This window comes from Zootermopsis nevadensis, unplaced genomic scaffold (assembly GCF_977971745.1).
Source record: "Zootermopsis nevadensis isolate Lab colony 2312 unplaced genomic scaffold, Znev_1.0 Znev_ptg000020l, whole genome shotgun sequence".
Lineage (NCBI taxonomy): Eukaryota > Metazoa > Arthropoda > Insecta > Blattodea > Termopsidae > Zootermopsis > Zootermopsis nevadensis.
Genome location: NW_028259152.1, coordinates 8,256,694 through 8,545,051, shown reverse-complemented (window position 1 = coordinate 8,545,051; position 288,358 = coordinate 8,256,694). Strand labels below are relative to the sequence as shown.

Here is a 288,358-nt window from a genome sequence, read left to right as displayed (position 1 = left end):
TTTTTGAACATTTGGGTCCTACCACCACTGTCAATCGTATAGGCAGGTAGAAAGTTACTTGAAGTAGTTAATGAGGAAAGACTACGAAGTTTAAATTTGTATACTACAACCTACCCATGTTAAAAAAGGGCGATTTAGGTAATGCATATTAACTGAGGAAAATATAAAACGATTCTGACGGAAATGAGTTGGCAGTATTGGAATTGGATGTAAATGGTTCTGAAACATTTCCAGCGGTGTGTTTCGGTATTAATGGGGTTGAATCTTTGGGTTCTAATATTATCTAATTAACTAACTAAATAACTAACTAACTAGATGGCTTACGGAACCCGAAGGTTCATCACCGAATTAACCAAAGCCCTCCACCAACAAAATCCTGTCTCCTTCAACTCCTACTTCCCATAGATCCAACCTGAGATTATCCACGTTTCGCACCCAACAAAACAACGGGCAAAATTATTATTCTGTATATTTTAATCTCCAGGTTCTTAGAAATCAGACGGGATGACAAAATATTTCGAACTGAGAAGTAGCAAGAATTTCTAGAATTTAGTCTCCTCCTAACTTCATCATGAATATCATTTTGATTTGTTATGGATTCTATTACGCGAGAGTTAATTACGTAGCTAGTTAATTAGCAGACGCCTGAGGAATGACCAGTTTGATGGGATATAACCTTTACAAATTAAGAAGAGTAAATAAGATAATATCATGCCGAATTTACAATCCAAGTTACACGATTTTCTGACATTGCAGGCAACCGAAACGAAAGGGCGCGTTGTGAAAAAAAAAAGTCTGTAGCGTGCAATGATTATGGAAATACACAAACCTGAAAGCTATTATAGTTGTAGGGAATCTATGGGGCTTCCAGGGACAAATTAAAACATAGGACAGGCGTGAAATTGAGCGTAACAAGCAGAAATAACCGGAAGCAGTCTTCACTTTAAATTGACGCTTTTCATTCATCATTTGTTTCCTTCGTCGTCTTTTTCGTGCTGATGAGTTGACAGGTGGCGCCATGGGAGAAACGCTGGGGTTGGCGTGTTACACGACTCATTAGGCAAGGCACTTATAAAGACGTGGGCGAGAGACAAGGAAGTCAGCTGACTTCATTACAGAAAATGGAACGACTTCCCGGTAATACTTATTTAGTTCAGTCCTGACTGAAAGAGTTTGGTTTGAACTCTGCAATTCTTTATTTGAAGATTTATATCTCGTGCTGAAGATTTTTATGGGAGTTGCTTAGCTCTGAAGTCTATTACTTTTTATTGCGAATCAATTCATAAAATTCATGAAATGAATGCATAATATGGACGTTGCCAACCTCTGACTGCATGTTTCATTTTCAAAACTACTGAACACTGGACATCGTCGCTGAAATGTTATTTTTCTGCTTCTTCGTGTTCTGAAGATCCCGGATTCAGATCTTGGCTCGGAGATCGGTTATTCTGTATGGGGTTTTCAACTTTCTTTAATATTGCAAGGTAAATGCCGCAAAGTAACATTAAATCAGGCCACGGCCGCTTCCTTCGATATCTTTTCCAATTCAATCCCATCGACGCTACAAGCCAACAGTCTTAGTCTTTAAAACATCAAAAATATAGAAAAGAATTAAATGATTTAAATTATATTTAAAAGTAGCAGTTACAGAAAATATTCTGAGGGAAATTTAATGTTGAATGTTGGTACGTGCTGGTTCAAAGCAATCTATAATTTAAATTAAGCTTGTACAGAAGTTTATAAAATTCTCAAAATATGGCCACCTTGAGAAATAAATGTGTGACTAAACTAAATTTAGGCCTAATTCAAAGATTCGCAACATTCATTAGTAATATTTTTGAAGTTGGACACAATATTAAAATAGGTTGCATGATGAAACTTAAGTTGCATTAGAAACGTGGTGAATGGCACCGTCCAGTTGGGTGAGCTGTGACCGAGACTGGATTAGACGAAACGGTAGGCCATTATTGAGCCAGTCAGTCTATGTCTGCTCGTTTTTACAGATTAGGCAACTTTCAGCAGGTATCAGCCTTCAATCATTTTCCAGCACCTTCTTGGTCTATCTCTTACTCTTCTCTCTGCAGGTTTAGAATTCTACATTATTATCAGCCATCTTTATTCGTGCATCTAATCTACAAGGTTTTTCCACAACCTGTTAGTAATCTTTTCAACGACACAATCAACCTTAGGTTTCTTATGCATTTCAGCATTATTAGATAGGCGACAGAGAACATATCACTTTCATGCCTTGGTCAATAGTTTCCGCCTTGCTTTCATCAATGCCTCTTTGCTAATTTTTATAGGCTATATTTCTTATACGGTTTGAATGAAATGCTCGGTGAGCAATTTGTCATAATTTATTGCTAGATATTCTGCCCAATACTTTCACATAGCCTATAAAAGTAAGCAACTCGAAGTTAAATATTTGTCGCATTATAAAGGTACAATATAAATATGATCTCACAATAAGTGCTAACAGTTACCTAGTTAATAAGGCAGTGAGTCGGTACGTAAGCCTGCAAATCACTGCGTACTACTCATATTTAATCAGGAAACAAGTTTAATGCAACACGACTTTTCTGGAACAATATTCTCAATTTAGATAACTAACGTTCGGTGGGCTGGGGGAGCATCCCATGATATTAAATTCCTCTTCTCTAAATATTCCGACATTAAAATGATGTTTGTTCGCAGCAAATAATATTTACTCGGAATGCTAGATGCGGTTGCAAAGATGCTCATAAAGTTGATGGCTAGCAGCCACGAGACAGCCCCTGTCTTTCTCAATTAGTGTTTTGTTTACTGATTATGTTTGTAATTCCAAGTTTTATTAACGGTAAGAAATGAAAATATTATGAAACTTCCTTCTCACTCAAGATATGTCGACAATGAAATTATTCAAACCGTTTACATTCTGCATTTCTAAGCTTCTTTCTAATACTCGACTATGCTATTTTATACAGGCTTACAATCCATATGATATATGTTCCAAGTATCATATGGAAGAACAGAAACAATTTATTTGTATGCGTACAAATAACTAGCACCACAGTACAGAGTCGTCCTTGGTATATTCAAACCTAACTCTATGGATAAAAATCTTCCGTGGATATTTGAAAATTGGTAGTTAGTTAAGTGAATTTTTGGGATTTATAGAAACCGAATATATATCACCGTGTTCACAAGACCTAATCCTGAGTCAGTTCAATCCATTCCACACCTTCATACACTATTTAATAAATATCAATTTTAATAATATACTCCAATTTAAGGTCATGTCCCGCAATCTGTGACCCCCATCGAGGTGTATGTACCATAATTTCATATTAATTTTTCATTGGCCCATGCGTCCTCCATGCCCCACCTGGCGTGAACAGCGGCCTAGCAACAAAAGAGACGTTGACTTGAGTAACACCTGATTCTGATTTAATTTTTGTATCGTTGTACGTGACTGTCATCGGGTTGCGTTTTAAATGGTACACCAAAGTTGAAATGTTTGAAAAACTGTATTAAAAACTTTATCGTAAACAAAGACATTTAAAGAACCACTTCTCTAGCAGAGAATCAACCGTATCATTTCTCGATAATTACTGCTACCCTGGGATTCAACCTGCGGGCAGAAATAAGACAAATAATATGAGCAACTAAATTCTGTCACTTAAAGCCCAGAAGAGAAAACGCTTCCGAGCCCCGGTAACCCCTTCCCCTCCCCCACTCTGCTTGTGCCCTTTTAGTAACCGGGCGCCTTGCAGCAATTGCTTGGCGACCGGATCAGAACGAAGCCCGTCGCAGCAGACAAAGAAAGAAACAAACAAGAAAGGGTAGATACTAGACAGGAGGGGATGAAAGAACTTCGTTTCCTTCCCTGCGCGAATGTTTTATTCATGAAGCAGTCCCACGCCACACGCCACGGCGCCCAGAGAGTCCCTGAAACGACCGGAATCCAGTATCATCCTGCTGAAGTGGCCCGTTCAGCTATCCGTGACATAACGCTGAAATTGTTTAATTAACAAAAAACAGGGCGATCATTTCTTAAAAGACAACTTTATAGTCTGTCACTGGACGTGACGTCGTGAATTTTTCGGCGTCTCTTCGTGCAGTTTCCGATAGAAATATCTTCACGTGCTCGGATTCCTATCTGCTTATGATTTCAGTCCTAATAATGGGATTAACATTTAAAGAACTTTAAGTCTCATTAAGGCAATTTGACGAAAAGTACTTAACGAAGGACGACTAGAAAGAACATGATAATTGTGGGAGAACGCGAGAGTTGCAGTTTGAAAGTTTCCAACGACATATTTATCTACTGAATCGTAGGTTACGTAACGGTGACGTTAAAAACTATCATGAACTTTCCTGATTACATTCCACAGAAAATTTAAAAGAAACCTTTTTAAAGCACCATATTCTTTCAACTGATGATAATGCAAATCAGATAAACACACACATGAAGATCAATGCGCCTATATAAACTGTTTAGGTTAACTGGCGAAACTTAACTGTCGGAGAAGTTGCCTGCTATCACGGCGTTCTTGGTTTCCTTAAATGGCTCCAAGTACATATATTAAAAATCAAAGTAGACGAAGTTTAGAGTAGTTTCATAATTACGTGTCTGTGATGTAGACAGATCCTGTTACATACGGACTGACTTGAAAGTAACAAATTATTTTCGAAAAGCACCGGTAAATAAGACACGTGATTATGCATACATAATAACCTAATAACTATAATAAACTGTTTTTAAATTTTTCTACAAAGACATGGGATAAAAGACTTATAAGAAGGCCAGCTATTTTCTCCATCTTGAGTCAGTTAAATCCAACTGTCAAAATAACAAGTTATTTTCCTGTCTAATATATATTTATATTAATAGGATTTCAGGTTCTCACGACCGTGAGTACGAAGATGGATATCTTCATGGTTGTAGCCGTACAATGTGGTGAAGTTTACCTGCGTTTTCAAGATATATCCTGTCCCTATCACAAGGGAAACAATTTTGTCTCACTTTTAGGTTCCTGTCGTGGGTTATATTGCCATTAACGTAAGAGATTATGCATATTACTCTTATAAGGATTAAAACGGGTATCCTCAATTTCTTGTTGGACACCCCTGACATCTTCTGCTCTTCGAGATAGGCTATGTTAACAGAGCATATTCTGAATTCGGTTTTACTTATTTAGAAGATGGCTGTCTTCGCGTAGTCTGGTAGACAGCCAAGTTCGGACTGAATGCCATGGAAACCTCAAATCCTACTTAGTCATTATGTTTTAACAATTTCCATCAATAATTTTTGCATTGTTCTTGCATTAGTATTTGTGGACTATAAACAGAAGAATTATTTGGTACTACGAATATCAGTGCGAGCCGTTCCTCTAGAACTAACGTGTGTTGCTTTCTGGGGACGTGCGTCTGCACGCGCGGTCTTCCGGGTCTCTAAGCAAACATGTAGCGAAACCCATCAAAGCACTCCGGGTTGCATAAGTGGAGCACAAGAGGTTCCTATGGTAACCAAGCGACTGTCTAGTGTTGGAACAAGACACTCCATGCAAGTAGCTGTATACCAGAAAGTGACAAATCGCGGGGTTGCCAAAGTTAGCCGAGCAGGTTAGCACAGGTAAAATATCACAAAATGTGTATTTTATATAACGTAATATTTGACATTTCATGGTAATTCAAACATATATTAACTGGTGACAGCAGAATGATGATAACCCATTGTTCATTTAAACATTTGTTATAACCTAACAGCACAATCCTACAGACAGCAAATTTAGCATATATATAGCCTTATAGCTTATTACACATAATAAATTGCATTGTGATATATATAATTTTAAAATTATCATATTATATATACCAAAAATAGTTTTTCAAAGTCAGTGAAGTCTGAGGATGGACAATATTGGTTCGAAACATGTCACTATAAGACAACACCACGACAATAAACAAGCGTCTATGAATATTGATTTGTTAAGTGTAAAACATCTTGTATAAACACGGTAAAATCAACAATATATTTCAAAGGGGTCTCTTCCTTACCAAAGACGCTATCTATTTTTCTTTGTGTGCAGTTCCAGTTATATCTGCCCGATTTCAACCAAATTAAAATGTGTCGACACATTAAAGTAAAACTCACTAGTGTATTTCGTCCAAATAAATTCAGCGATTTTCGAACTGTTAGTCGTGTTTAAATGGATAAACACACATGGCTAGGCTAATTGGAGCATTTTTACAACTTGTAGTGTCAAACGCGCCTGAGAAACACTTTTTCGGTGGCCTCTTACTTTGGGGGAAAAAACATTAATTAGAAATGTCTCAAAGTAAATGACGATAAGAATATTTGTACGCAAGATTAATAAAATATGTGGAAAACTGAGTACACCTGCAAAACTTATTTTACATACATCACTATCTGTTGCTCTCTAATTAGACGGAGCAAGGCACTTCTTCAAACGAAGTTTGTCAAGACATTTCTGGAATCCTAAACTTCAATGCTCTTACACATTATATTTTTAACGACCTGTTTCACGCTTAAATTTAACAAGTGACATCCTCCCGTCAGCTTTTACAATTAAAATGTGTTGTGTGTTTCTCACCTGTCCCATGCGTGCAAAATGGTCCACAGATCTCATCCGCCCCCATGTTTCTAGGATAATACAATTAAATCCGGTACGATGGACAAACATGTAAACATGTGACGACAAGTTTAAGCTGAACCAATGTCGCGATATAGCAGCTTTGTAGGTCCGTGTATAATGGCGTCAGACGTTGTTACTCAAGCGACACTGCCCACTGTTCAATCATGACGTTCCTAGTATTATACCAAAGCGCATAAGCCAACCTGCGTGCTGTTATACTTGTCATTGGTATTAGGCAGTATGGTAGCACACACAACCCCGATTTCAGTGTATGTTACTCATATTAGGTGCAGGAAAGCGTGCTGTGGAATTCACACAGATTCTGCCTGTACTTGTCTCTACTGACTGACTCGTACGTTATTTGAAAACACTGTAACAGCTACAGAGTAATGCCATTCTGTATAAATATATCTCATACATATGATGTTCAGTAGATGAATAATAAGTCATGAAGAAATTGGTATGAAACGGCCGAGGCCTATTACAAGAGCGGTACTCAGAGAACTCCCTACAGCGCTTTTGTATTCTCTAAATTTAACATTCATTGCTAGTAGTTTGAAACCGGGCCCACGCTGAGTGAAGCCTGAGTTTGTCTCAGTTATTTTACGGCCGTATTTATGCATACACAATTTAAGTATGAAACAGTTCGTTTATTTTCTCGTGGTTTTGGCCTGCGCAAGAGGGGTGGGAGCATACTAGTAGTGGGAGAAAAAAAATTTGCAATGTCGGCGGTATGGCGTAAGGAGGGGGCGTGACAGTGTAGTTTTCCCCTTAACGAGTCACCGTTTATCGTCTCCTTATATCAGGAACAGATTTTCTACAGCAAGCTATAATTCCTCCCTTTTCTTTTTGACATTTGGAAGCAGGGACGGACAAGCTGTATCGATATATGGATGCAAATACATAAATATTTTGAAAAACGTGTATCGCCTGTACTATCTAATATTATCTGTGACGGTTAAAAGGGGTCCGAATAATTAGCTAGAAATTAAGAAGGAGTTCGCCCGAACCCATCCGTGTCCCCTTGCAAAGCAGCCGTGTCTCAGATACTACGTAATGTATGAAGTTGTAGATAAAGTCAGTAAAGCAAAGAAACAAATAATAATAACAATACAGTCACAACATTAAGCTCTAATGTAATCTAAAGAAACAAAGGTTCACAAATACTCACAGTGAGAATGCAGCGTATGTATGAGACTTGCGTTTCCGTTTTTAGAAAATTTCTTTTAAGCAGAAAGATGAAGCCAAAAACTAAGAAACTTAATTATTTCATAACTACTTTTTGAGTAACCCACACTCCAAACGTCGAGGTCGAATTGTTAGCACAACTGCTTCATATTTCGACTCGAAGACCAGCCTTCATGACTGAAGTATTTTGCGATTTATAAAGTTTTTCTAGGATAATCTTAAAACCCTTCGTACCGTGAAGTAGTGGATACAAATATTAAAAAAAACTACTTTTACTCATCGTGTGTGAGAAAATTTGGTTTTTAAAGTATTTCTACGCAGACGCTAAGATATTAACTAAAAAAATGGATCAACTATCTTCCAAATCCTTTCGAATCCACAGCTGACCATCGACCTATTATTTATATTATATTTAGTGTTCTGTGTGACGACAGGTCCATATGAACAGGATCCTTCCATCCTTTTCTCGGACTGGGACCTGTTCATATACGTTCTTGGCAGATGATCCAGAAGTGGTTTGCCATTGCCTTCTTCTGTGTGTGAATGGAGTAATTGTTGGGATGCCACGGAGAAACCGGGGAAGCCCCCGGAGGAAAACTCCGTGTTGCCTAGACCACGGCCTTGCCCAACACAAGTTATAAATTCGGGCACCGCTGGGAATCGAACCCGAGAACCCAGGATTACAAGGCCATCGACCTACCCTTCAAGATTCTTTGAATAAACCAAGAATAAATTAATTAACCCACATCTCTTAACGTACTGTGCCAAATGAACTTCGCATTCAATTTACACCTGCCACATCTAAATGCGTAACTGCAACACGTTTCACACACAAGTCGCTGTTGGTGCTAGGCAGTGCAGCAGGAGTTCTATCTGCTCCTTCACAGCTGACCTGCCCCCAGTTAGTTTCGCTTCACCGCACCTGCAAACAAGCAATCCTCCCCTCCCAGCCAACCCTCATAGCGACAAGCAAATCAACTTCGACGGGAATCCCTCTACAGAACTTGAGATGGAAATGAGAAAATACAGCCAGTTTAATCATCTATCATTTCATAGTCTGCTGTAAGGCAAAGAGAAGTCGCGTGAAATACATCCAGCCTCTGAAGTATTGTGAGGAACATTAAATTCACTGACAGACGGATTATCGACAGACACTAGAGTCTAGGACTCTAGAAATATAATTCAAATTTACGAGCCACTTGACACAAGCCACTCATCCATACTTAACAGTCACGTTCATGATTCATAACTGCACGCAATATATTCTTTCTTGAGAAGCTGACAGTCACAGCCAAGAAATTCATTCATACACAGACCACCTAAGAATTTCACAGCCTTTAATGAAACCCAAACATATCTTAAAAACTTGTAACTTGTGTTAAGAATTTTATTTTTAGAATGTAAAACAACGCGACCGTCGTCAAAAACTTCCATTTAGCTTTCAGTGTGACAGCCGACAACTAATGGATGAATGAGCCAGAAATATTGAATTTTATATGAAAACAGAGTACATATATTTCTTCAAATAAGATATTAAATACAGTCCACGACTGTAATCTTGAGACTTGCGGGGCGAGCAGTAATACTAATAATACCATCAATAATCTATATATTATTTACAATTGGAAGCACAAAAATGTTCTAACTCGCGTAGGAGTCGATCCTATAACCATCAACGTAAGCGCCCAGGACGCTAGACTATGGACTAAATGACATTTCATTGCAGGATTACGAACTTAAGCTACTTAAATATTGTATAATCAACACAAGAACCAAACGTTACGTCAGAGTGGACAGCAATTCTGCTCGTTTTCAGGGTTCAAATATTGGCCTCGAGAGCGGCTAACTTAACTAGGCTTATCCTGGTTTTTCCTTCAGTCATTTCACACAAACTGCGAAATAAATCGTATCTTAAATTAGGCCACGACTGCATCGTTTCATGTCCTTTCCAATTCATTATTCATTAATCATTCTACTATCCAACAATATGGGCCTACATTCTTTGCTACTGACAACGTCGTTAAATAAACCATAAACAAAACAAACAGCACAAGATTTATAATGCTGGAAGTCTGTGCTGTAGGAATGTAGGTTTTAGCAGCTCTTCTCATAAATCTTTGTTTATATGGATGTGAAAATTGGTCTCTCATCCCGAGGGAAGAACATAAATTGTGGTATATGAGAACAGGGTGCCGAGGAGGATATTTATAGCTAAGAAAGAGGAAGTAACGGGAGAGAGGAGAAAACTATGTAATGAAGAGTTCATAATTTGTACTCTTCACTAACTGCATCATTATTACTACTGCCACTGCTGTAGTCGCAGCTTCTGCTACTACCAACTACCACCACCCGCTGAAATCCAACGGGACTGATTTATTTATTAGTCTAATCCTCCCCACTCTTAATTCACTTTCTTTATTCCTTTCGGATATTACTTTTCTTACTTTCTTCCATATTGATTCCCATCCTCTGATACATCGCAGTAACTTATTACTACTGTGTACTTTCTTCTAGTTCACAAATTCACATCAAGCCTAAGATGGCTGTCTTCTGGTCCTTGTAGTCTGGTAGACGTTTATCAACGTTTCAGAAGTACTTGCTGCCTCAACCATCAGGGCTCATCGCCCTTTGAAACGCTTATAGACTTCTACCAGACTACACGGCTCTACAATCCCAGAAGACAGCCATCTTCGGACTCAGCCGTGAAAACCTTAGACCCTACTCACATTAAGCCTGATTATACCCACACTTCGTAAAAGTAAAAATATACGATATACTTCCGATTAAACTTATTCCACCGGTCAGGAAAACCAGCAATGGCTGGGGGTTCGTCGTGCTGACCACACGTCACCCTATATCTGGTTGGATGATCGTTCACCTCTGCTTAGGCGTGTGAACGTGAGGGCAGCAGCCAGCCAGCCAGTCGGCTTTGGCTCTCAGAGGGCTGTCACGCCACGGATTATTAAACTTATTCCACTGAAGTAATAAATGGCTAAAACCAATTATCTGAACTTGAAAATTTTTTTCGTAGCTTGAACAATTCACATTAAACAATATAAGAGCCTGACTTTTTTTGGAAAAAATATAGATTATCCATAACGCACAATAAACTCCACTAAAACTATTTTACTTTGTGTCTTATTAAAGTCTTGTAAAACCAAAGTATATCGATGCACGTTACTCTGTGGGCCACTGTTCATAACATTTTGCCACCTAGAATTATTACTGATAACTATTTATATCAGCAGTGTTACGCGCTACGTAATTTTTCAGAATATTATCCGCGAGGTCCGCGCCTGTTTAAATAAGTGAGAATCAAAACAGAACTGGCTTTTATATGAAATCAAGTGTATAATGTTATTAAAGAGACCAAATCAGGTGGGATGCGATGGGTAGACCATGCGCCACGCAGTTCGAAGTGCACTGTTTTCCAAATACATTCTTGCAGACTACTGATGAGGATTCTAGAACTTAACGGCATATGCTTTGTATGCAAATCAATGATTTTTAGGATGTGAGGGTTTAAAAATCATAGTTAGATTTTATAATGACTACGGATCTAAATATAATCTCCTGTTTTGTTTCTTTACATTGCATTTGTTTGTGCTAGTTCGGTATTTCTAGCTTAAGCTGGATTAAAGTCAGTTTGGTAAAGATTATATTAGGTAAGGCAGGGTTAAATTGGGTTGGGTTAGGATATTTCAGGTTAGTTTAGCTTATGTGCAGTAACCCAACAGAATCGTTAGATTTATTTTATGCTACGTTCTAAATGATTGGAAATATAAGGAAACGAATGCCATACCAGACACTAAAATTTACGACAAACATGTGTATTCTGTTCAGTTATATAAACGATGATCGGCGAAGTGTATAACCATATTTTTGAGGTTAGTCAAATCCGATACATAAAACACAAATCATACATCATCTCGCGAGGAGCGAACACAGGTGTATTTCCTGAGGGTATCCTAAAGTCTCAGTGTCTGGGCTATTGTGGGACTCCGGAGTGTGTGACATCTGGATGACAAAGGATTCCGATGAACATTTGTAACAGTACCGCTTTCAAAACCCACCTCACGATTCTGTCAACAGTAAAACCACACCGGCAATAAAATCGATATTAATTATATCCTAGTTAGGAAGAGATTAACTGAATTTATATTTCGAAACTGAAAGCAGAGAGACAAATGTTTGGCTTATGTACAATGACAACATAGTCGAGGATCTCACTATAAATCGTACCGCGGTAATGTATAAATGTTTCGGAAGAACTTTTTGTTTCCTTTTTCAAGGTCAAAATTGCTGTAAATTAGTGTAGGAAAATTACGTACGGACTTTAAGCTCTGTTACTAATTAAGATTATATCGTAAAAAGTTAATAGAAATTATGATATTTGATTAGTCAGAATGATATAAAAACTGTTGTAAGTGCTAATTTCCAATGATCGCCCACAAAAGTCAAATTATAACAAATGTCGCTGCCATTTGAACGTCCACATAAGATTCTTAATTGACGTTTTCAGTGAAACGTGTCAACCAGGTGGATACACCTTCTTATCCGTTAATCTTAATCATCAATAATACTGAGTCGAAACAGTTCAGTCATTACTGTGACTGAGTATGAACGAAAGGTCGGGCTTTGGCCTCTGGTAGGGGCAGGGATTAACTTTGCCACCACTTTGTCCAGGGCGGCTGTGATACCCAAACAGCCGACTATCCAATATATACCGGGAGTTTTGTCTCGAGAAAATATCGACGGCCGGAGCGTGAAGCTAATTACTCACTTCCATGAGGTGTAGACATTAGTAAGAATGCCCGGAGCTATACATCCACTCAAGTGTCTTAATGATGTAAGTTTTCTGCTTAAGAATGCGGATAACATTAATATTTACCTTTGACTATCAATGATAGCAACATGGCTGATTTGCTTGTATCTGATGTGGATAAGACATTGACAACATTTAATGTTGGTACTTTCCATGCAATAACTCACAAGATAACTCACTTAGAAGTGTTGACATTTATTGTTTGAATTTATTGTTTGCAAGGATAATATCGTAAGCTACAAGCAATGCAGCTAATGGCATGATGTCTGTGGAAATGAACTGGAAGGTAATTGTCAGAGCAGTCTCGACTTACTTTAAAATATTATCATAACATTAACGCCGAGAGGATGAGCAAAATCACGATAAATTCAGGACAATATATATCTGGGTCAAGATTTCAGAATCTTATTTCCCGAATACGAAGCACGAATGCTAAACACTACACAGCGACGTTGGGTTTATTTAACAGAGCCCACTGAACTACAGAGTTTCATAGCGTCAAATGCTAGTAATTTTGTTGCTGAAAACAGAATACAAACATAAGTTCAGCAAAATATTTAATTTTCTGTCACAGGGCGGAAGGCAATGGAAAACGCATAGGTATTTCACGAATGACGGGTGCTGTGGGATGGGAGGGGGGAGGGGGTGGTAAAGCGTGCAGAGGAAGCGGGGTCACACATGCAGGGGGCGATGACAGCTCCCCCCCTCTCGCATCAGCAAGTCTCGAAACCCGAAACCATCACCCATCCCTCCCCTAGCTGAAGTGTGCTCGCCACATGTTGATATAACGCCCAACCTGTGGCACGGTACCACAGTATAGCCACGATTCTCTGTACGAAATACACACACAATTTTGAGAGACCTATGAGCAGATGCGAGGACAATATTAAGATGTATCTAAAGGAATTAAGAAGTGAGGGTGAGAAATAGATTCATTTGGCTGAGGATGGGGTTCAAAGTCGGATCTTTGAACACAGTAAGCATTTCCCGGGATTTATAAAAGATGGGGAATTTCTTGGCCAGTTCAGCAACTATCGGCTTCACTGAAGATCTCCGCTCCATCGAGTTTTCTACAGTTCTAAAGCTTTAATAGATTCTGCTACTTATTTACTGTGTTTTAGTGTTGACGGGAAACGCAGTTAAGAGTATACAAACCCTTACTACACTGAACAAAATAACTCCAATGCCTTGCGTTGCATTAAATATGTCATATCGAACACAATTTATTATAAATGGGATCTGTTTTAATCGTATACCATTTATACGTGTACTTTAAAAGCAGAGCGTAAAATTAAAGAATATTTTGTAGATTGTGTATGTTACCCTGCTCGTCTGTCCATTCGTGTGTTTCAGCTCTGAAACTGCTTATAGATTTTAATTAATTTGTATAACATTAAGAGTTTTCGGGCAAATTTAATTTTTAACTGCATCATGTTACATGCCATGTAACATTATTATTTTTACTCGTTACATAATTAACAATGTTAGAATACTTAAAACTAAACCGTTAGATTGGATAGACGCCATTTCAACTGTTATGGTTAATTAACGACGAATAACGTGTGGTATAAAGAATAAAACTAAAACATAGATGCCGTGGCCTATTTTCAAGGTATTATTCGTTTGTCAAACCCGAGGGAACAGCGATATTAAGCGAATCAAACTGTGTCGATAATCTGTCTGTTATTTTTGTCTTGAGCTGAGTTCCTTTGCTATCCGTCTTCGGGATCTTGAAACGCATTTTTAAATAACTTTTCAGGGTGGTGTTGTCGTTAAAATCTCACTTTTCATCCTCCCTCCCCCGTGCAAATGCTGGATGCGGCGTTTAAACACATGCGACACTTTATTCCTATTTCAGGAACACATGTCAAGAGTTTTGGTGACAAGATTTGGGGAGAGAGACACTTTAAAGAAATATGTGATCTGGGTGGAGACACCATCTAATGAGAAGCACCTAGCTCTCGCCATATTCTTTATGGTTCGCGGTTGGAGTAAGTTAAGAAGCAGGGGGTTTCCGAAAATTCCTACAGTATTTCTTACTTCAGTGAAACTCACCATGCACGAGTGTAAACAGCAACCATGAAATGAAGGAAGTGTCAAGCTGTCCTTGAGGAAATCATCTAATTTGATAAACCGTCAAAATATTAATATTCTTATGCTGGTTTATTTTTAAAAATCAGTATTTTGTTAACAAAATTTACAATGTGAAACTGTTACTGCTTCACATTTACAGTAATTAGGTGTCAATGTTTAGAGATGGAACACGTTTCCTTTAATTATCTAAAGAAATAATTAAATTGAAATCACAAGAGTCAGCGCCTCGAAGCGAGATACTTCATATATAATATATGGAAGATCTGGCTGTCTTTTGGGATTAAATATTCTTTACAGCCAGTTTTACACAAATGTCTACAAGCTGTATTTCTTCAGAATCATGCCAACGTGGAATGCGTTTAAAGTGTTATGGTCATGTGGTCATAGATCAGAGGACAGATGAAAGAAAATGGATACCCGGCACGAAATCACACACACATGGTGTACTATTTCAACACTCAGAACAAATATCTATTGTTCGTACAACACCGTGGAACGTAATGGACGTGTGCGGAATTAATTATTTTCACGTTCCAATTTACAGTGATAATTAAAGAACGGAATCGTAAAGTGGCATAAGTGCATTTATAACTTTTCCAAAAATTGTATCTTAACTTTATCGACCTTACAGGGATTAACCCATTCCTTATAAATTACTTCTTTTTAGATATATCGCCCTGAAATGCCCAGTCTCCCTCAAACGTCCGTTGTGTTTGAAACTCTGAAGGAAATAAAATATGTCATTTTTATATTTACAGTCCAAGTCAGGTACTTTCAGATTTCACGGTAAATTTGGAAATATTCGAATAAATAATCCATTATCGCGAATAAATTAAGGAACAAAATATATTAGAGACATGTTTGCTGTCTCAGCTCTTAGTCTTGTCTATTCGCTCTATCTGAAAACGCAAAAAGTAAATTATAAAAGCCTCCATTTTCACTGATCGTTTTATATGGGTTTAAAATCATGTTTCTTTAGTCTAAGGGAAGATTTTTAGGACAGAGTGATGGGGAGAAAATTTGAACCTACAAGGAAAAATTAACAAGATACTTGAGAGCTGTACGTAGTGTGATGCTTCATAATTTTTTATATTTTCTAAGGATCTGTTTAGGATTATTAAATAAAGAAGAAAGAAATGGATCCAAAGGAAACAGCATGTGAAGAAGTGACTGGATTCAACTGGCTCAGGATATGGACTAGTGGGCAGGCTCCTGTGAACGGGATAACAAATCTTCGTTTTCCGTCAAACGCATTTAATTTCTTGGCTACCTGAGCAAGTGTTAGCTTTGCGAAATGGACTCTGTTCCGCGGAGTTAGATCATTCTGGGCACAAAAGAATTTTGCATTTTCTCAATGTCGCCTCTACATGCAGGGTGGATATTTTATCAGAGCGATGTAACCCGTAAGAAACTATTCAGTATGTAATCAGTTTTGTGGTTTGAAATATTTTGCAGTTAAGCCACTCTTGAGCAAACCAGACATTGAGGAGTGTGAAATACACAAAATATCCGCCCCCCTTTACAAGTGTGTTTGTTAGAATCACTATATGCAGAGCGGACAATGTAATTTACTCTTTGAACGCTGGATTAAATTGAATTAATCATGATTCTCAGTGAAACGTGAATTTAAAAAAAATATGCTCGTTTATTAAACATCGGGAACAGATTCAGATGCAACGGAAGATTAAAATGTATAAAAATATAATTTCACATTTTTGTGAAATGCGTGCGAAACTTGGGCTTTAACTTCGAGTGAAGAACAGACATTGTATCAGAGCGGCCGGGAACAAAGTGTAAGACACGTGGAAAAACAGTAAGAAGCAAGGAATATTTTATACTGAGGAGCTCCATAATTTTAGTCTCCACTCAACGGAGTGTTATTCGCTTGGGGGAAATGAGAAATCCAAACACAATTTCAGTTATAAAACATCATTTTGAAGACACAGACAAAGTAAAACTAAAGCTATCCCGCTACACTTCATGAAAGCGTTGGGGGGGGGGGGGGGGAGAGAAGAGGGGTTATAGCTCCTCTTTCTCAACCTCGACACTAGACGGAGGTGATGATCGGCGTCACGTCCCAACCACGCTTTACCCTTGGGAAAGTACCCCCGATACCCACTGGACAGGAGGCTGGTTGGGCCCCAGAGCCCATCTGGACGCAGAGGCTAGAGGAAATATCCTCTACCCGTCGTGGACCGAACCCCGGTCGTCGAGTCTGTGGCCAGTCACTCTGCTGAGTGAGCTATCCCGATCTCTCCCCTCAGACTCTCTCTCCCCCTCTCCATCTCTCTCACACATAAGAAATGCCTTAAGGAAGTAGCTGTGAAGATTTTAACTGGACACATCTGGCTCAAGATATAGTCCATTGGGAGGCTTTTGCGAATACGACGACAAACATTTGTGATCCATAAAAAGTCTCGAATATGCTTATCAGATGGGTGATTATTATCTTTCTGTGTGGAGCTACTTTATATAATACTGTAAATTAACACAATACCTCAATATTTTAGCAGCTGAACTCGATGGTTCAGCTAGTGGAACAAATTTAAAGGACGAATATCTCCCTTTGGACTAGCCCGGGTTTGAGTCCCATACAGTAGCATAGCTGCATTCTTCCCTTCATAATGTCTGGTTCGTGCTGATAAGAGACCAACCCTGTTATCAACTCATCCTCTTACCCTGAAGCTTCTACCCCATCCCTAAAAGCAGATATTCAGTCATATTCCCACGAGGGCTTCATCTCCGCTCCCAATCCTCCACAACTTCCACCCTCACCGACATTCAAAAAGCGATTCCCAAGTTCCCAAAATGTTTTCATGATTCACTTACTACTCTCCCTCCCTTGTGAGCGTCTCTCCCGCTTCGCATAGCCGAACAACGCCGATGCAGAACTCGCCCTCGTGTTCAGATGGAAAAGCACTGACACGACAGAAAACATTTACCATTAAGTGGAAATTTCCTTAACAGTAGCTACTTCTGAAAATTGGTGTGTTCTTAATCGCATTGGTCAGATGACAGGAAGGCGCAGAAGTTGTCGTGGAAAGTTTTTGGAACGGGGCAACTAAGATGAACCACAAACGTTCCAGTCAAATAACAAATATTCCGACCGACATGCATTCGCATTAACCACTCGACCTCGGTTCTCTAAACGACATCAAAAACATCAGGTCCGTTGTATAAAACTGATCCACCGATCTCCAATTTTTTTACCATTTTTTTGGAATCTACACTCTACAAACTCCAAACTTTATTTTCTCAGCTATAAATTTAATTGTATAAGACATGAGACTCTAAAGGCTGTGAAATCATTGACTGTTGTCAGCGTCACAGCATAGAAAAAGCAAAGATCAATTTAATTGTTTTATATTGACATTTATAAAAAAAGTGACTCTTCGGAATTAAATATAACTATTTTCATGCTTAGCTTTCTTTGAGGCTGAAATAGCTTCTTTTGCATATTTCCACTACAGACAATAAGGAGAAATAAGAAAACGATCTGTTCACTGACACTACGAAAACATCAGCGGCACTCAGGGAAAACAAGGCCACCGTTTCTAAACTACGTTTTTCCTTCGTAGCATGGAAAGTGTTAATATTTACCATCTCTCATAATTTTCAATGACGCTTTTATTATATTTGTTTATTTGTGTTATAATAAATTATGTTAAAGGATAATTGAATGCACCCGGGGGTTTTCATATTGTTCATTATGTTCGTCCAGTTGGAATGAAGGCATACTGAAATTGTATTTAATGGAATAGAACAGGAGAATTTGATTAATGGTTGATTACTGAAAATTGAAAGTCTCATTTAGTTAAACAATATTCTTTAAATGTACCGGTGTCACACAATAACTTCACCAAAATTAATTGCAAAATAGAAATTGGCAGGTACCATGATAAAGGGGTACATGCCAGAAGATTACAGTCAAAATAACGTATCTCTTTTTAATTCATATTACCGATAATTTGTAAATAAATGTAATAACTTTGCCGCAACTTCGTGTATAGATTATATAAGCTTATATGTATCAATATTAAAACACAAAATATAAAAGTAGTTTGTTAGGACTTCCAAAAACTGTTTCTTTTATTTCCGAAAACAAATCTTTTATGTCTTACACTCCTTTCCCTGGCACTCGGGGATTAAATAATAAATTATGTCAGTTCCAGTCTTTCGGTTCGTTTCCTTCTTCAGATTTCCCAGATCAAAATATTGTATATATTTTTATCTGCTAATTAATACAAATCACGTCGCCATTAATTTAATCCTGCTCTTTCATCGCTGTCTTAAATCACGCATTTTTTTGCTGTCGTACGTGCTCTGACTCATTGCAGTTAACTTGAAGTCTATTGCTGTGTAGACAGACAGATGGTAGTCCGAAGGGATGTGGTAGGAGGCGGCCGAGACCTGCCCAGTCTTATCTTGCTTGTCTTCATGCATAATGGTGACGACCTCAAGGTTCCAAGAAGGGTCCTACGAAAAGGAAATTCAACTAAATGGGTAACAGCAGAAGAAGACTATCAAGGACCGGGGAAGAGAAATGAGGAACGCAGAAAAGAGGGAGGTAAGGCTATGCCAAGCTCCAGGACCTTGTGGTTAGATTGGGTAGGGTTAGGTTAAGTTAGGTTCATTAGTCGCGGTGCAGTGGTTATCAATCCCACTTCACATTCTGGAGATATACCATCATGAGTAAAGATTTTTGTAGTTTTACTCAGTCCCTCTTGGAAAATGTCGGCTATGAAAGCTTACGTCTGTACCGCTTATAATTTAAATATCAGCCGCTTCAAGCTCTATGCAGTTTAAACTGCGCCGTTAACATAAATCAGCGGCCAATCAACATTTATATGTTGTCGCATATGTTGTACGCGTGCGTACAATTTAAACTTCATATGAAATAAGGATGAGGCTGGGGGACATGTAGGATACATGAGCAAGTTACGAATGCACATAAAATTTTGCCCGAAATACCTCAATGTAAAGTACGTGGCACAGGGGAGGATAATACTTAAATGAATTTTATAGACTTGCGATAAAGATCCTACGTAGATTCAGCTGGTTGTGTACAGAACCGAAGACTAATTAATTTTGGTTTCCACAGAAACAGTCAAATTCTTGTATGATTTGAGGTTTTCACAACGGTGAGTATGAAGATTTCTGTCTTCTGGGTTGTTGCGCCGTGTAGTCTGGTCGATGTTTACCAACGTTTCAGAGGTCATACTGCCTCCATCATTAGGGCGATGAGTATAAAGATTTCTGTCTTCTGGGTTGTTGCGCTGTGTAGTCTGGTCGATGTTTACCAACGTTTCAGAGGTCATACTGCCTCCGTAATCAGGGCGATTCTTAGTATGAAGATTTCTGTCTTCTGGGTTGTTGCGCCGTGTAGTCTGGTAGATGTTTACCAACGTTTCAGAGGTCATACTCCGTCAGCGCAACAACCCAGAAGACAGAAATCTTCATTCAAATTCTTGATCTGCAGCGTAACTAATTTTTAGGGCGGCCTTGTATCCTGGAGTTTGTTAATCTGCATGAGACCCTTGGGACAAACAAGGAGCTTCTTAGTGGGGTTCCAAAATAAACAATTGTATTCATTCAGAATCCTCATTGTTGGGAAGGTTTATATTTTGAATACAACGTATTTTTCTGCGGTTATCGAAGGAAAGGTGTTCACTGTCCTATCATTTTTCTCTGAAATGCCGTATATGTGTTGAGCTGATTCTGTTGACTTTACTGATTCTATTGATCTTTGTGTTGTTCTGTTTAAGGAGCTCTAGATGGGCGTGCTGTCTAGAGGAGATTACGGATATGTTGTTTGATGTTTGTTGTGCAGCGTACGTCGAATTTTTCATCTCTGACGTTTGTCAAGAAACGAGGCGGACCACACAGTAAACAATATCACACATGATTATAAAATGTACTGTAAGATACTTATAAGAATGGACCGTCGCTTGCTATTTTCTATGTGCACGTCTTTTGTGGTTGAAAATTAAATATACTAATTGTTCAAGTGCAGATAATAGTTCGAAGTTTGATAATACGTGACTCTCTGTCTGTTATATTTCCAAGACAATAATAAATAATGTCTGTTGTTGGAAACCACATGTAGCTTTAAATATTAAGATACAGAAGCAGTGTTTTATTTTATTCCTACAGTCTAAACCAAAGAAACTCGAGCAGAAATTCCAAACGAGATATATTGTGACGGGATGTGAAGCTGTAATGGGCTGAATATATCTGACAGTCCTAAGTGGAGAGAAAATTTGGCCTTTGGGTTTTCATTACGACCGCAATAACAAAAGAATACACTTATTACCACCGCTGGCACAGAATCAGTGTCAAGGTTCTTACTGACGTCACACAGCGTCAAAGGAGTAACGAGCTTTCATACCGAGATTCGAAAAGGAGACTTCCGAAATAGGAAGCGGGAAAGCTAATCACTACAATATTACGTTCTGGTCGACTTTTGTTCCTTGCCTTTCGTTATAAGTAGATTATATTTAATGTAGCTCTTGATATGCGGTTTTGATATTTGAATACCTTCGTCTCTAAAGTTTTAACCCGAGTTATACTTTGTGGGTATGAACATATAGAAGTCTTGGAGTTTGACAATTGGAGAGGTAGTTCATAATAAGCCGACGCCAAATGTTACAGCAATTAAAATTTTACTAATATCTCTGGAACATTCCGTCACTATCTGCGTAATGTATCACTCACCAATTTCCTGACTGCTGTTTAAGCCGGAAAGAAAATGTCGTGTACTGAATTTACAACACCTTCTCCAAAGAGCGTCCAATAGATTTACTTGAAACTTGGCTAATGTTCAGCTTCTTAGGTTATGCTTTATGTAGGTTTGGGTGGTAATGATAAATTGGAAACTGTAAGAGGCAATAAGGTAACCTCTCCTGCATTTACCTGCAAAAACCAAGGAAGATCACGATGTCTTCGGTGAAACAGCGAAACTCGAATTCTCAAAGTCTGGAATAAAAAGCACAGTGACAACCACTGGTGCGCGAGATTCGGTGGACAAGAAGGGACTAGCATTTTGTTACTGCCTGTCCTGCCATGTGTTTATGCCCACTCCACAGTTACATGGGGCGGCATGTTTTCGAAACTGTCGTCACACAATCTTAGCGCCGGGTGTTCGATTTCCCAGCTTTGCTTTCAACAAGGACCTCTCCCCCTCCCTATGAGCTGCTCCCTGCATGGAGTATTTCTTCGTGTCTCCCCGGTAGCCTGGGGCGTATACTATACCCGGAAATAAGAAATTAATGTTCAGATTTACAAATACATGTAAGTCTCTCCCATCTTCCCCACTGAGTTACGAACCCTAGCGGCTGATTCATCACCATTATCATCATCATCATTGAGCATTCAAGGCCACTTGTCGACCAATTCCGGTCTCATTCGTCTGAGAATCTTCTTCAGGCTGTCCACAATTTCTTAATTCACGTGGTTTGTAATTTTCAAATAGTCTGGGACGTCTGCCTCTTTGCGTTCTACCAACGTGATGAACCCAGTTGGTTTATATTTCAACATTTTATCTAATATAGGTTCTGTTTTTAACTGTTTTAATAAGCCATGTATTCGTAGAGACTGATCCAATAACTGTCTTGTGTTCACTTTACAAGAAATGCGTTTATCAAATTCATAATGATTGGGGGTATGTTTTTTCAGCGAATTTTCATAAAAATTTAGCACGGACATCCTAAGATATAAAATATCGAGAGCTTATCTTTTTGGTCGGCATCGATTTACTAAAATCAATATGTTGCTTAAATTTAACTTACCAAATTACAAAAAATATAATTCTAGTACAGATATCAGTACCGAACATAACATGTAGATCCCACTTAGATTTGTAACTTCAATTTGAGACGTTTCTCTATATGTATATTTAAAGAAATATAAAAAAATACTAAGTAACCTGACGACTGCAAGAATTTGTAACATCCATTTTGCTGATTACATGTGGCAGCGTAGATTATTTTTACCTGCAATAAATGAGCAAACCAAGTACGAGTCGTAACTTCTACCCACAACTTCCTATTTAACCCGCAACAGTCCTTACTACATCACCTTTTACGCAGCTTACAGAGGGTTTTGCAGAATTTCTTTTGATACAGCTATCACGCTGGTAGATATACGAAGTTGTGTGCCTGAAGGATACAGCAATACATTAACTGCCTTCTCTCTCTCTCTCTCTCTCTCTCTCTCTCTCTCTCTCTCCTTTCTGTACATATTTCCTACGCCTATTCACTGGAGCGTAACGGTCCTTCGTATCAAAGCCTCGGCAGGGATATTCAATTTGAAATCGCATAATTAAAATGCTGGGCAATCTGCATGCATTAACATTTTGATGTTGGGAAATATTATTTTAGCTGACTCTGTGACCATCACGGTTGAAACTGATTCGCAGAAAGAGAATATTTGCTGCCCACGTCGCTCAGCTCTGAATTTACCAAGTGGATATCGAGTTACAAAAAGCTTCTGAGAGGAACAAATGAAAGAACGGATTCGCTATATTTCACGAGACTCTTTCGTGCTGTTTGTTAACAGCTGAGGCAGATGTGCAATGTCACGGCTTTCTCGTCACCTCTACTTCCTCTGGATATCAATCTACAGATTCCTGCAACCACGTTGCCAAATTCCGGGTCTCGAGTTCGAATCGGGCTCGGCAAACAGTTTCTTTCAGTTTATAGACCCCTACGGAGCGCCCACATTATCCGTCCCTCGGTATGCATTCAAAAACTCGAATGGAATCTCATGAAATTTGGTATGGACTTCATAGCGTAGGGGTTTACTCCAAATTCGTACTTCTTAATTTTCTACCAACGTGACAGATGCTAAACCAGAGTAAGGTTGTAGGAGAACGGAGTATTCTCAGCGATGACGTAATTTCTGTGATGACATAATCATAGATGACTTTACAATTAAGCATTTCGATAATTTATCTGATAAAAGTTAAGTCCTGGCGAACGTACCGAAACGGTCACTCTATGCTTACGTTTTGTAAATTGTGGTGTAACCGCGATCTAATGACCCATCCACGGAGCACTATTGTTTGTCTTAATAAAGTTTCAGTTCAATGCCGGATATCTGAGGCGAAGCCTAACATGACGTATAGGCTGGTCTGGACTACGGCAAGTCAAGTGCAGCTTCAGATCAGCAAGAAACGCTAGAGGACGGTGACAGTCAAGGGAACTGACATAATTTTCCCCAGTGTCTCTTTATTGTCTATAAATCTCGCAAGGGCTGCCCACGGATTGATGCCAGGTCTTTAGTATGAGAAGCTGGCGACTAACCCTGTTCTCAACTGTGTCACAATTGGGGAAGAATTTTAAATTAAAAAGAGGGTAGCACAGGCCATACGTGTGAAAGTAATCCGCAAATTGACGGATGAATATGGTAGCACGGGGCACAGACTACAGCATTTTGGAAAACTGAAAGCTGGTTGAGAGAAAGTCTACTGGAGCGCTATGAATAAATAAATAAATAAATAAATAAAAAATCTAGAAAAAAGAAGAAAATAAACAAGACGTTCTATTTATTTATTCATGGTTTATTTAACGATACTGTAGGTAGTTCAGGTTACAAAGCGTTGAAAGCTTTGATGATTATGAATAATGAATAGGCAAGGAAGGATATGGAAGGAAGAGGTCATTGCCTAATTTTCAAGGTACTTTCTCCTCATCTGCAAGAAAGAACTATGGAAAATCACAAAATACCTCAGTCAGGTACCTTCTCCGGACCGATATTTGAACTTCGGACCTCCAAATACGGAGCAGATGTATTAATAACTCACCTTCGACGTTCGACAAATAAATAAGGCAAACGCAGGAAGAAAAATAAGGACGAAAGAGATTAAAAAATAAAGAACAAAATAACGATATAAATAAATGTATAATATAAGAAAAAAAGTTGAAGAAATAGCTAAGTGAAGAGGGAGGAACGCGTGACCGCATAACACTGATGAAATGACTATCCCAGTGTCCTGACTTGTGTCTGGCGTCTCGGGGCTATTCAGCTTGGCAAGCAGACTGACGTATCGCTTTCCTCATTAATTCTTCTTCCTCTCTCCCTCTTAAACTGTCACCCTGCCCTTCGGTCAAGAACGTGGCACGTGAATAAGAAGGTCGAAATTTCCTGACGTGTAAGCAACAAAGCAAATCACTTACTCCGGGGATAAAGTGTGGTTTTCGGATTCCAGAGTCCAGTATCTTCTCAGTGCACTCTTCTGCCGACAGAGATTTTGTTGTGGCTTTTCTAATTTGCATGTTCAAATTCTTGAATTATTGTAATTGTACCCATTCTTTAATTTAAGTTTAATGAATTATAAATTATCGGTGTATGAGCGAGATTAAGAAGCGCTTATTAGGGGCAACCGCAATGAAAATTTACAAAACTGCGCCTATTAACTTTCCAATGAGTGTCTGTCCGTCCGCATGTAACGACTCGAGAATCGCTGAACGGATTTTTATTAAATTTCACTAAAATTTGTCAATGGACCGACGTTCAAATTTTGGTTCAAATTGACGAAATAACTGTTACTCGAAAAAGAAGTTCGGATAAAACGTTCGGACACGCTTTGTCGGTACCAGTAAGTCTCACGGTTTTCGAGATAAATATAAAAGACTTTTTGCAGTGTCATCCATGGACTAATTTTGATCATATTAACTACTAGAGGTCTTTGCACAAATATGTCGAACCACCTCAAACCTGCGAGATTTCAGGTTCTCACGACGGCGAATATTAAGATGGCATGTTTGTGGGTTGTTGCGTTGTTTAGTTTATAGGTAGAAGTTTACGGACGATTCAGAGGTACTTGAGGGACAATGCCCCTGATTATGGAGGCAGCAAACTTCTACCAGACGTCACAGCGCAACAACCCAAGAAGACAGTCATCTTAGCTTACAATGTTATTAAGATCAGTGGAATAGATGTGACACTTTTTAACAAATAAATACGAATTCGTAGTGGATGCAGCGTTTCAGTAAATTGTGGAACTTTACGCCACGTAAAATGTATATATATTTATTTATGTCTGTATGTATTTATTTTCAGTGAAATGCATTGTACTGGTTATTTCGTTTAATGCCGTCATAGATGTTGATACGCTTCTCTGAAGGACAATTTTCTCCCGCTTCCTTCTCGGCCGTCAAGAAGATACATCAGCGCCTCCAGCGGCGATGAAGAGAAATGACACGAACAAGTGAAGGCACGGAAGCGGCTTTTGAGATTCTCGTTTGTCATAAGCAGACTTTAGAAACTTCCCCATTCTCCGTTCTCCAACTTTATTATATATCGCTTATAGCACATCTTTTTTGTTCGGCTTCCGTTTTAATAAAAAATAAAAAAGTCACTCAAAAAGATTATCGAAAAAAAGATGAGGACGAAGTGTAAAAGAAGAACATACGAAACATTGCGTTCGAAATATGATGAATCGGGAACTGGAGTATTCTTGCGAAGAAAATTATAAAAAACGAGTTTGAGGTTACCGAGATTGCTGATTACTGAAGTTTTAATTCTACCGCCAACCACCCCGCTGAAGTCTGAAAAAAGTTTTCGCGACTTACGTTAGCTTGCAAAAGACGTTCTCCGCATAGATCCTTAGCATTATTACGCGCACAGCCCGAGAACTGGAGAGTAGGCGGGGGATGCCCTTGTGCCTCCATTAGATTCAAAATCCGACCACTTTATTAGACGACTGGAAACGTTTGTAAAGAGTTAATTAGGTTCCGCAGTTCTTAAAACGGGACACAGGAACAACAACATGCCCTTCCTTAGACCCTGTAAGAAACTGCTTAGATAGACAAACTATAATCTATTTACTGTTGGTACATAAAGTCCACTGATCAAACTGCACTGCAGAGGTAAACACATTGTCATTTTTAATTGTTTCACAACTAACCTACCAATTCCATTGCAGAATCTAGCCAAGAGATTCCCGACTTATTGAACCTGAAGGTTCATTATGGTGGTTATAAGAGCCAAAGAATTCGTAAAAATCCGAGACCCTGCTTAAGATTCTCACGGTGTATTTCTTAGCGCTCCGATCAACCAGCAAATTGAAGTGCCGACCCTTGTCCGCCATCCATAACAGTTATTCAATATGTCCACAGGTACCTACCATTATCTGGAGGCATTTTCTTCTATCCACAACGCAGGGACGTGCTTGTACTCAGCTTATAGCTGGGTATTGATTAAATTAAAAAGTATCCAACTTTCTACAGAATACAAAAGGAATTGTAGCACCTTATCCACAGCGATCAGCGCTGTCCGTGGCTTCAAGAGGCGGTCAGACACTTGTTCCTCGGAGTTGAGTTCAGTGACCGAGCCGAGAACAAACACCACGGATCGATTAATCGAGATTAAACCCTCTCAGCTGAATCGTATTTAAATCACTGTGTTGGATCTCCCGGAGTGTATACACCAAGGCAGAAAATCTATAACATTTTACCATAAGTAATCTTTGGTCTTGACCATGCACGGTTGGAAGATGGCTCTTCAACGCGGAGCTCTGGGACCAATACCAGAGAAATTCACAGGGGATTAATGATTCACAGAATTACTGTCTCGCAACGCAAGTTTCCCGCTGCTGATGACTACACCACAAAGGATAACCGAAAATCCAGGTTATTAGTGACACCGTTTCTCTGCCTATGTTAAATGACATGGGAGAGCGATCATTAGTGGTAAACACGTCAGGACAAACTAGAAAACTTTCAGAAAAGATCTTTCACTGTGTTTTCCTTGATTTGGTTTCAGTTAAAAAACACATAAAATATTTAAAACGTAAATTACAGACCTTAATGAGTTGTAGCATATTTTATAAAAAGTATCAAGATCTAATTTATTCATGTCTATTTGAGTTCCGCTGGACTAATACGGACCCAAATAAAATTCTTTCAATGCTCCTATAATGCACACCGTCCATTAATAAAATACAAACATTTTCGAAGATAAAACCTGTGAAATGACAGGTAAACGGACGTAAAAACACGACGTCCTCATGATGAGTTACAGTCGACGACTGTAATCTTGAGACTTGCGGGGTGAGGAAGTGAGGTGAAGGAGGAAGGCGGAAAGATAGTGTCTGCCTTTAACGCTGCGGACTTCCTGCATTCCTTGCAAGTCTCAAGATTACAATCGTGGACTATACTTGTATGTACTGCAGAGAACGCATTAACTCAGTCATTATGAAACTCGTCTCAAAGCCACCCTTTGGAATTCAACATGTTTGCGTTGTTCAGTTTAAGATTATATTGAATTGGAGGGGGATCTTGGAAGTTTATTGTGAAAATTATTTGTTGCTCGGTCTTCTCAAGACTCCAATTTTCTATCGGGTTTCGAGTTTCAAGAATTCGAAGTATCACTTGCACATCATGACATTTTGCTATGGTCAAAAGGCAAACTGGAATATGTCTATTTGAAATGGGGCTTAAAATGACAATCAGTCTTAAGTAGCCAGTTAAAAAGTTTAGCAACTTACCTTGTAAAATGAAGGCTTTTGTTAGTGGAAGTTGTGAAAGAAACCAAAGGAACAGGGTCTCTTCACCACGCAAGTATGGGTCGCCCTGGATTTGAAAGTCCTGTGCGTATCCAGGCTTCCGGCTTCGATTCTCTGCCTGGAAATTTTAAATTTCTTGTATTTTTCCTCAGTCTCTTCAGAAAGATCTTGAGAAAAGCCTTAAAATAGACTAAGAACTATTTAGATTAAACCACTGAACCCAGTTTTATGTGTCATTTGCGTCTGAGGAACTGTCAAGAAAAAATAACTCACGATATATTTATATCAAAAAATTAAAAACATTCGGAAGAAAATAACTTTTGTTTTCGGGAATGAGCAGCGACTAATATTGTAGTTTCTCGAACATTTAGGCAAATATTGCTGTTGCCATCTTCAGGTTGAATATGTATTAACCAACTAAAACACTAACAAATGGCGGATTCTTGCGCAAGCGCCAGACATCGTCCCTTGCTGGGTTAGTCCATTCCTGTCTGCGTGCTAACCACGGATAAAAACAGATACAAACATTCTGCAGAGACATGGATTTCGAGTGTGCATTTTTCAAATTGCGGTACGTCCAGTCAGGGGTGATTTCCCATTAGTTCGTTTTACTTTGACGAGAGAGCAGCCTAGTAGCCCGGCCACCTGTGTGGCCGCATGCGAATCACATACATTTATGCACAAAGCGAATTTTAATTGGAATGAGTTGGACCACTTACCCACGCCCCCCCCCCTACCCTGTCTGTATCTTGCCGGTCTGTAGTAAGGCCGTTTGCATTCAATTCTCCCGATAATTTAGGGGCTAAATTGATCCTCCATACACGTGTAGACACAGATGTGAAGTGGGGATTAATGTTCACTCTGAATTCAAGAGGGGACCAAGTCAAATATGAAATCCCATTAACCTAATAAAGACTGACTTTCAATTAGTTGTCATCACATAATATTCTTAAGATGATCATGACAAATAAAATTAATGTTGCATGCCTCAAGGAATAAAAGGTGCATACAACAATTAATTTTAAAATTAAAAATAACCTCCTCTACTTGGAAGAGTTATATGCAGATATGGGTTAATATTAAGATAGATGAGAGGGTGTGGTATAAATTCTACTCCTTCAGAATAAGGTCAAACTGCAGTATTTTGTGAAAATGACAGTAAAGTTTCTGTTTCCACAAAGGTATTATATTTCTGATCAAAGACAGCTATAGACTTGTTTTTATGAAACGCTCCGCGCCATGTAGAAAATTGACTCAACACATGGAAACAAGCATGTTCCCTTTAGGTTACTACGTAGGAGCTAAGAGTTCTTTCTCGTAGGAATATTCGTTCCTCGCGAAGGTCAATCCAGATTGCTATATGAAGGGTAGAATCTCCAAAAGCGTGTACTTTTGTTGCCGTAATTAACACCACAGAGCAGAGACCTTTAGAAAATTGTAATCATTCAGCTGGTCAAGGAAATATCTCTCTGTCATGGAACCCGAAGACTAATTCAAGCGTTCACAAAATCACAGAGTGTGACTTCATCGTTAGATTAACCCAGTCAGTATTCTCATACGTGTATCAATAAGATACATTAAAACATCGTTCAGGATCTACGCCTAGGTAGGCTTAGCCAAGTGATTTCCTCCTTTCATGTTTTCTGATTAAACCCATTAATATCTCGCTTCTCTTCTGCATGCTACATGCTTCGCCCATTTGAGAAGCTATCTGTCATCTACTTCCTGAGCGGAATCTGTTGTATGCGCTCAGTTTTTTGGTCACTTGATTTTCGAGAAGTAACGACTTCAAGAATTGGAGGAGATTAAGGGTAGATAAATAACTGATCTTAACACAAAGACGTCATTCTTCAATAAATCATAACTGGCTGTTATATAATATAGAAAATTACTTGGTAGGAAGCATCTCCTTTTTAGTTAATCGATGGCGACATTCAAGCCGCTTACGTTACACAGGGTTCATTGAATTGTATGGGGCGGTTGTAGTCTATATGAATATTCTATCCCAGCATCTATCTTGATAGACTGAGAAAACCCATCAAAATCAGTAATACGACAGACTTTCCGGTTAAGTACGTCTTAGCATAAGTCCAGTGTGTCATCACTACACTGGTATGGTCCATAAATTCCATGGGGACAGAATCGTTCGTTAGAAGCCGACAGTCGCTATGGAACAGGAGTTCATGACCTTTTTCACAAGATTCAGCCACTGGAGCTTATCCTAAGTTTCTTGAAACACACCCGGTTTCTTTAAGATCAATTTTAGCATTATCCTCTTATTGCCAATGGGTTCTTCCTATTAAAGTTTCCATAGAAATTTCAAAATCTAACGTCCGTGTCTGCTACATATTGCGATCTTTTTATCCTCTTAGATTTGATCACCATAATGATATTTTGCTGAGCATAATTTATGACGCTCATTATTATGCAACGTGTCAGTCTCCCCCTCCCCCCCATGCGTAAAAATTTTCCTCTCGAAATCTGTTATTTACATCGACTCTTATCTTAAATCCTCGATAGTTTAATAATATCGACAAGTCGACATATGAACAGCTTACCTGTCGTGGTTTGAAGTGCAGATGACCTTGCTGGAGTCTCGTTTCATTCGGAAATGAGGCAGGTGTGACACAAAAGTCGTTATGAAACTGAAACTACGTTCGGCGAAGTGACTGCTTCCTGGAAACGCGATCGATTACCGCATCGCAATGTTTCTATCACACACAACACGGACGATTGTGAATCAGAAATAACTTCTCTGTGACTCGACGAACAAACTACAACACTGCAAGCCTAGTGATCACTGGGTGATTCAGAAGCAATGTGTGCAATTCCATTTTGATTCAGCACAAAACGGACAATATCCTTAAAACACGATGGATATAAAAACAAATATGGCACAGGAAGTTACAAGAGGAAACGTGTTTTACTTTGAGCCGACAAATGAGTCAGAGGAGTCTGAAAGTTGCCTTTTACAACTAAAAACAATGTCGTGATGATACCAAACACCTAAACTGCATCAACATACTAATAATGTATTTTTTTACTGATTTTATAATTACCTGTTGTTTCACTGTAAGAAAAAAGGTCTTTGTGTAAAAAACGCTTTCGGGCACTTCACCTACAGCAGGATAACAGGACAGGATTTTGCCAGTTCCCACTTGACACGAATTCACTTTTACTTCAACACACCGTGAATGAAGAAATTGGGTAGTCGCATTTTCTTTACACTAATAATAATAATTATACTGTCATACACGAGGCTTCTAAAATACTATAATTTTATTCTAGATTTAATGGGTATATCGGCATAACTCTGTTTCTTGGAATTGTGCAAATAAAGGCATATGCACGGCCAAGTCGTCATGACTACATCCTCATACCCTCCTACGTGATAAGAAAACTGTCACCGGTGCAGCTAAGGTTTTATGAGACTGATCCACTAAATTACACCTCGAGATATGAAACAATTGTTTTGATGGCTTGATCCAGTGCTGATAAACATAGACGAATACGGTCACACCATTTTTATGCAAGTACAAAGGTACAAGTAATCTTGTACTAGAGTACACGGTGCTACAACCGAGAGGACAGACATCTTGGTAATCGCCGTCGGGAAAATTTAAAATCCTACTTGTCTTGATAACTGTGCCTGGTAGTCATGTACGAGGTGCGATCGGAAAGTTTCAAGACTGCGCCTATAAAAACCCGTACACTTATCTCAGGTATTAAATTCATCCATCACCCTCGAAGTAGTTCCCCTGGGAGTGAACACAACGATCCCAGCGCCGCTGCCAAGCCTGGAAGCATCCCTGGAAATCTTTCTTTGTCAGCCTGTCAAGCACCATCTGCGATTCTACCTGAATCTCTTCTATCGTCTCAAATCTCCTTCCCTTTAGCTGAATTTTCATCTTTGGGAAGAGGAAGAAGTCACACGGCGAATAAGGAGGGTGCGGGATGACGGCCATGGTGTTTGAGGCCAAAAACTGCCGAACTTTGAGAGCGGTGTGCGCTGGCGCGTTGTCATGATGCGTCACATATGGAGTTCTTCCTTTAGAATCAACTGACAGGTCCCATAGCCTATCCCAACAATGTCGCACAAGTCGTTGATGGTACGACGTCGATCTTCGTGAATGGCCTGCCGAATCTTCGTAACATTTTCGGGCGTTGTGCTCGAAGATGGTCGTCCAGAACGCTCGTCATCATCGACAGAGGTTCGGCCATTTTTAAAACGTGAATGCCACACAAAAGTTTGTGCACGACCCATTGCGGACTCCCCAAATGCTTGCTTTAGCATTTCATAGGTTTCCGTAGCCGTTTTGGCGAGTCTTTGGCAAAATTTGATGCACACTCTTTGTTCATGAAAATCCGCCATTCCGAAATCGCAGGAGGGTCGGTGTAATGCACTACCAAAACGCCCGTAACTAAGAAACAAATGCTAATTCGATGATGCCGGCTGGCACACTGATTCACTATGAATGTAGGCCGCACCCCCTAGCGGCAGAAGCTCGTACTACATCCGGTTCGCCCGCTATTGACACAGTCTTGAAACTTTCCGATCGCACCTCGTAGACATTGACAGACGCTTCAAAGGTTCGTTTTTCCTCCATCGTCAGGGCGATGAGAAAAACGCACGAGAAATTTTTGGGTTAAGGTACTGGAGCGAGCTAGACAATCATTCAGACTACGAAGGATGTGTAGTCGACGAAATAACAGTGGCCAGTTATCTGTTAATAGTTCACTTATCTATGCTCTTTATCATTTTACCAATGCGCTCAATGATCCATTCATATCGACAACAGTATCTGTGGTGTTGAGCGGACCAAGCACGCCAGCAAGTTATCAGATCTGATCGACACATGCCTAAACCCAAGATCAAGAATTTAAGATTACACTTCACTTCGTTAGCGCAATAAGACGTCTTAGTAACTGTAAATATTAGCGATATAGGTCCCAAATTTTCGGAAATATAATCTTGGTACAGAAGCAGGCTATACTGAGGGCTATCGTTGTTTTACTCAGTTTATTTAGTAAAACACTCGGATAATACCTCAAGACATTAGGATCTGAAGTTACCATGGCGACAAGTATAAAATATGGCTATCGTCTTGGTTGTAGCGCCGTCCTGAAGATGGAGGCAACAATTATATCTGAAACATAATTAATTTTACCATAATATACGGCGCTATAACCCAAAAGACAGCCATCTTAATACCTTAATACAGGCTACAAACGCTGACTTCGAAATTATTTCTAATTCTACACAAACGTAATCTCTCTTAAAATTTGGTGCTACACCTTTGCAGTTAGCAAGGGGATGACCTGTCGCGTATGACAGATCTCGGGGCTGATGAATTAATTTATGCAGCGGGCTGTTAGCCCACTGTAGCGGTATGGCGGGTGGTGGTGTGTCCAGGCGCACCGTAGCTTTATCGCCAGAGCACTGAGGCGCACCGATGCTCAAATTTCAATATTACACCACGCGTCTGCACGGCTTGCAACAGATAGGATGCGTCTGGTTCAACATCGACTGTTGAAAATTTTGACTTTAAAAACCGATCAGCCATTAAATATTTGGTATGAGCATCCGTGTCGGCCTTCTATCCTCTTGGTCTTCAAAGAGAAATTTGAATTTCTATGTCACGCGGCCAGCAAGACTTTAAGTTTTAGTTCGATGTCGAGTGCCCAAAATAGCTCGGTACACATCACCGTCTGAAATTAATTATCCTCTTCAGGAAATCCACATTGGGTTTTAACACAGTCGTAAACAAATACGAAGAAATTTCAATACTTGGGCGTCACGACATGAAGGGCGTTGGGTGGAGGTAAAGAGCCGTGCATTCTTAAACTCAGAACTAAACAGAGTTTATGCTCGATGCTGCATCGTCCTCTTTAACCTTTGAGTGTGGGGGGAAGCGGCCAACCTACCCATCGGTTAAGAGGCTGGGTGGGCTTCAAAGCCGGTCTCAAGAAAATTGTGGACAAGATAAAATTACTGAGAAAACAAAATCAGTTACATCACCATTAGTATATTTAGGCCTATGAATTAGATATTTAAGAGTTTATTTACACCCGAAATGTATCTTCTCTTACAAATCCTCACCATCAATGAATTAAAAGCGTCCATGATATGATGGAATTATTTAATTATTCCGGTTATTATTATTATTATTATTATTGTTGTTGTTAGTAAAGATCCTATTTCGATTATCACATTTTGACCTCTAACTCTTAATCACTGAAGTTACTGATCGAAATCTAAAACAATGTTGGGTTAGAGTCGTAAAGGGCTTTGGAACTGATCTGACAGTTCACTTATTAGATACACGGGGTAATATAAAATAAAAGATACACAAAATTAAATCTTTAAAAGCTAAGAAATAAATCTCCTAGCTGACCGGCAAAGTATTTACTTAATTTCAAGATTAAACAGATAACCTGGTAAACAGCTATGCAATTAAAAAGAACTTACGCATAGATTATTTAATGAAGCTGTTTCAGCTACAGGGGATATATCATCGTAGGTGGTATTAAAGGTACACAGTAAACAAAGATACTTACAAATTATACTGGTGACAGGGTTTATCAAAGTATATAAAACCCACTGCAATAAGTCACAAATATGAAGGCTGGCAAGGCTAATCAAAAGCGAATATACGTATCACGACAAATATATACTGTGGACAAGGCTTATCTTACGAAAATACTTCGTTCTGCAGGGAGTAGGAAATTCCAATGTTGATATGTCAGGTCAGTTATCTTACCAATTTAGTTGCTGGCAGAGACGTTGAAGGGAAATACTACAGGGCATCCACGAACATTTGTAAAGAAGGCACCAGGTATAAGGTTTGTAAGTTGTGTCGCGTATTAATATTTTAAGTGTGAAACGTTTCTGAATAGGCTACTTTCTTAAACTTCCATCTGAATTAAGGTAACACGGTGTTTATAATGTGCCAATAAAAACCGACATTCTGTAGAAATAAATGAAATTAATTTGGAGCTCAATTATACTGGTGAACAGGTCATATTTTACTCCAAGATGGAATTCCAACGTTCTAAAATAAAATGACTGTATAATTTGATCTTAATGATTTATCAGTTTCACTATGGCTTACATGTATTAAGTATTTTAAGCTTCACGCAATTTTTATGGCCGATGCGGACTGTTCTGAACTGGTTGAGAGGAGGGCCCAATGTTGGGCTTTCGTGAAGACCGTAATAAACCTTTGGGTTTCTTGAACACCAGGAATTCCTTGGACAGGAGAATAACTGTAAAGTTTCAAGGACGATAATGTACTATGGAGTTAGTTGGTTATTATGTGATGTAACAGAATACAGTTGCATGTTACAGAGAAATTCTGCTAGGAGATTTTCCGAGCAGGATATAAGCCGTGAAATGCTACATTAATGCAATTAACCCTTGTGTGTGAAGGGGAGTCGCGGCCCATTGACCTGCAGTCTTACTGGGTGCACTTTCCACCTGCACCCCATGCTCTATGCAAATAATCTCCCTGCTTCTCCTTCCGACCAGTCCGGACGGAAATATCGATAACACAATCCGGTTCTAGCGATCTATTCCCTAATTCCACTCTAAAGTAACATTGAAGAAGAAAGAAACATTTTTGGTAACAGTGATAGTATCTTTAAATACGTAGAATATAGTTAGCACTTCTGTTTCAAAAGACAGAACCGTGTCCAGGAGATTCTTTACCCATCTGAAATATTTCATGGTTTTAAGAGATAATTGCATGAAGTTAAAGCGTACAAGAGAGGAATATATTGTTTGGAATTCAGTAAAATTATATATTTGGAAATCTACCCTAAAAGTTGTCGGGCGAATTAAATTTTGGTTTACAGATCCAATATAAAATTGAATTGAATTTTCTCACAGAACAAGTCGTACAAGAAATTAAAACATAACGTAAAATACAGTTTTAATTAATATCTACAACATTTGTTTGAACACTTTAATATGGTGAATATTTATCTAAATACAACAAAAATAATTTCTGATTCCGTATCATATCCATAATTTCGTCACAAGTATTGCTAAATTTTCATTCGCGGCTCGCGAATTGCCATCGACTCTAAGCGTAACTCACTGCTATGACAATATTGCTTTTACAATATTTTGTTACTATATTTCGGTAATTGTTGTGCGTGTTGGGAACTAACAGTATGTAAATCTATGCTTCATATGCATACAATTCGAATTCACTGATAACTTATGGGACCAGACAGGCCACAGTTTTATTATACGAGCATTTCGTATGCGGCACTCCCAACATTTTGTTTATTCCAGGGAATTGTAACTTACAACATCAACTCACTTAGTTCTTTTATATTCTCATCGCCGGAGACAGCGTATAACCACTGGGATTGAGAGATCAGAACTATTTTGTTCCAGAAGTCCATTACATTTAGGTAAGGATAGGTTAGGTTAAGTTTGGTTGGTTTGTGATGTCTTTCTTTGTTTCTAGTTAACAACTATTAGGCTTACTGTATTATATACTTCTAACCTGTTTAAAAAATGGCACAAATCGACTTTTTCACTTAAAATAATTCGTTCAAGAGCACATACATACATGCGAACATATATGAAGGTAAAAACAAATACTGGAACACACAGATACACGTATACGCATATGAATATAACAATTTTATTTGAAAATTTGAAGGAAAGAGTTGGCTGATGCTAAAATGGATCTTAAACAGAGACTAGTGTTGTGGACTGTATTACTCTCGATCAAGATATGTGCAGTGACGGGCTTTTGTTAAATGGCAATGAATATTTGTGTTTCATATAAAGGGGAATTTTACCACCCAAGTGATTATAAGATTTCCAAGGAGTGTCCCACAGGAAGTTTGTTAGTAGATTCTTATGCAGCCGGATTTTGTGTTATCTGAAATTTCAGAGAACCTTGCCATTGGGCTCTATCATGAGCCAGTTCAGTCCAGTCGCCGCCTTCATAACCTTTTAATCTACTTCGAACCAGATGAAAGAATAAAAATATATTTTTTAAATTTTTGAATCAACATTTCTGCGCCACGTGTACTGTAAAACAAAACAGCCACTAGTCCGTACAATTAATGAGACATGAAACCGGCGAACCGAGCACAGTGTTAGAAATTAAACAATGTATAGAGTTTTAGCTGCATCTTTGGAATACAAACAGAAAATACCCGTGCTACAGTATGGATGATGCGGACACAAAAGGGGGATTTGTTCGCCCAACAGCACTTTCGTATTTACTTCACAATATCTGAGGACGCGGGTTGGCGGTAGGGATAGGGTACGGATTAAGGGGCACCAATGTTTCATGGTGTTACCGGCAACAATTAATTTAGTTTGTAAACAGATATTAACTGTAAACCCCCGTTTATGTGTGTGTTGGAAGGCGCTTAATTATTGTTAAGCCCTAGGACCTGGGGGTGCAATACAATGCGCCCTAGGGCTTAAGTTGACCGTACACATGTATATGTCGCAGGGGGTTTAGTGGGGAGGGGGTAACTTTGATGAAGTCCATTCTATAGACATTTGAATCCCACCTCGCCACACTAATGCTGTTTAACTACTACTCATCACGAACTATCGTTTTACTATAAATACAGTTTAACTAACACCGTCTGTATTCTAGACTACGTTTTTGCGTGTTCTCCCGCGATGGACAAGGCACATTTACAGGGTTCAAAACGAATGCAAACAACAACAATTTTAATAAATTATAGGAATGAAATTCCTTTACGTATCCAGGTAAGATTTTAGGTACTCCAGGCGGCGAATATAAAGATGACAGGCTTTTCAGATGATTCGCCATGTAGTCTGCTAGAAATTTGCCGACATTTCAGAGTTGATTACTGCTTCCATCATCAGGGCAGACGGAGACAGTAGGCACCCCTGAAACGTCGGTCAATTTTTATAAGAATACAACTTCCAGTATCCCAGAAGAGAGTAATTTCCAAGCTTAAAATAGACTACAACCAATTTAAAAATTTGCTGCTTCTATCCCTACGATCACTTGTTAATTTTTGTCAGTGAAATTGACGTCTTGAGCATATGGGATGCATAGACCACTTATAAAACCAAGCGTAAATGGGAGGATAATTAACAGGTGTGAGGGCGCGGAATGTTTTCAACAGGCTTCGGGTAGAAACTAGTGGTGGGCTGTTTTTGGAAAGATAATAGATTTTCGTGTTAGGTAAAAGTGGGCGTATTTATCGATTACTAAAGCGACTACATAGCCAGATAGGCGAAAAAAGGGGGTTATTAGGGGGCTGGGGCTACAGACCAGTCGGAAGCTGTAGTATCAGTTTAATACACAATACCAATAACGCCAAAACCATTACTACTGATAATGACAATATGTCTACAGATTAAGGAGTTACTTATTATTTTCTTATTGTATATTCTTATTTAGCTACTTTCTTATGTACTAAAATTCTCCCAAGCGCCATACTCGCAAACTAACAACTTATGTTCTTCTCTTAGGACATAAAACCAAGTTTTATACTCACATAAAAAGACAGTCAGAATTATATTTTAGTAACATACACAAAATGTATCAATATGTTGGATATAAAATATAGACTAATATACATAAAAACATACGTAAAATATTCACAGAATGCAGACGGGCGCCTGGACATGTGTGTTTCAACTGCGTAGTGATTCGTTTTAATGAATAATGCAGCGCCATGTGTAACAAGCGGCTAATTAAACAAGTCGTTATCCACAGAGTAATGGTTCCATTCATATTCTGTTGTGCCACAAATGAGAACTGAGAGCTATTGCTTCAAGGTGCACTGCCAGGATTACTGATTCCACGGAGCAGTTTGTCAGAGAGAACATAAAACTGCGATATACAAGAGCCCGTCGCTGTCCTTTATCCTGAACCCTTATATTATATATATTTAAGATCTATTTTAATGTTATCCTCCAATGTGCGCCGAGGTTTCCGGTGTGATCTATTTTATGTTTTTCGTCCAAAATATTGCATTTATTTCATATCCCATGCATACTACATGCCCCGCCCATATAATTCTCCTTGATTTCATCACAAGAGTAATATATGACGAACATTACAAATTACGAATCTTTTAATTTGTGTAATTTTATATATCTTCCTTGAAATACCTCTTTCCTTAGGTGCAAACATTCTACTCTTCTCTGTTCTAAATCACCTCATCCTACCCTCTTCCATTTGGTGTAAGAGAACAAGTTTCACACAGTAAAAATTACACATTTTAATATTAATGTGTTTCAAATGGAGACATAAGGATATCCAATTAGCCAGTTAACCATCCAACTAACTGCTTAAGGGACTAACTTACTAATACAGAATGTTTAAAAAGTTTTTCTGCAGCACATTCGTGGTCCCAAGTCTACAAAATACCGATATTGGCAACATTATTTTATTTTGTCTAGGTTGGTAGTACGGATTTATGACAGTTTACATTTTTGAAAAATGCTGAAATTTAGAGGACATATTACCAACACTTTTTAAATAAATATAAATATAATTAAATGTTTTATTTTATACTGCATATAAACTTTTTGAAGTTTCGACTCTTCTAATAGCAAAGCTCACCTCTGTAAGCTCGATTTTGAGTCGATTCAGTTCAGTTCACACACCGGCAAGTTTTTACGTATAATACCTCCTACTGCTGTTGAAACACAGCAACAAGTGTAGAGAAATGGCAGCAGCTTCTACTGCGTGGACAGATTTACAGTTGCTTTCTCAGACTTCCTTCAAACTGGTTTCATACACAAGCGTCAACCTTTCCATCGCTTCACAGAAACAATATCGCTTCGAATCGCTGATCCTTTTGATGTGCATTTATTTTGCGTTTTAAAAGATCCATTAAAGAAACTATTTCCAACATCTCTAGGCAATTAAAGGAACTATTAATGGTGTTTTAATGATACACATTACAGGTTTCGATGGAAACTGTAATTTTAAATTTAATTTTTATATAAAGATTTAAGACATCAATCTGGACCTAATTATTAAAAATCGCACCCTGTTCACGTAGGTCCATTTTGGTGTTCCTAAATGATAGATAAATAAATGGTTGAAATGAATAAAATTAGTCGTGGTCTATTTTAGAGTACTAATGAAGCATTTGAATGTAGCGGGACACGAAACAGAACTGAAACCAGTACCAATCAAATTCGAAGTAAGAAATCTAAAAACATCCAGTTTCAGCGAAGTTGACTGTACCTCGTTCCAGTTTATTTGTCACCACGTATCAGGAACCCGATTCGTCCCTCTGCCCTTCCACATGGTCGTTGCCCCGTTTAATAAAAGCTCAGCTCTCAGAAGGAAGCATCCAGGCGCACGGCTTCACTTATTCGTGTCGAAGCTGAACATTTTTGATCGTGGATTCAAACTATCCAACTCTCTTTTGATTGGTATTAATGATTCCAGCGCCCCAAATTCTTGTCTACTGTGCATGTAAGCACACCATCACGACAGAATTTTTTCACTGCCGAATCGCTACACGCAGACATATTCAATATTTTTAAAGGGAAAGATATTAAATATGTTACATTTCTTGCCTTGAATTATGTATTACAATTAAGAGAAATATTTAACAGATTACCAATGTTTTAAAGACAAGTCATAAAGGAGAACAGTGTTAGAAAAAATTCATTTCAATTGAATTCTTTACTTTAAGGTGCTGACATAACAACAATGGAGTCTATTACAGAGTCAACACAATGAAACAAAATGATCACGAACGATAGAACGAAACAATAAGAACTTTCTAGTAAACAAATTTAGTATTCACACAATAAAATAAACTTAATTCTAAAAATGCTGTCGTTCGTTCGCAAACTACACTAATTACCGTATGAATAACAGATATCCTAAAATAAGGGATGCTGAAAGACACACAGAAATATGAAAAGAATCATATGGAAGTTGTAACAATTTAATTGTGAAACAACAAGAAAGGATAATACGATAGCAAAACAGAGATAAGTAAGATATCACTAGGTAAAGTTTTGAACATTTTTGTGACGTCTTGACACTTATGGCCACAATTCGTCACGCCGTTACAGTTCGTCACGCCTAGTCACGCTTTGTCACGCTTTGTCACGCGTAGACACAAATTTTCAAATCTTCGTCGTATTTTAACACTTATGGTGACCTCTAGCCACCCCTTTATAGCAGGCTACGCCAAGTCAAGCTTTGTCACGCTCGGTCACGTTTGGTCACGATTTGTTAATCTTTGTCAAGTTTCGACGCTAATGATGATCCCTTGTCACGAGTTGAAAGCAAGTCACGCCTGGGCACGCTTGGTCACTAAGTCACGCTTCGGCACGCTTACGTTATGTTACGTACGGCTCAGTTAATTGTTGCTACTTTGCAATACGTTAGATGAAGTTACGATAGGTTAATTTATTTTAGGATGGGTTGGGTTACGTTAGGTTTTGTTGGGTTAGGTTAGGTTTGGTTGTTTGTTTAGTGGATTTTCTAGGTTAGGTAACGTTTTGAAAATTTTTGTGACGTTTTGACACTTATGGCCACAATTCGTCACGCCGTCACAGTTCGTCACGCCTAGTCACGCTTGATCACTTTGTCACGCTTTGTAATTATTCGTCACGTTTCGACACTTCTGGTCACATCTCGTCACGCCTAGTCACGCTTTGTCACCAATGTACATTTCCAACGTTGACACTAACTGGAGGCGATAAAATCAACGGACCGTTTGTTTTAGTCCAGGGAAATGATCATATCGTACCCATACGAGACTGAGTCTGTTTGGAGAAAGTTCTGCCAAGTTCCCTGCCTTTACCGGAATCGAACACCACTCCTCTACAAAGTCACTTTAGTGACTGAGTTGTTCCGGCCTAAACAATACAATTCTACGTGCGAAAAATGAAAAAGAAAGCCAATATAAGATGCGAAATCAAAAAAGAAAGAATTCAGGAAATAAGCTTCTTTGACGCCAAACATCTTTTAACTTTTGTTCCTTCAACAAAGGTTGATTTCCTTTTGTAAACAGAGAACAACGTGTTTCAAGTTCGAATAACTAAAATTACGCGATTTTTTATTGCTCAACATTGGAAATATACTGCTGTGCTTTTTATTTGCTTTCATAAAAACAAAGAAGAAGAAAAATTGGGCTATTGCCTACGACGAACAAGTGACGGTGCAGGGTTCCATTTCACACGTTACGAGGTCTGTTATTCTGAAAGTTACATAAGAGAGAAAGTCCTGCAAAATCGGCCTAACACAAACATCGTCTCTTGTATTGACCTTAACATATCGCAACTACTTTCACAGCGTCAGAACGTTACCGGAAGTAAGTACAAGTAACCACGCAGTGGCAAACTGACGCTTTAAATCTGTAGTGCAGTGAAGTTACCGGTAATTTTAGGAAATTACTTTGACACCTTTCAATTAATTCTCTTGATATATTTTGAATAACTAAATATCATGCCAGTAACAATCAAGGTTTTGTATGATTCGAGGTTTTCACAGCGGTGGGTTGTTGCGCCGTGTAGTATGGTCGATGTTTACCAACGTTTCAGAGATGTTTGCTGCCTACATTTTCAAGGCGATAATAATGTATAATCGTTGGGAAACTAAAAACGCACCACACTAACGGCGCAGAGCAAAAGTAGGCCAAAATAACATAACAAACACACACATAGAAAAGGTTTGAAAAGAGCTGTATTCGGAAAGTACCCGGTTTATATCTCGGTCTGGTTATCCGCTATCCTATGGGTTTCCGTTCTCTTTCTTAGTCAATTAAGAAAGGTTTCGACATAGCAACCTCAAATAGATCACAGTTGTTTCTTTTCATATTTTTACATACCCTTAGCTTATGTTTAACTTACAATCATTCAATTTTGTATAATGTACGCAGCTAAAACAGTGTAATGAAAAAATGAAGGAAAGAAGAAACAAAAGACGGAAAAAGAGGAAAGAGAGGCGGATATGAGATTCTTCATTAGAAGCGTTTCTTGTTTAAAATGTTGGAAGGACCAAAGAAGCTATTCAGTGTTTAAGTGTTCAGTTTTGTTGCAAATTAATGTAGCGACTTGAGTAAAATTCGCAATTTCCATTCCCTTTAAAGAATTTGTTAGGCTTCCAGTTGCACTTCGATTGACTTCAACATTTTCATAATAACGCCATCTGGTATTTTAAATTAAAACCTGCCTTAATTGGAACGACATTTCCAATTTCTACGATGGTGCGAATATAGACTGTATCAGTCATGCACTTAAGGTCTGTTATCGCTTGCGAGCAAATTTGCCAGACTGTCACGAGCAGGAAACACGTGATCCCAGCTCATTAAAAAACTTTGTTTCATATTATATATTTTTTAATTAACCCAAAACTCGTCAATCCTTGGGGAATACTTACCGTCTGACGAAAGGTCAGCATTTCCCTATTCTATACCCGAAACACATTAAACTTCATGGTTTAAGTCTTCTTTATTTACATTGTGCATACCACTGCATTATTTATTTATACTTATTACAAACAAAGTACTCTTATTTTATTCGCCTTACATATTTCGTCTACAATATTTTAGAAACCACTACATCATAACGTTTCATGACTCAAAATAAACTTGACAAAATGTCTCAAAATCAGGTTATCATACAAAAACTTGGCACATGGCTTGCACTTACTAAAATAATATAATTCATATATCATCTTACTGATGATGGGGACAGTAAGCTTGGTTGAAACGTCTGTAAACTTCTACCACACTACATGGCGCAACTTTCCAAAAGACAGTCATTTTATTTTAATTATGTTTGAACCTTTTTCAATTTGATGTATACTTAACGAAAAACAAGAAAAAACCAAATACGTCCCTGTAACATCTGTAATGTGATTACATTTACAGCAATTGATCTGAATTTAAATTAAATTATATCGCAGTCAGTGAGGTATGTAAACCAACAAGAAACGAGGAACGCTTTTGAAAAGCATGTACACTCAAAACTTTTTACACTTCTTGCTGTTACGGTCTGCAGCGTGCCTCAGAGATTGAAATTTGAAATTGGTGAAACTGTTCGATGCTAACAAGTGGCAAACTCAACCCTATGAGGTAATTAATCCGTAGGAAAGTTTGTTTGCAGTTGTCGGGAGCAGTCTCAGGTTGAATGTGTTTGGCAGTGTGATTTGTGCTGTCATTTCAGTTTCTGCTCTACCCATGTCTCACAACACAGGTAATTAGTAAAAGAATTTAATTATAATCGAATCTGCAGCACGTTTCTCTCTCTCTTTCTCTGTCTCACTGTCATGGCAACCTCTTGGTACACTGAAGGCTGCTTGCTGGCTCTGCCGGTAGGGAAAGCGACGTGGGAGGTTGCCTCGTGTACAGTCTGATGTATAAAAAGGCCATATGATGATAATGTACACATGGCTGTATAAGTGAGTAGTATTTATAATTACGCATCATGTTCTCACATTATCACTAGCGGTGTAAGTTTCTATCATTTAAGAGGCTGAAAAACTGAAAAGCTTTGTGCCTCTTTATTGTAATAACATAAATTTCTCATTATCACGACCGTACTACCTACCTACTGGGCAATCAACGTAATCTTTAAGCTTCTGTGTTTTCCGGTTGGTAAACAGAATTTTGTCAAGTTAGCTGCAGATTTGGCCAAATCCATTGGCAGAGAGTAAGATTACCGGGTGTGGAGATTAGTCAAACAACAGATGTGAATGAGTCAGTTTCTTTTTTACGATTTAGACACACAGACATAACAAAACAAGCGATGTACAATACCGACAAGCAATCGTATCTCGTTTCGGGCAATTCTGGGGCCACAATCTAGGGATTCTAGTCTCTGAACAGTATCTCTGCCATCCTTAGGCCCTACTTTAGGAATAACAATGAAACTGTGTAGTCTGGTCGAAATTTACTGACGATTCAGAGATGTTTGCTGCCGCCAACATCAAGGCGATGAGTGGAAATTACAATGGTATTAGTGCTTTCCTCTCAAAAGCTCTTTAATGTTGGCAAACACTCCAATTAAATTGAATTAATTATCATTATAAATACAGTATTTCAGATTCTTTCTTAAAACTCTCTATTACATTGTTAAGACAATTCAGTTTTAAGGCTCGCTATTGGATCTTTCTCCAAACCAACTAAATCATGAAAGAATTATTTGTTATCAATCTTAATATTATCTTCTCGTCAAAACCTGTTCCTTCCAAATGTACTCCCCTCGATGTTTTAAACAAAAGACATGTATGCGTTTCTTATCTGGTGCAAGTATGCTATATGGCTTACCTATCACAGTCTACTTAATATAACAATCCTAAGAATATTAGGTAAAGAATACATTTATTTATTAATACTGCCACCAATGAATTCAACTTTCTTGCGAGATTAAGTTTAACAAACTCTACCATGAGCTGAAACGTTTTTCAAGTCGCACCCTAGGGCTATTTTACCGCCCAGTTACTACGCATAATATCTCCTTTGCCCAGACATGGAAATATTGTCTTGTGTGCCCCCCCCCCCTCCCGTGGTTGTCAAGACAACAGCTCTGCGACAAACGAGGGAGTCGTACTTGTCACTCATCGTTAGACATCACAACTCAACTGACACTTATTTCATTACGTGAGCGACCAGATAGTCTAAAATAATGGCTCGCCTACGCATTGGACATAATAACATTTACGAAATGGTAAAAGCTGTCCCTCTACAACATGATGTTTTAGGCGTGCTGAGGAAGTATAGTGGGAGTAAAACTCAATTTGAAAGACATATTTAATAGTTAAGAAATTTTCAGTTTTTATGAATGTTCACCTTCACACAAACCCGTGATTCGACCATGTTTTTAACGACTCTATTTGGGGTCCTCATCCTCAAGCCCTATTTCTCGAAGATACATTTTAATATTATCCTCTCAAAATACAATCCTCCCAAACTTTAAAACACGCCACTCTAATAGTGTTATCAGAAATAACAATGAATTTGTCACCGACAGAAAAAGATGAAAAGATTGGCCAGAAAGAAGTTGGTACGAATAACCAGACTGAATTAAGGACTAGAACAGGAAGGCGGACATTGGACGAAGATGAATGAGTGGAGTTTGGCATCCTGGATGTCAGCGTCAGTTATTAAAAGCTGGATATATCTGTTACGACATTCATTATGCAGGTATTCCTGCTACTTCCTCCCTTTTGGGTCCAAATATTCTCCTCAGAAATTTGTTCTCGAACACCCCTAGTCTACGTTAGAAATTGACAAATTCCCACAGTTAAAATTTATCCTCATCGGCTCTCGGTTATCACTGAAAATCCTTGAACAAACATTTCCATAAAACGATTATCGTTTGTATAAACGAATAGCATGTAATTGAAGGCATCTCTTTGTAAGCTATAATTCAAATGCAGTTTCAATGTTGATACAGCTTTCGTCTTGTGAAACTAAATGTTTATCTTTCACAATGCGTTGTTCGGAAATAATTGTTTCATAATATGGCTTCAAACTGAATACAATAACATGGAAATATTGTGGTACAGCATCCAACAGATGCAACAAAAATGTGGTTGAACATAATAATATTTGCACATACTATGTCGTCTCTTTCGCGACTTTGGCCCGGAATTCTATGACCCTCATATCGGAAGCGACTTGAAGCAGAGAACCTCTGGCTTAGGCGAATGAGATTTACAGAAGAAAACGAATGGTAAACAGACAAGGATTTATAGATGGTTGTCTTCTGAGACGTTGCGCCTAGTAGTATGTTGGCTATACCAAGATTTTGGAGGAACATTCTGTCTCCGTCTTCAGGGTGAAGATTATCAGTCTCCCGTCATGTAATTTTCTTCCGTGATTGTATTCTGGCTTCATTTATTGACATCAAAACTTTGGTTCTATACTGACTCAATCCTTCTTCTTACATTTCAAATTTGCAGCATAAATAACAGGTTCGAATCTTTAACCCTGAAAATAGAAACAGAAAGTCCCTCAGAAACTTTTGTATACGACACAACAGCTCGATAGTCCAGAAATGGTGTAAAAATTCAAATTATGGACCAGGTAAAATATTATTTGTTACGTGTTCAGGATTAGGTGCAAAGAACATGGTATGAAAGTTTCTGAACTGCGTAGTAGCAAACATTTTTATAATTTAATCAGTTGTTAATTTCGTCATAAATGTAATTTTGATTTTCTTCTGTAGTTATCAAGTATGCCAAGCTTACCATATCTTCAAAGTTTCTTACGCCATAATTCTGCACTAACGCAAATAAAACGAAAACTGGGGGAATGATCAATGGACGACTGCAGATGTTGCGGTCCTGTTACTTAGGCGTGGAACTGCAGATATCTTACGTCTTACCCTCGTGTGGTTATGAAAGAGGTGAGGGTGACGTCACACCGACACAGTTTTGCTCTTCCCGTCTCGATTCCTTCCACCGTCGCGACGACGATCGCTGGTTTACATATCCGTCCGAGGGGAGATCTGCCTAGCAACCGGTCTGCTGTGTTGTGGGATGCGCTCTTGCAACGAGGGAGGAGCAAAAATTAGATGATGGATTATTCAACGACGTGGTATCAACTGTTTAAGTCAAATACTGACGGACGGAATAACAAAATTATCGATTTTTAGGTTATGTAAAGACAGAGCTACACTCAACCTAGACGTAGATTGGATGATAATATTATAAAGGATGCTAGGGAAATATTGAGGACGTGGACTGGATAGATACGGTCAAGGACATTGACTGTTGGAGGGCTCTTGTGAACATGGCAATGAACACTCGTGTTTCGTAAAAGGCAGGAAATTTTTTGACCACCTGAGTGTACTGTTACCTTCTCGAAAAGTTCTCTGTTCCATGGAGTAAGTTACCAGACGATACAGAAATCAAGAATTCTACTTAATTTTCAGGCCGCGGATGCAAAATATTTTGTTAACAAACTTATAATTTTAAAAAAAAAACAGTTCATATTTTAGTGATTATAAGTTGACTGATGATTCTCGTTGCTCTAATACAGTCTTCAGGCAAATTATGGAGTACTACTTTAAAATAAGCCACGGTCGCTTCATTCGACGTTCATTGTTTCTTATTTGCTATTCATAATCACCGTACCACTTGATACTGTACAAACTAGATAGCTGGTAAGAATCATTAAATAAATAAAGCAGGCCTATCAATTAATCGTTGCTGAACGATGTTACTTCATCTTTAGCGTTTCAATTAAATGAAACGACAACACGAATTGTGCGCAGGCATGGATTTAGATATGGATGAAGAATCATGGCTTACTCGAAAGGACAATTCAGATATTGGTCTTGACAGACTGAAGAACGTGACTAAGGAAAACATTTACTATAGCTGATAACCTGCCTGAGGATTTGAGATTTTCACGGCGGTGAGTCTGAAGATTTCTGTCTTCTGGGTTGTTACGCCGTCTAGTCTGGTATAAGTACACCGACGTTTCGAAGGTCCTTGCAGCAAGGACTCTAAAACGTAAAATATTGGTAAACTCCTACCAGACTACACAGCGCAATAACCCAGAAGACAGCAACCTTCAACCTGACCAAGATTCAAACCAGATGACAAAATGAAGAAGGAAACACAAAGTGAGAGAAAAAGAAAAGATACAGGAAGAAGGGAAGAAAGAAGACACATTAAATGCGTCAGATGAAGTCATTCTCCTTGCCCTCCCTCCGTGCTCATTACTGAGATAAAGCATTCAAAGAATTGCGGCGGGCACAGATCTGATGCACAAGAACTGTTGATTGCGGTCAGGATAACGCGAGGGGGGGGGGTAGCTTGATAAGGAAATGGTCTCAAGAGTAACCATTCTTACTATCTTGTTCGGGGCTTCACCAAATCGCTGGGGGATAAACACTCATATTAGTGAGGGGATGCTTGGAAATTGTACACTAATACTAGTGGCGGAATCAGCGTGGTACAAATCTATAAGACCTTGCAGAATGCAATATTATTTGAATTGGAAATGTAAATCAACAGTCCAGATCCCATTGTTGAACCCCTGGAAAAAAAACACACAGCCCATCGATTCTGATAGGAGTTAGAGTGAAACGATGACAGTATATAACCTAATCAGTTGACAAGCAGTCGTTAAATGAATCAAGAAATAAACTTCATCTATCGCTTTTATTGGTACTGACGATATATATATCGCTTTAAATATCGTCTCTTCTGGTCTGAATTTATCTGGAGTTTTGGTAAGATCCCGAAAGATACGATTTGCATATTCTGTCGACACTTACAGAGTAACTATTTCTCTCTCACCCAACCCGACTCCACACAGCATCTCAGGCTGATACTGCATCATTCAACAATCTTAGAAGTAGGCAAGTTTCCATTGTTGTAATATATAGTCTAGGTACAGTGTTACAGAGGTCGAATTACGTACGGTGTGATGGGTAGAACATATAACACGTTCGTGGGGTAGCAAAACGAACATAAATATTTCAACGGGAAATCCACCTGGAAAGAGTTCAACTGGAATCTGGAGGACAGATGTAAGGACAATATTAAAAACGAAACTCCGAAAGAAATATAATTGTAAGGATGTCAGGTAATTTGAACTGACTCAGGATGACAACCAGTGGTGGGGTTTTGTGGTGACTTGGGTCAATTTTGAGTGTCATAATAACTGAATATCGAGAGACATCTAGGATAAGGTTCTGTTCCAAAGAGTCAGCAGTCACTCTTTCGACCCGCATTCCAATCCGTCACTCAGGCAGCCAACTATTTTTCTAATAACTAGGTACAGGAAACCCCGCTGTTAAGTCGGGATAATATTTTGTGTTTAAAGAGTGAACACTTTACAACTCCATTTGATATCTCCCCTTCATGAAATATTTTTAACAGTGCGATATAAACATGTATGGGATTAAACTAAATTTTGTTGCATTTAGTAGACTAAACACTCAAAATCTGATGAATTTTTCCATTGTTTTGCTACTTCATACCTCCAAATATTTTCGCCACCACTTATCTCTTTATTCGTAAGAGTGAATGAACAAGTTTCATGAAAATATAAAAACAAGTCTTCTACCTGTAATATATATATATATATATACACAAAATTAAAGGGAAGTAGCATGTTTTACATTACATAATAAACCCAACATAATTATTCAAACATGTATGTCTATTTATTTATACATTAATATACTTCAGAATACCAATGTCTATTCTGATATTTTATAACAATTATCATGTGGGAATTTACATTTGCCCACTTTAAATCTTCATCTCGTGCTCCAATGTAAACAACAACAACAAAAAACAGTGGAGTTTTCGGAACTCCCTGATGAGAGATTCAATTACTTTTATGCGTACTAACATGTCCAGTCATTAGGGTAGAGGAATAAAATGACTGTAAATTTGCTTTCCATTTGTACGAGAATCCAACAATAAATTCGGACATAAAGTAGACAATGTGCAACGACAATTATTCGCAGAGGGGCCGGAATTCGAATTCAGGGTGCGGCATCTCTTTACCAATAATTCCGACTGGCCTCCAAAACTGACCATTTACCTCTATTATGAGATTGAGGGATCTTGTAGAAAGAAATTTCTTAAGAACTTATAATTTTTATTACAGTGTTCACTAGAGTCCGTCACCGTTACTTGTCCTGAACTAATAGAATCCAGTCCATACCTTCGCTTATTATTCTAATACGCGTTCTAATATTATCCTTCAATTTATATTTGATTACTTAGGCGGCACATGTAGTACGCATGGTTAAATGATACATGCGATTCGGTGTGAAATTCTCAGTGAAACAGACAGTTTCGAAAAAGCACGAGAAGATGGCAGCATAAAATTAAAAGTCTTAGGTTAAAGACACAGAATAATAATATTTTGTAAAATGAGCCATTACTGAGAAATTTTACAAAATAAAGTTTGAGAAGTAGGCTTCAAACAGAGATCAAAATTAAATTAAAAAATCTGTGTCTTCTGCCGCCGTGTAGTCTAGTAGAAACTGATCTACGTTTCATATATGCTCACTGCCTCCATCATCAGGGCGATTTATATTTGTATTCTGATATTATTAATGTTCAGGGAATTTGGTTATGTCAGCGTCGTGTCGAGGTTGGACTGCAGGTAGCTGAATAGCCGATAGTGACTTGCGCACAGACCCCGGGGTCGTCCCAGACTTCTAGGGTTGCTTCCCCTCAGTAGCGTCATAGCGGGAGCGACAGTCAGACGTCACGCGTTGCGAGTCCACTTGAAGCCAGTGATACACGTTGTTCAGTTGGTGTCAGTCAATTCGCTGCACGGACTAAAAACCTCGAGATACTGGGCAAGTGACATCATCAATCTGATATCCATAAGCGCCAGGCCCGTTTTTTTTCTTTCACACGAAATTCTACGTCGCTATTGGAAGACGCAATGTTAATGTGTATTAATAATTTTATATCCTATTCATCTTTGTAATTTTCCTTCAAAATAAGATAAATTTTATTTTAAATGATAGAAACGGATGAAAATTACAAACATAACCTCACAAACTAAAACCTTTCGTCTTGTATGTTCATTGACAAAGTAGTTTATTTATGCCACTACTTACGTATACTGAGCTTGCTGTTATCCTCTTTGAAACACTTCACTTCACAAAGGATACATTTCGAGTGTATCATGATTTCGAACCGACATTAGGCGAGCTTTGATTTCACTACAGACACAGAAGTGTGGCGACGTTAATCTGTTGGAAACGGAATCAAATAAAGCCGAAGGTCTTGAATATTACATTCCAAAGAACTTCAAGATCGGCCTTGTGTTTCGAAGACATTCATCTACGTTTGCAAACGAGCATGCTTTACATTCTCGCCACGTTTTCTTTGTGCCACAGTAAGGCAGTTTAAAATACATCATTAGCATGAACACGCGTTTGAATCGACCAGGTATCTCTCTTTTGAATAAAGGAACTGTTGTGTAACTTAACAAACATATGACATCACAGAAGCTGTTAACATCTGACAAAATTTAATACCTTTATTAAAACACGACGTAAACGAACAGAGAAAATAAAGGCTGAAAGCGTGGTACAGGACATATGAAAACAAGTGAATAATTCATTAGTGTAGGGCGAATAAAACGCGAGGAAGAATTTCATCCATGCACGTGTTTTATGACGAAAGATATGTATAATACCTTTCAGTAAATTACCATGGCAACGATTAATATATAACCACCGATTTTAATCTTCGTATGTTATTTCAGTCACCCATATGTATGCTACCACGGTGAAGCTGTGCCGATTGTAGATTTTTGCTAACACGAGTACTTTTTTGGCGACTTGCGTGCTGGGTTATAAAAGTCGGTATTAATCACCTCATAAATTCATCACGAATTCAGACGCTAAGTGATACCATAAAAATTTAACAGTCCACTAATAATAAAAAGCATTTTATTTCAGGAGTGTTGTTTTTACTAACCGTCCTTTCAATTAGCTTTTGCTGTAATGGGGCATTAAGTAAATGTGTCAACGTTCTTTGAAAGCTCAATATTGTGTTGCGATATATGCCTATATTCATTACTCTACTGACGAAGTACATGACTGACTTATCAGAAGAGAATAAGGTGATAATGTAGGCAATGTTTCACAACGAAGCTAATTATATTCTCAAATTTTGGATATCTGAACATTTCAAAACTTAAAATTATTTTGTGTTCTGTTTTAACACTCTTACAGAAAACATAAAAACGCATATTAAATAGTTTTTTGTTCTAATTTAATTGAAAATGTTGCAGATCTTAGTAAATCGTGCGTAATCCGACTACAAGAACTCAATTTTTGTGCACAATTTTTTTGAAGTTTAACTGAATAATTTTTAAGTTAGGAGTAACTTCAAAATTGTCCATTCCATTCAACATTTAACAAAAATACATCTCGATAATAATGAAAGTGAGGAAGAGAGTGATTAATTAGAACTTATGACCGCGTCCAACTTTACACAATTTAAACGGTGGTTTCAGACAGATTCATTATGCACTCGAAACTAAGAAAGTGTCGGCGAAGTCCTCGTGCATCAAGCTGATGAGACATGATACGAACATGAATGAACAAAGTGACATCATGATGCAGTAACAATGGGCCGGCTGTGGTCGCTGGTACTACTGCCCGCCATGTTACTGACCACCCTGTGGTCCTTGAGTGGTGTCAAAAGTCACCTGAACCTGTTCATTAGCCAGGAAGAGGTCAGGAAGCTACTAGGTGAGTATTAGAACCCACTCACACATCTCGAAACGTTTGTACGATGCATGCAGAAATTTACTGTGTTCTGTCAGTGCGTTGATGTGCCATTTAAAAACTGACACATTAACCACAGTAGTAATTACATTAATAGTTAAAAAGGCTTATGTGTGGATATGTATATTATATATTTCAGACATACTTCCTATTTACTGTTAATGGTAAGGAAGATGACATAGTCATTGCTGTGTTTAGGAGCGCCTTTGGATTTGGAGTTCTTTTCGATGATCTAAACAGGAGCAAAAATTTTATCTCATTATCAGTATTCATGAAAAGAGCACTTGCGTTTCTGCATACGTCATCAATCATTGTTGCATTCTTTCAGACAGCAAAGCTACAGCTAAACAACTTTCACAGCGAGAAATGAATGTTCTGTTTTCTTTGTATATACTTAAATATTGAGCATATTTAACTATGTTTCAAACAGCAACTGAAGATATCTACATACGATCGAGATTTTTTTTGTTTACCAATTAAATGTAATGAGGATCTGTGGTTCTCAAATGCAATGCAGATTGTGGCATCGGATAAAAACGTTTATAGGGAAAGAAATTCTGAAAAGATCACAAACTTTAATTATTTATGGTACAAAATGCCACATAATCATGAAAATGACACCAGTAATACATCAGAGATGTAATTCTGTGTATGGTACCAGTATAACTAATACACCTCGAAAGTATACATAATGTTTTATAAAAGAGTAATGATTTTAACAGATTTGTATGGTTGTGAAATATGGGTGATAAGAGAAAGACAGGATAATTAAAAGTTTTAAACAACATTCTTGTCACATGCTGTTATGATGTTATACGACAAGCAGCAAAACGAACACTCAAGAGAAATATTAAATATATTTTACCTATGAAAGAGGGCAGAATTTATAGGACACAGCTGGACTTATTACATTTTAAAAACGGGAGATCAACGGTACGGAAAACGAACATCAAAGTAAAACCAACATGGGGAACGGATTAAAAAAAAGGTCTACGGAAATTACCATGCTGATTCCAAGAATCAGACTCCTTATTGAGAGATCGAAGTCATTCAACTGCTGGAGAAATTTTTGTCATTTTTCGGAACCCGAATGTATATTTTGTGTTCTGTTACTGATCTATATGAATCCAGCAGTTCACAATTTCCTAACAATCGTTTTAACATTATCTTCGGCTCTTCGCCTAGGTCTCCTAAGTGGCATCTATCATTCACATTTCACACGTCGATTTACATAAGCATTTATCGCTTCTCCCGTGCTTGCCAGTTGCCCCGTTCATCTTCTCATTGATTTGTATACCCCAATACGTGGCGAAGATTACGAACTCTGAAGCTTTTCATTCTCCTTTTATTACCTGTCTCTTAGGTCCGAATATTCTCAGCACGCTGTTCTCATATCCCCTGAATCTCGCACCTTCACAGGCCAAATTCAGACGAACAAATCGATTATAATGCCCCGCGACATTTTTCTTGGCGTCTTACAGAAGAGGGGTAGGGAGAGAGAGAGGTGCTCTGCTCTGCTCAGTACAAGCAAAGTAATAATATTCCTCCTTTATTCAGAAGTGTAGACCTGACACCGCTGCTAGAAATGTTTTTTGATCGGTGAATATCCACCTTGCCGCACCGTTGCAATAAACCAAACCGTCACGAGCCGATCCAAAATTGCAACTGTTAAAGAAACCGCCACGTAAACTGACGCGTACAATGCGTTCTGTGGTCCGAACAGGCCAAGAAATCTAACATGGGACACTGGATGATGAGAAGGCTAATTCTATGAACGATAAGCATTTTTTTCAGAAGGATTTTGTGGTCTGCCGGGTTACGACATTCTGAAGTGTTGTAAGTGATTACCAACTTTTCGAAGCAACGTACCGCCTCCATCTTCAATGTTTGTAATCAACTATAAGACTAATGAGCGTCGTAATACTTGAAAAAGCCAATCGACATTTTCATCGCCACGAGGATATCATGTCACGTACAATTTTTATGAAGGTCAATTACGAATTCGTGTCAAGTGTAGGTTTACTACGCAGGATTACCGAGGGCTATGATTTCATAAATTCTACAATGTACACTTTATACGGCCCCAAAATGATATTTAATCAAAATCCTTTAGGTTTAGTGTATTCAGACCGATGACATCCGTACAAAGTTTTCACTTCACGCATTTGTAGAGAAAACCAGATAAAACCAAAGTGATCGTCTGCGTTATAAACGCGGACAGTGGCATCTAAATCGTGCCCTCCCCCTCATTAAATTACTGCACAAATTTATCTGCATTCCCTTGGTTTCGATTAGCAGCCCTCTTTCTTCTTTGCATCTCGCCTCACACCGTCTCTAACACCTTCTCATTAACCACGAGCTCTCGTCTCCCCGTGAGTTCCAACGCCACTAAACAAAGCTCGCCTTACACCCCTATAAGCCTAGAACAACCCCTATACATCACAACATGCAGTCTCATTACCGCACACACTCTTCCCCCACTGTCACCTCATAAACGGGTGTCCACAGCGATTGCCTATTCCAAAGATATCTCGCATGTATTATTCATCTACTCAGTTTGACACGTCTCTTTAGTGATGTCTGTCCACATTGACTGTGACACGTAAGGCAGATTTATAGAACTCGTTCTCTTAATAAATCTGTTGGATTTTATATAGCACAAGTGGTGGATTCATCTGAGGCGATCGCCAGAATTAGACTGAGACAAAGTCTGGTACCTCGTTAATGTTGTTTGCGCATACTGACTCGTCTGAATAACATGCCTTAGATTTGTTCTGTTTCATGCCTGATACATTTTATGAGGCAACATTGCTGGATTATATACGTGACAAGTACATTGAATTGTATAAGAAAAGAACGCTGGATTTTTGATAAGACGATTGAGAAGGGTGTTGGACTGGATATGAGACCCGTACTTTGCTGAATATAAGACAAGACTTACAAACTTTCATATCAGTATTTATAAAACACCAGTGGTTTATTTTATATGAGATAAGAGTGTTGGAATTATGAAATAAAAATACTCGAATTTATGAGACGAGAGTTGGATTACGTGAGACTAAATTTTGGCTTTACAAGCTTTAGATTTATATGCGACCATTATATTGAATATTATCCTGTTAACGAATCACGTATTTTATCTGTAAGAAGTTGGCGAAATTTTATCTGGGAGTGACGTGTCAGATCGTATCTAAAACATGGATATTTGATTTGATGTAGCAATGGCACCGGGATAACTTCTATGGATGTTATCTCGTAGTGACACATTTAATTTTGTCTGCTACAGGGTTGTTAGTCTCTTTTCTTGTAGTCGTATCTGAGACAGGTCTGTTAGATTCTATCTCCCAGCTGCGCGCTAAGATTGTCATCTGTTGCAGATTTAGTAGATGCTGTCCCATTGCCTTATTTAATATTATCTAGAACAAGTGTTTTGGATATTTCTTGAGCTGACCTATCAGACTTTATCCGACTAACAACCGATCAGCTAAATATGAATAATCCGTGAATGGAAACTTCTGTACGTGGATCTTACAAAACTTCATCAGGGCGATGATGCTGGAGGCAGTAAGCACCTTTGAAACGTCAGAAAATTTACATGCGAAGTTACATGGCGCAACATCCCAAAAGACAGTCAACTTCATACTCGAAGAGAACATAAAACCTAAGTTGCTTAGCTCGTCTGCTTCGGAAACAAACATGTTTAATATAATTGAAAGATAATGTCTGGTATTGGTGGTGGTGGTGATTCAGATATCTTGGTATCTCGAATTAGAGCAATCGGATGTAGCATTGTTTTTTTTTTCGAATTCCTTCCCATTTACGAAGCTGTGGCAAAGTAAACCCTTTGTGCAGTCCTGTACTACAGTCGCCATTTGACGATCCCTCTAATTAGCGCTCCGTTCTGTCGGATTCGAAACAGCGTTAAACGAAAGTCACGTTCTTGCATGGCGCATTGTCAATTGCTCTGTATTGCCAGTTAATCATCTGACGATTATTTCAGCCGTTGGTCTACTAGAATATACTCTGACCACTACAGGCATGCAACTTCACGTTTCCACGCTTGGAATTGAAATAAAGACAGGTCTACAATTTTCCGTCGAGCTAGAGTTTGCTACGTCGCACGCAGGGGAGACCATGTCCGTTAATCACTGCTGCACAATATACTACAATCGTGATTCGAATGCCACGTCAAGCTGTCATATTTATCTTCGCCATCATAAAGGAAATTCTGCCCTTTGAGCGGTTTCTTTTAAAATATGGATTCCTATATTCATATTTGTCAGGCGGCTGAGATCAGGAATATCCAAGTGTCTTCATCTAGCCATCAACCACAACGGCACGAATCTAATCATGATTACTAACGATGGAATCCTATTTGCGGACCTGTTAATTGCAAGCCAGCTGTCTTGTGTGTTGAACAGCCACAAGATTTCTCTTCCTTAGATAAACAATTCTGTACTATTTTTCATGCCCTAACATGTTGTGATTAGACATGAGTCCAGCCCTGTAAGTCTCCCTAGGGGAATGGCAACGATTGTCCTGTAACACTAGCATCCCTGCATTAGTCACACCCCAAACCCCATCATTATGAACCCGTATACAAAACGACAATCAGCTCGTCATCTCCGGTTTCCAACATACTACGACCAATCCGAGCAATTTCCTGCCTGCTAATGGCAGTCAAGGTTGCTTCATTCATATAGTTCAGTGCTAAAATTAACACAAGATTGCAGTATGTTCAACTCATTCGATTTTCATCAGAAAGATAATAAGCTTGTCAAATTGGTCTCGTTAAAGGGAAAACCGGGTATATAAAATTAATTTGTCCTGACAAATCTGTTTTAATTTTAGAAATTTGACAAACGAATCCATTTCCAACTCTTACAACGCCGAAACGGACTTGAAACGAACTTTTATTTCAAGAGACTCAAAGCCCCGGTATCAACTCCATTCTCTAAAGATATACAAACATTACCGACCAGTCAAAAGCAGCGTACCTGTACAGTTTGGAGCATGGGAACTGTTAACGGCGTGAATTGTGGTCACCTGTATTCCGCTGGATGCCCCAAGTTGTTTGATTTATTGTTCCCCGTCCTGCAATCTATTCGTCCGATAACCGCAAGCAACGTGTCCATTCAATTTATGGATATCCCACTTGGTTTTTAAGCTCCTCGCGTTAATTTGTTTGTTTGCTCAGCTAAAGTTTAACTCGGCTAACATGCAGTTCTGCATGTGTAATATATTTCACGTGACGTCATCTCTCAAACACGCAACACGCCACTCATTATAAATCCGTTACACTTTTAAATTGAAATGCGCAGTGCTGCCAAATGACAATGTAATTTATTGCGCATCGCGTTGCTCAGTGTGTGGTTGTTATTGTAACAATTGCCTGAATATAACAAGCCTCCAGCAACCTGTTTGATTCCTTCTTGTTCTTAACGGGAACGTGTTAAGGCAGGGGTTCTCAGCTTGCGGCCTGCAAGCAGAACACCGATGTTTTGTAAGGCCCACACATGTTTGTAACATTGTTTACGATGACACATAGTTACTGCAAATAAAATAACATGCTATTTTATTGTAATTAGTATTATGTAGCACCTATCGCTATGAGAAACTGTAAGTTGAACAAGAATAATAACAGAAATCAAGAAGAAGGAAACGTTTTACTGATGAACACTAGGACAGATTCATGCTACTTACAACAACTGAAATTAACGCGAAATTATAGAAATAAAATCCGCATCAAATATCTCATTAATGACCATTTTTTTATAAAAAATTGAGCAAGCCTAATGTGTGAACATGTTTCCACTAATAAGTTTTAGTAAATTATCCTCTTGTTTCGAATAAATTTCCCTCGCGTGAGCTGCAGAGATGATACTGAATCTGTTAATTACATAGAGTAGGGCACCTCATTAGAAGCTGACGGTTGGCCAATTGCTAAAACATTTCCCCGCCTTTAATGGAACCGGATGATTCAGAGTTGTGTTCGCTGGATTGAACTGGGTGGGTTTTCGTTAACACAGGGAATTAATTGCTATATAATTCCATATATTTCTTCACCAAGTCTGTAACTATAATTTTTAAGAAAGGCAATGTTCCATGAGTTGATTACGGAACTTTATATTTGGGGGATCGGCCAGTCGTAAGGTAGGGCAACACAACGGAAATGCATTAATACCGTAATTGGGATTCGATACTGCGTTTTTAGTTTTTCAAGGCGCCAAAGATTTACATTAAGATGGCTGTCTTCTGTGTTGCTGCACCATGTAGTCAGTATAGAAGTTTACCCTGTACCAGACTACACGGCGCTACTGCCCAGAAGACAGTCATCTTTGGACTCACCGCCACGTAAACCTCAAATCCTACGGGTTATAGCCTGTCGATTAATGCAAAATATTTTAGCAGGATACAAAATAAACTGATGTAATAAATAAATATACGTAATAAACCACGAAACCAAAATTTGCAAAAGGTACCAGAAAAAGTAGGCAATAAATAAATAATTTGAAAACACAGACTGTTAAAAATATAACAAAGTATTTGAGAATAATAACAAATGTAAATGAGGTTCATGATTAAATCAGAGGAATAAATACGTAAAATGTTTGATAATATTATTTCTTAACATTACACCAACGTTCCAAAATACAAACCAATGTTTCCAGTTGTTTTATACGGTACGAAACGTCTTATTGCCCTGAGAAAAAGTCACAAATCTGAAATGTTTGAAAACAAAGCGATCAGGTAAACATTTGGATCCAAGGATGAGAATCGAGTTTTGTTAGGTCACCTCTAAAAGCCCACAGCTTACTTGCAGGACTGGCATTCGATCCGTCCCGTAGTTCGTCAGAGTACTTCAGGGGAATGCCAACAGGAAACTGAGACGACTACAGTGTTTTGTTTTGTGTTCAGAGACCGGGAAGTCCCAAGGGAGCGATATAAAGTCCTGGTATTCCTCAATCGTTTCGACAGGCAGTATAAGAATTTTCTCCTCAGCAAAGTGAAGATGAACAAGAAATGCAAAAGCATTCGAACCATTTGAATAATGCTTTTAAAGCTCGGTTTGAAGAACATGTCAAAGAGAAAACTCTTCTTTTTAAATAAATATATTTGCAGATGCATGTAGGTATTTCAGTTTTCTATATACGAACATGGAAAGAGATGAGAATTGAGATTCTCGCAGTGACGACTATGAAGATGGCTGTCTTGTGGAATCTGGTGGACATTGGCTGACGTTTCAGAGATATTTACTGTCTTATATCATAAGAAAGGCAGAAAGAACCGCTGAAACGTCGGCCAAAATCCACCAGATTACATTGTGAAACATTCCACAAGACAGCCATCTTCATATTCGTTGACCTGAAATATCACACGCGACATCTTAAATCTGCGTTCATTCAATACAATTTCTGAACAATGGATGTGGTCTCTTTACTCAAGGACAATGTGAAGAAGCGTGAAAACCTAAACATGACACATTCGGTGTCAAAACATGTACGGTCGCCATGAAACATAATTATAATTGGCCTAGTGACTTTTGTGTAGAATCAAATTAGTGACATTTATTGAATATAAAATACTCATTGGGAATTATCCAATATAGACCAATGTTTGTGATTCGAAACAGCCGTTCACCCCCATTTAGTGTCAAGACTAAGTAAGAATTCTTACAACTGCAACTCCACCCTCGAAGGCGAGCTGCTTAACCACAGAGGTTATTTGATTTGCATTTCGCTGTTTCTTTCACTCACTTACAACAACTGGCAACAGTTCATCAGCTACTAGCAGCTGATTTGACACAGGCAGAATTTACACTTTGGCACAAATCGCTTTTAATTTTATTGTCGACCACAGGAGAAAGATCGACTGTCAAGGTATGGCAGTTAACACGTCAGCTTTGAATACAGGTATCTCGGTTCATACTGAAACCAAGGAACAGTCAGCAGTTTAATCTTTCCCTCAGTTCAAGAATTAAATTATGGAATAGTCCACGACCGCTTCCTTTTGCGTCCGTAATAATCCCATACATTATCGTTGACATAAACGCATTATTTTAAATGCGACAAATGGATGTTGGACTATTCAAACATTTATGCATTCCTTGCTGGTTCAGCTTCCCTTTTTGATTTTGAGTAGCGTTTCTTTTCGTGTTAAAGTAACTTCAAGTTTTCTGTTAAACGTGGAATTTTAAGTATACTTTAGTCTGAATGGCTACAGAGAATGCTAATGTTCATATTTATATGTATTTGTAGACGCTGAGTATTTAGTGTCGGATGATATGATAATTAACAAGTAATGAATTTAAGAGATATGTAAGTAAGCGGTCATGTCATATCTTAAGTTACTAACCAGGAATAAGCCTGGAAGGACTCAGGACTATAAATATACTGACTATATAATTATGCTGCTTAGTGGTGTGAATAACCATTCTACAGGACACTGTAAAGAAACATCAAATAACTATAAAATGCAAAGTAATTATGTCTGGCAACTTTGCTTATAGCTCGAAGTTATGATATTTCTTTATGATTAAGTTCAGGCAAGCAAGGCCTTGACTTTTGACTAGAGCTTTGTTTACCTGCGTCACACAGTATCAACATACAAATAAGATCCAGGGAAAAAAAATCGACTGCCACTGTGAAATAAAATAGCCATGAAGCACTGTGCATTTTCATGCCGGGTTGTTTCATTGTATTTCTCCCTAGATAACATCGGTCTATGTGTTTCATAAGTTATTGCTCAATTTTCAGAGATTTCGTGTGAAACCGCACTAACCAGCCCGTGAGACGCCTGGAATATCCCACAGTTAATTCCGTCCATGATATCTGAATTGCAAAAGCAGTACAAGCGACGTGAATTTGTGTCAGATGCAATTCGAATCGGCGCCACTAATTCTGGGTCGTTTATATTTTCTTGCGATTATAAACTGGAGAGTTCTGAGTTTATATTCCCGGCAGGAATACTAGGGAATTTCTCCAAGAAAAATCACGATTTAGAGATGGGAACTAGTTCTATCGTAGGATTAGAGGTTGTCTAGACTCAGTACGAAGACAGCTGTCTATTGCGCCGTGTAATATGTTAGAAGATTACCAACGTTTCACAGATCCTTGGTGCCTCCATTATCAGGGCGATGGGTCATCGACCTGATGGTGGAGAAAATAAGAGATCGATTCAATGCAACCAGTTCAGGACGGAATCCAATGACGAGCTTTTGTGAATCTTCGGGTTTCATAGAAGCAGGTAGATTCTTGATCAGCTTTTGAAGAAAGTCCTAGAGCAAAGAGTTATTTTGTTTTGCCACACCAAAATTTCATGTATTCCTTATACAATTTCCTGGTTATATATTCTTTATTTTGTCTTAGTGACAACAAATTTTCAGAAACAAAAAAGTCACAATACTTAACACCTAGGGTGTTATGGTAGAGTCCCGTCTTAGTCTCTTTATAAACCATTCGTTCCACCTGATACTAAAATCAACAGATAGCTGTAAAACCCTCATCTCTGTACACACCCCTATGCCATCTCGGTCACGTATTTATTATCACAGTATTTTATAGACTATTTTAAAACCAGATTCTGTTATCGTATTTCCGACACAGAATCCGCATCGTGGTGTAAACATAGCAACTTGTTTTGTTACAAAATTATACTTTGTTATCAGAGAATTTCTCACACGTCGTTTGTTTGTGCAGTTTACGGTCCATTTATTTTAGAGAGCTTTAACATTTCTAGCACAAACATTCACACGCAAATGAAGCATTATAAAATATCACACAAATATATCTTTATGCGTTCTTTGCTCCAAGTACAAGCAAAAGTACTTTTCAATGTGGAACGTTGTGGATCTAACCTATTTCGATTAAATGCGGATCTCCTGTCAACTCAGCACGTAGCGTCCTCAAGTTTGCGGCTGGAACGGGAGGTCTGAAGACATGGATTGTTGATGATTCGCGGGCAGCCCAATAGTATTCAGCTTCCTGTTTGATAGTTGGACGTAAAACAAAAAATTACAAAATGTCAAACCGGGCACCAGACTCGAATTCTATTTCACGGCCTACTGAGTCCAGTGACGGAATCCTGTGAAAACGGTAATGAATTATTGGGTGTCACAGAAGATGGATGGGAATTTGCTTTCGTGTACATTGCATATGTAAAAAAATTTAAATTCCTTCTAGAATTCAAGAAAAAAACATGCATGTTAAAGTGGATTTCAGATAAATACTATGTGAATATTTAGAATGGATTCAGCTTGCTCAGAATAGGGTAAAATCTAAGGGTTCTACGAAAACTAATCAGTCTTCGGATTTCATTGAAGAGTTAATATCTTAAGCACTTGAGTATTATATTTTTATAAGACCGTGTACCATGTAATAAGTTACAACATACCTGTATCTAACATCTTCAGAAGTACCTGAGAACTAATGTAATTGAACACCTCTCCTGTACCAAGGTGGAAACAAAGCTCGGTATAGTATCCAGAGACAGATGGGCGCTCGTTTAAAGCGCTGCGTCTCTAAGGCTAATTGTCCGGAGAGATTTAACTGGTACATACGATTTTAACTCAAACGAAGAGGGGAAAATGAAATAAAATCAAAGTCGGCCCACAGAAAAGAGACGGAGAAAAGATGAACAAACTAAGATAAAGGAAGACAAAAAGAAGAAAATGAATAAATGAATTGGTTTAAAGTAGATTTATCATGTAAGTTGGTAATGTAGAAGCAAATCATGAAATTTATGTTTATTATGATTAATGAGTTTCAGTCTGTCGTCTGGAGACACTGATATATTTTACCTGGCTTAAATCATTTTTCTGAATTCACTGTCACTCATGAGGACTCACGTCTTTATTTTACTATACTTTTACATATTAAAACATATATACACACACTGTCTTTGGAATGTAGCAATTGTAGAGTAACAAAACTAACACTGTGTAAGAAGTAAATATATATATCCCAAACGTACATAACTTCCATTTCCTGTTTCAGGCTTTTCATACAGAATTTACTGTCACTTATGCAACTTTTCCGTTTGAAACTACAAGTTCAAGTTCCTCATTCCAGAATTCGCATGAGGTCACGTCAAGACCCGGGCTAGATTAAAGACAACCACAAAGTCGAAACTCGTTTTCATTGGCTACATTTCCTTTTTCGCTTATTTTCTGTGATCCAAGCAAACATAACCAGAGACCTCGACCTCATCAAGTTACCAGCAGGGCTTAAAAAAATACGGTCTTCAGCTCGCGTGAGGAAAGTTTAACTTGCCAGCCGCGACCAGAAATTCACAATAGTCATATATATATCAACGGAATTTGTTTCAGTACCTGTTCTTTTAAATTTATCTTAATATGTTCACAGTACCTTTCCATCCATTCTTATGCTGTGACAACCGGAATGTGAATAACTAATGGGTTTAACGTGTAAGTGAGTAGATTACAGTAAACCAAAAAAACGAAATCATTACTCCAAGACTATCCAAATGCGAGCTTAACTTAGAGCTATATGTGTGATAACCCGCTGTTTGGTTAGAAAAATCGCACACTTTATTTGTTGGTTATTATTATTATTATTATTTAGTGTTCTGTCTGACGACAGGTCCATATGAACAGGATCCTTCCATCCTTTTCTCGGACTGGGACCTGTTCATATACGTTCTTGGCAGATGATCCAGAAGTGGTTTGCCATTGCCTTCTTTTGTGTGTGAGTGGAGTAATTGTTGGGATGCCACGGAGAAACCGGGGAAGCCCCCGGAGGAAGACTCCGTGTTGCCTTGCCCAACATAAGTTATAAATTCGGGTACCGCCGGGAATCGAACCCGAGACCCCAGGATTACAAGGCCAGCATGAGCATAAAGCAACGGTAGAATAGCGATAAACAGCGAGAAATTCTAACAACTTCGTCCGCCATGAATCCCATGTAGGTTATTCTGGGATCAAAACCGAGTAGATTACAGCACTTATAAGAAAATCCATTCCACTTAATTTCTGATTATTGATTTACGGTGTTATATGTGAGAAAATAAATTTCAGGACGTCCGAATGATAATATATACAAATATTTCTAATCTCATCATTGTTGACAGTTTAAAAGTTAGTAAAATACAAGACAGATTTTCTTTTTAGTTCCCCATGAATTACTATTTCCTTCGTCGGCGAAATACGTACGAACCAAGCACAGACTTGGCCAGCGCCTACGCCATCACCTGACTTCAGAACCAAGTTTTAATAAATGATACGTTTCGTGGGAACGGAACGGGATCGAAGGTTTATTCTTCTTTATCACGTGATGCGTGTCTGTCGTGCCGGACTGGAATTTCCGGTGACGTGGCGTCTCGATGCTAAATCTGTTACGTAATCAGGGCTCCTATAATCGGTTTACTGGTACTGTAGGAAGAATACGAGGATTTCAACTGGATTGTCTGATACTGTTTGGTTGTTAATAATCATAATCACTAGTACGTTAAGATCACTGGATCACTTGAAACGAAAGATCAATAAAGATCACGTACGCAGATGTTCCAAAGGCAAATCCCGCTCTAAAACCACTAACTCTGTATTTTGCCCACACAATCTGTTTGTGAGTTTTGCACCGTTCACTGTGTAAAAAGAAAGAATTTCCTTTCCTTTTCAAGCCGAAGTTTAGCTAAATAGCGACACGTCCAAACGGTTTGTAATCTGGAGTTCCCATTTCCGATTACGCGTGATTTACATTCGTCCCTTAACGCAAATACGACGATAGGAAATAGTAACAGCCGGCATCCTCGTCTTTCAGCATCCAATCCAATTCATAATCAACAACAAATCTCTTATTTGCCACTATATAATCCGACTATGAATAAATAAACTAATCAGTCACTAAACACGCGAGTCTTTGTCTATCAGTGAATAAGCTGATTAGTGAGTTACATAGTTAATAGCCAGAAGATTGTAGCTCCCAGAAATCAATCAATTAGCCTGTCTCCGCAACATTCATCCAGTGCGTTAATCAATCCAACTTTCCCCGTCAGTTAATACTTTAACAGTAACTGTAGACACAGTTTGCTTTAGACTGATTTAGAATTTAGAACAATCAACGTCTCTCGAACTTCAGTATCTTTATATGTTCCTCATATCCGTGCTTTGATCCTTGTCTTGATTTCATATACGATAGAAGCAAGGTAATGGGAGGATGAGAGGACTATTCAAAACGCTTCAGGAGTTACGAAATTAATACGCCCCTTGCTTGTTATTAGTTTAATATTTGCTACACGCCTTTATATATTCAACGTGACACGCGGTAAAATAGCATCCACGTGATATATTACGTTATTAGAACACTTTGCGACGAGGTAATATTGATTTCCCGAGTCTGCATCCTTCTACTGCTGATGGTCTCTTTCTCACTCAGAACACCGAACGAAATTCTTCAGCTCCTCTTTTCCGCATCCATCAGCAAGGCTCTTTAGTCTCGGCTCCTTTTATTTTTAAACGAAACACAGCTGAGATTTCAGGTTATCGCAACGGTGAGTCTAAAGATGGCTGTCTTCTAGGATGTTACGCCACGTAGTCTGGTAGAAGTTTATCGAAGTTGCAGAAGTGCTTACTGAATTCATCATCAGGGCGCTGTTAATGGGTGCATCAAGCACTTCTTCAATGTCGGTAAACTTGTGCCAGATTATACGGTGCAACATCCTAGAAGACAGTCATGTTCAAGAACAGAGTTATTCCGAATTAGGTATCATTCGAAGAAATCGAATGAAGGTTCAATGATATTGTAAAGTAAATGTTTTATAGCGGTACTTGTTTCACATTAAAAGAGAAATGGTTTGCAAGACGATTCAGTAGCATTAAAGAAGCGCATATAATTAAAATTTTGCAAGGGTTAAAATAAATCTGTAGGTTGGTTCTGGAAGACATCGGATAATAAATAAGAAACGGAAAGGTTCAGTAAAATACGAAAAGGCGAAAGCTTCCTACGGGTCCTTCGGCCGTAGGTAATATTAGATAGGGCGACTGAACCGATTAAAATAAATATTCTTATTAAGTATCAACATAAAAGTATATTTAAGTCTTCAAGTAAGTGTTAACCTTGTTTCGTCGAAGAGTTTGGCAAGCAAAATTTTGATTTCTGTTTCAATTAAAAACTCCAGTGTATATTTCGCCGTTGAAACCAAATCTCACCAAACAGGATGATTAAAGTCGTATCACATCTGTCTTGTAATAGGAAGGTACCCTGTTGAGGAAGAGGCACGGATTCTCGTGAATTTGTCGTTGTATTACCTCAGTCCTTCTGGCGAATACCGACCACAGAACACACCCACATAATTTTCTTCCAATTCTTCTCGACTCTAAATAATATAACCTAAGAATAAAGTAAAATAAATTAAAAAATTACACGCGTCTTTATATTAACAACACATCGAACTGACACGCACTACGGCATCCCACAGTAGCTGTAATAAAAGAAATTTCCCGAAAGAATTTAAGCCGGCGGGACATTCAGCTGGGCCCGTAGCCGGCCTTTTCTTGGGTTCTCGCTGCTCCAGCAAGGGGTGCGACATTCATGCACTGAACAGCATCAGATACAGTTGGGTAAACCTTCTCAGCACAGATCCGGCGCGGGAACGATAAGAACACGACCCTTGCCTGACTGCAGCCCCTACAAGGCCGATTACGCCAAGAAACAGTAGACCCTTCTTGTTAACACAGTTCCTACTTTACTTGTCAGACAGACAGACTGGCCTACAGGGGAGCGAAGGAAGTCTACGGTGACTAATTTTCCCGCCAAACGCATACTCCACCAGACCCCGCCACAGCCTCATTTGCACTACTTGCTACCACAGACGCCACCATCAGAACGTAATTCCAGTTCTCTGCATAAGCGTGACTGTTATTGGAACATACTTCAACTATTACATTTGTTAGCTTATTACAATATCTGCGATACGTGCGGTCGAATTCTGGGAACGCAGGTTCGAATCCCGTTGGAGATATTCCTGTGCGTTGTGCTTCTCTGTGTTGTCTTGCTGTATGCAGGTAGAGGCATTGAAATGCCGATTATCCGTCCAAGAAGTCCTACAGAATATCTAAGGATTGATAGCTTCAGATTGCCTTCCGAATCTGTACAGGCCTGAGGCCAGATTCACTAAAGCTAAAGAAGATAATTATTTATGAAACTTTTTAAAACCCTTTCAGTCCTATGAACATGAAATCTCACTTAGGAACATTTGCTTATTGTGCTGAATATCTTTGGATGTTGACAAAGTTAGCAAGAAGAAGATCTACCATCGTCTCCCTAAAGCTGAAACTAAGTGAGCATATATGATATTTTAACCAAAGGAAATGTACCGTGAAAATGTACAAACAGAATTAATCATGTTTATTTTTTCTAAAATTCAACAAGGAAAGTATATTAAATTTTAAAACGATTTGTTTAACTCCAGCAATACCAAGGTGGAAAATAATTCTAAGGTCCACAAATAACATGATCATCGTTTGCAATGAAATTATATTTCTATACATTAAGAGAGAAAATTTTATAATTGTTTCCTAGCGCTGCAAAGCTTCGTAGTTTTGATCTGAAAACCTCGCAAAGTGATAATTTATAGACTTCTTCGGAACTACATGGGTCATATAGAGGGGAAGACGCAGAATCAATTATAAACTTAAAAGAATATATAATAAAGCGACAGTAATTTGAAGATACTACCGCCAAATGTGCATGGAGGGACCGGGGAAATCCATCTCATAGGATAGCCAGCTTCCAGGTCCAGAATGGAATGCGGAAACTACCTTATATGAAACTACTTAACTGCGACGATCAATTTAGATCTTCGCCTTGCTGCAGCGGCAACTTTTATGACACCTTTGCACAGCGTAGGGTCTATACTTACTTTTACAGTCGGTATAATTTCTTTGAGGATGCTTCCTAAAATCAGAACGCAGTAATTGTAACAGAGAACGAGAAAAATCTTATTCACATATAAAAGTAATTTTTAGATATGAAAGGTCGAAAACAATATTTATCAAAAATATATTACCTCCCATGTAAATCGCAAAGAAGCAAATACTTTTCAGTATCAATCTCGCGAATACTCGGCGACCGACCTATTTCATATACTGCTATGAAAAAAGGCTTGTGTATTTTCAGATTAAAATGAAGAGTATGGAAAGGAATATGTTATGGAATTTTTATCAGCGCTTTAGGAATGAAGAAGTGAATTGCTCGGTGTGCACAATGAACTTAAACTTTTTGTTTTTTTATCTCAATAGGACCATTATTTAACTCGACAATTTTCGACTACTGTTGCTGTCTTCTCAATGTGGAATATGTTGAGTGCATTTAAACCCTTCTTGCTCTGACTGGCGTTAGAAACACGTCGTGGGATTCATGAATCAGGCCTGATTAAGTTCCACTGATAATCCTAAGGGGGCGGGGGGCGAAACTTGGAACATTAAGCTAATCGCGAATTTATTCTTAATTCTACGATTGGTCTGAAGCAGCGTACGTGCAAGTCCTGGAAAACAGACGTGGTTATTATAATGGAAGAAATAAACCTCAAAAGATGCAAGTGGAATCTAAAATTACGTGGTCATGTGATATACAGAATGAACGATACGTTGACGTGATGAATTTATACAATTAGCAAAAAATAAAGTAAAGAAATGATGTGAAAACGAGTAAAACAAATTTGAAGGAATATGGGCATATAGTGAGGTTGAAGCGTCCTACTTTGTCAGTGAACGCTCTGTATTTCGGCATTTTCCTGCTCGAAAAGAGGAAAACTACGAAGAAACCTGTCAACCTGACCGATATTAGGGTTTAGATTTGAAATCTGACCTCCCAATTACGAATCAGGAGTGGTAACTCGGCCGTCATGTCGGTATAAATTAACCAAATGGCAAACTAAACTTTGAAAAAGAAGTGATCTACATAGGAATAAAGAAGAAAGAAGGAAAGAGGAAAAACAAACACACAAAAATAAAGAAGAAAAGGAAGAAAGAAAGAGAACGCTCGTCCCTATGGAGGCACATCATCATGTTCTCGCAGAATGTTCAGTTTTCCTGCAGACTGCAGACTGACATTTCCACGCTGAGTCTATTCTCTCTCCCTTAAAACTTAAGCAAAGTGATACGAAATGCTCATAATTTGTTTCTGCCAAGTAGGACGCTCTGGCTTTGCACATTAACAGGTTCCTGAAATAATGAGAGTTACACGAGACACATAATTCTACGTCATTCCATATGCGTGGTGCTACATCCTCATCAATTCAAGTGGCTGTGCTCCTTGGATCGAAGATCAGACAACTGTAAGAACTATTTCTTAACACAGCGAAACGCGGGAAAACAAATGCAATGTAAAAATTATGATCAACACTATTCAGTCGCTGAATGAGAATGAAAAACTACAAATGTGGCTCATTTTCAAGAAACGTAACATTCATAGCTGTGGTAAATAAATACATTGGCCTACAGCTTAACAAACGCTAAATATAATTTTCGAATTTCAATTTGTTTGCGGACCTCCTTTTGGCAGAGACCCAAATAAATTGAACATTTATACAGATGATTCAAAAGTTAGTGCCAAACTGAAGGAGCGTATAGAGGAACTCAGAGAGAACAACTTTCGAATACGAATCCATGTCCTCCGAAGTTATCCTGAGTCAGTCGAGGTCATTGAAGGTAGGGAAGTCTGATAACATACCTGTTTTAAATTTGGTTTGTAAGATTGCTAATGTAATCCTTGTACATTAATAAAAAACAAAATTAAGCTAGTTGGAGAATAGCAAAGTACGATTATTTCAGCGGTATGTTATCAGACTTACCTACCTTCAATGGCCTCGACTGACTCAGAATAACTTCGGAGGACATGGATTCCTATTCAAAAGTTGTTCTATCTGAGTCCCTCTATACGCTCCTTCAGTTTGGTCCTAACCTTTTGAATCACTCTGTATATGGCGTTAAGATTGCTGTCTTAGCGCGCCAAATGGTTGCCCGATTACTTGTCCTGAAGCAAGTTAAGATTATATCGAATGCATTTTCCAGGCTGCAGATAGATTGGAATCGTGAATTCTATTTTACGTGAATTTATGTTTCCAAGAACAGAAGACACACGTGTTTAATTCTCAAGCCGCGTCAGATAAAGTATTCTTCATTTCTTTTCTTCTGTTACCGTACAAAGAGGTCTCCTTTATTACACAGGACCGAGTGCGCTCATGAGACCGTTCAGATGTTTTTCTCCCCGAAGAGACCGACGCCATTAATTATAACAGTTGCCTGCTATGACGCGCCGCCGCCATTTCTTTATTACATTCAGTCTGTAGGCATTTGTTGCTGTCCCGAGAGAATGCACCGTCACTAATACATGGCAATCATTACTGTCCACATCAGAAATCGGTAATCATCTTTGGAGTATGCAGTGTTTCCAAATGCTTTGTTTATAATTTTGCTTTCATCATTGGGCCTGGGGTTTATTTATTACAAATGAAGACTTGGTGTTGTCATGAATGATTACGCTGTACTGCGTAAGTCATATATTTTATTTATAAGATTTGAAGTTTTCACAGCGGTGAGTATGAAGATTTCTGTCTTCTGGGTTGTTGCGCTGTGTAGTATGGTCGATGTTTGCCAACGTTTCAGAGGTCATACTGCCTCCGTCATCAGGGCAGAGGCAGTATGACCTCAGAAACGTTGGTAAACATCGACCAGACTACACAGCGCAACAACCCAGAAGACAGAAATCTTCAAAATAGGGATTTTGGCTTGCTCTTATGAACACGATTATAAATCATTGGATTTCACATAAGGTGGAGAAATTCCTTACTATCTGAGCAACTACAAGCTTCTCCGTTAGTGTTTTCTGTGTTTTAGTAACCTCCATAAACATTTTATTTATGCAAAGGAGAATTAGACGATCAATTTGAAAGTCGAAGGCCATCATTTAATACTTTTTGAGGCCGATTAAACAGTTACTTATCCTTTCTTTATTCTAGGACATCTAACGAAAATTCCGGAGACTTCTGACAACTTAACTATGACAATTGACCTTACGATTAATATTTCATATCAAATGCCCAATGTGCGTGACTGTGACATCTCTTGTCTTTATATCACGTAAAGCCACAGACTTTTATACCGTAAATAAGCGTGTTTAGACCTGATAGCAATAATTGGATTTGGAGACTATTATTTCCGTGTTTAGTATCTTCACAATGACATGGCGCGTCTTAAAGTTGCGAATAAAGGAGACGGCCTCCAGATATGGAGGACAGCTGTAAATATACCGAATGAGAAGGCGCTGACGGCCGATAAGGGGCTATCCTACAGGCTGGCGCTTGTGTGTAGGACCAACACATCGCACAACGTTTTACCAAGCATCACAACGGTCTTTCATTGGAACGGATCATTTGATAGGAAATGGTTCAGGATATGGACCAACTGTTGGATTCTGTGAACATCGTAATAAACTTTTAGGTTTCTTAAAAATGCAGTGAAATTCTTGACCGGATGAGTACGTACCTCAAGGAACGTCTTTCAGTTAAGGTTATCATAAGCTGGGCCCGTATCAAGCCCAGTGAGGCATTTATTTGGGTAAATAAAATATATATATATATATATATATATATATGAATATGACCGCAACGGTGGTCTAGCGGTTAGAACGCTGGCCTTGTAATCCTGGGGTCTCGGGTTCGATTCCCGGTGGTGTACAAATTTATAACTTGTGTTGGGCAAGGCCGTGGTCCAGGTATCACGGAGTTTTCCTCCGGGGCTTCCCCGGTTTCTCCGTGGCATCCCAACAATTACTTCACATTCATCATCATTTACATACAGAAGAAGGCAATGGCAAACCACTTCTGAATCATCTGCCGAGTAAACGGACCTGAACACTAATAATAAAAAAATAATATATATATATATACACACACACACACACACTTTCCATTCTCACAATCCATCTTCCTAAAATTCATCTTAATGTTACCTTCTTCCTCGTTTTCCAAGTGTCAAATAATTTTAAAGTAGTCACTGTGTGCAATATTTTTTACTACATATAACATAATGAAAATGTACTTTGGATGAATGTTTACTTACGTTTAAAGTTTTTCGTAGTGAATTCATTTCACCTCCAGTGGCTCACACGTAAACAAAAATTAAGATAGTTATTTTCGGGACCGCCTGTGGCTTGGTGTAGTTGGGCGCCTTGCAGAAATGACAATGCAGTTTCCATTATTGACCTCTCGCGTGCACTCAGGCAATATGCCACCCCAGACGAGTACGAATTATCTGATTATTTCGCTCCTTGTTGTGCATCTTTAATTACGCACTGCCTGATTGCATTTAGCTTTTATCAAAACATGCAACCGGGCAGAGCCTAAAAGTAGGCTGATCGCCTAACACCGATTAGACACACTTCACGATGACACCAGAAGACCTTAGGAGGACGGACATGTTGAGAGATGAAACTTCGTAATTTAAGCAGTTCGCCTGATGTTACTAGGAAAATTAAATCATGTAGACTGTGATGGACTAGACATGTAGCTCGGGAGAAGGGCGAAGGAAACAGCTTGGAAATGTCAATAAAGTGACAATTAGTTCATAAAGCTATACTATCAATGTAATTTTGGACCTTATGAGATAACAATTATGAATGTGCGTGTTGTAATTCTTGTCAAGTTATGATGATCATTTTGCGTTAAGGGATGTAATATTACTTTAAGTTCTAGCTTCATTATTAACAGACAAGTTCCTAAATCCTATCATTACTACGTATGGGTTGTCACTCCGTGTAGTTTTGTCAGTGGCTGAAAACCTTTGGAAGGTATGTATCGCCTCCATCTTAAGGACGTTTGGCTAGAATATGGTACGTGACTAAAGAGTGACGACACAGAAGACCACAGTCGACGTTAGGGCCGCGAGAACATATCTCAGATCGATCAGATCGCTTACTGCTAGTGAGTCAGTCAATAACCAAGTAAAGGTAATTCACTGTCGTCAGAAGACGTAACTAATTTCGCAGTACAGTATCTTTGTGGAGAAGCAGATAGTTTCTGAGTTGGTCAAGAAATTTCCACATTTTATATAACCTGAATTTCGTTAACGCGTTCGAAACAGTTTCTCACTGGACTCTATCCTGCAGGCTCAATATATTTCACTCTTAAATCGTATATCTCGTTAGACCTGTTACAACATTATTCTCCTAATTACGATTACGTTTCTGGGTGTTATTTCTTTGAGGTTTTCCGACTAAAATTTAGTATGCATTTTTCACTTCCATTTGGTACCTGTCTGCATTTAGTCTTCTTTGAATTACTGCCTGCAATAATTTATTATTAGTTGAAGCGTAACAATCATGATACTCATTATGTAATATTTTCCTACATTTTCTTAGACCTCTTCAGCCTATAAAGAAAGTTGGTTTCACATTAATACAAAATAACATTTAAATTTATAATTTTGGATAGATTAATCTTTTTTCTTAGACAGACGACGGGTGGAAAAATCGCGCATATATTTATTTATGTTTTAATAGGAGATAAGCAGAGTATTAACATAAACACACGTTCATAAACTTTATTCCATCAAGCAATAAAATACAGTAACCTATGCAAATAATTTCATGTATCATTAGAAACTAAAAACTTTATGTTTGGGACGTGTTGCTAAAGAAAGGACGACTGAACAAGGAAATATAGAAATCATGAAATGAAACCGCTAAGATGTTTCAAGGATGCGCTCAAAATTGAATATCTTTGAGGTTAATCGCAGTCTGTGCTCCTCCCCACTTGGTCGGCCGCAATGGAATCGACAGCCCATTAACGGAAAATCGATCCTCGGGGCGGTAAATTCCCTGCCGCGTGTTGGTACTACTGAGTAACAGTAAAGTATCGGGTTTGGAATCATTAAGGAGGTTTATTCAAGCGTCGAGCTAAGATCTTAGTTTTGTATACAATTACGAGATTAGAAAAGCTAAGGAATAACATATCTGCCTCTTATCGCTTTCTGTGAGGCTAAAATCAAGGCCGATATTTAACGGCTTGTCACTAAGCAACAATTTCCGCAACTACATACACAATTATCCCACGTTGTTTTCAAAAGTCTTCGATATCAAAATCACTAAATATTTTTAAAATATTTCATAATTCAATTCAATTCAATTATTCAATTCAATTAATTTATTTGCGTGTTTGCCAACAGCAAGAAGCCAATAACAGGCATACACTGACAATACATACAATAATAGTGAAATAATAATGAATAATATTACACAAACAGATTAACTAAACTTATACATGCACAGTATTAAATGTAACTGCCAAGTACAGGCAAACCCAAAATAGAAACAATATTAACACAGAGCAAAAAATGAAGAAATATAAATAAAAACAAATAATCCACCTAGGGAACACTAATATAAATGTACATCGTTAAAGAAGTACAAAAAAACAGATAACCAAGCTAGATCATTTCCCTTGTTGAGAACGTTCGCTCAAGGGAGACAATGTTTATGCTAAATACGTCCAAAGATTTACATACGTCATTTGCAGCGATGACGCACCTGGCTGAAGGACTATGTCTTAGCGCACTGCTCACACTAAAAGTAGAATATTCTCTTATTTACCTCGCCGGCACACGTAAACCAACAGTGTCCATAATGGAATGGCAATTTATTTTGCCCTTAAATACATTAATAAGAAATAACGCATCGAGATGTCGTCGTCTGGAATAAAATTTTCTAAAATTTAAAGTAGATAGGATCAGTTCATATTTGCGGGGGATATTAAACTGGAAAAATCGGTAATTGCACAAACTGGCCAATTTTCTTTGAATATTTTCTAATTTATTAGAATCTGTCTGTGTAAGATTATTCCAAACGACCGAGGCATACTCAAGCTTTGACCTAATTAAAGCATTATATAAAACAACAAGGCTGTCTAAAGAGGAAAAATTATAAGTAATAAAACGAATAAGCCCTAAGGTCCTTAGTGCCTGGGAATGAACACAATTTACATGACAGTGAAAATACAGTTTACTGTCTAACAAAACACCGAGATCATTTATACAATTGTTCCATAAGTAACAGAATTTTTCACAAATGCTGTATTTCTTCTTCTGAAAGGATTTTTCATTGACATAGAATTCTATAGTTTCCCTGTAAATAGCAAGAACCTTCTATGGGAAAGTAAGATTCTCTTAGTCTGTGAAGAATTCCGCATATTTTGTGGGACCCGGCGAATTACAGTGTTCATAAGAGACCGCAAGAATCCAGCCATCACCATTAAACACATTCTTTACGATGCACTTAAATATTATCTTTCCATCTGCGTCTAGGTCTCCAAAGTGGTCTCTTCTTTTCAGTGTTTGCAGTAAATGTTTGTACGTTCAGTAATCCTCCTTGATTTGATAACCTATCAGACAAGAGACTTGAGTGATTCAGAGCCGGTCTGGACGTTCATCGATTAACACCCTGCGGGAAATCGAACCATGGTTATCCTGGCTCTTTACGACCTGGCCGTATCCGACTTGTAAATCAGACAGTGAAGTGGACGGGGTATTCCCATTGACCTGTTCAACGGTTAAGGTTCTCCTCACACAAATACGTCATTGTAACCTCAGAGATATTTCTCACGCTGATCGATAACTGTTATCAAATAATTTTCGGATTTTTCTGAATCTATTATCACTGTGATTAATTCAGTCTAACGGAACAGGTGTGATTACTGGCGTTGTGTTGTTCCTAGCTATCATAACAGTTTCGCACACAAAATCTAGATATAACCCCTTCCCTGTTCCAAGCAGGAGTGGACCATGGATTAAATGGACAGATTTATGAAAAAATTTTGGACAGCGTTTCAAAGCCGACCGAGGCAAATCTTGTTGCTATGCTCACAGCTCGGACACTGGGTGATATGACAGATTCACCTGTACCGGACACCTTCGTTTCTGAATGAATACCATTCAATTTTAAATAATGTCCGTAGTTAACGACGCATTATTACATACACGGAAAACAAAGATCGTTTTGAAGATTTCTGTCTTCTGGATTGTTGCGCGGTGTAGTCTGGCAGATGTTTACCAACGTTTCAGAGGTCATACTGCCTCCGTCATCAGGGCGATTGGAGGCAGTATGACCTCTGAAACGTTGGTAAACATCTACCAGACTACACAGCGCAACAACCCAGAAGACAAAAATCTTCATACTCATCGCCCTGATGACGGAGGCCGTATGACCTCTGAAACGTTGGTAAACATCGACCAGACTGCACAGCGCAACTACCCAGAAGACAGAAATCTTCATACTCATCGCCCTGATGACGGAGGCAGTATGACCTCTGAAACGTTGGTAAACATCTACCAGACTACACAGCGCAACAACCCAGAAGACAGAAATCTTCATACTTATCGCCCTGATTACGGAGGCAGTATGACCTCTGAAACGTTGGTAAACATCGGCCAGACTACACAGTGCAACAACCCAGAATCCAGAAATCTTCATACTCATCGCCCTGATGACGGAGGCAGTATGGCCTCTGAAACGTTGGTCAACATCTACCAGACTACACAGCGCAACAACCCAGAAGACAAAAATCTTCATACTCATTGCCCTGATGACGGAGGCCGTATGACCTCTGAAACGTTGGTAAACATCGACCAGACTGCACAGCGCAACAACCCAGAAGACAGAAATCTTCATACTCATCGCTCTGATGACGGAGGCAGTATGACCTCTGAAACGTTGGTAAACATCTACCAGACTACACAGCGCAACAACCCAGAAGACAGAAATCTTCATACTTATCGCCCTGATGACGGAGGCAGTATGACCTCTGAAACGTTGGTAAACATCTACCAGACTACACAGCTCAACAACCCAGAAGACAGAAATCTTCATATTCACCGCTGTGAAAACCTCAAATCATACAAAGGATAGCTCTTTAAAACAAGACACTCCTGTTCCTCCCACGCACATCTTCTTTGACGATAAGTGCAGCTGTTATATCAATATGTGGTAAGTATTCAGAGATAATGCTTTAAAACAGACTGATAATTACTCTCCCGATATTTCTCCCGAATCATAATTCATTATTATTCTTGTATATTGTTAGATGCATAGAAAATTATGCGTTTAATTAAGCATCATTCTATTATCATTACACGAGGACAACACGATGAAGTAAACATTCATGACATTCCTTGTAATTCATCACTATTACCCACACTTTTCATTCAGCAATGAGTAACGTCTGAAGTTGACGTGTCGTCACATAGTCAGTACGTGTGCCACCAAGCTCACAACGTGATTATTCTCGCGTCTACTTCCGCGATAAACAATTCTTTCAGCTAATAAGTGTCATTAAGTAACCTTGATGCGCTGCACTCTCCGTGTTCTGTGTAAATGTTCTTTCAAAGAGTAAATGCAATCACGTAGATTCCTGTTGTTATGGTGATCGCTTAAGCATTCCTAACAAGATTTTGGTTTGAAGTAGTATAACCGGTTGTTAACAGTATATACCATTTAAGGATCCAGCGTTTCCGACTGGAGCTGGTATTTATTGCTCGAAAATACTACTGCAGCTTTCAGAGGACACATCGTGATCCACAAGGGATTTCGCTTTGGCTCAAGATTAATCCTAGCATACAAAATCGGACTGACGGACCGAATGTGACCCTTAAAATTGGGTCTTCGGTTCCCTGTTACGACTTATTTTCTGTTTGTACATCCCCATGACTCATCTTCTCTTGCCCTTCTTCTCTTTACTTCTCCCGTAGCTACTATTCTTATCCTCTTTCCTATATTCCCCATTTCTCTCCGTTCCTGTCCTTATCCATTGTCTCATTATAATTCTTTTACTTCTCTTTATTTTTATCCTTATTCTTCAGGACTTAAGCCCTGGAGACGAAGACAGTATGCTCCTCCAAAACGTTAACTTCTGTGATAAAGTCAATCTCTCGAATTCTGAACACACTCTGTTCGAACTTCGACCAGGTTAATATTATCATTATTGAAGATTTTCATGTTTTTTTAAAAAAAATCAGTTTCTCTCAACAGATGAAGGACCTTAAAATGGGTCACAACCGCTTATTTTCAATTTCTTTTCAGTCCGGTATTCGTAATATCCCATAATCCGAAGCTCCATGCACTATACAGTTGATGAAACGCGGAAAAATAAACAAGAGTTGAAGATATTGCGACATGTGGAGATTGACAACCGTATAAACACCTCAGATAGGTAGGTAGATGAGACGACAGGTGGCTAAATAAAACACAGAATTATGGAACTACAGGAAGAAAAAAGACAAAAGAAATACTGAGATGGGGTTTCAGAGACCAGGACCAACATTAAATTTCCTAGCCTGTGAACAAAGGCATATTAAGAATACCAAAATGTGTATTATCATCATCATCATCATCATCATCATCACTGTAAGACCGCTTACGTCACACGTGTCCATATTGCCCGTACTACAATTATATTGCTTCCTGTCTGAGGTGTATTTGTGGGAAGCCATTAGCGTTCCACAGAGGTGGCACAGTTTAGCGAAGGTAGGGGGTGACCTCAGAGCCCTCTGGATGTCTTGCACTTCTGCATGACTGCTCAATCGGCACAGCTCAGCCACCTTGACGTACGTGTGACAGCAGGATGAACGCACATATACAAAAGGCTCTTTGATGTCGGCCATGGGCTTCATGGTTATGGCGCCGCGTGGACCGTTCCTCAGAGACATACAAGACCAAATGGCGTCACAACTCAGAACACCACGATCTACATCATCACCGACCTGAGAACCACAAATCTATGAAGGTTTCTTGTTTTTAGATTATTTTCAAGCTATATTTTCGTCCATTAAAGCTAAATGGCATTTGTATGTACCAGTTTCTTTAACAATCGATAACTCTGCATTTTGCATTAATGGATTTTGTATAATTCTCAGTGTAAACAGCAATTAAGAAGTTGATCTTTGTAATGGAGAAGTGTAATTTTTCCTTTGCAGTACGAACTAAATTATTATTCAGACGAGTTTCTAATAACCTGCATGTCATCGAATCGTACAGTAATACTGCATGAAATGTTCTGAAATTATGATCAAAGCCTATGGTACGCATGCTAAGGAAATCTGAAGGGGCTACTACATTATTTTGTTTACCGGACTGCTGACATCCAGGAGGTCCTGCAATGGGCCATCTCGACATAAGTATTCTTAGTTTTCCCTTGCCCTTAAGTAAATTCTGAGATTGTTCGGAATTTCGTGTTTACTACTGCCTGCTTCTTATGCATCCCTTCTTATTTAAATTAATCAAAATTAACACTCACTGCGGAGGCCACTGAAGTACTTAAACTGCAATATTATTATTTGAACATTCATTAATAATAAAATCAAAATTCCGTCTTTTTTATTTCGATACTTACCACCCTAACGTCCTCACTCTCATCGCATCCTTATCAGAAGGACGAGCAGGCAATGCCTGGGAACCTTCTAACAATAATATATCCTTTTCCCCCGCAGAAATCAAGTGTCTCTCAGTTTCCCCACAGATGTCTCCTTGCTTCTTCTCTTCTAATATCGTTTCTATGTCTCGCTTTTCAGCTTCGAAGGGTCATCATATTATAGCCTACTTCATCTATTGCTGTTAATTACAATTGAGGATATATAATTTTGATTTAGGTATTGTTACACGTGCTGTGTGCAAGTATTCATTCTCGGCAATTAGCCCATTTTCCGCCGCACCGCAGTCTATTTTTATAAAGTGAATGGTCAGCTGTTAATTAAAAACATGTATGGCTTCAACCACAAAATTCTGCGCAGGCAGCGGTCAGGATACAAATTAAAACGTGGCTATGTGAACATGAGATTGAAACGGTGATACGGGACCATCACAAGCTCATCGTGGTCTCATACAACCGTGTAACACAGCAAAGGTTCAAATTTCACTAAAAATCTCATATTTCGATGTGTTTGTTAAAAGCAATTCATAATCTGTTACCTTCCAGTGTTCTGTCTGAATACCTAATATTAAAATTAAAATACTGAGCAGTACATTTTGATCGTCACTTCACATACACGTAAAAATTTCTGTGTGTTGTAAGCGGGAAACAGAAACTATATCGAGGTGTTTCAGAACAAATTTCTGAGGACAATATTAGAACCTAAGAAAATTACATAAAAATATTTTTTCGATTTATAATTTGAACACTTCACCCGAAATTTTTAAAGTAATAAGTTAAAGGAGGATCAGATTGGTGAGACATGTAGAACGCGTGGGGGAAATGATTAAGTTCAGATACAATTCTGATTGCAAAACATGAAGATAGCGACATTGAGTCCTAGGAACTGCTGGCAATTAATATTAAAATTGATCTTTGACAAATGGGGTAGAAGTGTGGACTGGATTCAAACATCTAAAGCCAGGGTCTAATGGCTTTTATAAACACAGTAATGAAGCGATAAGTGTCATAAAAATAAGGAAATTTTACTGGCTGAGCGACGTTTCAGTTAACTTAGCACCATATATTTATAGTTATTTATATATAGTTATATTTATTACTTCAGATAGCCTACTTCAGCAGTTGATTAGCGACCGACCTGGATAAGCTGGCCCCCTGAAATTGAAGAGCACTGCCATCATGTGTATCCTACCCCGTTCTTATCGATCTGACGGTCGCCGCTTTGAACAGCTTCACTCCTGCCATGATCGCATGAGTGTCTTCCGAATAAAGCATTACCAATGCTATATGACGTGAGATCTAACTCAAGTCCATGTCCAGAACAGCTCTCCTTACTAAAGTAATTCGCGGTTTTCGTCAGTTTCCCCAGGCAAATTCCTTAAATTAGGTCACGAAATCTTCTTTTCACATAATTTCGAATTAATAATTGATAAATCATAGTGGCATTCGATGCTGTATAGTCTAAGCTAATGATAGCGCCTGTGAAATAAATAATAAATAATTATAAAGCAATTCTTAAACTTGGCACGCAGACAGGCGTTACGCATAAACGACACGCATATTTTTAAAATGGTGCGTATCTCTATTTGTGTTGTGGTTGGATATGGGCATAAGCTGATATTTCCCGACATCTGAGAAGGCCGTTCTGCATGCATTATCTCCAGCAGCCGCAAGCGTGTCTGACCTGCCTTGGTTGGTGTAGCGGCGCTTTGGATGGGAAGGCAGTTACATGTAAGGGCTAGTTAATTTATTCTACCTCTTGCCCACACACGGTAACCGAGGCCAAATACCAGAACCAAACTTCGCGGTATGTTGGCCAGATATTCACATAATATATGGAAGAGCTGTGTTATAATTTAAATATGGAGAACGAATGTAGTGACAGAAGGCTTTCGTAGACTTCCTCAACGCACTTAAGCTTCCGAATGACTTCTTTAGTTATAAGAATTTTAAGAAACACCCAATTTACTGCAGCTGTTCTGTCAGTAGAGACTCGAAACCTTAATAATCCGACTAAGACACACAAATACCGACCAATGCATTCACCGGATAATGATAACGATGATGATTATGATGATATCCAAACCAGTGACTGAAATGTGTACGAGTAATTCAAACATCCCCAGATTACTCTGCATCAGCTTTTATCAGACAATCTCAACACTCACATTACTCATGATAGCGACACGTCAGGCGTTATGGAATATGTACTGGCATCGAACCAGGACCTCCTAACAAATCATGCACAGTGTGTTGAGTGACAAGAGTAAACTACTGATAATACAACAAAGAACCTTCAGTTAATGATTTGATGGATAAGCAGGCCTTTAATATCCGAACAATCTCGTATCCACAGCAGAGAACAAGGGCACCAATAGGGCATTTGTAGCACCGGTACATAACTTAAGCAATCAATCAAACTATTAACTGATCCAGTAGTAGAACCACAAGGTACAACACTTTTTTAATATCAAAGCACTACACTGGAGATGATCGTGAGCAGGTTCCGTCCACCCCCCGGCCTCATAACTTATTTCTCGTAAACCAATGTTAATATCATTATAATAACCATATCGAGACATTCATTACAATTTAGTACGAGTTTTACACAAAGCAGATTTTAATGTCGACCGATGTGGACAAAAGTGAAAATATCTTTACATCTTAGAGTGCATAAAATATTGTTTTGGACGGAAGTAACTGCAATGGAGTAATCTCGGACTCAAATGGTACAGAACTTGTTACCTGTATCCGAAACGTCGGAGGTTTATTCCATACAGACTTTATTACAAATTTTAATTAGACTATTCGTATAAGTAATATTTTTCTTTATGTTGTTATTATAATTATTTTATTGTACTGTTGCTGTTAGTGTTTGGCTATTGTCAAGTACGTGAACAAATTAACAGAACTGTATTAAGAATATACGATCTTTACTTATAATTTTCAAAACACAAAGCAAATCAACCAGAAGGGAATTAAAATCTAAGCTTAAGATGAAAGTATTGGAATTCTAACATGAGCCTAATCGTTTTCAATCTAATCTAACAGATGTGTATAAAATCTACGTAATACATGGATTATTAAAAGATCGCAGTTTGATGTGCTTATCTTTTGTGACCATGCGGTGCCATCTGTTGCAGAAGATGAAATATTTTGGCAGGGAAACATATGAAGTCGAACAGGGCAACTCAACTATTTTGTAGTACTATGAAACATAGGCCTTGTTCTCTGAGAGGAAACATAACTCAGATAAATTTTATAATAAATTTCTAACTTCCGCCAGCCGTTAAAAACTATAAGCGTATACTAATAAATTGGAATATACATTTTTTTAAACATGTTGTATCTTGTATAGTTTCTTGCATCTCGTGTTTTTACAGCAGTTTATTTATTTATGGTTTATTCGACGACGCTGTCAGAATCTCAGACTATATAGAGTCTAGTGATAGGATGAATAACAAATAATAAATTGTAAACGCTGTAGAAGGAAACAATTGTGGTCTTATTTAGGTACTATCACCATATTTGCTTGTAGAGATTGAGAAAAACACGAAGAACATGTTTTCGCACCAATATTTGAACTCGAGACCGCCTCAATACAAAGCAAGAGGGCTAACCTCTTGCCTTTCATTAGGTATATTTTGCAAACACAATCAGTGCACAGTCATAACAGTCATAACAGCTCATAACATTGGAAATGTTCTTGTATTTCGTTTAATATAAAAGAAAACATTTCTTGAGATATCTGATTTACGGAATCTTATCTGGGTTTTTTTATTTTTTTGAGTAAATTAATAACAATATATTTGAATTTCGTGTAAATCAGGTGTTATATTGAACCCTTACACATAAAAATTAAACCCAGACATCTTTTAGTTCAGAGATCCAACATCAAATTTCAAAATTCGATTAGCAGATTTGGACAAGAAACACGCAGTGTAACAGGCGGACAGACATAAACTCACATTTACTCACAAATTTTCTGAACTTCGTGATAACAACATATAAATTCATCTTGACTTTCCCCATACAGACCGCGGTCATTTTTTCCACCCCTGCTGGTCTGAATGATTACAAGGGAGAGCATGGCGTCTGCTAACAAGGCCAGCAGCAGACAACAGCAATAAATAAGGCTGCAGCCTTTAAATTAAATTCTAACTCCTTACAAATTAAACACTAAGTTGTGTAATTAACTTAAATTAGTATTCCAGTGGGCGATTCCTCTTTGCAACAATCGAAAGAACAAGATACACTAGCGACGTTCGTGCATGGTCTGAGGAACTAAACACGCTGCAATTCAAGTAAGCCGTAACCTTACATTCGGAATTTCCGGACTGATTGAGTCTGGGGTCATTTAATGACAATATTTCATTTACTAAGATTAAATACTCGTAACAGCAATGCTATCTCTTCTTTGCTTCCGAATGTGTTGCTTTATCTAATGACGTCCCTCATACCCAGTCGAACAAATGGATAATTATGTTGAATCATAAAGTAATAATTAAATTAAACGTGTTGATCAAAGCCAGTGTTGAGGAAGTTACCCAGGATTTGCCTGGATGGATTGAGAACTTTCCGGGAAACCTCAAAGTACCGTGTGACTCGAAAAGTTAAGCCTTGGACCTCCTGATATCGAGGCAGGAGTGATAACCGCTTCTTCATAACACGTGTTATGAAGTCACTCCTTCCATTTAATAATAGTTATCCCATGGTTATGAGGTTAACGTTATTTGTTTAAACAGTCTGAGAAACCGATTGTTATAGGTCTGCGGCTAACTTTTTCTCGGACAAATTTTGGTCTTGTCAGTCCATTGTAACTGCTGCTTTATATTCTCTGCTTGTCTTTGGGGATCAGAAAACTGCACCAGCCTCAGAATTTCCTCCTCTTCGTCTTTTAGGTGCAAAATTCCCTGCTGTTTTCGGACGCACGTCCTTATGCAACCTGTGTGCATGGTCTTACATGCTCCTTAATATTTCTCTTGATCTGCATTATAGATGTTAACCTATCATTTCTGCCACTTCCATTCTCCTCTTGTCCCTAATATTCCCTAAACATTCTACGTCTGGTTTGGCCTGTATTATTTATAACTCCAATATATGTCCTTCTGGATATTATTTTACCAGTGTCTGTAAATATTTCTACAATATAGGCCTATGTATAAATGTATTCCTCTCATGTCGTTGTATTATCACTTACAGACAAATAGTTTCATTCTGGCAACCGAAATTTTTATATCAATTTGTCTTCCTTCTTTATATGAATCTGAAACCAAGCTGAGTCTATTTTCTCAGAAAGGGCCATCATAAAAATTCTTATGCGGCACAAAGACCGAGATTTATAACTTTCTTTGTAAACTTTTATAACTACAAATAAAGAGCACAAGAAAATAATTTGTACCTCTAGGCAATGTGAGTCCGTGTTGCTTTGCCAACATAACAAACGTCTGTATAGACCGTAACGTCTGTCTAATCACTTGTTCCATTCTGTCTACATCAAATGACTATCAGGAAAAAGATTAAAACTGCGAGAATAAAACATAAATTCTCCGTAAACCAAAGCAGGGTACGTCTGTCTTACTTGCTTTAAACGCGTCTGGTAGACTACACGGATTTCATCTCCCATGTGCCCAATTCTTCATCTAGTTGAGAAGCCATCTGGTATTTCAATGGTGGCGTCGTTTGTACACAGTAATACCAACTGTTCCATAGTTACGCGGTTACGTTTTCAAACTCCTAACAGTTTGTGAAACCGTCTGAAGCAGTTAAGAGAAGCCATATTTGAATTCTACGGGTAGTGTTATGTGGTTTACTCGTTCAAGTGAATGAACATTGCAGTCGTGAAAGTAAAGATTGCAAGTTACGCCCAGGGCCAATTCGTAGCGCGCCGTGTTGATAAGCCCATTCTACAGAAATGGCCGTAAAGTTACATGTGGTTCACCACAACTATTCAAGTCCCATTCTCAATTTTAGTGCCTACCAGAAAGGGCGTCGTAATGTTTCCGACGGGAAAATACCGCGTGAAACTAGCGTCTGGTTTCAAGTCGCGTCCGCGGTTATGGGATAAACGGCACATGAACAACGTAGCGCAACTATTACCTTTTCAATAGAACCTCTGTACCTTGAAATTAGTAGTATTTTGCCGAGACAGTAACGCTCTTTAAATTTTGTTGTTCGTAACAAGACTTATTGAGGGACAGGGTAAAATCCAGCCAGTTAATTAGTTAAGAGTTGCATAATTTTTCCATACTCTCATCTTATTTCAACTAGTGTCCTCGAGCCGGTGAGTCTGTTCTTGCTTTGGCAAGCATTCATTCTATTGCCATAAACCAACTCTTCGCCCGCATTAACTTACAGAGTCCGAATATCGATAAGACGATTAGCGGAGAATCGTTTACAGACAAATATAGAACACAACATTTCAAGTACAATCCGAGTTATCAACATCGCGAATGTATGAACTGGACCACAATTACTAACCCATTGTAACATACAGAGCTAATAAATTTATGGAGCCAACAAAACTGGAAAATTACCTTTACGTTCTGCAATTCAGGTCTGACCCACACAACGTTTGTGCGACAGTATTATATCTAACAAGAGTGATGTTGCAGAAAATTTTCAAAACGGGCTAACGAAATGAAGATACATATATCATTCCATACTTTTCTTGCTTTATAACCTATCGAAGACCTAAAACAAACACAATAGCACATTTGCACTTGACTTGAGAATTGTTCGTTTATATTCCGTAATTTTTTTAAAATTAGTGTGCACATACGCACGCCATCCGTTCACTTTCGTCTTTCTTTCGTTCCTATTTCTGTTTTGCTTTCTTCACCTCATTCTCTGTCCTTATTTCTTTCCCGCTATTCTACCCTCTTTCTTTCTCTCTCTCTCTCTACCCACCTTTACGTTTTACGTGGGTTCACACGACTACAAAACACCTTCTAACGTTTTTCCACTCGTCCGCTGTCCGTATGCACCGATTTTGATTAAATTTGTTACTGGGGAATTTTATAAAAACTGTACAGACAATAGCAGAAGATAGCAACAATTAAAAATAAATATCTTGATCGAATTCAGACTGTGTTTAAATAAAATTTACTTTAATCTGCTAATTTATTATTACTTTATTACAACTTTCAATGACTCTGAAATATATCTTTAAGAAGTAGTAAGTAATTTACTTTCCGTCTGGGTATGTTAATAACAGTAGACAGAAAAGTCGGCATACACTTTAGACCTAGAGTCAATTTTTAATAAGTATCAACATACATATAATAGTTTGCAGGTAAATGTAATATTTATTGCGAGGAAAAATTTAACCATAGTCATAATTACTCAGTTAAGTAAAGGGCTTCACCACAAATCATCTCAAATCGAGAAAGTTTTGTTTTGTTTATGCATGCTATTGTTTCTGCCTTCTTTGCAGTACGTTATAGCTTTTTCGCAGTTCTACCTGCCAAATGCATCTGCTACGTATCCATTACACACATTTATAAGTAACGTCCGAGGTTCTCACGATGGCAAGTACCAAAATGGCTGTCTTCTGGGCTGTAGCGCTGCGTAGTCTGGTAGAATTTTATCAACGTTTTAGAGGTCCTTGCTGCCTCATCGCCTCTGAAATGCTAGTAACGTCTTCCATACTACACGGCGCTACAGTCCAGAAAATTGTCATCTTCAACAGTGTATCTTTACGTTTCTATTTCTCACTTACAATCAACTGTCCTTTCTCTTTGCACTTTGTCTCTTCCTACGTGTGATCCTTTCCCCCGTATCAAATGTGGCCTGACCACTGTTCCCCTACAAACTTCCATAACGTTATGTTCAAAGCCGCAACTGTGTTTACGCGGATGCTGAATATCCTGGCATCGATCACTGTCTGCGTCAGCAGAGTGAAGGCGGCTCAGCCGGATGACGCGATCTGGTGAGTTAATCCCGAACTGCACTCGAGTAACGAGCAAAATTAACCCTTCGCACGCGCACGCATTTAATTTGGTGACCACGGCAAACATGGGATTAACAACACCGCACCAACTGTTGACATTACTTACCGCATGAAATGTTTGTGCAGGCTAATGTATGGTTTGTCGACGCCGTGTTAATTATTTCGATTATTTAACGTTCTCTAGAATGATCTGGAATCCTTACGGTGTTTACAAAGATATATCAACTACTGGCACAGTATATCTGCCAGTTTTGATCTTCTTGAATGCTTTTGACTTGTCTTGCGTCTTGAATTTCGGTCATTTCCTATGGTTATTTCTCTTCTGTGAACTAATCCGGATATATCATGTTTACAACGCTGTATCAGCTACTGTTGTTGTTTCCTAACCACAGGCATTATTTCCTCCGAATAATACTTGTTACTAAATTATGGCTTTATGTTGCTTTATCTATTGAGTTTATTTATATGTTCTGTTTTATATTTATACAGTGCTGTACAAACGACTGGGTTAATCGTTCTCAAGTTGTCTTACATTCCAGAAATTAAGTGAAGAGTATGTGTCAGTCTCAACTAAAGTATGATATATCGATAAGGGTCGTTTAATCACTGCTACCCGAAGTTAGTCGATACCGGAAGTAGCACTGATGAAACCCATGTTTGAATTTCACTGCCTAGCCGCTGCAGGTAGCGAGGAAACATTTCCCGAGTCTTCTCGTATCTTCCCCTTATTTTCCCATGATAAATTGACGTACAGTTGTCACGGCCAGTATTTAAAATCGCCATTACAAACACGTAACGCTCACTGCAATCGCGATGATAAAAAATCACTTGTAGTTTCAATTAGGTAACCACAGTTCTACAAGAAGTTCAGTTTTAAACTAAATTTACAACACGGAAAAATGACCAACCAAAATTTTATGGTTAAAAATCTTATGAATACAATAAAGACTTTTAAACAAGTTATTCTACATGATATCGGAAATTAAATTGTGTTACTCCATTTTATAAGTTCGTCTTTGAAAATTATGTATAAGTCTGGTCAACACGTTCAGCACTGTTTTCACAGATTATAAGCTATTTGCATTTAGCCAGACCCTTACATTCAATTTCTGCAAGATCAATGTTAATGTTATCCTTCCATTTATACCCACTTCTCCTAAGTGATTCATTCCCTCGAGGGTTTCTGACCAAAATTTTGTATACATACCTCTTCCCTCATGAACACTGAAAGTCAACTCATACTACTTGTCAGAATGAAATTAAATCAGGCTAAAAGTAAAAACAATGAAGTGCATTGTTGTGTTATGTTTTCCTGTCCTTTGTTACTTCTTTCCCAGATACAAATGTGTAACTAAATATTCTAGCACTGCAAACAATGTGTTAAAATTATAAACACTAACTGAGCGTAAAATATTTTCTGAAAGAAACAAATAATTAAATTGGATGAACTATTGACCTGTTCCCGAATATAAGACATGTGCGATACAGCTGTGCCACCCTGCTAGGTTTAATATTCTGTCTCATTGGTCCACAAATATATCTGATTAACTAATCAGTAGACTGAAGTGGAGTTTACCAGTACCGGCACAACGAACAGTGCAAATTACAGCGAGGATATGCATTAAAAAAATATATGGCTTTGGGACAGCATGAGTGTCCAATTGGATATTTTATAATAACAAAGTATGTATAAGATCACATTGAACAAGCGCCTGAGCTTTTGTAATAAGAATCATCCTTCGTATTTCTGAGGGAGGCATCATCCGACCCCATAACTCCACTGTCCTCCCCTCACCCAGAGGGTGGTAACTCCATTTACCAGAAAAAGGAAACTGCTACGTCGCTGAAAGGTAACAAAAATAGTAGGTGTCAGTATAAAGATAAGTATGCCATCTGCGGTAAAATAGTGATATGCAAAATATAATCTGCGGACCGGAGGCGGACCGCGGATTACGGGTTGGGAAATAATGTTCTATCCGGTAATTGCGTGTCACTGTGACGTACGATAGTACAAACAGTACGAGCAAATAGACTTCTGCTAAGAAGTAATGGAAATCAATTCCATGAAAGAGGTTTGTGCAGTGTAAACAGGACATACATACAGACAGACAGACAGACACACGCACACACTGACGTTCCGGTAAAGGAAATCAATTGCAAATACTCTCAAGATACCGAAGTTATTTTACGACGCGTCTGAGGCAACGATTCGAAACCAGCGATCCGCCGAAAAGCAATCTGTGTATTTTCTCCATATAACGACAAGTGTAGCCACACGTGGGTGAAACAAGAAACGTGCACACAATATTTCGTGGTAAATTGGAAAGAACGCTTGTGGTACCTAAGCGTAGACGTAAAAATATTATTAAAATGGATATTTATAGAAAAGATCATTAAGATGTAAACTGAATCCAAATGGTACAGAGTAGCATTAAATGAGGTTTGTAATGGCTCTAATGAAATGCTTGATTTCGGAACAGGAAACAACTTATTGATCTCTGAATAACTAGCAGCTTGTAGTCAGTGCGGTGATTAGTCTGCAGAATCAGTCAACTGACTAGTCAATCAAGTTCCCCGGTCAACGCTGCCAGTCAGTGCCTGAATTTTAGGCATTACAGGAGACCTGATATGACGTTCACTTTTTTAACTTATGCAACGACTTAAGTTACTTGCTTACTAATTTATTATTTAACGACGTTTTACTAATTTACCTCCATATATGTTTACTTTTATTCTGTTCCTTCTATATTTACATATGTGTTTGCTTCTCAATTTTGTTACTCAGTTACCTACATACATTTTTTGTTTTTTCTCATTATTGAGTTATGTTTTAATTACTTTATATATTAATTCCTTATTTATTCACTAGCATATTCACTTACTTGTACTTTACTCTGAAATTTTCAGGAGACAAAACTTAAGTAACATCCCATTTCCCTAATTTTTATTCTCCTCGATATAATTGTCGTATGTACTCCAACGTACAAGGCATGTAAAGATATCAGCATCTCAGGGTTATCAATCAAAACTTGTAATATTTTTTTAGAAAACCATGGTTAGTGACAACAGAACTTATTTAACACAGAGTCGGTAGAACAGCGTGCGTCCATTACATTTTCAAAATTAATAATGCTCTGAACGTTTTACTCTCGCAAGAAAGTTTCCAAACCACGAGGACAAGTTATTCTGGTAGTATTTTATCTCCGCCCCTGAGATGAAAACATCAGCCTGCGGGGAAGGAGGAAGAAAATATAGAAGCAGTGGAAGGAAATACGAGGTGATAAGGAAGCAAAAATTATCGTTATTATTGTAACGTTCCAGTAGTTTTCATTATAAAGCTGGTGGGTCTCAATAATCCTCATTTTCTGCTTCCTGCCCTGAGGCACATACGTGTCTGTTGTTCTACTCAGCTGCATAATCACAATCACACACCATGGCATGAACCAACGACGTAGAAGAAACATTTACTACGCTGATCATATATTTCCAACTTTTATGGCATTATTACTTTCATTATTGTGTCAACAAAATCTATCCACTGAAACATATTCTGAGCTTGTTGAATCCAGTCCAAAAATTTAATTATTATTTCTCCAAACTTCATTTTAATAGAATATCTCAGATTAATCTCAGATTAAGATTTCCAAGCAAACGGTTTCCTATAGTTCCCCGACCAAAATTCTGTTTACCCCCATGGACAACAATAAGAAATAATTTTACAAATGATGTCGATCAGGCATAAAATTATAATACTGCTGCATTGCTATTATGCTATAGAATATCCATGATCTAAAACATAGTTTCGGCTTTATTGTCTTCTTAAGAGTTAAGCTATCTTTACAATGAGAGGCATTTTTATATTTATTTTAGATGTTGCGAGTGTGGTCGTTATCGAACTCAGAACTCTTTTATGAGTAATCTTACAAACGATCAGAGTAATGGGTCGAGTGCGTTCGTCTGGAAGACATACAACCTAAACACAATGCAATGAATCAACCTGTCACATAACCTAAGAATCCTGGTTTTTAACATGTGGGTCGCAATCCCTAAGATTATACACAAGTATTCAGGAGGGAGGAAGAAAGAAATTTACACTAACGTCCATAAATGTTGTGTTTCAATGTCATCTTAATTTTATTTTCCAGTTTTTGCCCCAACATAATATATCGAATGTAAAAAAATAACTTAAGATCCTTAAATAAACCCCAGATATCCAAAGGACAGAAGGATAGGTTGAACTTGGCTCTTCACTGCATGAGCAAGACAAAGTACACAGCAAAGTCAATGAAGACTACTTAACGCCAATTGACTTAGCGACATTCAATGATACAGCCCACATCTTGTCCGTCTGTTTCGTTTTCAACTTGTGAAACAGAGATTAGACAGTTGAGGTGTGCGAGAAGAATTACGATAAAATTAAGCACGGCTCAGGCATTAAGTCACCAGGCACGTGCTGCGCCAAGGAATCCAAATTTACGACGAGTGTTACTTGTAATTCATGTCGTAAACACGGGTAACACTTCATTTTATTGTGTTTTCCTTCCCTGTGGGATCGTTTATAATGGGACTAATAGATAGTACTTTCATCGGTAAAGCGGTTTTATGCAATAAAGTCACGACAAAGAAATCAATATATATGACAGACATTTATAAAAATAGCTCAGAAATCCTTTGGAAATATTGCAAAGTTCACGAACTATGGACCGATGTTGAACCAGGGAAATATTTATAGCGAATTAGGAGAAGATTATATTTTGGGAATAAATCAATAATTAACCAGCTCCTTCGCATGGTATCTCCATTGAAAAACTTATACTTCAACTGGTAAAGGAAACTCCCACAATTATGGAGCCCTAATGTCCCTTACCTTGTCTATAGAGGCTAACCATTAGACATTGTTTTCAACTGATTGAATCCAAACCAAACTCACGCCCTATTTCTATAGAAGCCTAGGTGTCCCAAGTGGTAACTTCCGTTTAGGCTTTCCGATAAAAATTCTGTATGCATTTTAGTTCAGAACATATTAACTGCTCATGTTCTATGTAAATGCCTGCCAAAGTACATATGTATAACCTATAAAGTTATGTGCTTTATTTATGTGTGAAAATAAGTTGGCGCAGATTAAGGGTGTCTGAAGACAAATGGGAGAACATATTTTGATAAAGAAACAACGAACTGGGGAAAATTATGTAATGAAATGGTTCGTTTTTTGTATTCTTCATCAAATATTGTTGAGCCGATTATGTCTAAACGATGAAGAATGAGACGGCCAGAAAATGTAACGCACGTGATATAAATGAAGTAGCATGCAATATTTTCGTATTTCTTAATCTTTCCTGAGGTCATTGTTCTCAAGTCTCAATTCATCTTCTTTCATACGAAAGGTTGGAGATTCGTTTAAACTTATTTCATGCCCCAAAAATATAATCTATTTTCTTAGATTCAAATATCCACCTCGGAACGAAAGAGGTTTTAAACTTCATTGTGAATTTGCCCTTATAACTTCGTTTCTTTTAGATATAAATTTCCTCTTCAGCACATTTTTTAAAAACTCCTTCAGTCTCTGATTAACTCAGAAGAGAGAAGGAAACTTGTTTAAAAACTGACTGTCATATACTTTTCCCACCCATTTGTTCTTCAAGTATCTTGGAATCAAATACTCTAGTCAGAAACTTAGTTCTGATATACACAGATTCAATCCTTGTTCTTAAATAAAAAAATGTTTGCAATAAACAGGACACTAAACACAGTTTTCTGTGTTTGAGTCTGGAAAGCGTTATCGCGTTACAAGACTTCTCCTGTTTCCTTGTACAATTTACTCGGTATATTAATAGTCCCTTTGTCGGTGCAGAAGCTGCAAGCGATGCGTCGCTGTTTCAAGGAAATGTTAATTGGTGTCACGGCGTCTCCATGGGGACAGAAGCGACGTGGAAGATGCGTTGGAAAAATGGAAACGAGAGACGCGTGTAGGCCACTAATTTGCATGATATTGGAAACGTTGCCATCTTGTTTCCTTCACTAGCAGCACCTATCCTCCCAGGACAGCGTTTGCAGTGACATCTGTAATGTAATTTTGTAAACACTGTCTGTATGTTTCAGCTTCAGACCACTAAATGTGGCGAATATGATTTTGCTAATGTGTGTCTGTGTATTACAGAGGCGGTCATTGTTTAAAAAATACCTCTTAAAATTGATTATATTCTGTTTGCTCAAATATTCTTTACAAGTACAGGGTTATTCATAATTCCTTGACACATTACAAAAAATCGCTAGACCTGAATGGTGCAATGGATGGTAACATAGGACATGCTGATAGAAAGAGAAACTCTCCGATTTTATTTTACATACCTCATAAATGCCCTATGTGTCCGCCCTTTGTGACGCGGCAGACGTCAAGCCGATAATCCATTTCCGCTCATACCCGCTGCAGCATGTCAAGATCGATTTGTCAGATAGCAGCGATGATTCGTCTTCGCAGCTCAGGCAGATCCAGTGCCAGAGGCGGTACAAAGACCTGGTCCTTAACTTACCCCCATAAGAAGAAATCACGCGGCGTCAGGTAAGGTGATCGGGGTGGCCAACGAAGTAGCGCATGGTTATTGAACATTTATAAGGTATGTAAAATAAACTTTGAGAGTTTCTCTTTCTATCGGCATGTCCGATGTTATCATCCATTGCACCACTGAAGTCTAGCGAGTTTTTGTAATGTGTCAGGGAACTATGAATAACCCTGTATTTAACGAAAAACGGAAGTACCTTTACTCGGGAACCGGTCTAGTGCCCAGTCAGAGGCGAAGTCCCTATCTTAGGACCAAGGGCATGGTAATACACTGCTTGTTCAGGGCTATCTCACATATGTGGAGGAGATAGACGAGTATGGAGCAATGCAGGAAACATAATTAGCAAGTTGTTGGGAATAAAACTTCTTTAGCTCAATAGGAACACAATTTTTTACAGAATTATCTTTGCAGATTTCACTGAAAGCACAAAATTTAGAATATTTATTTCAGAATAAATTAAATGTGAAAAAAATTTCACGGCGTCTAAAACCAGATTTATGCCTTGCGCAACAACACAAAGCCGACCGCCCAACTTAAGACACCCGCCAAAAGCAGACTCCATCATAGGCGCTACCAAAGCCTCGATTGTACTTCTTACTACCATATTCTCCACAGTCAGAACTTAATTTAAATTCTTTCCCTTTTGCACCAACGGCGCACTCGTGCAGTCAAGCGTGACAAACATTGGTTATTTTATTAGTAGACTGAAGGGTTCGGCTCTTTTTCAGCAAACTATTTCATGTACGATTTGAGGTTTTCACAGCGGTGAGTATGAAGATTTCTGTCTTCTGGGTTGCTGCGCTGTGTAGTCTGGTAGATGTTTACCAACGTTTCGGAGATCATATTGCCTCCGTCATTAGGGCGATGAATGACCTCTGAAACGTTGGTAAACATCTACCAGACTACACAGCGCAACAACCCAGAAGGCAGAAATCTTCAAACTATTTCATATTCGGGAGGCTTCAGGAGCGAATTTCCTCTAAAAGAACGACTACCATGACTCATATTTTGAAGTATACTGCGCTTAAACAGGCAATGCGAGCTGCCATCCACAGCATTCTCAGGTCATCAATCACTATCACAATATCATTTAGCTCTATATGCTATAACCCTCGCAGACGGGTAAGCAAACTAAAGGTTTCAGGAACTCCGTATAAAAGTTTATGGCTAAAGCAGCAAAAATAACACACTTCATCACCTGGAATTTTATTCAAGCCACAAAATTTCGTTTTAGGTTAATTTGTAGTAATACTTCATATTCGTTCTATGGAAATAATTTCATAAACATTTCTATTAATCCTGTTCTTGTTATGTAGTATTTAGTATAATTTGGGTAATTTGTTAATAGTAAAGTCTTCTAAATGGAACTCTTCATCCTAAGAAATTAATTACACTACCGTCAGCGATGTCATTGCTGTGTACTGAGATACAGAAACACTTTGCTTTATAATTTCGTCTCTTTCCCCAAATCTCGCGCCGCCTACCCGAACTAGACTGCTGGAGTGTTGAATTACAAGGTGGCAACCTGGATAATTACGTGTTATATGGGAATTTGTAGAGAAATCTTGAATTCTATGACTTCATGATTGCATGTTGCAAAGGCGGAGAGATTCTCAAGTTTAACACACGACAAAGTCGAGAATCAGCAACGGATAAAGAGAAAGATTGAGTCTTGTGTTCGTTCTCTGTCGGATTTACAGTTCAACACCAAGGCTCCTTGTTCAGCCTTAAGGGGAACAACTTCTTCAGTGTTAAGCTAAGTAACAAAATTCCAGTCACAATACCTCAAGAGAACGGAAGATAATACTAAAATGTATATTAACTGAAGAAGATTAGCGTAGTTGGTTATATTTAACTGGTCCAGGATATGGCCCAATGGAGGTATTTCGTAAACTTCGTAATGAAATTTGTTTCCATCAAAATTTCTCGACCAGCTGAGTAACCATCAGCTGCTCATGGAATATCCTGCATCAACAAGTTACATAGTTAGCTACAACAGCAGTATATGAGTGCAATTAATGTCGAATAGTACAATAGATACTTTACAAATTCTTTAAGATTTCATTCCCTTGGTCTTCATATTCATTTATTGCAAATGCAAGTCTGCTGATTCCAAGAGTTTAAAATCTCGAAACTAGACGGAAATAAACTGTCAACTTCACGCTGCTACCGCTTTAATCCCAGATAGAGCATCCAGTGTCCACTGTATAGGAGACGGGGTGGTCCTAGAGCCCCTCTGAGCACAATGGTAGCGAACAAATCACCTGTCTCTGCTGCAAATCGAACCATAGTAGCCAGTTTGTAGCCAGTCTGATTATCTTTGGTCGCGACGCTATTTTATGTTCCCTCAAATCAGCTGCAGGCGTTGTCAGACTGAATACAGCAACTGATCTACAGTCACACGTTTACCTCGCCCAATGCCATTTGCTCTGCTTGCGATTGAATCACCTAACACCAGAAACCACGGATAGACACTGGCATCTACTCTATCCGCTATAAGTTTGCAACTGCACGCTTCGACGTTCGTAGTTCAAATAATGAGCTCACAACAGCACTACATTCTTACGACAGACCTGGGGCTTCCTATGTCACACTCAGGCTACGGATTGTTAAATCGCAGTGTTGGCATAGATATAATGGATGGATGAAAGATTGTATAAATGATTGATTCCTCGGTCATTTCACAACAGTGTTTCAACCGCAGTGGGTATAAACCACACATTCGTTATATATTAATTCGTTATACATTATAATGCACATTTCAAATTTTCTGCATAAAGTGTTCTTCTGGGAATACCTTTAAGTTCGCTTTCGGCTGCACATAAAATAAGTGCTACGGATAAAATTAAGCAAGTGCAACAGATTTTAAATTTTAATTGATAGACCTGACGATGATGGGATGAACATCGAAACATGTCGTCATTTAAAATGTAACAATATCAAATGAAGAAATGTTATAATTTTATGGGATAAAATTAAATTCGTCTCACAAGTTTTATTATAGAAACAACAAACACAAAAAAAAACATCACAATTCTTCCAAGCCTTTAAAACCAAGACACATCTGAATAAAATTCAAAAACTGAAGTCTAGCTTCTAAGAAAATACAACATACCCTTATCATAAATACCAGCTGGTTAATATTGTTTAAATATATAATAGATCTTTATTCTGATGATCATATAAACGCGAAAATAAAATGTGTGGTCAAAATTAAAAGTTACTGACTATTAAAACAAGTGGTACATATGATTACCACCGGGTTTGAAATAGTTGAATAATTTACGTTTTTAAGATAGGCAAACACATTGACAGATTTACATTTAAACCTACAAGTAAATGTAACCTGTATGCAAATGTATTTCTGCTGTTCTGCTTGTCTACAGCATTTTATTACACATCTACTTCCATATAACCTGTATCTATTACAAAACAGTCATGGCCGTATCAGTCCGTGTTATTCTATGTCATATAAATAGGACAAACGCAAACATCAGCATGGAATTTCTAATTACACAGCATGATATTTCTGAGAATAAATGACAGATGTGATTAGCTAACCCCACAATGCACGCTCTTCATTAAGCAGATGCTAGTTATTTCGCTGATCACAAAATACAGTCTAAATTTTCGTCACCGTGTTCATAACACCTATTTTTAACTGCTTCCCGCGGTCCAGTGGTTATCATTCAGCCATCGCATTTGGATTATACCAGGTTGAATTCCAGACTAAAACTGATTGGTTTGACTGAGGTTCTTCGTGGTTACTCTTATAACATTTGAGATATTGTGCGTTGTGTAAATATATTTTAAACTGTAGTTGTTCACGGTCTTCAAAAAGATTATTAAGAAAGGAACTGTCATCCTGAGCTATCTCTAAGTAGTCCATAATATGAGCACCTGTTTTTCCACTAAAATATTCTTTTATTTCCGTCTACCACTACGTCTTCGATTCCTCATGGTCTCCTACTTCCAGGTGTACTAACGAAATTGCACAAATCTTATTAGTCTTGTGTACTATGTGGTGTCTTATTTATTCTTATTCTTCTTGTTTGTTTTTTGTTTGCTTTTAACCCAGACGATATTTAATTAGAGACAGAAGTTCGTAATCTCCTCAATGCCTGTGCAATTTATAATACTCGTCTAAAACACATATTACCCAGAAGTCTCCTCAGAATTTTTATAAACAGCTCATCTATATTTCTACAAGCATCTAAAACAATAGATAACACTGACGAAGGTCGAAGTGTACTAGATATATTTCATGCTTTTAATTAGGGCACCTAAAGTTGGAGTCTCGGCCCTGAGTGTTGTATCCTCGACTCCCGACTGAAGCCTTATACGAGGTGCGATCGGAAAGTTTTAAGACTGCGCCTATAAAAACCCGTACACTTATCTCAGGTATTAAATTCATCCATCACCCTCGAAGTAGTTCCCCTGGGAGTGAACACAACGATCCCAGCGCCGCTGCCAAGCCTGGAAGCATCCCTGGAAATCTTTCTTTGTCAGCCTGTCAAGCACATCTGCGATTCTGCCTGAATCTCTTCTATCGTCTCAAATCTCCTTCCCTTTAGCTGAATTTTCATCTTTGGGAAGAGGAAGAAGTCACACGGCGAATAAGGAGGGTGCGGGATGACGGTCATGGTGTTTGAGGCCAAAAACTGCCGAACTTTGAGGGCGGTGTGCGCTGGCGAGTTGTCATGATGCGTCGCATGTGGAGTTCTTCCTTTAGAATCAACTGACAGGTCCCATAGCCTATCTCAACAATGTCGCACTAGTCGTTGATGGTACGACGTCGATCTTCGTGAATGGCCTGCCGAATCTTCATAACATTTTCGGGCGTTGTGCTCGAAGATGGTCGTCCAGAACGCTCGTCATCATCGACAGAGGTTCGGCCATTTTTAAAACGTGAATGCCACACAAAAGTTTGTGCACGACCCATTGCGGACTCCCCAAATGCTTGCTTTAGCATTTCATAGGTTTCCGTAGCCGTTTAGGCGAATCTTTGGCAAAATGTGATGCACACGCCATTCCGAAATCGCAGGAGGGTCGGTGTAATGCACTACCAAAACGCCTGTAACTAAGAAACAAATGCTAATTCGATGATGCCGGCTGGCACACTGATTCATTATGAATGTAGGCCGCACCCCATAAAGGCAAAAGCTCGTACTACATCCGGTTCGCCCGCTATTGACACAGTCTAGAAACTTTCCGATCGCACCTCGTAGTGTCGTATCGTTGATGTGCACACTGCTTCGAACCACGGATGACGAGCCTGGGCTGGTCCAGTGTTAGGGACTGCGAGTTATCGTGTTATAGTAGCAGCAAGTACAAGAGAATTTTGATCAAAAAACAGCTTATCACTGTTGAAGTAACAACAAAGATCAGACCCAGAGAGGGACACGTCTGTGCTCAAGACTACCCACGAACTTCGGTAGGTCGATTTGCTGTAGTAATTGTCCGTATCAGCAAATGAATCTGCCATTGGAATATTAATTACTTTGACAAATACAAGTTTCATCTTTATTCTCGGTTGTTGATTTTACTTGCATCAATGGCGTTTGCGATAATAAATGTGCTAACTCTTACACACTGTTTGACTAATACCAACAATGCTTCTAGTAACACGAGGTCGCCTGCACTGAGTCAGGTTTCATTCAGTCTACCCAGAAGAATTGTACGACAGGAACTTAAAGGAAGTCACGACAATTTCCTCCCACGTTATTCCCTCTCATAATTATCCATAATTCGATGAAGTGGCAAGGCGTTGTTAAACAAACGAAGGCGTGAAATTGTAGATGAGACCTGTAGGTGCTGAAGTTAATTAACTTCTCATTAAGGGGGCTGGTAATTGCATGTCTTTTACTGGCATGGTCTCAGTTTGTCGCTCAGTGCCGAGTCAACCCTCTCACGTCATTCAAGAAATCAGAACTTGAGATTGCATTACAACACGGTTGAAATACTCGCATGGGAAATCTACGGAAATGCCTGAATGGGTTAAATAAGTCTCTATCGGGTGGGCAAGAGGCTGTTTTCCGAAGTGACTGTAATCCTTTAAAGCCAATGGTAACTACACATTCCACATGCTTTAAGAATCAGCAAATCTTCATTTTTATTCATAGGTTCCATATGATTTTCACTACAAACAGGAATTATTTCTTCGAAAAAATCCCGAAATATTTATACGAGCTTGGGCTTCAAAGGATTAAAGCAATTGTAATGTTAAAAAATCTGCGACAACCGAAAATTATGGACGCGAGGGAAGCAATAACTCATTAAAGAAGCAGTTGCTATTAGACTGTAACAAATTGGTTCCCACGTCTTTAACGGGGGTTAGCACTTTTTGTGCAATATTGACCTGAAATTCTTAGACCAAAGACGGAAGAAACTGTAGAGAACAGTGAACTTTTGCTACCAGGTGGGTAAGAAAGTGGATCACATTCACGCAATTCCTGTGTTGACTTAAAAACCTAACCTAACCGAAAACGAAGTCAATTGCTCGATGCATAAGAAGCTAGTCTCCATCTCATTCCACTGTCATCTCTCGATTACACTTAGAACTACAATTATACAGATAAAGAGGGCAGAAACGTCACTTCTTTTTATTGGCTTTCACTTTTTATTTCTCTCATATGACGTGTGTCTTAATGCTTCCTTTTTTGTGACATTTCGAAATTCCTCTTTCATGTAATATACAAAGTAACCCTATGATGCAGAGTGTTCCTTGAGAAGGTAACAACTAATGAGTTGGTAAAGAACTCTTCTTCCCTTACACAACTAGAAGGTTCATTGCCATGTTCATACAAGCTCATTATTGGAACCTTTTCTGAGTTAGTCCCACCAAATTCCATTCCCTTCTCGAACACGCATTTTAATACAATCCTATGTGCTTTCTTTTGTTTGAGGATTTTCGGCCAAACGTTTTCCCGCATTTGTCTTTCACGAGTTCTGCATGCACTACCACCACGTGATCCTCTTTCACTTCATCACCCCAATGATATTAGGCGAAGTGTGCATACGAAGAAGCTCTTCAACGTGAATTTGTATCCATTGCTTTGCTACTTTCTCCACCGTAAGGAATAAGAATTTCCTCAGAACTTTGTTCACAAAGTAAGGTGGCAATATATTTCACACACAGAACAGAAAAAGTTATTATTCCATCTATTCATCTTTATACACGGTATTTACTTCTATGTACCCGAGACAAACCTTGCCCCTGAGGTACATAGTGCAGCAGCTATTTTCGAAATACATTTTGTTTTTAATACATGTTACATGTATTATATAATGTTAGTGTTAGAGATGACTACAACTTTTACGACAGCGTCTTTCGAATGACGTATGAAGATCCTAAAATGGCAGTTTTCTGAAGTTCCCTGATGTCATGTTCGCTCGGGATGCTGGCCAAATATTTTCTGAGTGGCTTCGAGACAGTTCCAGTTCTTCCTATAATTATTTTATTATTATTATTTGTTTTTATAATTCAAACTTCAAGACATCGGGTAAATTTGAGACCAGTGCGAAGAGAAATTTCATTTTCCGGCATAAACTCTCTTAACGGTTTGAATCATCACTGTAGTAATTGAAATATCATTATAAATACTAGTACAACGCCCCGAGTTAAAAGCCTTTTCAGAATCAAACGGCATTCACACAATCTGTATAAACTTCAGACCAGCATTCTCACATTTAATATGTGTAGGCGATAATGCACGCATGGGACTGTTTATACCATAACCCTCCTCCCCTAGCGAGGCAAGATAATGATTTTTTGGTTCTTGTTACGAGCCAGCCTTGGTGCCATGAACGTTGCTCTCCTCGGCGATAACAACGGGTAATGGCGTAACGTATCAATTCATTAATGCAGACCAACATTGGAAGGAGAGACGAGCTCAGTGGCAAACTGGTAGGTAAAAATAGTCCATAACGGTGGAAAGTATCAGTTCATTAAATGCAAAGAAGTGCTGGTGGGAGAGAGAAATTCAGTGGTGAATTTGTTAAGTGAAAACACTACCTACTGACATAATCAGTGCCAACCAACATGAAGGGAAAAGACGGAATCAGGGGAGAACTAGTGAATGATGCAATGTTGAGGTAGGACTCGGTTTACGCCGCTTCAATTTACGCCCGCTTCACTTTTGCGCCTCTCACAGATCACGATTGGAGGGGGTGATGAGTCATGACTCAGCCCGACCTCCTAGACACAGATGGTCCCGACATTATAATAAAACTATAATACTAAATTATAAACTACGACCTAAAATTTAAATAATTAAACAAAAAACGGAATATAAAATGCGACAAGAAAAAGCAAATTACATTGAGGAATTGATACAGTTCTACAGCCATACTATAACTTATCAGAAACAAAGAAAACCAAACAGACATCTATTCTATCGTTTTTAAAGCAGTAAATGTTATTTATTTTTCTTAAACATTGTTATCTTAAACATTATATAATTTTCAATACGTAAATTTCACAAAATAAAACATTCTTCAAGTATTTTGTGTTGATTACTGAAAATCTTGGAACGGAACCTAATGTATTTACATATGTTCACATTATAATTTTGCTTCAATTTACGCCGCTTCATTTTACGCCGGAAATATCAGGAACCTAACCCCGGCGTAAACAGAGGCCTACCTGTATTGTGTTAATGTATTAGTGTAAACCAGCTATGGTTAAAAATATTTATTAAGTGGAGAAAACTGTATTTAGAAACGCCCTGCAATAATATAACGTATCAGTTTTTTTTGAAGCTGATCGGCATTGGTGGAATAAACGGATTCAGTTGTGAATCGGTAAACGAAGACACCTCTTAATGGTGTAATGTATCAATTTATTAATGCAAATCAACAAGAGACGTAAAACGACATTCAGCGTTGAATTGATAGTAATTTATTTAGGCCTACGTCCTTTGTAATAACAACCGGAGTTAAAGGCATTTTCAACCAGATGCGATATTCGTGTCGCGGCATACAGCCCCCGATGTAGAAGCTCAATGTTTGCGCGCCTACACGTCGCCCACGAGGCGTCAATCTGCTAATTGCATGGCGGCGCAGCGTCGTGCCTTACAGTGCTCCCAGGAAATCAGTCACTCTTTCGTAAAGATAAAAATCATACAAAAACAGCATCATTATTCATATTTTCTGACACTATAACGTGTTTCGTATGTTCGAGTCCACAGAGCTGACGAGTAAATTGGGCCACTGGGCATAACAAAGTGGAAATAACGTAAACACTAAATAAATTACACGAGGAACTTTACAATATGTGATTTCCAATAAAAATCATCTAAATGAGAAAATAAGCAGGGAGTTTAGCATGGTGGTGGATAAGAAAACGTACACAATTATAAAGTTTTAGTCGAAATACCTTAATGACAGAGGAAACTTGGAGACATATAAACCAAAACATAATATGAAAACAAAGCTTAGAGAAACTGAATGTTAGGATGTTCAGTTGATTAAACTGACTTAGGATGGGGGTACAATTTATTGCGTTTGTGAATACGATAATAAAACTTCCAAGGAATTGTTTTGACCATCCGAACGAATACAGGCATACCTCGTTTTATTTCGCTTCTCTTTACTGATCTACGCATATATTGCGTTTTTTACAAATTGAAGGTTTGTGGCAACCCTGCGTCGAGCAAGTCCATCGGCGCCATTTTTCCAACATCATGTGCTCACTTCGTGTCTCTGTGTCACATTTTGATAATTCTGGCAATGTTTTCGCATTGTTTTGTTATACATAATGCTATTGCACACTTAATAGACTACAGTATAGTCTAAACATAACTTTTCGAATTTTTTGGTTTCCCAGTGCATATAAAAGTTATGTTTATGTTACTCGCTTTATTGCGGTGGTCTGGAACCGAACCCGCAATATCTCCGAGGTATTCCTGTATCATCTTCTCAAGGTAGATTCTACTCAAGGGGGTCTCAATATGTTACACACCTGGGGCCACATCCACTCTTCCATATCGATTCACGAACCGCAGGATTGTACATGAATATAATTTATAGGACTGCAAGACAATTTATTTAAAACGGTACTAAATTTGGTCAGCAAAAACAGGTTCGCAAATTATTCAGTTGTTTTCTTTCAGAACAACACAATGTTACACAAAACATGTCGGTGGGTTACAAGCGGCTAGCGTCCACATCGTCCAAAATTCATAATCATGGCAGGTTGACTGTATCTCTTTCGTTGTTCAATAGATAAATAACATTCCAGACACGAAAAACCCTTACGCCACTGCTGAATCGACTTATCATCATTACATAATTAACCGAACAGACCCAATGTTGAGGTACTGGGTCCGGTGGAGGGATTTGGTTAATTCGGTGATGAACCTTTGGGTTCCGTAAGCCATCTCGTTAGTTAGTTATATTCAGATACTAAAAAAAAAATCCGTTACGCCACTGCTGCACTCTGTCAGATATTCCTGAAAGATATAACAGTAGTACCGCCTCCAAGCGGGAACGTGACGAAACGTTAATTCCACGTCATAATGCCCCACACCTTGCTTGTACTTGGTGGTGGGGAAAAGGAGAGGTGAGATTACAGACGCCTTTATTACAATGTATAGGCTATAAAATGTGATTTTACACACTTTGTTTTGTGTCTTCTGTCAACTCTATTACAGCACAGACAATGTTCCATTCTAAAGTTTAATGACAAAGGTGTGCTAGTATTATTACATTGTATTTGTAAATTATCAACTGCATTTCAAATAATACAGAACTTCTAAACGTTACAAGGTTTGTACAAAAGCTCTGTTTCCGCATTCAGGTAGAAACACAGGTAGTGACAAGGCACTACATTAGGCCCATTAGACAAAGATTCATTGCGTGTCACCTGAAAGCGACAATTAGATGCAGCAAGTGTTATATAAACATATTAGGTTCTGGATTTTCAATGTTTATTACAACTTGAATCACATGTAATGGATAATGTCATGATCTCTTCGTATCTTAAGCTCCACAGATTATTTTAAAGCCATAAGCCTTAACATATCTTATAAAGATTAAGTTCTGTGAGTACTTCCTGCCTTTCGTCTTTAAAAATGCTTCCATACCAAACAACGTGGTATTAAATCGCAGGCCCATTTGATAATTGGGAGGTCCTGAGTTCGAGTGTCGACTCAGAGACCGGATATCCTAACACTTTTCGTGGTTTGACACAAAAGTACTTTAAAAGGGGTCACGAACAGTTCCTTCCACATCCATTTTAATTAATTAATCTATCATCATACTGTGCAGGATTTGAGGTTTACACGGCAGTGACTCTGAAGATGGCTGTCCTTTGGGTTGTTGCAGCAAGGACCTCTGAAACGTCTGTAAACTTCTACCAGACTTCACGGCGTAACAACCCATAAGACAGCCATCTTCTTGCCATCGTACTATTGACGCTACATAAAATATGTAATTGAAAGCCGTTTGAATAATCCACTAACTACTCGTAATTAAAGCATGTAACCATTCTCTCGCCCATTTTACTGTGTGCATCGCCTCTTGGGTTGACAACACTGTTGCAACGTCCACGGAGCTATGGTAATTCGACTAAAAGTATGTATACATCTTTTTCATTTTTCCATGTGCAACACCTTCGAACCACTTGGATTTCTGTCTTTCCTGCATCCTATAACATCGTACATTGGAACGAGCTACGCTTTCGGCACATCACTCCTTGAAGCAAAAACGTTCCGACAGAACAGAGAGCTTTTAATTATGTCGATTCGAAACGAGACCGTCGCAATTAAATAATCAGAATAAAAAGCCCCCAAGTCGCGAAAATAATTATTCTACCGAGCCCTCGCTCGTCACTAATTTGGGACGCGTTCAGTGTTAATTTTGTCTCACAAGTTCAGAACACGCTGAAACTTCTCGATACAGGCAACTGCTACATCTAGTTAACTACACAGAGCAGAATCTTTTTTCGAAAGTTGGCGGCTGCTCAACTGGTCAAAATAATCTTTGCTTTAATGGATCTGTGAATTACAAAGATCCATTAGTAGCCCCTGTCCTGTGCCAGATAAATCTAGTTCACACCATCACATACTACTACTCTAAGTTTAATTTTAATATTTAACTTTTATCTCCGAGTAATTTCTTCCTTTGAGATATTACGACCAAAACTGTGTATGGTTTTCAACAGGCAAAAATAAGTTACATTTAAATATTTCTGTTTCTATATAATAAAATAAAGCTGTCCTACGAACTGCACAAAGCACCACGTCCAGTAGGCGTACGCTTCCCATAATTCCCAGTGGGTCCCATAAGCAATAAACGCAGAAACCGCTGGGCCAAAGCCGTGTCTGCGAAACTTGAAGCTGCTGCAATACGCCAAGTATGAACAGACAGACAAGCGATATGACATCAGCGTTAATAGTGGCCGGATGACAAACCGCGTGTTGGAAGACAGCTGAATCGTATCGCAGACTCACAGAGAGACAGAGAGATTATGACGCGAGAGAATTGAAAATTCCGCTCCAAACCTCACGTTTCACATTTTGATTTTGAGCCCCATTCACACAGAGTCGAGCTGTTAGAAGGTTATTTGGGTTAACTGAATTGACAACTGGAGATGTTACTCTTTCTACTGAAGGCTACGGTGTTGCGTGCACTTTGATGTAGCGAAGATCAGAAAGAATATGTCGTGGATGTACATAATTCTACGTAATATTTATTATAAATTAAGATGGCTGTCTTCTGAATTATCGCGCCTTCCGTTCTGGTAGAAGTTTGCCGATGTTTTAGAGGTGTTTGATGCCTTCACCATGACGACGAAGAAGGCTTCTGAAACGTTAGCAAACTTCTGCTAAATTATATGACCCTGCAAACCAGAAGAGCCATCTCAATAACACGTAGTTTATAAATACAAAGACAAGGGCGCTGTTCATTCTAAATTTTGTAAAAATACGTAGTTTAGTTCTATAATACTGATGCTAGGCTTGTCCTAAGACAAGCAGATTGGCGTGTAAAAAAATCTGGAACACTTAATAAAAGGGTGATATGAAAATTACTGATTTGAACTAGTGAGAGATAAATTCCTCACGGCGATGCGTGAAAACAAATTTACGTACATAAAGCGGGTTTCTTTATATTCCATATCATCCTGTCAGTCTATGTGTGCATAAGGGTGAATATCCTATAGCAAAAACACGGTTCATGTTTCCGAATGAGCGAGCCAGTTTTCGAACGCATCCGATCACGAGCGGACGTAAGGTCGAGTTTCGTCTTTTCACGTCACGGGGTTTTTGCATAAGAGTTCTAGAGTTCTGTCATGCCAACTTCTGCCCTGCGTCTTGCATGATAGATGTTCCTGTTTCTGCTTACACCGCAGAAACTACATGATGCATGAATTTCTGTTAGAGACTCGACTTTAAACGATATGTTCAGTTCGTCCTCTCAATATAAACTTTCATAACTCTTGTTAACAACAATAATATTGCTGTTATTATCTACAACACGAAATAATGAAATTACAAACTGAATGGCATATACGTAATAAATACTTGCACATACTGATGTCAATTTCATTGCGTAGAGTAGAAATATCACAAAATTAACAAAAATTGTTTTCCAAAGCGGCGAATAAATTGGTGGTAGAGGTAACATTAGATATGAAAATGACACAAAGGCAAAAATATAATGACGTTGTAATATAACATGATATAATTAATCATTATAGAATATAGGGACGGGGGGTGTAGTGGATGGAACACGCTGAAGATCGTGTTCATTAGTGGACTTTTCTATTAGCGGTGTTGAACCCTTGTATTCTATTATTTGACGTACATTTCCGTTACTACTATTCCTCCTTTCTTTTCCATTATTTCCTATTTTCTAACGTTCTATTCTCAACCGCAGTCTCTGTAGCTTGGTTTTGTTTTTGGACAAGTCTTCATCACGCTTTTAAAGCCAATTGGTAAATATACGTAAAGTCTTCTTTATCATTCAGTTAAGCTGCATTTTTTAATTTATGGGTTTCGTATAATTCTCATTGTAAAATGGGATTATTTTCTTAAACAGCATTAACTAGTTGATCTTTGCAATGTTGAAGTGTGGTGTGTCCTTTGCGGTACAGGCTGTACTTCCAAATATTATTTAGACGAGCTTCGGCTTCAGAAGGTTAAATTAAAATTTATGTTTTGTGTGGATGACGTGAACGCTTTACCTCGGTTCCGTAACAGACAAATTCAGGCTGAGTTCGCCGTGATGACGCGGCAACTTCTCCGACACATTCGTCTTGCTGGTTGCACATGCGAACAATCTCTCAGAACTTACACGCGACTGGTCAGGCATTTCGCCGGTACCAGAGCAAAGGCGCATGAGCCATTTTAGAAAACGAAAAACAATTTTCAGAAAAGTTCTCAGTTTTATTTTATTTTAGAAAAATTATACAGATATGACTACTTAATGCTGAAGTGACAGTTAAACTTTTTGCAAGTGTTACATAAAATACAGACTCTAAAGCAGCAATCGTATGTGGACTGTAATTTTTGGACTTACGCCCTTTTATCCTGAAACGACGATTTCATAACCGCGTCTGCAGACATTACACAGACCATAAACAGCGCCACGCAATGAATGCATTTTAAAGACGTCCACAAAACTAAGTCGTAGAGATCACAACAACGAAAAATAGTGAGATCATACTTTTGCCTCTCCCACTTAATTTTCTTAAGTTTATCACCTTCATAATATTTGGTGAAGATTAAAAATTATTAAGCTCCTCATTACAGCCTGCAATTATACCATCCTTCTAATCATTGAAGATTAAAAGCGTCCTTAACTGAACCATAACTCATCCGTCTTCGTGCATGGGAGACATGAGAAATTTGTACACTGTTTTAGTCAAAAAACCCGAAGGAAAAGGACCACTTAGGAAAAATATCTAAGCACATTTTGGGGGGAGGGAGAAATATAAAATATATTTCACTGCAATAGGATGTGAGGAGTGGAAATAATTAATGTGATTAAAGACAAAGAAAAGTGATGGATTCCTGTGACCATGTAATGAACTATCGGGATATGGTAAAATAGTGGAAAAATCACCTACAATTTCAATAATTTTAGCAGCTCTCCAGACGGACCTAACCCGAAATATCCAGAATACGATACAGGAGTCATAACATTTCATTTCAACATAGAAATATTTTGACTCCCAAAACCTTTCGAACTTCATGCAAGTACGACTATCATTTGACCTATATTTTCGTATCTCAATATTAAAACGTACTACTAGTAGTATTCCTCAGTTACTCCGGGCAAATAATAAGATTGTACAGTCAGGTTATATAGCGGCTGTGCTGGAGCCACGGCCTCTCTGCTATGCCCGATCACTGAGTTGGTTCCCGCGTTACATAATCCTAGCGGAACAGCGGCCACATATCCTCAATCTGTTTTAAAATTGGGCACGACTACTTCTTTTCCAGTCCCTCTGAATTCACCATTCGTAATTACTGACTTCATTCCATAGACCAAGGTGTTCAGTGTGCCTTAAAATGCGATCGGGCTTCACCAAAGACTGCAGTAGAAATATCTACTACGGTTAAGATCGGTGGATGCACGGAGAGAGACGTGTATTTCACAACGCCGTGACCTGACCTCACAATTCTCCCCAAAGTTCTGCCTCATATCATCGCAAGCATCAGAGTCCTCTGTCCTGTGTCGACAACGTCGAAACGTTAGTGCCATGTGCTTGACACTTTCTTGAAACAGTTCTACATAAGCATTCTTATTCCTCGATGGTGTGAGATTATTTAGGTGGGGTGGAATATGTACAAAAACAGCTTAATTGTGACCAATAACTTGTTAATTTTTTTATTTAAATTCCGTTTATTTTCTATGCAATTTAAATCATAAAGAATGAGTCTTTTTTGGGGGGGGGTACCTCAGAGCTTACTCAGCATACGGTAATTAATCAGATAATTATATAATAGGTATTCAGTTAATTAGTGAGTTTGTATGAAGTATTTATTCTTATGTTTCAGGCGCATTTCTTATTTAAATAAAAACATCCGATGTTTCGTAAAATAACAGAGTTGTCATCTTCATAAATCAGAGACATGCGTAAGCCCAAAAAAAAGTTTATGTATCAACATCTGGATAACCGAGATTCGATTCTCGACGGTGACATGGTGTCCAGACCGGCTCTGGAGACTATTCAACCTGTCATCCAGCGGAGCTCCTTCCCCAGGGCAAAGCGGCCGGAGTGTGAAGGTGGCCACTTACCTGCACTTAGAGCCAATGTAATGCACCGATTTACTATGAATTTCATGGAGTGGTGTTTAACTGATCACCGGGACAGCTGTACACATCGATCGCTAATGTCTAAGATCAAAAAGACAGTCAGAATTAATTAAAAGATGTATGTGAATCATTTTGTCCACGCCGACTCTGGGGTCCATACAGCGTCTCATCTAGTGGGTTCCACTTTTTTCCTCAGTCATAACGCTCTCACCGACATATTGCAACACGTCTAACAAAGAGAAGTACATAATGCCAATATTGCGTTTTACACTATGAAACTCTTATTGATATAAATGAGAAAAGAGACGAGAAAATAAATAGAATTCTGTCCTTCCCCTTTGAATGAAATTTTAATATGCAGGGCACAGCAAACAACTGCTTTTTAATAAGGAAACACGAAAACGAAGTTTCCTGCGAATGGGCCAGAGAGAGTCTTCACGCTTCAGCCGATTTACCTCCAGGATAAGAATTAAACTCATTGCATCTGAGGCCGGGTGGTCACTGAAGCACATCTGGAAGCAGCAGATAAGAGGAAAATATCTGCCTCTGCCGGGAATCGAATGCTAGTTCTCTACTCCGAAGTAAACCATTCCGCCAGATGAAATACAATTTTCTTGGGAAGAATCGCAGTTTGTAATATCATATTATTTCTGAGTTCCAAGAAATGAACAGTTTTATGTGTGTCAGTTTTCCCTAGAATAGGTGCGATGTCAGCGTTACAAAGGACAAGACAGAACTGCGTGGGTAGATCGAAAAGGAAAAGAGGGGTGGAGCTGTCTTGTGCAACCTGTAATCCAGTAAACAGTCCCACCTGCTAGTCCCACACATCCAACTGCGCGCCCACGCCCAGTGCAGACAACACTAGGTTTCTAAATTTCCATGTAGGAGTATTCCAAGAATTTATTTCGTTGTTAACAACACACACTCGTGTAACTTGGCAAACGAATACGACTCCAGTTCATTGCTCTTTTTATAGACTAAATCCATCGTTTAGTATATTTAAACGTAGCCATGACGTTTCAGGGGCTAGCTCTGTCCCCGTGTTCAGGTGATCATTCAAAATTACCCTTTTAACAGACCCAAAATAGTAAAAATTACGATGATTATAACAAACAACAAGACATTACAGGGAATAAACGCGATGTTCTCTGAGCATTCGTCAAATAATCAATAAAATCTTTTCGGGCAATCAGCCGCATTAACTGGTTACCGTATTAAACCGACATTTCGGGAACCAACTCTGTCCCCATCATCCATCAGGGTTCTGATGTCACTGGATACCAAGGTAAACGTCGGTTTACTGTGGTAACCAGTTAATGCGGCTGATTGCCCGAGAAGATTTTATTGATTTTACTCGCCGCGAAAATCTCAAATCCTATATTCGTCAAATAAATTGACAATGCTTGAAAAAATCTATACAGCTCTTAACCAAAACTGATTTCGACACAAAATTATCAGTACTTTGTGAGATTTCAGATTATTCTGTATGAAGACTGCTGTCACGTGCGGTGTTGCGCCATGTTGCCTCATAGAAAATGACCTACGTTTCAGGGGTGCGATCGCCTTGATGATGGAGGCAGAGAGAACCTATGAAACGTCGGTTAATTTCAACAAGAGTACACAGCGCAAAATCCCGTAAGACAATGATCTTTGAGCTTACCGTAGCAGGCTACATAGTTGATTAATAGTTGATCAAAAGTTATCGATATTTACTAAATTAGATAAAACTTAAAGAAAGAACCACAGCTTATTACCCACACAACACAAAGAATACACGCTTTTAAATTTTAAAAACTCTGTAACTGAAGTCAGCGTTTTTCCAGCATAAAATCTGCTTTAGCAGTGGTTACAGACCACTTTTCATTTTAAAACAGCTCTGAAGACTTCATTTCCTCTAGTCTGCTTCTATTTAATTAATATTTATTAATGATACCCTGGTTGTCTTTTGAACTGCATCAAATTGTCGCACATCAATTATAATCAAGTATTGTTACTTTGGGGGAGAAGGTTAAGGGAAGACAGAATGTCTTCCTCGACAATTTACAGATGCCTTCTCTTTTATCCAGACAAATCATCTCTTTCTCTCATGTTTCCTGTCTTTATATCTATCTTTATATATCAGAAGCATCTTTCCTCTTTGATTAAAAGAATGGAAATAAAACGGAGTCTCCTTTTAAAACGTAAAAGAAAACTTCGAAGCCAGAATCCCGCGTTTCTTTAATTACATCATTACACGCGCGTGGCAAGGAGTTAAACGAGCTGTTAAAGGGGATACTGGAGTGCTCGTGTGTTGTAAATAAGCCTGCAAGACGTCTAAACGCAGCCACTGATTCTCAAAGAACTTTTATATTCATGCACAGTCTCGACTAAGAAAAATTAACATCCGGGCGAGAATCGACGAACTGTGTTAGCGCTAATCATGCGAGGATTACCTACGAGAAAATTATCCGCTATATCCGTTCGATAGGAGGCTGGATCGATACCACACCAAGGTTCTGCAACTGGCGAAGAGAAAAGTCCTTGCACCCGCAGGTAAATTAATCTTTTTTTCCACACTATGGTTAGTCACTAGACTAACTAAACAATTCCAGCTCCTAAAGTCTCCTCCTGGTTTGCAAGTTGATGACACTGGTCTAACTAGATTGACTTATGTAAGATTTGAGGTTTTCACAGCAGTGAGTATGAAGATTTATGGTTTGTTGCGCTGTGTAGTCTGGTCGATGTTTGCCAACGTTTCACAGGTCATACTGCGATGAATCACCCTGATGACGGAGGCAGTATGACCTCAGAAACGTTGGTAAACATCTACCAGACTACACAGCGTAACAACCCAGAAGACAGAAATCTTCTAGATTGAATTATTTTATTTAGCGTCAATATTTAGGTGAGGTTTGTGGGTACAGGTCACGCTGAAATTTGGTTAAAATACATGTTTTGATTTGTTGTCATTTTTATAAATCACTATTTCCAATTATTTACAAAAAATATGTTTGTTGAAGATTCGAAAGTCTATAAAAATCAAGATTACCACGCGATAATATAAATGTTGGTCGATTAGTGATCATGTGTGATCCATAGATTGGGTACTCTTAGACGATTTAAAGAAAATATGCTTTTAAAAGACTGCTATAGCTTTCCCTGTTTCCTTGGATAATTTTCTCGTTGAGTCATAAATAACAGAACAAATTGTTATGCCGAGTTGTTACCTGTTACAATACTGATATTTTTCCGGTACAAGGTCAATTATATAAGACTACACGTCAGTTGCTGAAAGTTTGGTCATGACTCAACTTCGTCCACACAGCTGCAGCGTCCGTAATCTGAGTACGACGTTTCAACATTCGTGCGCGCGAGGTCGCGTTTTCTTACAGCGATACAGAGAAATGGGCGGCCAGCCAGTCAGCTACGTTCACACTTACCTTGCTCCGAACACATGCAAAGGTCCTTTTCAGTTAAGACTCTTCTTCCAATAGTCTATCGATTAAAACAGTAACTACTGAGCTGTCGGCTCAGTCAGTATAGTGACTAGCTACGGGCTGGACGACCGGGATTCGATCCCCGACGGGGGCAGAGGATTTTTCCTCTAGCCTCTGCGTCCAGACCGGCTCTGGGGCCCACCCAGCCTCCTCTACAATGGGTACCGGGGTCCTTTCCCGGGGGTAAAGCCGGCCGGGGCGTGATGCTGACCACTCACCCCCATCTAGTGCCGAGGTCAAGAAAGAGAGGAGCTATACCTCCACTCACCCCAAACGCCTACATGGCGTATAGTGGGACAAACTTTACTTTACTTAATGAGCTGTCGTACTCACCTGCAATAAGAGAAATACACATGTTACAGACTAAACACACAAAAATTAATTCAAAGAATGTCGTATGTCATAAGCCTGTCTCCATAGAAACCTCAAAAGTAATACTTGCTTTATTTACTTTATTTATAAAGTTATAGCATAGTGAGTATCATTCTTGTTTACAATTTGCATAATATATTCCACGCATTTTAACATTTGCCTTAAATTTAAATATCCTTATTAAGCACATAAGAGAATAGTCTGTTAAAATGGTTATCAGACAAGATAGATGCATAAATTGTTGAACTAAAATAAAACAGATACTTCGGCTATAGTAGTTACAGAAATGGGAATCTTGAAATGATAAACAGCATTTTAAAAGGGAAACATAGCGCATGCGACAAAACTAAGACTTATGTATAAAGAAGCTCATTTAAAATGTAAAGTAAAAAAGCAGAGGGGGTTTATTCAAGATGGGCGTGTCCCCTGCATTGTAGATACTGGTACACTGCTTGAGAAAATCGGGCGGGATGCGAAATGAATAAATTAAGACGGAAGAGTAATAATAATGACCGGAAAATAAAGAATGGAGGCAGAAGAACAAGACAGAAAAAAGGGTTGCCATAAATTAATAAGGAGACGAGCGAAAAAAATTATAATGGGACTGAGAAGAAACGCTAGAGGAAGAACCATTCTTCTTCCAGGAAACTAAAACTACAACAGCTGGCGACATGTTCAGACAGCTCTTACTTATTCGTTCATTAATTTACTTCTCATTAATGATTTGTTATTTATGTAAACTCGTTCTAAGCCTGCACTTATTAAACTGTCATGGCCTATTTAATTACTACTTTAGAAGCACAGTTTTTAATTGCAAAACATCTCATAAAAACAGCAAAAACACTAGAGGAAGAACAGATCCGGCGACAATAATAAATACGAGGTGCGATCGAAAAGTTTACAGACTGTGTCAATAGAGGGCGAACCGGATGTAGTACGAGCTTCTGCCGCTAGGGGGTGCGGCCTACATTCATAGTGAATCAGTGTGCCAGCCGGCATCATCGAATTAGCATTTGTTTCTTAGTTACGGGCGTTTTGGTAGTGCATTACACCGACCCTCCTGCGATTTCGGAATGGCGTGTGCCAAAGACTCGCCAAAACGGCTACGGAAACCTATGAAATGCTAAAGCAAGCATTTGGGGAGTCCGCAATGGGTCGTACACAAACTTTTGTGTGGCATTCACGTTTTAAGAATATAAAAATCCGTGGCGTAACAGCCCTTTGAGAGCCAAAGCCGACTAGCTGGCTGCTGGCCTCACGTTCACATGCCTAAGCAGAGGTGAACGATCATCCAACCAGATATAGGGTGACGTGTGGTCAGCACGACGAACCCCCAGCCATTGCCATTTCAGGACCGGATTACGCTACCCATTGTAGCTCCCCAATTTCCTCTCGATGCTGGGTTGGCTCCGGTCCCATACACTGGTCGAAAGCTCATGAGAAATTTCTTTCCCCGAGACTCGAAGCAGCGCGCATTCTATCACCAGTCCGAAGCATGATGCCTCAAAAAGATTGGAAATAGATCAGAACATGGCTCAATTTTGGACTACAACAGGAAGTTTAGAGTACATAAACCAGAGAAAATTCGTTGAAGGCGGAATACGTATCAGTGCACAAGGAAGACTATGTGAATGACTTGATGTGGAAGGCGCTGCCTAACGCATGAGAATAATATTAAAATGTATCTTAAGACGGTTAATTCGTGAAGATGTAAATTGCGCAGATTTTTATTAACAGCGATGAACCGCCCGATGCCATAAAACGGGAAAATAAATTCTACAGACTACCATTTAATGCCTAGTGGAAATAATATTTATCTACTGCTTTAAAATACAACACATCTATATTTTTCTCACAGAAAACATCTACTGGTTTCACATGACTTTCAGAACAAACGAAGATTATTTCCGTAAACACCATTACCAACTAACTTTGGTAATAGTTACGCATTGCTTTCTTTGCAGTAGCAAATGGACGTTTAAGTATTATTTAGATTAGCTTTGGGCTCCAAAACTTTATGGATCGTCATCTACTTTAAGATAACTTATCTATGCAGATTCAGGTTATTATTCATTTATATTTTAACAAGTTGTTGAAGGATTAAGCACTTTCTGGTAACAGCAGGATTTTACTCGGAACTTCACACAAGAAAACACGAAAAAAGTGTATAATTATTGTACAATATTCTACAGCAGCAAAATTTTGGGTTCTGAATCAGACTGAAAGCTAATAAATTACATTTTTGAATATATTTAAAGTGACAGTGTAATCCGAAGAAAAATAAAACGTTTATGTTCCAGTATTTCCTATCGAGTAAGGCACCACACGTTTAGAACAAAACAGTAACACATCATTATCTACCGCGGTTGTTACAGACCCTTGTGATTAGAGCAAAATTTGTAACGTAGAGAGTGAGAATATATTTCACCCCTTCAAGTGTGTGTAAGGCGGCCCAAATTCAAGCCCATTGTCCAGAATGGTCGTTAGTGGCCCAGTATCAGTTTTACCCAACATCCATCCTTTTCTTCAAATCTTGTAACAATGTCCTGTTTGAAGATGGCTGTAGTCTGAGTTGTTGCACCATGCCGTGTGGTAGAAGTTTACCGACGTTTCAGAGGTGCTTGCTGACTCCATCATCAGGGCGATCTCATCGCCTAACTTATCCTAACTACAAATTTTTGTTATTTGCAGTTTTGTGTCAGTATGAAGCATTAAAACATATTAAATTCACCAGCCCTCAGGCATTATAATAGAAATCTTACTGCATACACATTCATATAACATTGCATATTTGGAGAAAAAATATGACGGGCCTATTTTCTCGACATTGCAAATGTGTTTCGCTATACTGAAAAATCCCTTAATCCCTTTCACCCTTGTAAGATTTGAGGTTTTCACAGCGGTGAGTATGAAGATTTCTGTCTTCTGGGTTATTGCGCTGTGTAGTCTGATCGATGTTTACCAACGTTTCAGAGCGCATACTGCCTCCGTCATCAGGGCGATTCATCGCAACAACCCATAAGACAGAAATACTTTCACCCTTGCTTTTACTTAAAAAAACCTTCTTCTGTTAGCACATCCCATAGTATAGTATTATTTCTGTTCTCAAATTGCCACAAATAATGTAGGTAACAAATGGTAACAGATTGTTAAACATATTTCTTTCACTGATATTCCCAAACGCCTGATAAATCTAGACCAGAAGGGCCAGTGCTTCGAAGGGAAATACATGGAGTGTAGCATTAAAGGGTTAACATGTTTAACTCTGAAGCTGAAACAGAAGGGAAATCAATTCCCTCCCTCCACGTCAGTCATGACTCTACACTTTCCCTCCCCAAACCACACACTTTCCTCTTTGGACAAGGTCCAAGGCCCCTCCACTACTTCACACGGAAACCAATTCCACATGAAAACGACAAAAAGGCTATAAAATCAAGTCAGACGCGTTTAGAGTCGACACTTCTATCAGATTTATTGTCATCATTCGTAACTGCTCTCCTCTCGTTCCTGCGTTGATTATGATAGTGAGAACAGTCTACACTGCCTAATCTCAACATTATTTTTGACTGAAAACATATCTAATTTATTTGTAGTTTCTTTAACGACGATATTAACGTCTGAGACTGTACAAGATCGAGTTATCGAAAGATTAATAAATTACGAATTGGAAAAGATATGTAAGGAAGCGGCCGTGGCCTGAATTAAGGTACTTTCGTGTGAACGAGGACAGACGTACGTACTCTCTTTAATATCTTCGAATCAACAGATTTATTTCCCTGAAACTTGATACAAATGTCATACCATTTGTCAGTAGTCCCAACATTTTTACCTCATAACATCGCCATGAATCAACACAATGTTGACAACAGGCTGGAAAAATTAATGATGAATGTATTGACTATGGTAAAGCTCCTAGTCGAAACGGAACAAAAACATGTGTGCAGTGACTAGAGCAGAACTTTTTTATGCTATAAATTAGACTGCAATAAATCTTTTAAGCGCACAGACAGATTAGCAGATTGCTGCAGTCGTATTAACTACAAACAAATACGAACTAAATACTATAAGTAATCGTATAAATTAACTCACTGAAACAAAAGTCATCTTTAGAAGGGGATCAAGAAATTATCCGCCTTTTATGGAACCAATGCCGTGTTCAGAAGAGTTCATTAGGTTCAATTAAAATCAGTCCACACTAGCTCACTCATTCTCATTCTGTAAAAATCTATGACTTAGTTAATTTTTAATTAGCCATTTAACTTCTCTATCGGGATTCCACGTGCTAAATTCCCCGTCCAGAGAGCAACTGTCCTCTCATAGGATTTGAGGTTCTAGAGATCCTTGCTGCCTCCATAATCAGGGTCCGTAGCCCTCTGAAACGATGGTAAACTTCTACCAGACTACGCGGCGCTACAACCCAGAAGACATCCGCCTTCATTAAGGTACGAGGCGCGTCCACAAAGTAAGTTTCCCACTCGTCCCACAGCTAGCAAACCTTATATTGCGCGAAGCGACTGTGCGTACGTGATAGAGCAATGACGTAGCATGGCGCATGCACTAACGGTACTTCCCGCGTTCTCACAGTAGCATCGTTGCAGCTGTTGAAGATGGAGGTTCTTATTCCAGCTCCCGCCGACTGTAAAGTGCGGTCAGTGATAACGCTAGGCCGCACACGGCTCGACGGACAGCAAGTCTCCTGCAGGAGTTCAGCTGGGAGGTGTTTAATCATTCACCCTACAGCCCGGACCTCGCTCCCAGTGATTTCCATCTTTTCCTACACCTCAAGAAATTCCTGTCCGGTCAGCGTCAGCGTTTTGAGAATGACAGAGAGGCGGAGATGGTTGTCACACAGTGGTTCCAATCCCAGGCGGCAGACTTCTACGACACAGGTATTCAAAAGTTGGTCCCACGGTATGACAAATGTCTCAATTCCGGTGGCGAATATGTTGAAAAATAGCTGGACACTTGCTGTATCTGTTTCAATAAATATTTCCATGAAATTGTGTTTTGTTTCTGTAAACGGCCCCGGGGAAACTTACTTTGTGGACGAGCCTCGTATTTATGGCTTTCCTCTGTCTGACCAGGAAAATGCTGGGGAAGTAAGCAAAAAAGGTTTTCTCTACACCCTCCAAAATTCATCATTCAAAACTGAATAATAAGTTAACAAAGGTGTGTAATTTCTTCTTCTAGTGACGAGGCCAGGCTAATAAATTGCATGTTTGTCTGTAAAAGCTAAAAGAAAGTAATGGTTTTGTCAACTATACCTCGACGGTCTAAAAGAAGAGAAGTGTACTTTAGGTAAAACAGAAGTTATTCAGGATTGGCATTCTTCAGTGCTACATCCCATTTGTCTACGAACTTAAATGTCTGCACTGAAATATGCGTAACGCTTAATGTTGTTATACGAGTCCCTCTTAATGGCCCTTAAAACATCCCATGCCATAAGCAAACACGCCTGAAATGCGAAGAATACTGATCGTTTTTTTCATCGGATTCATTTTAAAGTATCCCGCTAAGCATTTGTTTCCTGTGGCTGGAATGAGGGCAGGTAGAGCTGAAGGCACTTGAAAGCAGTGAGTTAACATTTCCTGAACGCGAACCAGCTTAAACAAACATTACAAAGCACTAGCATTTGGAATGGTGCATTTCTGGTGCATACATCTGCTCTCTACAAAATGTCCCAAAATAATATCTATACACATTCAATGAATGAAATAAAGACATTTTAATAAACTAAACCATTACATACGTCGTCATCGGCACTTAGTGAATTATTGAATGTTGTGTAGGTGTTCAAAATGACCACCGGCCATGTCTTCCATAAACACAACACAGGGGGACTGTATTATAACGTATAATCATTTTGGAACACCCTGTTTTCTTTACTCATGTTAGCTACATTTATGGAAACGCTTGTGTAGTATATTTATACATGATATGGTGTATTTCTTATATCAGTTTGGAACCATCAAAATTCAAAGAAGTAAAGAACGAATGTGGAAACACTATTTATTCTGGTAAGGATTACATCTTTCCAGTGCTGTTCGTCAGGTAATCAACTAATTCGTTAATTTACTTAGTACTTAAAAATTCGCATGTCCATCATTCAAGGTCTTACATCTCACTGGAACGTCGGTCAATTTCTATGAGACTATAAGGCGCAACATCTCAGAAGACAGTCATCTCCAAAGGCTAGGAAAGTGACAGAATAAATTGCAATTACATTTTTCTGTATTGGTTCATTACTATCATAAACCCTCTCTCAGTACCAAATATAACCAATGCAACTAAGAAACTAACTCAACGCAACACAGTCCTTCCACAAAATCTGGGAGTCTTTCGGTTTCTTCAAGAGATTTCCTAAATTTTAGGGAACAGATAGCTAACACATTGTAGACAAAATTTCGCCAGTTGACCCTATCTTATGCCACATAAATGCAGCCATATTTTCGCACAGTATTTCCTTGTTTTAATATTATTATCCCATTTACGTCTGGGTTTTTTACGTTTCTACCAGTGACCCGACTAATATACATTGAAAGTACAAGAACGACATTAAACACCAGGAAGCTAGAAGACTAATGGAGAAATGAGTCAATCAGGTTCTGTAACAGGTATTAAAATGGCTGTGCGCCTGCGCAGATGAATATTTATGGTTGAAGATCCAGTCAATTCTCCGTTCAGACAGACAGTACTCATGGCGTTGAAGTTCTGTGTCTGAGGGAAAGCGCCGATAAATAAACAAGAATCCACAATCCTCAAAAGTTATTCTTAAGGCTGAGGGAAATCGTTAAAAGTGGGGGAAACAGTGAAATGAATATCGTTACAGTTGTTGGAAGAAATCCAAAATATTCTAGAAGAATCCGTTGTATGAAGTCCCTTCGCTTGAATTTTTCTCCCGCTTCGCCATTCATTAGAAGCAGTATGTGGCGTGTCTGTCTGTCTCTCGTGTCCCATGAAGTGTCTGTGTTCAACATGCCCCCATACTCTCGTTCCAACCCATTTCCTCGTCCCATTCTATTTTTAAATCCGCACCCCCACCCCAACTTTCTTCACGTTTTCCTTCAGATACTAAATTTCATTCTCCACCGAGGAACGAAAAACAGAAACATTTGCCTTCACGCCAGTTAAACATAAGTCGTTACAGCTCTCCGATACATTATTGGCTTGTTTTGTTGAAAACTGTCGTTACAAGATACAAGTAGCCGTCATCGGAGTTCGCTGTTTCTAATCGGCTCGTGTATTGACGATCCGGTCTGGCCTACTCGAGGTTGTACTGATGGCTGCCTAAATGTAAATTATATGTTTTTGAACTAAATTTGTGCATAAATTCTTAGACTATTTAACAATCATGTCTATGTCAGATGGTCATGGACAGGTAAGAATTTGTAAAACAATGTATTGTCCTGGAATTTGTCAGGACAGACTGAAGAAAATTTCTAATGTAATTGAGAAACTTAACTCTGTGCAGCAGAGTCCATGTCCAGTAGTCTGTAGTTGTTCAGCTGATCAAGAAATTCACTAAAATTTAAGGAACTCGAGCGCTTGTTAAAATGTACGACACAAAATCCCGCCAATAAACTCATCCTAAGCTAAATGAATTCAATCACTCACACTCTACTTTCTTACGATTTATTTCAATATTACACTCCCATCTCTGAAAAAACTAAGTACATGTTAGTATCCCGTCAGCAGACAGACAGACAAAATCGTATTAGGGTGGCTAATAAAGTGTAACAAACTTAAAATGTTTGGGAACAACATTAATAAATCAAAATGATATTCATGAGGAAGTTAGGAGACTAACTTCTGGAAATGCTTGCTATTTCTCGGTTCAAATTATTTTGCCTTTCTGTCTGATTTCTAACAACCTGAAGATTAAAATATACAAGAAAATAATTTTTCCTGTTGTTTTGTATGGGTGCGAAACAAGGTCTCTTTCTCTGAGGGAGGAACACATTGCAGGTGTTTGAGAATAGGGTGTTGAGGAGGATATTTACGCCTAGGAGAGAAGACGATGGGGTATGGAGAAAACCTTCAGGATCACAAACTGAAATGTAGTTTTCGTTCCTGCGGTAGATGTTACGTTTATGATATTAACTGGACTGTTTACATTTTCCTTCCCAGCATATCTTAGAGCCACTGCTTCCAGAGATGATGGACGAGCTAATTAATGCAGTTCCAGCTAAGAACACATATCGACTTATATAACGGCTGAAGCAACAAACGGTGCTTAACTTTGTGGCTGTTTCTAGATGAAGTTTGACACAACCTGCCACCAACAGTCTGCCCCCCCCCACCCCCCATCAAAAGTCCGGGAACTGCACAGTGCGGTCCCTCTCGTCCAAACAGTCCGCAGCGATGGCAACAGCTAAGTTAGAATTTTATCGCCTTCCAGAGTTCTTTCAGCCAAACACTGCTATTGTAAATTGAAACATACCAAGATTTATTCCTCTTCCGTCCACAGAACGCGATTACGCAGCAGGGTTCGAATCCCAGCAGAAATCACCTACCATTTTCGTATTTTTTTAAATTTATTTTCAGAGTCGAAGCTGGGAATGTACATTAACACTTCTAAGCACAGTGGTCAGTATTTATACAACCACCTTTAACGTTCTACAGTTTGCTCACGACTGGCGACGTTTTCCTGATGGTGAGTTTCAGAGGGAAACTGTGCCCCCCCCAAAAAATAAAATAAAATGACAGGAGGTTGTAGAAAATGATATAATAGGAACTAGATAATTTATGTGCTACACCTAATAAGTGTATTCACATGCAGAATGAGTAATGTGGGACATGTAGCTATTTATTGTGAGAATTATTTCAAAACCATAAATACACTCTGTAAATCATTTTGTACATCCTTGTGATGTCACAGTTGTGTAACGTAATATTCTTGTGCGATGGTGGGGTCTGCTCTTTGATGTACTGGAGAGAAAACATTTCTGTTTGGGAAACATCGCCAGGTGAAACCAAAGAACAAAGTACGTAGGTGGTTCCTAGGTAGTGAGCGGCAGCTGACCTTCCTCTGTCTCTTCACTTACAGAAGAACTAAAGCATCTTCCTGTCTCCACTTTCTTCTTCCCTTCTTCCGTTTTCTTCCTTCTTGTATCTCGCTTTCTTTCTCAAATTCATTTTTTATTATATTTCACTCGCGTTTTCTGTGGATTTTCTCATGTAAATACCGGAACTACACTTTCAGCATAGACAACGAAAGTTTCGTGTCCGCTCTATCTCAATTCCTAATCCATATCGTTCTATATCTTTTTATCACTTTACGACGAATATCACCTGCAAAATAATTTGTTACAAAACAATTTTTCATAAATTAGAAAGGAATCGACAACATAAAAGAACAGAGTTTCTGTTGTAAATGCTCCGTACTGTTATCAACGTATCCTAGAATAAAATAATTACAAATGTTAGTTTTTATTGCAAATAAAAATCCAATATGTCCGAATCTACTAAATTTACTAGTAATACAATTCCCTCTTCGTTTATTACTCTACAAACTAACAAGATAGATAGCAATACAGAATCTATATTTGTTTTGCTCGAATTTCCTAAGTTATACACTTTCACCCCGCCCTGTATTTGGATTTAAGAAACCATGAAATCTTTTACGTGCCTCTCAGCATCAAATTTCCGGCCTCAATCATTATACCGCCTGCATGTTGTGCCTTCCTGCTTGAATGGCTACGTCAGAAATTAGGAAGAAATCCGGAAGGAGTTCAAAAAGAAACTTTCCCTCCGTTAGCTTTTCCCTTCCTTTCCGCGTTCACAAAACAAACTGTTCTCCCCTCACTTCGCCCCGCTTCCTCGTGTTTTCTCAAGAATTGCCTGTAATGTAGCAGCAGTGAGTAGCGTTGAATCGCCAAACAATGTCTTAGCTTCCCTCCTTGCAAACGATGTAGCATTATCTCTGGACTGATTTCATTTCGGTTTTGTGTCTGGAAAAACCAAAATAATTTCCAGATAACATTACTACAGTTTCTATATTTATTCTTTTGCAGATTCTACGAGGGACGTACAATAAATTCTAGGAGTGATTTATCTTGTATTCTTGTGGTTAAAATACTATGCTAACACAGTCAATGCACATAGATTTTATATTTCCACACAGAACGTGGCAGACTCAAATTAATACAAAGATAAATCCGTAACTTAGTGACTAAAAAACTAAATCTGCCTATTAAATATTGAACGAGATGACTGCAGAACAAACAAATATCTGATAAACATCAAATTGTCTAAATGATTGACGATATTCTTCTTGGTTTTGCGCCGTGCAGAATTGTAGGTATATATCTCCATCTTCAACCTTGAAGATAAAGACAGTAAATTTTCCGAAACGTTAGCATTTGCCTAGTTTTATATGGCTCCAAAAACCAGAAGAGTAACATCATAATTCTCACAACTGTGAAAACCTAAATTGTGGCTAAATAAATGAAACAGTTATAAATTACCAAAACCACTTGCTAGATGGTTACCAAACTAAACATTTACCATTTTAACAACTAACACATAATCCTAGAGCAGGGTTTGTGCTTATTAGTAGACATTCATAAATTGCTGCCCTGCTCTTACGCAGCTCCCAAATTTCTTCGCTATCTTCTCTCAAAATCAATCCTCATATAATACAAATTAGTAAACTCGACGTTTATTCCAGCTTATTAACAGCCATTTATAAAAACGTTTTCATAATTGATTCTTTCCTTTTTCTTTGCAAACAACTTTGTAGCACACAAGTAAAAACTCTTCACATTAACAATTTATGTACTTCAAGGACCAGTTAACGTCTACAGTAATGAGGGTACCTGCGAATTTCACACTGCTATGGAAACAAAAATAAACTAAGAGTTTAAAAAGTCTTCCATGTAATGAAATTCATATCTGCGGTATGAGGATGGTTTCTGAGGAAAAGTAAGTGGGGTCAGACTAGCTCAGTGGCTCCCAGTGGGAGTCCTGCGTTGCCTCAAAGGGCTGTCAGCTGCTTTGAAGCATGCTTTCAGACTTTAATTGAATGCCATATTAACGAGAAAACCAACTACAAGGGGTTAAATATATTGCTACAAATTTTAGCATCTTACATACGTAGCCTACAAGGTTACCAATGAATACGAAAAGAAGTGACCGTCGCCTATATAAACCACTGGCAAATTTTTACGATTCACGATCGGATATGTTTAATCACTTATATGGATGAAATTCGAAACAATTCACTTGTTGGACAGAATACATAATTTATGTGCACAAAAATTTTGTTTCAGGGTGGAATTAAACTTTTGAGTTCATTTTATAAACAGATAGGCAAACTCAAGCAGCATTACGACGGGTTACTAGCATTATCCCTTCAGTTTCCTATACGCAGAGAAATTGTAATCGAGAACCTCACGAATGCTATTCATATGCATTACTGGTGGCCTAACTGACCAGGTTGCTATTAACACTCTCCATGATACATAAGAAATATTTCCTTTGAAATTACTGGCCTCTTTATTTTGCATTAATTTGGTTTTTGGAAATGTCAGTCAAGGAAACGAGGTCCTGTAATGTTTAAACACATAAAGCTCACTATTTGTAGATTTTCAAAAACATAGATAATATACTAACAATGTTGCAAATACGTAAATGTAAAACTATGTAAATGCTGTGGTGATGCCTCGAAAAAACAATACAACAAATTACTTCCACATTATTATTAACTAATAATCGATACCGGGAGGGAATTATAACCGGACACATCTGAATAGAAGTTTCGATGTTTCTGTGAATGTGCATTTTCTTATCTGAAAGTAAAATGGCTACGCGATGTTGGAACATTCCTTGTAAGATCGTCTCATGAGGAGAACGGTATTGGGTAGGGAGTCCATTTTGAAAGGAAAACAAAACGGAGTTTCCGTTTGCTTTGCCAGAGAGTCTATCGGCCCTACTGTGTTTTCACTTGGTGTAATTACATCACTGGCTGGTTCCTGTCCCACAGAACCAGGCAAGAATCACTCAAATACTTCTCCTCACTTCGCCAAACAATGCGAAGAGCATTTTGATATATCTAATTAACCCAGTAACTCAATGGAGCACAGTCTTTAATGAGGAATTGATAGTCGCTCAACTGGTCAGTAAATTCCATGCCTTTTACATGGAACCAAGAAATCATTGTTATGATCAAAAAAATCCTCCCGTTAGTCCTATTTTTGACCAATTAAACCCAGTCGATAACCTTACGTACTACTTCTATAACACGATCTGGATGTCAATGAAGCGACTGAGCCGAAAAGGGCTGGATCTACGATAGTTTCATCTGGGCAATCCTTAAAGCACTGCCTTCTTCTTCTTGCCTCCTGGGATTAGGATGAAGTCTGTTCTGGCTTCATGTACATGTTTTTAGTGATCATCTTATGCTTCTATATTCCCCTGGTTTGTAGCAGTGTTATACGAGCTTTTGGATTCTGTTTTCCCCGTTCTGTCCAAATGAGTTAATCACTTTTCACTGTCACCATCTATTCTTCCATTTATTAAATAAATATTTAGTTCCTTCTGCGCCGATCATATTCTTTCCTTTTTAGCTGTGTCTGGCTCAGTATATTCCTTCACACCTTCTACAATTTTCATTTCTATCTCTCAAATTTTACCAACTTTTTTTATAATGGCATTCGTCTGAAGGAACTGAGCGAATCTACAACAGTTGTCTGCCAAAACAGCCCCAGCCTCAACCAGAATTCAGATCTGACTTAACCTAAGACAAATTAAGCTATGTTTCCGTACTGCTGTTTCTCTGGACTGATCCATCGTTTAATATCCCAAAATTTAAGTCACTACGTATCGGGATCTAACGCTGCTCTCGTCTTCGGATGACAATGTCTGCTATGTTGGTTATGACAGAAGCGACTAGTTCCAATCCCTAGACCTGGTCCGACATAACAGAAATTATTATCTGCATACTGGAGGAAAGTCAGGTCCCGAAACGCGCTTGCTTCGTTTCTAGAATACTAAATGATGAATCAAGTCCAGAGAAGCAGAAATACTGAGGACAACATAGCATCCTTCAAAAGTTTCAGTCAGGCCATGCTGCTGTTTCAAATAACCTTTACAGTAGTCCCGAATTCAGTGACGGAGAATAATGATCATTTTAATTCATGTGACGACAAATGAAGACAATACAAGAGCTGATTAACATGTTGCAGGCTTGCAAGCGGAGCTATTCTACGTGCGAGAGGGCGTGGTCAACACTTACGCGATGAACTTCGTAGTGCCAGTACCAGCGCACATCTCTGAGCTCGAGTTTTCGTGGCAATCTCTCACGAAAAACCCGGTATGTACAATACAGAAAGCGCACATTCCAAATGCATGTCACAGATAAAAAAAGGAATTCGGTTAAGTTAGAGTACATACTTCGATATGTGTGTTAGAGATGCAACAGAGATCAATGTGTTTGTTTAGTGATACACCATAAATTGGATGCTTATGTTAGAAATGTAACACATTCGACATGCATGTCAGAGATGCAAAAGAGTCTCGATGTGTTTGTCAATGATGTAACAAATATCTCATGCGCATGTCAAGAGATGCAAAAGACATGTCGAAGATAAAACAGGAATTCGATGTATGTCAGAGAGACAATTCGATATGCACGTCAGAAATACGACAGGCATTCACAGTTAAAGTCACAAACAAAAAATTAATTCTATGTTTAACGGATTTTCGATTTTAGTCAGAAATAGTATATTTTAGGAAGTTAATATTCAAAATTTAAGTTGAAAGGGAAGCGAGAAATAAAGGACGGTAGATTAATAATAGCAGATATTATGATGTCGAATCGGTAGATGAGCGTTTAAGACACGGTGCACCATGAGTAAGAACAGTAATTATAAAGATAATGGTGAGGAAGACGATAAGGCGAAGAGTGACGGTGAGAAGGAGGAGGAATAATTGTGAGAATAACATTGGGAACGTGAATTATGGTCGGTGTTAATATCGGTACGAAGAAACAATGTTACTGATTGTGGCGATAATTACGAATTACTGAGAGAGATGAAGAAACCCGAGGTGTGGAGGTTCAATCCGCCTGGTCCGAAAATTACTCCTGTGCGGGAAAACGTAGCAACGCCAGGATAAACCACAATGACAGAAGCAGACACACTTGGCATTGCGGTTTGTGTCACGGGGGCTGTACGTGAAAGGGCCCAGTAGCGGTTTTAAGGGAGGTAAAAGTCCCGAGGGATCGTGAAGATTTAAACACAGCACGTACTCTGGTTTCCTGCTAAGTCACTAGCACAGGATACCAAAAAGCGGGTTAGCAAAGTGGTAAATGTTTCTAAACTGATTCCACTTATTTTTTAATTAGTTTATTTAACAACAGTGAAAGTATTCAATGGGGCAGCCGATCTCAGGGCCGAGTTGGCTGATTTCAGTTTCTACTGGTTATTTAACGATGCTGCGTCAACCACAGAATCATACAGTTTAGAATGAGGCAGAAAAATAATATTGAAAGCCTAGTAGGTAAGAACTTGCATGGACCTGCCGTCCGGGACGCTCCTGGAGAGACAGTTTGTCATTATACCGAGTAATCAAACGGGCGTTCGAATACATTGCTTCTTGAATGCAAGCACATAGCGTTAACTACAACACCGGCATGCTTAGTCTAGCAATGAACGAGAGATGGGCCCAAAAACATGATTATAAATGATATGTTGGTGACATTCAAGACATGGCCAACGTCTGCCTTTTATATTTAACAGATTAGGTGACGAGTGTGACTTTGAAGCTGACTGTGGGAAACGTCACGTGAGAAGATTTGTACTCTTCATCTGGCATTTTCAGAACACTTAACAAATGATGTGATAAGCGTTATACGCTGCACACATGATTTAAATAAGAAGCACTGCTTTTTTTTTTAGCAAACCCTTTATATAGAGACGGTTCTTGGTATACTATATGAACAGTACCGGTTATACAGCTTCATTTGTAAAGCAATTATAAACGATGAATTATATATAAGAAAGTGGTCTTGATATATCCTAAGATATTGGGCTATAATGTCTGATTAGAACCACGAAATCACACACAATCTCTAGATCTCTCAAAACTCATTCGGTACATAATCTGTTACAATATATTTGAATCGGCGATGCTGTGCTAGAGTGATCGTCGCTGTGTCTTAGGAACAAACTCTTTCCCCGGCTCTGAACATCAAGACGGACAGTGCGCAAGTCACGAGTTTACACGCCAGCTGCGTACAATGGGTTGCGTGCACTTCATGGCACCTGTTAAACGTTTCAATCACACACGAACATGCCCGCTAAATATCCGTGCACTTGGCCCTTGAGCATGTTTGTCATCACACACATAAAAATTAGTGTGACCGAACCGAAGTTGGTACATTCAGCTCTCTTGGTAATGGTAGCATTGGCAAACAAACAGGGAGCGTTAATTATTGGAGAAATAAGGATAAGAAGACAAATAAGGGATGTAAATTACAAATAATGCATCTATAAACTCCATGCTAAAACTTATAAATATGTTCTTAAATAATGTAAAATTGCAACTTTCTGATGGTGAAATTGTACAGATTCAGCCACTTCACAGATAATTCCAATACTAGGAATTGAAAATATGTTTTGTGGCGACCTATTATTCCTGTAGATATGCGACTTCTATAATCATTATGAAGTCGGTTCTTATGAATATTAAAGGAACGTGTAACTGTGTAAAACAACTCTGGCACACTCGGGGGCTGGCCTGCAGTTGCTGAGTTCACTCTAATTCCGTACACGTATTCTGTACTACTGTCGACAACCCCCCCCCCCCCTTAAGAAGGAAAGTTCGGGTCACGTCCCATTTCCCCCCTGTAGGTCACCGGTGCGAGCCACCTGTGTCCAAGAGCCATGTCAGCTACCCCTGCAAATCCACCCAGTGGAGGCTACTGCATTGTATGTCTTCCCCGACAGTAAATGTGTTTTGATTCTTTTATCCAAACAATCATTTTAAGCCTTCAACAGTCTTAAATTGTAACAGACAAACAAAGACTACGTAAGTGATAAAAATTAGGCTAAGTAGTCAATGTAGCGGTCTTTAAAACTCCTGCCTCGTTTTTCGAGAGGTCTCGGCTTCAAATCTCGGCAGGAGACCGGTTATCCTGACTGAAGTTGTTCGTGCTTCCCTATTCCAGCTACTGCGCAACTGGCGTGAGCAGAGACCTAGCAGCCAAGGTGACCTTGACTTGAGTGTTACGGTAGATGCTGGGAGTGTGTGGGGTGAATCTGGTTATGCTTTCATTTTTGTACCGAAGTACGTGGGATGCGTTTTAAATTATACACCCTGTATAATAAATGTTGTGCAATGCATTATTAAACGTTTATTAAAATAATAATAGCACACGCACGACCTTCATGAGACGTGTGGTCGCATAAATCAACCAGGCAGCAAAGGTTAGTAATAAGCACAAAGTCGGACGACAGCTGAAAGAAAGGTAGCTGAATAGAACGTCGTCAGTTCGAGTGACTAACGCAATTTCAAACTTGTAACACATCAAAATGAAAAACAAAGCACAGACGATATTGAATCTGGCGCGTTGCTAAGCGACCGCTCCAGCTGTCTCTCGACATACACACGGAACTTTCCATTATTTCCGGGTTATGCAACGAGTATTCATCGAATAGCAAGCAGGTCTAGTGGAATTAATGAGTTTCTCTTCTTATTTGGAACTGGTTGATTGGTTGATGGATCGAGTACCTGAGATCTTGGTTGTTGTCTGGGTATGGTTGAATGCTGGATTTCATATTAGAGTGGCTGGCTAGCTGTTGAGTCGTTAGTGAATAGTTGGATAGTTGGCTGACTTCTTGATAGTTCGATGGGTGAATGAAAGGTATAAGGTGTTCTGCACAATATATAACGTAGATCATTCTTGCACTAATTCCATTCTAGGTCATGCAGGTCCCCCCCCCCCCCGGTAACAGCAATGAACCCCCGAGTCATGCAAGTTGACCGCCCTTGCTACAATCACGACAGATATGGACAGACACACAAAGTGAAGAACACCTAAAAAGCAAACGAGGAATGCGACTACAAAGTTTTATTTACTTTCTTTATTTAACGACGCTTTAAACAAATCAGATCAGATAGCGTGGTAAGATAGAATGATTAATTCTATTAAATAATTGGAAAGGATATGGAATGTTAATGGCCCAAGGGAGGGGCGTTCCATCATTTACATATTTAAAACCACGATAAAATCTATTAGGATAGTTGATGTATGAACTCGGTATTTTCCGAGCACGAAAAGTGAGTGTTGACGTTAGGCATGATAGCATTAGTGCGCGTGTTTGATATCGGCAGACCCACATTCTGCAATAACCATTGTGTTTTACATAGTTTGCACTGATGATGATAGTCTTAAATAAAGACTACTTGAACTAGCCCGGAGAAACTCGGGAGAACCATCATTCAGGACAATAGGTGTTCGGGCACAGATTCGAACCCTGAACGTCTCAAATAAAATGTATGAGTGCTAACGTATTCACCGCAACTAACGGTTCTCGGGGTTACAAGGACGTAACTAGGAACAGTCTACTTCATAGCAAATTTAGCTCGGAAACTCAAACACCTTTGCCCCGAATGGGATTCCAACCAGTGATCCAGAGCTTTTCAGGGGCCTCATATGGAAAGAATAATCCGATAATCCCTTTTAATGTAGTGTTCTAACACGGCTCGGTGGAGCAAACTGGATCGTTATTTGTGAAAGTCATAGAGCGACATTTTTCTCTCTCAAATAAACGAGGTGCCTGCGGTTTGCATGCAGATATGAAGCTGAGCCTATATTTCCAGTTGACATTGATTTATCAAGAACCTGTTGACAACAGCAATGAGGTAGACACATGCGGTCATTTGTTTTCATAGGAGCGAAGTTTCTTCAAATCGAACGAAGCTACGGGTTCTGAAACGCTTTCAACCGCTCACTATTTTCCGTTTCCGAGTTTTACGTAAATACAGCACCCATTTTCAGTTATCTTTTCTCTTAATTATTTCCATTCGTGTTTTCGTCTACGTGTATCCTAATCTATAAACACATACACAAAAGCGAGAACCCAAACATTAAATGTTAATTTGTAAGATAAAATTACTTTCACTTTCGCCCATCCGTCCGTATGTAACATCGATCAAAATACCTTAATGATATTCCATCAGAAACAATATTACGAAAATATTCTACATTTTCTTGAGCTGCTTTCATTTTAGTGTTATCTGGTTCGTTTTTTGGGCCAATTTATCAAGAATTTAAATGTATTTTGGAGTCCATCTTTTAATTATTTTACATATTTCGACCCCTCTATTAACATGTGTAATTTTAATTTACTGTAATTCCAGACGGCTGTCATCTTCAAAAGCGCTGTCGTGAGAATCTGAGATCTGAGTTTTACCTGCTGTTTTATATGGGTGTGAAACTGGGTGTTTCGTTCTAATACAATAACACTGACTGAGGGAGCGTAAGAAACAAAAAAAAAACGTGGAGACAGTGTTTGGTCCAGCAGGGAATAAAGAAGAATAAACGGAAAATTACATAATGGTGAACTTCAAAATCTTTACTTTTCATCTAATAGAAACAGAGTGATAAAATCAGCGAGAAATAAATGCATGGGAAATATAGCACGTACAGGAAGAGAAGATAGCATAAAACGTTCTTCTCAGAAATCTTATAGGAAGAGACCAGCTGAAAGGCAGTAGAGGAGGATAATATTAAAACGGATCTCCGAAAACTAGTGTAGCCTATAAAGTTTAGGAATGGAAACAACTGACTTCAGATTTCAGTAGCTTGAGCTTGTGAAAACGGTAATAAAATTTGCAGTTCCACAAAAGGCGGGAAATTTATTTAACAGATGAAGAACATTAACTTCTCTAGGAAGACCCGACCACGGAATTACTCAGCTGACAATGAATAACAAGAGATATTGAAGGAAGGCTCCCATAATTCCTTTAGAAAGTGTGGATAATATTTGTAGTAGTGAATCAGAATATCCGAAACACAGAAAATATATCGCTAAGGTAACCCGCTCCGTTATCGTATGCAGAAGTTATTATACAAAGAAAACTAATATGGCATACGCTCACAAAACACGATAAGTGAGATCAGGCAGAGAAACGTAGAAATTCATTACGCAAATTACAACTCGCGGAGGATGCAACAATTTTTCTGCACGCTGTTTAATTGCAGAGGGTGTAGGGAAGTCATCCCTCTTGCTGAAGGTGCAGAGGGAGGGGCAAGATAGAAGCAGCTGATTGTAATTGCGGGAGACTTCTACACGCCTCATCAAAAATTGAAGAGTACATTACCAGAAGGACGTAACTCCATTTCATATTATGTCCTTCGTCACCATCGCATTCCTAAGGTAGAGGAGATGATTGCCAGATATGGTGGATGGCTACAAATATGTTGAATAAAAGGTTCCCGATAGCAGACGAGTGGTGGTTTTAACTGCTTGCAGGTTGGATGTGGCGGTAACAACTTTTTACCTTAAAACTTCATGAACTACGAAATATTTAAGGCATCAGAAATGGATAAGGGATATGGGATATTAGCGATATTACCGGTCTGCAAAACATTGGAAGTCGTTATTTGTGTATTCCAGATGGTACTGTTAGAGCAGTGAAATGAAAATGGTTGCAATTGGCCGGGCATGCAGTATGCAGGACGAACAAAAAAATCATACATAATGTCGGTGTGTAATATTGGTAATATGACAATGTGGAATACAGAGAAATATATGGGAGGATAACATTAAGATAGATTTCACGGAAACAGGTTGTGAGGATAGGACATAGTGTGCGGCTTCGGTATTAGCGATGTTTGAAACTCAGCATTCTGTTACCAGAGAGTTGATCAGACAAGTATTAATGCGTAATAAAAATACGTTAGGTAGTCGGAAATTGGATCATTTGTACAATCTGGATTAAAGTTAAATTCTGAAATGAAAAAGTATTGAATTCACATTAGGCTTTTACCGAAATTTCCGATGAGGATTACAAAAGAATCAATAGAAAGCAATTCTCCAGTTTGCGAGACGGAATATCGCAGCAAGCAAAGAGACTCGCTACTGACTGGATGAACAATGTTCGACTTCCGGCAAAGGCAGAAAATTTTGTCTTCGCTACCACAGGGTCCAGATCAGCTACTGGAGCCATTCAGCCTTCTACTCAATTAGTTCCGGAGCCTATTCACTCTGGGAAAAGCCTGTTGAAGCATGAAGGTGATCATTCACTTCCAACTAGTACTGAGAGTAAGAATGCATAGAACCTTACTCTCCAATACGTCTTCATTGTATAGTGATTAAGCATATGGACGATTTCAACTTTGTCCAAATGAATGTTTTCTGCCTTTGCATTCTCAATCATTTCTTCTTGTTCAATTATTGGAGATATAAACCAAATGTTGACGGTAAGGAATCATAAATATATTGTTTAAAACAACAATCTACAAAGACAACGCACTATATAGAGTGATAAATTATTTTGTTCTCTTTTCTGTTTAATATGTATCATATTGAATAAGATTTCTCATGAAAATTATATACGTTTGTGAAAATATTTTGTTATGCTTTTATGTAATACAATTTTATTCCGCCTTAACATACAAGCGGCTTTGCATTAGTGTGTCGGTACAGCCGAAGTAAAATTTTCCTGACGATTTTCTATAAATTACACATTTAATTTATCAAACGTTTCAAAATTCCGTTGAGTTCTCTGACAGACGAAACTTCTGGGCATGCAGAAGAAAATATGTTGACTCAGTGTTACACGTTTATATAATGCGGTTTGTACAAGAATAACGTACATTTTTCATAACCTTCTGGAGTTGTATCGGTTTCGCACCAAACTCTTCAGCTACCACGCGACTAACGGCTAGCGGACACGAGATCAGATGCCTAGAGGCCTAACATCAAAATAATCAGCAGGACCAAAACCGCCCACGATATACCATCTCACATCCAACCAGGTTAAATTACATTCTTCTCCCTGTATATATAACGCTCATTCACGTTTGCTACTCTTCAAAGTCACACTATGAAGTGCACACGAGAATATAAAATATTGCATACTCTATGGGCGCCCCAATACAAGTAAATTAATTATACAGCCGGGTTCACACGTGTGCTGATCAAATTCGTGGCCTGTAATCGTTTTCTTTCGAGCATTAAACTTCAGAATTGAGCAACGCCAAACTGAACGTGATAGAAAATTCCAAAATTATATCTCAAAGTTTCGTCCATGAATATACTGGGATGTCTATGTAATTCATATAAAATCCTCTTCTACCCCTTTCAGTTAATGTTATAGGCACACAGCAAGCGTTGTTTCTCGAATGCCAGATGAAAGTGGGCAATGCAGATAACAGAAAATGGACTAGCATAGTTGCACCCTATGCATATGCTACTGACCGGACACAGAACGGCTTATGTTCCCTCTAAATCAACATTTCATCAACGATAAAACAGAAATGTTGTGGTAGTGCTGGAACCACCCCACGTTCTGATTGAAATGTCTGCTTCCACTACCGGAGGCGCCACAGGGGTTGAGGGAGGGATGCGACTGATGTAAACATCCGTCTAAACCAACATCGCAACCAACACCCACCGACACTGTGCAGGATGAAGCGTCTCTCTGCTACTAGCCGACTGACTGGCTGACTGATGTCTGAGTGACGGTTACCTGCGCTAGCTCTGTTACTGGCTGAATGACGGGCGGCCTCATTGACAGATTGCTATATGACTGGCTGACTCTGACTGGCTATGAGTTAGCCGGCTGCAAAGCTCATAGACTGAGATCGTGACGGCAGCTTGGCTGTCTACTGAATGACTGTAAGATGTTGTGCAACCGGTTGCCTGACTAACAGGGGAACTGGCTTTTGAATAGGAAGGCACTTGACTTAAAGATTGTGGGCATAATCTATTTTATGACAGGGGCCCAACTAGTTCGCAATGATTTCTAATTCATTCCCACATTTTTTCGAACAACTAAACCGAAGAGTTTGTTGGCCGCACAATCCTAAAGAATGAGTAGAACAAGAAATTCATACACGATTCTGTATACGACTATGCAACAGAAATACGTTTTTACTAAAACTGAAATACTTTAGCTTACGTGGTATGGAACGTCCGAATTTATGTTCGTTTATGAAATTAAAATGGTGCAGTCATAATCTAACCGCCTATTCTTAGATTTTTACGTATGATAAAAAGAATTAATTTGGTCTTTCACAATAAATATGGAAAATAGTCTATAAATATTAACCAAAATGAAGGACAAAACTGAACATAGAGCAAGTTCCCTTTCAATATTTATACGGTCATTATTCTGTGTTAATGGAAATAAGGAATGCCATTAAGGTAAAGCCGATTCTTTTTAAAGCTTTTACATACAAACTACCAGAAAACTGCAGCGTCAGAATTAAATTTAATATATTGAATAAAACATCAAAAAAGTAAGTTATAAGTTAAGAGTTCATTTAACCAACGGAAATTATCTTCCACAAGGTTTAATTTAAACCTCGCAAAACTGAACAAACTCCATTTCTTAATTTCAAACGATCAGGTAGACACAGTCGGGTAGTTGATAGGATTGAAAAGAAGAAATTCTAAAACAACCGACTTTGTTCAGTATGCTACGTCAATGACAGTGTATATGATGAGTTGAATAAAGCTTCTGACTCACAAGTGCGTCGGACTCAGGCGGGAAACTGCTGTACTGACTCAGATAGTTACGAGTTCTTTGCACAAAATAAAAATTAACTCATAATGAGATCAAGCCTAATCATATGATTTATCTCCGTAACTACTTGACGGAAATTTAATACTGAATACCTAAAATAATACTGCAGAGAAATTTCATTTCCATTTGGTTCGGGCAGCTACATCCACCACTTCATTTGGACTTTATCGACATTTTCAAACGCAAAGCATCAAATACAAATTAGTACATGATATAAAATCTCATTATGTTCAACTTTTATTCAAAATATTTTTAACAATGCGAATATTTAATGACATAAAATTGGAAGCACCTCTTACCTGCACTGTAGTATCTATTGTGTGATTAACTTTACAACGAATTTCTACTTGCAGTTAAAGAATAACAAGGCCAATGATGTATTCAAAACTGCAAACAATGAATTAGTCTGAAGCCAATGTATTAGCAGTGCCCTTAAAGGGAGAGGACGAACGAACACTTTCAGACACATTCTTTCTAAATCAGATTCAAATTGACCCTTTGACAACATTGCAACTGACAAGACGTTGTTAAATAACCAATGGGTAGAAAAGAGATTCGAGGTTCTCACTCGGCTAAGATGTCTATTATGGTCGTCTAAATTGTGATGTCGTGTAATCTTGTAGGTTTCGGAGGATCGCATCGCATCGCCTCTATATTCTACCCTGAAAACGGTAACCATTTACAAGGCTATCCGGTATCACAAACCAGAAGACCACAATACTGAATTAATGTCGATAGTGAGGTGGGCCAAAGGTAGCAGTAAGATTACAAAAACACCATCTTAGAACTTCCCAAAAACAAAGACTTAGAAAAATCATGACAGTTCGACATAATCTGCCGTCACATATTCAAATTCTCCATGGCACTAATTACGAAAGTGCAACTACTGGTGCAAAATTTTCTTACCATCTTTATATCCTCCTCCTATTATTTTTTATTTTCTCCATATTTCTGTCTCTCATTCTTTTCCGTTCTCCAGTAGTCTTATTTTGTTCGCTCCTGTTTCTTTATTCATGTTCTTCTACCCTCTCATTTCTTCTTTAATTCCTTGATAATTTTATCTCTTCCTTTCTTTCTCCAACTGTTCCTTTTATCCGTCTTCATTTCTAGCGAATGCTTCGGTTGTAAGTTGAAAGTCGCTACAGATGCTTTCCTTATAAATTCCATCGGAGCCACTCAGCATTCAAGATCGCCCCAGCGTCGATATTAACATCATCTCTACATGTATCAAAACTTAGTAAAGTAATGCACGAGTGAAACAGGAATACGGCAGGATTTGGGAGAGGGTGCATTATCACGGTATTGCATTCAGTTGTGAGAGGTAACGAAAATTATAAAACTTTAGACAAGTGTTGACGTGCAAACTCGCAGAAGTGGTGCATCCAGTTCCCTTCACAACGGCCCTACTTTATCAAGTGTTTGCTTAGCTGAATGAAGCGCTGGAGTTGGAGATTCGGTTCGACAACAATTAGCACTGTTCAAACACGGCCGATACATTTTCTTCTCCTTCCTGCGTTACGTGACATAGCAGCCCCCTTTCCGGAGCATCAGAACAGCAGCGGGCACTCGTACAAGACAGAAAACATTGCACAGTAACAGACACTTATACAAGAGAGAGAACAGTATAAGACACTTGTACAAGTGAGAGAGAACAGTACAAGACACTTGTACAAGAGAGTGAACAGTATAAGACACTTGTACAAGAAAGAGAGAACAGTACAAGACACTTGTACAAGAGAGAGAGAACAGAACAAGACACTTGTACAAGAGAGAGAGAGAACAGTACAAGACACTTGTACAAGAGAGAGATAACAGTGCAAGACACTTGTACAAGAGAGTGAACAGTATAAGACACTTGTACAAGAGAGAGATAACAGTACAAGACCCTTGTACAAGAGAGAGAGAACAGAACAAGACACTTGTACAAGAGAAAGAGAACAGTAGCAGACACTTGCACACCAGCGAGAACAGTAACAGACACTTGTAGGCTACAAGAGACAAGATACGGACTATAGCAGACGTACAAGAGATTGTACATCAACACAGTAGCAGAGGGAGATCAGAACGCAGCAGACACATGTTTAAGACAGAAAATTGAAATAAAATATTAGGGCTATACTTAAACTGTTTTACGAATCTGAACTTTGAAATTTTAAAAGGAAGGGGATGAAACACAATACACGTATCAGAGATGACAATTTTAAATGTGGTATAATAAGCGCTAAATTATCAGATGTTAAATTTAGGTTGCTACAGTATTAAGCTATGTGGCGGTAAACTCCATACATTCTGTAATCATAACGAGATGGAGATTCTATCAGTTTTAACAGAGTATGTCCTGCTTATTAGGTTAAATGCAGAGTGGATCGCTAATCCGTCTAAGGAGCCAGTAGATACTTCCTACTAGAAATTAATCCCGATTGGATAGGATGATAGTGTTAAAATGGATCTTAAGGAAATAAGGTCTGATAATGTGCACTGGATTTGTCTGATTCAGAACAGTGACTAGCGGATGACACTTTTGAACGCGGTAATGAACCATCGAGCCCTTAAAAGGCTGGGAATTTCTTGATTAGGTAAGAATGCTATTATTTCTTTTAGTAGGACTCTGCTCCATGACATAATTAGTTATATTGTTGTCTTAATAAACGAACGTTAACGGAATTAACAGTAATAAAAAGCAATAAGGAAAATACACGCACACTTTAAAGAAAATAATCATAGACTTAGTTCTAAGAAACAAAGAGTAAATATGTTCTCAACAATACTGAAACGGGATGGGACCTGTTCTCAATGGATGATGACAAAATGATACAATATGTCAAATAACGTGACGTGGAGCTCTGATATATAGTTTCCTATTATTTCAGATCACAGTTCAAATAAAGATATTCGGAATTTGGAAAACTTAGGTTTCCACACACAAGTTCCGATTCATACATAGTTTGTTAGTCAACTGTTCAGGTGAAAAGGTATTTAAGTCTGTCTCAAGGATATATATGAAGTACTAATCAGTCATACAGGACGGGAGTTTGTTAGTTTATTAATCACTATGCTAGTCAATCAGACAGATGGTTCATTATTTAGTTCGTTACGGAATATGTCATATGGAGCTTTCGATCTGCACGATGTCTATAATAAGAAAGTTCCCTTTCATAGGATCGCAGCCAAAAAATTGCTGTAGCTCAAGAAGTGAAATTAAATGTCGGCGCCTATGAAGAACAGCTACTGTTACTGTCCCGACATTTTAGTTCGCAGCTACGCCCTAATTACCCGAAAGACGCACTCGACGCAGCTGAGAGATAATTAACAAAAACTAACGTCGCGGACTAAAAAGTTTCATACACATTATGCAAATTTCGTTTTCATAAATTAAATTTATAATTCAAGTTCGCGGTTTCGTTTTGCTTTCTTCTACAGACTGTTACAAAAATGAGTAGACTACATTATAGTTCTAGTCTGCAACAATAAACTGACTCATTCATAGCATACCGCAGTGTTAGGACATATAGTAGCTTATTTACGGACACTGTAGCAACTGTAGCTATCATTTATTATCAAATCATATGGTAATACAACTTAAAATTACTGATAATGACGAGGTTGTGGCCTGCTTCAGACATGGATGGACCGAGATAAGTCTTTGGAAGAGTAAATATATATCCCGATCGGGATTCGAATCACATCCTTCTAGAATCAAAGTCAAAATATTTAACGCTTAAGTCAATTTATTCAAGGCATCCAGAGAATTCCTGAAATATTTATAAGTTCTCAGCTCTTCAAGACAATGCACGCTTTTATAGAATCCGAAGATAATTACAATGCTCATAGAACAGGCTCAGACCAATGTAACCCTTCCCATCATGCGAGAAAATATTAAAATGCATTTTAAGGTAGAGTGTGGAGTGTACTAATTGACTCAAGATAGTTTCCAATAGCGGGCACTTCCGATTATTGTAATTTTCAGAATTAATTTCTTGACAAGAAGAGTCACTACCAACTTTACAAGAAAAAATACCTCATCACTGGGATACTTGCCTGGAACGAAATGCTAACAGTTATCTTCAGAATTTTGAGCAGAAAATTCTGTTTGTCCTGCGACCAGAAACAGCAACCGGGAATCGATAAATTTCTATAACAATCGCAGCAACTAACTAAAGTTAGTTATTTGTTTCCAAGGTGCCATGTTTGTAGTGGGTATGGTATAGGGTTGAGTTACTGCAGACAATGCTATAAATCAGTGCTTGTGACAGCAGTAAACAAAGTTTTGATTATTCGGTTTGAAACTGACGAAAGTTAACCAAATTCGAAGATGGAGATCGACATGTGCAGACTCACAATGAAGCTAATGTAGAAGCAGGAACTGGAACCTACGGCCACAAACCGTGTTTTAACTATAAAATAGAGAGAGGAAAAGAAACTGTGACAAGGGTGGAAGGAATGACAACACGACAAACACAGGAATAGAGAAAATATGGAAGAAAAAGAGGAGGAAAGGCGAATGTAAAGTTTTAAGAGCAATCCAACAACAATCACGTCCTCCGATGAAAAAAATAAAACTATAAGCAGGTCTACATCCATGATATACTCTCTCCCAATCTCATCCGTGACACTAGGGTCAAGGTCACCCTTGATGTTTGGTAGCTGCTTGGGCCAAAGCTCCGCTGCTCATTCTGGAACATTACTTGGCATCGAAATCCTTTGTTGCTGTTAGCGAACAAGACAACAATACAGAACAGTAACAAAATTTTGTGACACAGGAAGTGTTTGCGACAGGAAACATGTATGGCGTCAGACAATGTTGTCAGACGAGCGGGACAGCTGGTTTCAACAAGATGGGGCTACGAACAAAACAGTTGCTTTGAAACATTCACACGACACTGAAAAGAATGTTTCCAACGCTGACACAGAAAAGTAAAGTCGCACGAAACGCACTAAAAGGGGTGGATGCTTGTCTGCAAGAAAGTAGTGGACATTTCCAGCATTTGCTCTAAAGCCGTTCTAAAGGTCTACAATTTGGAGTACACTGACAATCCAAAGGAGTTGTTCAAGTCATTTCTCGTAGGCCGTTGCCTAACGTGGTGCATTAATGTTATCTCAATTACCTATTGACGTTATGCCATTCTTGCACTCATTATTCTTGACATTATTTCGGAAGGTCTCTTAACAACAGCTTTAGGTCGTTCTTACACTAATTTATCAGCGGTCCTATTGTGACGTCACTGACTGTAACAATACGTGTATGACTGTTCGTCCCACTGTTGAAAGAAATCCGACAGACAGACGGATGGATCCATACAAAGTTTTTCGCTTACGCAAATGCGTGAAGGTCATATAAAACCTAAAAAGCAATTCGACCCTCTGTTATACCGATTTAATCTAAACTTATAAGCACTGTTATAGTTAGGGTTGCGTTTTGAATGGAATAGTCTGAAATTCTAGTCATCCGAAAGCCAAAATTATACGCTGAACAGCCTGTAGTTATTAGCGTGCTACAGGCAGCTGAAAGATAGCTGTTAAGTTTTTTTCTTACTTAACTACAAAACATTGCCGAAGAGATGAACCTGATATTTCGAATCACCCTGTGAGATAGATATCAATTATAATACCGGCCGGTGGAGGGCCTAGCCCCCTCTATTCAAATGGTAACTGCCATCTCCCACTTCAAAAACGGAACGTTCAAAGGCAGCACGTTCCAGCGCCTCCCGATATTCCGAGGCCCTAACGAGTCTTTGTCTGTTCACCCTGAAAATTTACAAGAAACACAACCAACGGCGATTAATATCAGTTAATGTTCTGAGCCGTTTTAATGACTAGATTATTATTTATAAAACGAAAGCACAACGGGGGTGTAGTTCCGGTCCTCACAGTTTAGTCAGCAAAGTGATGGACTCGATTCTTCTTCTTCTTCTTCTTATTATTATTATTATTATTTATTATTAACTGCAAATGGGTTTTTACCCGGTGGCAGTGGTACTACAATAAGACACAACAAAACAATGAGACAGAACAAAACAATAAGATTCAAAAAAACATAAGACACAACAACACACCACACTCAAAATAAAACAACTCATAAGATCACAAAATCATATAACCTAAAGTAGATAACTTAAAAATTAATACCAACTAGACATAAGACAGTAACAGTAATGAATTGCATACGTCATGAACTGATGCACTCACATTTCATCAGGACCTTATCGTTCCATGTCTAGAAAAAATCTGCCGCCCATTTGTTCTACAGTTCTATGGACACGGCGGCAACAAGGCCAAAGCCAGAATGTCTCATCTCCTCTGCTTAGGACCGAGATTAAGTCTCCTTGAAGCTCCACACGTCTTACGACGCGGTGCTCGGGCACAGGGATATTTGTTTCAACGTCCATATTATTCACTGTTAGAATTAAGAACTTGCACAGAATAAAGTGTACTGGAGTGGTCCCTACCGCCATCATCCTTTAAACTACGTATTATATTCGATTAAATTTTGTGTCGGTTCTAAGAATTCTTGCCTGTGCCAGGAATCGAACACCGTTAATTCATCCCGCAGCCAGTCACCATACCGACTAGCTATCGCTGATCACGAAACAGATCGGCAATGTAACGAGGCGACTGCAAGCGATGTTTACTCCTAAATTGATGTCACAGCGGGGGAATCGACAAAACGAGGCCCAAGGCGTGAATAACCTTCCCTATCAAAAAGCATTATCGTCATGGAGATTAATTGCGCTGTGGGGATAGTATATGGGATCAATACATGCCGAGTGAAGCCATGTGTGTGGCCATCAATCATAATTTGAAGCGTATCAGTCAGGTGCGCCCCATCCAAGAACCGCGATCCGTTCCTTGGAAGACATATTTAGTACCTAGCAGGCGTACACATCTGACTCCATTGCAGTGTCCAAAAGTTGTAAATTCTCAGGCCAAAGTCTTCGACAAACAGCCACAAGTAACCTTGCTATTATTTCCAAATGAAAACGCTGGTTCACTGTTCGACCTTGTTAAACAGACTCAAAGTGGACAAAGTGATCAAAAAGACAAATGAGCATTGTCTTCACATCTTCCCAAACCACTTTTATGCCACTCCAAGACTCTCAACCTTTCCAAAGCGTCAGCACCACAAGCCACTGTTAACATCTGTAGGGTTCCATTCCAGCTTTTGTCTTCCCTTGTACAAAACGTGGTGTTAATGCGTCGCGCTAAAAACCGATCACTTATTTTTTCGCCGGGACGAAAACTGATTCTTGTGTAACTCTGCCACCGCTTCGCTGCTACTGCCTTATTTGTTTTACCAACCAAGGACAGGTCGTAACACGTCACTGCTTAGTTATTACTCACTCACTTCTCGATGCGACATATGCGGGCATTCCAGGAACTTAATATTCACACCTTTTATTGTACGCCTACGTAATTTTCATGTGCTCTCTGTGTGTTGCATGCCCTGCTATCCTCATATAATTTTTGTAACCTTACTAACAATATTAGCAAATTTAAGGTTTAAATGGTTTAAATATTTTGAATATTAGCAAAATTATACAAATTATAAATCTCGCTTTAAGTCTGTAACTTTCTTTTATTTCTTCATCTGACTTTGTTTTGTTTCTAAACATCCTTAATCCATTTCTTACCTCACGGTGAGATATTAAATATTACACTCATATACGAGAACACGTAAAATTTATGTAGTATATGTAAACATGTGCGATATCGCGCTTTAATTATTTTTTCACGTTTATGATAATATGTGAGTACATAAAATCGTTAAATGTTTTAAGGGGCAACTAGCTATCATAAATAACAAGCCAATTATAGAAAAAGTCTGGCGATCTATGCGTTCATATTGGTGCAAGCTTCAGCAGCAAGAACATCGCCAACGCATTACAAAGTTTTCTTTGCCAAAGACAGATGATCGTATTCTATATTATATGGCGCATGCGGCTATTTTGGTCTGCAGTAGATAACCAGAGCTACACAACGGGAATCTACAGAGAAGCAATGTCAGTGTTTTCTTTGCAGATTAAACTACGTCCCGCGAGTTTTTGTAGCCTGCATCGCGGAGGAAGGGGGGGGTTGAGTTGGCACAGTACGCGAGGGAGGGGTGGCTAGAAGGCGCCAATAGGATTACTTCTCTGACCCGAAGTCACTAGCAATCCTCAAATGCCACAGCAAGTGCTATGAATATGTAAAGCGTAGCCATGCATGAACAACAAAACCGTACCCATTTTACGCATTTTGCAGAAGAGGCCCTGTCCGCTGTACCCAGTTAATGTGACAAAGAAAACAAAAAAACACATTGTCCCTTTGCGTAAGTGCCATACCATGACGGTGTATAGGGACAGAAAAATCTCCATGCATTCCAGGTTTCGGAACTATACACAAGCATCCCGCCGCTATACCATAGAGCAGGGGTGTTCAACACTTTTCCAGATCTGGAGCCACATTCTCATTTTTTAGACTCAAGAGGCACACTGAAACTGTTACATATTTACCAAAAAACTGTTCATATTTTGATTAATGACTAAATTGTTAGGTAAAATAATATTTTTGTAATAATTTTTATGGTAATAAATTATAAGCCCGCAGTTTGATAAGCTTGTGGAGCACTTAATTTACAAAATACGTAAGAAAACCAAATTTTAGTTTCGACATACAAATCTATTAATCCAAGGTACTTTTAATCGAAATGAGTTTTAAATATATCTCTTAATGGGTGAACGATTACAACATTACGTATGCTTAACCTAGTTTAAATATGGATCAAATTTTTCAAACATCGTAAATGTACTTAAAATTATTCATTGTGAGGACTTTTTCTATCGTCTGTTCTTTAAAACCATGACGTTTCGGAGGCTGGTTCTGTCTCCGCCTTCAGGTGAGAGGTACCTACTCTGTTGGGTCCCTTAGGTAGAGCTAGTCTCTGTCACTGGACAGAACCAGCCTCCGAAACGTCGTGGTTTTAAAGAACATACGATGGAAAAAGTCCTGACAATGAATAATTTTAAGTGTGAACTACCGTCGTCAAAACCCTTTAGAATTGGATCGTAAATGTACCACGCACGCTTCTATGCTTTACAATTTCAAGGACAACATATTTCGAACATTAATTACTATAATTTTAACAAAATCTCAACAAATTAATCAAGCAAATATCAAAGGGTTCGTATGATTTTAAGAAAGTGAAGTTGTACGTACCTTTCTAGTAAAAATGCCAAGAACGTAATCCAGCTGAAGTAGAATGCTCGTTAGTGATCCAGAGTGCGAGTCAAAACAGTCTTTTTAGACGTTAATGTAAAATGATGACAACTTAGAAGAATTGTTCACTGAATTATCGCAATGGATAACACTTTTCTCAATAACATCTAATTGATGTTATTTCTTTACTTGATTATACAAACCACTCATCACTTTCACAATCAATTTGTAAGCCTAAGCAAACAACGACATTTTCAAGGCCTCACGCACACGCAAGAAGCTAGTATCGGCGTGTAGGCAAACTACAACCACTATGAAAGCCGATACACAAAGCTAAAATTATTCACTCGCTTGTATTCTTGAAAATGTTCAGCTCCTAAGCACATTAAAAATCCTTTAAGTTGTTATTTATAATCACAAAATATGCAGGTTTATACTGATTTATTGCTTCGCAGAATGAACTATTCAATTACATTGAAAAGTTATCCTAACACAAACGAGACAGACCTCCTGATTCACTGCATAAGACACTGGTCACGTGGGTACAAAAACCAGTCAAGAGGGGAGGGGGTGGCAATCATATCTAAGATCTTAAGGGAACAGATATGCCGCTTGGAAGAATTTTCAAGTAATAAATTATTTAAACTGCTAAGTTGTGGTTATAGCTACATTTTATTAACTTTGCAGCAAAACCACACGTGTTTGCAAAACCTGCAGACTAAAATAACAACATTGATTTTAGGTGGGTTTCGGAAAAAAATCACTTATTTGTTAACAGTTTCTGTCGAAAACGGTTAACAGATTCAAAAGTACTTGCCCCTTTCGATAAAATCCGGTATGGTAAGTCCTAAACGTACACTAAATTTTGAGGGGAAGATACAAATTTAGTTTGATTCTTACTTAAGCTCCTATATCTATGCAGTTTGAGTATTTTACCAGATTTTTATGAAACAAAATATATGGTACTTACATCACACAATTATTAACGTGTATAAGATTAATTAGTTTCACAGGCAACTTTGCTTATGAGACTAGTAAACCTATACACATGTAATTCGTTTACAGCTTTAGAGTAAACACGATTTACGCACTCATATTTTACAAGAATTAACATGTACGAGTTTTAAATACTTTAATTTGCCCTTCATTTAAGACAGGCATGACTTAAGAGACTAAGTACATTTTTGGGTGTATAACCATATGAAAGAAAAACGTTTTTAACGAAATTTGTAGGATCCAGAACGTACCTATGTAGGCATACGTTATTTCATGTGCGTACGTAAACTTCTTTTTCCGAAAAAGTCATTCATGCAATAACAATATCTTTCCATTTAAACTGTGCTATTTCCCTGCCATCTATCGACCTGATTAACAACCCAATGTACATCCAGCTGGAAGACGCGATGCGTAAAAGAACAAGCCTACGGCCGTCTCTTTTCTTACTCGTCATACTCTTTACTAAAACACAGTTCAAACGAAATAGAAACTCCTCGGTTCATATAACACCTTAAAATAACATCATAAACAATACGGACATATTCGTCAGTGCGAGCAGGCAAATGCCGAAATAATACATTAAAATAAGTCACACTCGCTTCTTTATACACCCATTAACAACACATAATTCATATAATCACCTTAGACCTAACATTGAACGTTAATTGTACCTAACAGGTACTAGAAAATCATTGTTAAATAACCCAATAATCAACCATTCAGTCAAGTACAACTTGTGTGGATTACCATTCAAAACAAAGTTTGAACAGGCACGCAATATGCCCAGTGTGTGTGTCAACGACCGCAGAAAAACAAGGGGCTCTGCTGAGGAACGGAATGTTATTATCTCAGTGGCAGTGACTGCTAAAACATTACTGGTCTCACCACACTATTGTCGATGGCTATGCAGGATTAACAAGATTCCACACAATAATTGATTGATACTCGAAACTATATACCTGTGTCCATAATACGCCGTACTTAAATAACGATCGCTAATGAATGGTGCTTTAGGTTTATAGCAGTTGGTACAGAGTGTAATGTGTGGTCATAATTACCAAGACAAACACAATTAACCGGTTAATTCTTTTTTATAATCCACTTATATGCACGCGGTACTCAGTTCCTAATTTAAAATGCAAGACAACATGCCACATTCTTGTATATCAAATTGCACCTAACTACAACTGATTCTATCATTATTTAACGATGATACTTTAGCTGCGTTGGTTATTAAGCGTTCAGTGGTAAGATGATTGGAAATGATATGGAAATAACTGTCCGTGACCTGTTCATGACAATGTCCCATTACTTCGCTGGATGGACTGAGGAAACTCTCGAAATACCCTAACATAGCCGATCATGTGACCAAGATTTAAATTCAAGAATTCAAGTGCCAATAACGAAACTGACATTGAGGTAATTTAAACTTGGGCTATAAGGTCTACCTTAATCAGCAAACAGGGAAATTCCATGTTCTTGAGGAAGTTATCTTTGTTTTCCTCAGTCTGTAACGGTACATGCTGAGTTAGTACCTTAAAGTGGTCCACAACTGCTTCTTTCTACGTGTATCTCAATATTTAATTAAAGATTATAATATAATTCGATTCTATTTAGTTGATAAGAGATCGTCAAATAACGTAATAAACATACGAGCACAAATAACTGAATAACATATAAATAACTTCAGTATTCAGGCATTCAAGAATGTCCCTATTCGTGCAAGATAGACTAATCCTCGGTTTGCATCCACCGACTTTAAGCAATCGAGAACTGGAACCACTGAACACCCGGTTAAACTTGTTTATCCTACAAACCGCGCGGCTGGCGGCCCACTTAATGCCGTATAACCAAGTCTCTGCCCGCTGGACCGGGCGTTCTTAATCGGCTTAAGTGCGCGTCTGAAGCGGCCCAGTCGGACACTGACTCCATCCGAAGTCTGTTTATAGAAACGCTCATCGGCAATGAAGCTTCCCATTTTATTGTAATACGTATATGCAACGACGCAAAGTCAACTGTAAAGGTTTTAAGATGTGACTGTAGGCTGTAGGTATGAAAGACGATGTAAAGATCCCTTGCGACAAAGCAGTCATGACCTATTTCAAACTAATATACTAGCATTTAATCGGAGACACAGAAGAAAAGTACAAAGAAACTCACGATGGGTGGCTTTCTAGCCGAGATTTGAACCAAAAGCCTTCCGAATGAAAACCATGTGTGAAAACCGCCGCTACATTAATATATGAATAAATTAGTAACAACCAGCGAAAAATTAAGAGCGGAATTTTATATAGGTTTACTACATGACGAGAAATTTCGCAACTTCTTATGATGGTAAACTAAAATAACATGTGACAGACTGGGGATTTAGTTTCCCATCATCGAGGGCGCAACAAAGAATCGGATTTGTTACCCAGCAGCCCTGACGATGTGAGCAGAGATTGTTCTCGAAACGTTGGCATAAGATATGGTTTATTCACCATTCAGCCACCTGACGCGGCTTGTAACCCGAGAGTCTTTCATCAAAGACAGTAGGTATTTCAGATATTACATTCAGGTTTGATCGGTCTCAGTTATTCAATGTAGCCTTAATTGAAACACGTTTCGTATTCTGAATCGCTCAAACGTGTTCTTATCCTAACAACAAAACCGCTACCGACAGCGGCATTAATTTAAAAATTTCCTATAAGGCCGGGCGCAAACGGAGCCACTAGTGGCTGCCACCGGTGGCCGCCACTTGTAGCTAAACACGACCACTAGCGGAATAAACAGTGGTCGGAGGCAGCCACAAGTAGCGAGACACGGCCACTACCGCAGCGAGTGGCCCGGTCGGGCCACTACGAACGCCGTGTCTGCGCTGAGTCTATTAAAATTCCATACAAAATACAGACCGCAGCTTGTGGCGGCCACAAGTGGCTGTGGCTAGTGGCTCCGTTTGCGCCCGGCCTAACCTGTTCAACCTAGTGTTGTCGTGATCACCAACCGTCACTGATCGCAAGGTAACAATCCTTGTCGCACTAACCGGTCCCAGTATTATCGTATTTCCGTAAAAACCAGCATCACTGAATGCAGCGTTGATTTAGACGTTTCTCGTGCCAGTGACCGGCCCCAGTTTTATCTTGTTACCGTGACAACTAGCATTTTAAATAAAGTCTCAGGAGGTATGCATTAAAGTTAAGTTCTAGGTAAATAATAAAGTATTATTAAATTTCCATACGACGGCAGATGCTGTGCAGTCCGTCGGACGCCTCGATTTACAAAGCGCAAAAACGCCAAGCAAGCCGTGCACGCTGCGGGCAAGTTAATGTTTTTGTTTCTGCTTTACTGCAGATAGCAGTAAGGGGCTTGGTGTGGACCTTGAAAATAGTTAGGGCCCACCCATTAAGAACAGTCAGCTTCCTTGTTTCATTTCCCTAATCTCCAATCCGAAACATTCCCTTAATATTTCTCCATGTCTTTCGACTTCCATTTTTTCTTCTTCTTATTCTTTACTGTCCTCCATATGTCTTTCTTCATTTAGAATCCTCCACACATCATTCGTTTTCTGTATCTCTTAACATGATTTCTTTTGCTGCCCTCAGCACATAGGTCTCATGCATCTTTCATCTTCCACATATCTCTCTTTTCTCCCTCTTCTACCGTCTTTCGTTGTTTTAGCAATTTTTCTCGTCGTTTCGCTTCGCTCCGAACAGCCCCACCGAGTCATAAGATCTCACAGCAAAGTTTTACGATGTAAGTTTCCTCGCGGCTTTTGGTAGTTGGTTCACAGGTTATTTAACGACGTTGCATTAGTTACCGGTGCGGAGTTAATCTAACTTTAAAACAGATTACAACATCACTATTTATGACGAACTGGAAGGAACAATGAAGGAGCATTCGGGCCTTTAATAAAGGTTTTGTACCGAATTCTCGATGAGGAATGCGTGAAGTCATGTATGTCAGAATAGTAGATATTTATATATTTGTTCGTAGTCTAATTTCAAGCCATTTGGTATAATGCTTCTCTTCTACAGTTAACATTTCCTTTCAGGCTGTACGTATTAATGGAAAACAAGTTTGTTCTATGCATCACTAAACAACAACAGGGTGATTAGATCAGAAGTAAGACATTGGCCGGACGTGTAGCACGCGTCGAGAAGATCAAAAACTCACGCAAAATGTCAGTGGGGAAGTTCTGAAGGGAAGAGACCACTTGGGGGATCTATAAATAGAAAGCAGGATAATATTAAAATGAATCTTAAAGAAAGGAGATGTGAGGTTGTAGACTACGAAATTCAACTGGTTCAGGATAGTCTGCAGTGACGAGATATTGTGAACACGTGATGAAATTTTGGGTTTAATTAAAACTGAGAAACGTCTTAATTAAATTAGTAAACTATAAGTGTTTTAAGGAGGGCTCTGCTCTCAGGTGACCATATTTACCAACAACAAATATGTTCAGAAGTAAAATTGTAAGTAACCTCAAGTGGCTTCTATTACAAATCTTACTCAAGCTCAATGATCACTAAAACAATCTTAAAACAGTCTTTTTATTCGTATTACAGGTATGTACTGTGAAGAAAAGTATTCTTCAGGAAACTGATCTATCCAGACACTGACACCAGAGCTCTAATTTAGATTGATTATTGACTTTGGCAGAATATAACCAGATAACCACAGTTTTTAATTCTATATAACACGACACATATAAATTCATATCATGAAAACAGTTTTTTAAACATAAATTTGTGTTCCATATAATGTTAAACAGTCAAATATAAATGTTATTAGATACAACTTGTATTTCTACTCAGGGCCCAATACTGTTTGGTCTATATGGACTATAGTCTTCTTTTATAACTTCGGAATACATTATGCTACTTGTTTCCTATGCTTTAGAATTTAATGTTAAAATAATATACTATAAAAATCTCTATCGGCCTCTATGATGCTGTTGTTGCATTTTATTCCCTGCACACGATTTTTCATTGTACGTTTCCACATAGTTTCCTCATGTCCTCATTCGCTAGCTTCTGGGTCCCACAATTTTATTCTGTACTCTAAATAGCGTTTCTAATAAAATCAAGTGCTTACAGAAGCTGTATTTGCTGGTGTAGAGATTCCACTATGAAAACTGTCTCTTTATATTTATTTTGAAACTACAGCCCGTTCGACCTATATCAAAGAGATTACACTGAAGTTGGTACACTCCATTCCTATCGAGGCCAATGTCGCGTTCTGCTCCTTTGACAACTGAGGCAGTTTGTAAATCAAAGCGTATTGCCATGTTGCTTCTTTTAAACCGCGAGCTATCACTCTCATTGGTTGGACGAGCCTTATAATTAATTCACTTCTGGGTTTTTAGATTGGTAATGATCCTTAAATGCAAACAAGTGTTTTGATGAACAGATGGACTGATTGATACGTAAAAGCGCGGACGGATATGTGTTTATATAAACACAATTAAAACACTGTTCTCAAATATGGCTGTCTTCTGGTTGTTGCGCCGATGTTTCATAGATGTTTGCTGCCTCTGAAACGTCGATCAACTTCTACCAGACTACAAGGCGCAACAACCCAGAAGACAGCCATCTTTATACTAGATGCCGTAAAAATTATCAAATTTGTTGTTATGGTATTAGAGAAATTCAACAAATGTGTTAATTTGTGTTTTCCTAACGTTATTATAAGTCTACAGAGAAATTCGGTTATCCTGAGCAATACATTGATATGTCCCGCACAGCGTAGCACAAAGTGTTAAGGGGGAATTATCGTATTGATGTATTGATATGACAGTTAATAAACTGTTTCGGCCTTATGACACTCATGCAGTGCGATCAGTAATCCGACTGACCAACTACCCCGACAGAAATGAATCCGTTACCCACAGAGAACAATTTGTTGCCCCCTCCACCCTACTCTCTGGGGCAATCTCAGTGACCGTCTCCTTAATTGAAAATACCTGAGCTCAGGCACGCCGGTCTCGCGTTCTTTTTTTGATTAGCTCCGCCAGGTAACAGATAGGATTTGGAAGGCATTGAATTGCAATTTGCTATACACAGGGGCGCCCACGGGCTTTGCAACAAATGAGTTTCTGCACCCAGGGACTTGGCTCATCTGTGCTTCATGTGCATAAAATATAAGCTGTTCCAATACGTAACTGACTCCTCTGAAGTATGAAAACGGATTAAGGATGTTTGATAACAAAGTGCCGAGAAGAATATTCAATCCTAAGAGGGAGGAAGTTACATTAAGATGGAGAAAATTTCATAATTTGTAAACTTGTATTCGAGCATGCCTTTATGTATTATGTAATTTGTATTCCTCACCAAATATGATAAAGAGTGAGATTTCAGATTTTCACGGCGATGAGTATGAATATGGCTGTCTTCTGAAATGTTGCGTCCCGATGATGGAGGCAGTAAGCACCTCTGAAACGTCGGTCAATATCTATCAGACTACACGACGTGACATCCCTGAAGACAACAAACTTTATTGTTAGGATGATGTAATGAAAGAGGATTAGATTGGCGGAACATGTAACAACACGCCGAAGACATCAGAAGTGTAAACAAAACTGCCACCAGGGAGACACTGGTTTAAATGGAAAGATAATATCAAAATAGTTCTTAGAGTAATAGAACGTGAGTGTATGGACGAGATTTATCTGACTCGGGGTAGAATGCAGAAGCGGGTTTTTGTAAACACGATAATGAACTATCGGATTGCATAAAAGCAGAAAATTTCTTAACAAAATGAGTTTCTAGGTTTCGAAATTTTTGTTTTATCTAGCGATCCCGTGTTTCTATGTGTTATAGATCTTGCTTCATATGGACGAGAAAGTTGGTGTCTGAATGTAGGTTCTGTTTAAAAAATATCGAGGAGGGGCGTGAAGTGACAGTAACTGAGACAATTAAACACTAGGGCGGGTGAGATTCTCGAGACGGTGAAGAAGTCGATGTTGTCTTCTGGGTTGTTGCGTCTTGTGGACATGGCGGTACTCGTAGACACCAAAACTTTGAAGGGACACAGTGCTTCTTGTTCAGGAATCAAGGGTTGGAAGCGACGATCTTCCGAGACGTTGGTAAACATGTACAATATTACATGGCGTCACAGCTCAGAAGAGCACAACCTACATTTTCACCGCTGTCAGAACCTCACATCTTATAAGTACAATTGTTTCATTTAAAGAAGCTATCGGCGATGCTGGTTGTCACGAATTCTGTGCCATGTACATCCCTGGCACGAGCAGTTTGTTCCCTGTGGAGTGTTGCGTGACCAATGGCACAGGCAAGGCGGAAGAAGCAGTTCAGCACATGAACCACATAACTCCCATTTAAAATACGGGAGTTGCAAAATGTTGCGGGGTGCACAGAACCACCCAAGCATTAACCATACGGTCGACTTTCTGACCATTCGCTACAGAATGTAATTTCATAACTAATGAAGACGGGATGGCTCAGTCAATACAGTAACTAGGCTACATAGTAGACTAGGGTTCGATTTCCGGCATAGCCATAACGTCCAAATCGGCTAAGGGGTCCGGGGTTCCTTCCTTCCGCGGCGATAAAGTGTCATATACGTCAAGTTGTCTACTCACCTACATCTAGTGTCAAAATTAAGAATAGTGGGACCATCTCCACTTCTGCCCGGCGTGATGCTTAGATAAGCACCGTATCTTAAACGTACCTTTGCCTTTTAAGTAAAGTAGCTGTTTAGAAGTCTTTAGAAGCTGTCAGTTGCTTAGTTGGTCTGAAGTGGTTATATAGCACAGAAAATTGAGGTGGTTGTGAGTGGTAAATTGGAAGGTAAATGGAAGGAAGATGTCAGATTCGACGACAAAAATGGCTTTGACAGAAGTTGTAAGTTGAGATCTGCGCCTCCTGAATGAGGATACAGGAAACTGCCACTTCCACCACTGAAGTTTGTACGCTGACATTTTTGCACTGTTAACTGTAGGGAGAAAGAACGTACAAATCCTTCATGATCTTTATAATGTGGTAATATTTATAAAAACCCTTCACTTGGCTCTAACATTATTTGCTGAGCGTTGGAGGACAGACAAATACGATAATGCGTTACGCCTGCCTTTCCTTATACAATAAGAATTTCAATTTTCGTAAATATCGAGCGTCTGAACACAACTTTCCGTTTACCAAGCCACTTACACTTTTTACCACGTACTGCTACATTATTCCGGGCCCCATACTGCAATCGGCCGGCCCGCAGGCAAAGAGACAAGGCCCCGTGTGTTTTCTGTCCCTTGACGCGAACGACTGGTTTTCGTGAGAGCAGTCCAACAGAGGGTCTCAGACGTGACAGGAATCCGACGATGCTCGGTGCGATAACCCTTTCCGTCGATGTCAGTACCTTGCGCCGGGTCCCCTTGCAGAAGTTTGTTGTAACGACAACTTGTATTCGACAGATATCTGGTCGATTTTTGTTCCATACATGGGTTGTATTTAAGGTAAGTTCACATCTGTATACACGTATCAGAACTTTTATGAGACACTTGTCTATTGACAAATAGCGAGATATCAGCCCATGCAAATGTTCATATATTTTGAGATGCCTTTCACGTTTATATTTGTAAATATATTTAATTTACCTGACAATTCGCGAAACTGGCAGATGGGCATTTTTAACCATTTTTTCCCAGAAGAGAACGAACTTCACCAACGTAGACGTGTTTCCAAATCGTAATACAGGGGTGGATAATATAATTAATTATCTTTTCGTGTTCTATGTTATAATGACAGCGTGTACGAAATAAAAATACTTCTTTATTGGATACTTAAGGATGCTAACGTTCGCAATGATATTTTTAAGCAATTGGCAGTCCTTCCATTGAACAAAAAGAGGGAATCGAAGACAGATCGCACAATACAAAGAGGCATTTTAGATATTTCTTTTCCCACATAAAAATAAATGCAAACACGAGACAAACACTTCATGGATTCAAGTTGCGTGATTTGTACTGAAACAAATGGTGACACGCGTATCCATATGTAAACCTACATTTTCAATGTGAAATAGTAACGCATTGTCGTATCGTAAGAGGGCTGTTATTAAAAACACCGAGAGCCTCTTGTTTGTATCAAGTTCACAGAATACAATACAAAGTGTACTCGACGTATCAACAAGCTAAAATGAAATCTAAATGTAATCAATGGTACATGAGAGTTATTTAGCTGAAAGGAAAACTAATGCAATTCGCCCATTTCAAAATTTATATATATATATATATATAGTTATTCAAATAAGCACAAATGCATGAGCAGTTGGCATAGTACAATTTAGGGACACAAAGAACAATTTAATATTATCCTCTCGTCTACACTTAGGTAATTAAGGTGTTCTCCTGTAGTTTTCATTAGTTTTTCACCTTCCAGTGATTCCACATGTTCTGCTCATCTAATCTGCTTTGACTCTATGACACTAATAATATTCGGTGAAAGAGTACAGATTTTATGATGCTTATCATAGTGTACTTTTCTCTATCTCTCTGCTACTTACTCTCCCGTAGGTCCACATACGCCTGTATTGTCAACTACATGCTGTCCTGAAGTACCCTCAACGTCTCTTCCCCAAAACACAGACACAGATAAAATTATATTTCTATGAATTTTAAACTTTAGACTTTCAAAAAGGAGATGAGACTAAATGTATTCTTAGGTGAATGTCAGGATATATTTCTGGAATTTAATGTTTTCTTAATTCTTGGTACTAGAATTTACCACATACTAGTTGACACCTAAGCCTTTGTAGCCGAAGTTTGTCTGAATTGTGTTTAAGAATTCAGCCCGTTCCTCAAATAAAACACATCACTACCGCATTAGAATTATCAAATGGTTTATTTCGTTTAAGGAAACAATTACTGTTTACGCAGAATCGTACGAAACTCTTAAATACGAAACGAAGAGTCGCTGATTATCAAAGAAGGTAGCCTTTAAACTATAAAACTCAGCGGTTTACAAATCGTCAAGTAAATGTAACAGCCGACATCAGGGAGTCGCTTTATCTCTTCCCAGTATACAGTGGACACACAAGTCCCTTGATCATTTTCACGTAAAAGCCGGAAGTGGCTTTACTCTTCCGAAAGGAAGGGATACAGCACGCTACAAGTTGGAGATTTCTTATTGGCCGCGCTTCAGTTGGTCACCCTGGTCACGTACTCCCCCTCTCCACACGCTATCGGCTTATAAAACGTTTAGGAAGAACGATTTCATCCCACGGGGTGCCGCCACACTAAACCCATTAAAGAAGACAGTATTTGAGAACATTACTGTTCTCTTACGTATTTCAAAACACATGCGACATTGCAAGGAAGTGATCAGACAAAGTTGTTGACTGTCTGGAAGTCTGCAACTGATTATGATTTTTATAAGGGGAGCACACATTGTTAGCCCACTTTCAAGTTGAACATTCTGTTATTACTAATAATACTGCCAACGACTTAGTCACTAATATACGTGTATTACATTTGGTGCAAAGAAAATCAAACTACTTAATTCCAGAAGATGAAACCATTACTCTCGTGTGAAAAATATAGCAGCAGACCTACTTAATTCCAGATGATAGAGTTAAAATGACGATGTAACAAACACATATAATGTGTAGAATGTTCCACTCCCCAATTATAGGAGACGTTCTCATGGCGTTACAATTAAACTGGGTGTAGAAAGAAAACCACTACTAAATTCCAAAATCTCAATCATATGGGATCCTTTTGTACGGTTTCCTGTGCTAGCTGGTATACTTCCTCTGAGCCAATACAAACTCTCCAATACCCGAACATCACCACTGCAGCTCTGAATATGGAGCCAATATGTTTCCCCAAAACATTGGGGTCAGAACCCAGAACATCGTTACTGTAATTAAGACTTCATTTATTTCCGATAGATCTGCTTTCCTTTGCCTGCACATCTACATCAGCTCTGAGAAGTACCAAGTTTTCTAACCAGTAACGAAGACACGAACTCAGCTGGCCTTTCGCTTTCATCGCGTAACGAGATTGACAGGCGTAAAGTTTTGTATTTACGACCATAAAATGCATTAATGGTATGGTGTTTGGTTACAGGGACTAATTTGCTTTTACCTTTTATCAAATGACTATACACGACACAAAATTACTTCAGTGTGAGCTTTCGACACATCGGTCATTATCATTTCAGGGAATCTCCTGACAACCACATGGACGACCAGCAACGAATACAATGATATCATTAAGGGGTTTCACCCGCTCGTTATCAACCCATTACGACATTATCAACAAGGGGGATCTCTTGTCACTAACAGGGACTACTAACGCCGATGAAATGCTTTTATCATGTCCAAAATGCGTGTGGTTCTACTGCCACACCTCCTACAAGCGTTCTTTGCCTGCTTACGCACGAAAGAAAGTTTACTTATTTAATTTTCCACCAACGAAGGACTTAATCAACTCTTCTGTCTAAGTACCTAAAGCTTAAAGTGTGTGTATATTTATATATAACTCGTAAATGACTCATCGGTGTATTGTTTCTGTCGGTAACTGTGATATTTGTTTCACCACCACAACCTTCAGACGGGCCCTCCCAGGCTCTTGCTGTATTGATACCGGTTTAACGACGGTCGAAACTTATAGCAAATTACTCGCCTTAATCCAGAGTTGAGCTTAATAATAACGTAAATAAGCAAATTTATTACATTCTGTACGCATTCAAGACGTTGCGTGTAGTCACAGGAACAAATTCACCTTCAGCTTTATCTCTTGAGTGAGAAATCTACTTGAAAAGTAACGTGACAATACGATGATTACCATCGTCACTATGAAACTGAAAACTACTGAGTTACGGGCGAGCTGTATAAAATGGCAATATTTTCTCCCCGAACTCTAACTATATTACCTGTCACGTCGAATTGGACCGCGATTCCTGGCAAATTTCACAGAATATAAAGCACAGTATAAAGGGCAGAGTCCCACTCACACAAGTTGAAAAGTATGCAAAGTAGAAGGAAGGGGGGGGGGGAGAAGTAGTGGAAGCGGAAGACTAAAACGGTTCGAGTCATGCTGAAACTGAAATTCTGCATTCTTCTGAAGACGTGGAATTTCGTTACCATAGTGATACATTGACATTCTTACACCACCCATTTCTACCGCTTTTATTTAACTATTTGCTTAATGCAAGACAGGATTATGAATGTGAACATTAAAATAACTTCAATTATTTCGTAAGGGTTTGTGAAGTTTTACTGAGAACACCTTACATAGGATAACTGTAAAACACCAGAGATAGTGGGTTACTTGATTAACTATAGTATTAGTCACTTTGTTAAGTTTAATTGTGTAAATAGTTAATTTTTCATTAGTTGTTTTTTTAACATGTTTCATTTATCATTTCCATATAGGGATTACCTAGTCACATACATCATCACTCAAAATGACGATATGATCCACTCACTTCACAGACATTAGCCTCGAGGAGCAGTGAGTAAGTTTCGACTGCCTTCGGTTGGGCTTCAGTTTGGCTAGGTCGGGTTGGTGGTTTAGGTTAGCTTCGGCTTGTAGTTTGGGGTTTGGTTGGGCTGGGATAGGCTGTGTTATGTCAGGTTAGGTAAGGTCAGCTCAGCCCAGGTCTGGTCAAATCTGGTCAGGTCAGGTCAGGTCAGTGTAGTTTACCTTTAGTTAGAATACTTTAACATACTTTTTATCTTTACTTTATTTTAGTTTAATTCAGGCTAGGTTACGTTGGGTTTGACTTGGCTAGTCCAGTCCCATTCCGGGTTTGGTTGGGTTGGTTAGGTTAGGTTAGGTTAAGTTAGGCTATCATTAGTTTGGGTTCAATTAGGTTCTGGTTCAGGTAGTTTCTAATCCGGTCCAGTCCGGCTAAGCTAGGCATGATTTGGTTTGCTTGGATTAGGTTGTTTTAGTTAATTTAAGGTTATTTAGGTTATGTTATTTTACGTTAAGTTCGGTTAGGTTAGTATGTCGTCTTCATCAGTGGAGCTGCGTTTCTGTCGCCAGAGCCTCGTTGGTAAGAAAAGGGTTTACCACGTGGTACTGATGTAGGAGAGGCTGTAGGATTCAGATTACTGTACCCTCAACCATGGAACTCACAAGAAATTACCGAAATTACAGGAAAAATCATGTTATTCGAGAGCTCCTCTCAAGAACGTTTTTCTATATTCTCTGTTACAGACCAAAAGAACAAAAGTCTTTGTGCAGACCCCAATAAACGATGGCATAATAATGTAGCATGGTCCTAAACTCAAGACGTGAACTATTATGATATTTATTTTCAAGTTCCGTTACTAAGTTGGCAGCTTCAATGTTCTGACTGCCGAAGAGTGCACACGCTACATAAAACAAAAGTACTGGCTCAGATCTCAAGCAATTCAATACTATAAGAACGTTCTCATTATCATCAGTGCTGATTGCTTAACTTCCCTTTCAGAGTTTCGCCGTAACGCCATCCCCTAGCGATACTGACAACTACAAATTCTATTTACTTTCAATTCTAAATTCATTTATTCGTGTTAATGAAAGTCGAGGTTGTCGGTGGCCATAGCAACACGGGGACCGGAGATCTATTGTCACAAACACAGAACGTCTGTAGCGGGGCTGGAGGGTAAGAGTGGCTTAAGTAAAAATGAATCCATAAATCTCAAGTCCTAATAAATTAAGTAAACTAATTCGTTTAAAGTCGCCTTAACTGTAGGGATTATTCACGTAGAGTGGCAGTGGACATAAGACTCTTCTAGTTCTCAGAAGTTTCCTTAATAAGAATATGTGTTTCTTAGATTTGCATGTAACTTGATCATGAGGGGATAATATTAAAACAAATCGTAATGAAATAGTATGTGAAGGTGTCCTAGATCATGCCAAAATACAGTGGTAGCCAAAAAAAATCTAAACCCTCACGGGAATTAAATCTCAGACACTATAAGTTGAGATCACGGTTAGGCCAGTGTCATAACAACATCAGCAAAAGGATTTTCAGAACTTATGCCTTTGAAATTGTCAAGGTAATATCAAAGTCATTTTTATCATGCTTATTTCTGTTGAAGTGCAAGTCTATGAATGACCATACTCATGTCAGGTTCGGTCAACGGTCAGGTCAAGGTTATTCCAAGATCACAATATCATCCCAAGAATTTGCCTAATAGACACCTTTGAAATCCTCAAGGTCTTTTCTATGTTGCTGTTTCTCAGGCTTGTATCTGTCGAACCGTAGGTCTCTCAATGAATAAGGAGTGTGAAGAAAATAAAACTCATGTTATAAACACATTAAATCCGCTATTGTCAGAAAATTATAGTAACACATTTGGGAGATTTTCTGCCACCGCTGATACATGTACTTCTTTGATCTGTATATTTCTTTTATGTTTTGCTATCAAAGTTTATCACGCATTTTCCACCTGTCTCATGCATGCTACATTCCCTCTTCTCTCATCCTCCTCGATTTAATTCCTAATAATATTTAATAAAGAGTGTAAAATATAAACTTCCTCATCATATTCTCCATCGTCTTTTTACTTCTCTCTTAGGATCAAATGTTCACGATCATCACTGTGCACTGCATATTCTCTGTAGTTGATACAGTTATTTTAACCGAATTCGAAATACGATATAAGGAGAAAAATTAATCGGACTCACTTATTCCAGTTGTGCATTGAACCGAATGTTCTTTGTTTATGTCACTAGCGAGACTGCAGCCTGAAGGGTGGGCTGCGTCACGGCGGACTTAATCCTTGTAATTAATTCCCGATCATCGCCGGCTGCAGCCTCTCTCAGTAGCAGTTAGGATATCTGTCGCGAGAGGCGCTTTGCAGCTTCACCGGGCACATTACTAAATTTCTGAAGTTTATGCCTAAATTTGACCGACTTCCTTGCATTTGTTATTTCCCCTTCTCTTGTTTCCTCTGTGTTTGGGCCGGATACTCTCTCCTCAGCACTTTGTCTTATAAATAACATCAGCTACATTATAACTCAAAACTAACGCAACCATCTGGACCTTAATATTAATATTAATAATAATAATAATAATAATTAATATTAGTTACGTCTGGGCTGTTTTAACAGATACGTAGATTAATTAATACTCAGATTTACAGACTTAGTTAATGTATTTTATGTTTGTCTCTAGTTCCAGGAGTTTCTTGACTAGATGAGTGAATATCAACTTATCGCGAACGGTGCTGTTTGGAATTAGTTGCGTCTCCGGAAGTCTGATCGATGTTGTTTTCATGTGGCGTACGTAATCAGCAGAGACTTTTCATAAATCACAAATGTTCGATTTCGAGAACGCATGTCATATTTTAATTGAAACACATCTCAAGAGGTCATATTTTATGTCTCCATGCGAAGTTTTAAAATAACAATTGTCGATTTCGAGAATAAATTTGGTAACTCCCCTGGGCCCTTTAATTTCGAATTATCCTGTAAAACATTGCAGCATCTCCAGAGCGTTTATAAGGAGACATTTTACCTGGTCGGCCCTCGGAAATTATTGCCACTTGTTAGCGCTTAAAAGGATGTGAACGGCAAAATGGTTCTCCAAGTAATAACAATTCCGTTATTTTATGAAAGATTGAAAGGGGGAAATTACATTAAAATTAGATTAATTAGTGTGTAGCATACACAGTGTCATTTTAAAAACAACAAAGATATTTGTTCAAGCTCCCTTTCTTTGACGGATTGTTTGGGAGGGGGGGACTGGGTAAGAATTTATAACCTTTGGATGGACCGAGTCGTCATGCAAGGACTACGTCTGTCTGTCCGGCAGTAACAGTCCCAAACTATCAGAACAAATTTCGACATAAGTTGGTAACACTTGTTTAAGCCATGTTTAGTTTAGCAAAGGGCCACTTTACATAAGAGCATAACTGAAATTTAATGTATATTTTATCCCTTTTCATATATTCTTAAATATATATATATATACGCAAATAGATATATTAAAACGTATCTTAAGAATGTAGGATATTATGATATAAACTTTATTTAAATGGATCAGCATACAATTCATAGATGGACCCTTGTGAACATGATAATAAACCTTTGGGTTCCATAAAAGTTGTTAAATTTGTTGGCCAGATTAGTCAATATCAGCTTCTTTAGACCTCTGTCGCATTTTTTTTGTAGTGTTCTGTCTGACGACAGGTCCATATGAACAGGATCCTTCCATCCTTTTCTCGGACTGGGACTTGTTCATATACGTTCTTGGCAGATGATCCAGAAGTGGTTTGCCATTGCCTTCTTCTGTGTGTGTGAGTGGAGTAATTGTTGGGATGCCACGGAGAAACCGGGGAAGCCCCCGGAGGAAAACTCCGTGATACCTAGACCACGGCCTTGCCCAACACAAGTTATAAATCTGAGCACCACCGGGAATTGAACCCGGGACCCCAGGATTCCAAGGCTAGTGTTATGACCACTAGATACAAAAATAATACACGGGAAAAAATGAATTAAGAAGGAAAGAAAGAAAAGGGGGAAAATACGAACAAAGAGTTTAGTATCGCCGCAGGTCAAACGGTGATAAAATTGGCCGTTAAACGTATGGCCTATTTAAGATGGTAATAATCAGAAAAGGAAACGTTACAATAAGATATGTGATAATTTGTCTTTAAAACAGAAATACTTGTCATAAAATATCGGTACGAACACTTCGGTAATGAACCTCAGTCTGAGTATTTCTTATACAAAAGCCGACAGTGAGTTCAGTCAGGCGTTTAATCCGGGAATCCTCGGCGGTACACTTGCTGTTCTACAACTAGTATCTGTTCAAAAGAGTGCGATGTCTGATACAGACGCTGAAGTGCCCAGGGGATTACAATCAACATTAACACATCACAGAGGACATCACCGGACAGACCTCCGTTTTGTCCGAATTTCACAATACAACACGGCACAAACACAACGGTCTCCATAGTATTCATTATCGATGTTATGGTCGCATACACTAGTTTATCGATTGGTCCTTTGTAGCATGAAGCCTAAGCCCATATAAATAATATTTAACAGAGACCGCACCGCAAAGAAAACTCCACAATTTACCATCACAAATATTAACTGATTAACTCTTCTCTGTTTATGGAAATATAGCTGGTTGCAGAATCATACATAACCCATAAATACAAAATGCAAAGTTAATAAACTGTTAAAGTAGATGGTACATATAGTTACCACTAGACTTCAAAGGGTTAATGTCAGTAAGACCACAGTTTCGAACAGAGCAGGCTGGCAGAGAAGTAACACTTGTAACTCGTATAATAAATGATACAAATGCAAAGTTTTATCAGTGATCACATACATCGTGAAGAATAAAGAAAGGAGCAAAGGGAAAAGTCAGCGCCTTCTTAACCTAGCGACTATCTGAAGGGCAGAACTCGGCTTCATACACCCATGGGATAACGTTCTGCGGTTCTTGTAGTATAGGATACAGGAATTGCTCCACGGCGGTAGCGAAGAGCAAAATCCCTACCGGGAATGGAATTGTGGCGAAACCCTGATTAGGGTATTGACTCGGGGTACATAGGCCTATGTGTTTCACCTAGCGGCCAGGAAGAGTGCAAGCTTCTTTAAATTTATATCGGTAAGGTCCCAGGTTCGAATATCTATTCGAAGTCTACTATCCTGACAAGATGTTTTAACTCTTTGAAGTCTACGCTCGTCCAGATGATATTTAAGAACTCATTCCGTACCGCAAAGAAAACACCACACTTCACAATTTAAAATATTAACCGGCTATTGCTGTTTAATAAAATAATAATTCTTTAAGCTAGAACTCATACATGGCCCACACGCACGCAGTTACTAATTGTTAAAACAGGTGGTACAAATAGTTATCACTGATATATTAAATCTGAAAGTTCGTGACGATGGTGAGTCATTTGAATACAAATTTTCTTGGATATTTGCCATCGTCTAAGAAATAATAAAATATAAAACGACGTTTCGGAGATGGGGACTTTCACTTTTTATTTTGTCCGGAGATATGGATTATCTCTATCTATTGGGCCCAACAGAGTAGGTACCTGAAGACGGGGATAGAGTCCCATCTCCGAAACGTCGTTTTATATTTTATTATTTCTTAGACGATGGAAAATATCCAAGAAAATTTTTATTCAAGTTATCACTGGACTTTAAAGGATTTGACTAGATCATTAACGCATGAAAATAAAATAAATTCGTATACTTTTGTTGAAAATTCATAGAAAGAGACATCATAGCTCACCGGGACATTAGTGGCTGGATTTTAGCCATTCGGTCGGTAAATAAACTTGTTAATACGTGGACTGTGTGTTCTTACGACGGCGAGATTAAAGACGACAGCCTTCTGATCAGTAAGACAGCCCACTAGCCAGCTGGTCAGCCAGTAACTTAACCAGTCAGTCTTAACTTAAACACAACAGATTCCAGTAACCGAAGGACAATTCTTACAGAAGCGACTTGGTGGTTACCCACATTCCCAGTAATTCCCAGAGGAGGAAGCAGGTCGGGTTAATGGAGTTTTGTTGGTAAACGGCGGTTTTCTGGTAGGTAAACGCTGGCTCTTCGCAGGAGGGTACCTGCGACGGAAATTATGTGGCATTGACACCACTCTACCCAGAGCCTAATCTTATGTCCGCCCTAAGCCTTTCAACTTCGGTACGTTTCACTTTGCTTCCTTGTAACATGTAATCAATATAAAACGGTGACTCGCAGGAATGTGATATTCAAATAAGGACATTTATAAATTCAAATATCACATGGTTTGCAATTATTCGTTGCAATAAGTGCGTAGGGAAAACACACCATCACTGTCTACCCATCTGCATGCCCGGCCGCGTGTTTAATTTCTGAAACATTAGCATAATTACATAATTAATTTAGAATTATGGGGTCATCACTACAAATTTTTGGAATAATTTAATTATGGTTCGATTATGTCAAATAAACCTCTCATATGCAAGAAAAATTAAACAGTTTTTAAATATGGCGAGACACAAGGGAGCAATAATTTCCATCTTATATCTTAATTGCATCCTGCTTGTGTTCCTCAATACAATACTTTTATTTTCCGTCGTTTCACAAGCTTATTGTTAAAATCACATAAAATTTCACATAAAATTGTTACATTTTTAAAATTGACGACATGTTTCGATATACAATTCTATCATCGTCAGGTCTATCAAAATTAAAATTAAAATCTGGTGTATCTGTTGCTCTGCTTATATTGATTTTGTTTTTACCCGTTTTTGATTTTATTACATCTCCAGGCTTCTTCCATTTAATTTTGGAGACTGCGCCTGGGTGCCTATATCTGTAAAATCAATTTTAATTTTCATATCGTGATTCTGGCTACCGACATAGGAAATGGAATAATTTTACTCTAATTTTATATTTATTTTAAGGAATTACTCAAATATATCGTATTACAAGCAAAAGAAATGCAATCACAAAATATAAAGTATTATAACATACCGGGTTGTGTGTGATGTGCGTGTCCGTTGTTATTGAATGGCAGACAGCAACTGAGTTGTGAGTATCGTGTGTGGCTATATATAGGTGAAAGTTGTTTAGGGGGTTGGGTCAATGGACTGTAGAATGTTAAATATCGGATTGTTCGTGTAAATGTTGCTGTCGTTTAATGCAAGGTTTTGTTTATGTGTTCTTTGTATATGATATTTCTCTATGGTGTCTCCATAGAGAAATATCATATACAAAGAACACATAAACAAAACCTTGCATTAAACGACAGCAACATTTACACGAACAATCCGATATTTAACATTCTACAGTCCATTGACCCAACCCCCTAAACAACTTTCACCTATATATAGCCTCACACGATACTCACAACTCAGTTGCTGTCTGCCATTCAATAACAACGGACACGCACATCACACACAACCCGGTATGTTATAATACTTTATATTTTGTGATTGCATTTCTTTTGCTTGTAATACGATATATTTGAGTAATTCCTTAAAATAAATATAAAATTAGAGTAAAATTATTCCATTTCCTATGTCGGTAGCCAGAATCACGATATGAAAATTAAAATTGATTTTACAGATATAGGCACCCAGGCGCAGTCTCCAAAATTAAATGGAAGAAGCCTGGAGATGTAATAAAATCAAAAACGGGTAAAAACAAAATCAATATAAGCAGAGCAACAGATACACCAGATTTTAATTTTAATTTTGATAGACCTGACGATGATAGAATTGTATATCGAAACATGTCGTCAATTTTAAAAATGTAACAATTTTATGTGAAATTTTATGTGATTTTAACAATAAGCTTGTGAAACGACGGAAAATAAAAGTATTGTATTGTAGTAATAATTTCCATGTTCAGTGTATTTACTTTACTAAAGATACACTATAGGAAGTTTTCAAACGACTTTATACGTGCACAGAAGAAGACATAAAGCTGTTTATGTATCCAGTAAAAATAGAAATATTATAATTTATTACTTCCAGTAAAATCTCCTTAAACCGCCTGTAACATTCTGTTTCGACTACACGCTGAACAAACGTGTCGGAGAAGTTGCCGCATCGGACAGGCGACGAGACCCTGAAATAAATATGGCCTTGAACTATTTGAATGTAAGTTTGTTGTCATCTTACCTTCCGTTTAACCAGTGTTAAACCCCCGAAACAAAACAACGGATTATGAAGGCGGAAGTAAGGTCACAGAAGATAAATCTGATGACCTTTATTGTGGTCAGTTTTGGTCCGACACTTTACACATAGATTAAATGGAATTTACTAAATTTCTCAAAAGTAACCTGTTGTATAGAAATGGGTGTATGTTAAATAAAATTAAATTAAGATCAATAACAGTCTGAGGGTGCTTGTATCAGAGGGTTTAGGATAATATTTAAACGTAAGAGAGAAATAACAGAATAGAGAATGATGCATGTGGGAAATTTCACAGTTTGTACTCTCCAACGAACATCATTCGTGTAACGGAATTATAAGGAATGAAACAGACGGAACAAATATGGAAAATGCATGTAAGATCCAGCCAGAAAATCTTACGTAAAGGGTCAGTTAGTAGACCTAAGCACAGATAGGTTAGTACTAAAATGAATTTTAAATAAATAAAATACAATTTTTTGACCGATTTGAAATAATGCATTATATTATCGAGTTTGAATTTTGTGAACACGATAATAAACCTCCTATTTTCAAAAAATACGGAGAATTTCTGGAATAACTAAGCGACTAATAGCTTCTCAAGAAGAACCTTGCTTCACGCAATTAATACACAACCTAGTTAAGTGAAAGGAAAAACATTATATAGTCTACCTCCATACAATGCATCTGTATTGTTGTTTAATTTTTTCAGCAAAGCGTTTGTACTTCATAATAAATTCAAAAGGTTTCCAAATTTGAAGGGCAGGACTGTGCATCTTCCGCCGTGTACAGTCTGTCGCTTAACTGGGTCTCGGTGCTGGGTCCACCGCTCTGTGGGAATTGTGTTGGCTTTGTGGCGCTCAGACCTCAGACACTGCCTACCAGCCATTTAACAAAACCCACTCGGCCTTACTCCCGATATACGGGAGCGTCCCCACTCGAAATGACGAAAGGTCTGTCGCCTAGACAACATTTTACGACTGGGAATATTTGCACTGAATAGGTTAATACAGCGGTAACACTCTAGATTTGTATTCGAATGTAAGCAGTTCGAACCTTGGTTGGGTAACAGGCTATCCTGATGAGATTTCTTGAGATGAAGATGGCTATCTCCTCGGTTGTTGTGCCGTACAGTCTGGTAGAAGATTACATCTCTTCAGAATGCCATCTTCGCCACCACCGTAAGAACCTGAAAGCCACGTTTTTGTATCCCCAAGTCTTTCCAAGCGAATGACAGCGCAGTGTATTGGCTACTACAGACCACAACCACATCTTTCCAAATTCTTGGATATTTATTCATAATTCATTATCGTAAAGCAGTTGATAAGGTCGAATAATTAACACACTTCCTTCCTAGTCTGAAAATCCTGGGTTCAAATGTCTTCATCAGAACCGCTAATCTGACACGTTATTTATGATTTTACTCAGTCCCTCCAGGTTAACGCTGGAGACAAAATTAAAATAAGCCACGACCACTCCCGCCCTCTCCATTAAGAAAACAGTCATCCTGGTATTCAGCAAGGGTCATTAAGGAACACCAGAATCAACCGATAGCCTGTGTAACTAAAATAACGTCGTCAAATTACCTTAACGTTGATAATCTACCCAGACGTAATGATCATCAATCGCTTTAGATAAGTGGTGAACGCTGTCTGCCCGTGATTTACAAAGCGGGCATGAATCCTGCTCAGTACTTTAATCAAAGCCACCGAGTCTTCAGGGGTCGGAGGGGCGCGGGAGAAGTACGAGCCTTGTAATTGAAACCAAGGAAGCTTTGGGTCTGTGGCGTGGTAGCTTTATGAACCCAATAACACAGGAAGACGGAGAAGAAAAAAATTCACCACACCACAACGCTGGAAGGGTTACTTCTGACGCCATTTTATGTGACCACACTTGCAAGCAATCTGCTCTTTTCACACCGACTAAGTTCAACTCTGAATTTCGACGCATTCGCCTACTGACATATTATTTGACTTCATAACTTAACTTAATTTACGGTTTCTTTGCATACAATCATATTTCCATAAACACACTGGACCAAATGACGGATTTTCTTTAAATTTGGTATTCAAGCGATGACATTGGAATCTGCCTCATCCTTCACTTCTGAACTGTATACAATAATAAATAATACGAACTTATAATGCGGAAGGGCACAATCTACATTTAGGGCACTTAAATTTATTGTGATACTCCTTAATGCAGTACTCGACTTCGTTTAAACTTATAAATTATCTCCGTTTATAGCGTATCGATTTTGAACAACGTAAACTTTACCTTAACAATAACAATCCGTGCTTGGGGCTCTATATAACAATTATCTATTCAAACAGTGTTGAGTTTATCAATCAGAGTGATGCGGTATATATATATATATATATATATATATATATATATATATATATTAGGAGAAGATATTCTCCGGTCCAGGTATCTGGTTCTAAGGCAAGGTCGTTGACCGTAACATTATGAATAGTATTAATTAATGATCAAACTACATACCTGCGCAAATTATATCTTCATTCTGTATGAGTAATTTTCTGACGGGTCCCTTCACAGAGGATCACATAATCAAGTTGCCAGAGTCGGCTTACGAAAGGGACAAAGGATCACAGATACACAAGCATCTGAACCTGGTATCAGGGCATAGAACATGAGTTGTCCCAAACTGACACACTTAGCACTGTGTTGCTAGCAAGAAGCTGAAATGTCACGTTAATTAACACATACACACAAGCTATACAAGAACATCTACTAAACACATCTACTGTGATGTCCAATCCCTTAAATAATTATCTGGTTAGTTGGCTAGGTAGCTTCTCAGTTTGTTAGTTTATCAGCTAACTATTTGGTAGGTCACTTAGCGAATTAGTCAGTTCGGAAGTTGTTTTTTTGAAAATTGGTTAGTCACTCAGTTATTTTGACTAGTGAAATTTTCCTTTAAAACTTAACGGGCAATTATATATTTTGTATCTTCATCCCTTACAGCCTTTCCTTTGTCCGTTTCATACCTTTATATCCTATAGAAGTACTTCTAAAAGTTGCCTAATGTTAGCAGGACTTGTAAATATAATACAATGCCGTGTAGCAAGCTTGGTTAGTCCTGCATAATACACGCACAGTCATAAACAGTGTCGTGCTACAAATACGTATTGCATATAGCCATAAGTGCAAATCAAACCGTAAAACACAACTTTATGTAACAAATATTTGCTTAACCCGATATGTTCGCAAGTTTTTGACGTCAGGAGTACATTGTCATATCGTTTCTGATGTAAAATTACAAATGACAAGTAGTCAGCATTTTAGATGGTCTTTTACTTATTAGGTCAGTTTCCTAATTAGTGGTAAATCAAGTGTTTTACTATAGTCCTATAGGACCACTTGTTTATGCGAGACAAAACTAACGCGAGATGTAAATTTCAGCTGCCGTATGTCCTATCCATCGACTACGGGAACCACGAGGCACTGAGCCCCCCACAGCTCAACATTTCCAACAGGGGGCTCGTACCGACCCGGATACAGACGTTCAGGTAAGAAATTGCATGCTTCAACGCCTTACTGCTACTTATGTTGCGCAGGTTAAAATACTGTTGTTATAAGTAAAAAACAAAAAAACAAAAAAAACAAAAAACTTAATCCTTAGAAGTCGAAGCTCGCTTAAACAATATTTTAAGAACTTTGTCCGTATCTCAAATAAAACACAACACTTCACCATTTTGAAGAAGAGCTGGTTAATGCTGTTTAAGGAAATAATCCCTATTCACAGTGATAATCATACGAAACACATAAATACAATATGCAGTTAGTGAATGTTAAAGCAACTGGCACATATAGTTAACACTAAGCTTTAAAGTTTTAAAGCTACATGACTATGGATTATCTGTTATTATTATTATTATTATTATTATTATTCGTGATTATTATTAATATTATTTTATCTCTTTAATAACCAGTTCTAAAGGCACACACAAATAAATCAAAATCGGTTCTTTGGTGACAGAGCCAAATGTGACAGATGGCAATGTCACAACCAATTCAGTATACCGTTCTCACTCTATTTTATTTTACTCTGCTTTCTGTTATATGCAAGCACGTTCCAGACATCTGTTTGTTTCCCAATATTTAAAATGCGTTGCCTTTATACAGGTAACAGCGCAGAGTAAACTTTGTTACGCTTCTATCAAAGGACTGACAGCAAAAACGAACCTAACCAAACAAAAGAAGAGGAAACAAAAATGAACGCTCGAATAAACAGCTCGACAATAGAACGATCCTAACAAAACAGCTTCTCTTATTATAACATCAAGTCTCACATTTTTTAATTACATTCGCACCTTTTAAAAAAGAAATTCAATTTGAATGCGATCGTTTATCTAAATTAACATGCATTGCGTCGAGTTTGTTAATAACAAGTGAAAATCTTTATTCGAGAAGCAGCAGCACATTCTTCAATTTTTAAAAATAAAAACTTAATTTTGTTTTGAAGAGATGGCAGCACTATAAATTTATTGTGTATTTTGACGGACAGATGACGTAACAGGCGCCATGGTGGGTGTGTTCAATTATATCGTCAATCCTCATACACACACGCTAATGGAATTATAGCAGCCAAGCTTTGTTCTGTCGCCACCCAAAACGAACACGCTCTTCCGACAGGCTGTGCCGAAACTTAAGTAGCAGAGTACTAAAGCAGATGAGAATAAACGCAACATAAGACACATATATTAATAAATCTTGTTCCATTTTATATCGTGAAGTTTACAAGTACTCATTCAAGAACGAACTTTTATTATTCATTGATTACTATAAATTATTATTATTAATGACATACGTTTTCGGTCTCTATTCTAACATCTTCGGATTTATTTTTACAGTGTGCCACGTTTGGTTTTAATTTTTTTTACCATTATCTTCTAAAATGTGCAATTTCATATATTAATAAAATATTATTAACTATAAGAAAGTATCCCTTATTTAAAAACAAATTTGTGTCATGTTTTAAATATAAAAATTGTTTTATATAAATACATTGTAAAATTTGGTGTTGTAAAATTATATCTTTCTGACTTTTGTCGACAACAGTCGTTGGCCATAGTCACTGAACTGTGTTTTTATCACGAACTGTTTGGCTCACAATTTGTTTTGCTGGTTTTATGTGCTGTTCTTATAAACTCTATATATCTTTGCTGACGACCCAGGTCACTTGAGTCTTGAAATGTTGCATGAGTTGATACTTCCTGTTGGTAAAACTCTTGAATTATGTATTGTTTCTTTCCTATTGTTTACACAATATTCACCACACTTACTAATTTCCGCAGATGTGAATGTATGTTGCTATAAACTCTGACTTATGTAAAACACGTGACACAACAGTAAATTAAATGCTCATAATGCTGTGTATCGTGAAATGTAACCTACGATCAGGCAAGCTGGCACACGCAACAGGACAAAACAGTGTTAATACGGTTATTCATAACTCCAAGCAAAAAGTTAACAGCGACACAGAAGTTTCGTAGGGCAAAACTCTATGAAATAATTAATAGAGTAAAATCTAGTTTTGAGTTTTAGTGACTCTAGTTTGGCCTACAGGTTGTAAGTAAAAGAAATGTAGCTTTCTCTTGCTGCGAAGGCATAATAATTATGGTACTGTGTGTTTGTATCGTTGGTCATAATGTTAATTTATTTCACGGTCAACGTATTGTTTATAGTGACGATTTAAGGGACAGATATTACACAGTATACAGATATGACATTTTTAAACATTTTTCCAAAAGTAAACAGTGATCAAAAATCATGCAAATAAACTTTCATACAAATTATTCTGCGACGTAATTTTAACCCTTTCATTACTGTAGTCATCAAGTACCAACATTCACTTATAGACTCGCATCAATATTTGAAGAATCTCTATTTCAGAGGGAAACATTTCCTGCCTTCTTACGTAACAATCTCTTAGTCCGGTGTTAAATTCAAGCATTCACAGAGTTGCATATTACGAAATTATTTAACAGATGGGGGCGAATAAAACTTATCTGGAGTCGGCGCAGCGGACACGATAATTAGACAACAAGGATACCCGTAACTGGCAAGAAAGTTTAAACATTTAGTAAATTTCTATCTGCACTCCATTCTTTTCATAATGTAGTTGCAGCATGACTAACACATTCTAGTGTAGTGCCGAAATAGAATATCTACTTAAATAAAGTTCTTAGGGATGAAACATGCAGATGGCAAGAATGGGGAAGAAATCGGTATGTTCATTGGAGGTAAACGGAGAAATCCCTCAGTCAGACTGCAGGTCCTCGGACGGGATTCAAACCAGGTGCATGTAGTCAGAATACCAATAGATACTGAAATGTCATGTGAAAGAGAGAATCGTCAGGTAAATTTACGCTGTGTAAGAAAATCTGCCCCTAGCAACAGCTCCGTGACACAACGCGGCAAATCGATGCAGCAACAACAGGTGAGTTCGGTTCAGTTCAGTTCCCCGTATTCCGGGCAGGGTCCGCTCCGCCGTATTTAACAATCAGAGACAATACTTAATGCAGTATCAGCCGTAAAGACCAACTTCTTTAGAGTACAGTCATTCATAAATGCCCCCCCCAAACACACACACCACAAATGTTTTCGGTTCTCTGAATAAACATTTCGATCTGAATAACGGCTAGCATGACAGGTTTTATTCAGTCGTTCCAGACAAATACATGCTAGCATCTTAAATCAGGCCACGACCGCTTCCGTCAACATATTTCACAATCAATATTTACTAATCATCCTATCATCCGACACTGCAATTCGGTCTACTATAAGGGTCATAAATTAATCAATAATAATTAATAGAAAAGGGTGATGTGTGTTTCTGACAGGCAAAAACCGAGAATTTCAGTGATAATCAGATTAACTCCTTTGGTAAAATTTTAACTCGTATGTAAGAAGTGAGGAGACAACTTGACAAATTCTGATGCAAATTGGAAAATTTTATTAATATAATAATATATATAATAAGATGTGACTGAAATATACTGGCTCTGGTCTGGTGGGAATCTTTGTTACATTTATACCTGTTGGAGCAGTCAATCTCTGAAACGTAGTATATTTTAACATTTTAAAATTTTTATAAATTTAATGAAAACAACAAATAATATCTAAATTAAATATCGAGATAGTTTTCTTTTTTTAGTTTCTTCCCTTATACATCTGTTTAGTTCAAACCTATTCACATCACACTAATTGAGTTGGCATCTGCCGTTGTTAGCTATTACACTTAGCGCTTGTTAAACTTGTTATTCAGTTTGTTATAAAGTTACTTCACATAATCACCCTGTCCCATGGCAACAGGCAGCAAAACATGCGACATCAACTCTCGATACTCAGCACAGCTTTGCACCATACCACCAGTCCTGAAATGTAAACTTCTGCTGTTCGCCTGCTTGTGCGTGGCGTAAACAAACATCCCAGGCCAGACCCGTGTCTTCTCCAATATGGCTGTCAGACGACACGTGTAAAGGAAACTGGTCGTGTCCTTCCGTCCAGTCGATTCAACACGAGAACCATTGGACGGATTTGGACAAAATTTGATGTGCAAACGTCTCAGTACATAAAGCCCGATTCATGGAATTACCCGTAATGAACCCAAATAAATAATGCATGGTTTTCTCAGATTTTTCCATATATTATTTAAGGATAATACAGTAAGCGGTGCTAATGTTGATCCCACCTCAGAAGTTCGTATTTCCGGCATGTTGGTATTATCCATTGTAGGAAATTATAAAACACGAGTTTTGGGTCGTCTCTAGTGGCATGACGTTCATACCAAATTTTATAAAAATACGCCCGCCAGTTCTATAGTTGAATAATAAGTGCAGAAAGGCAGACACACATGGCCATCTCTATTAAATTACATTTATTTTCTGAAAAGAGAGTAAATAACGCAAAAAATTTTACGACATGTCCGCTTACCGTCTACGTTAGGCCAATGGACCACATTTCGAATATCCCAGCGCTACATTCTGCTCGTTAAATCTACACAGCTGCAAATCCCTTGCCTTGAATTCCTGAGTTAATTCACTACACATTTACACGATCTCAGGAAATAATTCGAGTGTTCCAGAGAACAGAATGAAATTAAACAGCCTTCGAGCTGGCATAGCGCGGACAATAAACAATTAAAAACAGTTGACAATCACAAATCGTAGTTTTGGTCACAGACCACAAATGTCGGGACCCGCGTTAAATTGAGACGGGGGGGACAGACTCGTGTAATTTGTTTCTGTTTTTGAAGTGCTCGAAATTTCAACCATGTAAACATCACAGCAAATGCCTCTATGTATCTGCCTGCCCGTCTGTCTATCTGTCTGTATACGTGAATGCGTGAGAGTATGAAATAACCCCCTACCCCCCACACAAACACAGTGTCCCCTCGTACTTGAAACCATCAACATTTCACTTAATTAACAGTTGGTGGAGCTCCTGTCAGGTTCCAGGCAAACGATAAAACATGCCTCTTTGTTAGTCAGTTTGTCTTGTGCGTGACTTCGTCCTTGTGTCTGCGCGTGTGTGCCTGAGACTTATTAATCTATTTCATGCCTACAAATACGGGGCCTAAACAGAACAACAGAAAGGTGTAAGCTTCTAGGATACACAACTTATATTTCAAATTAATGGCCAATCCTGGTCTAGAAGTCAGGCCGTATGAAAATACAGTATAACTTAATTCCTTCCCCAACAATATCAAGGTATTTTAACAATAATAATCATATTATACCACTTTTGTGTTATGTGGGCCTATAGTAATTTTTTTTGTCTTCCTAAAATCGACGCGCTACTGAACACACCGAAGCATTCGCCACTTTTTCAATTGCGTTGACTCAAAATGTGCATAACTGCAACGATAATCATGCTACATACAGACCTATCACACTATACCTAATGAGAATTAAACATTTGACATATCAAAGAATGTTTCAAATAAACATTGAAGAGACTAATAAAATCTCAGTTTTACGTTATGTACTAATTAACATTTCATGAAATGTAAGATTTGAGGTTTTTCACAGCGATAAGTATGAAGATTTCTGTCTTCTGGGTTCTTGCGCTGTGTAGTCTGGTCGATGTTAACCAACGTTTCAGAGGTCATACTGCCTCCGTCATCAGGGCACACACCCTATTGGCATATTAATCGCCCTGATGACGGAGGCAGTATGACCTCTGAAACGTTGGTAAACATCGACCAGACTACACAGCGCAACAACCCAGAAGACAGAAATCTTCGTTTCATGAAATGTTTATGAGAAAATTGGTAAAGTTCTGTTTCAACTTCATCTAATGTAGGATTATATTCGAAAGATATGAACCAAAATTAAGCTCTCCTGATATATCTTACAGCAGACCCCAAAAATACTCACCAGATTTAACTGAAATCTGTGGAGTATCTCTGCAGATGAATCGTGCCCACACAGACGCACTGAGTCAATCGTTTCATGCAAACACTGCGTGATGGCTGAATTGAATTCTATTTCCGTGTATGAGGTTAATATCGTTTGCAGGAGGGGGGGAGTGCTTTGTCCGGACTGCGGAAGAGGATTTGTAACTCCAAAACCCATCATGCACCAGAAACAATAGTGTGGATAGTGTAGCCGATGGACTGTAACAATTCATTATGGCCGATGCGCCAAGAGGCGTACAAAAAGTACGAACCCCCACCTGAATCATATTTCTAAACATGGGGATGATGTTCAAGTGCTCGGATCTGCATTTGTTTAGACACGTAACACCCGTAAGCCCTTCTCATTGGACACCAAACATATAACCTCTGCAAATGAAACAGCGTTTTTAAATAAGCCAATAATTAATCATGCAAATTGATAACAGTAGTTATTACGGTGAATAGCCGCACAGAAGCGCGTATAGTAGGATGATAACGCAACTCTGAGATTCATCACGGACGCTGCGTCTAGTTAATGTGAGTGCAAAGTAACATGACTTCAGTAAACAGATGGCTGTTTATATGAGTCTGTCATGATTAAGTAATGCAGCCCGGACTGGTTCGGGTCCAGAGCGGAGGCTGGGGATAAGCCAATCATGACGATTATGAAAAAGTCCAGAGTAGCCTTATTAAAGAACAAAATTTATATCACGGACTAGCAAATGTTTGAAACCTTCGCTTCCTAAATTAAAGAAAATACACGTCATAACCGTTACAAACAGGCTTGTCGTAATGGTATTTTGGAAACGTTTCGCTGTTTATTCTGAGAACAAAATTAAACCCACAAATTATCTAAACGTGAAAGCAAATGATACACAGTGAGACCTACGACTATCCTACAAAGGATTAAACAATTTATAGAATAGCAGCCAAGGCTCTTTTCTGTGACTAGCAGACTTCCCTCAACGTTACTGTCGCAAAATTCGATAAATGCTCACATTTCATAAGAATCCTTAATGCCCGGAAGAGTGTCACAGCCTGATCATTCCATATGTATCGCTGAATGTCATAGGAAAACTTATTACTTTTCATCAGGAGTCAAACCCAGGCTAGTGTTCGAGGTAGCTAACTTGTCTCCTGTAATCTCCTCACCGAAACAAACAATTCTGGTCTGGGTTCTGCTCTTATATCGTGCTGAGTTATAGGTACAGAAACCATCTTCACCGGGACTCAAACTCAGGACAATTTTTAAATTATAACCTCTGTATTTAATCTCTTCGTTGAAATAAGCAACACTGGTCTTTAAGCCGTTATTCTATTGTGCTTATTTTCCGAGCTACAGAAACCACCGTCATCAGGGCTAGAACTCAGGACATTTTTTGCAGTTTTGACCTTTCTGAAAGTGTTTCCTGATTTCAATGCATAGAGATACCAAGTTGTATTTTACTGATTTAATTTCTCGAGCCATAATAAACATGCATACACACATACAAAGAATTAATTCCTATTATGGCTTTCGCTTTATATGGAATCCTGCCGGCCACGAGACGACCGACGGCGTAGAGTTGCCAGCGTCGTATCACATGACGTAATGAGTTAGGTTAAGGTTAAAATTAGGTTTGTCTTGTGTTATCATTACACCCATTACGCATTGTGAATTGTTAATTAACCTTTCCATAATTTGGACTCGATGCCTTGCAGACCTACATGTTTGAGGCAGGCAAAATATTAGCTTTCTGTGATACTCTTATAATTACATTATGTTTGTTCGTGTCCAGGGTTCGGTTCCCGTGTACGGGGCTACAGAGCGCAGAAATTGAGGTACTACTGCAACTGAACATCAGCACATACAACCCTCTGCACAACGAGACGTCCCTCAACTTCCGTAGGAACAAGATCTGCCTGAAACGTGAGTGGTTACAAGGTCTAAACACCTGTCACAAACACTTAACGGATCGCACGCTAAAATAATTGGTGTACAGATTATCAGTTAACTGTTTTACAAAATGATCTCGGAGATCGTTGTGCCACAAAGCGGTAAGTCGGTCGACTCAACAGCGCTTAAACGCCAGATAAATCGGACACCCTTCACAACCGACGAGATGCTCATAATTTGCACTAATGCTCTTACCTTAACACTGCCACGAATTAACATTTACCATGTTGCAAACGATATAATATGTGAAGGACAGCCATAAGCTGATATGTGCAAAAATACAATTTCACAGCAAACAATTTTAAAAAGCATGAATTATTCTAACATAAAATTAAGTTTTCTAGCTATCAAGTTACAATTCTCACTAGTAGAGGTTGATAATGTTTTTTTTGTTCCCATATCATGTTCTTCCTGGCAGAGGACATCAACACGAGTTTAATTCCACAATTCTTTAAAAACTGGCAGAAAATGCACCTAACAGCTTTTGATATTCCACCACGGATGTTGTTTAAGACACTTTTATTTTGTGGTATAAACTCTTTTCTTTCATTTAATCTCAGTAAAAAGAAATCGCACGTCATTTCACATTTCAATTTGTCAGTTATATTCAGCATATCAGAGGCTGTAACCAGTACAAAAATTTGGAATACTATCGCAGATGTGAGGATAATATTAAAATCTGTCTTAGAAACAATGTATACTGTAAAGATATAATTTGGATTGAAATGGCTGGGCGTAGAGTCAAGCGGCAGGTTTATTGAACACGGCAAAGAACCTACAAAATTTATTGACAACAATTTAATGTAGGGTATTACTTTCTAGGATATCGTCACGAGATAAAGAGAAAAGTTCTCACGCTGCTGAGATATAAAATGTCCCGCCGTCCTGCATCTCAGGGAATTTATTTGCAAACTCAACTGAACAGACTGACGCCGTACTTTTAGTGTTTTGTCTGACTCAAAACAAGGGGCGAAAAAGGAGAGAACGCAGGAAACAGAGGGCAACTCGCATTTATTTCTGCCCAGATTTACTTTAAAAGTATTCTGCAGTTCTGGAGCAGTGCAGGTTCACAGTTTAACAAGAAATTTTAAGCCATTATCTACACTTCAAGATATTGGTCCAGTTGCCCCTTGGCCAATGTGCTATCTGTGTCAAAATACTGCCGTACAATAAATTTAGTCTGCTGGTACTTAAACTTATAATCCTCATGCAACGTACTACTAGTTTTTAGTATGAAGTTCTTAAAATGAGCAAGCAGGAGGGAGGTTCTTGTGTACGTAAGATTTAATCTAAAATACCACTAAAAAAATCGATCTGTATTGTTTCAATCGGACCTCTAATCTACATGATTCGAAAGTCGATATTTATCTTTTTCGTACAGTATTCTTATTACATATAACGGGGATATTATATAAAATATAATATTTCTTCTTATTATGTTCGAAAGTCTTTATAAAAACATTATTTATATAACGTAAAAGTACGTAATGTAAACTGTGCAGTTGTCACTCAATTATATATTTCAAAATTTCAGCGTTTGCTTTAAGGAACTGAGTAAAATCATAAAAAGACTCTGAATAGGCAGTTTCAAGTAGAGATTTGAACCTGGCACTTACAGAATATGAAGCAGGAGTATTAGCCACTCAGCTGAGACATTCGGTACACAGACAGAATAGCCGTGAATTCAGATAAGATGAAATCATGTTTTGGCATATTGACTGTAGACAAATGATTCATTATCAGGGTCGCTAAGCAACTGCCACGCCAGGGAACACTCGCTGCCCATGCTCCTGTCAGAACCAGGTTCCAGTGGATGGCCGTGGCTGTGTGAATTAATTTTGCAGGACTTGCCTTACCACAAGGCATTCAGCAGGGCGTGTGGGATGATACGAAAACAGAAGGAAGGAATAAACAGAAAAGAAGCAGGCTAAACAGAAAGAACAAGTAGAACAGAAGGGAAGAGAGAAAGACGGAAAGAAAAACAAAGAATGAGACAAAGATAACGAAAGAAGTTAAGCTTCATTTCACTTTTCAGAACAACAGCAACATCAATCACTATCATTAATTAAGTGGGATATGAGGTTTTCAACAACGATGGGCCCAAGTAATCATAGCCCTGATAATGGAGGCAGAAAGGGCCTGTGAAACGTTGGTAAACTTTTACCAGACTACACGCGCTAAAACCCAGAAGACAGCCACCTTCAAAATCATTAATTCACGTAGCGCGTAAAATGAACCGCTTTACTGATTAAAAGAGACTGTATTCAGGTCCCTTTACAAATCCCATATTTTACTTAGCAAAATTAGGTATCCTGTAAAAGTTTTTAAGTCTTCTGAGATGTTGCGCCGTGTAGTCTCGTAGAAGTTTATCGATGTTTTATCGGCCATTAGTCATCGCCCTTATGATGGAGGCAGTAAGCACCTGTGAAATGCCGGCAAACTTCTACCACTCTGCACGAAGCAACATCCCAGAACACAACCATCAATCTCGGGATTTTTTCGCGACTCTAGTACCGAGATTTTCCGCTAGAATCGGTAGTGCCGAACCGTACTAGAATGTGCCGCAAGTAACACAAGTGACCTGGGACCCACCCCACCTCTGGCAATCAATAGCACTTACTGAGAACACTAACGTCGGGGACATCAGAGGTTTTAAGCTAATTTCTTGGACAACTGTGATGCAGAGCGTTCTGTTATTCATCTCCAGTTGACCAATCACAACGTATTTGAGACTAACAGCATAGGAAACAAAACACGATCACGTCGCGTACAACGCGCACCTGCAATACAATGCCTCCCACCTGTTGGATTGTTGTCTATCCATTAGGAGCTGAGTAGCTTCTTTCTGCTTCCTGTCAGGAACAAACCTCATGGCTTCAGCTGAAGATTGAAACTCGTGTCCTGAATCGCAAATTTCCTTTCCCTGAGTTTCTTTTTTTTCCCCGAAACGTGATAAATAGACAAGCCTGCAAAAAGAGCTGCCCGTCAGCTGCAAGTTTTAACCGTATTTTATACGACCTAGATACACTCTTGTCTATGGGTTGGAAAACTCCATTCAACGCTGGAGCTAACTGCCCAGCCAGTCTCTTGTCCAGTGAGTATCGAGAGTGAGGATGATCGTTCACCTCCAGCTAGTGTTGAGGTTAAGAAAAAATGAAGCAGTAACTCCAGGTCTGTTATAAGTATTCACAGTGTTTCAGGAAATAAATCACTGTTTACAGTAAGAATAACGCAAAACCCACAAATAAAAAATGCAGATTTAATAACTGTTGAAGCAGGTCTCTGAACATTGTGGGGTTAAATAATTCACGACCGGCTTCTTCCAAATTCATATCCATCATTCATGATTACCTTTCCATATCATTCGTTGCTAACATTTACTTCTGCACTTAAAATAGCGTGATTAAATATCACAAGAAATCACGTATCAACCTACGTAAAACCAAGCATTTTAGAACTTCGCATTAAAACTGACCCTGAATATAACTTGTCATCATGGTCACTCGTAGATACAATTGTGTTCTTTACAATCCATTTTAAATCTCATCGTATTTATTAAAGAACCATTACAATATTACTGCATCATCTTTCATTTTTGCGTTTAAAATAATTTAGATTTTTCCTTACCCGTATCCTTGCTACATGACCAGTTCATCTTAATCTTCTTAATTTCATTAATGTAACATTACTAATTAAGCAGAATGACTCACTAACTTTCTAATGAAGTACTATCCTCCACTTTTCACTTTTTTTCGGGCTTCGTTATAAAAAAATCGAAAATCCAGGCATAAATATAAGAATAAATTTAAACATGTGTAGACAGAAAGTGACTAACAAAGGTCAGAAGAATTTCATTGGTAACATTCCGCCATTTTGACATTCCACAGCACGTAATGTCCTCCAGTTCTCCGGAGAATCAATCCATCTCCTTCCTCCAAAATCCAGACCAAGTCTTTAACCAGAAACTTTTTTCCTATCCATTGATTTGGGAATTGGATCGCTGTGGCTCAAGTACAAGGGGGTGAGTGGCAAGGGGTGGGTGGGGATGTTTCTTGTGGTTTGATCGAACCAACGCAAGAAGGGGAAGCTCCAGATTGCAGCTTCTTGTAGTGCGCCGAACATGGGGTAACACACTGAGTCGTGTGTCATAGGATGCTCCTAACAGCCGGTATTACAGAAGGCTACATCACCTCTCAAGAAGGCAGTACTGTGTTCTCTGCCCCTTTTGCAGAGACATTTTTCACTGATCCCGCAAATGACGACCAATAGCAGAGAAGCGAATGTGAGCTGGCATCTTTAAACCACAGACTCAGTAAACCTGTACTAAAGAACAGGTCTTTTAACCATATACGGTTTTCTTGTTATAAAAAAGATAGTGTGTCCTTTAATTTGCGTTTTCATAGTTGATCGGAGTTTGCATTGTTGAGCACAGCTGCAATATCAAAACTCCAGGTTCTCATGGCGGTGAGTATGAAGACAGCTGTCCTCTGGGTTGTTGCGCCGTGAAGTCTGGTAGAAGTTCGCCGACGTTTCAGAGATACTTCCTTCCACCAATGACGATTGATACAGTAAGCACCTCTGAAACGTCAGTATACGTCTACCAGACTACACGGGAGAACGACTCAGAAGACAGTTATCTTCATATTCGCCGACGTCAGAACCTCAAGTCTAAACCTTCTGTATAAAATGCAAACTACAGTGGACCGTTGGAGACCAAAATGAAGTTCGCCTGAAAGCTTTAGATCGCACAGCCAATATCAGTTTACACTTAATTCTTTTCAATGGTCTTGAATACGAAAGACGCAGACAGACGGATGGACAAAATAACAAACGCTCTTTTCTACGATTTGAAGTTTTCGCGGCGAATAAACTCAATAAAATATCGGGCAATCAGGGTTTTGATGACATCAAAACCCTGATGATGGAGACGGAGATTATTCTCGAAACGTTGGTCCTAAGTGTAACTAAGAGACGCGGCTGACTGCCCGGGAAGATTTTATTGAACCATCTTCTACATCATAGATGTTGATTTTATGCAAAGAACATATCATAAAATCTCAATTCCTACTTTTTGGGTCATAAAACTTAGTTTCATTCATTCACACATTCTCCTATATTCCATAATTCTGCAGTATTAGTGCAATTCATGGTTGCCTTGCAAGAAGTCATAAACTTGGGGGGGGGGGGTTAGTTAAGATGAGAGAAGTATAGTTTAAAATGAAAGTACAGAATATAAAATGCTAAAACGGATGTAAATATATTAAGAATTGGATAAAATATCAGGAAGTCATGTCCAACATTGTTAACCCAAACCAACAGATTCAATAAATGCCAATGTTTCCTTATAAGCTAGCTCATCGTTAATAAGTAATTTCCTCCTCAAACAAGTGTTCCCCCTAATTCCCCAACACGAAATATTTTGATAAAATTAGCTTCATGCGAAAAAGTATAACAAAATCCCTATTGAGTAACAGTTTGTAAGAACATAATAGCTGTTACATCCAGCATTGGCACATTCAAGTCTGCGTGCTGTGCCCACGAAATTTACCAGCACGTGTCAGGTTAGAAAGACAACCCACAACGGAAGAATGCCATATTCGAAAGAGAAGGCTGAATAACTGTCACTATGAAGTATTCTTATGTCATAATAAGGCCCACATCTCAGTGCTACTGACAATTTGTGCTCGCAAAATACTTCTTTACTTAGATAAAGATGATGGAAACAAGGGAGGGATGCGTGATTTCAACCGAAGGCAGCCCAAGAGATTCAAAATTCCATCCATCGATTCTCATATTTTTCACTCACAAGAATGTAATTTAGTGAATGTGACTGTAATATCATTCACTTACCTTTCAGCCGCAAAGTATCTTAGTGCGTTTCTATGTTCCGCTCACTAGATCCATTTTTCTCACCGTCGTCGGTAAGTGGTTTAGCGCTGTCAGAAGTGGGAAAAGAGAAATTTTATTTAAGAAATGGATGCTAAGTTCACATAGAAAATTTTACTCAGTTTGTGAATCTAAATACTATATATATAAATAAATATATATATATATATAAATATTTGAATAGTAATGTAAAAATTATATTAACCAACGAACAGTTGGCTGTGAACGTTCAGAGACGACGGGGCAAGTTTATTTCACAGGTAATCTACAAGAAAGAAACCTTAGAACGCTGGTGTATCTAAACGAGACATCAAGAGTGTAGCACGAGAATGGTTGATATCGCTAGCCATTTGTCGCTGAATTTAATTTTTATTCTGAATAATTAGACCTTAAATGTTGGTAATATTTTGTCATTTGTTTTAACTTCGTAGCTGCCAACATGCAAACCTCTGCGGCTGTGTACAGTGTGTCCTACATATTAACACGTAACTTTCCGCAGTTGCAAACTTTATAATAATTAAGATCGAGTGGATTAAAATATTTTTGGAACTGATACTGATAAAATCTGTCGGCAACAAAATACATTACTTTGCCTTGTGTACTGCCTCTGCTGTTGATTATCACCGAGAAAGTTAGGTTAAAAGATGACAGTTCTGACCTATATTCAGAATGCACTCAGTTCGAGTCTCACCCGGGAAAACGATTATCCAAAAAAAAATGTTAATGTTTTCTGGTAAACTCCGAGATAGTACCTTGCAACAGGCTAGAACTCTTCCTGGCCAGAATCCTTTCAAATTCACCGAACGTGATTACACGCTCATATCATTTAAAGGGTACAAACACTACAATTAACATAGCGACGTTAACTAACCGATAATCCAATAATTAATATTGAGTAGATCTGTAAACAGTTAGTAGATTTGCAACTGTGAAAAGATCAAACTGAAATCCAGCGTACCTGAGACCAGAGTACTTTGAATTCATAACTTACATATCCTTCCCATGTTAGTCCTTGCTGCTTACACCAACGTCTCTTACATGTTACAATGAAATTGGTCGTTTTCAAGTTGGCAAACATACATAAAATCACTCCCTACATAGAATGAGTTAGAAACTTCAATTTCCCAAAGTTTATTCAAAATCAACAACAAGAAGAAAAAATACATTTCCCCGGACCGTATTTCTTTGTGGATATTTCATATTATATAGTATATAAAAGAAGTCGTTTCTGAGACTATTTTTGCGTCCACGCGCGACTCCTGGCTGTCCTGGCGGGAAGCCAATGCTTGATCCTCCCCCCTCCCCCAATGTCAAATGTCAGGATGGAATAGAAAGGAAAGTGATGGAAAGACGGCAGGGGACCCGGAACACACTCGACCGCCTCTATCTCAGAATAGTAAGTTTCTTGATTTACTTTAAATTCTCCTAGCCGATTTTGTTAGTAACAGAGAAGTCGTTTTTGTTCGTTCATTTGTTTGATCGATCGAACGATCTTCTGTGTGCATGTTATAAGTTTGAAAACAAACGGATTTTAATTAATATGGTATTGACGGTCTATATTAAAAGTTGTCCGGAATTTCAATTTTATCGGTCAAATACAACCCCCAGGATAATTTAATTTTTAGATCTAACCTATCAAACTCAACTGCTACTTTAAATTAAATCTAAATCGAACTTCATAAATGTTCTTGTACGATTAGATTAGATCTAATTCTTGCAATTTTTATTCGAAGCATTTTCCGTTGTGGTACATATTCAACTGAAGACAAGAACAAGTAAATTTTTAATTCTATGCTGTGTGATCATTATTTCTGCAACATTGTACGTAAATTCGGGACAGAATCCAGTTGTGGTTACTTGTGAATATGGTAATGAACCTTCCAATTCCACTGAAGGCAAATTCCTTGACCAGCTGATTCAGTATCAGTGTAAAGAAAGTTTGCTACACGCATGATTCACTATACAAGACAGGATATCTCAGTCAGTAAGGCCACAAAGCAAACAGCCAGAGTTCAATTCCCGTCGCTGGTCCTCTCTTTGTTATCATGCCCAAATCGTCCCTGGGAACACACAGCTGGGTGGCTCTCCTCTGAGGTTAAGACAGTCGTAGCGTCGGGCAGATCACTCTTTGCATATAATCAAAGTCTACGTAATGCAGTCACATTTACGGAACGTCCAACCCCTTACGCTTCTCTACGACGTAGCGAGACTTGACATTTAATCGTCGTTCTATTGGAAACTTTTTTCAGTCATGCGCCCTGTCACCGATTCCAACGTCCTTTCTCAGTCCGTGTTGCTTTCAAAACAGACATCTGACTGACAATACTAGAAAACGTTGCTGTAAAAAGGAAAAATCTTGCGGGTTGACAGAAGTTAAACAAGTGACAAAAAAATTGAACAGGTTTACGTCAATGACGTTCTGTCTCACGTCAGGGTAGGCGAAATATAGATCGAGACATCGATAGTTATCGATTATTGACAGGCAGGAAATGGGTGTAACGCTGCAAAGTTCTATTCGGGAAAACAACTCAGAGACCAATCTCACAAGGGTCATTCCACTCTTCGACAAACTCCATGTTACAGGATGTTCTTTGAGGTGTAAATGCTTTTTCCCATGTTTATGTAGGCCTCCAGCCACCGTCCGATGTCGGATCATCAGGATATGGATGGACGAGTAAGCGACAAGAAGATGGGCAAAAATAAACAATGATGAACTTCATGTTTCTAATTAAGCTAATAATATTAGGGTTATTAAATCAAGGAATATGTTAGCGGAAAGAGAAGAGAAAATAATATTAAAATTAATAAGCGTGGTATTAAAATTGATCTCACAGAAACAAAATGAGCCAGGATATTAGATTGGCTAAGGACTGTACAACCCTGGTCAGATTCCCGGCAGGGAAGAGACTTACCTCGTCGCCATTACTATATCTGGACAGGTTCTGTAGCTCATCAAGACGCCACCTATCAAATTCTTCCACAAAGTCACGAGAGCATGAAGCTCACCACTAGCCTCCATCTAGTGTGTAGGTTAAGAGTGCAGCGATTTGCGTCTCATTTCACCCTTGGCGTGGCACATATTAACCACACGTACAACTTTCACCTTTATCTTCACAACACAGAAATACCTGTTGAAGCTGCATACTAAAAAAGGGAATGATAGTAAACTTGTGTGATGATAGTTTCAAATTTTCTGGTTTCACATATTTCTTGATGATATTCGACCTGAAAGCTGTTGCCTGCTCACGACTGACCTTATACCACGGCGTCAGTCAAGTCAGGTACTCGGTTGTTGAATACGTACATCAGTTATGTAATTATTTGATGTTTTGAACTGGGCAAAGTAATTTTAGAATTACGCATTAACCTAAGCAGATACAGAAAAATGTTATCTGAAATTTAGTACAGGAAATCGAGCTCTGTTTCTGATTGTGTTGACGAAATTCTATATTTATGTTTTCAGAAGACGCAACTCCACGAAATGACTCAATACGTCTGGATCCAGGCTCGCTAGTGACGTCTAGCGGTACCTTCTACGTAGCTGTCGGCTGTGCGTGTGTCATGATCGTTGTAGTGATTGCTGTAACATCTGTTGTCTACGTGAAAAGCAAGAAAGCGAGAACCCAGGAATCTTTGCAGTAAGTAGCAATTCCACACATCCTACGTGCTGCTCTATCGTCTGAAAATTGTCATTGACTCAGAGGGAATAAAGAATTTATCAATAAAAGTTCAACACTTTCCAAGAATATAAACCACACGAAAACGTCACAATATTGCACGGAATGATGGCAGTGTCATTCACATCACACACGTTTGCAGCGTCGCCATGTTGGTACCAAGAAGTTTAAAAAATAATAAAGATGTTCACAACAAATTTCACGAGAGCCGATTAATTGGTGTCTATAATATTGATATCCTAAAACCGTTTAAAAAATTGCTGTTTACGTAAACTGTAAAAGTTATTTTGTTTGCATACTTACATGGAAATTCAATTTCCATTAACGAAAATACATTGCAAATTCCGAAGACGGCAGTCAACTTAATTTGACACTGTTAAATAAACACATTTAGAAGAGACGACAATAGTGTTTCTACACTAGACATTTTGCTTTTAGCATTGAAAGGAATGTAATTTAGAAGTTGAGAATTCAAGTACAGAACCTTAAATTAAGGATTAATGCAATGTGCTAAATACCCTGAAAATCACTGCTGCCTTTCTTATTTCGAAAATCTGTTACCTCATGATGATTAATTGTCCTTCTAAACTGAAGCCTTAATGTGCGGAGGGATCTCATGGTTTCAATTTGCAAGCCTTTCCGATAGCAACTGTATATTGGAAATTCTCTTGCCATCAACTATCGAAATGCCACACGCCAAGACAGACCCAACTATGTGGAACTTCCCCAATCACTGCAAACCCCCCCCCCCCCCCACATTCCTTGTGTTGTATCACTTTGCCACGCGGCCCCATAATGCTTCTCCATCCGTCCCCTATTTGAAAAACGACAGACAGTAAATTTCATACGACTTCTGTACATAATCTGAATAAAAACGCACCAGAAAGCAACCTACATATCCATTTCGTTTCTCTCACCCGTACTGTAACAAAATGGAGTATGTAACATGATTAAATGTGGTTTGTTATTCGACTCTTGTATGAGTTATAACAATACTTTTGATCCATAGAGGATAATTACTAGATTGTTATGAAATGTCACAAAGGTCTTCATGCTTGATAAGGTTATGTAGTGAAGAATAATAAGCTCAAGGGAAAATACCATTTGGGAGAACTGGGCGTAGATAGAAGGATAATATTAACTTTGATTTTTGAAAATTTACTATAAAGATGTGAAATAGATTAATCTTATTTAGTTTATGGTCAAGTGACGAGTTTGTTGTGAACACTGAAATAATCTTAGAGTTAATCTCAAGAAGACGGGTTACTTCTTGTAGATCTGAGCGAATGTCAACTTTTCAAGGAAAACCCTTGCAAAATGGCGATTAGCTTTCAACAGCGTTATATGTAACATAACAAAATAATCATAAATTAATTCTGGTCTTTTTAATTTATTAACATGGAATTTGCCTGAGAACGCTTATGAAGCCGGTACAAGCGAAAATTGAAACCCAAACAAAACCACATAGTACCCACCAGATTTGTGTCTGTTACAAATCTCAGCCCAACCCACGTCCCCCACGAACGACTGGAGCTGATACTGGGCTTTACCCACTTCAGCATTGGTGTTAAGCTGTCATATTGGTTTCATCTGAGACCAATATCCTGCCTTGGCGTTTCCTATCTTAATCCTTCCCCTGCCATGCTGCATGGCAATCTGTAGAGCAAACAAGTGCGTAAGTTCACAAGTTCCTAAGTTAATTATATGTACCGAATTCAAATTACATTTACACACGTTTGTACAGTGCTGTTAAAACATCATTGCCACCAACCTCCGCACTGTTAAAAAACCGCAAAGCAAAGTCCCGTCTTAGACAAAATATGCATTAGTTTGCAACATAACCGTTCTTAAGAACCTAACAGTCGCTTAGCTGTGCCATAAACTAGTTGCGTTTAATGAAGATCGCCATCGGCCCCTAGCATAAGTAAAGTGTTTCCAATCCACTCAAACTAAACGCACGCCTATTCCTTTGCGAGTAATCATAATATTATCCTTCCTACTTCGCCTAGGTTCCTCCATGAATCTGACTAAAATTCAGTACAGTACAATTATCATTTTCTTCATGCGTTCTCCATATCCAGCCCATCTGATTTTTTAAGTCGTGCTAAAGAATCTGCCCTAGATCAAGACTATGTAAATGTGGTGATAGATGCGAGTACTCAGCCCAGCCCCCGACACTGGTGGACCACTCCTTGTCGGCTGTTCGTTACTGCGTATTCAATATATTCATAGGTACCGTCCATAAAGAGCGATGACGCGAAGTTTTGTCGTATAGTCGGCGCAGTAGTTTTAGGCCGGTGGAATTTTCAATGGGGAGGCTAGGAGCGAGTCATTTGTGCGATAGTATAATGCTGACTGCATCGAGGAGCTTATCGGACTGAACGCCCAAACAAAAGAAATTCACTGACCGTGCCACCTCAGGTTCACAGAGTAGGCCCGCCCGCCAGCTCCGCTAGCTTCTCCACCGGCCAAAAACAACTGCGCCGACTATAGTTACTGTTTGTTACCGGTCGTAAATCGACCGATCTGGCAGCAAATTCACTATTGTCAAAACCAGTAACGAGATAAAAGTTTCTTGATCCATCTATGCATTAGTAGATCCCAAAAAAAGTGAAAAATGTAAGATTAATAAACAGTGGAACCTCGCAGAAGACAGTCACCGCTGTAAGCACCTGAAATCTCACAGAGTTAAGAGATGTAAAGCTGCGTTATTGCCACGCGCTCCTCCGTCTGCCACATTATAGATTGTGATGACGACACTGTGGCAAATTAATTACATTATTTAGCGATGGTGTTGTGACCAGGAATTATAGCATCGTAACAGGTGGAAACATGAGTGAGCAAATATATGGAAAGAAGAAGTTATGGCCTATTTTAAGGTAGATTATTTTTCCAACCGCTTCGCCCCATTGTGGGAAACCACAAAACTATAACTAAGAACAGCCGGTACATCCATAGAGATTCTTCCCAGACATCCCTGAAGTACAAAGCAGATGTGCTAATCGCTAGACCTTGTTGACATTGATGCATGAGAGTACACACCGCGGGACATAGGCCATTTTTCCTTTACAAAAGTGACAGAGGGGTATATTTTCCCTTGGCCTTTATTATTTTCTTTTCAATATCAGCACGCTGGGGTCGTTATGTTATTGCTGATCTCAGTAAGGGCAGAGGGCGTGGGTACCTGGACACAGATTGCAAGACTGCGGGCCGGACACATTCCGACCGCAGACAGAAATGTTCAATTTCTTGAGAACATCGCCCTTATGAATAGCCAAGAAAGGAGAGATAGAAGAAATGAAGAAGGAAGGGAAGATAATAAAGAAAGACTGAGAATAATAAAGACAAAGGGAATGACAGTTAGAGAAAAAGAAAGGTTTATCAAGTCATGTTACCTAACCACTGCGGTCCACCGCTAGCTCATATTCACAATCCATGTACTAATTTTTCTTTTCCTTCCCCCGCGGCTGACCAGTAATCACGAGTTGAATCCCCCATAATCGCCCCTATAAAGAATGTCACATGGGTCTACCTAAATAATACACCACCCTCCAACAAGCAAAGCCGTTCCTCTTAACCCTTTCAAAACTTACTAACCCCCCCCCCCCCCCCCCCCCCGGAGTTACAGCGGCCGATGAAGCTCAGCACTTCTGGCTGTGAGAGAATAAATTATTTTACACACCCCACATTCTGTAACTTCACGTCTGGAAGCAAAGTGATACATTACAGTCCTTTGACTACAATTCTCGCTTATTCAACCAACATCTGAATGCTTTCAACACGTAATGAGCTTCATAATTTGTAAAAGCTGAAGGAAGACTTAGGTGGAGATGGGTTAATAATAGTAAAATACATCGAGGTAGGTAATTTGCAGGAGTCAAAATTCTTGCGCTTTGTTAGTTTGACATCTGTGCATTTTAGTGTCCATACGCCCTAGTGTCTGTAATTGCACAGAACAGCATCACCATTACGCACTTCTGGCGTGACATACGTCCATATTATTTTTCAGACCAATATCTCCGATTATGTAAATCTGTTGAAACAGGCTTCTGGTATAATGCCCTAGACGTCTTAATGACAATGTGAATTGCGAAAATCTCAAATCCTACGTCGAATTAAAATGTTTAAAGTCGGCTCAGCTGCAGTGATCATTCGATACTGCCAGTCTAAACAAATCAAAATTTTAAAACTCAATTTTAATGTGAGCTACGATCCCTTTTAATGCCTGTTTGCATAGACTACAGATCGCCGTTGTGCTAAGCTGCTGAGAACGAGGATTGTGGTGTTTATGCTGTCTGTTCTCGTACAGCTGAATGCTGAGTAGGCTATCGCTGACTGCAGAGTCCACCTGAGTGTGATTTACGATTCCATAAAACATGACTTACTTAATCTTGAAATGGCGGGATTATTTTAAAAAATCACCACGCGTCGAAATTTTCCTTCGAACATGAATAAAATGTTTAATAACTCTTCTCAGTCATTTTCATGCTGATTTTTGGGTGTTATTCACGGTCTAGCGTGAGAGAATAACACCTCAGACGGTCGTCCATATCGGCCTGTCTCCGCGATTATCCTATGAACTAGGAAATCCGCACTACTGGAAAACACTGTTGCAAAAAATGGTAACCGACGTCTTTGCCGGAATACATCGCTGCAACAATGGCAAACAAGACATTGTTGGCTCATGACAATGACCTCTAATCATATTATATCATCAGCTACCTTGAAAATATTGTTACATTTTGTACCACTGTAGAATTTGTCAGTCGTTTCCAGTAAAACTGGACCGTGGTTATTACCGAAGCTGCAGGCAAAAAATAAAACTACAGCAAACGAAAGGTTTTACATTATAGTCCTTACAAATGAACTAATAAAGCTGTGGTCAGATGTGCTTATCTATGAAAAAGACATTTTTATAAGTATCTTAATGATTTATTGTCGTTTTAATCCTTGCTGGTGGGACCGCATTCATGAGGATTAAAACATTTTATGTTGTATTAATCCCATGGCTCTATAAATCTGATTCTTTCTTATATAAGCACGTGCAGGGTGTTTAAAAGGCTAAACACGTGTATGTGTGTATACGTTTGAAAGATTAAACTGTTCTAATTTAGTGCACTTCTTCAATTTATTTATGTAACGACTAGAAATATGTGGACCCATTTCACTTTGGAGCACAATGTTTTCCAAATACGACATTCTTTCATTTTGCGTTGTAAATCGTGTACTTATTTATATAACAAGTCGTTTTTAAGAAACATACACAAGTATCTTTTGAGACTATATAAAGAATTCTTTACGGCAGACCGGTACGGCCCAAAAATGAAAAAGATCTAGGACCCCAGTACCACATTTATCGGATTGCATCCAGACTTTTTGGAGATGACGTATCTGACGAAAAGAAAGAGCCTTCCATAATGGGTTCACTTTGCACATTTCGTGCACAGTACTTATGAAAACCTAAGATGCATTTAGGTAATGTAATTTAACATTGGAATATGAACTATTTAGTCTCCGGTCTGACGTTTCAGTAACAAAAGCAGCTTTCAATTTGCATGTGCTTCTAAGCGTGTAGTATCTTCAGTGGATGATACGTCAGGTCAGCCGAAAGGTGTGCTACATCTTGTTTCTCCTAATTCCAATGCGAGGAGTTGTTTTCAATAGATTGTTAGTCCGGTGGTCAAGCATTATGAAGCGATTTTACTTAATCCAACAAATTATCACTGTAATAAAAACATACTGCCATTGAACCAGATTCTGATCCAGTTGAATTCAGTTCAGTCCCACACTACTATTTCTCTGTGATCCATTTTAGTATTATCCTCACCTGAAATGCAATATCTTGCAAGTGGACTCTTCCCAATCAGGTGCCACGTGAAATTAAGTCTAATATGATTACTGCCACAATTATTTTTACCATTGTTTCAGCACAACTTACACCACCGCTGCTTACGGTAGTAACCCGAATGTATTCATTCGCCTGGATTCCATCGGGCGCGCTGGTAGCGTGGGAAGTGGAAGTTACGCAACAATAGCAAGTTTCCACAAACTTCCGCTGCCACTGTCACGTCGATCGTCACCTTCGCCTTGTCCATACGCCACTACAAATATCGGAAGCGCCACTTATATTGCATCCACCAATGGGAGCGGTCGGTACAGCCACCACATCTACTCCAAACCGGCGTCAACGTACTGCCCTTCTCGAGTGTCATACTACGCATCGTCTCAGCTCACACATCTATCCCAGGTAACTGCATACATCTCTAACACATCCCTTGGTCATCAGGACACGAAAGGTTTTTATTTTAATTGAATCGCGAAGTAATATGGCAATACCGTAGTGGAATTTCCAAAAGTCTACTCTCCCATCTCGAAGCAGTGTTCCTGAATGAGCCTTGGATGAGAAGCCAGTGCTGATAAGATTATGTAAATTAACGAAGTAGGTCACAGGAACCCAGCTGAGTGTTAAGTATAACTTCTTAGTCGGTGTATCTCCAGTTCAACCCGTAACTTAGCCGGCCCATCTTTAATTCACCTATGCGGTACAGACACGTGATCTTTGAACTGAAATAAATGATTACAGATTTAAGAGACGTCAAAATGCACCTAAGGGTTCACACATCGTTCTTTCTAAGGAGTTCATCCTATTGCACATAAATCCTATACAATACTCCAAAAAGTGAAATTACACATATAGCTAATGATTGTAGTGGGACCCGCGGCGAAACTGTCCTTTCATTTTAAAATAAACGTTAACTGCGAACAGGTCAAATGTTCGTAGATTTCCATTTCTAATATAGAGACGAATTAACTTCAACACGTAACAGTAATAATCGTCATACACTGATAAAAGAACTGAGGGCCATGGCAAATGCCAGCCAGACGGAGATGGTGCCTTTAAGGTCAGTCGTGCAACTTTAAGACCAAAACACCCTAAAGGTTATAATAATTTACGCATAAAACACACAGAGACATAAAAAAGTATTCCATAAGGTCCAAAATCCCTTCACAGCTTTATCAAGGCAACGGTTATTATAATTTATGACTAACACATAGTAATGAGGATTGCCCTATTATAAAATAAAATGAATATTTAAATGTTACTTTCGCAACTCCAAGCTGTCTAGACATAATTAATGAACACCAAAGCTAATTAGGAATGTAGATTAGCGAATGCATTTGGAACAGACGTGCAGTCTAAATATGAGTGACGGTATTTTCCTTGTGTACAGACATTCAGACTGAAACAAACTAAGTTGAGATTATGCAAGCATAAAATAACAGAAATATAAGCAGTATACATCCAGTAATAAACAGGACGCGGAATAAGTTAATGGAAGCACTCTGTGAAGATGTCTGGGCTGTACGCCACAGTGTGGCTTAATTACTGTGCTCCGCGCAGTTCCTATTTTTAATTACACGGCGAAGGACTTGAAAACTACAGTTCTGTGTTTCGCAGAATTATTAGACAGGTCTAAAATGTATACACATAAACAAATATTACACACACAAATCTAAGTACATACACAAATATAGGTAATACATGCAAACATTCTTGCATGCGTACGTGCGTACACGCATACACGCGCCAGAACGGATGCTCGTCTAATTCAGAAATGTCACTGGGTCGTATTCCTGAAATTCCAAGGACTTTTCCCTGTCAGACTGCTCTTTGCGCCATCTACTTTCAGCCAGACGGTAACAGGGACAGAGCGACCGGAGCGCGAGGCTGATGACTCATCTCCATCTATTTGAGGTTGTAAGGACACATTCAGTTCGGTTTATCGTCCGATTATACAGCGCAATAGTCAGTCACTTCCTTAGTCTGAGTTATTCAGTAGTTACTTAGTAAAGACTCATTCAATCGCTAAATCAGTTACTTTGTAGAACAATCAGCCGAGACTGATATTTTGTTTCTTAGTAAGATAGTCGACGACTCAGTCGGTCAGAAAATTACTACGCTGTAAGCCAATCAGTAACATGGTTGTTTACTTAAATCAGTCAATGAACCAGTGAGCTAGCTGATTTGTCTCTTAAGCTACATTGAACATCTCCGTTTTCTGCTGTCAATGTCCTGGGTATGTAATGAAGATGTTCATTCCATAATACGAGATGAAAGACTTAGCTGTCGGATGAATAATGCAAGTGTCTCATATTTGATAGGTACCTGCTGTAGGAATGGATTTCCTGTGCCTCCTTCCGCAGAGGGTAGCTAGCTATGGAATGGATGCATATGGCTTGAAGGGAGATTGGGAGGGTGTGCTGTGAATGAGGGTGATTTAGATTGGAGAGAAAGATCAAAGCAAATTACAATCTTCAAACGCCAGTCTCAGCTCTCTCCCTCTCAATACATGGCAATTTGTGGAGTGGAGAGGCCAGTGCCCCACCCCACCAACTGACCCCCATCACATATACCCCCTGCCCCAAACGCACTTTAATTCCTCTTTTAGCCAACAGAGAATGCCACTTTCTGTAGAGGCGCTTGCACATACTGCGGGCAAGCAGGGATGTCAACACATTGCAATTATTGTCGGAAGTGCTCTGTTGTTTGGCAGCTTCGTAGTGTAAAGGTGAATAACAGTTTACACCGGCAACATGGAAATTTAAAATAAAATTTTTGGAATTCGTAGAAAATTGCAGAGCTGACTAAAAAAATAATAATCTTTGAATGCATAGCAAAAATTATTCGTTGGCAACCGAATGGCTGAAGATCATTGGGGAGACCACAAATGCTGATAAGAGATACCTGGACACAAGACGTTGAAGACCGATCAACAATGAAAATTTTAAATTTCCTGAGGAGAACAACATCAGTATCAAAATTGAAGTATTACGTGAGCAGGGCATGATTAATGCATAACTAAAATAATGTGACTAAGATAGGAAAATAAATATAAAAGAAAGAGAACTATAAATAGAGGTATAAATGCAAGCAAACAAATGACAACAAAATTTTAATCATTACTCTTAGCTTACAATTCGGGCCTCATGATAATTATCGCAAGTTTTCGTCGAATATTGAAGTTCGTAGAAGAAGATAAAGAAACGACGAAATACGCTAATAACATGAAGAGTACAAATGGAACATAAAGTACAATACGAATGAGCGTGAAACGAAAGAAGAGTGCGGGAGGGAAGGAGGACAAACATACATAAAAAGAAAAGGTAAAGTAGGAAGGATAAGAAAAATAATGCAAAGAGTATGAGAAGTGGGAGGTGAAGATGGGAAGAGAAAAGCGGACTATAGCGCAGAAATGTCAGTCGCGTATTTTAGTACAACATTACGCAAACATACTTTCTAGAAATTGTTTTGTATGTCTTTATTCGGTTATTTTACGACACTATGACAAATAATGAGTGTCGAATAAGGTACGGAAAGATTATGTGAATAATGAATCAAAATATGAGTGGAGGAGATGTGAGAGGACATGGTTGCGGTCTATTTTAAAGTTTTAATACGATGTTTTGATGGAGTGGCCGGTGGTCAATAACAGAAAATGTGAAAATAAATCCATAACATTGTCTTAATAAACAAATAATTTCAGTATTACAGTACAAGAAAGGGCACTTTCGCTGACGTTACATAAATATTACTCTGTTGCTACTGAAATAAATTATTAATTTAAAAATCGAACAGGCCTATATACGCTAAAGAAATTATTACCCCTGAAATACATACTGTTTACAGTATTGAACGAAAAATATAAATATTAGGTCGAAATTGAAGTGCTTGTGTGTGACAGACACATACAGACATGGTTGAAACTAAGAAACCACCACATAGTAACACATACAATTACACTCGCGTGGCGTCCCATACCGTATTTGCAGCGACAAACAGCTTCTAACCCACATTTCCTTTCCCACCGCATACGCAGCGCCACTGTAGCGTACCAACACAACACCAGTATAACCCATCCCTATGCTTCCCATTTCCCGGCTTCTCTAGGGAAATGTCAGCCTTAAATTCCAGCATGGATGAAAACAAACAGACTCAGTAGATGGCAAATCCTTCTGTGTATCCGGAAAACAACTGAAACGCGTTTAATCATACTCCTGCAAACTGATTTCAACGATACCGCAGTCTGACAGCAAAAGTTTCCTCTGTGTCTAAGCACCTTGCCACGAAGACAGAAAATATGGCGGACTCCAATGCAGTCTTAACTCTCGACACTAGGTAGAGGTGTTCAGCTACAAACTTCAATTTCTTTAACCACGAAAAAGGGAATTCCTCACCTGTATTCATTGGCTAGTAGGCAGGATGGGCTATTTAAAACTATCAGGATATATCTTAGTGGTGGCGGATAGAAAAATTCCTATCCTTGCCCAGAATCGAAACACGGTCATCCGACCCGTAACCAATCACGGCCATTGAGAAGTCTTTCCTGCCCACACCAAGAACTGCATGCAAGATCTGTTTATGTTTATTTAAATACTATTTTTAGTTATAGAACTTAAATATTAAGTAACGCTAATACTACAAGATGCCAATTAACAAAAGCCGAAGTTAGGTCCGCCTATCTCTCATCTTTAAAACGTCTATACCTAAGACATATCTCAACATATTCTTTCCATCTACTTCTTAGTCTTCCAAGTGGTGTATTTTCAATATATTCTTCCGACAAAATTCATCATATATCTCCAGTGTTCGAGCTAAATTTCATGCTGTTGTAGTTCCCAGACACATTTTCAAATAAACTGTTATATAAGCTAGTAATATAACTGCCTCATTGCAGATTCTGGTCTCCTGATAGGCTCGGTTAATTTCAGACCTGTAGATTTCCTTGCATTTAAAAGAAGTGCCGTGTTATTTTTCCTATATTTATGTTTTAGTTCAATAATTTAGAATTACTAGCATATAAAATATAGGTAAATAAATTTCCCTGGGGTCCCGGGTTCGATTCCCGGCGGTGCCCGAATTTATAACTTGTGTTGGGCAAGACCGTGGTCTAGGCAACACGGAGTTTTCCTCCGGGGCTTCCACGGTTTCTCCGTGGCATCCCAACAATTACTCCATAACTCCATACACACAGAAGAAGGCACTTCTGTATCACCTGCCTAAAAAACATATATGAACAGGTCCCAGTCCGAGAAAGGATAGAAGGATTCTGTTCATAAAATGTCGTCAACCTCCTGTAAAGGAGACGGCGTAATAAAGAAGAATAAATAAATTTCAACCCCCACGAAAACCTGATTTAGACCATCCAGTTCCAATCTTTACGAAAATTAAATAATGCCATTTAATTCCAGTACATAAAAATGCACCTGACTTAGGCAAGTTTAGGTGCACCTGATTCGGGTCATTCAATCCCAAGGTGATCAAATTAAGGAGGATGAGATGGACAGGGCATGTATAACTCATAGGAGAAACGAAAAGTACATGCAAAATGTTAGAAAACCTGTAAGGAAGAGTATTCGGAAGACCTTCGCGTAGGTGGCACTGACGGGCGAGCGATCGTCCTGGAGACAGTAAGCATCCCTGAAACGTCGGTAAACTTCTACCAGACTGCATGGCGCAACAACCCAAAAGACAGCCATCTTCATTGTCACAGCCGAATAAACCTGAAATATTACTTATTCCACATGGTCTATACCCCGTCAGAAATTCGAACCTGGTACTTCACTATTCCAGAGCATGACAGAGGGGCCTCTACCAGGCCGCTTGGTGGCGTGGATCTGACACGACGGATCAAAATCCCACACAGACTACTAACAAATACAAGGAGCTGGGCGAAAGCTGATACCAACACCTTCAAACACAAACGCAGCATTTTCCAATGTGATTTCAAAACCCTTGCTACGGGACACGAAAATCTATTCATTCACGAAGCTTTTTATCTACAGCAACTAGAATCCTATTCCTTGTTCTTGTGTCCCTAATACAATGCAGATTCCTACAAACAGATTCGAAACATTTCAGTCTGGCACAAAACAATGAATAAATTCTCTTGGGGTTATGGTTGGGAAGTGTGCGGTGGTAAAGGAGTAAGATAAAGGGGTTAACCCCCGATGTGGAATGGGGGGAGTTGGGGCGTTCTTCTGTTCCTAAATCCCACACCACTTGAGCCTCAGCCGACCCGGCAAATGGATTTTTATTACCGACACACACACTTTGCTACGTGCCTCTATCCTGTTTAGTCACACTGCCCAATCTCGCGTCTCCGTACTGATTCATGCTATTATTGAAGCATAACGAGAATTTTAACCTAAATGTCAGTATCTTCCATACCGATCCTGACATGCATTAATAGACAAATTCAATTATTTTTCAGTGTGACTTCCTTATTTTGATAAGAATCGTAATCAGTACAAATAATGACAAATAACACAACTACTAAAACATAAAACGTTTAGCTCTAGTAATGAGTGGTGTTATTCCAACTTACGATAAACAATGTTGACCTTATACAGAACTGGTTTCATCCAACTAACATCTTCAGAGCCTATTTTTCAACATTAATTTATCTAATATCCTCCCGTATAGAATTTGGTCTCTTAGGCAGTCTGGTCTCATGAAATTTTTTTAACAAAATTTAGTACGCTCATATATATCCTTAGAGGTGCTTCATAAGGTTAATTCGAAAATGCCAATCACATTGCTTGTGTTCGAATCCCACTCGAGGCGAGGATGTATGTCTTTCTGTGTTGTGCAGGCCACACGACAGGTTGATCCTCCGTCCAGAAAAGTGTTCAGTAATTGTTTTAAAGGCTCATTAGTGAGCAATAGAGTCTATGTATATGTAAAGCTGTCCCTGGTGTTTAAATAAGCACCACGCCATTCAGACGTGGAGGTGGGGACGGAAGAAAAACTCCACGCATTCTTAACTTCGGTACTGGAAGAAGGTGAGTGGTTAGCTTCAAGCCCCGAGGAAAGAACACTGAAAGTTGTTCGAAACATTACAAAGAAGTAATATGAAAATTATATAATTAGGGTACGTAATATAAAATTAATTGTAAGTATTCATTTTAAAATTATTTATTAATGTCGCTTAAAATGTAAAATAATTAATTTAACCCTAGCAACATCAGACAAGACAGAGAAACTGAAAGGCTCACATATATTTTCATGCTTTATATCAAAATAATATCCCCGCAAATTATGGAAGAAAGACCTTGAAGTTTCTACAGATTTCTTAAAAGACATCTAGTTTTGACTTAAGGACCATAAAAGTGACATCCAATTTTTCAAAGGGGCTCTGCGTGTCGGACACGTGTTTCACAGGATTGTATTAAAAGGAATCGTCCGAATTTATAATGAAAAACTTTTTGTTTCTTGAACGAAGATCGACCAAAGACGTAAAATGGATATTGAAGCTGTAGTTCGGAGTTTCGCAGCCTGGTCGCTTTGATACAAAGGCTTCAAACTACACTTGACTGGTCCTCGTAATAATGGAACACTTTGAATCCAAGTATTATCAAAGACGAGGAAAATGAGCTAAGACAAAACGAAGAAAACTGGCAACTATGAGATTGATGGCTCCAGCAAGGGGAGGCTGCAGAAACAGGCGGACCCAGAACCAACTACACAGGGCGTATAGAAACAAAGTTCCTATTGGAAGAAAACTACTCTTTTTGTGTACAACTATCTTAATTTGAAACCAGAAACGTCCGGAAAATCTGTTTCCAGCATTCTTATAAGTATCATATATCATAACATATTCATGGCTTTCCTCAGGGATGATGCAAGTATAGAACCTGGAAGAGACCAAAATCGATTATTTACAAATAACTGCGAATTTATCATTCGCTATCGTCTTATTTGAGAAGCTAATAGTTGCACAGCTTCGTAAGAAATTTCCTGTTTTATGGAATCGAAGCTTCACAAGAGAACAATGCGTATCTTATCCTGGGTATGAATCCAGTCCACGCAATCACATCTTATTTCTTTTAAGATAAATTTTAAAGTTATGATCCAGTGTTCACCCAAGTGGTATTTTCCATTCGGACATGCAGACAATTATGTCGTACGCATCACCTCTGTACGTGCTACATGTCCCTCCTATCTTATTCACCTTATTTGAGCAACATAATATTATTTGGAAAAGAATTCAGAATATGAAGCTCCTCATTGTGCAATTTTCTTAACCTTTAACTTACTCTCCTATAGTTCCAAACATTCTCTTCAGTAATCTGTTTTCATACATCCTCAATTCATGTTCTTCCCTTCAGGTGAGAGGTCAAGTTTCGTAAACCTACACAATAACAGGCAAAATTATAGCATTCTATGTTTTCCGAACTAGATATGCCACAAAATAACTGAAGAAACTGCTAGTATTCGCCTTCAAACCGCAATGTTACGTTTAAGGATAGCATGTATAACACGACTCTGATTTATAACCTAAATCGATCCGAAAAGTCGAAAGGAATATGTGGGACACCCGGTATGGTACAGACAGAGGAACAAACAGAAGATATAGATACTCACTCGGGATTAAACCTACTTATCCACGCTTCGCAACACATTCAATTTACCAGAGAACTCAACTCCGCTGCGTTGCTGGGGAAACATTAGCAGCCCATAGCGGTCCTCCATTGCTGCCAACATCGGCTCCCGAAACACTTGTTACGTCATTATGTCCCCCAACCGGATAATATTTTGCAAAATATGACCTGAATTATTTGCATTGAGGGCGTAGCTATGAGAACAAGGTCTGAGGACAATATTTTGATCTCAGAAAGATTAATTAACAGGATGATAGAAAAAATTATATTGTATTTTGTATTGGTACTTTAAATTTAAGGGGAATGAAATGGTCGAGATTTATGGCATGGACAGGTGAAACAACGACAAAAAAAATATAGTCTGAAACCCCTACAAGAGAGGGAGGAATTAATCAAAGATGGGAGAATTTTTTTAAAAATGAATCTCAGGACAACAGAGTTTGAAAGTTAAGGTTTCGTGTTCTGAGCACGTGAAACAGGCTGAAAGATATCAGACGTACAGGTGGTCAAACGACGCTACCTAGACTACCGTAGAGAAAGGCAAACACTGGCCAATTACAGAGTCTGGACCAACACGGTGATGAGTTAACATTGAGAGAACAGGATAAACACATTACAGTAGTCAGACAAACATTTGAACCCCACAACCTGCAGTCACTCTAGCTGATGGTAGAAGTCTCCGGCCCTCAACCTCACCGACTGACAGTCCCCAAGAGATTAACAGAACGTCGAGAAGATTTTGGACTACAAACTAAAGGATATAAATAATGTATAAATACAAATGCATTCTATAATAAAAATTCCTATAAGAACAGCACGATGGAAGGAAATAAGTAAGATTGGCTGAAAAAAGTAACATCATAAAACACTTGAATAAATAAGTGTCATAAAACAAAGACAAAGAGAATAATAACGAAGCGCGGGACAGGAGGGTGTGTATGTGTGTTTATAGGCGGCGTTCGCCTCTTGAGGGAAGACGTCATAAAATGCAAGTCAAAGTGGCTTTACTGTCTACAACTATATTGCTTTGCGTCATAAAGTGATCTGTATGTGCAGGCAAAGGGGGGATTGATTGGGGGTGAATGGGACAGCAAACGTCTCTTTTATGGCGGCATGAAAACACTAAAAATGTGAGAGATTCATAAAATATTACAAATAAAATAGAAATTTGTTTGATGCAAAAACCAGGGAAGCAACTGGAATCACGAGCGATTCTTTTAAATTATAACTCCAAGAAGATAGCTATAAACTGGGAAATACTGTCCAGATCATTGAGTCATGCAATATTACAACTGCAACTCTGTCGTTATTATTATTATTATCCCATCTCTTCACCACTTTATAGGGTATGTATTTCCATGTATCCGAAACATACCTTGTCCCTAAGGTACATAGGGCAGCAGCTATTTCCGGGATACATTTTGTTTTTAATATGTATTACATGTATTATATTATTTTATTATACGACAGCGTCTTTCGAATGATGTATGAAGTTCCCAAAATGGCAGTTTTCTGAAGTTCCCTGACGTCGTGTTCGCCCGGAATGTTGGCCAAATATTTCCTGAGCGACCTGGAGACAGTTCCTGTTGCCCCTATAACTACTGGAATTATTTTTGCTTGAACCTTCCACATTCTCTGTATTTCTATGAGAAGGTCCTTGTATTTCATTATTATTATCATAATTATTATTGTTGTTTTTGTAGTCGCCGATTGAGAATGCTTGTGTCACTCTATGGCGCAGGAAATTCTTTGAAAAATCGATTTATATTCGGTTTGTCAAAGAATAGCTCGCTTTCTTCATGGAACCAGAAGGTTCATAACCGTGTTCACAAAAGCCTGCCACCGGGCTCTACACTGAGATAGCTACATTCAGTTCGCTCCATCGATTCCTGTCTCCCCAATGTCCATCTCAACGTTGTCCTCCCAACTACGCCTAGGTCTTCCCAGTGGCCTCCTCCCTTCAGGCCCTGATTCTTTATAAGATGCCTGTATATTTTGATAAAGAATATTAAATATCAAAGCGACTAGTGAAAGTATAAAATCTTATGCACCTTATCTTGAAATTGAATTTTAACATTTTATTCATTTCGTTTAGATTTAATGCCATTTTTCTGTACTTATATGTTTCTCTATTGAGTTAATCCCATCCTGAAGTTCGTCTGTTTCTATAAGTTTTCATATTCTAGCCTTGAAATAATGGACATCTGTCTGAATTTCTTTCCTGAAGCGCTCTTTTAGTGATGTCCACAGATGGAAATCGCAAGTGACAAATATATTAAAGCAAATAAAAATAAATAACCCACCCCAGGTTCACGCAATATACTCAAACTACCGTATCGTCTGTCAGGAGACCCAGTGGCCTCTTCCTTAAAGTTCGTTTCATAAGGTACCGCGTTAATTTGGAAGTTCGTCTCTTCCACGGTCTGATGGAGTATGTCTTCTGTATCTCATCTCCTGTTTGCTCCTTGTTTCTGAGCTAAACAGAAGCAGGCATGGCGAAACAATGTTCTTTGTTTCATGTTCTGATTTTTCTCGAACGTCTTTTTTCTTGCCTTCCTTTCTCATCTTCTTCCTCATTTTCTCCCTCTTGTTCGTCTCTTTTTCTCCTACATCATCACTTCTGTGCCCTTGCTTATCTTATTCAACTCCAGTGACGTGCGTGACATTTCAGGGACCGAATTACGTTTGTGCACGATGGCGCATGCGCAACAACCAACATACTGTTTTCGTAGTGGTAGGATAATTTATTACGACTGGGTACTAAAATTAATAATTACCCTCTCCACCGACAGGTTACGCTGCATGACCCACGTCTGCTGGATCCTACTAGTCGTCTGCGCGATCTAGCGACGCCACGAAGAACTATCATGCCTCAAACTCTTCTTCAGGAAGGAACTTTCGGGAGGGTATATAGAGGCGAATACATTGACGAAGAGACGGAAACACACACCGACGTGCTCATCAAAACGGTGTCAGGTGAGCGGGATGGCCCCCATACGATGTATCTGAACAAAATATCCATAAATGACAAATGCGGCAGCCGATCCCCTTTTGCTTTTTTGTTTTATTTTTCTGAGGAAGGCTATGTACAGTATCTGGACTTCGCATTTCCCAGCAGTGCGACGTAGAGACGCAGCCTGCACTGTGAACAAATCTTGTTAGACGCGTAGGCACTGCATTATAACTACAGAAAGTGGTCGTGCAAGATACGAACCGTGGCTGTCCATGTTGCAGACCAAGCCTCCAAGCTACAGGTGACGCTCATGCTGGCAGAAGGTACCATGCTGCATGGACTGTCGCACAAGAACGTTCTGTCTGTCCTGGCCGCCAGCGTGGACAACCTAAAGCAGCCCCTTCTTGTATACCCGTACTCCAATAAAGGCAACCTGAAAAGGTAAGACCAGTGTGGTTCAGACTACCAACAGTCAAAATGTCCATTTCCCTTCGTCTTTTCTACACTGGTTTGTAATGCGAATACGTTTATTTGGAAAGGTGTGCTCCAGCACTCCACTGGAGTAGGCATTTCAAACGCGACCATTTCCTCTGACCTTGACAGATTCGTACAGTGTCATCAAAATACAGGCAACTCTCGATTTACGAACATTCGCTATAACGAAGGTCACAATTCATTCAAAATTTCTTAAGTCGCCAATAGATAGAGTTCCTTATAAAACTAAATGCCAAACATATAGTGAACATAATTGTGAGATTTAAATAAATAAACTTTTAAAAATGTATTTATTATAATAATTATGAGAAAATTATTATATGATAATTAGTACATGGTTTTAATGCTTTAAAATGGCTGCTAACGCATATGATACGTATCGTAAAACCTGAGGAATGCAAGATACACATAACGAACAACGTCTTGGAACGGAACTCGTTCGTAAACCGAGAGTTGCCTGAATACTAACCAACGAAGAATTCGGTAGGGACTCTTGACTCTTACTACAGCGTTGGTGATGAGATCCAATGAAATCTCACAGAGAGCGATGTTGTTTCAGGTTCTTGCACAACTGCCACCAGAGAGGAGAAGAGCAATACACGCTGCTCACGCAAGACATCGTGGACATGGCGATACAGGTGGTGATAGCCATGTTGTTTTTGCACAGCCAACGAATTTGCCACAAAGATCTGGCCACGCGCAACTGCGTGTAAGTCTGACGCGTTATGATCGAAATTGAAAATTAAAAGTATCGATGAATTTTTTTAAATGTGTACGCTTAACGTACTATCTCTGTCAACATTTGATTATGAAACAATTATCCTCCCATGCATCAGTTTACAGGTGCGAAGCTAATTTCGTCCTTCCGCCTACAATTTCCCCTTTTTTCTTTCTTTCTTTTATTTTCCTTTTACCACATGGTTTCATTTATTTTCTTTGTCTCTCTATCTCCCCTTTCTTTCACTGTTTCCTTTTTTATTATTTTATCTCTTGCCTTTTCTTCTTTCTTTCTTTCTTTCTTTCTTACTTTCTTACTTTCTCCACATCTACTTCCTTTTCTTTCAGTTTGTATACATAAATATAGATTTCTTTTTCTTTGCTTTATCTTTATTTTATTTTCCATTTTCCTTCTCCCATCCTTTTTCTGGCTGTCTTTCTTTCTCCATTTTTTCATTCTCTACTTTTTCGTTTGACTCATAGATCTATGTACTAGTCTTTTCTATTACATTTATTAACTTTAAAACTGAAGCTTCCTTCCTCACTGCAAACAAAGTTTGCAGTTGGTTTTGAACCCCACCTGTTTGCTTTATATTTTTCTATGCAATGATGATGCAAAATCTCATCCCTCATGGTAAGTGTCCTCTGATGTTATTTGCAGTAATGGATTATCTGTCAGACCTCAACAAACGCACCAGGTTTTGATTTTGAGGGGTTGTAGGATGGTTTTTGTAGATGTGTTTGGGGAGAAACAGCTTAGTGTTGTAATCCATAAAAAACCTCCTGCATAGAGCTCTGAAAATGCATTAACAGCAGGGAGGTTTATAGCATGTAAATAAGAAAACATCACTTTCCACCCCAAAGGCTTTTATGTAAGTGGGGTGGAAGAGGTCACACACAACAATAATAATAAACAAATATTAAAAGCCTTCACCGTTGGAGTTTTCCATATGGGGTTCTGAAGGATTAAATTTTACAGGATTTAATAGCACTACTGTAATTTGATCATTCGTGATTGTTATTTTACAATACAAAATTGTGTACGTGAGGATTTAGATGGAGGTCATGTCCTACTTTAAGGTACCCCCCAACATTCCAGCATTTGCCTGAAGGGGCTAACTTAAATCACTAAAAACTCGAATAAGATAGTTGGTTCCTTGGGTGAGAATCAAACCAATAAAATACTGGAAACGAGTTAGTTATCCTTCTAACATTCTTGATGAAAGCCATTTTCCATTTACTTTGTAATGCATCAAACAATAATCTGGCATGTAACAGCCTGCGATAGTCTACATATTTATATGTAGTTTTATATTTATATGATATGTAAACATATAAATGCTTAAATGGAAATTTCCTTTACTGAGAATAAATGTGTTTCAGGGTGGATGAGAAGCTGAGGGTACGTGTAACAGACAACGCCCTGTCACGGGACTTGTTTCCTGCAGATTACTATTGCTTGGGTGACAACGAGAACCGACCCATCAAGTGGCTGGCCACAGAGAGCCTCCTTCACAAGCAATTCACAGGCGCCTCAGACGTTGTGAGTATTGCATAGAAACAATACAACGTACTTTGTTATCCGGCTACGTCGTGAAGTTACATAAACAGTAGAGCAGGAAAATCTGTGTCAGGAAGATTTAAATTAAAGAAGGAGATTTTCACTCTAAACCACATTCAAAGATAGATTACTGGGTGTAAACGCATTCAAGGATGTGCACATGACAAGATTAAAGTCTCATTTACAGTAGCTGTCACATGCATTACTGCATATGTTAATATATAGTCATCTAACTAAATAGAAAAGACACAAGCGACAGCTCAAATGGTTGCCATGGAAGTTTTGTAACAGAAGGAGTTCTTACAGACAAAAATTGGCACGTGAATGGATAAAACACATATTGTTTTGCAGATGATCTCCACATTATTAATGTGAAATTTATTGGTTATATTTGGCCCAAAAGCTGCTGGGGATCTAAAAATTCGTTTCAGTAATACAGAAAATTTTGAAATTCTTGCAGTGGTCTTTTGGAGTTCTGCTGTGGGAACTGACAACACTGGCACAGCAGCCATATGTGGAAGTGGACCCCTTTGAGATGGCAGCCTATCTGCGAGATGGGTATCGTCTCTCACAGCCAATCAACTGCCCTGACGAACTGTAAGTAACGCAGAATTTTCAACTGTTTTTCTATTTTCATAGAGCAGGCATGTTTTCTATTATATCGTCTAAGTCTCCTGTAATTGGAAAGCTTCTGTCTATTGGAGGCAAATAATTACAAAAACAAACTTCCCTATAATGGCATGAAGAAAGGACAACATGACAACAATTATACTTGGTTACAGCAGTAAATGGATTATCTGTGTTATATTATAAAAATCTTAGCTTCAAAATGATCTGCAATGAACTCATGTTTCTTCAGGCATGAGAAAATCTGTCACCAAGTACACACAGTTATGAAAGTGCATGGGCTTACAAATAACCTCTTTCTCTAGGTTTGCACTGATGGCATGCTGCTGGCTTGGAGTGCCTGAGGAAAGGCCCACATTTGTCCAGCTTTTGGCCTGCCTACAGGAGTTTTACACGGCCCTCGGCTGCTACATATAAAGCCGCGTGTAATGAAGAACCTGATGCACAGTTCACCAGTCACTAACAACTATGGGTTTACCGTGTAAGAATGGTGACCCACCTCATACTCACAATTTAGGCTTTCCAAACATTGCTCTATACCAGTTCTATACTCTGAATCTGTTCAGAGTATAGAAATGGATAGAAGACAACTGTACACCCTGTTTCTAGTTCATACCTTGAGATTTTACATAGCAAAAGTCTGTCTGCATGTCTGTGCAGCTGTATGTTACAACAGTTGATTAACTGTCCTGCTTCATAAACCAGGAGGACTAGTAGTATCTTTTACAGTACAAATAATAGTCTAAGATCTCTTACAATCGAGGCTAAACATTTATAGCATAAAATTATTTATTTATTAAACAAAATTTAAATAATATGCTGGATCATAGACATTTTGTGACCTACAAGCTTGTAATAATAAATGTTTTGTATTAAACTGAAAACAAAATCACCCAATATATTAGTGTAGACTTTAATAATTCATTTGGGAAATATTATTTTTGAGATTATACAGACAGACATACAGAGAGGCTGGCTGACAGTATATCCCTATTATTATTTAAAAGTATGCACTTCATGTAAGTGCATAAAACACCGAAAGTAAAATTCATTTTCAGATTTAAGTAAGTTACTGAAGCTTCCTGAAAATTGTAACACTGGTTCTCAATTTTAATTATGCCATATGCTTCTTCCTTAAGAAGAGTGAATTCCAGAAATCCTTTCTCTTGTATCCCTTTCTATCATTTTAGATAAACATTTAATCTGTGACATTTCTGATGCAGCTAAATCTATGTACAATGTTGGATGACAATTACAAATCATTTCTGTTTTAAAACAGAGAAACCCGATTATACAAGACTCTCAATAACAGAATTTGAACTTCCTATAAAAGTAGCATTGAATAAAAAGGACAACACTACATGTCGTACATGGTTTATTGTTGTGAATTATCTTAAAAGTCAGGTAAAGAACCTGCTGTTATTAAATGTTTTCAGTGAAGATTCTAAAACTTTTATGTGGTCACTCCCCTGATGCGCTACGCTTCATCAGGTCTTAAAGTAAAGCAAGATGATTCACTATAAAATTTGGCTGCATTTCTTAACTCATTATAACATTCTAGTGATATCTTGTTATAATTTTAAAACTGTCACAGTGGGAATTCCCCTTGTTGTATATGTGGTGTCCCCTTTTGTACATGTGGTGCTGAGGTGCTAAGTGTTTGTGAGAGGGTGCATAACGAACCAAGGGCCTCAAGTCTGCACCACAAACTCATATGCTCTGAGAATTAATGCGTTTTATAACTCAGAAAACTACATAAACACCAATCAACATGACAAAGAGATTCTATAAACAAAAAAGTGTGATTTATATATTTAAAAATTTTTACCAAAGAGTAGTTCATATTGCAACATTTTCATGTAGAGAAATATTTTATACACAGACAGAATATAAAATAAGTGAAAAACAAAATTTAGGTGCTCATATCAAAATATTTATAGTTTTATTATTATTTAATTATAAATGTAGAGATAAGTCCACATTAAAAATCTTTGAATTTGGAATCATACAAGATGGTGGGTGTGTAAGAATTCATTGTGTAGAGTGAGACAGCTATAAGGATGCAATGTTTAGAGTTGCTTCCACTTTTTATGAATGGTAATGCTGAGAATATTACACACGATTGATTACCATTAAAAGTTTTGAACTATACTGCTGAGCATTTATTTCAGTATCAATGTCTTAAGTCAAACATCACATGCATCAACAGTAGCAACTTAGCACACTTGTTAGAGGAAGTGCGGAAATGTACAGAACAATGGTACCAGACTGGCTCTGGTTGGTTGCTCTCACCACACAATAATCAATGCTACAGCATAACTATCACCTGCTAACTTGAATGATTTTTCGTTACCAACACTCACGAGTCTTAAAAGAAGATGGTTCCTTCCTTGTGACACTATGTGAACCTGTCCATTTCCTGTCTCAGTTACAAATATGTACTTAAGCAGTTTTTTGTGAAATTGGATACAAATATATTGTTGTACTCCCTCCATCTTGGTATTATTAATTTAATTTATGTTTTTCAGCAATAAATTACAGTCATTGCATTCACTTTTCAAATTGTGCAGAGGCACAGAATGTTCTGTTTCTCAGATCCCACATGATTATTTGATATCACATGATGTTCATGTATTGCATATGTAAATCTGTTATCACAAGCTGATTACGCTGCAGTCATCATAGTTTACAGTGAACAATTATTCCTTATATTTTGTTATACTGAAAAATGTGTGAAATAAAAAGTACTGAAGTCTTTCTTATAAGCCAATATAACTCAGGCAGTATAGCGCTTAGTTATAAGTTAAGAGTTCTATTCCAGACAGGGACACAAAACTTTCTCGTGTGCAGACCTACTCTGGGGCGAACCCAACTGCTCTCCACTGACTCTTTCACTGTAGCTGAAGAGATAAACTGCCAGTCATAGTGGTCATGTGATCTGAGGCATGGGCCTGGTGCACTTGGACTATGGGTTTGAATCCCACTCAAGGCTTGGATGTTTGTCCGCGTCTTTCTGTGTTGTGCTGTCCTGTGTACAAGTAGAGGCCTCGCGACAGACCGATCGCTCATCCGAGGGGTACTACCAAATGTTGAAATAGATCAAGTGACCTCCGAAAGAGGTGGCCAAGACCTACACTGGGTTGTAGAACCAAAGATTTGATGAGATGAAGTGATAAAGTGTGAATGTGGTCACCGAACCTATCTAATGCTGGTGTTAAGAACGGATTAAATGTTGGTAGTACCTCCAAAATTTTCCTTCAGTACTCACTACATACCTCATTAATATCAAACTCTAACAGAATTCCTTGGAATATTTCAGACATGAAACAAATGGACAGAAAGATTGTTAAAAATAAAAGAAACCTACCTCATGTTTGGTCAACATTTAAAACATGTTAATCAATGCTGTGTTGGTAACGAGCAACAAAACTGAAAGAATATTTGCTGTGGACATATCATAAATATTTTTGTTCTGGGTACAAAACATGAAGCAGTTGATAAGACATGCTTCTAGTTGAAATGAGTTCACATTTGTTAGTGCCATTTTCCTTTGACTTAAAAAACATATTACATACACTCTTTTCACATGAAAATATCTTTCGTTATACTTTTAGCATAAATTTATTTGGTATCTGCACACTGCAGTAGTAATTTTGGCTCATCTAATTACAGCTTGGTTTATGCAATGGGACAACAAAGCTAGTATTCATTTTTCAAAGAACATTTTGCATGACAGTACTCACTGCATTGTTATGTATGCACATTGCTTATATCATGCATACAATGGAGAAATAACATTAATGAAGTGATCTTTGTAATGGAGACATCTCGTATGGACACCAAATAATACACAAAACAACACGACGTTTAATCATACAAGAAACCACGCAATCAAAAATACGTAGTTTTATAAGTACAATTATTATTACTCAAGTGGGAAGTTAGTGTGATTATTTGGCACTGCATTTCATCAGCCAGTTTTTCAAATTTGGTAGTGTAGGACAATGTTGCTGCTCGCAAACAATTGTCAAGATGGGCATCAGTAAGTCGAGATCTGTGCTTTGATCTTATAATGTTCGTGGTTGAACAGCCTTCATTATTCGGTATAACCTCTTTCCGTAACAACGCGGGCACCGTGCTCACTGTTCTATCCTATAGAAAATTATTTATTTTCATAATAGCCTCTGAACACAGATATGTAACAGAAAATGAAGATTTCCATGTTGCTATAAATACAGTTAACTGGTCTTGGAAGGTTTAGTGTCTTATTAACATTGCTGATCAATTATTTGTAACTGCCTCATCTTGTACCCAGAATAGTAACAATGGTGAATCTTTCTCCTACTGCAGAATCATAACACATTTGAATTGATGCACACAACCTCAGAACAAATATATACTAAAATCTATTGTCGTCTACAAACTCTTTCAGTATTTTCACTGTCATGGTGATATGCCAAAACAGTACAGAACTCAGAGCAATAGTTAGACATGGGTTCATGTCTGCAATTCACCAATTTCATTGCACCTAACTAGAATATTAAATAAACAATGCAATTTTAGTAAAAAAAATAGCTTGTCTTTAAATTCTGCAGTAGTAAGAAATATGTGTTGAAATTATTTGTTTAATAATCAAATTATAACACTGCCTTTTTTAAGCCAATCATAGAAGCTGTTATGTTTCTTCAGTTGTTCATGAAGTGTCAGCTCCATAATGTGTGAAAAGATTTATTTACATGTTAACATATATTTAACTTTGTTTATTGCATTTACAAGGAGTGTTTTCTACCCTAGGATAAGAAACAAACTCCACCTGTGGAATTAATAACACAAATACCAAATACCACCATCGCCAGACAATATTTCACGCCCATAAAATACGCTGTATCATAGGATAGGAGGATTTAATTAACCATAAATTTGTAGTCACTAAAATTTTCAGTCTGGCTTATTCTAAGTACTCACAATTTATTTTTGTGAGAGAAGATGTTTAATTACATTTCAGTTACAAGATTAAATTTGACTCCAGTAACATTTTCATTTTATGGGATGGGGCTCACACTTCATTTGTTAGCAGAATATTATAACATGGCCTAATTGAGAGTCTTAGGACTCCTGTAGTGTTTCGGTAGACAGGATACGAGACGTTTCCTGATAAAATAATTTATATTAGGTGCAGATGGAATGTCCGTTGCATTTCAGAATCTGCAGTATGAAAGTTGCGTGATTATTTTTGTTTTAATAATATTTTTTTTTGCAAACGAGGAAAGTGGAACGAGAACTCAACTGTGTTTGTTCATATGGCCTCTGTATTCAGAATGAATTAACATATTCAATAATTGACAGTTATTCTTGTGTACACAAACAATTATATTTATTAAAACATATTTATAGTATTTATATTATGTGTTCTTTATACAGTTTAATTTCTAATATTATATGCAATTTGGATCAATTATGTGTAACTAAATGGCAAAATTGTGTACAGATAAATTTTTGGATGCCAGATTTGATCAAACACAGTAGAGCTGGAATGTGAAGTAATTTGAGTGTATCAGAATGGGACAGTTGAGATTATTGTCGTGACAGTCTTGTATTATGTATGGCTGGCAGTTAGAAAGTGAGTTTGTGTGAGTATGCATCTTGAAGTTACTCACTTAAACTTTATTTTATGTATACATATAGAGTGAATGTTGATATATTTATATAATGCCATTGCACGATGCATAAACTACTTATGTACATAGACCCCCCATGGAGACTGTGGGACACGTTTCTCTACCCCCTGTTAATACAAGTAACTATTTTTGTTTTTTCAGTCTTACAGCTCTTTCCATCTTATTATCAGCTTTGGTCTCTAAAATGTTGTGACTGCACGGGAACTATTTAGGATGTTATAAATTTATCTAATTGCAACATTGGAAGAACAGTAAAATGAACAGGACAGAACATTTGACTTCTGTAGACAAAATATAGAAAAACTCAATCCTCTTCTTCTTCTATGGCTCTCCAGTCCGTATTCGGTCCATGGCCTCCTCAATTCTCCTCTTCTGTTCGGTCCTTCTGTTAGGTCCGCTGTCTGAGGCTTTGATCGAGGTTTCGAAACATCTTCCGTTTTACGGTGCAAGGTTGTTAGCCTTGTGACCAACCCCCAAACTGGAGGACCAGGGTACCTCTTAGTCTGGCCTCTCCCCCTCGACCAATCTGGCTACGGAGGCCCTACCAGTAGCTCTTGGGGTAACTGAGGTACTCGAGCCCCACCACCACGACAAGGTGCAGGTACCATTAAGTGGGAAACTCACTCCTCAGTATGACAAATATCACCATCTATGGGGAGTTTGTATAAAAACAGTTTATGGATCATAAAACACTTTGTGTTATCCGTGTAGAAACTTCAATGATAACTTCAAGATACCTGTCTTGTCAATGTATTTTCTGACTACCAATCATATATGGAGAAACAGGGTGTAAGATATATTGCTTTATAATGTAAATGATTATATATAAAATCAACACCACTTTCTATGAATACCAAGAGCTATACCCTACTATTAAGATGTCTCAAGATTCTGGTTGTATTGTTCTCTGTTAACTTACATTAGTCTCTCTTGTCTTTAATGTTTATAATAATTGTTTCAATTCGTGTACTACATTTTGTAACTGGCTGTCTTATTTGTTCATTATGCAAGCTGAATTGCTTGCAATGATATATATTGTTCTTGTATTTAAAGTAGCTCTTAAACGAGAGTTAATGGTACAAAGACATCTGGTCTGCATCAACTAAACAGATATTGATAGAATACTTGATTGATTCTTGAACTGTTGAATGATGCTTTGTCAAACAACATTCAATAATGAATTTGAATCAGAAGAATGTGGAAGGAAACAGTAATGACATATGAGGTATGATCCCTGAATTCGTTAGAAGAAACACATGAAACAGATAAACATCTGGGTTAAGATTCGAGCATGACATTTGATATACGGTGCTAAGTACACGTGAAGTGATCAAATTTCTCTAATTTTCTCTGTTACTATACATTTCCTTAGCTAAGTTATTTTCCTCTGCATTTATCAAACACATTCAACTTGAATGAGAACTTAAAATACCACAAAGATAAAAACTTTTATACCTGTTCCTTATATTCATCAACTACCTCTCTTCAACGGGAAGGGTTTCTCTTGAGAATCTGACGGTGATTTAGCTGGTCAAGAAATTTCCCGCCTTATATAAAACATGAAAGGTTATCACTGTATTCACATGAGCCCATCACTGGTTCATGCATTAAGTCACATTAATCTATTTGAACTTCTCACAAACTATTTCTTTAAGGTGTACTTTAATATTATCCTCCAATCTGAGTCTGTATCTACAAAGAGGTCTCTTCTGTTCCAGATTTTGTTATGGCAGTTATTTCCATTTTGTTCCATTTCTCATTGTTTATTTCTGCTACATGGCCTACTTATGACATCCTCCAATGGAGGCAACTTATATGATTCTGTCAGACAATCTACCTGGAGGTACTGAGGAAGAACATGAAAATCCTCCCGATGCCCAAACAACCAATTTCCCGAATATTGCTTTTTACTAATCACACTCCTTCTAGAAGAAGCTCCGATGAGTAATGGTTTTATTTCCTAGATAAAGACTTAATCAAAAAGCAAACGTAACGCCGTGATGGTGCGGCAACTTCTCCGACTCTTCGGTCGTGCATGTAATCTAAACGGTGTTAAGCAGGCGTCATCCTTTAGACTACATACTCGGTTGCAAAACCATGTCAGCCAGACGAGTTTATTTAGTATGGCGGTGAATCACAATTCTGCTCTCAGTGTGTGAACTTTCTTTTTGTATATTTAAAGCTAAACCCTGGCAACAATAAAATATCTTTACAATATTCTTCAATAGTCTTTACAACAGCTCACTTCTGAACCCTGTCTTGAGCCAAATGAATTCAGCCAACATTCACACTTATTCAAGACTCATTTTAATATTATCCACCGATAACAAAAATTACGTTACTCTTCTATTTAGTTGCTGCCATGAAGGAGTGTAGTTAACGCTGACAAACACAAAGACAGCTTTGTTCCCAAAACTTCGTGTAATGAAACCACTTTGGTATTGTCAGTTTTTCTTCTTCTTCTTTTTTCCACTCTTCTTCTCCTCCCCCTTATCCTCAACATTTTTCTTCAAACACTTCCTGTCCTTCAGCTCCTCGTTTCTCTTCCTCTTTCTTCTGCTCTGTATCCCCCTTCGTCTTTTTGGCGCTGCAGTCCGATTCGATCTCTCTCACCTGTATTATAGACAGCATTCCTTTAGACGGAGGGCCAGAGCATTGCGATGATCCTCTCTCTACAGGAAGAGCGGCTAAAAATGACCTCTAAAATTCAGGCAATCTAAAGGAGAGGCATGGCATCGTATGGAGTTAAAACGTAAAAGCGTTAGTTTCAAGTATCACAACAAAAATTACACGACAGAGTACAACGGCGTTCTCATGTCAGCTCCTTTTTAAGCCTTGGTACATATTTGTGAAACCCAAATAAGTTTACAGTCAAATCTAAGAACTATAGCTGCAACATTCCTCCATTAGTAGTCAGGGGCGTGTTTATTGTTAAATAATTTATTTAGAAAGATAAGACCAGAAGTCAAAGATCACCATTCGGTCTCGAAAAAAATATATAAAATTTGTATCAGTCAATAATAACCTGAATGCGTTCGTCCTTATTCATAAGGAATGGAAAAAAAATTCAATTTGGAAAATGGTCTCAAAATATCGTGCGGACATTTCAAAACAAATCTTATTTGATTTCAAGAAGTCATTTATCCTAATAGTAAAACCACATTAAAACACTAAATAAGATAAAAATATATCTCAGTTGCAAAATTTAAAGAAACTAAAAATTGAGTATAGTCTCGTTATTCTAAAATTTCTATTTCATGTTTGTGGAAACGCGGCCATTATCCATAAACCAATAACATCACTGCACCTAATCACCGTGAAATCTCGCGGCGTGGAGATAAAATCCACACATTTTCGAACTCGGCCGATTTATTGGCACGTAAAATGGGAAAAATCGACATTCGGTAGAAGACTCAGACGTATTGAACACGTTACCCTTATCTGTGATCACCAAATCTCAAAGAAGTGTGGGGCATGGAGGTAAATCGAAGAATAGGAGAGATTCAGAGCTCGGTCAAGAAAAGAAAATAGTAATCCCTTTACCGGGAATCAAACCTGATCCTTCCAGTCCGTAGAAGCTCAATTCACTAACTAAACCACGATGACTCTCAACAATCTGAGGTAAATTTTGTTTCGAGCTATGATATCCAGAACATGCAAAGGCTAGTATAGCATATAATAACACTAGGTGTTAAATTTACTGATCAAATATATTGAAGGAAAGCTGTCATTAAATTGCCCATAATATGACAAAGGCACAGTTGACTTCGAATCGTGGAGACGAACAGAGAAAATTAAGGTAAAACTCCACGTATTCTGAACCTTGGTATTAAATGGAGTTAGTTGTTAGCTTCACGCTACCTCACCTCTCACTCCAGAAATAGAATTCCCTACTATTTCAAATCAGTATGTTCACTGTTTTGTTCAACAAAAGCATATCCTTTGTCACAGTTTACCATTACCAGCAATGTGATTCCACCCAGCACTTCAATACGTGTGCTAAGAGAGTAGCCTACGGTGATGATATCATTTGATACACGATGGAGGAATTTCCTTGAAAGTTTGACAGCTCCACAGCTGATCAAGAAATTTCCGGCTTTAATAAAACCCCAAGGTCTGTTACCGTCTTCAAAAACAGCCCTCAATACGCCTTATCCTAAAGCAATTTAATTTAATTCATCGTTTCATAACTAATTTCCCTAACGTCCCTTTAAAATCCTCTACGTTCAGGTTTCTCAAATGGTCTATTTTCCACGCAAATATACACACATGTACAAAACTATGCACTGTATAATGTTTTGTCTGTCCGTCTCTGTATAGACTAATGCAACAAGAATGGCCTGACAAGTAGCAATCAGATAATTTACCACACAAAAACTTCTTATGTGAAATGTCCGCATGTTAATGAGAAACCTACTCATGGTCAGTTGAAGTTCTGAAGTTTATCTTTATGCTGAACACATTATTAATGCTACTTCCTTTAACTAATGTCTCATTGTTCATGTTTCTACATATGTAAGGGCTGCAGGGCTGGTCCATAACCCAGGATATGAGAGATCGTAGCAACGAGGAAAACATTCAAAATAATTTGCCGACGTTTCGGCAGTCTTAATTGTATCCGTTTACACGGCCATGTTTTCAGCAAAAATGCATAGTCTGCACATTTATAGTGCTGGACACTTTACCATTAAACATTTAACTTAAATTTGGTCGATATTAAAAAAGTTTCAGGTTCACAAATTAGAAGAAATCAGGCTTCGAGCACTGAGTCGAAACGTCGATCTGTAAACTCATAAAAGTTTCCGGGTCACTTTAAAAATCGACAGTGGGGACTGAATTGCGTGATCATTAGAATTAAATAAGGGTTTGATTAGGCATGGTGTTGAACTGTTAATTACGTTTCCAAATTATATTCTTAAAACTTTGTAAATTTTTACAGGGTGTTTCGAAGTGAGGGCTGCACTAAATAATAATTCCTCGTGTATAACTTTGCGATCTCCACGATAAGGGCAATCTGGACCTAACCCTGAAGCCCAGCGCTATCTGTATGTATGTATTTGTTCTCTTATATGAATTAACTTTCTACTTCTTATTCTTATTCTTGTTGGTATCTGTCATCATATGCTGGCTATATAGTGTGTTTGTTTACCACCGCCACCCAAGGAATATCTACTAATTTCACTACGCAGTTGTTAATATTTCTGAATGGCTAGAGGGCTCTGGTGCGTGCATGGAAGGAGAAGGTACATTTGGTTACATAAGTGACAAAACACGTGTAATTAGTATGTCAATAAATGTGATAAGAAATCACAGCCTACAGTATACATTTTTGGGACATTCTGTTTATCTACATCCATTAAAACCAAAATTTACCCAGCACAAAGTGTTTTAAATAAGATTTAAAACAATGTGAGATCTGAGGTTTTTACTACGGTGGAAATATTAATTGTAGTGTTCTGGGTTACCATGAAGATGGAGGCGATATACTCCTCCGAAACGTTGGTTACGACACTCGGCTTTACAATCCTGACAACCTCGATTCACAATACTTTAAGCTAGAGATATTGCCCGTTCTTCATTAGTTCTTTTCTAAAATAATGATTATTTATAATAACAATCTAATGAATACGTATTACCACTGACTTTTAAAAGCTATTCAGTCTTTTACAACACATTGCAGTACTTTAACCTCTAAATTTATACATGAGTGCACTTAAGGAAACGCTGAATTATTGTTACTTTTCAATAAATTCTGGATGGAAAAACTGATGTCTGTGACGTCAAAGATATTCACAATTATTTACCACCGTCGAACAACGTAGTGATCGCTTTATGCGGTGGGCATGAATCGTTTCATGCATTACATACACTGGATATTCTAGCAACTATAGGATGACAGAAGAACATTTTGGGGCAGAATAATTGTATATAATGTGTCGGCTTTTACCTCCAAGAAAGCATTTCTTTTCCATCATCCTTTTTTGAACGGTTTGCGGAAGCAATCTGTTTGCTGTATGGAGCAGAGAAAAATTGTTTTTCACTCTATATGCAAAATGTGTTTCAGACAGTGAAGACATGTGGTATACATAACGCATAAAAAACTAAGATGCGTCAAGAAATATGTCACAGTACCTCGCCCTCCGATCGGCTCAATTCATTATCTAAACCGTCGGTATGATGATGTATGGCACAAAGCGGAAGAATGGGAGTTAAAACAAATGAGAAAAAAGGGACAAAGATAGAGAGAAACATCCAACTCTAGTTTATGCTTCGACTTCCTACAAATGTATATTTTGCCTGCAACTGCTACATCCTGTAATAAACTAATCATGCCCAATTGTCAAACCTTCACTAACAATTGTGTACGTGGTGATACGCTGGCTATGCACATGCGCACATCACTTGGATATGTAAACCCACTTTTCCACACGCCTCAGAAATCTATTCATGTTTGACTCTGACCTCCCGTTGTTTTGCTGGTTACGATCCCAACGTAGCGGTGCAGTCTGGCATTGTTTTCTGTTTCGTCACTTCCGCTAGGATAGTGCATTAAAATAAACCACTTCCGGTTCCTGTCTTATCTTTTCCCATAAGCTCTGAACTTTGCGCATCATGGTATTACCGTTTGCAGGAGTTTTCAAGAACGTGTCCCTGCGAACGGCAAGAATGTGCTGTGACGTAATTTTCTCTAATTTCCGTCCTGTTTCTTAGGCCCAAACAGCCTCCTCAGAACTTAATAATCTTAATGAGATCTAATAAGGCTACTGTGTTAGACATTGCCCACTGTCTCAGGTATATTTGACATACACAATGTTCCGAGTGTTGACTCTACCCCCGTCTTGAGGAGGCTAGTACACTAATCTTTGGGTCAATGGGGTGAACCAGAATTGATCGAAAAGTGGGAAGAAACAATGTTTTGTCCCTTAATAAAACAGTAACACGTTGAACACTTAAGTGAAGATGGCTTTATTCTGGATTGTAGCGCCGTGTAGTATGGTGGAAGTTTATAAACGTTTCACAACTCCTTGCTGCTTCCATCATCAGGGCTCATCACGCTATAACCCAGAAGACAGCCATCTTCGTACTAATCGCCGTGTAAACCTCAAATCCTACAAAGCTCAAATGACTTGTTTTTTTTCAGTAGCAATGAATAACTTCCCACAATTCCAGAGACACGCTTTCCCAAAAGACAAGTAAACAAATTTTGGAAGAACAAACTGGTGTCCATTTGTTAAGATGATAATGGTAAAATAGAAGAATACATTTTATTTCGACGTAGGCCATTGTTGTACTAAAGTGATCAAAGACCATTCTAGGATCAAAGTGTGCACTGAACATTAAAAGACAAAAGGCGAAAAGATTAAAATATGTTTAAGAAAAAGTATACTATTCCATCCAATACAAAAAGGAACAGTATATCTCGTCAGGCCCAAATATCTCCCCAGGCGATTAATAAGATTAAAATACTTTCGACTAACATAATTTTGTATTGATTTCGAATTATATTAATTTCAAAATCAAACTGTTACACTGTGCAAATTATAGCATAGACAAACAACCACATTGTATGATTTGAGGTTTTCACAGCGGTGAATATGAAGCTTTCTGTCTTCTCGGTTGTTGCGCTGTGTAATCTGGTCGATGTTTACCAACGTTTCAGAGGTCATACTTAAACGTTGGCAAACATCGACCATACTACACGGCGCAACAACCCAGAAGACGGAAATCTTCAACAACCACATTGTTTGCTGCATCTTTATTTGAAACATCAGTAAAATTACTGACGAACCGGTAACCTTACAGTTTGCTTCCGCCATTATGGATTCCATTTTACACCATCATTCAACCAGATTTACATATGTCTTCATGAGAAAATGAATACTTCTTGCCTGATCGTGGTCGCTTTATGCAATTAAAGACGCGGTGAAGAAACACGAAGGAAACGTTAACGACAACTATTTAAAGCACCTTTCACATCTATAAATCAACCCTACAAACAGAATTACAAACTACACAAGAATCTGCCACGTCTTCACGAAGGTATTAATCTTCCACTAAAGACATTTCGTGACAAACATTCTTCTTCTTCTTCTTCTTCTATGGCTCTCCGGTCCATATTCGGTCCATGGCCTGCTCAATTCTCCTCTTCCATTCGGTCCGTCTGCCCGAGGCTTTGATCGAGGTTTCGAAACATCTTCCTTTTTACGGTGTAAGGTTGTTAGCCTTGCGACCAACCCCCAACCCACATTAGCTTATCCAAATTATATAAGAAATTCATTAAACACGACTTGAACAAAGAAGTATAAAATTTAAAAAGACATAACTTTCTGTAAGTTGCTTATTACAGGGTTACTCTTTATCACTTAAGTTATTTATTGCAGGCAGATCAAAATGCACGCCATTAATACGAGTGACGACACATTCGTTCCTTCTGGTTGCTAGATGGTGCTTCTGCATCCTTCGAAATATCAGAATTACAGAGGCGAAATATTTTTATTAGTAATCCTATTCCACTCCTAGATGTACGGTGCCAAAGAAAGACTGCTAGCTATGTATAACCACCCAAGGCGATACTTTCGCCCATCTCCTGATCGAAATACGAATATCGATATTTTAAATATAATTCGAATTAATTTCGTTAAATTTGGCATCAACGTCGTGATGGTGAAGACCTTGCTTTTTTCTGACATCGCGTCTTGATCAGAAATAAATTGAATGTAGGGCTTCAGACTTATAACAGCTGAAGAACGAACAGCGTTAAGACATGTAGAGATGGAGAGGAAAACAGAGAAGAGGTGATAGGTGGAGGGCCGAACAATAAAGAGGAAAAGACGAAGAAAACATGTAGAAGAGCAACTGCAACGAGAAGGAGAAGATAAAATATGAGACGGAATCTAGGAATAATGACAGAAAGATTAATAGAAAAAAGGAGGGCTAGGAAGAGGAGATGCCTTGATTTTTTAATGGTTTATTTAACTACACAATTAGTAGCTCAGACTGTGGGCCATAGTCGGAGATCTAATGCATACAAAGCAGGATGCTAACCACTCGGCTGCATTTTACGGTGAGACAAGAAAAGAAAAAAGGAACTGTGTGAATATTTGGAACAGTGAATAAGTAGTATAAGAAGATACAAGACGGAAGGGTGGGGTAGAAGCAGACAAAGAGAAACCAAAATAGTAGAAGGCGACATGAAACAGAAAAAAAATGGAAATGTGAAAAGGAGGCACAGACGGAGGAGAGTGAGGAAAATGATGAACAAAGAAACTGCGCTAGTTGCTGTGCGGATGCGCGTAAAGTGGTGCAGACTATGTGGTGCTGGTTGCATATGCAGCAGCGCTCAGGATACGCACAGACCTAGAGTCAATCCAAGGTCTGATCCAGCTGATAGCAAGCTGCTGTCTAACATACACCTTTCATCAAAATGCTGAATATTAATCACACATTCTAACGCAATGAAAGGCTCGGTGAAGTCGCTACATGGAGGGAAAGGCTGATTATGAAGTCTTCCTGCATGTAGCAGTACGTCGTCAGTGTAACCCTGCCGTATACAGACCCTAACATTTATGAACATTCGAGCAGTCGCACTACGCAGAATAATATAAGACAAAAAAATTGGCAAATACAAATAAATAAAGGAAGCTCTAAACAAGCAAACACACAAAGATAAAAGGCTGTGAAGAAAGACAGGCGGGGACAAGAAGGAAATACACGAGGCAAGAGGGATAAAGAACTAAATAAATGTAAAGAAAAGAAAGTCTCTTATTCATCGTGTCCCTGGACTTCCCCCCTTCTCTTATCTTTATTAACCTTTGTCAGTTAAATAATAAAGATTTTTTCTGAAGGGTTGTGACTATTGTTTTTACAATTAGTATTTCTGTGTTTCTAGGCACTAAGTAGTATTCTAAACAGAATAGGATGTTTCGGAAATTGGATCTCCTCCCGTCCTCAGATATACGTGTGAGTGTATCTACTCAGTTTCGTCACTGAGTGACCAGTGACCAGTGACCAGTGACCAATAAGTGAGTAGATATTCCCCACATATTAACCGGGGGACTGAAATATTTTGAAGTTTTGATGCAGCATTTAAAACGCAACCCAGCAATAAACCAAAATGAAATCAGACGCTGGTCCACCCTCGTGTAATAGGTTATTGCAACCTTCCCCGCGATACTGAGTCAAGGTCACCCCAGTTACTAGGCCGCTGAACACGCCAGGTGCGCAAGAGCTGTGCAGGTGCGAACACGGCGTATTCACGAGAAGATTCGCTTGTTCATTCTTGAACATTACTTCGAAGTGAAATCTTTTGCTGCTGTTCGTGAAGAATTTAGCGATGTCTGCACTGACGAGGAAGCACCGAGTAAGATAATACACCGACTGATAATATTTCAGGACACAGGACGTAATTGTTCGTTACAAGTTCTCATCGAGCGATAAAACAGCTGAAATACGAACGTACCGATTTAAAACAGTTAATTAGCTGCAATAATCCAGTACTTCCATTGGTTTGTCGTTTTCTGCGTGTTGTGAAGGTGTTTATGCCTAGCAATTAGAGTTGTGTTTTCAACGTAAAAGGAACAGATCACGGTCTGTCTGCTTCTAAAATTCTACGTCATGGATGCTTTTCAAAATACCAAAGCACCTGAATAGTTATTTCACTGCTCACAGATTCTAAAATTCTTAGTGGAGGATAAAGAGAATAAATTCAGTAGCGATGCTGAAGATAGGGACTTAGAAAGTTGTCAGTGGAACCACGGTTCCGGAGAATTTGACGTAAATACGTCTATACGGAAAGGAAGTTTATATATTGGCTTTATTCTAAATATTTCCTTTATACATGCTTTACAATTTAGTAAAGTTTAATTAAGACATTGCTTATTTAACTTGAATTAGTTACGCTTAAGATGGGTCTGTGATAGATGAATGTAATGTAAAGTAATGTAATGTTTTATAGGTAACAATAATGCCGAGTAAACAGATGACGTTTCCTAGGTAACAAAAATGTTGATTAAAGACGACGTTCCCTAGGTAACCATTGTTACACTTTTTCGTTTCCCTTTTTCGTTACACTTTCTTGCCGAATTACCCTTCCTTATAGACGTATTTACGTCAAAAAGCAATGAATATAGGAAGAAAAAGATAAAGTGCAAGTAAAATACAAAGGTGATAACGATATAATGGTGGAAGAAAACGAGACAACAATGAATAACGATAAGAGAATAAAATAATACATGGAGATTGTAGTGATGTTGATACCGATGAAAGAAAAAGGAAGGAGTAGTATGAAAAAGAATTAAAAGTCATATCCTGAATGTTATTTGAGCACTTCATTTTGGTTTTATCCATGTATCTTCACCTGAGCATCATTTCTCAGTTGTTTCTTGGTCCTGGCGAGGCACGAAGTCTGTCACTACCATACGGCTCACTTCATTGAGAACAAAACACGACTTCTAGAAGGCCTTGGTCTATTTTTAGCAACATTCACAGAGAGCGCTGTCTTGCCTTTCCCGCTTGCTACGCTCCTTTCTCCGCGTTTAGTACCCCTACACATAATCACATAACTTCCTGCAGTAAGCAGCTCTCCGTTGCTAAATAAAAAACCAAAGCTGCTTAAATATTCATTAAAATCTGCACTGTTTAATTTTAAAAATTTCTAAATTCGTCTGGACTTTTAACATACAAAATAGTTTACAGAACATAATTATATTCATTTATAATACAACCAAACTCTGTGTTTTCTTCATTTAATTTATTTTATCTGTAAATCATGATGCCATTATTTAATATCGCCTGTAGTTGACACATTCTGTTAAATGACCTACTAATAAAATACAGCGTGAAAGTCCACACAACACAATCTCTGATGAATAAAGAGTTTTCTTTGGACCTGCGTTCTTCGTCTTAGGTCTGACAAACAGGTGATCATGACTGGCTCTGCATGGAAAAAGGGTTCTGTCCACCGCTATTTCCTTGTTTCTATATCGCGTGATTCTTAAAGTATAAGACACTACGGCGACAGCTGATAAAATCTGTCGATGGGAAGAAATATATATATATATATGACTTTTAATAATAAATAATTTTAAACAGACCTATGTATGTATCGGATAGGTGTAAACTTTCATGGCAGAAACCACGTATAAAGTTTCACAAAAATCAGCCAATTGTACAGCAACTTATAAACTGGGTCATACATACACGAGATTTCTCATAGAGAACACGCACTTATTTGAACCAGTGGTTCGCCAATCCCAAGATAAATATTCTTACAGATTCACTGAAGTAGTGTTATTTCTTTGTAATAACTTCGAACTGCACAGCTGAGTGAATCACCAGTCCTTTCAGAACGGAAATGGTTTGCAAAATATCATAATGGTCTATTTAGCTGCTTGGTGATGGGGCAGAGGGTCTAGAAGCAGTGGAAACATTAGGCACAGGATAAATTCTTGGATGCTGGCACGTTCTGACTTTTAAGGCAAAAATTAAAGGATTCGCAATGGCTGTCCCGCTCTCTCTACCCAATGGCAACAGGAGGCTCCTATCTCGTGAGTAATGCTGAAGCTAACCAAGCGAACGTGGCAGCCTGCTTAGTATTTGGAAGGAACCCGATTCGATTCCCAGCCAGGTCGTCAGCAATTATAAGCCCTTCCGTGGTTTTATTTAGTCCCTACAGGCAAATGATGGTACATTACGTTGAAATAGGATAGCTTTCTCCAACATCCTTCCAAATTTATAATTCGAAATTAGCTACTCTTTAATTCGATATTATATATATATATATATATATATATATATATATAAGATGTAATAAAAAGGCGATGTTAGATCAAATTAGAAACAAATAAGAATTAGTACAGCTTAGCCTCCACTTCTCCTAACGCCCTCATGACCTGATGCTTAGTCGCAGAACCATCTTTATCTTTTCCCTTAAAGTTATGCAAACTGACAAGGCTGTGGAACCATTTGTCTACAAGCTTATCATTTTCAGTGATTTAGGATGTCGAGTTCAATAGTGCCACTATTCGTCTGTAGAAGCCTTCTCAATGTTGTATAACACTGTGTGTGTGTAATGAAGCAAGTTTTGTACAAACGTTGCAAAACAGCGTTCAAATTCTACGCACGCACAAAATGCGTATTTTAAGTTTAAAATAAATGACCATCAGAATGAAACAAAATACTGCAGATAATAGTAATCAATTGCAAAGTTGAGGTCAAACGATAAGGAAGGAGGACATGATCTTCCCACTATTACGTTGTGAACTGGAATTGTTTTTTTTGTCTATGTCTGTCTGTCTACTTAGTCAACTATCTGTCAACATGTATTTGTAACTCGAATGTGGTTGTTCATGGGACTCACCAACCACACTGTGACAGTTTGTAAAGCTCGTGGAGACAAAGCTCCATACATTCCACACCTCAGCACTAAATGGAGATCGGTGATCCACTTCTCACTCGGATCCGTTTACCCCCGAGAGAAGAGATTTAAAAACCTATCTGGTAGGATCTGAACACAGTGATGACGAAGATAAAATAACTACCGGAAATCTAATCCCTGCCATCTAGGAGTAGCCATTCACATTGTTTCTGAGTTATCCCGGCTGGATACGAAGTTACGTAGTCATGTATTTCTATTACTTGCTAGCTTTCCTGTACAGACTGCAACGCAAAAATGAAAGTTGTGGCCTTGAATTCTTGCCAGAATTTCTTGTTTGTATTTAGACGAAGGACAAATCTTGTCACTTAAGACTTACAAAGACGCAACTGGTGGGAAATTGCATCCAAGTCTATCCCGAAATTAAAACGCGAAAATAAGAGATAAAGAATACAACAACTCTGTTGTTAAGAACGCCACTTATCTAGCATGTTCTTTTTTCTTTCCGGTCCGCTGTGTAGTTACGTAATAGATTGAGCCACAGAACCAGTTTCTATGGCGCCAGGACATCAACTAGCTTCTCAGTTCAGGGCTGCCATCATCATCACTGCTGTGAAAACCTCAAATCTTACATATTCTGATATGGTTAACAAGAATGACAAAGTGTGGTCCAGTGTGATGATCAAACAGTACCACCAGAGCATGTGGGTCGAACTGATTTTCTGTTTCTTCCTCGTTCTCTTCAGGCAAATTCATGGGCAGTAGTTTTAGATGGTTAGCAACAGTATTTTTTCTCTCACGACTACATCATCCAATGCTATGCAGATGAAATTGCGTCAATAAATAACCTAGAAATAGACAAAAATGAGTGGAGTTCTGTCACTACTCCTCCATACACCTTCAAAGCGTTTAGAGCAGTGGTATTCAACCTGGGGTACGCGAAGACATCTTACGGGGTACGTGAAATTTAAAAAAATATATGTATTATTTTATGATAAACACTGAATAATCAGTAATATAATTTATTTAATTCATTTTAGATGTAGATTATATACTATGTATAACTTGAATTATACACCAACAACTTTGGGGGTACAAAGTTGAAGAGAAATTATATCTGGGGGTACGCGAACAAAAAAGGTTCAATACCACTGGTTTAGAGCACGCGAATAGTTACCAAAAAACACAATGTTCATAAATTAGCGGACAATTTGAAGGGCCCCCCATATGTTTCATGTTGCTTCATTCTCACTGTCCTCGATCTACATTTACTTCTTGTTGTTGGTGTGTTTTGTTGTTAGATTTAATATTGGTATAAAAACTGTGTTTTTGTCCTTAACTTGTGCTGTAAGAAAATTCTAGCATGGGCTATTCATGTGACATGGGCAACTAAGTTTTGGTTATAAAATCTCAAGGTAATACCACTCAGGAGAGTCAAGCTTAGATGTTATTATAACACTAAAATTAATCACACAATTTATTTTTTAAATAGTGAACTTAATTGACATATCATACGACAGAGTCCAAATACAATATTTTATTTACGCGGTTATAAACTTTGGGGCCTAAAAAGTAGGTAATTCCTTGATCAGCTGAGTAACATTTCCAGTACGTAGAAGGCCTAAAACAGATTAAGCCAGAAGAAATGAAGAAAATTGCGTTACAAGGCAATTCATAATTTGTATTCAACTAGAAATTTTAACTGATTAAATTTTAAAAAATCTTACAGAAATATGTTGCGACTATATAAACCGAACTAAAGACGTTTACGAATTATTTTTGTCGAAGGGTGGTGGTTCTTCGGTTTTCGTAAAACAGGAAGTTTCGTCATTGATTTAATAACTATCGACTGATCAAGGAACGCTATGCATGCTGTATACTGACTGGCTCTTTTTATCATGACCGATCAGGGCGCACTGAGGGGTAACACAGCGGATCAAGAGAGGTGGAGTGGGGATGGATTGTCTCGGCAATGAGATAAAAAAGGAACAGTGTTATGAAGTCAGTGACAGAGTTAGTGTGTTAAGTAACTACATTTAGGCAAGATGACAGATACTTAATTTTCCTTCCGCCCGACTGACGAACACAGCAAATCAATAGAAGGGGCCAATCTGCTGAAAATTCTTTCATTTCTACACACCCAGTTGTGCACAGTTCTGGCTGGGCGGTGCAGATAGCAAAGTTCGCATTCCTGATTTCTTTTGTAATTGCGTAACAAGAAATATGTCGGATCAGTCTGTGTAGGAATCTTCCTTGCCCCAGCTGGGTCCTCTCGAGCAATACTAAGACATCATTCACACTCTCAAAATCTTATTTCACGACAGTGCAATAGCCAGTAATCATCACAGAAAATTCAGACTACATAGGTAGGCCGAACTATAAAAATTTGGAAAAACGAGATCTCACTTCAGAGAAACATTACATCTCAGTTACAAAATCAGCCGCTTAGTTAGTGTTCAGGGAAACAATGGCTGTTTATTGTGAGAACCAGATAAAACAAGTAAATGCACTTTGTGAGCGAAATGTCGAGTTATTGAGCATTAAAACACGGTACACACAGTTACTCCTGTGTCTGAAACACTTCCTGACCAGCTGTTTAGGAATTTATAGTTCCTGCGTATTCTTCTATTCTAATAAACTCCTAATCAGAATTGCAGCTCCTGAAATGATATTTCAGTTGAAAACAGAAAAATGCATTTCAATGGACTATAAAATAAACGAAAAATATCAAAAGAACTGAAAACAGGACGTATAGAGTACTGGATAAATTTTTGAAATGCAAAGCAAATAGATTCAACACGCTGGCTTAATTCAAAGAGACAGACTTCTCTGACTTTTAAAAAATTGCAAACCACGTGGATTAAGGAAAAAAGATGACCTTCAAAGGGACTTTCGGGCGATTGAGGCAGGAACGGGTTAACAATTGACCTAATTCCTTGCTAGTGATAATATAATGACATGATAAAAACATAACTGTCCAGTTACTGGATGTTAAAGTCTTTGGCACATACTTTTACCATAGTGCTTTAAAGGCTTAGAAATGTTTACAAATATAATTTCCATCAAACCGAAAACCCAAATAAAACACAAAAACAGACCATAGCAATACGTAAAAATGTCATGTTATTAATGATAAAATATGTGGTATATGTAGCACTTACCACGGATCTGCAAATTGTTGGAGAAACTGCAACATGCTCGGTGGTTGCCTATAGCTATAGCAGACGGTTGGGCGGAAGGTTTCTCCCCCTCCCCCCCCTTCTACCCGCCCTGAAAAGTTGCCGGTGTTTTGGTGAAAGTTGCCACTAAAATTTGCTTGTTCCAATACACTGAAAGGCCGCAGCAATCCCATAATGCACCTCGAGTAGGACATTACACAACATGCGAATGAAGGGCTAGAATCATTGTGAACAAAGAAAAGACTCTTATACGCTTCGGAAACGCATTGAACTCTCTGCAACTTGCGAAGAAGAGCAGAATAGTAGAATATAAAGGTACTGCAGCCAGGTGGTAGTTTCCGTGAGTAAAGAGAGAGAATTCATATCAGATACTGCTAGAACTTCTTTAGAACATTAGATTTGTAACGTTCATTTCATACTTGTTGCGTCACCCAGCATTACAAAGAAAGAAAGAGGCAAGGGTAAGAACCAATGGAAGTAAGAAACGAAAAGATGACAATGAATATGTTTGACCGAATATAATAAACACTTTCTTCCTGGAACTACCTCTCATAATGTTTACACTGCATTACATTAGCGCACGTTAAATTTCTATACGTATTTTATTAAAGGCTGCCACCGTAAATGTGAGCTAATACAGGATGTACCCTTTAAAACAAAACTCAAAAACAATTACGCACTACGGCACAAAAATTAAATCAGAATCATGCCTAACTTCTTGTAATACTGCCTGCCAGCATTCTATGTAACAGTCGAGTCAAGGTCACCCCAGTTACTAGGCCGCTGCTCACGCCAGGTGCGCAGGAGCTGTGTAGGTGCGAACACGGCGTATTTACGAGCAGATGGCGTGTTCATTCTCGAACATTACTTCGAAGTGAAATCTTTCGCTGCTGTTCGTGAAGAATTTAGCGATGTCTGTATTGACAAGGAAGCACCGAGTAAGATAATAATACACCGACTGATAATATTTCAGGATACAGGAAGTAACTGTCTGTTACAAGTGCTCATCGAGGGACCAAACAGCTGAAATTCGGCCTTCACCAACGTCGTAGTCCAGTGGGTATCCCTCGGGAGGTCCTAGTTTCAAATCTTGGCCCGGAAACCGGCTGTCGTGATTGAGTTTTTCGTGTTTTTCCTCATTCCGTCCGGGCAAATTTCGGTATAGCATCTTAAATTAGGAAACGACCGCTTCCTTCCACAACATTTCGAACGCATTACTACTGTCGTTCTCTCGACCGACGTCGTATAGTTTAGATTTTGAAAGCGTCGTTAAATAAATTATAAAAAGTAGGCAGTAGATGAAAGCGCTGTGGAACTAGCAAATAATACAATGATCAGTCGGCTGGAAACAGATGAAAGGACACCAGCACGCGAATTCCACGGTGGGCGCCAGACGACGCGCCACGTGACCCTGGGACAGAGCCACAAGTTCGGGAATTTAAATTGCGCACAATAATCAGTGACGTCACAGTGAATTTTGAAAGGCGATCGAATAAAGTTGTTAGAGGCTAATAATGGCTGGTGATTATGTGGGAGTGGGTTTGGGGTTCCCCTCCACTCCGATAACAATAACGCTCATTCCCTCCACAAAACAACTTTCACTAAGAGCAGGGCACGCGATAGAATTATAGGAGGGGAGACGGAAAGACCTTGGACCTAATGATAACGGTGAACACACCTCCTTCATAGTTGGGAGGTCCGGGATTCGAATCTCGACCTAGAGATCGCTATCCCCAGCTGCATTATCAGAGGAAAGAAATGAATTGGTATAGAGAGCATTTGAAATGTTATTAAGCAGGGAATAGGTATTATGCAATTAATTTTGAATGCCCGTTCAAATACAACCAGATCAAAAAATATCTTTTTACGTTGCAAGGTTAAGAATTCTTCGATTAATTAAAATTAAAATATTCATAACGTGAGAAATTGTATGTAACAACTGGAAATATTTTGTCCGTCTGACGGACCAGTTGGGAGGAACATGGAGGGTCAGATAGATGAACATTTGGCTATTATTTTATATATTGTAATTGTTACAATTAATTTTAATTTAATTAAATATTTATATTTTTAAATCGTGTAACCCCAGCAATAAATAAAAACAGGAGAGTTTCTTCAAGACCCAAAAATATTATTTTGATATTTTGCATTGGAATGGAACTTGTAAACATTAAATAAACCCCTGCAAATTTCCGCAAGTCCTTTTCTTGAATATGCAGGGCTTTTTCGCAGCTCCAAAAACAAAAACAAAGAAATTAAGTAAATAAAGGGCAGAAAGATAAGATTGGCGGAGGCGTAAAAGGTAATTAAAGTTTCAAAAAAGTATGCTGAAATTTTCCTGCAGAACCTAAACAAAACCAAGAAAACCTGGATATCTAATCTTATAGTCGAGATTCTACCCGAGGACCACCTATGTGAGGACCGCTACATCGCACGTTTGCGCGCGTATAATTAAATCACTGTTAGATAATGAAATATGATGGCAAACGTAATCCCACTCAACCTGACAAGTAAATGTTTGTTTTCGTGCACAGACAGGACGCCATTAAACACCTTGAAACAAGTGAAAGTAGCGCGGATCCTTCGTGAAAATTTCGTCATCTAACGCGATTCTGCTTTTATTGAGATTGAACAGCCGTGACGAAAGAGGTCTCTCACCGTCACACGTTACTGACCGAACGATTCAATAACTTAGGAATATAAATTTATGATATTAGAAACCGAATGTTCGGTGAGTTAATATCAAAGCCCGCCAACAGACACGGTTAAGGACCGCGTAAGATCCATTGACGCTCCGTCCTCACAAACCATTTGTCGTATGATATAATGTACCTTGTAAACTTCTCGGTCTGGCAAAATGTTTTCTAAGAGGTTTCCCCACCAAATAACTGTAATGATTCATTGGCTCCTCCAACCGAGTCACAATGCTCAAACCATCATAACCTGATTGATTTTACTGTTGTGATAGTGGGCCTACTAAATTTCTTGTACAATTCACAAAATTTCTCGTTACGTAACACGTAAGTCCGTTATAAAATACTCACTTAAGTCAAAATATTTTACTTAGTACTTTCTTTCAAACTCTTCTGCCCTTATGTAATAGATCAAGTAACCTAACCTAACCTAACCTAACCAGTAGGAGTTATTTCATTTTAGACACCATTTCCTAAGTAGTTTATTTACATATAACTTGCTAGTCATTTTCTTATCTAATTAAGATATCAACAGAAGTGATGTAGTTATTTAGCGCCGATAAGTTCTACTATAGCAACATCCTTTCTTGTTCCACGGTCAACCAAAATATAAGAAATTCTGCTACGTTGTTTGACAGCTGACACATGCGTTCGGATAGTAAGATATGCCTTTCCAATGTACATCATTTAATACCCTTATCTAAATAATACATGAAAACATCAGTTATAACAAAAGCCCATATCTGTGAGGAGAAATTTTAAAGTTATTTGAGAGATTTCAGGTTCTCACAACTATGGGGAAGAGAAATCTGTAAGGAGTGGGTCAATCACAGAGGTCTCTGTCGTCTTCCTCTAACATAAATCCCTCCACATCCCTGCATTGCCATTTTAGCATTGAAGATGGACACAGTATGTTTCTCCGAAACGCAAGTATCTACTTACGAGTCTACACTGCGCCAAAACCCAGAAGAAGAAAAAGAAAAACAATATATCAACAGAACCCTCACTGCCGTGAAAACCTCAAATCTTATACATCAATTATTTTATAAATTGGTAACTACGCACTTGTATCGTAACATGCTATCGATTGTACAAGATTGTAGAACTACAGTTCCTCGTAATAATTAACGAGTTTCGACTTCTGTGTACTAAAATACTAATATAATTTATCATTCTGTCGTAAATTATCTTTAAATAGGCAATGTTCTTTCGCCATATCTACAAACAAGCAAGGCCAACCTATAATCTTATCTTTTAACCTGTTGGCATAAAAAGTTCATATAAATAATATTAAACAAATTAGGAAATGTAACACACCGTTACAATTCTGGCATAGTATTGCCTTTTGTTAATGTTCTCTTATAACCACGAGTATTATGTTATTACGGGAGGCACTTCTTCTACCTCTGACCCTTGCGTGCGGCAATTGTTGTCTGGTGTCAGTGAAATTTTCGTGGAAAAGGAGTTTGGCCACCCTCCCTGATGAAGGAAGCAGCAATGACCTCTGAAACGTCGGTAAACTTCTACCAGACTACAAGGCGCGACAACCCTAGAGACGGCCATCTTCGTACTTACTGCCGTGAGAAACCTTAAATCCTACTTGGGATTAGTTTGTATTTAAACTTAACGTAACGCAGGACTGAGCTTATGTACTGAATCAATATGAACCAAATTTTGGTAATATCTGCGTCGTGAGTATTGTCCTGCGTTGGTAGATTCCTATTGCCTGGTGTCCTAATTTAGGAAACATGCCAAATGTCTGAACAGACATCAAAAACGTTATTCTGGGACGTGATTATGAAATGACAGGTGCGAATAAAGAAACAAAGAGGGAACGGAAGAAACAGATAGGGGAAGCAAAAATAAACTAAAGATTGTGAGAAAGAATGAGACAGGAGAGGAAACAAGAACAGAAGAGAAAAAGAAATAAAGAAGACATATTTTAACAGAACTCAAATGAGCTATTAGCCTCTGCATTAATTTGGATATCCCTGATTGTTGTGAAGGTTTTAACGACCATGTAGAGATGAAAGAAAACAAACAAATTACTGGCGAAATGATTAGCTCTCATTTTCTTCCGCATGTCAAGATTATCTCTTGTAACGGCCTTGCAAACAGCGAGATGCAGCACACAGACGGGGGCCTTGGATCAGCAGGAAGACAACACGAACGCTAACAAAATTAAAAACTCGAGTCTGTGCCACGAAGACTTGTGTCGGGCGTTGAGGTAAAAGCCCATAAATACTAGACTTCGGCAGAAAATAGAAGCGGTTAGCCAACTTAACAACTGTACGAGTTCAAGCCAGCGAAAGGGAACCGCTAAACTCATTTTACAGCAGCCTGCGTGTCCCGGAAAAGAAAGACATCTGGCAAAACCAAGTATGAGACGGAAGAGCACGATGATTGGTTTCAGAACGTGTGATGATGGGCACAAAAAGAATATAAGGAGAGGATTAGTGGAAAATAAGAGATAAATCTGTAAGAGACGGGGTGGGAATTAATAAGACTCGACGAAAAGAAGAGAAGTAGGTGGAAGATACAAAAGAAAAACATAAGAACAAAAAGTATTGGTAATTTGTTATGAAACGACTTTCAGATATCTTGTGTTGTGAAGAGCAAGCCAGCAATATTGTAATAGAGAATCTAGTGATGGTTCAGACAAAAGTTAGGGAAATGAATAAGATAGCCCATTTCACATCATATAAATTGATGTGTATTTAATTCACGGGTGTATAAACTGAACGCAAAATGGATCAGTGGTGTATTTCTGCCTGTTTGTTTGCATGTTACATGCCCGAAACAACTCGACATGAGTCGTTTTTACAACAACCCACATTCACAAGTAAGAATTATTTTTAGAGATAGCCAGCTTAAATATCAGTACCTGTATTTGTAACACAATAAACTATTTGCCGAATCCTTCGTTTGCAATTATATTTATTGTTATGCTTGGAAAAGTTGCTTAAAAACAAATCACCTTCCATTTCTTCTACGAAGCCCAATCAGAACATAGATAAGTAGGGTTATTCCTTTACAGCCAAAGCTCGTGTAAACAATTTTTAAGAATTCAATCCTTATAACCAAGAAAGCACAACACTCTTTACCATTACAAATAAAATTTGTTTTCGTTGTTTAAGGAATTGACAATCGTAAAAAAACAAAAATAAAGAATGCAGATCGGTAAAGCGGGTATGGCACGCTTTTAAAAGGCTCATGTTCGAGACTTCCTACCTGGAAGTCACAGGATGCTGAATAAATCTGCACAGTGAAAAACTTCTAAATTTATCTTTGCCAAAACACTTTTAGGACGATCTAGCGAAGAAAGATGACATGGTCTAGGCATGTAGAATGTGCGACAACTATGAGAAATGTATAATTTAAGTCCACAGACAGATATATTAAAAATAGACTGTTAGATCTCGACGTAAGTTTGAAGATAACAAAATTTATTCGAGAATGATAGGGTGTGACACTGGAGTGGATTTATCTGGCTCAGAACAGACACCAGTGACCGATTCTTATAAAAATGTTAATGAGCCTTCGGGTCCCATAAAAAAAACGTTTTGCCTAATTGAGTGACTATTAGACTCAAGAACTCTGCACCATAGAATGTCAGATTTGAATAGAAATATATTTTGAGCAGGAAAATACAAAATGTTAGGATGGAGAACTAAAAAACGTTTGGATTTGTAACCGAAGTTGGAGTCCTGCGAGTACTCTGTCTCGTGGAAAGTGCCCATTAAGCGGGTATCATTTTTCGCTTCAACTGGATTGGCCAGTGTTATCAGAACCATGACTGTCACATTGCATCACTCTTGATAATTTTGACGGCAGGCCTATGTTTAACTCATTTCAAAATGCATTTTTATGTTTGGAATTTAGAAACTTCACTCAAATATCTGAAACGTCCTTGTAAATTGCTGTTTCATCAGTTTGTGATATGATTACCCGGTTCGGTACACGTGTATTCAATTTGCAACTTTAAACCGTGTCGTTTCCGGTTAACAAAGCATTTTAACAGCGCCGACTACTCCTAAATCATATAGTTTCGAAAAAAAGGACATATTTGTAAGGGCTTAGTTTCTCTGATTGTTAATCCTACGAAACACGAGTGATGTTTGGTTCCGTTATTCTGTTGCTTATTTAATAACGATTTTTAAACTTTATTTATAAAAAAACCGTAGAACGATAATGATTTTCATGAGTTACATTAGCCGTCACCGAATTGCATGCTTCAAGACCACGAGAGTAGTTCACACTCTTTACCGCGCGACTCCAAGTCACTGGTAGTGTTTCTAACTTTGCTACGCTGCGAGTTCTGAATTTTCTTCACTCGCCTGGGCTCCGTTGTTCGTATTGCAACGTTGTACGATGATTTTTATGTGACCTTGAAGCATGAAATTTGATGACGGCTACTATACAGAAAAAAGGGGTGTGACCCTTTTAAGGAAGATTAATACAAATTGATTCTTAGAATTCTCATCTTCTGTGGAGAAATAACATCAAATACATAGAAAAATGACGGCGAATGGAGATCAGATGAAAGTAAAATACCTCGGTGTATTAGTATAAGGACAGGCTAGGGAAAAATAAAATAAAATTGTCATAAAGTCGAACCCGGTACAATCGGGACGGATTTCTATGAGAAGTCAAAATCAAACTTCAGATTATCTTCAAAAATTGTCACAACAGATAAAATGGCAAAGTTCTTAAAACATAAGACATCTAAGGTTTTCACGGCAGTGAAGGTAAATATGATGGTCTTCTTGGTAACGCCGAGTGAATTTGCAGGTAGATATTAACGTTTCGGAGGAATATACTGTCTCCATCTTCAGCCCTGAAGTTTAATCCTAATATTTTATACTTTCGTCAGAAATATTTCGGATGTTTTGCGCATTTAACGAAATACAAGATAACATAATTTATTATTCTATACAACGAATCTGTTGCGTTCATTGGCTTTGCAATAACAGACACATTACACACATGAAATACACGATAACACTAATGACAACACTAATTCCACGGTGCAGGGTTATTCTTGAGAGCGTAATAGTCACTCAGCGGGTCAATAAATTCCCTGCTGTTATTTCAATTGTTTGTTTATTATTTGTGGTTTAATCAACGACGATGTCAATTACTCAGCACTGAACAACAAGATAATTAGTGAGTGATTAATTGAAAAGGATGTGGAAGGAAGCAGTCGTGGCCTAATTTAATGTAGGCCTACTATCTCGGAATTTGTTTGCAGGGACTCAGGAAAAAAACGGAAAACCTCCGTCGATATAGCAGGCCTCAGGGACGAGATTTGAACCCGCGACTTCTCGAATACGAAACAGGAATGCCAACCACTTAACCGTAATGTTCGTTCGTGATGTAACCACAACTGAAGATTCATTACTGTGCTCACAGAAATCCGCCACTGGAACCTGCTTGAGCGATGCTATATTTCTCTTTCGTCAATTTTAATGTTCACCGCCCATAAAGTGGTCTCTTCCCTGAAGATTTCCCGGTCAAAATGTTACGTACATTTCTCCTTTCCCCCACACGTGGTCACACCCACCTCATCCTCCTTACATTCAACCACATTAACAATATTAGAAGCGCCTAGTTATGCAATATTTTACATTCTCCTGCTGCTTTCTCTCCGTTAGATTCGAAATCAATGTGTTATGTAAAACCGCAAAGAGAAGCATGTCTACTCCAGTTACCTGGACACTATCTATTGTCATTTTGCTCGCCGTGTACGAGACGAGTGGGAAAGTAGGCTGCTGCAGAAACGATACTGTCACAAATGTGACTTGGGCAGGCGGGTAGACAGACAGACAGACCGACAGCTGCAACTTTCATCTCCGGCGGTGCGAGATATTTCACAGTAAACTGGAGCACTAGTCCGGCTGCGGGTAACAGCGACATATGTTCCATTCTAGGACGGACAACCACGAGCTAGCTAGCGACTATTCTCTCCTCAGTTTCGAAGTTCGATCTACGTGATTTTTCTCGTGGCTCACTGGTTTTGATCTTCATTTAATGTGCATATTTATTGCTGGTATACCTCATCAATATTGCAGACACTGCATTTACAGACGTCATTTTACACCATTTGTCCAATTTTCACGAAACTTGGTATGAACATCTAGCCACTGTGTCTCCGTGCTTTTAAATTTATTATCTTCTGTGTTGCCAAAATTGTGAGTGTATAAATTTTTGGACTGGGAATAGAATCAGTGGCATTAAATCTAATACCTTCGATTTCTGCTAACTTACACTGTAGGTTATGAAATTCCGGACCTGTGTAGAGTCGAATGTGGTATGTGAGCTATGAATCTGTAACAAATGGTGGAGGAAGCAACAAAGAACCTAAGCCTGATAAACGTACACAAAAGATTATCAGAGGAGCTGGCCACCTGGCGGAGTACCGGGAATTCACGTTTGTTGTGACAATAAGCTCCTCTGCCAGGTAACGCTGAAAACTTTACGTATTAACAGAATAATTCTTTGGAATCCGAAAATGCAACACGTATATCACAATGTTTTTTGCCTGTGGCAAATCTTTAGTTCGTATGGCGAAATTTCGAAAGAAGCCATTATCAGCCAAATTCTTTATGAAACAAACATCATCACTTTAAAACAAATAAATAACTCCTGCTTCGTATTCTGGAGATCATGTGTTTGGGTCTCAATCTGGATGCCGGCCATCGTGACTGAAGTTTCGCATGGTTTTCCTCAGCTCCTCGCGATGAGGCCTTGAATAGTACCTTAATCATGCCACATCCTTCCCAATTCATTATTCACAACCACGATTCCATTCGACGCTACCTGATTTATATGCTGATAACTCATCGTTTAATAAACTAGTAATTGGTAAGTCTGTTTCCAACCTGAACCTACAAATGAACAGGTCAGGACAGTGAAGAAAAACTAGTAAAATGAGAAAGAGGAAAGAGAAGAAGAAGAAGAAGAAGAGACCTATACAGGAGAAGGAGGGATAAAAATGTAAAAACATGCAGAAGGAAGAGAAAAGAAAGGAAAGGGAGAAAGATGGAAGAAAATGAACAAAAGAGAAGGAAACGAAGGAACAGAAGACTGATGGAATGGGGAAGAATACGATAAAGATGGGAAAAGAAACATGTTACTTTACCTACACCTGCCTAAAATTATTCATAAAAAATCACTTCGTAAAAGCTGCTTCTTTTTTATGACTTGGGTCTGAGTGGTTAGCATCGTCGCTTTAAACCAAGCAGCAAAATTAGAATGTGAAATGAAAGAAAGACACAAACACAACTAGAATGGCCTACGCTATTTGAGTCCAAATTGTTACGTAAAGACTATATGAATATTAACAGCTCTTTACAAATCTCTCTCGTTTTATTGAGTTGTGAAAGGCAAAAGCATAGCCACATGATGTAGACGTAAAAGCTGCAATTGTTCTATGGAAAAGATCACTAGAAACGTAAGGCTTCTGCAGCTCTTCAAAACTAAACAAACTGAAACAATATTAAATAATTAACAAGAGATATTCACTTTCTAACCCTTTCTACGTTGGGTTTCACACAAAATACATCGTTCCTTAATTTGTGTTAACGTAGGTTCACAGTTCCTTACTGGAGAGCCATCAAATTTCTATGTAATAGTTGACTGATGGTAAGACGTCTTGTTGCTGAACACAAACACCAAATAAATGCAATACCTGATTCGCCAGTGTTTTCACATAAAATATCACGTGCATAGCGTAGAAATTATTAACATTCCAACTGGTAAACAGCAAACGAAAAGAACTTGACGCTGAAAGCAGGAAAACAGCATGTTTATCTGGGAGTTCTCCCAACCAGTTCCTTCCTGTGAGGTTGTACATTCAAAATCTAATATGCATTTCTCATGTTACTACCTGCTAAATGCTTATCCTAACTACCTTTTTTCATAATCGCCCTAGTAAACGTACATTTGGTAAAGAGTATCCACGTATAAAATCTATGTTCTTCCTAAAGGATAAGAGACGAAGTTTCACATCCAGGTAGTCCCCGAGGAAAATCGCGAAAACCCTTAGTGAGGACACCAGGTCTCCTGGCCGAGATTAGAACCCCGGACCTCCCGAATACGAAGCATTGTTAATTTGGCTGTTAGTTTCCTCGATAAAGCAACATTTTTTAAAGATTTTATGTCTTTCGTTAGTTTAATGGAGTACGAGAAACCGAAAGGAGACTGTCTATAAATAGTCTACAGACCCTGCTATATGCAAAAGACGGTGAATGTTGCAATATAGCCCACTGCTACACGAAGACGGATCCCCGCACGCGCCTAGTTACGTAACAACGCGAGATGTGTCATAACAACGCGCGGGAGAGGGAGAAAGTAGTATATGAATAACTTTCACTCTGCTACCTGCATGACCCCGACAGTACGCTATGACGTAATCACACACACACACACACACACACACACACACACTGTGTCTCAATCGATAACAATGACACTAAATGCTGATTATAACATAGTACTTAGAAAATATTAATAAAGACAATGGTATTTATTATGCATCTCCGTCGGCTGTAATTGTTAGGTCGTCTGACTACATTCGAATAAAATTTAATTCTAAAATGTAAATCAGACATTTAGAAGGACCCGGCGAATCAAGTATGTGTGCATCGTAAAGCCTTTATCCACACACAAAAAAACGGTTCATTTTCTGTATATCCATACACAAGTTCACGAACGTTTTATTATTATTTAATTGGATTATAATATAACTCATTATGATATATATAGCTCATTATGATATATAATGCTAGCTTTCTGTAGACAGAGGACTGGATGGAACATGTAGAATGCAACGGACATTTGTCCTTTCTTTTTCTTGTTGCCACCTGATGGCCCGTTTTGTCACTTTGTACTCTTAGTTTATTCAGTTGTGTTAACAGTAGTCAAAAAGCTTTCATAATTCGATATTTGAAATATCATCAAAATTACCATAAACTGGACGGACGTTGCACAAACAATAAACCTTTAAGAAGCCGATGGTCATGACCGCTTCCTTCCAAATCCATCCCGATTCACAGCCATTCCTCTATTTCAGTTGACACTAAACAAGCTCTACGGTTGATAAACTTTTTTTAGATCAGAATAATATCTTAAGTTCTAAGGTTTGAGGCCTTTACAGTTGATGCATGATTGTGGAACAAGGCACAAGGTCATATTGAAAAGTGTCCGTACTTTCGACGAAGTTCGCCTTGCTGTAAAGGTACCTGCAGGTAAAATTAGAAGTAGAAGAAACGACTGGAATTACAAGAAAGGATAGCAGAAGTAAAGCACAGACGATGCGAGTATCAAATTCTATTACCTAGAAACAAAATCTAGATTTCCTATGTTAGACACCTAGGTAAGGTGGCAGTATATTTAGGCGTGAACAACTCAGATTTCTCTGTTGAAAATTAGTAGAGAACCTAGTTATTTGAGTAAGAAATACAAATGTTACGTTAAGTATTATCTTCACACAAAATTTGAACTTAAAGAATTGATACTCTATGTTGTTCACATTGAGCTGGCTACACGTAAGCATAAAACTAATCTCAGATGTTCAACACACAAAGTTTCACTGCATAGGGAGTACTCATTAGCATAATTGCTGATACAACGCATTTTAACATTCGAATCCTTATGTTGGCCACCTGATCAAGATGGCTACATTTAAGCTTAGCCACATCCGGGGGGGGGGGGGGGGGGCAGACGGTTAAGAAAATTAATTTGTGTAAAGAAACATATTTTTTTAAATCATATCTGTAGACAAAACTTGAATTTTAAAAGTATATCATGTAAGTCGATCATATTTAGGTGGTACAATGGGCGGTTAACAGACGAGTTTCATTACTCTACTTGCAGACATAGTGGAGCAAGTGTCCGATAAAATGATAAGACCTGTATAGTTGTTCAGTCAGAGTTGCTCCCATTCTCTTGTTGCTTAGGCCTACCAAATATGGCGCTTGGCCTGCGTAATGCCCATGGCAACCAAATTTACAAACAGACTTCTATGATGGTTATGAAGATGAGTTTCACCAGGGCATTATTTGTGTCATTCCCTCCAATTTAACACCTTACAACGTTTGTTTAACTATTTGTTTCAATAAAGTTTATAAAATAAAATTATAATGAAGAAACAGAGGCCTGTTGCATTCTTCACTTTCGAAATTTCACAACCGATTTAGTATATATTTCGAACTGGGAATTCTGTATACTTAAAGTTATTACGTCACTGTAGTTTTGATTCGTCATTTATGACGAAAAAATGTTAATAAAGTGACGTGAAATTTCATCCAAGTAAAATAATTTCTCAGCTGTGAGCATTAATATTCGTGTTTAGTGGGGGGGGGGGGGGGGGAAGAAAACTGCATAATGATGAGCTTAAAAATCTGTACTGTTCCCCCCCAATATTGTCAAGGTGATTAAGTCGAGAAGAATGAGATGGGCGGGGAATGTAGCGCGCATGGATGGGACAAGAGGTGTGCACCGGGTATTGGTTGGGAAACCTGAAGGGAAGAGACCTCTGGGGAGACCTAGACGTAGATGGGAGGATAATGTCAGGCGGTATCTATGGGAGATAGGAGTTGAAGGAAACTGGATTTTGTTGGCCCAGGACAGGGTCCGGTGGAGGGCTTTCGTTAATTCGGTGATGAACCTTCGGGTTCGGTAAGCCATCTAGTTAGTTAGTTAGTGGGGGGGGGGGGAGCCAACGATTCATCCACAGAGTTTATTGTGCATTTTGAGGCCTCGTATTCTCTGATCATTTGGGCATCTGCCCGCCCAAAAAGTAAGAAACACGGGGCTTGAGCACGAGTAGGGCAGAATTTCTATCTCTCTCCCGGAAGACACAGAATGAGATGACGGCTCACAGCCCAGTAAGATTGGGACAGCGGCGGGGGCCTGCATTTGTCACATTCACGGCATTTTTGTTATGAGTACCAAGGGCGGGCAAAGAATTCTGCGTTTAATCTAACATTTTTCTAACCTGAGATTTTATGTAGGCCAGCGAACAGAACTCGAAGGTTCAAAGCCGCTGACAGGGCGACTGGCCACTACGCTGAGCGCATTCCACCCATTTCCCAACGACAAAATTTATTTGTAGAACTTTCTTTATGGTGTTCTCGCATCTCCTTCAGGGCCATTTAAGGGGTTCCTCGCCAAAATTCTGCACAGTTTTATTGTATCTCCTCCTACTTAATACTTACTATTTGCCCTGTAACCTCTTTGAGTGCACTATTCTAAGAGTCTATGAGGATTCTCGTTCTGTAAGCTTAGTATTCTAAACTTAATCTTCCTTAAGTCCAAATATTTTCTCGAGCAAAATTTTTATTTCATAACTTAAGCCTTTAAATTAACTATTACAAAAAGCAGAATTGATAAATCTTAGATAAACAAACAATTGTCGAGTTACAATGCGTATAAGTGTAGAAATGACAAAGCGATGTACTCTTTCTATCCATACAACAGAACAAATTTTATTTAGTTTCTGTATCTTCAGCGTAAATTCTTGTTATCATTGTTGGAAGGCCGCAATAATTGGTTTGTTTCTTCGAACACAGAGGACGTCAGATAAACATGCTCAGAGCAACTATATGACTGTTCTTTAAACGAGATATGTCGTTTTTAGTATTTAAAGGGTTAATTTGGAAGCGCTCGGCTGAGCCTGCCCTTACGAAATAATGTGTGCTGGAGGATCACGATGAATGGAAAGTCTCTTTCGAAATAAACACGGCCTGAATCTGCAATGCAGCAGCCTGTTGGATAAGAAAGTTGTGTTTCGTTATTACCTTAATGGCTACATATACTGTAAATGTAGTGTCTTAATGGCGTTACCTGAGACACCTAAAAAGTCTGTGATAGGCCTGCCAAATTCATACACACTTCCAGATCAGCATAATTAGAAGAAGAAGAAAAAGGTTTTCACAGATTGCGATATTTAGCATCTAATTAAGTAGCCCAATTGTGCAAGTAACTGAACTTTTTTTAATTTACCGAACGTCGCAGCCGACTTGTTACCATTGGTTTCGTATTTGACCGTTCACGGTTTCAAATGTCGGCCAGGAAACTGGGTAACCTCACTCAAGGTTTTCCTCAATCCCTCCAGATAAACGTCGAGATAATACCTCAAATTTGGCCACCACTGCTTCCTTCCATAACCTTCAAAATTCATTATTCATTATTCACGCGACGCTGCATAATCTGGTCTACTAACAGCATCGTTATAATTAATTTACAGTGTTAATTATCATAAAAGTGTAAAATAACTTAATGCGTGTTCTAACAATAATAAATGCACTAGAGTATCTCCATGGCACACATAAATTAATATGATCGTTTGTCTGAATATTGTCAAAAGAAAATCCTGTTTCGTTAAGAGACTTTTGTTGAAAGAATTTTTATATTTTACTGTTAAGGTCGTATGCGACATGAGGGCCGCGTGTGTAATATCACAAATATTACCAGAAGCTACAAAAATCATCGCACTTAATATTCTTCAAGAACTGAAGAGATTATTTTCAATTACTTACACGCACCGACAATCAACACACCATGTGTTAGCGTCCACGGTTAAAATGGACAATAGAGCATAAAGCAGAAACGTACAAAGTCTGGACCTACTGACCTCTATTGTTTAAAACGGGTGAAAATACATAATGGAGGAAACCTCCACTGGTATGGTCACATACCAGGAGTCAAATCGGTCGCGTGAACACAGGACAAATAAAAAAACAAAAAACAATGAATATCAAGGAACTAAGAAAACTCTTTATCAACCCAAATTGCTATATAATGAATACACAAATTCTTGACTGCCTGAAAAACCCACTACAATAGAAAACTTCCGTTTTCTTGTCTATCTGAAAACACAAATATTAAAGTATACTATAATTTTACCTGTTGTTTTGTATAGGTGTAGAATTGGCCTCTCACATTAAAGGGAAAACTCGGTTTGAGAATATCAATAACAAAATCAAAAACTCTGGTTGGAAAATTAAAAAAAAAACTCGCAAATCAGAAGAAGAAGAAGCAGTAGATGGAGGTTTGGGAAATACGTTTTAACTACTCTTTGTGATGACACTAATTTAATATTCTGACACAACTGTAACCACGTTTATATTATTAAAGCACTCGTGTGTGAACTGGATTAAACTGACTGAGAATCCTATCCAGAGGAGATATCATGCAGTGAGGATCATATTGACGACGTGTGATTTACATTTACGAACAGATACCAACTGGTCATGTAACAGGCTGTAGGCCAGCCAGTCGTTTAGAAAGAAAGAAACAAACAAAGAAGAAAAGAAACAACTATGAGTATCAAAGAAAAATAAAGATAATCTAAGTAACGAGAAAGAGAGAAAGAAGACAATACAGAGAAAATAAAGACGCAATTCTGCCTGGCCTGGCAGGATTGCAAATCAGCGCCTTTGGAGTCGATTACATGAAAGGCAGTTTATGTAACTGTGGAATACGGTGCACTCTTCGTGTTCCCATGGTAACCAAGGTTGCAGCGTACATTCCGTCCCAAGTCGTGTCCTGTCATCTTCATGTTTGTTATGTAAAGGACTTTGCTTTCCCAGTTACACAGACGGGCGTGTTGCTGGGAGCGGTAACTAACTCTGGTTCGCCTCTCTGACAACACTGAAAAACAGAATTGTCCCTCTGACGCCATGAAACAAACACTCCATGCAGTTAGTTACTTATTTAATGACGCTGCCAGTATTCAGATTATACAGCATCGATGATGGAATTATTAATTAATAATAAATTAGAAAGGATGCGAAACTAATTTAACACGAACCCGGATTTGCTTGGAGGACAACTACATACATCAGTCAAAATATCTGATTTCCGATCCGAGATTTGAACCTGCTATCTCAGGAAAACGAAGCGGGAGTGCTAGCCACGAAGTTGCTGCATTTGGATAGACGCAGTTAAACATCAGCGTTAGACAGCGATGTCTAATTTTCTTCAATCGCTTTACCCGGTGCAAAAGATCCTTTGATACCCATGGAAAATAAAGTTGAGGAAAAATTATTTAATTACAAACTTTATGGAGTAGGGTCTTGCTTGTTAAACTGGTACTCAGCTAACAAAGAAATACTCCGGTTTCTATGCAACCCAAAGACACATTACCAAGTTCACAAGAGCCCGTTAATTAGTCAGTCCATACCATATTTAGGAAGGTAAATCTTAAAATATTTTATAAGGATAATCCCACAATTTACAACTGTATATACAAAGCGATTTTTTCCTTAAGGATCTTCTATTAATTTATGCATTTTTCATCTGTTCTTGATTTCATCACATTTACAGTATTAGGTGAAGACAACAATTGTCTTTTTATGGCAGCTGTTCTTCAAGGAAGGATAATTAATTCAACATTAAGCACATTCGCGTTTGTGACCTTGAAAAATATGAATATATTTGCAACTGTGATGTCAGGGTTGGTCCGTCTCGTCTCAACTGCAGAAAACCGTGTGAATCAACCGTCGATGTTGAAAAAAAGAGGTCCACAGAATTCGTTCACAAACACACAAGACGAACAAGAAGAAAGCCACATACAAAACTTGGAACGAGCACACCCCGTTGCCAAACTTTCACTCTCACTGTTCATTGTGTAAGGCAAAGCGACTTGTTGTGTAAGCGTAGCATCGGCAACGTTGCGTCGAGTGAAAGAAAGATGTTGGTAAGAGGGGAAAGACTGGGGGAAAATATTATTGGAACTAAAAACATAAACGTCAGACCTATTACGTTTCAAATTACATAATAAAATTAGAAGAAGAGAGTGGACCAGGACGCACGTTAAGTATCCATCCGCATTTCGCTTTAAAATGCCGAAGACCGAGGGGAAAGATATTGTACGATTCAGTTTATGTTCATTTGTTGCCTTTGATTTTGTTGCTAAGAGACGGCTTGCCATTTGATTCAATTAAAGAGTAGAACTGGCAATGACTTAATATTACATTGGATCCAATGAGTAAGTCGTAAATTTTGCAGTCAGCTAACTGAGTAAGCAGTTCGCAAGTAGCTTTCTAGATAACGGCATTCCTAACCAACCGGATAAAATAACAAACTGTACGTCACAAACTGACTCACTTGAGCAGATCTGCTCAACAAAGAGGTTTTGTGTGGACGTTTAGTTTACTGTGTTCACACAAGCTTTTTAATGAACAGTAAAATTAGCGATTGAAGCATTTCAGTAGTGAATAATATCCAGTCGTTAAATATGGTTTCTTTCACGATTGTTGCTTGTTTGTTTGTTTATTTGCAGACTTACAGACGCATCAGTGCCCATGACTATGTTGTCCTATGTATTATTTAAATTAAACCACTCATACCTCAACACAAAATTATGGTTCGCTAAGATACAATAATAATATTTTTTGCAGCAACAGTAAAAATACGAATTACAAGCCAGGCTGATGAGAAAAGAATAATGTAGAAAGTGAGACTAACTAGAGGACGCAGAAAATTGTAGTCCACTATTCGCCAGATATTTTAGGACGATTAAGTAAAAAGATTAGATTAGTGGCGCACAAATCAAGCACAGGGAAATAAGAAATGCTTGCAATATTTTAGTTGGAAAAACTCTAGGGAAGAGATCATTTGGAAGACATAGGCATAGATGGGAAGACAATATTATATCAGTCTTAATGGAAAGGGATGTGAAGATATGGACTGGATATGAAAATGACAGTAAACTTTCGGGTTCTGGTCGGTAAATTTTGTGGCCAACTTCTTAAGAATAAATCTCCTCCCTGGAGATAGTCAAATACGTCAACAGTCTTTCAGCTTATTATCTTAGACACAATTTATAACATAACACGTTTTGTATGGCTGTTGTACCACTGTTTCTATTATTTCAACCTTTAAAATTAAGTGAGAATTGAATTGGAGTAAATAGGATAGTTGTAGAATGACGTAGAAGGTGAAGAAATGAAGTGGAGGCCTTACATCCTTAAGGAACAATTTGGCTGCACGCGACAGAGACAAGCGACCGAGGCAGGCGACAGAGTTACGAGACCGAGACTGGTCGCTTCCTGTCTGCTCTCTGTACAATCGTATGAAGTACAATTACGAGCGCGAGACAAAGACAGGCGACAGAGACAAAGCACAGGAGACCGCTCTCGGACCAGTAGTGTCTCGCGACGGGCTCAGTCAGCACGTGTGTTGTTGAGTAAAATAATGGCAGAAATTAAATTTACTGGTGACCAAGATGAGCAATTGGTAGAATTAGTAACAGAAAACCGACCACTGACCACCGACAGAAAGATCCTTCTTCGCGTCTGGTTTTGAATATTGAACTCATAGGTTTTCTTTGTTTCTTTCGCAACAAATAACACAGCAACACATCATCTTCTTCTTCTTCTTCGAGTAACCTTTTTAGAAGCATTTTTGTACTCATTTTTCACAGAATATGTGCACGTATGTCTCAACAAAACAAAGAAAACAAACACTTTGCCGCATGTCTCGGTCGTCACCTTAAAAGTGTGTGGCGACAAGCTGCGATGTGTCCGTCTCCCGTCTCTGTCGCCTGCCTCGGTCGTTTGTCTCTGTCGCGTGCAGCCAAATTGTACCTTTAGTGCAAATAACGCCAGACGAAGAAGAAGAAGAAGGCAGAGATTGCGCATGAGTGGCCACCCATCGAACTCTTGCTTCGTATTTGGAAGAGCACAGGTTCGATTCTTGTCATTGGCTATCCTGACAGAAGCTTTCGGTTGTTTTGTTCCTCTTGGCAGAACTGGTATAGTACCTTAAAATAGGCCTTGGTCGTCTCTTTCCACATACTTTCCAATCCTTCATTTGTAATATTCTTTCCACTGAACATAGCATAATTCTTGCTGTTGAGAGAGGGTCATTAGGAACCTCAAGAAGCTGAGAAGGTGCTCTAAGCATGCTTATAAAACCTCGAAATATTAGTTCCTTCTTAGGTAATTTAACGACGTATTTTTTACTTTAGTTCTTACGTAGCGTCAAGCAGAAAAATGATTGATTGGAAGAATGCGGAAGGAAGATATTGCGGCATATTTAAAGCCGCATCACAGGATTTGCTTTGAGGGGCTAAGAACATCCGCTGAAGTGTCTTCGGACCAAGATTCTAAGCTGGGATGTATCCAGAAGAAGCCGATGTGCTAACCACTACACGGCAATTTTCGACACATGACCCTCAAGTTACAGAAGAAAAGTACATTAAGCAATAAAAGCAAGATCTTACCTTAAGCGGCTACCGAAATGCTTCGAAGGATCATCATGTGCTACTTTGTAGGGTTTTCGAGCTATGAGGCGCATCGTACGGGCAAGGCATAAAGCGAAAGCCCCGAAAGGAGATTCCATAAATCATCTGCAATTAATAAATAATGAGGTTAATAAGAAGTTTTCGTGTAAGGTTCAGGCGGATTTCATGGCCTTAGCAGTCTTATCTGACGAACGCGGAGGTGAACAACTGTTCCAAAGCTCAACTGTTTATCAAATTACGACTTTCGAGTCCGTGGCCAGGGCTGCTTACATCATATTCTTAGAAGTAATTGTGACTGTGAATAACCAATCTGAAAGAATACGGTAGTCTACTCGTAGCAGGACACGAAGGAAATCTTTGAACATCAGTCGGTCTCAGGAAAGCGATCTACCTCCTGAATGTTGCCCATTTTCGAGCCTGATGGTAACAAACTGATTAGAATAATAATAGTTGTCTCATACAAAGAAAATAAACAAGTAACTACAGCAACAATACTAAAAAGAAAAGCCTTCTGCATTAGCCAATTCTGCATCACATAGAACGTCTCCATAATCTCACTTCGTAAAGTATAGCCGACTTCTCCAAAAATTTACAAAAAAGAATTGTAATTATTTTAAGTGAAGTTTAGGTCTTGTGTTGTGTACCTGAAAAATAGAATAGTAAAGAAATCACAAAATTATAAAGAGTTATTTAATTTAAATACCGTTGTTAATTATTGTTAATTGCATTATTAGCTTCTTGTTTCATCTTAATTAGTGAAAATATGAAAATGTAAGATTATATAGTACGTCTATTTACATTGTCCTTCCGGCAGTTAACAACCACCACAACAATGACATAATAATAATAATTCCAAGCCTCAGAGTCTTTGAGAAGCTGACAGCCGTGAAGTACTCAAGAAATTGTCCACCTTTCATGTAACCCAGCCGTTCTTTACTTTCTTCAGAACAGCCCATCAATGGTTCATAGCCTCACACAGACGAATCCAGTCTGCATATTCTCACCCTGTTTCCTTAATATTCAAATTAATGTTACCATCTGCATCTAGGTCTCCCGACATGTAAACTAACGTCCAGGGTTAAATCTCGATCCCAATATCTCCTATCAAAAGGTTTTTGTGGTTTCTTTAGTAAATTCAGTCAAATGCTGGGAAAATACATTTAAATTAAGCCACGACCGCTTCCTTAAATATCCTTTCCAATTCATTATACAGTAATCATGTTATCATTCGACTCTAATCTCAACTACTGAAAGCGTCGTTAAATAAACCACTAAAAAGTAAATAAATAGAATAACAACTTGAGAATTAGAAATTATAAAATCCTTATATTAATGTAACTCATTAATTACCCCAATTATCATAGGGTTTATGAACTTTACCCTTTTCCACTGCATTAAGAAATTATCATACTAGCTTTCGCAGGGACAAAAATACAATATTTATCGAATTTTTAACGACGGTGTGTCAACTGCGGAGCATATGAATGACGTTTCAAGCAAGAGGACGTGACCATGAAGTCACTCCCCCGGGCGCTGGCAACGAGACCTAAAAAAATATCTGTCACCCCAGTAAATAGTCTAAGCATGTGACATCTATCGTAGATAGACAAGGCATTGTCATTGAAAGTCTGTCCACTTGAAGAAGCCAGGGTCAGAGTCTAGCAAACAGTTTAGGGTCAGAAAGTGCACTTCCTTGATCCTTCGATAGCACGACATTCGCTTATTTTTTCTTTCATAAGCTAAAATCTATTTGCATTTTTTTTAAATAATGTTAGGGCGATTAAAGCAAAAAAAATATATACAACGCAGGCGGTATACGAATAAAATAACAAATGCATACAAAATTTTCTGTGGGAAACCTCAGAAGATAATAATACTACATAGAAAAATATGTAAGGCAATTGTTAAAATGGATATTCGTTCGTGAATATATTTAACGACGCATCCTCGACTTCCCATGTTCTTGCATCAATGACTGGACAGGCCTGTGATGCATTTGAAAGGATGTGGAATAATACGGCCCATAACTAATGTAAGAAACTAAAGCCTGTCAACAGATTTGGTCACCTGGCGAAGATTCGAACCAGATGACTCCCGGATACGTATCTAAATCATTATCGTTAAACACAACCTGCTTTATGTTCTTGCTTCACATATAAATCGCAATTTATTGTTAGCTTAATAAAAATACCACGCTAATTATACGCACATGCTCTACATACTTAAGAGCTTTAACGATGATCAACATGTGGTTTCGTAATTCCACATCCATCCAAGCCCAATTCGTTATTCGACTGATATTAAACCAAGGAATGCGTTAAACAATTTGCATACTTAAATTTCACGGGTATAAAATTTATTTCAAGTCAATAATTCTATTCTTTTTTTATTAGAGTGCTGCACAAACAGCCAGATGACCAATTAATAATAATAAATTAATAATAATAATATAATAATAATACAATAATACAAGCGTATTATTTTCTCGTTTTCTGTACAAATGGAATCAAAATTGCAAACACGGGAGGTGTAGGCTCCCAAATGGTAGTTTGATAGGAGGATTCTCCAACCAAAATATACATCACGTAAACTACTTTATTTCAAGTCATATATATTACAATGATGATGGAAAAGACGTAAGTGATGCCCGCAAAATGGAGACGAGTATTTTTTTCTATTAGCTCTGGAATAACTTACTTGAAGGTGTAAATGAAGACCGAAGTTGAATCACTTTCTCTCGCCAAGTTTTAGCAGCTGCACGCTAACTTACTTCTTTTTGACATTGTCACTGTGCATTTTAATATTCCACTCTGAGAGTGCTAAACATTCCACCTAACATTTCTTAATCATTTGAAGCACAAATGGCCAATTAGAATGAGAATTCTTGAGAACCCACATTCAATGTGTGTTTCGAAGATGGTATCACTTTTCGGCAACTGTACTGAAGCTCCTAAGCATGACATAGTATTACAGATAAAATGACAGTTAATCTAAATAAAATTTTAAAAAACCTCAATAGCCATGAACGTCGCTAAACTTCCACCAGAGTAGACGGTGTTGCAACCTAGATCACAGCCATCGTCAGTAAACAAATTTAAAAATTACATTTTGGGCTGTAAATTCGAAAATATACCTTATTTATTTAGACCGGCTCTGGGGCCCACCCAGCCTCCTCTACAATGGGTACCGGGGTCCTTTCCCGGGGGTAAAGCCGGCCGGGGCGTGATGCTGACCACTCACCCCCATCTAGTGCCGAGGTCAAGAATGAGTAGGAGCTATACCTCCACTCCCCCCCCAAGCGCCTACATGGCGTATAGTGGGACAAACTTTACTTTACTTTTTACCTTATTTATTTAAAATTTACTTAACGACGCTTTTTTCAGTAGTATGAGAGGATGACAGCGAATAGTGAATTGGAAAGGATGTGGAGAAAAGCGGTGGTTACATAAATTAAGGTACTATCTCAGCACTTGCCTGGAGGGATTGAGGAAAACCATGAAAAACCTCAGACAGGATTTTAAACCGGGACCTCCCGAATACGATGCAGGAGTGACAACCACTCGACCACAACGTTCGGTTCTGATATGTGTAATACGTGTAATTAACTGTCCGAAATTTAAGGTCGACCCTTAGTGTTGAACTTGGTTCGAACGTAAAATGTGAAGAAATAACACAATTTTTGGAATTATATGTAACTTTTATAGTTGAGTTCAGCGGTGCATAGCTGCAAGCCTTGGTTGCCATGGGAAACAGAAGACGGTCGCTCTATTAAATGGTTACATAAACGTTCCGAGTTTCAAATTTTCTGTTTGTGGTGTCCTGAAATGATGCAATTTTAATACTTGTGACTTATTTAACGACGCTATTATAGCTCAGATACAGTGTCAAATTAACAGAATTATTATTCCTAATAAAAATAAATTGGAAATAATATGGAAGAAAGCGATCGTGGCCAATTTTATGTATTATCCCAGTATTTGCACGGATATGCTGAGAAAAACTACGAAAAGCCCCCAGGACAGTTGATGTCCGTCAAGATTTGAACCCGCAACTCCGTCGTAACGTTCGTTGACTGGCTCCTGTGGTTGATCTACGACTCTAACTGACGAATATATCGAATGAGATGGCAATATGAAGTGATAAGGATGTTAAAGATACGGAAAGGAATGGTGACCGTGGAAGAAAGAATGAAAGTCAAAATGGAAACTGAAAAACCACGAAGTATTTCAGTCGGTAATCTGTAGCAGGTAACCAGTTTGGTATTCGCGTTCCACCAACAAAACGCAGTTTGGTACTGACAGTGGTCACATGTGACTGTAATGATTGTTAGGGAAAATTATGCCAATGAGCGTCTGATATTCATCACATTAAGACTGACCTTGACGGATTTCAAAGTTGCGTTAAGCAGACACGTCTGCGCTGTTATTCGCACCCTTTTAGAGCCCCTCACTAGAACGGTTTTAAAAACTTTGCTGAAAAATATACTTAATTCAAAGTCCACACCGAAACAATTAAACTGTTTAGACATATCTTATGGACGCCTCCTTTCCAAATTTGAAATTCCTTTGTGATCTTTCTGTCTTGGTTTATTTAATGAAACTTTTCCGACTGCGTCTAATGGAAGGGGCAGCGAATGATGCATGGAAGTCGATAGAAGCGGATGTGGCCTATTGTAAGGTACTGAATTTATCTGGCAGGGATTAGTGGCGGGATCTTGTGAACACGGTAATAAACCTCGGAGTTCCATAAAAGCCAGAATTTTTCGACTAGCTGAGCGTATTATCAGCTACTCAAAAAAGACTTTCCATGCAGTTAATTTCAGTTGGGCAGAAGGGACTGAGGAAACCCGTAAGTAAGTCTTCTGGCTGCGTATTCAAAGCGTTAAAAATGTCGGTAGAAACCTTTGCGTATTAATTTCTGTGAGCGGACAATGTTTTCACTCTGAACATTGTTTCGAATTCTCTCCGTCTCTTTCATCTGCTATCCCCTATCACCGAACATTTCCCCTATTTTGCCTTGGTATACCGTGAAAGTACTTCTCTCCCCTTCCTCCCATGTCCCTTCTCCCACTCTTTGGTTCTGCCATTTTCCTTATATCCATGGTAGTGAAAGCAAGCAAGCAACCGAAGAGGTGGACAAGTATTACGTAGCAGCGTTTCAGATTTGGTGGGGGAGAAATTAAAATACAATACTGCACGATCGAGAGGGGAGAGAAATAGCACGAGACACTACGGTGAGTTCTACTATTTGAAACCAGATGAAGTAACATTCAAAGTTAATAATTCACAGAGATTAGACTACACATTTGTTACGTTCGGCAGAAAAACAAAGCAGAAGGAACAACAATGTGGCAAAACTTGGAATACAAGCGGAGAAGTAAGAAAAACAAAAATAAGAGCTCATAACAGCGAGGGGTGGAAGGCGCAGACGCGTCAGGAGACGGAAGAGAATGGAAATAAAAATGACGACCTTGAGTATCAGAGAAAAAGAAGAAGGTGGAAAATGACGAGTGAAAAAAGTGATGTGTGGAAAAACGAAATCAAAGAATAGGCGAGCGAGTGAATGTAAGTCTCCCCCAGTTGGATCTTAGCAAGCCATCACTGCTTGTTGCCAAGTTACTGGGCTTGAAGGACATTTCTGATACTTTTACATCCTTGTGAAGCGAACTGCAATGAGGCAAGTTTTCTCGTTACATAGTGCATTCTTTATTAGTGTATGTGTGTTGGACGACGAAATTAGTGTGTAGTGAATGATCCAAGTATTCCACAGGTTATAGTGTACTTGCAGTTTTAGTACTTTCGTGTGTTGGTTGAGCATGATTTGCATGCGGTGTACAATTAATTCTTTTTGGAACCGTCTGTGATTTGCTTGTTATCCATACGTTCTTTCGTGTAGACTCTAGACTATAGCAATGTTTCATCCAGTTCAACAATACGCAGATTCCGCCATAAGGTAGTGTTGTTTGTCGTATTCGAAGTAAATTAAACACTGTTAGTGTTCTCCACTTTAATAACTGGTGGATTAAATTCAAAATCTACAGTAGGTTGCGATTAAAAAAAGGAGTTTTATAGTGCTTCTCCAGGCAATAGGCCTCGACCATCGTGATTCTTATTGGTATTATGGGAGTCAACAATGTAGTTAAAAACTTGGCCTACCAGTGGCTTTTATATCGTAATTGTCGCAAAGACAACAGGAAATAAAGCAACTTATCACTTGTTTAATGGAATGTGTATGTGTGCGCGCGTGCGTTCGTTTACTCCGTATAATATACGCAATCCCTCCTGTAGTTTCTGGTTTATTTTGGTTCACAAAGAAGACAATACCTCCTCAGACGATATGAGGTGTTAGGGAAAGTGTGAGGCTTGCCTTTTTAGACTTCTATTAAATGTTATCTAAAAGTTATACAATTTCACTTACACTTTCATTTGGGTATATACAGCTTATGTTACGTCATCGGGCGGAGTTGGGTCATGTGAAACAGTCCCGAAATACAATATCCCTTGCAAAGAAGCGAAAGTGCAACTCGTACGTAACTGTTTCTTTTTGTTGAAGCGTTGTTGAAGCAAGGTACTGTCGCAGTTTCATATGCTGGCGTACGTATAGTGGATTTTTTATTTGATGTAGATAACTTGTGTGAAGTTTATAATACTTTTGAAAGAGACTACAATCAGTTTTAATTAGAGGGTCAGTTTTCAGATGTATGCAGCTATATTCGACTTTACTTTCTAACAGATTTCGTTCATACTTTTCGGTACAGGTCTCAATAATGCAGACAGAATATGACGGTGCATGTGCGAACACTAGATTTCTCAAACAAATACAACTCTTTCGGTCAAGCAAAAGTTACTGTGGGATTTTTGATTCTCGTGCCGAGTATGAAATGGCTGTCTTGTGGATGTTGCGCTGTCATCAGGGCGATGATGACAGAGGCAGCAAGCACCTCTGAAACGTCGGTCACTATCTACCGGGCATCGTGGTGAAACATCTTTAAAAGCAATTTTACAATTTAAGTCTGTATAATTATTCTTTGAGCCCAGAGCTGAATTTAGTATGTCGATTTACAAGCAATCCCACCTGCTATAAAATTTCTGTGACGACAGAGAAAGCGTGTAATTATTCTGACAGTTTCTTAATCCAGTTCAGAAGTCGTTTACTACGTACTTGTATCTTTTGCTCTCTGTGTTATGGAAATACATCTTTAAACAAAATCACACTTACATTTATCTTATTGCATTGTTCTAAAGTAAAGCTTTAAAGTGATATAAACTAGAACATAACATTCAGAGGTTTGTTGCTGTGTACATTTTGATAACATTAACTTCATTGTTTATTGAACCAACAAACCATGTGCCACATCTAAGAGCATACTTGTTATCTATTACTTATAAGGGTAATCAGCATTTTGAACTGTGTGATATTGGTATGGAGATTCAACAGTGCTACACCCATTATCTCATGCATAAACATGAATTGTTTTTCTGGTGGTAAACAAGGGAAATTTTTGTTGATTCTCATTGGTTGTGATTAATTTTTTTTTTAATAAGGACTGCTGAGGATGTTTAACCCTTCTGGTCTGGATATATTCCCTGTTTCTGAAGAACAATGAAAGAAGCATGCCCTGCTATCTCTTGGTCTTACAGATGACAATTAGTGGTTTTATAACAATACAAATCACTCATTACTGTGGAAATTATTAACAGAAGAAGGTTTCTTAAAGAAAAGTCAGCATCGAAAGGGTTTATTGTAAACAAAGCAGACTCAGAATGGCCAAAACAAATTATTTGTGAAGGACTGTAAATGATGGAGTGAAAAGTGAGGGGATTTGATACATTGAAGATTCCTAAGTATATAGCAATATGAATCTTAAATCTCAGACTGGTACTAATTTTTAACTTTGTTTCAGGATTTCTGATTATGTCAAACTTTTGAGCTTTACTTATGCAAGATGGTAACGGCGGATTTGGATTTAAAAACGACTCTAAAAGTGTTTAGTACACAATTCAACAAGTTGGAAACCGATTGTTTGGTCAGAATGCGGACACCAGCTCATAATTGTGTATCTGTGATATTACAACAGTGTAAGTGTTCATTAGAGTGATGTGTAGTAAGAAAACACAGAAACTGAAATCCATTCTTCAGGATTATGAAATGTGTTTCATTGCATAACAGAAGTTCCTTTCGACGCAACACAGATGCAAATGTTAATGGTGCTAGTTTTTGGAAATGACTTACTTTCCCCACATACACAGGTGTGCCGTCTCTCGTACATTGACCGAATGTTCAGATCCTGTGTTCAGGTTTTTCATTCCAATTATGTGCTAAGAACAACTAAATGAAATCATGCGATTTGATGGAACATTTTTGTTCGAGCATCTTTCCTTTTGTTCAGTTTCAACATCATATTGTTCTGCCATTAGATCTGTGACAATGGTTTAAACGTTTTTGAATCATGCAGAAGACTGCTTGGTAGTGAATGTTTCTTGGCCTCCTGACATGTTTAATGTGTTATGACATCAAAATGGCAGCGAAGGAAAGTACAACATTTCCATCAGCTTCTACAAGATTTCAATCTGGTTATAACAATAAGAAGAAAATGTGTAGTGAGACATCCCGAGGATCCAAGAAGACCTGATAAGATTGTGCAGTGATCTTCTTATCTATGGAATTGTTTGGAGGATTTTACACCAATTTCCAGCACAAAACAAAAGACTGGTGAGTTCTCAAACTGTGATAGTAACTTTTTTCGTAACTTTAAAGTAATTGCATGGAGCAAGATCATCCTTGAGGAAGTGTTAATTAACAAAGAGGATTTGAGGTTCTCATGGAGGTGAGTATGAAGACGGCTGTCTTCTATGTAGGCGCATTTTTGGGAGTGGAGGTATAGCTCCTACTCTTACTTGACCTCGGCACTTGATGGGGGCTTTACCACCGGGAAAGGACCCCGGTACCCATTGGATAGGAGGCTGGGTGGGCCCCAGAGCCGGTCTGGACGCAGAGGCTAGAGGAAAAATTCTCTGTCCCCGTCGGGGAAATTTACCCCGGTCGTCCAGTCCGTAGGTAGTCACTATACTGACTGAGCTATCCCGGCTCTCTATGTTGTAGTGTGAGTTTAATGCATGCGGAACCTACAAAGTGAAAGGAATTAAGTAGATAAGATGAAAAATAATATCCCCATTCTGTATAGTGCTTAAATGAAGCTCTGATTATTTGTACCTGGTTCTGTATTTGTGATATTGCCCCTCATTTCAGGGCTTCGTTCTGCATTTTGAATAGCAACTACGAATGCGTAATTTGTCCCACATTATAAGTGGTTCAGATATATTGTTGACCCCTTGTTTAAGACAGTTGTTTTGTTCAGCTCACATGGGGGCAACAACAGCTGCAAACATAATTCTTACAGGGAAATTTCTTGTGAAACAGCGAATAATAATGTTAAACTGAATTATAGAGAAATTATTTGAAATCCAGAATTGTCAACTCTAGGTTTAATTGTACAATGTTGATGCATTTTTAGGCATCACCAAGTCTGTATCATGATTTTTTATCTTCATTATGGACAAGAGAATCTTCATAGAGCAGTGTCTCGTGCATATAATGAATAAAATCACCATTTTTGATGGTGTCTGGCTGTATCTGCTTGAAGTATTAAGATGGATCTCGTAAGATAGGGCGTGAGAATGTGAACTGGATTCATCTGGTGCAGAAGAGTGGCAATTTCTTTTGAACATGGTAATGAACCTTTTGGTTCCACAGAGGGCTGGGAATTTCTTCACTAGCTAAGAGAATATTAGTGTTTCACACATGCTTTTGAGGTGGAAGCAACACTTGGGTAACTGGACTGAGGTTCATAATAATTTGTATATTGATAGGCACTTTTAAATTATGTATTTTCCAGTTCAAATAATTTTTTATTGTCTAAACATGAAAATTACATTAGTTATAACAAGAATGTATTTTTATATGCAAATCACTGTAGCTAGGTACATGAGAATGAGTTTACACTATTTTTCTTTGGTGAAATGTATTTTGAAAAATTACCATTGTTACTATGGTGTGATCTTTTGATATAATGTTTTCCATTTGGTCCAACTTAATCTATATGTTGAATCCTTTCCACACTGAGGTTTTCAATTCAATTTTTTTGTAGGATGCTGCTTAATTGTCAAAAGATGGTAGATGATTAATCATGATCATTAATAGTAACACACACGTACACAAACACACAGGAAGGAATAAGTGAGTGAGAACTTGTTTAAAATGGACATTAACTTATGGAAATGTGCTAGAACTTTGTTCAGGGTCATTGCCTCTTTAAAAGCATGTGTACTGCATGATTGATTGACTATTCTGCACCAGGTGAATTGTATTTCAAGGATGACTTTTTTTTTTGCATTTGTCCCAACTTGCTGACATTTCTATCTGTCCTTCATTCAATCATTTGTTTTATGAGGGCCTACCTGTGTTACATAAAACATACTTTTATGCTTGCATGTGCTCTATTTAAATGGGGGCGGACCTCGCAGAAAACATTCAGATAATGTAACACGTAAGGCGGCTTTTTTTTATTGCTGTCAATAACGGGCTGTTTTGGAGGGAAGAAGCGAAAGGGATACAGGATGAGGGCTGAAGTAAAAGAAATGGATTTCGTTGAATTTCAACAGTTCTTTCTGCATTTTTAATAATACTATTAGCTGAAATTATTTAAAGCTGGGGAAATTGTTCTTAATCGTGCCATTTGAATTGGTATAAGTTATTCTTAGGCTTGCCCATTCAAGGACAAATAAGAAATACGTAGTCTTTTTGATGTTTTCGATTGGAGGACTGCCAAAAAGGATCTGAAACAAGTAAGCTGTTAAAATGTGAAACTGAGTTACTTCAGTTCATGACTGTGTCAGTAGAGGGCTATGATAATAGTGGTGTTAAAAGCCTTCTGTCTAATTAGGAAGAAAGATTCTAAAACGACGTCGCAGCCGAATTGTTAGCACTTCGTCATATTCGGGAGCCTAAAACTTGTAAGTTGCCTATTGTGACGTATGGAGCACAGATTTGGATGTGGTTTGAGCAAATGCAGGTAGTAGAGACAATGTTACTACTGAATGTGTATTAGTAAACGACCAAGAATGGATAAAATAGGAAACCAGACAATTGAGATCTGAAAAAAGAACTGCGAGTAAAGTTGGTCACATTGAGGATGAGCATGTGTTACGCATGGATAACACAGTACGATTTGCTTGAAAGCATAAAAAATGAAGACAGTAAAATTAAGCGACGAGTGGTGAGACCAAGGCCAAGGCAAAGAGAACAAACAAGGGAAGATGTATGAAGATAGTGGGGGAAGAGTAGATACAGATAAAGGGAGGGGCGGTTGTGGAAGAATAGAGCTTGTCATAGGACGACCCGTCCTTGTCAGTGGGTAATATTCAAATCACAAATCTCAACTCTATGTAATTTGCGTCGTATTAATGTTTCCTTGTACGACGAGTCGTACATTTTTGTGTGAAATTGGGATTATGGGTCTGTATCCGATCGATACGGTTCAAGGTAAACTCGTCCGACAGTCTGTAGTATGGTTTCTGGTAAGGAGTTCTGATCGAATACGTACAAGTTGTGAAGGACAGTAATGGTTTTTTTTAGATTGGGGATGTTTTGAAGTGACCACTGGTTAGGGGTCTTCATTAGATATTCTTTACTTAAATATGTTTAAATGTCCATCAATCAGTTGCACTGACTGAACATAGTATAGAGATATACCAGAATGCATGATAATTTTATTAACTTATTAATAACTATTTAAGACACGATTTTATAAACCCTGATTGGTATTCTGAAGATGTTAAGACACGTTCATACACGTTCGTCTGTCAGCGATTTCCAAACTTAAGTGTTCGCAACCCAGCATTTCAAAAATTGTTCTTCCTGACGATCCATAATTTCTCAATTACGGGAAAATTGAAAACAATATTTTTTTAAATATGCCAGTATTATATATTAATTGTTTACAATCGCACAGAAATGAAGTGAAAAATTCCTCGGCAACATTTGCTTTGATAAATCAGCAATAATGTAAACATTTTTATGTTTTGACTATCGCAGTTCGACCCGTCAGAAATCCTCGCGACCCATGATTTGGGAAGTAATCTGGTCTAAGTAATCTCGAGTGGGCCCCTTCCGACGTTCTGATACCATTTTGTATGTTGCGGACACTGGCCTAAAATGACGTATTATTAAGTATAAATCGGTTTTACGCATTAGTATTGACCTCGGAATGTTTATCTGCATGCTTTATTTAATGTATAAGAGTATGGAGAAATGTTTGTTACATACGCAACTAGCCAGTTTTCCTGTGGTAATTTGAAAAGTAAATATTATCAAAATGTCCACACTTAATTTTAACCAAGTCCCTCGGTAAACTGAAATTTTTTCTATGAACTATTATTATGTTCACCAATATACGCCCAGATTACAGAACATTTATCGTTATTAACAACACATTAGGCACAGCAACACAGTAGATGCAGCACTTTGACTCCTTCATAATAAAGTTTGGAGGCAATAAATCGAGCATTAGCAAGCAAACATGCAGACTGACAAAGGGAAATAGACTGTACTATTAGTTGTATGAAGAGTTAACACACAAACCTGGTGTCATTTCTCCCGAAGTTGGCAGCACGTGATATCCAAACCATAATCTAAAAACCACAAGCAACGTAGTTCGAAACATTTAGTATTAATTAAGACATACTTCCGAAGTCTTCACAGGGTTACTGTTTAAACATATTAACCACATATCTTATGCTTCAAATGTTGATAAAGTGCGACCATTAAACCGTAAGAGAAGCACCAGAAAACATAACGTTTGCACGCAAAGCTTGAAAACCGCTCTTTCTCAACGCGCCATCTTTCCTTGGAGTTTACTGCCAACATGACAAACGTAATATCGAAAAATTTAAAACCATTGGAAGAATACATTTGTCGACAGAGGTATTTGGTTAAGCACCAGGGCTAACTTTACCACAGTAATAAAATGTGATTCGAGTAGGATTCCATCGTATGATCATCTGCGCACGAGTCCATAACGTTAATTCATGAGCTACATTGCATTGTGTTACATAAATATATCAACAGCGCAATATTTCAGTAACCATTGTCTATATATATCTGAAAGGGTCGTTAAATAAACCAGGAAAGAATGAACTAAATAAATACTACCAAGTGCCGTATTTTTCCCACCACTTGTCAAAGTGGCAAGGTTACAAAGTTCAAGTGTTGCTTTATTGCAGCCGAGTCATGATACAGCCTTCTCGCCAGTAATGTCTTCACTTTCAGGCTACACTACAGGCACAAACTTTTAAGAATGATGTTTTACTTGAAAACATTCTTACTGATACACGTGAGTCTGCATATCACAATCGGGTGGTTACGATGACTCGACGGGCGAATTAAGACTTTAAGTCGGCTTTAATAATCATTTAACTCTGCGTTTCGCCCACAGTGTATTTATAGGTTTCGTATGATTCTCAGAGTAAACATCGATTGTTTCCTTCACCAGTCGATCTTTCTGATGGAGACGCGGTATTTTCTTTGCGGTACGGACTGAAACTTTAATTAATATTCCAACGAGGTTTGACTTCAAAGGGCGTAGATCGTTTGCATGTACATTAAGGGCGGGATAAATGTATTACAACTTCCTATGATTTCGGGCAGGGGTTCATTTCCTAAATACTGTGACACGGATCTATCCACTGCAGTATGTGGATAGGGTTCGTTCAAATGGACCAAATGAAATGGAAATCAAGTTCGTCATTTAATCCGTAATTGAATGAGTTCTTTATGACAAGTAAGGCTGTGGTTGGTCCTTCGCTGGATGACTTCATTCCAGATAAAACGGCGGATAAGTGGTGTTATACAACAAATGACTGTTGTATTACAAATATAATTTAAGCCTACGTAGTCTACTACTGGTAAATAGAGAAAAAAATAAAGTTGCAAGTGTGCCTACGCACCCTTTATGAAGACGTATGGGGAGTGGAGCTAAAGCTCCACTTGTTCTTAACAAGAGTACTAGATGCATGCGAGTGATGAGCTTCACACCCCGGCCGTTGTACTTCCAGGAGAGAGCCCCCATTGCGCGGTAGCTGGGGGATCCCAGGCACGATTTGAACGCAGTCGTAGCGAAGAGAAAAGAAACGCTATCGCTGTCGGGAAACTGACTCCGGTCGTCCAACCATCAACTAGCCAATCTAGCTTCTTGCCTAACTACATGAAACAGAATTTTTGCAAACTGATAGTCGCTTAGGTGGTCAAGAAATTACCCGGAACTCGAAGCTTCATTACCATTCACAAGACTGTGGTCGCTGGATTCTGTCCTAAGTCAGCCTGACTCTCACCCCTTCTTTTTTTAAGACGAATTTTAATAATGTCCTCCCACCTTCGCCTGAGTCTACCAGGCGGGCTTTTCCTTCAGATTTACCACACACAAATTTGTATTTGCCATCTCTCTCATGCGTGCTGCATGTCCCATACAGTTCATCCACTCCGTTCTTCCCGTCTCTTGGGTAAAAAAATATTCTCCTCACCAGTCTGTTCCCAAACACACTCAATCTCTCTTGTTTTTTGGGGCAAGTGACCAGTTCACACCCGTCCAAATTGTTAATTTATAGTTTTGTATACATTCGATTTAGGTGTTTCGACAGAAGACATAAACTGAACGACAGCAGGTGTTCTCCGATTTGAAACTTTCTTAATTTCTTCGTGAATGTGATTTTAATCTGTTCCTATCTTTCCCTCATATTTGAACTTTGTCGCCATCTCTATGTTGTAGTTCTGTCATTTCCAGCTACGTGGCTTCCTCTCATTTCACCTTCCATTGAACGACCTTCAAATTCGTTCAGACTTGTCTCTATTTCTGAGCTGTCATCTATCTACCTGTTCTTATTAACACACGTAATGATTCAGCCGTATAATTTTTGGGGCCTTAAGCCATTTATGCCATCAGTATTATAGTCACTGAGCGATCTAATCTGGTATGAACATTATGCCACTGAGGCCACCCAATCCTGATACGAACACCCAGTCTTCGGACAATTTGAACATGCTGGCCTTGAAGGTAAATACAGTTCAGTGCAGGATTCAAAATCCTGTTTGAAGTTCGATTTTTTTTAATATAGAACACTTATTAAAATGTTTCTGAGGGAAGTTAAAAAGGTATGGGGACAGTTTTTTTTCGTGTGATAACAGAAACGGATGAAACTGGCTTCTCATCGCGAATGCCCGGGTTCGCTCTCAGGGTAGTTCATGTGAAATTTGTGGTGTTCAGAGTGGGAAAGGGGAAGGTATTTCTCCTATTCATTTCTACCGTGCTCCGTATTCACTGGCATGTCATGGTGTGGAGGGGTGTGCGACCCATTTCGACGGAGACTTACCGCACACAACAGTTAACAAATACACCGTTTGCCTGTTGCCTTGACTGTTAGCCGGAATGGGGAATACGACACAGGGTACTAAGAATTTGCTACTCCTGCGCGTTTTTATTTATTTATTTACGAAAGGAAGGCATTGGCAGTGGATGTAAACGTTACGATATAATTAGCAGAACTACCGTTTATTAATGTTTTACTTTATTATATCGTAAGAAGTAGTGTAAAGTAGCCACGGTGGGTTAGAACGCTGGCCTTGTAATCCTGGGGTCTCGGGTTCGATTCCCGGCGGTGCCCGAATTTATAACTTGAGTTGGGCAAGGCAACACGGAGTTTTCCTCCCGGGGGCTTCCCCGGTTTCTCCGTGGCATCCCAACAATTACACACACAGAAGAAGGCAATGGCAAACCACTTCTGGATCATCTGCCAAGAACGTATATGAACAGGTCCCAGTCCGAGAAAAGGATGGAAGGATCCTGTTCATATGGACCTGTCGTCAGACAGAACACTAAATAATATAAATAAATAAGAAGTAGTGTAGTGGCAAGAATGAATAAGTTAAAATCGGAATTTTGGCGGAAGGCCAAGTTTGCCTGTCTCTAGTACAAGGATTTATATTGTGTTTTATTTACTGTACTCTGGAAATGAGAAAGATGAATGGGGACCATTGAGTGTTCCGTTTAGTGCATGTCCTAACTCCGCACGTCCCAAGTATTATTAAAAATATTTTTTTTATTTATTGAGGTCATTGTGCGAACAGCTGATCGCTTTTATAAGAATTTCAGAACTATAGAAATTTTCTCGTGAGCATCTACGGCTTATGATCACTTCAGAACAGGCATATCTTTCCTGGAAGTAAAATGTAATTATCCGCCGTGTCAAACGAAAGATACAGATCAGCACATTTTGAATTCTAAAACTCGGCTAACCATTTTGTCTTTTCGGGTACATACGAAAATTTTTAGCGAAACAATGGAAATAATTTGAACTTCCTGCCGTAAATAACCAATTTTTAAATGCTTATGTAAAAGATTCTCATGCGAAAATACACACATTGCAACTGACTCAGAAAAAAAACCTTTTAGAATGAACGTGTAAACATAATGGAACGATGATGTGAGTTTAGGTAATTGTCTTCTGTGTTGTTTCTCCGAAACTGGTATACAGACAGAATACTACGCGGCGTGACAACTCAAACATGTTCATTTGTCTACCACTGGTAAAATGGCAAAGTAGCAAATCACTGTAGGCCAGAGGTTCCCAAACATTTCATAAATTTCACGCCCCCCCTTCCAGAACAAGTGCAAGCAAACAGATTTGACATAAAATTTAGCTATGAGTATACAGCACTGTAAGACAACTAAACTGTCTCAACCAAGCAAAGGATGTTAAAAATGTTTCTCCATATTTCGTTAAAAAAAGTTTTTCATACAAACAACCCCCCTTTCGGGGGGGGGGGGCACACTTTGGGAACCTCTGCTGTAGGCTACTCCGAATGTGACCATGCCGAATAAACGAAAATAAGTTGCCATTTTCTTCAGTTTGATTGGTTTTCATGGGGTATAACCAAGTCTATCTTTTTCTACACTACTATATAATCTACATTATATTCACAGTATAGTTGCCAGTTAGAATGGTTATTGCCATAAGCAGTTAATAATATTCTCATTTATTGCTAGATTAAAATATGTTGGTTACTTAAAGTGGTTTATGTTACAGCTTGCAACTATTTTATGGATTATTTAGTGTCATTTTATCAACTCCCAAATTTATATACGATAGAATGAGATGTGAATGTCATGACTAGTGACTTTGTGGTGCTAGAAGCAGATTCAGTATCTTATATCAAAGTTACCTGACGTTTACGCAGTGGGACTGAGGAAAATCAGGACATATGGTACCCTGGTCGAGATTCGAACCGGGCGTGTCCAGAAAAGAAGTCCTTAATTCACAGGAAGTTAAACTACTTCACAGCAGTATAAAGTTGTTTCTCACAGCCTGACAATACGACTATAAATTTATGTTAAAAGCCACTCCAAACACAAACCTGGATAAGCCACGATTCCTTACACTAACCACACTTTCACTCGCATTTTCAAATGTTGCTGTCCGCTTTAGAATCGAATACAAATGAGTTTGAACTTCGACTGCTGAATGTCTGCTCAGTTTCCTATAAATATCAAATGCAACACCATCTATGGAAGAGATTTATAACTAGGTAAGGTACAAGGCATATTTGGGCAAGGAAACATATATAATTATTCGTGTTTTTTCCGTCTAATCACAATTGTATATAAATAAAATTATACATAAGATATTAAAATATCATTTACATATTTGGTACAACTTTTTACTACATGTTTCGGTTACATTGAACCATCTTCAGGTGTAAAGTTAAAAGTTAAAAATTATATTCTTATAAACTAAAACTTAATTGCTGTTGTTGTGTAACTTCTGATGATGTTTACTTCCAAATTCATTGGAGTGAGGGTATATTTTGAAGTGATAGTGGTTTAACATTGGCCGAGGAAGAGCGTAGATATGTCTTGAAGGTATTCAGAAGTACTAACGTATCCGAGGAGAACTGGATCAATATTGATATTATATCACAAACGCATAAAATCAATAAATGCAACGCAGCTTAGTATATAATAGTGTGTAAAATTAATAGAATTGATAACCTGAAGATGATGTCTTAGTACATCGAAACATGTCGTTTCTAATATGAAGGTTCCAAAATGGAATGTAATATCGTAATACGATAAAAAGAGCACTAAAACATAACATAACGTATTTTATATATTTTATATTTATATTGTGAATGTTATAATATTTTAACAACTCATTTTAATAAGTTTGTGTATAGACGGCCAAAATAAATATGTGCATTCGAATCAACACAAACATGACGCAATTGAGATACAAACAGTAATTAAGTTTTAGTTTATAAGAATATAATTTTTAACTTTTAACTTTACACCTGAAGATGGTTCAATGTAACCGAAACATGTAGTAAAAAGTTGTACCAAATATGTAAATGATATTTTAATATCTTATGTATAATTTTATTTATATACAATTGTGATTAGACGGAAGAAACACGAATAATTAAATTTTAATTCACAATATGACGCAATTATATCAACTTATGAAACATATATAGTTTAGCAAAAAACGTAAGCCTATACAAAGAAGTCTGAAAGTTGAATTTATATAATTAGTAGTTTGCAGATTATTTAATATAATTGTCATGAGTTCCATTTCCTGAGAAGTTCTTTGCATACTTTCGTCCATTTCGCTTTCCTCAAAAGTTCAGTTGAAGGGAAAATTTAAGTGTTTATTTACAGAATCCACGTCTATACTACACCATTCTATTAAAACAGTTCTTTGCCTGCCATTAGAATGTAATCCGTACATGTACTTTATATGAAGTTCAAATCGAACTTCATCATTCTTTTCTTTAGAATCGGCTTATCATATGAACAGTTGAAAAATAGGCTTATAAAAGGTTAATTTGTCCATGTTCCTAAGCACGTGCCATAATGGCGTACAGAAGAGCCCACTGTAGGTCTCTAATCCTACCCAGTCCATAATTTACCTTTATCCTGACATTCCACGTGATATAAGGTATCCAGTTGACAAGGCGTTGATAAAAAATAACAAACCTGTAGGCGAATGCCTTGAAGATAGACTTTATGCCCGGTAAAACACTTTAAAGTCATAATTCAGCATTGAAATGGTTTACCTTCTTGTGAAATCGCAAGGGAAAGTTGCTGCCGTTTGTATGTGTTCTGCAACAACTGAGGGTTCTTGGTCAGCTGAATAACTAACAGCTGATTAGAGGTTAATTAATGGGTCGGGTAAGTAATTAATTAATTAGATACTGTAGTTCTACTGACGATTCTTAGCTCGTTGGTTACTTCTATGATTAGTTATTCATTTGGTTAGTTAACTTATTGGTTGGGTACTTACTTACTTACTTACTTAGTTATTTACTTGGCTAGGTAGTTACTTATTTAGTTTCTTAGTTTATTACTTTGTTGCAGAGTTACATGATTAATTATGTAACTTACTAGGATTCGTATTTGATTAGTTGGGTTTTCGCTAATTTTACGACGACGTATCAATTTGAATGTTATGTAGCGTGTTAGGATGATGGAGAATGGTGAATTGGAGGGGGGGGGGGGGTGCCGGAGAAACTGGCCGTGGTCTATCATGCCATTAGCTTACAGGAACTCGGAAAGAGTGTGAGAAGCCTCTGGTAGTAACGTAGTGCGTATCTGTCTGTCTATCCTTTTGCGCTTTGCATGTTCAGTGTAAGGACCTGCATATTTATGCATTTCATGAAAATTGACAGGTTGCGGGAAGCCTGCTACAAACATTCAATCAGTCTGGATTTTTTGTACCTTGTCCATCGTCTATTGTTATAAAATGCACGTTTCGAGAACTGGATCTGTCTTGGTCTTTAGATGTAATAAAGGGAGCTCTTACTCTGTGGGGTCCGTTAGAATGAGCTTTTATCATCTCCCGTTGACATAACCTGATATCAGGTGCTTATACGTACATATGCAGCCGTTCGGACTTCGGTTGTACAGTGCTTGAGTTTAGCTCATTCTAACGGACAACACAGAGTACTACAGCTGAGGACGAAGACAGACCCAGACAATAACATTGTGCATTTTGTAACATCAGACGATGGGTAAAGTCCAAAAACCCAGCAATCCAGATTGTACTACACCATCGTCAGAACCCTTAGTAATCGATTCGTTGTCTCGTAATTTTAATTTTCGTTCTGATTTATTAATTAGAATTCAATAGGTCCCATTTTTAATTAATTCTGTATACACAGCCTTGCCCCTTCACTGGCCTGAAAGAGTTGAGAATATACAAGGACACAACTCTAATAAGATTAACTTCTGATACCACAAACGAGATTTATCGCTCTGCTATGAACAGTGTCAGTGAAAAAGCTTATACTGAATTTCATTTGTTAATTGAAATCATTTGTGGGATTTTATCATTTGAAGTCATGTCCACATCATATCAGCAACAAAAAAAGTATACCGATTGTGAAGGGTTGTGACGATGGTGAGTTTTTGGACCTAGTTTATCGTCTGTACATCCCACTTCGTTCCTTGTCTAGAACGTAATATGTATGTATATTATGCTTCCCCGAATGCTGGATATCTAAGCCAGTATCATTTCTCCTTGATAATCAGCCGGTAACACTAAGTGATGAAGATAAATTGAGGAAGTTTACATTGTGTAACTTTCACATTCTCGTGTTATTTTGTTCTTTTAAAGATCCAGGTGTTATCCATAAGTTCGTCTTCGAATACCCTCAAAGCACGTTCTTCCCGCCGAGAAAGAGACCAAACATGGTGTCCAGTGTTTGAACACATGTCTCTATAGCAATAACCAAATAACATTGTTACGCGTCGTGTTTATAGCTCATTTGTTTTGTTTGATGTTCCACTGTTTGAGCTGCTTCACATGAATGAGTCTAGTGTGTCGTGGCAGCAATGTTGGTTTTGAAACTGTAAACAGACCTTATAGTAAAACTTAAACAAACATTTGAAACAATATTATACGAACGTTCAAACATTACCTAACCTTTAATCTGTTTTACACGAGTCAAACCGGTGTTTCGCAAATAGTACACCGTTGCATGCTGAATTCTGTTGCGTTACACATAAGACTAGTTCATTAAATGTGTAGCTGTGAGGTGTTGTTTATTTTTGTTTCGCCATTTCATCGACCTGTGGTGATGTTTCTATGTTGAGTTTTTATTGCCCCAGTAAGATTCATATTTATTTATATTTATTATACACTGCAATTATCAGAACTGCTATTTTAATCTTAGCATTTTGTCAGTCACTCTTTATCATTTATTATTACTTGGTCCTGAAATATTACGAAAATTTAAATTTTTCTGGACTATAACGCACAGTACAGAATGAAAGACCTTAATATGAACCTACTTGCGGTTACAAGTTACATTAAATGCACAGGGACTTTTGGTTGTACCCGTATGAAGAAATATGGAACATACATGCCCGCGTACTCACATACTACAAAAATAAAGTAATTCGGTGTACTGCGAGATATAATTATATTCTAGTGTGCTGTCATGTGGGAAACAAATATTGAAGAAACACTGCTTAAACTATTCACTGTTTGTTGACCAGTGTGTCTCGAAAAGCCTAAAAGAAACTTGAAGAACCTAATATTTGTATCTTTGGCCACAGATAATAAACACCAATTTGGAAGGACATGCATTCTTGGCACAAAATGCATACACTGAACGCAAAATGTTTCATATCGGAAAGTAACCATCGGATCAGATTTTCGACTCTAAAAATTGTTGGAGAATTTTAGGTTCAAAATATCCATACTTTACTTGAATGAGCTTTATAAGTTTTATTTCGCAGAAGCGTCTGTTCGTATAAAAACGGGCATAACCGCGTAGTGTAAAATATAATTTTTTTAAAACGAAATTTTTAAAAGATTTTTATATGTGACAAACGAAATACGAATAAAAATAATTTCAGGTTTTGCAATGTGATAGGTTGTCTGTGATGTGATTAGTTGTATGACGAGAGACTTGTATCTTTAAAAAATGTCATAATGGTCAATTAGGTATGCAAAATCGCCAAGATTTTATTTGTAAAACGTGTATACGTAACTGGAATATGCCTTACCATTTTTGTTTGGTTACAGAACTTTACTATCTGCAATTATCATTTTTCAGTGGCTGAATTCACACGGTTTCCTTCTTTGAATGCCTACGACATATATTCGCAGTCACATTTGTCAAAAACTGAAACATAAATATTGTTGATGACGGACACTTTGTAACTCCTAACAGCCCAATGATAACTATATGTAGCACCCGACATGATGCTAAATAACTCGTCATTTCGCCAACAAAATATAGTCACGTGATTCGTTTGGTTCTTACAGTAATCAGTAATCTACATTAAAATACGGATACTTGTAAAAGATGCGGTGTTTAATTGGAGGTAGGAACTAAATATTTAAATATTATTTAGGCCAATCTAATTCTTATCATAAAAATAATCATAAAATCAAAATCCCACTGCCTTTGTCTCAGGTGGCTATTTCTTACAACTTCGTCGTTTGTTTTCATACCATATTGCACTTGTCAAAAGGACGAGTGGGCAAAGCCCAGGAACATTCTGACATAGTGATGCCTTTTCTCCCCTCGAAATAAAGTGTCTCTTATTTCTCACCATGACGTTCTCACTTTTTCATTGCACATACACTAAGACCTTCGTACGACTTCCGGACCGGTATTCGAACCCGTAACTTCCTTAATACGAAACAGAAATGACATCCGCTATACCGCGATGTACAGCGAACTGAAAATGACTGTGAAGGTAAGGATCTTTTCGAAGGCATTGTCTCAACATTCTTCTGGAGAGACTGAGGAAAACCACAGATGATTGAATCCCACTGGGTTACTCCATGTACAAGAAGCATTAACTGCTTGAGTTAATGTGCTCACTACGGCATATGCTGATGTCTCTTTGAATGCTTAATTCTTAGGTTATTTAATGACACTTTTTAATTGCAGAGGTTATATAGCTGGTAAGAATTTTGAGAGATGAGCCGGGATAGCTCAGTCAGTATAGTGACTAGCTACGGGCTGAACGGCCTGGGTTCGATCTCCGACGGGGGCAGAGGATTTTTCCTCTAGCCTCTGCGTCCAGACCGGCTCTGGGGCCCACCCAGCCTCCTCTACAATGGGTACCGGGGTCCTTTCCCGGGGGTAAAGCCGGCCGGGGCGTGATGCTGACCACTCACTCCCTTCTAGTGCCGAGGTCAAGAAAGAGAGGAGCTATACCTCCACTCACCCCAAGCGCGTCATGGGACAAACTTTACTTTACTAAGAATTTTGAGAGAGTTGTGGCCAGTTTCATGGTATTATCCTGACACTTGCCTGGGGAGATCCAGACAATATTTATACCATCATGACTTTCAGAGTCTTGTCTATGATAAAAGGACTCACCACATGATGGTGATGTTATTAAGATAAGAGAGACTTTTATATCCTAGCTGAATTTTGTATAGTTAAGGTGTTTGTTCTTTACCCACAGACTGGCAACGCCAGACAATGTTTGACAGCAGCGGTCTTCTGACCCTGCACTATGGCAAGCATCATACTACTCTGATCGACGAGATCCGTGCTTGGTTTGATGGCGAATGCTTTGCTGATGTTGCACTTGTGTGTGAGGGGAAAGAAACATTAAGGGCACATCGTCTTGTTTTGGCATCATCCAGTCCTCTTATCAAGCAGGTTCTTCAAGAGACTCCGTCTGCTGAGAGCCCAGTCATCATCCAGTTCCCTGGTGTGCGTGCCGCAGATATGAGGCTGTTGCTGGATTTCCTGTACACTGGCCAGGCTTATGTTCACGTATGTACAGTATTTTATGACATAGAAGATTTTGAAAGGAATCAACAGGAAATTTACGTTATTTCGTGGCAGCAAGTATGAAGATGGCTTTCTTCTGGGTTGTAGCGCCATGTAGTCTGGTAAAAGTTTACCTACATTTCAGAGGCAAATGTCAATTAATGTCTACCAGACTACATCATACAATAACCCAGAAGACAGCCATAATCAACAATAAGTATCATTCCTTATACAACATCATGTTTAGGTGATACATGTGTAGATATGTACATACAGATATATATACACACACATACACACACATTTTTTTCTTCTCTGCATTGAAACCCATTGCTTTATTTATAAAAAATTGTTTTGGTCTTCAAATTCCACTTTGAAGGTGACAATCCTGAATTCTAGATACGTTTACCCAGTAATTAGCTGTCTGATAATAAAACTGGAAGACTAAACTCCGCTCATGTCAAAAGACCACCGTTTGACACAATCCTTTGCTAGTTTTATCCATCTCCCATCCACAAACTGTTTCCCTAAACTCCATCTTAATATTATCGTCCAAATCTCCTTCTTGTTCCTTCAAGTGGAAGCTGTTTCGAGGTTTCCAAGCCATTCAATCTCTCTATCTAACCTATATGCCTGTGAAATATATAAAATTAATTGTATAAACATAATTGGTTTTCAGTCACGTGATGTTGATGGTTTACGTGAACTTATCCAGCTTCTTCAGATCAAATCTGACTTCCTGGATGAAAAACAGTCAGAACCTCATGCAGCGCAGTCACAAGAAAAAGAATCTCAAAGACAATGTGAAGCCCAGCTTAGTGAAAGTTCCACAAACTCTGAACCTAATGGCAGGGAAGTATCAGGGAAAGTCATAAGGGACGGTGATAAACAGCAAAGTACAGATGAGATCTTAAGTGAGTGCGGTGGTTCCACGGACAAGTGCGATGCTAAAATTGGGGTTCAGGAATTTCCATTGGCAGCAGTGACAGTGAAGAAAGAAATTCCAGAAGAAGGCGACGAGACAGAGGATGGCGAAAGAGATATGAGGGGTGAAGATAACATTCAGGATAAAGTGCGACAGCAGAGGTTCATACCGGTCAGGAGACGTAGTTCACTGAATCCAGTGAACCTCTCACTGTCTAATCCTGAGCACAGCAGTGACTCGCCACCATCTCCAAGTCGTGTTAGAAGTGCAGATGTAGGCGAGCATAGTGAGTTGCATGGTGATGCGTCAGATAGAGACACAGTCACAAAGGTTTGTTGTTATCAGGTTGCTTCTCTTAATAAGTGCGTAGCTGCATAAGTATTGTGTGAAAACTATGATTGCTATATTGTGTGGACAGTAGGATGTTTATATTCTACCAATCACAGCTGTGATATTTTAAGTTTAAGAAATGTAGGGTTAGCTGAAAGCTTTTTTTGCATCAAATCCTTCAACTGTGGCCACCACCTTACAGTGTGCCTGGTAGAATTTCTGTTTGCGTGAGTGTAATGCAAAACTGGGAAAATAACTATTCTAAGATATCTGTAAAAGCAAACGTGTCATTTTTGTACTACAAGTATGACACACAAAATCAAATATTTTGATACTTTGGAATGCCCATAATTTTTGGGGTTATATTTAATTAAATAATTTATTAGTTTTAGTATGTCAGCAAACTCTCACATTTATAATTCTTTTAATTTTGTTATGATGGCTTGTGAATTCCGGCACTGATGCTACAATGTCTGAAATCTTCAGTTAAGCCCCTTTTTACCTCAGTATGATGATGATCATACAAGAGAATGCACGTGATAGAATTTTTTTGTCTTTTCATAAATTGAAGATATTGAACTTTAAGTTGTAAGTCCCATAATGCTTCAACAAAATTATGCTATCCAATATTTAATTATAATTCTTCAAGAAGGCTTTAATCCAAATTTTTGGACCAGTGAATTGAAAGAGGTGGCATTCTTATTCTCGAAGTCTAACCTGGCCCTGTTAGGTTTCTTGTAGAGGACACATTAAGCTTTGAAAGATATTTGAGACTAAAAGAATATACTATTGTAAGTCAATATTATGAAATATAACCCTTTCAAATATTGGCGTTAAATTCTTATGGACTTGTTTATTTGCAGCCTTCAAGGCGTAAGAAGCCAACAGGTGTCCATATTGTCAGAGACTTCCCACTAGGGACTGAAAGTGATGAGAGACAGCAACCCCTTGATAAGACCCTGACATCTCTTCTTCCACTCGATATTCCCCACCTTCACCATCGAACCAAGAGAAAGCCACACTTCACCAGTTTATATTCTGACCCAGAACCAGAGAGTAAACTGGCAGAGGATGTAGGGAAATCTTCTGATACATTGCAGACATCACCTGACAACTATGTGGTCACTCCACATCGTAAACGTCGCCCAGGCTTTCACAACTCCCCTGCGCAGAACCCACCATTTGTTCCTTTGTGTCCATCCTATATTGATGATATCCCGGCTTCACATCGTGGCCGTGGTCCTCCCAGCCACCTATCTCTCCCATTGGCTGCCTCATCAGCACCACAATACCTCGATCGTCCCGCCTCTTCACCAGGAACCAGAGATCTAACTTCCCCACAACAACATGGCCCTGAAGAAGTCAAGTACCGACCACCCAGTGGAGACGGCAGCTTGTCAAGCTCAGCTGAGTTCGGAGCAAGAGAAATAGCAGCAGGATGGGGTCCTTGGGCAATTTGTCAAGCCCAGGTAAATCCAGTTGGGGGGGAAACACTCAGCGGCGAAGGTGGCTCAGCAACGTCCTTGGCACCTGGGAAAGCCCCGCCAGTTAGAGAATATCGTTGTGAGTACTGCGGTAAACAGTTCGGCATGAGCTGGAACCTCAAGACACATTTACGCGTGCATACTGGTGAAAAACCATTTGCGTGTCGATTGTGTGTGGCCATGTTCAAGCAGAAAGCACACTTATTGAAACATCTATGCTCGGTGCATCGAAATGTAATCAGCGAAGGAGGTGAAGGTCGGTTTAACTGCTGTTTCTGTGAAGTTGCATTTGAAAGTTTGCAGGAGCTAATTAGACATTTATCAGGTCCACACAACAATCTTCTGCTCAGCAAGAATTTGCAATGATGCGTTACATTCAACATGTTGTGTCTGCATAGGTACAGAGTGGGCTAGAAGTCACAACTGCGACACATACAGCACAATCAGAAAGTTGTGCAACCCAACAGAGATATATATATTTTTTTGTTATTTATTTATTTATTTTTGGTCTATTCAATGACAGCATTGTCAAATGATAAGGTGAATAATGAATTTGAAGGGGATATGGAAGGAAGTGGTTATGGCCTCTTTTAAGATGCTATCCCAGAGGGATTGAGGATAACCATTATAAGGCTCAGTCAGGATAGCTGGTCTCCAGGCCAAGATTTGAATCTAGGTCCTGAATATGAAGTAGGAGTGCTAAATATTCAACTGCAATGCTAATCTGTTTTTGGTCGATTCATTTTTGTTAATATTATTTTTCTTTTTTACTTATTTTAATTTATCAATATCATCCTTAACACAGCAATGTATTTATTCACAAATTATGTTGAAAGTAATTCCTTCTTTACAACTCAGATTCATTGTGGATCAGTTCTTGTCATTGATGTTGCTATCTTACAGAGAATTATCAGTGAGACTGTACGTTGTCAACGTACTCAGAGGCAGATGATCTGGAAATACTTGTCTGTATGAATATATTTTTGCAGTCTGTAAAATCAGGGTATAAAGTATTCAGTGATGAACATACAGTGTCCTTGTGAGTAACATAATATTTGCTGTAAGAGGGTTCACATCATGTGTTAGAATACAAGAGTGCTGCCTCACACATCGTCTTATTTTGTAATTTTCTGTGAGAAAAATACCTGAATAGTGTGGGTTGTGTTCCTTTCTGATAAAACTGTACCTTACGAAGTGTCATAATTGTTAAGTATTTTTTTATTATCCCATGTTCATAAATATAGTCTGGCATTTTCATAAAAACATTGTGCTATTTTAATTAAGTAGTACCTCAACAAAAGTTATAAATTATGAATGTAGTACTGTGGTGGGTCTCCCAACTGGCTTCTTAGGATTCTTTTAGTCTGCAATATTTTCATGACCATTTCCAAAGAGATAAACCAGTCAGACATGCCTTCTTTGTTGTTATATAAACACATTAAATGGTACTTGTGACACTGAATTTATTTCAGATATGTAGAGGAGTTCAAAATGAGCCGGGATAGCTCAGTCAGTATAGTGACTAGCTACGGGCTGGACGACTGGGGTTCGATCCCCGACAGGGCCAGAGGATTTTTCCTCTGCGTCCAGACCGGCTCTGGGGCCCACCCAGCCTCCTCTACAATGGGTACCGGGGTCCTTTCCCGGGGGTAAAGCCGGCCGGGGCGTGATGCTGACCACTCACCCCCATCTAGTGCCGAGGTCAAGAAAGAGAGGCGCTATACCTCCACTCATCCCAAGTGCCTGTATGGCACGTAGCAGGACAAACTTTACTTTTTAGAGGAGTTCAAAAAATATATTTATACCATTTACAAAGTTTATTTCTTATATATTTCTTAATCATATAACCAAACTGAAATTGTGACTTCTCGACCACCAAGTACACATCAGTAGTGAAGGGGAATGATGGTTGAGCTTTTATTTAAGTTCACACACAAACTCATGTATTCTTGACATGAGTTTAATTTATGAAAGGAAGAATCTGTAGTAGTAAAACTATTAAAATTATTTACTGTTGTCATGATAGGTTTCAATAGTATGTGTGTTTGTGACATGTCACAGTGCAAACATTGCAAGTTGAATTACAGTGGCTTATCAGTTATCACATCACAACAAAATATTTTGCACATTCACCATGTTATTTATTATTTTCCTAAAAAATTATCTGATTCATATAATACCAGCATGGGCAGGTCTGCAATGATGTGCATACTGAGTTTCATAAAAATTGGAAATTTAATATACAGGTGTCCCTAAATGAGCTGTGTGACAAAGTGACAGACAGACAAACCAACAGACACAGCTTCTAATACGGTTCTGAAGAGAAACCACATTTTTTACAAACCTAACATCAGTTATAACCACAATCAAAACATTGAAGTGGAAAATGGGGTCCAAATGTTAATCTTGGAATAGTTATACAGCTTAGAAAAATAAAGTTATTTTGCTTTATTTCATTAAACTGCAAAACATAAATGCAAAATTAAGAGATGGATATACAATATACAAAATGCCATTCAGCTCTTCTAATACTGCCTAAAATTTACTGTAATACCTTTATAATTATTAGAATAAAGAGTACTACTTATTTGCCTGGCACACTACCTGACACCATGTTGACAAGGCGTACTATCTTAACAATATATATTACATCTCAGAAATCTTATATACCCGCAAAAAATTGATTTTTCTATATTCAGCAATTTCAACATTAGAAACTTATGTAAATGGCCTATAAATTAAAAAAATGTCAAGTCATAGGTTTAAGGGCTCTAAAATTATGTCTAAACAATTTATAAGGGAAAAAGAGAGAATTGTACATAAGGCAGATTAAATACTTATGCACCTGATGGAGATTACAAAAGATCATTAGTCAGGGCACAGAAGATCATGAACACTGAGAAACACAATCCCACCAAGTGCTGAAAGCCTGTCACTTAGAATCTATAATATGCTGGTATAACAAATCACGTACTTCGGTGTGCCTTCCTCCAAGACAAATATATATGAAATATAAGGAAACTCCACAAAGTAGGGGTCCCTAGTGGTTGAACAAGATGGCAGCCATTACCTTGCAGGTGGATGTTAGGGCCTAGAAATTTTGTCACAGGGGACTACTGTATTTTGATTTATTTGTAGTGGTGACACAAACTTTCAACAGTGACCATTTGATGGCCAGATTTTTATTGAACCTTGACATGTAATCAATCAGCCTCAGGTTTCTGTTGAATGTCCCCTGTTTAAATATTTGACTAGATGTTGAAGTAAAATATTCATGATCACCAGATATGCTCTAACAACATTGCACATTCAAATAAAGATCAGAATTTATTATGTTTCTCCTTATAGCATGGCCACTTCTATCAAAAAGACATGTATCTCTTACAAGATGAGGCATATTTTTTAGCCATATTTTTGGAAACATATCTGAGAAATTATAAACGTATTCAATGATGCAGAAAAAAGGAATCCAAGGGCTGAAATAAAACTTAGTGGTAGCACCTTTAGTACCGAGGTGCTACCACCAGGACCAGAGTGAAGGGCATTAAATGAGTTTTGTGTGTGAATCATATTAATTCTTTCCACTTCAAACCTGTTGAACCTTTCGTTGTAACAAAAAAATTGGCAACAAAAGAACCAACAGCTTGGACTTCACACTTGACAGTGACAGATGACAACTAAATACTGACATGAGAGTGGAAAGGGTTCAGCAATGTCACTTGAAGTAAGAAACATGTTTGCATGTGTTGATAGTTTTAAACTTTGTCAAATTTGTATTCTTAATAATCGACAGACTGTGAAGACAGTGGCCTATAATGTACAATTGTCACTAATACCCAACATTTAATGTTTCACCAGAGTAGGGGGGAAAAAAGGAAGAAAGGAATGTGATAGACCAGGGTCTCCTGGATCATTGCCTTAAGAATGGATTTCAGATCGGTTTTAGTTTGTGTATTGTAATACTAGGTAGATGATATACTATATTTATTTGCACAAATGATTATTTTTCTGTTGTTGAAAAGCCATACATAGCTTTAACTGTTGACAATAGCAAACATTCAGACAAGGGCAGTTATTTCTATGTTATTTCCTATGTTTAGTATAGAAAGGGTTACCCAAACAAACATTTTTCATGATTTCAAATAGCGTTATCATGTTCTACAGGTGATTATTTTATAATTGTGGCTGTGCAAGAAACACATCACTGTCATGGCTTTGGGATGAACAGGGGCATTGATTTTTCTCTCTGCTGCCATGACTGTTCGATAGCAGCACTGGGGAGCATGTGGCCTTCTTTCTAATCAGAACATAATGATCATCTGCTGACATTTCCACTGGGGTGGGTTGTCTTGTGACAAAGTCTATTCCATTCATCTTGTCCTTGGTCTCTCCAATTTTCATATATTCACCATCTTCATTTCAGTTAGTTCCAAAGGAATCCAGTTGTTACTTATATTTTCCTTGTAATGTTTCTGCTTTTATTTATTTTATTTCTCATTTCAAATGTTAACCTTCCTTGTTTGTTTCTTAATACTCCATAGAAAGTTCATCTCTATTGCTGTAACCTGCTTACATCTTTGTCTTAAAACAGGCAAATGAATTGAAGGTGCATGTCTTCTGGGATGTTTCACTGTGTAGTCTGGTAGAAGTTTACTGACACCCACATGTGCTTGCTCTTCCATCATCAGGGCAGTCACTCAACAAAGTACACAGTGCAACATCCCAGAAGACACATCATCTTCATACTTGCAGCCATAAGAACCTAAAATCTCACCAGCTTTAGCCTCCAACAGTTTAATAAAGTTCCTCTCTGTTATTTCTTCTCAGATTTTAACATTTTATGATTGAAGGAGGGGAATTCAAAATTATGCTTAAAACACTTGCAAATAAATATGGTATACATGATACAATTTAAACAGTCTTTTGTTTGCAAATAATGCATTAATCAGTGTCTTGCAACAAATCTAGTGGTCCAGTTTGCGTTATGTGCATTTATACACTGCCATAAGGACTGTCAGTTGTCTTAGGTTGCATTGTAAAGCAACACGAATATTATTAGAGTCTGATAATGCAATATGTAAATATTTTAGATTCTATAAACCCTTCAAGAGCTTTTTAATCCAAACATTATTCCTGTTTTTGCACTTTATCTCGAGTCAGATATAAGAGAAAGAATTTATTACTCAGTACAGTTTACTCTTTATCATAAAGGAATAGGGAATTTAAAACCCTGTATTACGAGGCAACCAACTGGACTTTAATGTTTGTGTTAATGGAACACATGGCCAGCTGAATCATGTGTGATCCACAGTGGATGGATTTGGTAAAGGTTAATGTTCATTTTTTTGAGCTGTCCCGTGTAAGTTCATTTATTTGTCTTCAAATAAATTACAAGTTCCAACTGACCAATAAAACCCATGTTCTAGTATATAATTCTCAGTATTTTATGTGTTATTTGCACAAAGTACATAAGTGAACACACGTAGAGAAAGTTATGTATCTTTTAAATGCCAGAACTACTGAATGGATTTCTGGGAATTTTGATATTAAGCAGGGCTGCGATGTAATTTGCTAAATTAGTTTCATTTTGAAGATTTCTGTCTTCTGGGTTGTTGCTCTGTGCAGTCTGGTCAATTTGGTTTTTGTCAATCTAGAATAATCTCTATACCTTACACAAAACTTACATCAAACCTGTGGAGATTCTAAAAGTGCCCCATAATATAAAAATGTTCTAAATCAGAAATGTAAGTATGGAATACTTTTTTATTTTTATGTATGAGTATTAAAATATAGGGTCTGTGATTGCACAGTTGTTAACTTATGAGTACTAAAATTTATAGCATACAGCATAACATAATTTGGAACAAGAACACATTACTTTGTTAAACATAAATTGTTGATCTCAGAGACATACTGTGCGTGTGTGTGGTTTTTTTTTTTGTGTGTGTGTGTTGTATTATGTTCCAATCTTTCATACAATGAGCACTTTTGAGAAAATTTATAAATCTGAGTTTCATATAAAATAGAAGTTATATTGAACCGATGTGAATAAAAATTAAATTATTCTGACATTTTGTGTAGACCCAAAATCAGTTCAGTTTGAAACACGAAATACATAGACAGACAGACAAACACATCATATTATGTGCTCATTTCATGCATTTGAAGTAAAGAACTAACAAGAAACTGTATCATAAATACCACATCTCTAAGTTCAGATATTGTTTAGAAATACATGTAAACACACGGCATGTTTGAAGATGATAAAGTGCAAGAACAGAAATCCAGTAAACTCGCTGTCTGACAATCATATTGTTGATTTGCCAGTAACTCACCAGGCCAATTGGCGTTCTGCTGGTTCTTCAGTCAGTAAGAGTAAGTTCATGCAATAATGATAAATATGTTGTTTTTTGTTAGAAAAATGGTTATGTTATTTGTTAATACTTTAGAGTACAGTTTTACTGTTAGCAGGCATGTACTCTATAAATAGTTATTGTTAAGTTATACTTGAGGGAATAAATTAAAATGTAATTGCATTTTTAAAACTAGGTCCATAATGGGTTAACACAAATTGTTTGTGTATAGTAGTTTCCAATGTTTCTGGTAACAACAAATTGTTGGATCAAACAACATTTTAAATTCTGTGTGTATATATTTATAAAAATTTTCATATTTTTTCCCCTAACTTTCGTAATTTGATCCACTCATATTTTCTACACTGCCAACCTATACATATTCTGTTTTGCAAATTTAAAAGGTAGGTTAAATAGAAACCTGCCAAAAGCTGATTATCAGGGACATAACATATATTTGGTCATGCCATGCAGTCACTGTAGCCATTGAAGATACCATCGAGTCACCAACAACTCTGTACCTTTCTCATAGAATTTCATAGAATGCTGTTAATACCGATCACATTCAACCAGCTTCACGTAAGCAACAACTGAAATTGTTATCCCTTGAGTGCCTTTTGTAGGTGTGTGAAGATACGAAGGTAGTACAAGCAGGAGTCTCTTGTTGGAACATGTTTGTGTCCTGAATTTTTATTATCACAGGAACTGTGGGTGTTTCCACGGCAAGTTTCTACTGGCAAACCCCCCCCCCCCCCCAAAAAAAAAAAAGTTAAATTAACATGTCTGAGGCTCATTGAGATCCCAGAGTAAGCACTGGCTCACTGTGATGCAGACTACTCTCCTCCATGTACACCTTCACAATGCGATTAGGCACAGGGACAATTTTGTCTTACATTTCTGATCTCACAGTTTTATGAAAGGGCGTAACTGCAAACTGTGGCATGCAGGATAAGGTGCTCAAGTCTGTCAACTTTTTGGATCAAGGGAAAGGAAAAACCATATTAATTACCATTTCTGTGCTAGTATTCAGTGACTATCTGAAACCTGGCCACTAATTACAATTTCCATGCTACTGTGTAGCTACTATGTGAAACAGCGACTATTACCCAGTGACTGTTTACAGTTCCTGTGCTAGTGTATGGTTAGTATTTGGGACTTGGCCACTATTTACAATTTTTGTGCTATTATCCAGATACCATATGAGAGACAGCCACTACCTGCAATTCCTATATTATTACCCACCTATTATTTGAGACCCAGTCACTATTTACAGTTTCTGTGCCAGTACCCCTGTATAATTAAAGCTCTTGTTTGCAAACATTTATGGTTTGTTCTTTCGAGACATTTGTGTTTTCTCCGCAAGAAACTTACCACAGTTCCTCACGTGACCGCGTAAAAGTGTTCTCTCATTTTTAAGATTCAAAGATAATGAATCTGAAGTCATGCTGTTTGTTTAACTTTGAATTATTTAGGTTTTTATTTCTGGTGGTGGATGATAATTTTAAAATGTAACATAATTAGAACAGAAATGTACAAATGTAACAAGGCAAGCAAATGGTACAGTTTACAGTTCAGTGTGATATGATTGTATATTTGTATTCTAGTGTGCTAGAATGACTGTCTGGGAGACAATGCATATGACATGCCATGCATGTTCATTGTACATAGGCTTCTTTCCGTGGCATTTCTTCACCCAGTGTGTCTGGCCAATGCATGTAGTGTTGATAATTAAATATCATTTGAATGGAATCGGATTATTTTTTTTATTTCACGCCTTAGCTATGATTTTATATTTATGTTGAACTTGATTTCTACTCGGAGGGAAGAATTAAGTACCAAGGACAAAAGTGAAGTCTGAGCCGGGATAGCTCAGTCAGTATAGTGACTAGCTACGGGCTGGGCGACAGGTTCGATCCCCGACGGGGAGGAGGATTTTTCCTCTAACCTCTGCATCCAGACCGGCTCTGGGGCCCACCCAGCCTCCTCTACAATGGGTACCGGGGTCCTTTCCCGGGGGTAAAGCCGGCCGGGGCGTGATGCTGACCACACACCCCCATCTAGTACCGAGGTCAAGAAAGAGAAGAGCTATACCTCCACTCACCCCAAGCGCGTAGTGGGACAAACTTTACTTGACAAAAGTGAAGTAACGGGGGCAAAAAAAAGTGTAAGTGACTTCACAGTTTGTTTGTTTTTTATATGACTTAATAAAGAAGAATGAGATTTTAGTTTTATAAAGAGGTTGACCAAACCAATCAGTGAAGAATTACCCAATGGCATAAGTAAATATCTGGTCTGCCGAACAAACTGGTCTCATTATGAAGATGGTATAGAAGAAGTTGCTCTATTGGATGATTTTATTCAAACTGTAAACGAGGAAGACTAACAAAGAATTTGAAGACCAATGCAAACCTTGGACTCATTATAATTATTGTTGTTGGTATGATCCAATT

General features: G+C 38.4%; 2 protein-coding genes and 2 long non-coding RNA genes across 11 annotated transcripts; 3 read left to right on the top strand and 1 right to left on the bottom strand.

The window, feature by feature from the left end:
• Positions 1 to 19,092: 19,092 nt before the first annotated feature.
• Positions 19,093 to 20,807, top strand: LOC147873282 (uncharacterized). The gene is made up of 2 exons (XR_015535956.1): positions 19,093 to 19,312; positions 20,511 to 20,807. It is a non-coding gene; the product is annotated as an uncharacterized LOC147873282 (long non-coding RNA).
• Positions 20,808 to 51,392: 30,585 nt separating this feature from the next.
• Positions 51,393 to 221,792, top strand: LOC110835370 (inactive tyrosine-protein kinase Dnt). 2 transcript variants are annotated; one of them, XM_022075512.2, is made up of 12 exons: positions 51,393 to 53,447; positions 128,719 to 128,846; positions 172,496 to 172,602; positions 180,275 to 180,405; positions 189,782 to 189,956; positions 195,924 to 196,242; positions 207,230 to 207,413; positions 207,672 to 207,831; positions 208,445 to 208,594; positions 209,986 to 210,145; positions 210,624 to 210,760; positions 211,096 to 221,792. In XM_022075512.2, exons 1-12 carry the CDS (start codon positions 53,324 to 53,326, stop codon positions 211,205 to 211,207), a joined length of 1,887 nt encoding a protein of 628 aa, XP_021931204.1. In that variant the 5' UTR covers positions 51,393 to 53,323; the 3' UTR covers positions 211,208 to 221,792. The 2 variants fall into 2 exon arrangements, with proteins under 2 accessions (XP_021931204.1, XP_087208010.1); XM_087351884.1 differs by lacking the exons at positions 51,393 to 53,447; positions 128,719 to 128,846 and adding exons at positions 168,132 to 168,339; positions 168,911 to 169,036.
• LOC147873281 (uncharacterized) lies at positions 207,685 to 270,515 on the bottom strand. The gene is made up of 3 exons (XR_015535957.1): positions 270,238 to 270,515; positions 252,946 to 253,071; positions 207,685 to 207,823 (listed from the first exon to the last, which is right to left on the bottom strand). It is a non-coding gene; the product is annotated as an uncharacterized LOC147873281 (long non-coding RNA).
• On the top strand, positions 258,051 to 287,657 carry ken (zinc finger and BTB domain-containing ken and barbie protein). Of its 7 annotated transcripts, none has more exons than XM_087351886.1 (5): positions 258,051 to 258,199; positions 260,870 to 261,678; positions 276,503 to 276,819; positions 277,496 to 278,071; positions 278,935 to 287,657. In XM_087351886.1, exons 3-5 carry the CDS (start codon positions 276,520 to 276,522, stop codon positions 279,919 to 279,921), a joined length of 1,863 nt encoding a protein of 620 aa, XP_087208012.1. In that variant the 5' UTR covers positions 258,051 to 258,199; positions 260,870 to 261,678; positions 276,503 to 276,519; the 3' UTR covers positions 279,922 to 287,657. The 7 variants fall into 7 exon arrangements, with proteins under 7 accessions (XP_087208012.1, XP_087208011.1, XP_087208013.1 ...); XM_087351885.1 differs by having other exon boundaries at positions 258,052 to 258,642; XM_087351887.1 differs by lacking the exon at positions 258,051 to 258,199 and adding an exon at positions 258,694 to 258,918.
• The last annotated feature ends 701 nt before the right edge of the window (positions 287,658 to 288,358 follow it).

Bases quoted from the DNA above. Each gene is read 5' to 3' on its own strand.
- LOC110835370 (XM_022075512.2), top strand. From the start codon at position 53,324: ATGGGCCGGCTGTGGTCGCTGGTACTACTGCCCGCCATGTTACTGACC. The intron at 128,847-172,495 runs GTATGTACAATA...TGTAAATTTCAG, and splicing joins AATCTCTCACGAAAAACCCG to CTGCCGTATGTCCTATCCAT. The intron at 210,146-210,623 runs GTGAGTATTGCA...AAATTCTTGCAG, and splicing joins TCACAGGCGCCTCAGACGTT to TGGTCTTTTGGAGTTCTGCT.
- ken (XM_087351886.1), top strand. From the start codon at position 276,520: ATGTTTGACAGCAGCGGTCTTCTGACCCTGCACTATGGCAAGCATCAT. The intron at 276,820-277,495 runs GTATGTACAGTA...ATTGGTTTTCAG, and splicing joins CTGGCCAGGCTTATGTTCAC to TCACGTGATGTTGATGGTTT. The intron at 278,072-278,934 runs GTTTGTTGTTAT...GTTTATTTGCAG, and splicing joins ATAGAGACACAGTCACAAAG to CCTTCAAGGCGTAAGAAGCC.